The sequence below is a fragment of the Leucoraja erinacea genome, chromosome 3 (genome assembly GCF_028641065.1).
Source record: "Leucoraja erinacea ecotype New England chromosome 3, Leri_hhj_1, whole genome shotgun sequence".
Classification (NCBI taxonomy): domain Eukaryota; kingdom Metazoa; phylum Chordata; class Chondrichthyes; order Rajiformes; family Rajidae; genus Leucoraja; species Leucoraja erinaceus.
In genome coordinates this window covers 75,556,704-75,845,061 of record NC_073379.1, presented here as the reverse complement: position 1 = coordinate 75,845,061, position 288,358 = coordinate 75,556,704, and the positions used below count along the sequence as shown (strand labels likewise).

At 43.4% G+C, this 288,358-nt stretch overlaps 3 protein-coding genes across 6 annotated transcripts; all 3 read right to left on the bottom strand.

Annotated features, from left to right (window-relative positions):
- Positions 1-13,588: 13,588 nt before the first annotated feature.
- On the bottom strand, positions 13,589-16,974 carry LOC129693972 (uncharacterized). The gene is made up of 2 exons (XM_055630694.1): positions 15,512-16,974; positions 13,589-15,054 (listed from the first exon to the last, which is right to left on the bottom strand). The coding sequence occupies exons 1-2, from the start codon at positions 16,011-16,013 to the stop codon at positions 14,915-14,917; spliced, it is 642 nt and encodes a 213-aa protein (XP_055486669.1). The 5' UTR covers positions 16,014-16,974; the 3' UTR covers positions 13,589-14,914.
- Positions 16,975-70,516: 53,542 nt separating this feature from the next.
- rasef (RAS and EF-hand domain containing) lies at positions 70,517-126,153 on the bottom strand. The gene is made up of 18 exons (XM_055632990.1): positions 125,532-126,153; positions 117,082-117,228; positions 110,429-110,519; positions 103,890-103,985; positions 99,055-99,132; positions 94,706-94,821; positions 94,526-94,594; positions 93,725-93,809; positions 91,633-91,718; positions 84,606-84,837; positions 83,351-83,491; positions 82,858-82,998; positions 81,844-81,991; positions 78,605-78,686; positions 76,640-76,754; positions 74,311-74,430; positions 72,575-72,651; positions 70,517-71,157 (listed from the first exon to the last, which is right to left on the bottom strand). Exons 1-18 carry the CDS (start codon positions 125,825-125,827, stop codon positions 71,052-71,054), a joined length of 2,226 nt encoding a protein of 741 aa, XP_055488965.1. The 5' UTR covers positions 125,828-126,153; the 3' UTR covers positions 70,517-71,051.
- Positions 126,154-151,733: 25,580 nt separating this feature from the next.
- On the bottom strand, positions 151,734-287,645 carry LOC129695746 (uncharacterized). 4 transcript variants are annotated; one of them, XM_055632988.1, is made up of 19 exons: positions 286,309-287,645; positions 285,740-286,094; positions 285,380-285,460; positions 284,871-284,977; positions 281,803-284,584; positions 273,180-273,300; positions 264,690-264,775; positions 262,350-262,505; positions 251,057-251,109; positions 247,827-247,977; positions 221,774-221,943; positions 198,727-198,881; positions 194,953-195,030; positions 185,945-186,134; positions 182,443-182,570; positions 171,847-171,963; positions 161,661-161,771; positions 160,071-160,204; positions 151,734-154,578 (listed from the first exon to the last, which is right to left on the bottom strand). In XM_055632988.1, exons 4-18 carry the CDS (start codon positions 284,922-284,924, stop codon positions 160,078-160,080), a joined length of 4,479 nt encoding a protein of 1,492 aa, XP_055488963.1. In that variant the 5' UTR covers positions 284,925-284,977; positions 285,380-285,460; positions 285,740-286,094; positions 286,309-287,645; the 3' UTR covers positions 151,734-154,578; positions 160,071-160,077. The 4 variants fall into 4 exon arrangements, with proteins under 4 accessions (XP_055488963.1, XP_055488962.1, XP_055488961.1 ...); XM_055632987.1 differs by having other exon boundaries at positions 285,380-286,094; XM_055632986.1 differs by lacking the exon at positions 285,380-285,460.
- Positions 287,646-288,358: the final 713 nt, after the last annotated feature.

Below are 288,358 nucleotides of genomic sequence, written 5' to 3'. Positions count from 1 at the left end.
GTTGAATTACACCAAGATGGTCACGGTCTGTAAATTTAGTTAATGACCTGGAACTTCAAAAATAAAATGACGAGTGGTAATTATAACCACAACATTACTTGATTCCTGCAGAACCCATCTGGTTCGCTGATGCACTTCAGGGGAAGGACATCTGCCATCTATGCTTTATATGGCCTCCTGTACATGTGCCTTCAGAATGATACGTGGCCTGGTAAGCCACCCATTTAAAAGGCGATAGGAGATGGATAATAAATGCTGGATTTGCCATTTATATCCACATCCAAAAAACTTAGGAGATGAGATTCCTTCATTTTCTACATTTGGTTTGCATTATGAGTGTGAACAATGATTTGGTGACTGGGAATATTGTTTTAAACTAAAAATAACTATAATTGCTTTAAATCCTTTTTTCCCTAGACAATGTTATGGTCTTTTTTTTAAATGTTAATTTAATTTTAATTTACCCCGTAGGGTGTGTTAGAATAGAGCTGATGTGGTAGCACACAGAAGCCTTCATGGGCAAAATGTGGTACAAGGATACATTCAAGAACTTGGGCACTGGTCCAATTGGAACACAGCCAGAGTTTAAGAGGATATTGGAGCCTTGGATTTAATGGTGGGGTGAAGGAAGAGAGATACTGCTGAAAGTCTGATACCAGCCTTCGCTAATGTGCAGGTGGATGGTTGGGAATAAGCTGTACACTGTACCTCGGTACATGTGAAAATAATAAACTAAACTAAACTCAACTAAAGGAGAAAAAGGGGGTCAGATCAGTGGGCCATGCGTGGGTGTGTAGGAAGGAACTGCAGATGCTGGTTTAAACCAAAGATGGACACCATGTAACATATAACCATATAACAATTACAGCACGGAAACAGGCCATCTCGGCCCTACAAGTCCGTGCCGAACAATTATTTTCCCTTAGCCCCACCTGCCTGCACTCATACCATAACCCTCCATTCCCTTCTCATCCATATGCCTATCCAATTTATTTTTAAATGATACCAACGAACCTGCCTCCGCCACTTCCACTGGAAGCTCATTCCACACCGCTACCACTCTCTGAGTAAAGAAGTTCCCCCTCATGTTACCCCTAAACTTCTGTCCCTTCATTCTGAAGTCATGTCCTCTTGTTTGAATCTTCCCTATTCTCAAAGGGAAAAGCTTGTCCACATCAACTCTGTCTATCCCTCTCATCGTTTTAAAGACCTTTATCAAGTCCCCCCTTAACCTTCTGCGCTACAGAGAATAAAGACCTAACTTATTCAACCTTTCTCTGTAACTTAGTTGTTGAAACCCAGGCAACATTCTAGTAAATCTCCTCTGTACTCTCTCTATTTTGTTGACATCCTTCCTATAATTGGGCGACCAAAATTGTACACCATACTCCAGATTTAGTCTCACCAATGCCTTGTGCAATTTTAACATTACATCCCAGCTTCTATACTCAATGCTCTGATTCATAAAGGCTAGCATACCAAAATATTTCTTTACCACCCTGTCTATATGAGATTCCACCTTCAAGGAACTATGCACGGTTATTCCCAGATCCCTCTGTTCAACTGCATTTTTCAATTCCCTACCATTTACCATGTACGTCCTATTTTGATTTGTCCTGCCAAGGTGTAGCACCTCACATTTATCAGCATTAAACTCCATCTGCTATCTTTCAGCCCATTCTTCCAAATGGCCTAAATCACTCTGTAGACTTTGGAAATCCTCTTCATTATCCCCAACTTGGTAACATCTGCATACTTACTAATCCAATTTACCACACCTTCATCCAGATCATTGATGTACATGACAAACAACAAAGAACCCAACACAGATCCCTGAGGCACCCCACTAGTCACCTGCCTCCAACCCGACAAACAGCCATCCACCATTACCCTCTGGCGTCTCCCATTCAGCCACTGTTGAATCCATCTTGCTACTCCTGCATTTATACCCAACAGTTGAACCTTCTTAACCAACCTTCCATGAGGAACCTTGTCAAAGGCCTGACTAAAGACCATATAGACAACATCCACTGCTTTACCCTCGTCAATTTCCCTAGTAACCTCTTCAAAAAATTCAAGAAGATTAGTCAAACATGACCTTCCAGGCACAAATCCATGTTGACTGTTCCTAATCAGATCCTGTTTATCCAGATGCTTATATATATTACCTCTAAGTATCTTTTCCATTAATTTGCCCACCACTGAAGTCAAACTAACAGGTCTATAATTGCTAGGTTTACTCTTAGAACCCTTTTTAAACAATGGAACAACATGCACAGTACGCCAATCCTCGGGGACTATACCCGTTTCTAATGACATTTGAAATATTTCTGTCATAGCCCCGGCTATTGCTACACTAACTTCCCTCAATGTCCTAGGGAATATCCTGTCAGGACCTGAAGAATTATCCACTTTTATATTTTTCAAAAGTGTCAGTACTTCTTTTACTTTGAAACTCATAGTATCCATAGCTACTCTACTAGTTTCCCTTACCTCACACAATTCAATATCCTTCTCCTTGGTGAATACCGAAGAAAAGAAATTGTTCAATATCTCCTCCATCTCTTTTGGCTCTGCAGATAGCTGTCCACTCTGTCTCTCCAATGGACCAATTTTATCCCTCGTTATCCTTTTGCTATTAATATAGCTGTAGTAACCTTTTGGATTTACTTTCACTTTACTTGCCAAAGCAACCTCATATCTTCTTTTAGCTTTTCTAATTTTTTTCTTAAGATTCTTTTTACATTCCTTATACTCCTCAAGCACCTCATTTACTTCATGCTGCCTATAATTATTGTAGATCTCCTTCTTTTTCCGAACAAGATGTCGAATTTCCCTTGAAAACCAGGGCTCTTTCCAATTTTTACTGTTTCCTTTCAACCGAACAGGAACATAAAGATTCTGTACTCTTAAAATTTCCCCTTTAAATGTCCTCCATTTCTCTTCTACATCCTTCCCATAAAACAAAATGTCCCAGTTCACTCCTTTTAAATCATTTCGCATCTCATCAAAGTTAGCCTTTCTCCAATCAAAAATCTCAACCCTAGGTCCAGTTCTGACTCTCTCCATAATTATATTGAAACTAATGGTATTGTGATCATTGGACCCGAAGTGCTCCCCAACGCATACCTCCGCCACCTGTCCCGTCTCATTTCCTAACAAGAGGTCCAGCACTGCCCCTCCTCTAGTAGGTACCTCTATGTATTGCTGCAAAAAACTATCCTGCTCACATTTTACAAACTCAAACCATCCAGCCCATTTACAGAATGTGTTTCCCAGCCTATATGTAGAAAGTAGAAATCTCCCAAAATCACTACCTTGTGCTTACTACTAATATCTGCTATCTCCTTACATATTTGCTCTTCCAATTCTCGATCCCCATTTGGCGGTCTATAATACACCCCTATAAGTGTTGCTACACCTTTCCCACTTCTCAGTTCCACACAAATAGCCTCCCTAGATGAGCCCTCCAATCTATCCTGCCAAAGCACTGCTGTAATATCTTCCTTGACTAGCAATGCAACACCTCCACCTCTTGCCCCTCCAATTCTATCACACCTGAAGCAACGAAATCCTGGAATATTTAGTTTCCAATCACAGCCCTCCTGCAACCATGTTTCACTGATCGCCACAACATCATACTTCCAGGTGTCTATCCAGACTCTAAGCTCATCCACCTTTCTTACAATGCTCCTAGCATTAAAATATGCACATTTAAGAAACCCCCTGCCTCTTATACTCTGTTTATTTCCTTTTTCTTCTTTCTCCTCTTGTGTCCGAGTGCTTCCCTTTTCTGCTTCCTGCCTCCCATTCTGTCTACTAGCTTTCTCTATTTGAGTCCCTCGCCCCAACCATTCTAGTTTAAAGTCTCCCCAGTAGCCTTTGCAAATTTCCCCGCCAGACACAAAATGCTCGAGTAACTCAGCAGAATAAGCAGCATCTCTGGAGAGAAGGAAGGATACCATTCAGATTCTAATTTATTCTCATTTCAAATCTATTCTACATTGTCATTGATCTCCATCCCATTTTCCTTGGCTTCGCACCTTACACTTCCCTATCTCAATATCTCCCTCTCCCCTGACTTCAGTCTGAAGAAAGGTCTCGACCCGAAACATCACCCATTCCTTCTCTCCAGAGATGCAGTTTGGTCTGCTCAGTTACTCCAGCATCAGCTATGAATGGATGTCTGAGTTTGAATCATAAAGTCCCAGGAACTAGCTCAGTTATGGGCCTGTCCCACCTAGGCGACTTTTTAGGCAACTGCAGGAGACTCTGCAGTCGCCACATGGTTGCCACATATTCGCAGGTGGTTGCTGTGGAGTAACCTTCATGGTCGTGAGCAATTCCTGCATTCTGGGAACTAGTCGCGGCCCCATTATATTCACCATGAATTTTTGAACACATTGAAAAATTAGAGGCGACTAGAATGAAGCCGCCATGGAGAGTAGCGAGAATTCTTGAGCAGTAGGTGGGTCGTCAGGAGGTCCTAATGGGTTGCGAGGAGGTCGAAGGTTCTCAGAGGTTCTCGTAGGTTGTAGCCTGCTGACCAGTGAATTTCATTGGCTCACTGGGGGAAAAAAAGGTAAGCAGTAATTTTCAGAACCAAGGATCAAGTTCAAGTTCAAGTTCAAGTCCAAGTGAGTTTATTGTCATGTGTCCCTGATAGGACAATAACATTCTTGCTTTGCTTCACCACACAGAACATAGTAGGCATTGACTACAAAACAGATCAGTGTGTCCATATACCATAATATAAATATATACACACATGAATAAATAAACTGATAACATGCAAATAACAGATAATGGGTTATTAATAATCAGAGTTTTGTCCGAGCCAGGTTTAATAGCCTGATGGTTGTGGGGAAGTAGCTATTCCTGAACCTGGTTGTTGCAGTCTTCAGGCTCCTGTACCTTCTACCTGAAGGTAGCAGGGAGATGAGTGTGTCGCCAGGATGGTGTGGATCTTTAATGATACTGCCAGTCTTTTTGAGGCAGCGACTGCGATAAATCCCCTCGATGGAAAGAAGGTCAGAGCCGATGATGGACTGGGCAGTGTTTAATACTTTTTGTAGTCTTTTCCTCTCCAGGGCGCTCAAGTTGCCGAACCAAGCCACGATGCAATCAGTCAGCATGCTCTCTACTGTACACCTGTAGAAGTTAGAGAGAGTCCTCCTTGACAAACCGACTCTCCGTAATCTTCTCAGGAAGTAGAGGCGCTGATGAGCTTTCTTGATAATTGCATTAGTATTCTCGGACCAGGAAAGATTTTCAGAGATGTGCACGCCCAAGAATTTGAATCTTGACCCTTTCAACCATTGACCCGTTGATATAAACGGGGCTGTGGGTCCCCATCCTACTCCTTCCAAAGTCCACAATCAGTTCCTTGGTTTTGCTGGTATTGAGGGCCAGGTTATTGTGCTGGCAACTGGTAATGGTAAATATCCGCCAAGCCTCACAGCCGTGTATCTCTGTCTTCATAAAAGTTGTCTCCACTCCTTCCTCCCCCTTCTCCCCCCCCCCACCTCTTTTAAAGGACTTACCCTACACTGTGCTTTAGCCTTCTTTTTACAGCACCAACCTTCCTGTTCACCGCGGTGTGTGTCTGTTTGCCTTTGCACCGTGTATTTTTTAGACAGTTCTCCCGCCGCTTGCCCTGTCCCCCGTCTGCATAACCGGCTGGTGAAGGAAGCGATGTGTTTGTGTGTTCCACTCTGACAGTCGCCGTTCCAGTTGCCGGTTTTTCAGGCGACTGCCGGTAACTTGACAGTCGTCGACAGTCCGCTGAAAAATTGCCTAAGTGGGACAGGCCCATAAGTCAAATTGGTCAGCATGGGTGAGTTGGGCCGAAGGCCCTGTTTCCATGTTGTATAGCTCTATGACTCTCTGACTCTAAAATTGCTTTTGGACAGTTGGGGCAGCCAAATTCTCTGCACTATCTGACAGGTCAAGCCCTTTTCTAATGTCAAAGGCCTCAAACTCTTGAATGAAAGTGTCATCACTGGCTTTCCAAACATGGGAGAATTCAAACAAACATTGTTTTCCATTGAACATCACTGCACATGTACAGGTTAGCACATCAAGTGCATGAAGTGCCAGCAGCAGTTGAGGCCTGTGATCTTTGGTTTCGTCCTGATAATAACCAGGGCACTCCAAGTCTCACCTATGCTTCACTTGGAATGAACTAAAATTGAGTTGTGATCTCCTGACCAATTCACCCATGAATTGCATAAAACTACTGATGATATATATATGCCAGTGTTTCATGGAATCTGCATTTTACCTTTTGTGGGGTTGGTGCCTCGATATCATGTTTCCATAACATAAGCCTGGTGCAGTTAGATGCCTTACTGTTGGCATGAGTAACTCTGAGGATGCAGAAATTCCCCTTTGTGGTTCTGGGTGATGTCTCACAAAATCTTCCACAATGAGATAAAGCAATCTTTTTAGGATATATGGAGCAGAATCTTGTGCACAGAGGCTTAAATGGTAACTCGGCTTTAGTTAATGATCCTCAGTACAAGGCAGCAGCTTTTTAAAGAGGGTCATTGCATTCTCAGGTTGCTGCTGCTGAAAGTGATGAAGTGCTCAACAGTGCATGTGTAATCTCTTTGATACATTTGTGTACTCCCAACGAGCTGACACAGAAGATGTCTATGGCTAGTCTAGAGGGAACTGATGCACGATAATTGATGTATGGTAATTGTGGGCTTCACTGACCCTGAAGGTATTGACAAAACCATATAACTGTTTCATGTTTTGCAGCATTCCTTCTAAATAATGTTCTCTATAAACTTTAGCATCCTTAGAAATATTTCTACAGCCATTACTATTTAGGTATGCCTAATATAGGAAATTTGTCACGTAACAGGAACTGGACAGGACGCCATTTTGGCATTCAGAATCAAACATCCCTCTCCCACACATGTTGTTCTCCCTGTGCTGATGTCAGTTCTACAATAAAGTTCTATTCGTCGACAAATATTCGAGGTAACTCAGGTATCCAGTGGTTGTTAACCTCTCGTCCCTTCAACATCACCTACAATCCTGTTGGATACCATTGAAAATTAAATGAAGCTTCAGTTCAAACCTCAAATACTTTATCTCATTGGTGAATTACTGCACATATTAACAGAGGATGCAGCGTTCTTGGCACAGTTTGAAATAAAAAATCTGGTTGCTAAACAAATAATTATTAAAATGAAGTGTTGACTAGATTCAGATTTCAATGTTGCCAGTCAATACCCTCCACCTTTGCTGCCTGATCTGCTGTGTTCCTCCAGCATTTTGTGTTTTAGACTTCAGGTTACTATAGATTTATTTAAATGATCAAAAGCCTGAAACCCTAGCAAAACTCTAGCAAAAATAAATGAATCCCTAAATAATAAAATAAAGGGAATTAACCAATAATTCATTTACACATCAGAAAGGAGATCAAAACCTAGAGTCTGACAGTTCTGCATAAATGCTGGAAAGCTTTGAGACAGTGATGCCAATGCTGAAGACTCAATTTACCTACTGAGCACCATTGCTATAGCCAGGACAGATTGATACTCACCGACATTGCAGAAGGTGATTTAATTCTTGGATTTATAAACCAAGGAAAGTATACTTCACTTCACTTTAATTATTTGTGTTTTTTCCAGAGAGCTGACATGGGGTCTAATTGGTTGAATGGCTTCTTTTTGCATTGTTCTAACTGTTTTTTACATACATTGTTTAAAGTAAACAACTAATGTTAAATCATATCATGCCCTTTCGTCATTTGAGGCTCATTGAATGGTTCCGCATTTGACAATGGTGCCATGTGGGCCAGGAACATCTATGACCAGGATTCAGATAAGATAAGTTCAGGAAAATGGGCGATTAAGGAGGCGTGCATATTGACACCATTGCATTTGTATATGGATATTGTAACACATTGATGGTTGGTTCCAAATGGCAAGTTTTTTTTATTGTTCAGCTGACTGGAGGTGAAACATAACAAGAGTGGTTTTCCAGTCTTAGTTTTGGAATAGACCATAACCTCTATGGCCTACTCCTGCAACTATTTTTATATGTTTCTATGTTTCTATATGTAATTCAGACACTGTTACCACCACTCCACTCTTAAAATATCTTTCAGTGTAACAATTCCTTCCTTTCCTGGTAGTTACTTGTTAAATTTACCGTGAAACAGTAACAGATGTTTTATTCTTTTGACATGCCTCACTGGTAGCTAAGATTGCCAAAGCTAAGTTCATGTAGTAGCTTTTAGGGGCCAATAAGGAAAATACTTGAACCCAACCTACAAGTGAACTGAGAGATCTCTATATTGTTGTTCCCTGTTCTACTCCGGTACAATTGAATTTCAGATCTTACAAATCATACAAGACAAATAGACTACCCCCCCACACCAAAGCAACTCAATAGCTGTAACCTGATTCTTGATTACAAAAAAGGCAATCTAGAAGTTTATTTAAAGTCAGCATTTTACTTAAACATTTGCTAAAGAGAGCTAAAAATAACAGTAGGCTTTCTTCCCATTTGCAACAGTTTGACTGAACACACCCTGAATATCACGGTAAATTCATTTCATAGCAGGAAACATGCAGTTTGTCTTGGAGACTCTACTAGATCTTATTGTCCAAAGTGGACAAATGTAAAATATGAAGCCCACCCAAAGCAACTCATTTAATACTCCTCAAATTGTAACTAGTTATTCTGGTGTACTTTAGCTATATAAGTGACAGAGGTGCCTCAAATATTGTTCAGCCACATCAGTCACACTTTTATCACATTGTTTAAGAAGTACTTCAGTGGTGAATGTCATACATTTTCTTATCAATAATTAAAGTTGTACCAAACAGCCATTTCTCCGAACATCGAGATATTTTGACTAAATAAATGTTAAAATATCAGTACATTACAGGTAAGCAAGTAAAATCATTGCAGCCCATGTAGGGAAGCCTCTGCCACAGAAATGAGAGGTCTGAAATTTGCACCGAGCTATTATGAAGAAATTATGATTTATGATTCACCGAGATAGTGAATAGCTGGAAGGGGAACAAGGCCAAGAGAGTTCTCATAAATCACTTGCTCTTGTCTTTTTAGGAAGTGAAGATTGTGGGTTTGATTTTATTGATTCAACTTTCTCTGCTTCCAATTGCTTATTGTTATTTGTTTTAACCACCTTGTTAAAGATAGATTCCCCATCTGCTTGTTCATTAGTGGATTTATATTGGTTCAATAATGATTCATTCAACCACCTTTATTCAGTTGATGATATTTTCTTTGTTTCTTTTTAATCCAAAAAAATGTGTTGAGAAAATAAAATATAATATAAAAAAACATCAACGTTCATGCTTACCAAAGACAGAATCCAGACTCATTCTTGGGTGGTTGGACTTGATCTGAGTAGAGATTGGGTCAGACAGATTTGTGTTCGCTTGAGTTTTCAAGGATGAGAGGGGATTTGATTAAAGCTTACAAAATTCAGACAGGACTAGACAGATTGAACGCTTGGGCTCTCTAAATGAGGGATCACACTCTCAGGTGAAAATGCAAGGGATTTAGTACTAAAATGAGGAGAAATATCATCACACAGAGGCTAGTGAACCTGTGAAATTAATTACCACAAAGAGTATAATTAAGAAGGAGATAGATTAACTTCTAGATACAAAAGCTATCACGTTAAGGGGAGCACTGGAATATTGTTTTGAAATTGACGATCAACTATGAATTTACTGAATGGTAGTGTTGTTTGATGGGCCAAAATGCCCACTTTTGCATTTATTTTCTTCTGTGTCTGTGTAACTATTGACATCGTTTAGGATACAATGATTGAATGACTTCATTACTTTGTTACGTAACTTGTATTATTGTTTGCAAAATTATTGTGCATTATAGGAATTATTAATGGTTACTAAAGTTGACCAAGTCACAACATATTCATATATCGCTTTACTGTGGCCTAGAAAACTACTCCAGCTTTATTACTTTGTATTAGTCTGACAGGCCAAGAGTTAAAAAAAAATTCAAGTCAAACATGATTTACTGCACACATTACGAGAAAGTTGCTGGTTGGCTTATTTTAGTCATGCCCGCCCCCTCAATAATTGCTTTAATTAGTGTTTTAGTCATTGTGCATTAGTCCACTAAAGCAGTGTTTAATTCAGTGTAGCAAATGGGAAATGACTGTAATTATACTTCAAGCAGTGTCTTCTACAAAATGGCCATACCTCTGTAGGTAATATTTATGGCACATTACCACATGAAGGCCATTTCAAGCCATTTATATTTACTGAAAGCATTCATGCCACATCTTTCTAGTCAGCTGAATAATTTCTAATATCTACTTCTAATCAATCTGCTACATATATATAGAAACATAGAAACATAGAAAATAGGTGCAGGAGGAGGTCATTCGGTCCTTTGAGCAAGCACCGCCATTAATTGTGACCATGGCTGATCGTCCCCAATCAATAACCCGTATTGACAGGTTATAAAATATTTGGGATATCTTTAACATAATCAAATATTCAATTTATTTACTACAAAATTGTATAACAGAACATACCATTCGGCCCCAAAAGTAAAAATGACGTAAACGAAAATGATTGATAAAGATGCTTTCACTATATAATGGCTACAATTACATTATACTACAAGAATTTGTACACCACAAAAGCACTTAATTTTAAGGTTGCTCTCCAGCCTCCTACAATGTAGTATTTTGGGTTCAACAATTACATAAAAGACTAATTAAGTGTGACCAGTAGTTTCACATCAGTTAACACCACGTTAACAAGATTTTACTTCTATTTGGATTCTTGAAGTGACCGATTATAGTTTAATAATTAATTTACATAACCTTTATAATTTTACTAGATAGTTAAATGGCTCTAGACATGATTGGTGTAGAAACAACATCACATTTTATTCAAATGGGTTAAAACTGTACAAAATAGTTTGCTATTCAAACAGTTGCTAAGATTCACACAATAGATTTTTAGATTGAAGCTTTGTTCCCCTTTTGTTTTCGTAGAAACACAAGAAGATGCCATAAGTTGGCACACCTTCCCTGCACCACTGAATATGATTGATTTTTCTTAAAGAGACACTCATATAAAATAAAACCAACAGCGTGATTTCTCAACTGTGTCTGTACCCATTGAAGCATGTGGCTTGGATCATCATTTCAAACAGGAGGTCACAGCATTCTAGGGATAAATGCTTTCCAGTCACTGGAGCATAGCGTAAACAATCCGTAGAACATGATTGTCTGAATCGCCCAACCGTAGCCAATGAAAATAAAATCTAACAATGACTTTAACTGTTCACTAAGCAAGTCAGAGAACTAGCAGACACTCAATACACTCCACATTGTGCTGGCTTGTAATTGTCACAATAGGGTGAAAACAAAGCTGATTATTTGTTTATTGAAGCTTATTGCTGAAGGCCAAATAAGGTGAATGCAATCTCTTTGAATTAGTTACTTTTGATTTCAATTTGGGAGAAGTATAAATTGTACTGTTAGACATTTGGATTTTTGAAATGATTATAGCCTAATAATTAGTTTGTATTATCAGTACCATTTTACTAAATATATGTTAAATAGATCTTAAAAGGTGCATGGCACAAACATCATATTTTATTCAAACGGATTAAGTCAGAAAATGTATGAAGAATTAATATTTATTGTTTTGAACTTTCTTTGACTGCCTAGATCTTGTACCTCTGGTTAAATGCAGAATGGATGCTTAGGTTAGATGCATATCATTGATTCAATTTCTCATTGTGTAATTGGATACAAATCTCAAATAAAATATTTAACTTAACATTTGCTATGTGCACAAAACATTGGCAGAAATTATGTTAAAAGGCAAAATAATGGCTCCCAAGCAGTCAGTAAATGTGATGAATGTTAGAAAAGAAATGCGAACACTGGAACTTTCTAAATCAGGAAAAATCTATTCTAAATTACAGCTCTCGAGGCAGGAAAGATGGCCTTCCACTTGTTTTAAATCATCATTTTGAAAACAATAAAGGCACATTATTACAAATACTGACAATAGTAACCCAGAATATAATGATGTAAACATGTTACACATTCAGACACTGGGAATGAATTTAAAACAAAAATGGAATAGAAAATGTAAAATAAGTAAATGCAAGTGTAATTAAGAAATTTTAATTGTACCAGTTTGGTGTCCAATTGCTGGTGATGCTAGTGGACCAATGACATGGATCTAAAAAAAGAATGGTTTAGATTCTCTCTTATTGAATCTGGATATTGTCTGGCAATTGGATGGTGTATTTCTTGGTTTTCATTTAACTGTTCCAAACCTGAACAATGTTCAGCAATCAATGACAAGTTGTTTCAACCTCTGAGGGACTTGGAGTGGAACTGAGAACTAGTCAATCATCAGAAAAATGTACCAGCTACTGACTTAACAAATAGAGGAAAGGTCACTTACAAAACAGAAGAAGGTTGTTTTAGTTTCAGTGTTGGAGATACAGAATGGAAACAGACACTTCGGCGCACCAAGTCCACGCTAAACAGTGATTACCTGTTCACACTAGTTCTACGTCCTACACACCTGGGGCAATTTACAGAACCCAATTAACCTACAAACCCGCATGTCTTTGGGATGTGGGAGGAAACCGGAACACCCAGAGGAAACCATGGGGTCACAGGGAGAATGTGCAGGCTCCACACGTGGTCAGGTTTGAACCCGGGTCTCTAGTGCTGTAAGGCAGCAGCTCTACCGCTGCTCCACGATGCACAGGACGTTTGGCTTGAGCTTCTCCTGAAACATTGAGAGAGATGTTTAACCGCCAATAACCACAATTATTTTCCTGTGTTGTGATGTCTCCGGCCAGCAGAGAGGATAGAGAGTTTCTCCTTGATTCTCCCTGAATTCAGTTTTACCAAGTTCCCCTCAAACCATACTTGGTAAAACGCTGCTTTGAATGTTAAGGGCAGGCATTCTCATCTCATCTCTGGAATTTCGACTTCTTTGGCCCTATTTGAACCAGATCTTTAATGTGATTTGAAGCCGTGTATCCTGGAGAAAACCAAAGAGAGCATCAGTGTGTACATTATAAATGAGTGGTGTGCCACTTGATAATGCATTCAGTAACACCTCATATCACTTTGCTGATGACTGTCAGTAGACTGACACAATCATAAATAGCTGGATTAGATTTGTATAGCTTTTTTTGCACAGTGCATGATTGGGAAATTTTCCATGGTACAAGATATTTGCCAATGTTATAGTTGTACTGAACAACTGGGCCAATGGAACACTGGTTCTGGAATGTAGGTTTTCCACACCACAGACAGAAAACTGTCTAATCCCATAGTCTTTGCTCTATTCTGTTTGCAACTGTTCCCTGTTACCACATGGGGTGAACTGAACCTGTCAGTAGGAACCCAAGATGAATCATCCCCTCTGCACTTCTGTCTGAAGTGATAACAAATGATAACAATGATAACTGAGTTGGATGATCAGCCATGATCATATTAAATGGCGGTGCAGGCTCGAAGGGCCAAATGGCCTACTCCTGCACCTAATTTCTATGTTTCTATGTTTCTAAATGTTTTAGCGTGGGCAGGACCAGCACAGTAAACTGTAGGGTTCTGGTGGAGCACAGAAGTATTTAGGAGTAAGGGAACACAGTACGGGACCACCCAGAGAGTTGTGAATTTGTGGTATTCCCTGCCACAGAGGGCGGTGGAGGCCAAACCACTGGATGGATTTAAAAGAGAGAGTTAGATAGAGCTCTCGGGGCTAGTGAAATCAAGGGATATGGGGAGAAGGCAGGCACGGGTTATTGATTGGAGACAATCAGCCATGATCACAATGAATGGCGGTGGTGGCTCGAACCAATTTTCTATCCATGTCAACACCTTACCACCAATACCATGTGCTCTAATTTTAGTCACCAGTCTCCTGTGCGGGACCTTTCTGAAAGTCTAGATACACTACATCCACTGGCTCCCCTTCATCCATTTTACTTGTCACATCCTCAAAAAAATCCAGACGATTAGTCAAGCATAATTTCCCTTTCATAAATCCATGTTGACTTGGTCTAATCCTTTTACTGCTATCCAAATGCCCCATTATTACCTCTTTAATAATTGACTCCAGCATCTTTCCCACCACCGAAGTCAGACTATCTGGTCTGTAATTCTCAATTTTCTCTCTCGCTCCTTTCTTGAGAAGTGGGATAACAGTTGCTATCCTCCAATCCATAGGAACTGATCCTGAATCTACTGCACATTGTAAAATGATCACCAATGCATCCACTATTTCTAGAGCCACCTCCCTGAGGACCCTGGGATGCAGACCATCAGGCCCCAGGGATTTATCATCCTTCAGTCCCATTAGCCTGTAGTGGCAGATTTTCATATCTTTCAGGTAATTAGCACCCTAGCCGCTATTTGGTTGAGAATGGTTGAAGCGGGTGTCTTCTAAACGCATGCGAGCTCACTCACAGAGACCTTCAGAGCTTCTTCTCAGATATGGCTTCAAAATACAGTCTTTTGATGAATAAATGCTTTATTGTTGATAGAAAACAGTAAGATACATCCAAGTTTCTTCTGACTCGTTACTACAATCTTCTTCGAACTCCAGCTTATTACTTTAGACATTAGTAAACTCCTCGTGTCTCCGTAACACTGGCAAGATCCGCATGATCCCGCATGGTAGACGGGTTAACTTTCCCCATCGTCTCTCCAAACTAAACTAAAAACTAAACTTCTGCACAAGCATCTAAGCTCCAAACACCCAAAAACACATCATGAATCCCACCCACAATATAACGGGCAGTCTAAAATTTAAAAGCATATGCCATCCTCAATGATATGCAAAACAGGCCAAATGGCCACTACAAGCCTACCCAATACTATTTCTCACCTAATGAAAATTTATTTCAGTTCCTCCACCCCCTTAGATCCTCTGTCCTCCATTACATCTGGGAGATTGTTTGTGTCTTCCTTAGTGAAGACAGATCCGAAGTACCTGTTCAACTCTTCTGCCATTTCCTTGTTCCCCATAATAATTTCACCTGGTCCGCAATAACCAAGCTGACCTCCCGGTGGCTCAGCACTTCAACTCCCCCTCCCACTCCGCCTCCGACCTCTCTGTCCTGGGTCTCCTCCATGGCCACAGCGAGCAGCACCGGAAATTGGAGGAACAGCACCTCATATTCTGTTTGGGGAGTCTGCACCCCGGGGGCATGAACATCGAATTCTCCCAATTTTGTTAGTCCTTGCTGTCTCCTCCCCTTCCTCAGCCCCCCTGCTGTCTCCTCCCATCCCCCAGCCTTCTGGCTACTCCTCCTTTTCCCTTTCTTGTCCCCACCCACCCCCGCCCCCGATCAGTCTGAAGAAGGGTTTCGGCCCGAAACGTTGCCTATTTCCTTCGCTCCATAGATGCTGCTGCACCCGCTGAGTTTCTCCAGCTTTTTTTGTGTAACCTTCGATTCTCCAGCATCTGCAGTTCCCTCTGAAACATAATTTCACCTGTGTCTGCCTTCAAGGGACCCACATTTGACTTTGCTATTCTTTTTCCCTTAACATGTCTAAAGAAGCCTTTACTGTCCTTCTTTACATTCCTGGCCAGTTTCCCCTCGTGCTTCATCTTTTCAGCCTGTATTGCCCATTTTGTTTCTTTCTGTTGACCTATGAAAGTTTCCGAATCCTCTGGCTTCCGGCTACTCTTTGCTGTGTTATACATCTTTTCTTTTAGTTTTATTCTATCCCTAACTTCTCTTGAGGGCCACGGTTGCCTCCTACTCCCCTTAGAATCTTTCTTTCTTTTTGGAATTAAATGATCCTGCGTCTTCCGGTTTATGCCCAGAAACTCCTGCCATTGCTGTTCCACCATCATTCCTGCTAGGATCCCTTTCCAGTCTATCTTGGCCAGCTCCTCTCTCATGCCTTCATAGTCCCCTTTGTTCAACTTCATCACTGCCACTTCCGATTTAACCTTCTCCTTCTCAAATTGCAGATTAAAACTAATCATATTATGATCACTACAAGCAGTTCCTTTACCTCGTGTTCTCTTATCAAATCTGGTTCATTAGACAACACTAAATACAGAATTGCCTTTTCTCTGGTCTGCTCTAAGAATCCACCTCGGAGGCACTGTACAAACTCTCTTTCTTGGAGTCCTGAACCACCCTGATTTTCCTAGTCTACCTGCATATTGAAATCCCCCATCACCACAGTGGCATTACCTTTGTTACATGCCAGTTTTAACACCTGCTGCAACTTACACCCTACATCCGGGCTACTATTTGGGGGTCTGTAGATAACACCAATTAGTGTCTTCTTGCCTTTACGGGGGACAGGTTTATTCCACAGAGGATGGTGGGTGCTTGTGTTGATGATGGAGGCAGACTCAATCATGGCATTGAAGAGGCTTTTAGATAGGCACATGAATATGCAGGAAATGGAGAGAGTTGGGGAGATGTGCAGGCAGATGAGATCATTTACCATGGCATCATGTGCAGCACAGATGTTGTGGGCCAAATGGCCTATTCCTGTGCTGCACTTTTTTATGTTCTTTGTTCAATGATCAATGTGGTCAGGAGGTGGTTAAATGTAGCGATGGAATGGTTCTTGATACAGCTATTGTACGTCCTTCAGTAATCCTTTAAGGATTGATGGTTAAGCTTGAACCTATCAGGTCTTGCACCAAAGAGGTTTCAGATGGTACCTGAGCTTCCTCTCCCAGTTGTAAAGAGCTATCCACCTGCCTCAAGATTCCCCATTTAGGTTGCATTTGCATTAACTTGTTTACTTTAAAGTACAGATAAAGTTCAGTCACCTTTGGTCAGGATAGAATGTTATATTTTTCCCATCAGATAATTTTGGACAAACAATCACCAGATATCAGTGAATAGTTCAGCATTCTACACCTGAATCTCAATTAATTCAAAATGCATGTTTTGGGGAACTTACAATTATATTGGTGCACTTCTCCATACAGATTGCAGCAACTGTACAACATAGCAAACATTAATAAAAGGGTTTGCAGATTAAATCTATGTGGCTAAATTTGTAATGTTATGTAGATCAGGTCTAGTGAATGAAATATAAGATACCTGCCTTTAAATTATGAAATTGTCAAAAAAAAACACCAGATATTGATAACAGAGAATCCCAGGGTGAAAAAAAAAGGTTTTCAATTAAATTAAGGCATATGTGGTGTTTTCTATTTTAATTTCAGATTTTCAGTATTTTATATTTTTTCTTGTTGGTTTACAATTAGTAGAGTAAAAAATCTAGATTAGAACAGGATGCCTCTTATATTCATCTTGTTCAAAAATAACAGTTAAATCAGAACCTGCCGCAATGGTGTTAACAATAGATGCACTGGAATTGCCAAGGGAACGCAGGACAATGTAACATCATCTCACCTGGCAGAGAAGCAGTGACATTGTGACTGCTTCCATTTAACTGTGCTAAACATAGTCTGGTGATGATCAGAAAGGCAGGTGGCAAGTTCACTTGCTCTTTAATAGCTCACAAATTGCTTTGAAAACTGCATACGTTCATGCGGTGCAGAATATTGTTAACATTTTTAATACATTATCAGAGAAAGGTTAGTGATCCACATCAGCCATTATGCCGCTGTAAATGAAGGATTAGGTCAGACAGTCTCCTTGTCTTCAGCACTTCAAGGTTAAGGAAATTGTAATCTTTGGATCTTCCTTCGCTCTCACTTCATTGTTGTCTAGATTTCCAAGTGACTCCCAGGAAAGACAAATAATCAATGCAGCTGCATTACTTCTTTATAGAGTAATAGTCAGACGCGCTTATAAAGAAATACTGTTGCTGGATAGTAACATGTTCTTTTTGTTTTATTTGGCATTGGGCTTGGAATATTAGGGTGCCTGACTTGTCATGATGCTCAGCTCACATTATTAATGAGGCAACATATCAAAAGTTTAGCAGTGCGATGGAAAAACTCCAGAAAACTAAAATCACACATTAGAATGTAAAATAATTTGAAGATAGGAAGGAAAATGATGGCCTTCTCTGCATCCAAATGATCTTGTTCTCTTCCAAATCCTTAAAGTGCCTCAGTATAACCCCTCCACAATTCATTATACATAAGCAATCTTCTGCGGAACAGAAGCTTAATCAGCCTTTTTCTGGGATACCATGAGTCTTCCAATAATGTGATGTTGGTTGCTCGATGTCCCCAGAAAAAAATTGAGCCCAATACATTAATACAGGCTTTATAACATTCCCATAAACAAGAGAAACATATACTCATCTCCTTCCATGCTCAGACGGCTTCTTGTATTAGGATGTGATTCTCATCACAGGATTTGCCCCTGATCTTACTCTCATCCAGTGCCCTCCAGCATTTGCTGACAAATGGAGATAGTACAGTGCCACGGGCACATTTCTTGTTCATTTGGCAGCTCGCAAAAGGAAACAATCTCTTCTGTCGGCTACAGATAGAGTGGGCACAGCTCTGGTTGAGTGGAGTCTTTCTAATGAAATTCCAAACTAATTTTTTTGCTTCTTTTTCTGGGGCTGTCAGGAACATGTAATTGAACTTTAGAGGTACAGGACGGAAACAGGCCCTTCAGCCCACCCAGTCTGCACCAAACAGCAATCACCCCATACAATAACACTATCCTACATGCAAGGGACAATTTACAATTTTACCGGACCAAATCAACCTACAAACCTGTACGTTTTTGGAGTGTGGGAGGAAACCGCAGCACTCGGATGAAACCCACGTGATCACAGGTAGAACGTACAAATTCCATACAGACAGCAGACATAGACAGGATCAAATCCATGTCTGTGGCGTTGTAAGGCAGCAACTTAACCACTGCATCACTGTGCCATCTCAACAAAAGCTTTGCATCCTGATTGAGTCAGTAAAGTGGATACTTCTGTAAAAGGGAGTCCATTCTCCTAACCTGATTTAGTGTTGGCCCCAACAGCATCTCTCGTTAGTAGGATGCACTTGTCGGTGTCTGTTAACATCCCGTTAAAGTGATGGGCAAAATTACTGGCAGCCCTCAGAAATTCAGGTAATTTTACTTAATGTAGAATTCTATGATCACAATACTATTAGAAAACTATTTTATTTGTAGAAAAAATAGTTAACTTGTGCAGGTTGTGACATTTTTAGAATCATGTTCATATATTGCAAACACCGTATGAAAAACCAATGAAGCTCAAGTTAGGCACTACTGCCCCCTAATGGGAAATTGCAAGACTAACTTTTGACTTTTAAAACCGTAAACACATAAAGCATGGAAAGTACATGGCACAGAAGGAGGCCATTCAATCTCCGTGGCCAACGCAGTCGATGCCCAGCCCGACTTTCTGGCTCCTGTTCCATGGCCCTGTCCATTCACAGCTTTTAGTTTAGTCAAACAGCGTCTAAACAGGCACCTCAACCTACTGGGTCCACGCGAACCATACACTAGTTCTACCCTACACACTAGATGCAATTTACAGAAGCCAATTAACCTACAAACCTTCACATATATTTGGAATGTGGGAGGAAACCGGAACACCTGGAGGAAGCCCATTTGGTCACGTACAAACTCCGTACAGACAGCAACCGCAGTCAGGATCAAATCCAAATCTCTCGCACAGTAAGGCAGCAACTCTACCGCTGCACCACCATACCACCCCTTCGCCATCATGCCGCCCCTGCACCGCTCCTTCTTTCCAACTCCAGGCATTTTTAAAATCTGAACCCTTTCAAATGGTGAATCCCAGACCCCTGTCACATTCTCGGTGCTAAAACCTCTCTGCATTTTTCCACCAAATTCTTTTAATGTGTGCTCCCACATTTTAACCAGTCAACCAAGGAAAATCGATCTTTCCTAAGCCCCTCATCATATTGATGGTGGGAGATTGCAACATTCACATGGTCTGCCCTGTTTCAACTAATGCAATCAACCTGGCGTGCACAATCAAATAAGATCAACTGAACAAGTTGTCCTTCAACTTTAGGCTGTGCATTCCATACACAAGAAGAAGAGGATATTGAACAGCTCAATTAAGTTTTCTTTCAACATGGGCTCCAAGGTTGCTCTGTTCCTCAACTCCTTTCCCTTTCCTTTCCATTTATATTCCACTATATTGGAGTTTAAAATGTGCATATAAAGTCAGTCAATATCATCAAATCTCTATCAACTTGAAACCAAAATACTGTATGCAAAATCAACAGCTACCATAGAAACATAGAAACATAGATACATAGAAAATAGGTGCAAGAGTAGGGCATTTGGCCCTTCGAGCCAGCACTGCCATTCAATATAATCATGGCTGATCATCCAAAATCAGTACCCCGCTCCTGCTTTCTCCCCTATCCCTTGATTCCGTTAGCCCTAAGAGCTAAATCTAATGGGCATGTCCCACTTAGGCTATTTTTCAGCGGACGGCCGGAGACTGTCAAGTTGCCAGCAGTCGCCCGAAAAACCGGAAACTGGAATGGCGACTGTCAGAGTGGAACACACAAACACATCGCTTCTTTCACCAGCCCGTTATACAGGTGGGGACAGAGCAAGCGGGTGAGCGCTGTCTAAAAAATTCACACGGTGCAAAGCCAGGGTGAAACAGAGGCACAACGCGATGAACAGGAAGGTTGGCACTGTATAAAGACGGCTAAAGCACAGTATACGGTAAGTCCTTTAAAAGAGAGGGGGATAAGAGGGGGGGAAGGGGGGAGAAGGAGTGGAGACAACTATTAAGAAGCCAGAGATACACGGCTGTGAAGCTCGGCGGACATTTAACATTACCGGTCGGTTATCCTTGGTTCTGAAAACTATTGCTTACTTTTTTTTTCCCAATGAGCCAATGAAATTCACTGGTCAGCACCGGCTACAACCTACGAGAACGTCCGAGAACCTTCGACCTCCTGGCATCCCATTAGGACCTCTTGGCGACCCACCTACGGCTCGAGAATTCTCACTACTCTCCATGGCGGCTTCATTCCAGTCGCCGCTAATTTTTCAAAGTTGAAAAATTCATGGCGACCATAATGAGGCCTCGACTAGTTCCCAGAATGCGGGAACTCCTCACGACCATGAAGGCAACTCCCCGGCAACCACCCACGAACATGTGGCAACTGCATAGTCTCCTGCAGTCGCCTAAAAAGTCACGAAATGGGACAGGTCCATAACTCTCTCTTGAAAACATCCAGTGAATTGGCCTCCACTGCCTTCTGTGGCACAGAATTCTCTGGGTGAAAACGTTTTTTCCTCATCTCAGTCCCAAGTGGCCTACTCCTTATTCTTAAACTGGTCCCCAACATCGGGGACATTTTTCCTGCATCTACCCTGTCCAAGAATTTTATATGTTTCTATAAGATCCCCTCTCAGCATTCTAAATTCCAGCGAATACAAGCCCAGTCGACCCATTCTTTCATCATATGTCAGTCCCACCATTCCGAGAATTAACCTGGTGAATCTACGCTGCACTCCCTCAATAGCAATAATGTATTTCCTCAAATTAAGAGACCAATACTCCAGGCGCGGTCGCAACATGCCATTAGTTTTCTTCACTGCCTGCTGTACCTGCATGCTGACTTTCAGTGACTGATGTACAAGCACACTCAGGTCTCTTTGCACCTCCCCTTCTCCTAATCTGACACCGTTCAGATAATGTGTAAGCAGGACTGCAGATGCTGGTTTACACTGAAGATAGGCACGAAAAGTTGGAGTAACTCAACTGGACAGGCAGCATCTCTGGACAGAAGGAATGGGTGACGTTTCGGGTCGAGCCCTTCTTCAGACTGTTTAGGGATAAAGGAAGCAAGAGATATAGACAGTTATGTGGAGAGATAAGTAACAATGAATGACAAATATGCTCCAGAAGAAGGTAAAAGAGCCAGAGAGATATCTCCAGACTTAGAAACAGCCTCTTTCCATCATTCATCAGGTTCTCAAACCACCCTGCACAACACAACCACAACCACAACCCTATCTCAGCACTGAACCACTACAGACGTTTGCACTACTATGGTTGGTCTACACACTTTTGTTTTTGCGCTATCCCAGTCTGGACTGGTTTACTTTAAATAATTGATAATAATATATGATATCTTTATTGTTGTTGTTGCATCTAATGTGCCTGCAAAGCTGCAGCAAGTGAGAATTTCAATGTTCTGGTTCATGTATGCGGTGCATGTGACAAACACTAGAGATGAACACAAACCATCCAGTGCAACCAGACTTCACCTGACAATGTAAGGTTCATGCTATCAAAGCAAACTGTTTCAGAGATAATAAATCTGCCAAATGAAAGACATATCACGCATCCCACAAGCCCTACAACAGTTTAGCAGCTCACCCAGATAGTATTTTTAAAGAAGCAGTTTATTCTTGGCATACTTATACATACCTTGCCTCCTTGGTTTGGGAAGGGAACTTGCTAGCAAATGTATTTAAACAAGATTGATTCATGATAGCTCTTGGGAACAGAAAGGAATGAATCCTTCAATAAAAGAGTACAATGAATGCACTGGGGTGCAATTATGAAACAAAAGTAAACATTTTCCAGTTATGTCAAGTTCAAAAATCTAACATTCATTAGAGACCAATTAAGCAACAAACTACTAATTGCACATGCCTAATTATTTACGTGCATAAATGTTTTCTTCATTGTTAGGCACCTGAAAACTGATAACATTCCCAAGTGAAAAATGTGGGGAATGTAATGAGCATTTCTTGGCCATTACACCTCATCCACAAAATTCAATCAACATTTCCTGCATCAGTCACTTTTGAGACGCAAACATAATTTCCTTATCAGGGGCGTACGGGTGATGTCATTCCAAACTATCCTTTTAGGGCATTTTCGAAGAATTTAGAGCACATTGTGCCAGGAATGCTAAACATTGGGGACATCCAGGACAACAAGATCTCTGAGAAGAGGCAGAGAGGCAAGGTAAATAATTACCAAGAAATACCTGACTATCTGAAGAAGGGTTCCAAACTGAAACATCACCTACCCATTGGCTCCAGAGATGCTGCCTGACCTGCTGAGTTACTACAGCAATTTAGTTTTGTTTAATTTAGTTTAGTTTAGTTTAGAAACAGTGTGGAAACAGTTCCTTCAGCCCACAGAGTCCACGCTGACCAGCAATCCCCACACAATAACACTATCCTACACACACAAGGAACAATTTACAATTTTTGACCAAAGCCAATCTGTTCATCTTTGGAGTGTGGGAAGAAACCAGAGCACCTGTAGAAAACCCACGCAGATCACGATGTGTACGTACTAAATCTGTACAAACAGATTTGGTCAGGATAGCACCTGGGTCTCTGGCGTTGTAAGGAAGCAACTCTACCACTGCACCATTATGCTGCATTTTGCGTCCATCTTTGGTATAAACAATAGACAATTGACAATAGGTGCAGGAGTAGGCCATTCGGCCCTTCGAACCAGCACCGCCATTCAATGTGATCATGGCTGATCATCCCCAATCAGTACCCCGTTCCTGCCTTCTCCCCCTATCCCCTGACTCTGCTATCTTTAAGAGCCCGATCTAGCTCTCTCTTGAAAGTATCCAGAGAACCGGCCTCCAACACACTCCGAGGCAGAGAATTCCACACTCACATATCTCTGTGTGAAAAAGTGTGAAAAAGTGTTTCCTCATCACTGTTCTAAATGGCTTTCACATTATTCTGAAACTGTGGCCCCTGGTTCTGGACTCCCCCAACATCGGGAACATGTTTCCTCTAGCGTGTCCAAACCCTTTATAATCTTATCGAGATATCCTCTCATCCTAAATTCCAGAGTATACAAGCCCAGCTGCTCCAGTCTCTTAGCATATGACAGTCCAGCCATCCCGGGAATTAACCTAGTAGAGGTCAAAAATCATGGGTCATAACCTCAAAGGAAAGCCTCAGCTCCAGGACTGAGATGTGAGGTATTACTTCACAGTGTTTGTGATTCTTTGTCAACCGTGAGCACCTGTGGAGGTTCAGGCTCTGAGTATATTAAAAGCAAGGATGGATAGGATTTTTGATATTAGTGGAATTGAGGGCTATGGGGTTAATGTAGGGAATAGTGCAAGATAAATGAACAGCCATGACCTTTCTGAAAAGATATTTCATTTAAAAATTCAATTTGAAATATTTTATGGTTACTTTTATTATTGCATTACCACCAAGCGCAATCTTTGAATATCTGTGTTAGATGAAGGTGAGATTTGTGAAAGAGGAATTGAAATGCAGTTGCTATTGTTGCATTCTGAAGACGTATTCATGCTGGCTGGGTACAAAGGATCTGTCTCTGTTCCCCTCTCCCTCTTGCTCACTTTTCTATGCAACTGCTTTTCAAATGGCTGGTGTTGAGTCCTGTCCCTGTAAGGGTGTACAACATGGAATAGACTATTTCAAATCTTAACACCTATTTTGTCAAGCCAACTCAGGCTCTTCCTGTACAGGCAGACAGGAAGAATGAGGTATCAGCATGCCTGAGCTATCAACTTTCAAGGTTTATTTAAACATTAAATGATAACCCAACATCTAAGACAATGCCATCCTGGGTTTGCCTCTTTTTCAGGACAATAGACAATAGACAATAGACAATAGGTGCAGGAGGAGGCCATTCACCCCTTCGAGCCAGCACCGCCATTCAATGTGATCATGGCTGATCATCCCCAATCAGTACCCCATTCTTGCTCCGCCCCATCCCCGAGGTTGGTGGAGCTTAAATTAAAAGTTCAATGAGCATTTCAACTTTCAACAGGAACCTATCTCATCTGAAAGGTTGTAATTGATTGATTGACTGAAAGATACAGCATGGAAACAAGGACTGCGGTCCACCGAGTTCACGCTGATCATCAATCACTCTATGTGTAGGAAAGAACTGCAGATACTGGTTTAAATCGAAGGTAGACACAAATTGCTAGACTAACTCAGCGGGACAGGCAACATCTCTAGAGATCTCTCCGGCATTTGGTGTCCCATTCACACTAGTTCTATGTTATCTCACTTTTGCATCTACTCCCTACACACTAGAGACAATATATAGCGGCCAATTAACCTTCACATTTGCACGTTTTGGGGATGTGGGAGGAAACTATTGGACTGCAATCAATGGATTGATTGTAATCATGTACGATCTTTCTGCTGACTCGTTAGCACCCAACAAAACGCTTTTCAGTGCACCTCGGTACACGTGACAATAAACTAAACTGAACTGAACTGAACAGAGAGCACGAGTTGACTCTTTCAATCAAGTAGCGTCTGATCTGACTGGTGACTCAGCACCCAATTCCTGCTCGATCCAATCTGCTGTCAGTGCTACTATGCACCTCTTGGTGACCGTCGGAATATCCTTGATCGGACTTGATCGGACTTTGCTGGCTTTACCTTGCTCTAAACGTTATTCCCTTATCATGTATCTATACACTGTAATGGCACAATTGTAATAATGTATTGTCTTTCTGCTGACTGGATAGCACTCAACAAAAGCTTTTCACTGGACCTCAGTACATGTGACTATAAACTAAACTGAACTGAAACCGGAGCACTCGGAGGAAACCCACGCGGTCAAAAAGAGAATGTGCAAACTCCACACAGACAGGACCCAATGTTAGGATTGAACCCGGATCTCTGGCAGTCTGATGCTGCAATTTAATCTGTTGTGCCACTGTGCCGCCAATACCGGTGTTGATCAACCTTTACCAATCTGCAGTGCACACATGGATCATGATTGAAGCCATAACACAAACAGCACCTTTCAGGGGAGCATCTGCTTTGGCATCAATTCATTCTCCATATGTTCAGTAATGCTTTCTTCAAAGCAGCAATTAAAGAGGGAACTATCTCCCTCACCATGTGTTGGTCGAGCATTGGAAGTGACGAGGCAAAGCTGTGTGTATTATCCCTATATTTACAGGAGATAAAACAGAATGAAAGAAAGCTTTGAGACAACTGAAATGATGGAGCATTCAGAGCCAGGATATTTAAAGACTGAGTGTTGCCAGGTGATTTCTTTGTCCTTTCATCACATCAAAATGATCTTCAGTCATCCAGTGCCTCTGAAGAAAATTAGACTTGCTGGCCCATCTGTTTCACTCTGATGTAGCCCTAATGAGGCATGGCAACAAATTCATCATATATCGTGAATCACGTTCTCAGATGTTTTAATCAAGTGCGAAGGTTGTTTTGAACAGGGTTAATGCTTTTAACAGATTGAACTGTACAGAAGGCGAAATTAAATCAACAGTGCATCAATCTAATAATGTTCGGTGTATTGTTCATTAATGGCACACAGAACATGCTGAGATGCCCATGTGGTGAGGGTACAGCGACTGATGTACTGTGACTGGCATGGCAGTGCAAAGCTACAGTGATGGAATGATGGTCAGGTCCAAGAGCAGGCAGCGATGAATCATTCAACAATATATTCTTGCTCACTGAGCGTGCAATACGCAATCACTTACAATCATTTGAATGTCACTTGGCAGATTCAGAAACATTTGCATTTTAAGCTTCTCTGCTGCCTTCCATGTGTAGAAGTGTAAATATGAATATTTCTATGAGGTTAATTTGTTTCTTCTTGTTTTAGGTTGTACAGGGTCATACTTTTTCAGGGGAAAATGTTTCAGTTCATTAAAAGTTCATGATTAGATTTTTTTTTAAATCTTCAATCATTAGCATAACAAGAAAATATGTGCCCCCAATACATCTTTATGCTAACAAATGATACTAGACTTTGTGAACAGGAACAGAGAATTGTAATTGGGTAAAATATTTTGTTCCATTATATCTCTGTTTTTTTCAGGGCAGCAGGGAAAGAAACTTGACTTCTCAACATAGTAACCTTTATTTAGTTCTATTGAGACCGTTCGGTATCATAATGTCATAGATTATTTTCTTTCACCACCAACAACTAAACATTTAAACAATTTAAGTTCACACAGCATCAACATATTTTTGTGGAGAGATTGTTCCTTATTTTCATTGCCTCTCCCTCAATGTCAGCAAGCCAAACAAGCTAGTTATAGACTTCAGGAAGCATGGTGGAGTATATGCCTCAGACAGCATAAATGGTGCCGGTGGAAATGGTTGAGAGCTTTAAGTTCCTTAGCATTAATATTACCAATGAACTGTCATGAACCAACCACATTGAATAAACAGCCAAGAAGGCATACCAATGCCTCTACTTCTTGAAGAGACTGAGGAACTTTGCCATGTCTCCAATGGCTCTTACAAACGTCCATAGATGCACCATCAAAAGGATATGGTCGAGTTGTATCACAACTTGCTTTGGGAACAGTTCTTCCAAGAAATTGTAGAGAATTGTAAATACAGCCCAGTCCAGAACACACTTTTCACCATTGACTCCATCTGCATTTCACCTCGGAAAAACACCCAAAACAACCAAAGACCTGTCTCAACCAGGTCTTTCATTCTTCACCCTACTCCTATTGGCGGACAGTACAGAAGCTTGAAAGCCTACACCACCAGGCGCAGGAACAGCTTCTTCCCTTCTGTTATCACGCTTTTTAATGGTCCTGTCCGAGTACTGTCCGAATGAAACTGAGAATTATACGTGCCATTCTGTATCTTCACCTTTGCTCCATCTACTGAGTTTGACTTGATTGTATTTATGTACACTTTATCTGATCTGTTTGGATAGCTTGCAAACAAAGCTTTTTACTGTACTGAGCCGAACGAGCCGAAACCTAAAGATAAAGGATGATAAGCTGGAAGAGAGGAAGAAAGAGTCTTATCAGGAGATCATATCCTCATGCCATGATTAGGTCACATTAAACCTACCATAACCTTAGACGGGACCAACGTGTAAGATGTGTGCCCTTTGATTGTAAAGATAGACACAAAATGCTGGATTAATTCTGGATCTCTGGAGAAATAGGATGGGTGATGTTTCAAGACCCTTCTTCAAGTTTTTTTTTTCTCCAGAGATGCTGTTACTCCAGCGGTTTGTGCCTATTTTTGGTAGGAGCCAGTATCTGCAGTTTGTTGTTTCTGCCTTTTGATATTGTTGCTTCAACTGAAATCTGCCAGATTCTACAAATACTCCTGCAATCTTGGAGCAGAATAAGAATTACATTACCAATGGGTGTTATGTAGAACAAGAAATATTTTTAATGCAGCTGTTCTTTTCAGGTCTGTAGCTGCAGATATTTGCAACATCTTATTGTTTGCCATCCTGTGTTCCATGAGGGGTCATTGAACAAGTTAGGGCCTTTATTCTTTGGAGCGCAGAAGGTTAAGGGGGGACTTGATAGAGGTTTTTAAAATGATGAGAGGGATAGACAGAGTTGACGTGGAAAAGCTTTTCCCACTGAGAGTAGGGAAGATTCAAACAAGGGGACATGACATGAGAATTAAGGGACTGAAGTTTAGGGGTAACATGAGGGGGAACTTCTTTACTCAGAGAGTGGTAGCTGTGTGGAATGAGCTTCCAGTGAAGGTGGTGGAGGCAGGTTCAGTTTTATCATTTAAAAATAAATTGGATAGTTATATGGATGGGAAGGGAATGGAGGGTTATGGTCTGAGCGCAGGTATATGGGACTAGGGGAGATTATGTGTTCAGCACGGACTAGAAGGGTCGAGATGGCCTGTTTCCGTGCTGTAATTGTTATATGTTATATGGTTATATGGTTATTGAGTCTTTCTTATCAAGGAGAGCTGACTATATTTAATTATCTCTCGTCAGACACAATGCTTCAATGGTACTTCATTGTCAAGTGTACCTAACTACAGTGAAAATCCCCCCCCCCCCCCCCCCCCCCCTCCTTCCCTACTGGAGACCGGCCAGAGCTTCAGCAGCGGCGCAGCACCAAATTCCATCGCAGAGCGGGTGATGCCTTACCGGGGATCGCCGTGTGGAGCTCCGGAATGTTGGGCCAGCTGACGTGGAGCTATGGTCTGTGGAGCTTCCAGCCGCTGGAGGTGCTGACTTTACCATCGCGGAGTCCTGGGATCCTTTGCCGGGGTCACCAGTATTGGAGCTCCGTCCAGCTCGGCCTGTGGACTTCGGGAGCTGCGGTCTGCGGTAGGAACCAGCCGATTCAGAAACTCCAAGCCGCTGAGAGGGCTCTTCCAATCAATTAATCAATCAATCAACCTTTATTGTCATCTTGCAAAGCAACAGTTGTACAGTGCAAAATGAGAAGACGTTTCCCAGGGAATACCGGAGCATCGCACATGAAACTTAAAACATTTCACACATAATAACAGCAAAAACAATCCAGTCCCTGATGAAACAGTATAAATAGTTAAAAGCAGGTAAAACAGCAACATTAAAATACAGTAAAACCAACCATTAAAATGTCCAGGGCAGCTGATTTGAGTGGCCAGTGCCAGAGTTATTAAAATGTCAGTGCAAAGCCGCAGAATCAGGTGACTGTGAGTACAGAGTGACTGTTTAGCAGCCTCACAGCCTGTGGCAGGAAGCTGTTTAGCAGTCTAGTAGTCTGGGCTTTGATGCTACGGTATCTCTTGCCTGAAGGCAGGCGATCCAGGTGTGTGTGGAGGGGGTGCAGTTTGTCCTTAGCTATTCTCAGACGTTGGAGTTCCATCATCCCTGCGAGAGGGCCTGAACAGGCGACTACGGAGGGCTCAAAGGCCCTGACCACGGGTGAACAAAGAGGAAGATTACTAAATTTTATTGCCTTCCCTCACAGTGGGAAACGTTGATTCCACTGTGTGGGGATGTTTATATTAAACTCTATCGTGTATTGTGTTATTTTTATTGTATGGCTGTATGGGTAACTCAAATCTCACTGTACCAATTGGAGCATGTGACATTAAATGGAACTTGATCTTGAACTTGAGAGTCGCCACATTTTACGCACAATCTTAAACTCTTCAAGGTCGAATTTTTTTTAAATGTTATCATCTTAACTTGGCCATAAAGGCCCATTGTTCTAGTAGCAGTACTGGGTTGAAGTTTTAGCGGTCGTCCTGCTATTTTGAGAAAAGGGGTCTAAACTACAAAGGATATAAAAGTTTTCACACCATTTCTGAAAACCTTGGATATATTTCTTGGCGATGTTCCAAACAGGGAAATAGTTTCCATTTATCCTCTCCCCCAATATTCTAAGACTTAGACCAAATCAGACCGAAAATTTCTAAATTATACGGAGTGTTGTTGTAGTTAATATAATCACACTTAGGTTCAGGTATCATTCTAGTCTATCAATGCTGTTCTCCCACGTAAGCCAGTTTCTCTTTCCTCAGATGTGGTGCCCACATCTCCCTACTTCCCACCACCCCACAATCAAAGGAATCTGCAGGAGACACTACCTCAAAAAGGCAGCCAGTTAGCTCTTAGGGCTAAGGGAATCAAATTTGGGGAAAAAGCCGGAATGTGGTACTGATTTTGGATGATCAGCCATGATCAAATTGAATAGCAGTGCTGGCGCGAAGGGCCGAATGGCCTACTACTGCACCTATTTTCTTTGTTTCTATCTTTCTACGTTTCTTTGTTTCTATCAAGGACCCACACCTCCCTAGCCACACTCTAAATTCACTCCTGCCATCAGGAAGCAGGTATAGGAGCCTGAAAACTCTAACATCCAGCTGCAGGGGTGATTGAAGAACATTTCTGCACTTTGTTTCATTCTTGTTGTACTCGTGTATTCTAAATATAAAGTCGTTATTTCCTCATCTGATTGTTCTTTCACAGCATGTGGCATTTTAATGTTCTATAAAAAAGCATACCTCTGCTTTAGATAATCCTTTGCATTTCTTTCTTCTATCTGACTGTTTTAATAGGGGGTATTCTTGTTCCTTAGGGGTATAAACTGGTTAAGCTTCATATTAAAATTATCTTTGAATACCTCCCTTGATTTTCAGTCACTTTACCCATTAATAGGTTTACCTAGTTTACCGTGAACCATCTCTGCTTCATCCCATTAAAGTCAGCCTTGCCTAAAACAAGAATCTTTGTAGCTGTTTCACATTTCTCCCTTCAAATCATTGCAATAAAATAGATCAGATTATGACTGCTATTAGATAATGTATCATGGTCAGGCACCATTAGGCTGTTAACTAAAACAGGCTCATTACTTTTTACTAATTTATTGTGACCCGCTCCCTTGTTGATTCTGGGATATAATGCTGCACACAATTATCATGAATATATTCCAGTAATTCACTGCCTTAAAACCTGCCTGTCGATATCACAAGCTTGTACATGCACTGCATTTATATATTCTACAACACCACATCTACATTTGATACCCATACACAGCAATGGTACAGTTTTAAATACTTTCCCATTTCTTAATTCTATCACTGAGCTCTCCAATGCCAACTTTCCTCCTGTTAAATCTGCTCTCCTGCTGAAGTGATTTCATACTAAATCCTCGTGATCAAATCACTTTTATCCTCACGCCCCAAACTTCCGATATTGGTGGAGGAGGGGGCTTCACACGCAAAGATCCAGCAAGAGATGTATCAGTTGGGGAATGTCTTCCTTTAATGCAGCAATAAGCAAAGGCACAGAATGGTGGTGGTTTTAGAGGATAAAAGTCGGATAACACGATTTCAACCCAACATTTAGGTACTGGCCTATGAAATTGTCTTGACGTTCAAGTAGGGGCAGGCTTACAGGGATGCCTTCGCTATTAGTAATTTAAGGGTGAAAGGAATTAAGGACCTGATGGAGATTTATTGCCTTTCTCTATAACCTGATCTTGATCTTAATGCAATAGCACCGCAGGTAGAGCTGCTGCCTCACACGGTGGACCTAACATAGAAACATAGAAAATAGGTGCAGGAGTAGGCCATTCGGCCCTTCGAGCCTGCACCGCCATTCAATATGATCATGGCTGATCATCCAACTCAGTATCCTGTACCTGCCTTCTCTCCATACCCCCTGATCCCTTTAGCCACAAGGGCCACATCTAACTCCCTCGTAAATATAGCCAATGAACTGGCCTCAACTACCTTATGTGGCAGAGAATTCTAGAGATTCACCACTCTCTGTGTGCAAAATGTTTTTCTCATCTCGGTCCTAAAAGATTTCCCCCTTATCCTTAAACTGTGACCCCTTGTTCTGGACTTCCCCAACATCGGAAACAATCTTCCTGCATCTAGCCTGTCCAACCCCTTAAGAATTTTGTAAGTAATAATAATAATAATAATAATACATTTTATTTGTATAGCGCTTTTTAAGGACTCAAAGTCGCTTTACATGGTGGGTCAAGAACAAAACAAAATAGGGCAGTAAGACAGAGATGCAAAGGGGAGGGGGACATGGGACTAAGGGTATGCAGAGGTGAAGAGATGGGTCTTGAGGCGGGACTGGAAGATGGTGAGGGACTCAGAAGTTCGGATCAATTGTGGGAGGGAGTTCCAGAGCCTGGGAGCTGCCCTGGAGAAGGCTCTGTCTCCAAAACTGCAGAGGTTGGATTTCAGAATGGAGAGGAGACCGGCTGAAATGGATCTGAGGGACTGTGAGGGTTGGTAGGGGGAGAGGAGGTCAGTGAGATAAGGGGGGGGCAAGTGGTTGAGGGCTTTGTAGGTGAGGACCAGGATTTTGTAGATGATCCGGTGGGAAATGGGAAGCCAGTGAAGTGAAGTAAAGGCCTGTTTCCATCCTGTATCGCTGAACTAAACTGAACTAAACTCCCTGAAAGTGGCAACATGAGCAGATAGAGTGGAAAAAGCATATGGAATGCTTGCCTTCATTGTTTTGGGCATTGAATATACAAATCAGGAAGTTATGATGCAGCTGATGAGGCTTCATTTGGAGTATTGCCTGCAGTTCAGGTTGCCCCATTACAGGAAGGATGAGATTTTGGGAAAGGTGCAGAGGATGTTTACCATAATGATGCCTGGTTCAGGGGGTGTTAGGTACAAGGAGAGGTCGGAGAGACTTGGATTATTTTCTCTGGAACACTAGATTTTGAGGGGCAAAGCAGATAAAAGTTTATAAAGTTATGAGAGGCATAGATAAGATGGACAGTCTGAACCTTTTTCCAAGGGTGGAAATATGAAAAACCAGAAGGCATCGCTTTAAGGTGTGAGGGGAAAAGTTTAAAGGAGATGTGCAGAGCAAGTTTTTTTACATAGGAGATGATGAGTGCCTGGAAAGAGCTTCTGGGTGGAGGCAGGTACAATAGTGGCATTTAAGAGGCTTTTAGTTGGGCACATGGATATGCAGGGAATGGATGGATAGAGATTACGTGCAGGCAGATTAGAATTGGTCTTGGAATTGGTCACAGTGGTGCAATGGTAGATTTATTGCGCTTGCAGTGCCAGAGACCCGGTTCGATCCTGACTACGGGTGCTGCCTGTATGGAGTTCGTACGTTCTCCCCATGACCGTGTGGGCTTTCTCCCAAATCTTCGGTTTCCTCCCACACTCCAAAGACGTACAGATTTGTAGGTTAATTGGCTTGATATATGTGTAAAATTGTCCCTAGTGTGTGTGCAGGATATTATTTTTGTATTAGTTTTATGGAGAGACTACTGCTTTTGAACATTGAAATTCAATTGCGGGAAAACAAATAGTTCAATGAGAGCATCAATTCTTGTCACGTTGTTCATCCCCCTCCATCTGTTCTTAGTATCATATGTGCAGCTGTACTTTCTCATCCCATTAATTGATGCCAATAACTCATTGAAATAGTAATTCATTGTGAATTCCATCATTTACCTTGCCAGTGAACGTGGAATAGCTTTGTCAGTGTTTTCAAGGATATCAACTCAAATGAGTTGTTCTTTCCAGAATATCCTTGGTTAGCGTAAATCAGAAATATTGTTTCAGAAAGTGAAAGTATTAAACCACAGGGTGTGAATTCTGTAACTGCAACTACTTGGAGTTCCACAGAATTGTCATTGTCATCGCATTTATGTGCACGGGGGTTCAAGGTGCAATAGATCGCAGAGGTCATGGATGAGGGGCTCATTGAAAAAGAGGTTAGAAAGTCTGGCTATACTTAAAGTACACACATCACTAAGAGAGGTGAGAGATAAGAGAAGAGAGGGTGAAGGTTGCCATGGGGTGTTAATGATCTTCCAATCCCTTAGCAAGTCAGGCAGCATCTCTTTCTCTCACTCTCTCTCTTTCATAGAAACATAGAATAATAGAAAATAGGTGCAGGAGTAGGCCATTCGGCCCTTCGAGCCTGCACCGCCATTCAATATGATCATGGCTGATCATCCAACTCAGTATCCTGTACCTGCTTTCCCTCTATACCCCCTGATCCCTTTAGCTACAAGGGCCACATCTAACCCCCTCTTAAAAATAGCCAATGAACTGGCCTCAACTACTTTCTGTGGCAGAGAATTCCAGAGATTCACCACTCTCTGTGTAAACAATGTTTTTCTCATCTCAGTCCTAAAAGATTTTCCCTTTATTCTTAAACTGACCCCTTGTTCTGGACTTCCCCAACATCGGGAACAATCTTCCTGCATCTAGCCTGTCCAACCCCTTAAGAATTTGTAAGTTTCTATTAGATCCCCCCTCAATCTTCTAAATTCTAGCGAGTACAAGCCAAATCTATCCAGTCTTTCTTCATATGAAAGTCCTGACATCCCAGGAATCAGTCTGGTGAACCTTCTCTGTACTCCCTCAATGGCAAGAATGTCCTTCCTCAGATTAGGAGACCAAAACTGTACGCAATACTCCAGGTGTGGTCTCACCAAGACCCTGTACAACTGCAGTAGAACCTCCTAGCTCCTATACTCAAATCCTTTCTCTCTCTCTCTCTCTCTCTCTCTCTCTCTCTCTCTCTCAGCTGGAGGGATGCAAGCAGAAGCCTCCACGTGGTGCATCCCAGGCAATGCTGACGACAGAATCTGTACCACAGTGACTGACTGAAGTAGCCAATTCTGCAACCACCGACCGTCAACCGTCACTGACCGACCGGAAAGACGGGATATAGAAGATGTCCGGACACGAGGAAGAAGAAGTCAGTAGGAAAATGGTGACTTTGTGACTCTTTTTCAAAAGCAATGTGAGAATATGCCATGCCAAACTTTCTGGTTTGATAATATTTTTATATTCACTCTGTCGGTAGCTAATAGTGAGATGGTCAATGTTTAAAGGAGATGTGGGGGGCAAGGTGTTTACACAGAGGATGATAGGTGCCTGGAATGTGTTACCAGGGGTGGCAGTGGAGGCAGATACGATAGTGGCCTTTTAGAGACTTTTTAATAAGTACATGGCTATGCAGGGAATGCAGAAATACGGATCCCGTATGGGCAGAAACGATTAATTTATCTTGGCATCATGTTTGATACAAACATTATGGAATAAAGGGCCTGTTCAATAGACAATAGACAATAGGTGCAGGAGTAGGCCATTTGGCCCTTTGAGTCAGCACCGCCATTCAATGTGATCATGGTTGATCATTCCCAATCAGTACCCCATTCCTGCCTTCTCCCTATATCCCCTGTCTCCGCTATTTTTAAGAGCCCTATCCAGCTCTCTCTTGAAAGCATCCAGAGAACCTGCCTCCACCGCCCTCTGAGGCAGAGAATTCCACAGACTCACCACTCTCTGTGAGAAAAAGTGTTTCCTCGTCTCCTTTCTAAATGGCTCACTGTTTATGTTTAAACTGTGGCCCCTGGTTCTGGACTCCCCCAACATCAGGAACATGTTTCCTGCCTCAAGTGTGTCCAAGCCCTTAAAAATCTTATATGTTTCAATGAGATACCCTCTCATCCTTCTAAACTCCAGAGTGTACAAGCCCAGCAGCTTCATTCTCTCAGCATATGACAGTCCCGCCATCCCAGGAATTAACCTTGTAAACCTACACTGCACTCCCTGAATAGCAAGAATGTCCTTCCTCAAATTATTGGACCAAATTCCTGGGCTGTACTGTTCTAAGTTCTTTGCTATGACACATTTTGCAGTTTAGTACAATGTAAACAATGGTTAGATGATAAAGCAGAATCAGGCCATTCGGCCCATCAAGTCTTCTCCACCATTCAATCATGGCTGATCTATCTCTCCCTCCTAACCCCATTCTTCTGCCTTCTCCCATAACCGCTGACACCAGTAATAATCAAGAATCTATCTGTCTCTTCCTTAAAAGTATCCATTATCTTGGCCTCCACAGCCTTCTGTGGCAAAGAATTCCACAGATTTACCACCTTCTGACCAAAGAAATTCCTCCTCATCTCCTTTTTAAAGGAATGTCCTTTAATTCTGAGGCTATAACCTCTAGTCCTAGACTCTCCCACTAGTGGAAACATCTCTCCACATCCACTTTTTGGTATATTTCGGTACGTTTCAATGAGGTACCCCCTCATTCTTATAAAAAATGTAGAGTTGAGGCCCAGTGCCGTCAAATGCTCATCATATATTAACCCACTCATTCCTGCGATCATTCTTGGAAACCTCCTCTGGACCCTCTCCAGAGCCAGCACATTCTTCCTCAGATATGGTGCCCAAAATTGATCACAATACTCGAAATGTGGTCTGACCAGTACCTTGTACAGCCTCAGCATTACATCCCTGTTTTTGTATTCTAGCTATTTATTCTGAGACACTCATTCACTGGCCCTTTGCTCGTCCTCTTGCATCACAATTGCCCCAGACTTGAAACTATGGACATTATAAAACAAATAGGATTGAAGCATAGACTCCACTTTTCCTGCCATAAAAACTTCATCAACTTTGTTCTTTTTCCATCTCCTCTCCTGTTGTCATATCCGCTTTATCACTGATTGTACAATTTTGTTCCTAAACCTTACTCTGTGCCATTCAATTTAAATAAGCTACCTCTTCACAGCCTCCATATCATCTTGCTTCTATCTCGTGCTCATTTATGGTGTGCAACAATCTTTATCTTCTATTAAGGAGCTCTTTGAACCATAAAGCTGATGCAATTTCCCGAGTCGGGAACAAAAGCAAGGTTTTTCTCACATCCTGCTTTTCACTGAATGCGTGATGAGCTAAAATAAACCTCATAATCTGTACAAATCAAAGGCCAGTCTCCATATTACCAAAAATAAAATCACAGTATCCTGTGCTGTAATCTGGTTAATTTAAATATACTTACCATGACAAAATGGGCAAAGCAATAATTTTACTTTGACTGCTCTCTGAAACATTACAAGCCTTGACTTAGCTGGATATAATGCTCCACAAATCTGATCAGATTACTGATTAGCCACAATCTCCACATGAGTGAGGTAATTTATGATATGTGGCTGAGCACATTTCATGTTAATAACACTCCAATTAGATTCTCAAATGGAAATATATTTCATTTTAATGAGCTTTTCTGTTTCTTGGGGAAATCACTTGAAGCCGTCTCTCTGACATTGTGTTATCACATCTATAAAAGTATAACTTGTTTTTGCTCATTTGCTCCCTCGCAATACATGTTTAACTTGATTCAAGTGGATTTGTTAATATTCAGTACATAAACTATATAACATAGGTAATGTAAAATGTAATGTTTTTATTCACATCAGTGTGCTTTCTAAAATCACAATATAATAAATGGAATTGTCCTTCATCTCTGGTCCTTTAAAGTCAATTACTGAAAATTATCTGTCGGAAGAAGGGCTCCGACCCGAAAGGGCCCCGACCTGTTGATTCCCTCCACAGATGCTGCCTGACCCGTGGTGTTCCTCCAGCACTTTGCGTTTTGCTCAAGATTCCAGCATCTTCTGTTCCTTGTGTCTACTATTTATAGCATCCATTTTGGGTCTGTGCCAACTAGAACTGTTTTGCTTGAAGCAATAATCCATGAATATTTCATCAAATATTAATACCAAATCTCAAACATTTCACAAATAGAACATAGAACAGTCCAGCACAAGAACAGAGCCTTCGGCCCACTATGTCTGTGCTGAATATGATACCAAGAACAGCCCTAATCTGCCTGCACATTATCCATGTCCCTCCATTCTCTGCATATCCATGTGCTTATCCTTAAATGTCACTATTGTATCTGCCTCCACCACAAACCCCACAGGGCATTCTAGGCCCCCACCACCCTCTGTGTAAATAACTTGCCCTGTGCATCTCCTTTAAACGTTGCCCCTCTCACCTTAAAGCTACACTGTCTAGTACTTGATATTTCCATCCTCGTAAATAGGTTCTGACCATCTATCCTATCAATACCTGGTATTGCTTGCCATAGTCTTTGCAAACTTTCACTGTGCTCCTTGTTGTTGGCAAGCTGTCGTGTTCAGTTACATGTGCTTTAGTATCCCATGCAGTCTTGTTTTCACTGTGAATCATGATTGCCATCTGGAGGTTTATTTTGCAAATGTACATGAAATGTTAAAAAGCATTGCAAAGCAAGTATTTTCAGACATACAGTAGTAAAATCCCTCCTGTCAATAGGGACCTAATGCAGCCAAATCTTGTGCATCATAAAGAAGTTACTTACATCATATATTTGTCATCCTTGTTGCAAAATGACTCATTACCATTGTTTGCTTTTGCAAATTCCCATTGTGACTTATCTCCCTCCCTGTAACTACATACAAACCATTTAAAAAGAAAATAATTTATAAATTTAAATAACAAGCATTATTACTATTAAATAATAAGTGATATGAGCAGAATTAGGCCATTCGATCCATCAAGTCTACTCTGCCATTCAATCATGGCTGATCAATCTCTCTCTCCTAACCTGATTTTCCTCCCATCTCCCTATAATCCCGGACACCCGAAATAATCAAGCATATATCTATCTCTACCTTAAATATATCCAATGGTGGCCTCCACAGCCTTCTGTGGCAAAGAATTCCACAGATTCACCACCCTCTGACTAAAGACATTACTCCTCATCTTCCTCAAGGAACATCCTTTACTTCTGAGGCTATGACTTCTGATAATAGACTCCCCAACTAGTGGGAACAATCCTCTCCACATCCACTATATCCAAGCCTTTCACTATTCAGTAAGTTTCAATGAGGTCCCCCTCATTCTTCTAAACTACAGCGAGTACAGGCCCAATGCCATCAAACGCTCATCATAAGTTAACCCACTAATTCCTGGGATCATTTGTGTAATCCTCCTCTAGACCCTCTCCCATGAGCCAGCACATTCTTCCTCAGATATGGTGCCCAAAATTGCTCGTAATACTCGAAATGCAGCCTGACCAGCACCTTTAACATCCCTGTTATTGTATTCTAGTCCTCTTGAAATAAATGGTAGCATAGTATTTGCATTCCTTACTACCGATTTGACTTACAGATTTACTTTTTGGGAATCCTGCAACAGCACTCCCAAGTCCATTTACACCTCCGATTTCCGGATTATCTCCCCATTTGGAACTACTACTACCAAAATGCATGCCTCCACACCTTTTTTTGTTTTTTTTTGGTTTATTTTATTAGAAGTTAATACAGTACAAAACAGTACAGTGGAACCTAATTTTAGGTGCCAACTATGTCATACCGTAATTCATTCTATGTACAACCTCCAGTTTTATGTTTTGAGAAGGAAGTAAGCAAGACAAGAAAAAGAAAACAACAGAAAGGGGAAAAAGTGGAAAAATAGATGGTAGAGAATAGAAAAACATGAAGTGTGTATATAAAAAAAAGAAAAAGCCTTAATATTCATTGCTTCTTCTAAAGGGTCTAAAAATATAGTTTGAAATCTATGTATATATTTCTTCATAAATTCACATATCTGTATATATTTAAAGCATTGATTATCCTTCAGTTTAAATTTTAATTTTAAATGTTGAAATTATAACAGTTTGCACAATTCATACATATCCCCTACTTTCCTAATCCCCAGTCTATCCCATTGTTGATATGTTTTGTCGATGAGAGATGGTTTGAATGCGGGGTTGTTCAATAGTGGGGTTAGTACTGATAGATTATTTAATTTCAAGGATACTTTTATTTGTTTCAAAATTCTTATTGTATTGTGAATAATTGGGTTCTTCTTATATATTATACTATTCAGTTTTATCGGTGAGAGCAAGATCGTTCCTATATCGTACGGACAGCACTCCTCTTTCTCTATTCTTATCCACTCCAACTGCTGAGTGGAACTGTCCAACCAGTACATTATGTTCTTAATATGCACTGTCCAGTAGTAATACATAAAGTTAGGTAATGATAAACCCCCAACTTCTTTAGGTTTACACAAATGCTTTCGTTGAATTCTGTGTGCTCTATAATCCCATATAAAATTAGCGATAGTAGAATCTAGTTTTTTGAAAAAGTATTTTGGAATATATATTGGGATCGCTTGAAACAAATATATTAATTGTGGTAAGAAAGTCATTTTTATAGCGTTAATTCTACCTATCAATGAGAGCGGGAGCGTTTTCCAAAATTTAATCATATCATTCAGTTTATTTAATAGTGGCATAAAATTGGCACTAAATAATGATTTGTGTCTTCTCGTAATTTGAATACCCAGATACTTGAATTTTTCTCTTGCAATTTTGAAGGGGAATTTTAGTAAATGTCTCGAATCCTGTGGTTTTAAAGACATAATTTCGCTTTTATTCCAATTTATTCTATATCCTGAAAAAGAGCCGATTTCCTCAATTAATGTTAATAATGTGGTATACTCGTTTGTGTATTAGTAATATATAAAAGGATATCATCAGCGTATAATGAAATTTTATTCTTTGAGTCCTTAGTGTTATATCCGTGAATATTCGGGTGATTTCTAATCCTTTCAGCCAGCGGTTCTATCATAAGGGCAAATAGCAACGGTGATAAGGCACAACCTTGCCTATCTTTACTTGATAAGTAAAATTTTGGAGATAGCATATTGTTAGTTAATATTCTTGCCGTAGGTCTATCATAAAGTAGTTTAACCCATCTAATAAAATTCTCTCCCGTATTAAATTTTTGGAGTGCCTTGTATAAATATTGCCATTCTACCTGATTGTTGACATATATGAAAAATATGCTCTCAATTGTAAAGAAGTTAATCTTAATGTTGTATTGTTACTCAGCCAATCTTGGTGCAGGTGGTGAATGACTGATAATGATAGCAGCCAATAGTAACTGACAATGATAACAGCCAAAGAGAGGTGCTGTTATTGACAGCCAATGAGAGGTACTGTAATTGATGTGTGAGCAAGTGTGTAAATAAAGTTTCTCTTCCAGTTTGAACAAGATGGATGCCCCACTGTGTTTTTTACTGCTCTGAATTATCTTTGGTCTAGCACTGGGTAGGCTGCAAGAATCGCTGCACAATGCACCTCTGCCAACAGGTTATGGGCCCAGCTTTACCCAGCTTTACCCAGCTTTACCTAGAGTTACCCAGAGACAGTTACCCAGGAATTTACCACCGAGAGAAACGTCCGGTGAGAGTTAACTTGCTAAGCTAGCACCATGAGTAGACGGAGCGCCCAGACGAGTAGCCGCTGGTCTCGGCTAGTTTTTGACGGAGATGAAAAGAACTATGAGCTGTGGGAGACAAAATTTTTGGGCCATGTTCGGTTACAAGGGCTAAAGGATACCATCTTGGAAGAGCCTACCGACAATGAAGAAGGAAACGAGGCCAAAAATGCAGAGGCATATGCTGAGCTAATCCAGTTTCTGGATGACAAGAGTTTGTCGCTGGTAATGCGAGAAGCAGCAGACGATGGGCGGAAAGCGCTAACTATTTTGAGAGATTATTATGCGGGTAAGGGAAAGCCACGTGTAATAAGTCTGTATACAGAACTGACTTCACTTCAAAAGTTGAGCAGCGAGAGTGTAACTGAATATGTTATAAGGGCAGAGACAGCCATCACAGCATTGAGAAACGCTGGTGAGGTATTGAGTGACGGACTGTTAATTGCAATGATTCTGAAGGGACTGCCTGAATCTTTCAAACCATTTGCTATCCATGTCACGCAAAGTGAGCAGGCAATGCCATTTGCCGAATTTAAAACTAAACTACGGAGCTATGAAGACACGGAAAAGATGCGTGCAGCAGCATCCGACGACAATGTCATGAAGGCATGTGTGCAACTGAGTGTGAGACCCGACACGACAAGTACAAGTGCGGAGAGAGCGGACATTGTGTGCTTCAGGTGTGGCCTAAAAGGACATAAAGCCAGAGCATGTCAACGCAAGCAGTGGTGTAGTCACTGTAAAAGCACCACACATCGGGACGCAACCTGCAGACGGAAACAGCGGCGGGACAACGCACGACAAGTTTCCGGGGAGACTAACAACAAGGAATATGCATTCCTGGTGAGTGAAAGGGACGCGAAGATCCAGTCAGAGCGTGGAGTCGAGTTGAAAGGGCTGATGGTCGATACCGGGGCAACTTTGCATATCATCACTGATATAGCAAGGTTCAAGAAGTTTGACGTTATGTTCCAGTCCGAGACACACTGCGTGGAGTTGGCTGACGGCACAAGGTGTGATGGAGTCGCGGAGCGCAGAGGAGACGCGGAGGTTTGCTTGGTCGACAGCCAAGGGCGTCGCCACAACACAACACTGAGGCAGGCATTGTACATCCCCTCATACCCGCAGGACATCTTCTCTGTAAAAGCAGCTACTTCCAGCGGAGCAACCGTAATCTTCAGGGACGGGGAAGACGTCCTACAACACAAGGACGGTACAAAATTCCACATTCATGAGTACAACAGACTGTACTACTTGCACACGGTAAACGTTGAATGTGATGACCAATGTAAGAGCAGTTATGATATGCAGACATGGCATGAGATTCTAGGGCACTGTAACTATGAAGATATTAAAAAATTACAGAATGTTGAAGGTATGGCAATTAAGGGCAAAACAGACAAACTTGCTCTACACTGTGAAGTGTGTACTCAGGGAAAGTTTATCCAAACTAGGAACAGGGACCCTGATGTAAGAGCCAAAGCAGCTTTGAAGTTGGTACACACAGATTTAGCGGGACCGATAGACCCAGAGTCCAGAGAGGGGTACAGGTTTGCGCTATCATTCACTGATGATTATTCCAGTGCAGTGTTTGTGTACTTTCTAAAGAATAAGAGTGACACAGTGCAAGCCACCGAGAGGTTTCTTGCTGACACAGCCCCATACGGGAAGATTAAATGTATGAGGTGTGACAATGGTACTGAATTCACGGGAAAGAATTACCAGGCACTACTCAGCAAAAATTGCATTAGACATGAGACCTCAGCGCCATACTCACCGCACCAGAATGGTACTGCTGAGCGAAATTGGCGCACCCTGTTTGACATTGGCCAGGTGTATGCTAATAGAGAGTGAGTTACCTAAACAGTTTTGGACCTATGCAGTGCAGACAGCAGCTGTAGTGAGGAACAGATGCTTTAACAAGCGCACAAAGCAGACACCTTACTTGATGCTGACAAGAAAATGGCCCAACCTGTCTAGGATGCAAAAGTTTGGGTCTGAGTGTTATGCCTATAAACAGGACAAGAGAAAACTGGACTCAAAGTGTGAGAAGGGAATCTTTGTCGGGTACGACAAGAATAGCCCAGCTTACATGGTTTACTATCCTGACAATGGGAAAGTAAAGAAGCACAGACTGGTGAAGCTTGTGACCAAAACAATTGTAGAGAGGCAGACACAGACTGACATGACCCCCAGTGACGATGACTTTGAGGTGCAGAATAGGGCCAGTAGGATGAGAAAAAATACTGATGAGAGTCCAGGACATACTCAGGGCCAAGATCCAGTAACTAGGCCTGAGGTGAATAGCCAAGCACAGCCAGGTGAAACCAAGCATGAGCCTGCACGTTACCCTTCTAGATTGAGGAAGAAACCAGGTTACTTAAGTGAATATGTAACTGGCAAGGCAAGTGATGATCATGTAATGATTAACATAGATTATTGCTACAGATTGATGTGTAACATCCCCCTAACATTCAGGGAAGCTGTAACCTCAACTAACTCAAAGGAATGGGTTAACGCAATGCATGAGGAAATGCAGTCGCTGAGAGAAAATGACACATTTACCCTAACCAACTTGCCTGAGGGTAAGAAAGCAGTGGGGGGTAGATGGGTATATGCAATCAAGAACAATGAGGATGGATCTGATAAATACAAGGCACGGTATGTAGCCAAAGGATACAGTCAAATATTGGGTGTAGACTATGAGGAGACATTTTCTCCTACTGCTAACCTGACCAGTATCAGAGTGATGAAGCAAAAAGCAGCACAGGAAAACCTGATTTTACATCAGATAGATGTCAAAACTGCCTACCTACATGCACCAATAGATTGCGAGATTTCATGGAAAACCAAAAAGCAGCCCACCGTTGCACTGTCAACTTGTGAGGCTGAGTATATGGCATTAGCCGCAACACTACAAGAGTGTATGCACCTAGTACAATTACTAGAAGGTATTGATGGACATCAGTACCCAACACCCAAGGTTTATGAGGATAACCAGGGTACAATTGCGTTAGCAAAGAATCCTGTAAGTAGACAGAGGTGTAAGCATGTGGACATAAAATATCACTTCGTGAGGTCCACTGTGCAAAATAAGTTTGGAGTATTGTCCAACAGACCAGATGGTAGCAGATGTGATGACAAAACCTGCAACAAAATTTAAGTTGATGGGAGTTTGCAAAGTTTATGTTTGGAGAGTAACCATGTATGTAAAAGTCTACATGATGTAAGGTAGAAAATCTTAGGATGTTTTATTTTGAGTTAAGATAACAATGCGAGAGCAAGTGGGGGTGTTGACATATATGAAAAATATGCTCTAAATTGTAAAGCAGTTTATCTTAATGTTGTATTGTTACTCAGACAATCTTGGTGCAGGTGGTGAATGACTGATAATGATAGCAGCCAATAGTAACTGACAATGATAACAGCCAAAGAGAGGTGCTGTTATTGACAGCCAATGAGAGGTACTGTAATTGATGTGTGAGCAAGTGTGTAAATAAAGTTTCTCTTCCAGTTTGAACAAGATGGATGCCCCACTGTTTTTTACTGCTCTGAATTATCTTCGGTCTAGCACTGGGTAGGCTGCAAGAATCGCTGCACAATGCACCTCTGCCAACAAATGCCTTCTCTGCATCCAGCGTAACAACTGAAATATCTTCATTGTCCTCATTGTGAGAGTGCATTATATTGAAAAGACTTCTCAAATTATTAAATGATTGTCTTTTGGGTATAAATCCCGTTTGATCCGTATTTATTAAATTGTTAATATAATTATTTAGTCTTCTAGCTAGAATCTTTGCTAAAATTTTCTGATCCGTATTTAGAAGTTAAATAGCTCTATAAGAACCCGGTTCATCTAAATCTTTATTTTTTTTTGGTATAAGTGTTATTGTTGCTTCTGCTAGGGTTTCTGGTAGTTTATTTCCGGTATAAGCCTGCATGTATAAATTGAATAATCTTGGTACAATTGACTCCTGAAATCTTTTATAAAATTAATTACTAAAACCATCTGGTCCTGGGGTCTTCCCATTTTTCATTGAGTTTATTATTTGTTTTATTTCTTCACTAGTAATCTGTGCTAATTGCTCTTGTTCGAAACTATCCAATTTTGGGAGATTGCAATTATCTAAAAAATTTGTGATTTTACTAACATCTGTATTTATTTTAGATGTATGTAAATTATGATAAAATTGGGCAAACCTCTTATTAATATCCTTTGGCAGTGTTACAAACTCACCCTTATCCGATTTAATTTTAGTGATAGTTTTTTTCCTTTTCTTGTTGCTTCAGTTGCCTCGCAAGTAATTTATGTGGCTTATCCCCAAATTCGAAGTGTGCTTGTTTTGTAATTTGGAATAATCTTATTACTCGTGCCGATAGTATTCTATTGATTTTATATTTCAATAAAGTTATCTTATTATGTTTATCTATGGTTGGGTCAGTTGCATTGTCCAGTTCTAGTAATTTTATTTCCTGTTCTATCCGCTGAAGTTCTCTTTTATTTTCCTTATTTTGAAAACTTTGGTAAGAGATTATGACGCCGCGAATATATGCCTTGAAGGTTTCCCATAATAGCGGTGCAGAAATACCCAGCTTGTCATTTATTTCGGGAAAAAAATGTGTTTGTTCTTTTATATACTCATAGCCCTGCGGGTTATTTAATATGTGTGCGTTGAATCTCCAAAAAGGTTTTATACCCGGCATTCCCTCAATTTTAAGTATAAATGTCAATGGTGAATGATCAGAAATAATACTATTATGATATGTTGGTTTATTCGTATATGGGATTAATGTTGTGTCCAATAAGAAATAGTCAATTCGTGACTAAGTTTTATGAACTGATGAGTAAAATGAATATTCCCTACCACTTGGATTTGCTATTCTCCAAACATCAGCTATGTTGTTATTTTTTATATAAGTATTTAAAAATTCACAGGTCTTAGTTTTAACAAGACGCTTCCCCACCTTTATTGATTTATCTAAGTATGGGTCTATAACACAGTTAAAATCTCTCCCCATTATTATATTTTGATAATTATGCTCTGCGATTAAATCTATTATTTTCTTTAAAAACTGTGGGTTAACAAAATTAGGCGTGTAAATATTTATCATAGTTAATGGTGTATTGTAAATTTCTCCCGTGACTATAACGTATCTTCCCTCTTTATCAGATATGGATTTCTTTAATTTAAAAGGTATACCCTTCCGAATTATAATGGCCGTGCCTCTTGCTTTAGAGGTGAATGAGGAGTAATAGGTTTGACCTATCCAGTTTGCCCTTAATCTGATCTGAGTTTGTTGTTTCAAATGTGTCTCTTGTAGGAAAGCAATATCCATATTTAATGATTTTAATTGTGCCAGAATTTTACCCCTCTTAATTGGCTCGTTCGCACCCCTGATGTTCCAACTCCAGAAAGTGAGACCTCCGATATTTGTTCGACTATTATCTTGCATTGGCTATTATTACCAGACTGTATGATTCATGTGATGCAGCCAAGTACCTCGGAATCCCAATTCCAGAGTTGCCCTTCATAATTTCTGCAGTAGTTTTACATCTCCTGACACTATTAAACATAATTAAGGGAAAGAGAAAAACATAACATAAAGTGTACATAAAAATTGTTAAGTCATACAACACATAATTGTGAATAAACAAAAAAAGTGTGTGTGAGTGTAAGTTATCAAAAAAAGCGATATCTTACAAAAAAGCCACCAATGGTAGCTAGGATTGTTTTTAAATTGACCTCCGTCGATGAGATTATGCACTGGGCCTTACCCCCCTATTAAAGTGTGACCCAATGTTAGTCGGTTCCCTCTAGTTGTAACCAAAATTATCATATCAGGTCAATTAATAGCTGAACAGTTTAAAATAGAATAAAAGAGAAGCTAGAAGATTTGGAATAAAATAAAAGTAATTATGGGTTAAATTACCTCGTCAATAATTACACTTTTCATTAACCTGTATGTTAGTTAATTCATAATTAGTATTTAAAATATATGTCTAACCACCCCCATCCTTCCTGCTAAATAGTTAGTCGTGTTAGTATAGTACATTACGCCTTTAACGTTAGTTGAGTTTATTGCGCGTAAGTAGTTAATTAGTTAGCTTGTTATATGTGTAAATAATAGGTCATATAGTGTTGGACAGATGCATCATATCATGGCCATTTCAAAAGGGGACAGTCTCATAGTTGGCAGGGCTGAAGGACTTGGCAACGAGCCTGCGACCTTGAGCTTCCATCTGTGCTTTCAGTTCAGAAATTTAATTCGTGCTGTGTTATTGAAAAACACATTCTTGCCAGATAAGCCTGTCTGGTAAGCGTCTGAACAGTTCTAGTGTCTTAATTGAAACAGAGAAAACAAGTTCCACAGATAAAATGGCTATTATTCTGTTCCTCCTTGAATTTAGTTTAAAATCTCCTGGGTATATTTGTAAGCAGAGTCCGGGTCCGTGAATGAGCATTGCTTGCCATTAAACAAAATTAGCATTTTCGCTGGATAGATCACGCCATAACGAACTTCAGAATGTCCATATGAAATACTGCTTGCCCTTTTAAACTTGCGTCTTTTTGCCAGAATTTCCCGAGGATGATCCCTGTAGAATCTTACGATATTATCAGCGAATGTAAGATTTTCTCCATAGGGTCTCTTCTTTAATAGATTTTCCAAAGTTGAAATGTCTAGGAACTTTACGATAATTTGCATTGGCGAAGCACTAACATGTTTTTGGAAGCGACCCACTCGATGTGCCACATCTATCTTTGGTTTTTCTGGCAGTTTGAAAACATCTTTAAGTAGATTAGAGATAAAATCACGCATTTGAAAGCCGTGTTCCGCACCCTCTTCAACTCCTATTATTCTCAGGTTTTGCCTTCTTGATCTGGCCTCTAAATCTTGACATTTCTCATTCAGTTTATTCGTTAGCTCCCAATTCATATCGTGTTGTTTTATCAAACCTGTTATTTCATGGCTCATCTGTTCCATTTCACCCTCCCTCTCTTCCATCAATTTTTCCGTGTCTGTTAATTGCTTCAGCAGGGAGTCATGTTTATTGTTATAATCTCTCTGCATACTTTCCAATTCCTTCACAGTCTTCGACTCCAAATATTTAAACTGCTGGTTTAGGGCTACAGAAAGCTCTTTTACTTTGCCGCAGCTATTATCAATTTTCTTAGAAAGATTGTCCTCCATAGTGGAGAAGTTATTCTGAATTGTAGAATTCATTTTGGCAAATTGCTTCTGAAGATCTTTAGTAATGTTTTTAATAATATTAGCTCTTACCGTTTCTTCCCAGCTTTTCATTTCTTTCTCCTTTGTATCACTTCTCGCAGCCATATCGCTTGTTGGTTGTTGAGGCTCCAGCTCCTCTTCCAAACTTTCAAAAGTGGGTTCAGGAATGGTTTCAAGCTCATCCAGAGCTTTTTGGAGCTGGAGACTGATTGTAGTCTTCTTGGGTCCTCTCTGACCTCTTCTCTTTTTCATCCGATTTTTATCGATAATATCGTTTTAAATCCCGAATCCACCGGCACCGTTTGATGGAATCAGTACCTTCGACGTTCAGCAATCCCGGTAAGAGTTTTTAAATCGATCCTGGCATGGGAGTCGACTTTAAACACGATTTGTCTGGAGGAGAGCTCAGTGCAGCTGCCTTCACTGCTTCATAGCAGCCACCGGAAGGATGCCTCCACACTTTGCTACACTATATTCCATCTGCCACTTCTCTGACCACTCTCCCAACCATATAACCATATAACCATATAACAATTACAGCACGGAAACAGGCCATCTCGGTCCTTCTAGTCCATGCCGAACACTTATTCTCCCCTAGTACCATCTACCTGCACTCAGACCATAACCCTCCATTCCTTTCCCGTCCATATACCTATCCTATTTATTTTTAAATGATAAAATCGAACCTGCCTCCACCACTTCCACTGGAAGCTCATTCCATACAGCTACCACTCTCTGAGTAAAGAAGTTCCAGCTCATGTTACCCCTAAACATCTGTCCCTTCATTCTCAAGTCATGTCCTCTTGTTTGAATCTTCCCTACTCTCAATGGGAAAAGCTTATCCATGTCAACTCTGTCTATCCCTCTCATCATTTTAAAGACCTATATCAAGTCCCCCCTTAACCTTCTGCGCTCCAAAGAATAAAGACCTAACTTATTCAACCTCTCTCTGTAACTTAGTTGCTGAAACCCAGGCAACATTCTAGTAAATCTCCTCTGTACCTGTCCAAATCATTCTGCAGAGTCCTTGCTTTCTCTACACTACCTACCCCATCACCTATGTTTGTATCATCTGCAAACTTGACCACACAGCCTTCAATCCCCTCATCCAAATTATTAATATACAACGTTAAGAGTAGCGGCCCCAGTACCGACCCCTGCGGAAATCCGCAAGTGTCTGGCAGCCATCCAGCCAACCTGCTACCCATGCTAGTATCTGCCCTTTGATATCATGGGCTCTCATCCTCCTTAGCAGCCTCACGTGGGGCACCTTATCAAAGGCTTTCTGAAAATCTAGGTAAACAACATCTACTGACTCACCTTTGTCTGTCCTTTGATATGATACGATACAATATGATAGAACTTTATTTACCTCAGGAGGGAACATTTATCTCTGGTCTGCCAACAGTCATAATACACAACAAGATAACTGAAACATAAAATTAAAGTGATGAGTGGAAGGTCCAGGATTGGGGATGTGCAAAGATTGGGGGGATGGGGGTGGGTCCTGCTATTTACTTCTTCAAAGAATTCCAACAGCTTCATCAGGCAAGATCTCCTCTTCACAAAGCCATGCTGACTTTGGCCTATTTAACATGAACTCCTAAATACTCCGTAACCTCATCCTTTATAATGAACTCTAAATTCTTCCCAACCACTGAAGTCGGACTTAACCAGCCTATAGTTTTCACTATTCACCCTTGTTCCCTTCTTGTACAGATGGGTAATATTGGCAATTTTCCAATCATCTGGAACCACTCCTGACTCTGTGGGCAGCGCGACTCTCGTCAGCAGCGGCCTCTGCAGTCCGTCTGTTTTTTTTATTATTTTCTGTTTCGTTTAAATGTAGTTTTTAATTATTTTTTGTCGGGGTATGTGTGTAGGGGGCGGGGGGGGGGGGGGGGGGGGGGGGGAAACTCTAAACTCTTCTGCACTGGAGACCCGACCTTTTCTATGTCGGGTCTCCGTTGTCGTTGGGGCCTAGCACCGTGGAGCGGCTTCCAACCGGAACGACCTGGGGCTCCAGTCGCGGAGCTGCGGACGACTCACCTTCACGGAGCTGGCCGAGTCCAGAGCGGGTGGAGCTGTGGTGGAGCGCTGCTGTGGCCCGACCCCCGGAGTTTTGGAAGCTCCTACCGCAAGTCTGTGGACGGGAATACCGGGAGCCCGCGGGTCCCTGGTTGGAGACCGCTTTTTGGGGCTTCCGCAACAGCGACTTCTCCCGCCCGAGTTGCGGGGTTGAAGATTACCTGGAGCGGGGCCTTACATCCCTGCCCCGCGCGGCTTGGAATTCCCGCGGGACTTTGTGAGCGCCCGCCGGGGCTCCAACACCAAGAGCCCGCCGGGGCTCCAACACCAAGAGCCGGTGCTTGGCCTTGCATCACCCGGCGTGGCTTTAATGGCTGCGGGACATTTAACATCGCCCACTGGGGGCTATGACTCTGTCTTTGACTCTGACATGGGGGGGAGAGGGGAGTGCAGAGGAGAGATATGGTTTTTTTTTGCCTTCCTTCACAGCGAGGAGAAGATGTGCTGTGAAGGATGTTTGCGTAAATTGTGTTATGTCTAGGGTCTTTTCGTTTTGTGTGTATGACTGCAGAAACAACATTTCGTTTGGACCTCAACGGGATCCAAACGACAAATAAATTGTATTGTATTGTATTGTATTTGTATTGTGTTGTATTGTGATCCTTGTAATATCACTATGCCTCCACAATCTCTAACATCACCTTTTTCAGTCCATCTGGCCCAGGTGACTTATCCACCCCTCAGCTCCTATGCTCCAAAGGAAATTGCCCAGCCTATCCAAATCTCCTTATAGCTCATGATTATAAAATCATAAGAGATAGGAGCAGAATTAGGCCATTTGGCCCATCAAGACTACTCCGCCATTCAATCATGGCTGATCTACCTGTCCATCCTAACCCCATTCTCTTGCCTTCTCCCCATAACCTCGGACACCCATACTAATCAAGAATCTATCTATCTCTGCCATGAATATATCCACTGACTTTGCCTCCACAGCCTTCTGTGGCAAAGAATTCCACAGATTCACTACACTCCAACTAAATACATTTTTCCTCATCTCCTTCCTAAAAGAACATCCTTTAATTCTGAGGCTATGGCCTCTAGTCCTAGACTCTCCCACTAGCGGAAACATCCTTTCCATATGCACTCTATCCAAGCCTTTCACTATTCTGTATGTTTCAAAGAAGTCCCTCCTCATTCTTCTAAACTACAGCAAATATAGGCCCAGTGCTGCCAAACGCTCATCACATGCTAACCTAATTACAAGATCATTCTTGAAAACCTCCTCTGGACCCTCAGCACATCCTTCCTCAGATATGGGAACTCGTGTCTACAAGCCCAGGTAACCTCCTCTTGAATCTCTTTTGCACTTTTCCCAACATAATGCCTTTGGTCAGGGCCAATTGCGAGCGATGCGAGGGGAGACGTGAATACGGAGGTCAAAGTGTTGTATATGAATGCGCAAAGTATAAGAAATAAAGTGGACGAGCTTGAGGCTCAGTTAGAAATTGGCAAGTATGATGTTGTGGGAATTACAGAGACATGGCTGCAAGAGGGCCAGGGCTGGGAACTGAATATCCAAGGGTATACCTCCTATTGAAAAGACAGACAGGTGGGCAGAGAGTTGTGAGTCTGTGGAATTCTCTGCCTCAGAGGGCGGAGGAGGCAGGTTCTCTGGATACTTTCAAGAGAGAGCTAGATAGGGCTCTTAAAAATAGCGGAGTCAGGAGATATGGGGAGAAGGCAGGAACGGGGTACTGATTGGGGATGATCAGCCATGATCACATTGAAAGGCGGTGCTGGCTCGAAGGGCCGAATGGCCTACTGCACCTATTGTCTATCTTTCCTATAGCGTGGAGATCAGAATTGCACACAATACTCCAAGAGAGGTTTCACTCACAACTTGTACAGCTGCATTTTATTGTGCCAACATTTGCACCTAGTTCTCTTCCGAAGCATTCTAAACACCTTCTTCACCACACTGTCCATCCTATTCACCACTTTCTGGGAACCATGATGTCTCTGCTATACAGTACTCTCCAGGGCTCTCCCATTTACTGTGTAAGTCCTGCCCTGATTCGACATACCAAAGAGCAATATTTTACACTTGTCAGTGTTACATTTTATTTGCCATTCCTTCGCCCACCTTCCCAACTAATCTAGATCTTGTTGCAAACTTACCTATCCTTCCTCACTGCCTACTATACCGCCAGTTTTGGTGTCATAAGGTCATAAATGAGAGGAGTAGAATTAGGCCAATCAGCCCATCAAGTCTTCTCCGCCATTCAATCATGGCTGATCTATCTCTTTCTCCTGACCCCATTCTCCTGCCTTCTCCCCTTAACCTCTGACACCTGTAATAATGTTGTCTGCAAATGTACTAACAATGTTAACTGCATTGTCATCCAAATCATTAATGTACTGTAGATACCAGTCAGCAGTGGACCCAGCACCTTGAGCCCTGCAGCATATCACTGGTCACCGGCATCCAATCAGAAAAACAACTTTCCGTAACCACGCTTTGACTCCTTCCTCCAAGCCAATTTTGAACCCAATTGGTTAGTTCACTTTGCATCCCATGCATTCTAACTGTCCATAGAAATCTACCGTGTGGGTCCTTGGAATAAGCCTTGCTAAATTACACATAGATTCCATCCACCATCCTGCCCACACCATCCTGCCCACTGGCTCACCCCAAGGCTGTGTCCTAAGCCCCCTGCTGTTTAGTCTGCTGACACACGACTGTACTACTAGACTCAACAACAACTTCATCAACAAATTCGCTGAAGACACAACAGTGGTGGGTCTCATCAGTGACAATGATGAGTCGGCGTACAGGATGGAGGTGGAGCTGCTCACAGGTTGGTGCAAATCCCACAACCTCATTCTTAACGTGGGAAAAACTAAGGAGATGGTGGTTGACTTCAGGAGGGCGGGGAAACAACACCATACACCTCTGCACATCGATGGAGCTGATGTGGAAAGGGTCAGCAGCGTGAAGTTCCTAGGACTACACCTGTCAGATGACCTGACGTCCACGGCCAACACCACAGCACTGGTCAAGAGAGCCCAGCAGCGACTACACCCTCTCCGAAGACTACGGAAAGCAGGTCTCCCCACTACACACCTACGGACTTTTTATAGGGGGACAATCGAGAGCACATTGACCTACGGCATCACTTCCTGGTTCGGGAGCTGCAAGGCGTACGAACGGCACCAACTAGACAGGATTGTGAAGACCGCCAGCAGGATTATTGGTGCTCCACTCCCTTTCCTGCTGGACATATACAGAAAGAGATGTATCAGCAGAGCCATCTCCATCATCAAAGACCCCTACCACCCATCGCATCACATATTCTCCATCCTGCCATCTGGGAAGAGGTACAGGAACATTAGTTGCAAAACCAGCAGGATGCTCCTCAGCTTCTTCCCACAGGCTATAAGACAGCTAAATGGACTTTGCCCCCTGCCAAGTATCGCGCACCAACCACCAACCTGGACACACTGCAGCAGAGCCACTGTTGTGCCGCTGCCGATCGGAAAGCCTGTTGAATGTTTAGTAGAGTGTTAAATTTGTTCATGATATATGTATTTTTATTTCTATTTATTTTTAATGCACACTGAATGGACACTGGTTGAGCAACGTTTTTTTGTTTCCTCTGGGTATGTGAATACTCAGGAAATGACAATAAAGATATACAATACAATACAATACAACACTCTTGATAACATCTTCAGAAAACTCTGTAAGAATGCCCAGGAACAAGGGAGGCTTGAGAAAGTGGTAGACCTTGCCCAGTCCATCAAGGGTATTGACCTCCCCACCATTGAAGAGATTTACTGGAAGCACAGTATTTATGGGTCATGACTCACACTATCCTAGCTATGCTCTCATATTGCTACCACCAGCAAGGCAAAAGCACAGGAGCCCAAAAGACTTTACCACAAGGTTCAAGAATAGCTTCTTCCCAGCAACCATCAATTTTCTGAACACTGCATGGCACTAATCACTACCCTACCTCAGCCATTATGATCTACTGTGGAGTTTGTTTTTGGTTGTATGTGAACTTTGGTGTTGCACTGTTATGGTCTGGTTACCTAGTATTGCTGATTATTAATTTATTGCATTATTGATTATTGTATATTAATGTGTGTGTTATTGTGTTAATGGCCTGTGAAGCTGCAGCAAGTAAGAATGTCATTATTCCATTGTCGGTACCTATGATGATTAAACATTCTTGGCTCATGATCTAATCTTCAGGCTCTCGAGTTAAATGTGATCCAATATAAAAGTAAATAAGTATAACTGAATTGGAGCAGTATTTTGCTTCATTGCTTATGAATGTCAACAATATGTTTCATTGCCTTAATCATTTGCAATAAATTTTAATTCAACTGCAAAAGGTCAGAGAAATAAAAGACAGGAATTTAGTTGACTTTAGTTGACATTCATTCAATCAAAACTGATGTTAAATTAAATTAGTTAAAAACAATGTTACTCAAGAAATGTGAATGGGGAAGGGATATCACAAAACTAGATGTCACACTCTGTCTGTATATTTCAGGAGGATTTATTACGGCATACTCCATCCACCTTAATCATGTCTGATATAATATGTCTTGTGATGAAGCTACATTTAGGTCTGACACCCAACCAGTAAATAAGCAGCCTAGGTCAAACTGGAAAGGTTCCTCAATAGGCCTGATTTTGGGTGAACTTGGGGTTGGGGACTGGACATTGTGCCTTCCCCCACAGTGGTATTCATTGTGGGGGGATGATTTTTTTGTCTGTAAGTAATCCTGTTAGTCTGTGTCCAAGATGGCTGTCGGAAGGGAGAGTGGACACTGGCGCGCTTTAGCTGCCGCTGCTCTCTTTTCGCATTGTGTTTTTGATTTTTTGTTTTTGGACTGAATTCTGTTTTTAATTTGTGTTTCTGTGATGTCTTTATTATTTATTTTATTCTGATTATATGTTTTTTATTCCTGTTAATCTCCGTCCTTGAGATTCCTGAAAGGCGCCCAAAAATAAAATTTATTATTAAAATGTATTATTACTTAATTTCAGAGAGAGTCAAGAGAGGGTCAAGAGTCAAGAGTCAATTTAATTGTCATTTGGACCCCTGGAGGTCCAAACGAAATGCCGTTTCTGCAGCCATACATTACACACAAATAGACCCCAGACACAACATAATTACATTTTACATAAACATCCATCACATAGTTGTGATGGAAGGCCAAAAAAAACTTATCTCTCCACTGCACTCTCCCCCCCCCATTCAAAGTCAAAGCCCCCGGCTGGCGATGGCGATTGTCCCGCGGCCATTGAAGCCACGCCGGGTGGTGCGAGGTCGCACACACCGGGCTTGTGAGCCCCCGGTGTTCGCAAAGTCCCCCACCATTGCAGTGATGTAGGCCCCGCTCAGGAGCTCTTCAACCCCGCAACTCGGGCGGGAGAAGTCGCCGTTGCAGGAGCCCCGAAAAGCGGTCTCCCTCCAGGGACCGCGGGCTCCCGGTGCCGCCGTCCGCAGACATTTGTCAGCAGCCTCAATCAGCAGCAGCAGCTCTGCAGCAGCAGCATTGAGCAGCGGCAGCGCTCCTCCACCGCTCCACCCGCTCTGTACTCGGCCAGCTCCGCGACGGTGAGGTGAGTCGGCACCAGAGTCCCCGGCTTCTTCCCGTTGGAGGCCGCTCCTCATTGCGGCCTCAACGACACCTGAGACCCGACGAGAAAAGGTCGGGTCTCCAGTGCAGGGATTAGTCTGAATTAGTCATTGGATTAAGGCTGTGACTTTACACCTTGCTGAGGACAATGGACCCTCTTCCTCTCTCCTGGCCACCTTCCGTGTGCTGTAGACATTTGTCAGTGTCATTCAAAGCTCTGATTGAGGCACACCACTTGCAGAGACTGATTGAGGCACACCACTTCCTGGTTTTATAGTCGCTCCCCCTCCTTCCAGCAGGGGCAGCAGAGAGAATGGGGAATGTTGTAAAAACATTAATATCTCTGTCAATTTTCATCGACGGGAGAAATCCTTGGCACACAAGTGGCGGAGGGGGGCTCTGAGCGAGGTGGCCACTCTCGGAAACCGCAGCACAGAAAGCCGAAACCGGTCAAGAACAGAGTTTTAGTAATATAGATTAAGTGAGTGCAGCAAAGGTTCACCAGCCTAATTCCTGGGTTGATAGGCTGATGGGATGAGGAGAGGCCTGTATTGGCTAGATTATTAATCTATTTCAAACCAATAAAACACAGATCAGACTTAAAATGCTGAATGCAGGCGGAATGCATCTACTCTACAGTATCTTTGTGGGGAACAGGTTGTTGAATATTTAAGAAAAATAGATTTCAAGATGCAAAAAGCATCAAAAGGCAAGGGAAGGGAGAAAATACACAGTATGGCAGTAGTTGAAAATCCATGAAAGCATTAAATTGTGGAGCAGCTGAAAGAGCCAAACAGCTAATTCATCATATTTTCAAAAAAACTGAAGGCTCAGCAATGATCCTCACCACAGCTCGCATCTTGCTGATTAGTGATAGGTCTATAAAGCTGGCCAATCTACTGTCCATACCAAATGCTATCTTTCATGCCATGTGCCTTTATTTTCTCAGTAATCTTGTAAAATGATTTCTGGAAATCCTAGTACACGAATTCCCCCTTAGCACATGACATACTGCACCTGTCATTCAGTCTGACATAAATGGAATAGATATATCAATCACATTATCACTGAAGGTTGTGGTAAATGAATGCATTAGATCACAGACTGCAAACAAGGAGGTAGGTCACAGACATAGTTACTGAACTCAGTTTAGTTTTAAAGATACAGTACGGAAACAGGCCCTTCGGCCCATTGGGTTTGTGCCGACCAGCAATCCATGCACACTAACACTATCCTACACACACTGGGATAATTTACAATTTTACCAAGCCAATTAACCTACAAACCTACACGTCTTTGGAGTGTGGGAAGAAACTGGAGCACCTGGAGAAAACTGACGCAGGTCACGGCAAGAGTGCAAAGACAGCACCCGTAGCCAGGATCGAACTTGTAAAAAGCCAAACAGCTCAGATGTATGAAGCATTCCAAGAAGTCTGAATTGTAATGCTTTCCTACCAGGGCAGGGTGTTGGTCATTAACCAATTCGTGGCCTCCATGCTCTGGTACAGATTGACCACATTGGTCCCATCAGCCACCTTTGCTGGGATCATCCAGAAGAAGTTGGTGGACTTCTCTGGGGCAACAGAAAACACATGGTCTCTGCAGTGGTCCTGAGTCTCCCGATCGAGGAGGGCAGTCAGTCGCTGGTGTGCATTCGCACCAAGTTGGCGGCTCTCCGCCTCAGGACCTTGCAGAAATACCTGTACTCAGGGCATCCTCCCAGGTGGCACGTGCTGGTGACGCACTTTTTCTTTCTCGAGACCGGGTGGCACACAACCTGAGCCGCATTTCCATGACACCCTTCATCTCCCTCCGAGACACAGAGGAGTGTGTCTTATACGGGCTCCTCCTCCACATCCTGCACTTCCTCGCCCTGGTCCTCCTTCGGACACTAAGTGACGGTCGGTGTTGCCTTCCGGTCACGAGGGGGGCCCCCCGGTGTGGGTCCCAATGCGCAGGGATTCTCCCCCTCTATATCAGGGACCTGGGGTGGGGGGTGTTGCACTGAGGAGTCCTCTGCAACCTGATTCTCTCGCTGTTCACAGATTCGCCGGACGCCTGCCATTTTTGTAGGTTGGAAGAGTCTGTGTGCCACGTGTATATGGAGTGTGTGAGGCTGCAGCCCCTGCTCCATTATCTAAAGGGGCTGCTCCTTGTCTTCTGGCTGCATTTCTCACCCACCATCCTCATCTTCGGACACCCTGTCCATAGCGGAGAGGGTAGGGCCGAAGATGGCCTGGTTGGGTTGCTCCTGAGCCTGGCCAAGCTGGCCATCCATGAGTCACAGCGCCAAGCAGAAGAGGGCTCTGCCCGAGCCAGCTGCCTGCCCCTTTTCCTGGGTTAGGTCCGTGTCTCGTGGTGTTAGAGAGGGATTATGCCCTGTCTAAGGGCACCCTGGGGGATTTCCAGCACTGCATCTTTGACAAGGATTGTAAGATAGTTGTATAGTAGTGTATTTAGTATATTTGTTTGTCGTGTATTATGGTGGTGGATTTTGTATTGTTTTATTGTAAATATTATTTTAAACAATTGAATACATTTTTTGATAACTGAATTATATGAGGTTGTTGAATGAACGCAGTCTCTAACAAGTCAGGTTCAACCTGTCCCAGTATCAGTAGTTACAACATTTTGAGATTTTAAAAATCAAGTCTGTAATTTATCCCATCAGATAAAGCATAAAACGTTTAATTTGTCACCTGATTCACTTTTATATCTTCAGTGTTAAAAAGGTTATGTCCATTTTCATACTCGGAAATTAGCATCTTGTTCTCTATTGCTTTTCCATTGACAACACAAAAGTTTGATCGCGGACAGTCAAATGGCCATAACTTTCTTAAAAATTAAGAGAACTAAAATACATTTTCAGTTATCATAGATTGAAGCATTCTGAAACAAATATGAAACAATCTTACTTAGATGACTTGAAATTAAAGCATATAATTAGTTAGTTACCTAATTGTAGCTAGTTACAAAATTAATTTACTAGATCTAAAGATCTATCAATTTCTTAAGAATAGATTAACATTTTTAAGTAGCCTCAGTGTCCAAATAAGATTCACACAAGAATTCACAATATACCATAATTTTTAAATCTCATTGTCATGGATTTATAGGCCAAATGGAAGGAATTTAATGTTAAATACCTGTAAATTAATGGCCATTTAAATCAACTTGCCTGTGGGTTTTTCTGGAACGCGACCATTTGGAACGTTGCGGTTTGCAGTGATTTAGATCTCCATATCTGCATGGAAAACACTGCCGGTTGGTATGGGGACTAAATCACCGTTTCGCAACAAAATATGAACTAAAGGTATCTTAAGGACCACTTTTATACATAAAAATAAACTGCTTTCTTTTACCTATCACTTACATGAAATCCGTCCCCGTTGTCGGCGTAGACGGCTTCAGAAGCTGATTTTAAAATCACTTAAGCGCTGAACGAGTCGGGCGATTAAAAAAATAAAATAGGCAGAACGGCCATCGGAACGATTCTTCAACAAAATCTTGTACTCCAACCAAATATAATCCAGGACAAGGTAAGAAAAAAAACGCGTTTTAACCCCCCCCTCAAACGCGCCAAAATTGCGCACACGGCCAGTGGCAGAATTGCAGCGCTGCTGAAGGTAAGTATTGTAACGTACTTAGTATCAGCACCTCAGAGAAAAAAACAACTGTTTATAATTTAGTTTTTAGGAAATTAATAGTGCACTCCAGAAAAATACTTAGAAAATACTTTAATTGCTAGGCTTAAAACGATGCATGATAATGACCGCATAACTTCATGTTTTATCAACTCCCCTCATTTTTACGTCACAGTAGTTTCAAAGTAGAATAGTAAGATTAAACGGGAACTTACCAGTTTGAAGTTTGATCTGTATTTGATGAGGAGTTACGATGAGGGATTACGTGAAGAACCCGTCCAGCACGCATGCGCGAAATACTTCAAAGCAGCGGTGTGGAATCACAGAAAACACAATAATTGAAATAAACATAGTAAAGATAAGGAGAACTAAGATACCAGATGATCTCTATAAATGAGGGTGAGAGCGGAGGGCACGTAATCCCTCATCGTAACTCCTCATAAAATTCAGATCAAACTTCAAACTGGTAAGTTCTCGTTTAATCTTACTATTTCACTTCGGAGTCACGTGAGTGACTACGTGAAGATTTTAAAGCTCTGTGATTTCAAACCGTGTAACAGTCCATACTTCACTCACTGCTGAAGTCATCCAAGGGAGGAAGTATGTTATCGTAATCAAACATTAATCTGTTTGTAAAACAACAATGGTATAATTTGAAAATAATAACAAAGAAATTAATGCTCCCCCGGGCTAAGTTATGTATTTTTGCCGCGTCTAAGATTCCCTCTGCAAGTGAAACAGGTTTTATAATGGCTTGTTGTAGAATGTTTGAAAGTTCTTCCCATGGACCACCCCGCTGTTACCAGGTTAGGTCCAGTGGCACATCCATACTGTTAGCCACCGACGTGGATGCTGCTCTGGTGGAGTGAGATGTGTAAATATCGGTATGCACTCCAGCAGCTCCCAATACCTGTTTGAGCCATCTAGAGATGGTTTGACTCGGTACCCAGACCCATTTTTGGCTCCATCCAGAATTTTAGGTTGTGTTGATGTATAGTAGAAGGCGAGTCATGACATATCATGGTCGTCAGGTGGGTACGCCCGGAATTCCATAATGAGTCCTGAAGTTCCTGGTCTACTCTGTTTTACCAGGTGTGAATATTATTTGGTCTGATGTTATGACCATATTGTCCAGTCTGAGTAGGTAAAAGGACTGGACCCTTATGCTGAGACTAAGCCATCAGCATGGCCATATACAGGGTAGCTGTTTTCAGAGTAAGGGATCTGGCTGGTGGCCATCCCTTAGGTATGTCAGGACAAGGCTGACATCCCAGATCTTGGTATATCTAGTTCTAGGGGTTTCGAATAGAAGGTACTTCTCATTAATTTGGCCACCAGTGGACGAGAACTATGGCCTGTTTTTTTTTTCACACTGAGAGTGGTGAATCACTGGAACTCTCTGCCACAGAGGGTAGTTGAGGCCAGTTCATTGGCTATATTTAAGAGGGAGTTAGATGTGGCCCTTCTGGCTAAGGGGATCAGGGGGTATGGAGAGAAGGCAGGTACGGGATACTGAGTTGGATGATCAGCCATGATCATATTGAATGGCGGTGCAGGCTCGAAGGGCCGAATGGCCTACTCCTGCATCTAATTTCTATGTTTCTATGTTTCCCTTGGTGCCTCTTAGATAGGCTGACAGTGCACTTCTAGCACATTTGATAGTGCTATAGTTCAGACCTTCATCAGATCTTCACCCCCCCCCCCCCCCCCCCCCCCCCCCCCCCCCCCCCCCCCCCCCCATCCCATCCATCACCGCTGCCTCAAGGTCTGGTTCCCAAGCAACATACATCGGTACGGGGTGATTCAGTCGGAATGCAAAGAGATTGATATCTGGTGTTCCATGTTGCTTTGCAATTTCAGCAAATATTTTGGTTTAACATGTCTGCCACAGTATTTAGCTTGCCTGGTAGATAAGTTGCTGATAGCCAAATATGTTTGACGACACAGCATTACCAGATTGTGTTGATCAAATTGTCACATGATATCGAATTTATTCCGCCCATGTGGTTTAGTATAGGTCACCACTGTGATATTGTCAAATTGTAAACGAACATGCAAAATGGTGCACTATTGAACCATATGCTTTTAACCCATAGGACGCACCCAACATTTCCAACTAGGTTTTATGTCCAGTGTCTGTAGTGGTGATGACTCGAGATTAGTCCATCTACCACCTGTTCTGGATATGGGTTATTTTGTTTAAAAGCTAGCATCTTTGCTCTAATGGAAAGGTTCAAGTTAAGCAGCTGGTAATGCTGCTAGTAATTACTCTTGTCACTTTGTCGAATGGTTGGTTGATGGTTAATCATTAATTTGTTACAGGTTTGTGCCAATTATGCTGACTTTCCTTTTGGCAATGTTATAGACATGTGGACTGAGTTAATTGAATACCAAATAGTCCATAGTTGTGTATGGTGTCAACGTAGATTTATCTGGATTGTATGACAAAGCCCAGGCTAAATACGTTTTTAGTAGCTAATGCTGCTGATTTAACTAATTCCATGGTTTTGTCAGTTGTCAAATATCACCGAGGTATGCCATGACAATATGCTTCCTTAATAGTGTCAGGGCTGGTTTGAATATCTTGGAAAACAGTTTTGGCTCATATTTAGCCCATTAGTCAATAATTTATACTGCCATAGTTACCCCATCCAGGTAAATGTTAGGTATTTCCGATGATCTTTATGAATGGGTACTGAATAGTATGCATCTTTTAAGTCGATGCCTACCATAAAGTATCCTTAGGAAATCCATTGTTTGGCAGTTACAAATGTTTTCCATTAAAGTGTGTATACCTGACGAAAGTATTCAATGTGGTTAAGTCAATGATGGTGCGACATTCACCATCTTTTTTGTTTTTTTGGTAAATTTAATACGGATTCCAAAGGTTCATATTTAGACTTCTTCATGATCCCTTTGTATGTCTTCTCCAGTTCAGCTTGTCCCTCGTGTTTTCTTTTTAGTGAGAGGGAAAAACCCCTTTGGGGTGCATGCTGAACTGGTGGCAAGTTTTTCTTAAATTCAATTTTTATCCTTGAATACATTTTGGTATACAACTACCAAGTGTGATAGTTCTTCATGCTTCCAAAACCAGGTGTAGTTCCCCCCCTCCAATTGTTAGCACAATCCCCTCACCTTTTATGTGATGGTAGGAACCATACCCACCTACCTCCACTGTTGCTTAGTGGTGTGTTCATTTCTTCGGTTTCTGGTTCCTTGTCTGTCGGAGTGGTGTTGTTGGGGGATGGTGCGTTTTCCATGGGGCCCGCTCTGGGCTCTGTACTGGAAGAAATGCGGGGATGGTATGCGGAACCCAAGCTATCACCAGTACCATGAAGTAGACGCCTACTGGTGGATGCGTAGAGGTACTGCCGTCTGGGTTTTTGAGCGGTTTGCTCATTCCAGGTCCTGCCCTCAATGCCTTGGATTCTTTGTCCAGATTTTAGGCTTGATTTGGTAATTCTTTGCCAAATAGCAGGATCTGTGGTTCTGAGGTCAGCGTTCTACACAGTCCTGCAAATTTTTGAGGTTGAGGGCAGGTCTTATTTTGAGGTTGAGGGCAGGTTGCCAATCACATACTGTGTTGCACAGTAGAGCCAAGGTGTTTTGGCATGTCAACCCTGTCCATGGAATGAGCATGTGAAGTGATAGCCGACGTCAGGGGTATCTACATTTTTTGCAATTTTAAGGTTTTTGGGTTTAAATAACCTGCTCAATGTACTCCCTGTAATGGCAGGCAGATTGAGCAAATGCAATTTTGGGGGAGGCGGGATAAAGTCTAACACCTCAATGACTACCTGTCTTGGAGAGGTTTAAGGACAGGTAGTAAGCTGGCCGCCAGTTTAGGCTCTAACAGCCGTTCCGCTCGCGGTGTTGCCACGTAGCGGTTCACCACACCCAGCAGCTCTTCCTGGTCCTGTACCTCAAGCATACTCCCGATTTTGTTCAGCCAGTGACCCCTCTTCTTGACCAGCCCAGTCCTGGTCACCAACGCTCCCCTCTGTTGAGGGAGATGCTATGGTTAGTGCACTGGAGCGGGAGTGTTTGTGCTCCCTTGGCGAGCTTGCCCCAGCTTCCGTAGCAAGTCGTGCTGGAGCTTTTGAAAAAAAAAAAAAAATGAAATGATTCAATTTATTGTCATTGTCAGTGTACAGTACAGAGACAACGAAATGCATTTTTAGCATCTCCCTTGAAAGGGAGACACAGGGCGTCGCGGTGTGCCCGCGCCTGCCGCCGTAATTACATTCCATTACAGGCAAAGGTGGGTGAAGTGTCTTGCCCAAGGACACAACGACAGTATGCACTCCAAGCGGGATTTGAACCGGCTACCTTCCGGTCGCCAGCCGAACTCTTAGCCCATTGTGCTATCTGTCGCCCTCCTGTTGCTCCATGAGCCTTTCCATAAGGCTTGAAACGGTCACCTTTAGCCGCTCTCGGGCGGGAGTCTACCGTGCCAGGCTCTTCTGAGTGAACCGACTGGTCCGACTTCCGTGTGCCTTACATCCAGCCCGCTGCGGTTGGTCGGCAATGTTCCCTTGAGCTATGCTAGCGGCGCTGGGCTTGGCTCGGAATGCTCTCGGTGACTGTGGACTGCAACGTTGTGCGGTTCAGGTGCCGCCGGTCACCTCCCACTGCTGGAACCCTCCTGGTCCATAGCAGCCCGACGGGAACGACCTTCCTTGGTGCTTTCCCTGTTCTATTCTTATTTAAAATTAAGTAGAACAGGGTTTCGAAAACACCATGTCCTCAGAGTAAGATTTGCTTACCTGAAGGTCCATTTTCAAATTGTTGCGGGAGAGCTCGTACTCCCGTCCGTCGCTGTGCACTGCGTGAGACGCTATGTTGCGCATGCGTGCTGGACGGGGTCTTCACATAGTCACTCACGTGACTCCGAAGTAAAATTAGTCATTGGGGAACCTGCATCAAACCAGATAGAAATTCCTTGGTCAGTCAATTATTGTATTTTTTCCCTTTATATGTACTTAGTTTAGTTCAGTTTAGAGATACGGCACAGAAACAGACCCTTCGTCCCACCGAGTCCGTGCCGACCAGCGATCCCTGCACATTAACACTACCCTACACATCATGAACAATTTTTACACTCACAAAGCCAAATAACCTACAAACCTGTATATGTTTGGAATGTGGGAGGAATCCAAAGATCTCGGAGAAAACCCACGCAGTCACGGGAGAATGTACAAACTCCATACAGATAGCACCCGTAGTCGGGATCGAACCCGGGTCTCAGGCGCTGCAAGCACTGTAAGGCAGCAGCTCTAAAGCTGCGCCACCATGCCGACCACTGTATTAGCAGGTGAGATGTCCTTCCACTCTTGCTGTGTGATTCACTGGGTTTAGTTGCAATCAGCAAGCAAGATTCTGGACACAAAAATCTGGAGTAACTCAGCGGGTCATCTCAGGAGAAAAGGAATCGGTATGTTTCAGGTAAAGACCATTCTTCAGAGCCGACACGTCACCTATCCCTTTTCTCCAGAGTTGCCGTCTGACCCATTGAGTTACTCCTGCTTTTTGTGAATTTGGTTTAAACCAGCATCTGCAGTTCCTCCCTACACAAGCAAGATTCTGGCACAGTTTTGGAATGCATTAATTGCTCCAAATTTTACAATGGCAGTTTTAGAAACAGAATTTGGACTCAGTAGACACAATAATCAAAACTACTACATCTACTAACAGGCTATTGTTGAGGTCATAAATCATAGTGATGAAACAATAGGCATGAAGATTAATGATCATCAAAATAGATGCAAGACTGAAAGGTATTCTCAGAGGTGATGGTGCAGGCAGATATGATAGTGGGATTTAAGATCCTTTTGGATAGGCAGATGGATATGCAGGGAGTGGAGCGATATGGTTTATGTGCATGCAGATAAGAGTTGGTCTAGGCATGATGGTCTAGAGTTGGTATAGGTGCCTATTCCTGTGCTGTACTCTTCTGTATTATCCTCTATCTATCTATCTTTCTTCTATTATAATATAAAACTGATCTTGGATGTGGATGTATTTATTTGTCTGTGAGTCACACCTCCTCGAAAACCCGACCTGCTAACGGTGACATTTTTACATATTCCAGTAGAGATTTACCTCATGATTTCGAAAATCCCCTCATCTGAAAATTTGATTAATTATTTCCCGAGTTTTTATTAAAAATGTTCACAAATCCCCTCCCCGCCCACATCCCCCCTTCCCCACACACTTCCCCCTCCCCCACACATTCCCCCTCCCCCCCCACACACACACACCCACCCTCCCCCACACACACAACGCCCTCCGCCCACCACTGCTGCCTACCCCTGTGGTAGGCCACGGCAGCAGCAGTGGCAGGGGTAGGCAGCGGCAAGGGTAGGTCATGGCAACTTTAGGCCACAGCAGCGCTCCCCACCCTACCGGCCCTGACAGGCCACGCCTGAAGCCGTCCTCCTTCGCCGGCTGCAGGACGCTCTCCCCCATCCACCGGCCCCCTCCCCGGCTGCAGGACACTCGCCTCCCCACCGGCCCCCAACTGGAGCCATCCCCCCCCCCCGCCTGCAGGATGCCCCCCACCCCCCCCCTTCTTAAGTCAGTGGGGATCGGCAGCGGGAGGCAACCGGAGCGAGAGGCAGCAGCAGGGGTAGGCAGTGGCAGCAGTAGGCCTTTGCAGCGCTCCCCCCTTCTCCCCACTGGCTCCACATGAAGTCACCCCCCTCCTCCGGGGGGGGGCGGGAGAAGAGGAGGAGGGGAAGATAAGGGGCGCCACAACGGGAACCCATCAGCCGCGCCTGCGCAGTTGGGGGCTATGGGTGAGTGGTGGAATATAACGTTGGTGGACCATGCCTCCCGTGTGAGAATGGGACGCAACGGGTCCCACTTAGTCTAATGTTTTCTATCACCAAAGGGATAGAATACAAAAGTACTGAACTGTACGGCTTTGGTAAGACAACAGTTGTATTTGTTTGGTCTCCTTATTTGAGCAAGATTCAACTGATAGAATTTTAGGATAAAGGCAAAATATATTCAATGTAGTTCATAAGTTGTTGGAGCAGAATTAGACCATTTGGCCCATTGTCTACTTTCTTCTCCCCATATCCCTTGACGGCTTTAATAATCAAGAACCTATCAATCTCCACCTTAAAACTTGTCTTGGCCTCCACAGGCTTTTGTATTCACTAGAGAACCATTTATTTTGCAAGTACAACATGAACTATTTTCATCTTGAGATTAAGCTGTTTAAGTAGGTTTAATGTCTTTGGCAATGCTACATTACTGAATAAAGACACACCACATGACTTTCATATCTGATGGGATCTCATTATGAATAGGGGCATGAATACTCAGGACAGAACATTCTGGTTTAAGGGTATGCTACACATGAAAAATTGAGCTCATTGGTCCTGTACTATATATGAAGTAAGTTTATTGGCCAAGTATTCACATACAAGGAATTTGCCTTGGTGCTCTGCCCACAAGTAACAACATGACATACAGTGACAGTTACGAATGATTCAGAAAACACTAAACATTAATAATAATAAAACATTAGTGATAAAACACCATTGATCAAGCATGTGAACCAACAAAATACCAGATCAAAGGGAGGCTTGAGATTTTTGGCTGTTGAATAGAGCAACTACTCGTGGATAAATACTGTTATTATGTGTGGCTGTGGCAGCTTTGACAGTCCGGAGTCGCCTTCCAGAGGGAAGTGATTCAAAGAGTTTGTGGCCAGGGTGAGAGGGGTTAGAGATGATCTTGCCCACTCGCTTCCTGGCCCTTGCAGTGTACAGTTCATCAATGGAGGGAAGGTTGCAACCAATAACCTTCTCTGCTGATTAGACAATTCGCTGCAGCCTCCAGGTGTCGTGCTTGGTGGCTGAGCCAAACCAGACCATGATGGAGAAGGTGAGAACAGACTCTACGATGGCCGTATGAGGTTAACTTACTAAAACATAAGATTCCAAGGGCATTTGACAGTGGAGAGGCTGTGAGAATATTATTCCTGGTGGAAAGATCTAGAACTAGAGGACAGTCTGCAAATAAAGAAAATGCCAGTTCAAGGCTGAAATGAAGAGGATATACAAGAAACTGCAGATGCTTAAATCTTGAGCCAAAAACAAAATGCTGGAGGAACTCAGCAGATCAGGCAGCATCTGTGGAGGGAATAGACAGGCAACATTTTGTGCTGGAACCTTTCTTAACACTGATGGAGGTGGTGTGAGAAAGCTGGAAAAGAGATGTGGAAATGGGGCAAAACCTGGCAATTGATAGTTGGATACAGATGGGGGAGGGCTAATTGGCAGATGGGCAGAATTAGCTAGAGGAGAACATTTATTTTGCATCACAGTCTCATAATGCAAAGGCAGTCTCATAATGCACACCCAAATGGGTTATGGTATGAGTGCAGGCAGGTGTGACTAAGGGAAAAAAGTTGTTCGGCACGGACTTGTAGGGCAGAGATGGCCTGTTTCCGTGCTGTAATTGTTATATGGTTATATGGTTAGTAGAGATAAGTGAGCTCTTTCATGTCAATGGCTATTACAAAGCGTAAATCTTCATTCATCTTTTTAACTTTATACACAAGAAACTAGGGTTACAAACAAATTGAACTTTTTGTTATATTTAAAAGACATTGTCATTAAGGATTTATTAATCAGTTTCACAGAACATGCCCATCAGCAGGTGGTGCTGTTGACATTACGATTACTTGTTAAGAAGCCGGGCATTCCTTCCGTCCTTACACAGGAAGAGAACAGTAACCACTGGCATTTACCAAGCTTCAAGGAAGCACCTTAAGTAAAAGAATTGTCAAAGTATGAGGTCTTTTGCAGATTCTTCTACAAAAAGCCGAGAATCAGCAAAATCATGAAAATAATTGTAGTGCCTCTAGCAGAAAGATGTGAATACAGTTAGTGGATGTAAATCTTAAAGTGAAATCAAGGCTAGTTTCTGAAATACTCCTTGGATGATCATCTGTCTTTTGGTTTGAAGACAGAATTGGAATAACTTCATGTTAATTGGGACAATGACAGTAGCAGAAGGCCAAATAATCTCAATTACAACAAAGTGTGCATTATCAGTATCACAACATGATTTTTAATGTCCTGGTTGACTTTTTCCAACAATGGACACCACTTCATGGAAAGAGTAGCCAAATTCAAATGGCTACATTATTGCTTGGTATGATGCTGACTTCGTCAGAGGCTGTATTGCTTCACATATTTGATTAGAATAACATTTAACTAACCAGGATATTCAGAACAACCAAGGCACAGGGTACAAAAATCATTTAAAATAATTTACAACACAAAGTGCTGAAGTATCTCAGCAGATCAGCCAACATCTCTGGAGAACATGGATAGGCGATGTAAACTTGATTCAGCTTCAAAAAGATTACCCTCAGGGTCTGTAACCAAGCTGCTAGTCACTCTTTCTGGTGTGTGTCTACGCATTCATTCTATTTTTCCATTTTGCCTCACTGAATTTTTACATTAGCACAACACATATGCATTTTCTAGGTACTGGTGGTATTTACAGATTTATTAACATCAGCCGTGTGAAAAATGTAAATATAGTTATTTAGAATATTGAGCAGTGAGAATGGACGGTGGTGAGGGATGACTGTACCTATGTAGGGAATTCAAATGAACAGTAGAAACATAGAAAATAGGTGCAGGAGTAGGCCATTCGGCCCTTCGAGCTTGCACCGCCATTCAATATGATCATGGCTGATCAACCAACTCAGCATCCTGTACCGGCCTTCTCTCCATACCTCCTGATCCCTTTAGCCACAAGGACCACATCTAACTCCCTCTTAAATATAGCCAATGAACTGGCCTCAACTACCCTCTGTGACAGAGAATTCCAGAGATTCACCACTCTCTGTGTGAAAAATGTTTTCCTCATCTCGGTCCTAAAAGATTTCCCCCCTTATCCTTAAACTGTGACCCCTTGTTCTGGACTTCCCCAACATCGGGAACAATCTTCCTGCATCTAGCCTGTCCAACCCCTTAAGAATTTTGTAAGTTTCTATAAGATCCCCCATCAATCATCTAAATTCTAGAGAGTACAAGCCGAGTCTATCCAGTCTTTCTTCATATGAAAGTCCTGACATCCCAGGAATCAGTCTGCTGAACCTTCTCTGTATTCCCTCTACGGCAAGAATGTCTTTCCTCAGATTAGACCAAAACTGTACGCAATACTCCAGGTGTGGTCTCACCAAGACCCTGTACAACTGCAGAACCTCCCTGCTCCTATACTCAAATCCTTTTGCTATGAATGCTAACATACTATTCGCTTTCTTCACTGCCTGCTGCACCTGCATGCCTACTTTCAATGACTGGTGTACCATGACACCCAGGTCTCCCCTTTTCCTAATCGGCCACCATTCAGATAGTAGGGGGGTGTGGGGGGAGCAAAAAAAGAGAGCGAGTGAAGTGATGCAGAGGAGTGGTATAAAGGAGTATTTGAGAGAGAGGATGGGACAGGAGCCACCATGTATCGTCACTGCACACTCACCATTCCAAAAGGCTGCTAGCAGCGGCCATCCCCTTATTCTTACATCATATCATCCAAGTGTAATCACCGAGAAGGTGGAAGAAAGCACACAAAAGAAACATTAAAACATCAGGAAAGGGCAAGATGTTTTTCGACTTGCTGCCTGGAACACCACTCAGTTTGTTTTTTTTAAGGATTCACAGACTACTGAAATGTAATGCATCATTTAATATACTTCAACATAACAGCTTAATATTCTCTCAAAAATAATTTTATTTACATTAAGTGTTGTAAAATGTTCTGTAAAGGTTGAGTTTACAATAGTTTTTCAACAGAATAAATAGATGGGTGGAGGTAACACGAGTCAAAATAACATTAAAAAGCAGCAAAGTTATTTTTATTCAAATTATCTCGACTTGAAATGCAAATATGACCACTATATACACATAATAATTGAGATTGTTACTTTTGAAACAACTATATAACGGGCTCACAATGACCATGGAGGCAGAATTAACTCAATGGTGCATATTAGAATAAACTAATTAAATGCATTTTATTTCTAATTCTCATTTAATCTTGCTCTTCAAACTCATCTCATTTGTTCAACTTCATATTTTTAATTCATTTTTTAACATTCATATTTCAAAATTCCTAAAAGTGCTAAATTATGTATCTGGAGTACAAAATAAACAAACATGTAGTGTTGTGCACTTCAAATCACGAGTCCTCATAGTTTTCAAGCAGTGCAGCAGTATTTCACAGGTGGCTTCTTGTTCAAATAATTGTTGGACAAATTTGTTACAGAGTCCACATCAGTTCTGTCGCCTCTTTTCCTCACTTCTCTGCAAAATGAATGAATCAAATGTGAAAATTTAGGCAGATTTAGCAACTGCAGTAAAATTCTGACACATTAATTTGGATTGCAAAATGGATGAATCCAGGTCCTTCTTGCCTGGCACCATCACCAATATCAAATCAATGTTCAGGAAATGCAAGGGATTGGGATATTATCCATTTCTTCCTTGGTTCAATCCAATCATAGCAGGAGGAAAATTATTCTATGGTTGGATTGAACCCAGGAAGATATGGATAATATCCTAATCCTTAACCTTTCCCAAACATTGATTCCTCGTGCTGCTTGTTGAAACCATAAACATTTCTGCCAACCTATGTTGGCTGGATGTTTCCTAGAATATGGAGGCTTAACTGGTAGTTTGAAAGAGTTTGGCACAATACTGCAAAACCGTAGGGCAAGATTTACTATTTATGCCACCTTGTTATATTCAGTAGTCAATACTTACTCCCTGTACCAACAGTGGAACAACATTGCTGTTCATAACATTAGAAGTGGAAATTCTGTATCAACTATGACCAGAAAAATAATCATTTATTTAATTCAGCTAACTCATCCAATCCACATCCTACTTGTTAACTTGCAACATCAGTCCTATATGTGAATATCATGCCTCTACATTTGACATCTCATGTTAAGAACAATAAAAGTGCAATATGCAATTGACTAATCAAAATTCTAACTCTTTGACCAACCCGTTTATTAAATACATCCAGGCCAATTAACTCTCCTTTCCATTCCAATACTGGCCTCTTTGTCCTTGGTCTCCATTGCTAGAATGAGGCCACATGCAAATGGAAGAACAGCAGTTCATATTCCACTTGGGTAGCCTACAACCCAGTGGTATGAACACCGAATTCTCCAATTTCAAGTAATAACACCAACCACCCTTCTCCTAGACTAAGGTACTGACAAATCTCCCACCACCCGAGCTACCCCTCCCCTTCTCTGTACACTTATCTCCCATCCCCAAGTCCCACATTTCCTTTTTATCCCCCCCCAGCTTTACATTTTATTCTTTTCTACTTTCTTTATCTGAAATCCTTTTGTCTATTTTTCACCGCCAGCCTTATCCACCTATCACTTCAATGACTTTATACTGCCCCCCCCCATCCCATGCTCCTTTTTATACCAACATTTTCCCCCTACTCCATCAGTCTGGAGAGAGGTTCAAACCTGAAACGAGGTCTGTTAATGCCCTCCACAGATATTGCCCAACCCGCTGAGTTGCTCCAGCACTTTGTATTTTTGCTCAATCAAATATCTAATCACTTTTGCAGCATTCTTTTTAACCCAATAGACATTTGATCTATCTTTTACCATTACTGGTATTGTATTTGACTGCATTTTTACATTAAGAACAACTCCATGGACTTGCCTGGATACTTAATAAAATCAATGATTACCTTGCAAGGTGAAGGACTGCTTCAATAATGCTGGATCCTTCCCTGGCACTTGTTTCACAGAAGAGCGCTTTGTAGGTCTGACAATAAAAAATTTAACAGGAATTAGGTTTAATTTGTCTCCTTAAAATGCCACAGGAAAATGTATTGATGAGTAATATGCTCCGCAACTGTACTTTGCATCAGCGTCGAAGAATACATTCACTTGTATTAAACAATGCATCCATTTCCTTATCTACCTGCAAAATTACTGGTCATGGAATCAGTGCCACAAGCCATATATAAACTCTTTGGTCCAACAGGTGCAATCCGACTACAAAGAATCCACTTAGGCTTATCCTATTTTATTTGGGCCACATTCCCATCAACTTCCCATTTCTCTATCTGAGATTCCACCACTCAAACTAGGGAAATTTACAGGGGGCAATTAAACAATGTATTTGGGAGATGATAGGACACAGTAGCACCCAAATGGAAACCACAGCAGTCACAGGGAGCAGGTGCAAACGACACATAGATAATACTGGGAGTCAGGACTGAATCTGTGATGCAACAACATCTACTAAATGTGCTGCTCCAGTTGCTTTGTGCAACTTCACACAATTGCAACCTGCCATAGTTGTTAAATTACATTTCCTGCTCATTGTCACAAGAAAACTAAAAGATATGGGGAATTTTGTAAAGGCAAATCAATTTTAATTTGAATTAAATATATTTAAGGAAATAGTCTAATCAGTACTATTCCCCCACCTCAGGATAATTCAGTGCTTCCACACTTCAAAAATGTTTTTCCTTAAATAGAAACCCAAATTTCCTGGAATTTGATGGTATTTCCTGAAATTTTCAAAAATGCTTCCTGCGTGCTATTAGTTGTTGGGTTTTTTTGCGGGCACACGTTAACAACACAAAGAAGAACAAGGCAAAACAGACCTATGCAACTACACCATATCTGCCAGCTTCTGTTAGTCACTTGTAGTGTTATGCAAGGCAGCTTTCGTTGCCTCCAACAGCTTTCATTGTCTTTGTGTTTTCATCCTGCTCTCATGTGTCTCAGTCTCTGCTCTTTATCCCTCCCACTCCCTCCCTCTCTTCGTCCCTCCCTCCCTCTCCTTCACCCTCCTCCTCCCTCCCTCTCTCTCCCTCCCTCCCCCTTCTGTTTTTCTCTCCCTCCCTCTCTTATTCCCTCCCTCTCTTGCTCCCCCCTCCCCCTTCTCTCCACTGAGAAATAGAATTCCAAAGACTCATTATTAGAGAATTTTCCCAACCAGTCTGTGTCCCATAGCGCTGTGACCATCGCGCTATATTTAAAGCCCACAGCGCTGCAGACGGTAGCGCTATATTTAGAACCCATAGCGCTGCAGCCGACAGCTCTTTGTTTAAATTCCCACACGTTAAACTGATAGCGCTCTGTTTAAACCTTTGAGCGCCAAACCGGCAGTGCTATGTGTATTACCTTTACACCCCTTCGCGAGTCGGATGCGGATATTTCCCGAAATTATTCAATTTCCCTAAAATTACCCGAAGACCACCAGAAGTTCCCGAATTTCAGGTAATTTCCTTCAAGGTGGAAACACTGGGATAATTACTAGGACAGAGCTAGAATGATGCCCAAAATTAAGTGGAACAGCATGCAATTAAAAGCAATCAAAAAACTTACCTAAACAAATACATATTTTCTGCTTTAAAAACTTGAAACTTTAAAATAATGCTTTCAATAACTCACAAAGTGTATTTCTCACCATAGCCAGCTTCTCCCCATAATTAGTGGGGATGCATTTCTGCCCCTCTAGCATTGCTCGGTCTCTCAGGTCCACCTTGTTCCCCACCAACATAATGGGTATGGTGTCGTTGGTTGAACACTGAGGAAAAATGGATAATAACCATAACTTTCTATTATTGCAGAGGTATTACCATTGCTATCTTCCTCTCAAGACTATTAATTTGGGAAGGTTTCTTGGAAAACCATTTGACAAATCAATTTTGAATTTTGGATTGAAAAAGGAACCAGAAAACTATGTAGGTATCTCATTGGACTGATATTACACTATTGAAATCATTTTTATTTATATTAATTATAACTAATTTAGAAATGCTGAAACTCCATGCCCAACTTTCTTTCCATGTCATGTGCTTTTGACCTATCTGCAGTGTTCCTCACTCACACAGGACACCACTGTTGCTGCAGCCTCAAAAGGATTCCCTGGTAGTTTACTGAACCTGCTGGTGCAAAGGATCAACATCCTGATCCAAGCATCCAGGATTTTAATACTTCTCCCAGTGTAATGTGGAGCATTCTCTTTCTCCCGCAACTCCCCCTTCAGTAGCAACCACCACACATTTCTGATATCCCCTCTCGCATTGCTCAGTTTCTCAGGTCCACCTTGTTCCTATCAACATAATAGGTATGGTGTCGTCAGTTGAACACTTTATTTGGAATATTATGCTCAATTTGGAGTGTGGTGTTTAGATTTGCCTACCATGCTGTAGAATGTCACCAATTTGGAAAGGATGCAGAGATTTATACGGATGTTGCCAAAACTCAAGGGCAGAGGTTGGGCAAGCTAGGACTTTTTCATTGGAGTACAGGAGGTCAAGGGTGATCTTATAGAAGTGTATAAAATAATGAAGGGAATAGAAAGGGTATATGCACACAGGCATTTACCCAGAGTTGGGGAATTAAGTACCAGAGGATAATGTTTTAAGGTGAGGGGCAACTGGGGTATTTTGGTCTGCATGGACCAGTTGGAAAGGGCTTATTTCCATGCTGCATGAGTCTATGACTGACCCTTGTGTCGGACTCCTATAAAACAAAATGTTTTAAGCTGAATTAAATTGGGCAAGGTCTTAAATAAAATCCCACAGGTCCCATTTCAGAGTATGATCCTTGATGCAATCCATCATGTGTTGTTTATGAAGTATTTTTAACTAATTTTGCAAATCTTTACAGAGATCATAATAATCTTAATCTTAATCATCAAAATCATACTTTATTAGCCAAGTATGTTTTGCAAATTATGAGAAATTTGATTTGCCAATAAGTCATACCAATAAAAAGCAACAGAACACACAAAATACATTTAAACATTAACATCCACCACAGTGACTCCTTCACATTCCTCACTGTGATGGAAGGCGAAAAAAAGTTCAATATCTCCTTTCTTTGGACATGAACAACAAACACGGCACATGGTCACTGCATCAAGGGTGATAATTACGTCCTTGGCTTTTAATCATTTTTTTCTCCCTTGAGCCCTTGGACTTGAAAGTGAATCTTATGATATCCTATGTTCAGAGCTTAAACTGACATATTGAGCCCAACTGAATGACTGAATGTTGTATGTTGGGTTTACATATCTTACACCACTGTACAAAGACACAAGAAGGTCAATTAAATGGGAAGCCATTCACCTCTTCATGCCAGTTCCACTCTTCAATAAGTTCAGTGTGCAGTAATTGCCATTACGGTAAGATCAACCAACCAGATAAAGGTAAAGATCAACCAACCAGAAAAGACCCCTAAACTATCAAAGAAGTGCAAGAGGAAAGAAAATAAATAAGAAATGACCCCCCCCCCTCCCCCCCCGATGCAGTTTATCGCCCCGATGCGGAGGGTCCAAATGGCATCGGCTACAGGAATCAAGATCGTCCCGTAAATGGTGTGCTCGAGGCCCCCGACCGCAGGAAAGCATAGAAGCGAAGAGATTTTAACTATTTTCGCCTTCCATCACAGTGAGGAATGTGGAGTAGTCACTGTGGTGGATCATTACGTTAAAATGTATTTTGTGTGTTCTGTTGCTTTTTATTTGTATGACTGACTTGGCAAATGAAATTCCTTGTATGTTGCAAAACATACTTGGCTAATAAAGTATTATTGTGATTGATTGTGATGTCAATATTATTCAATTACCTTCAAGATATAATTTAATTTGATATAAGGGGCCATGAACTCTCATTACTTAATCATATTGCAGAGAGAGAAAACCCAGATGTTGATCCAAGCCTGAATGTACACGATCCACGCAGTCGTTTCATGGGTCACATTATTTTGTTTGTTTTTAAAACACTTACCTCAATCGTGTCGACCCATTCACGTACATTGAGAAAACTTTTCTCACAGGTGACATCATATAGCAATAAAACACCATCCGCACGTCTGAAGTACGACTTGGCAATACTCCGAAATCTGAAGCACAGATTTTGCACTTATTTTGAGAAAACTTTATGAAATTGAACTAAAATACTGTCAATTATATTTGGTAGGAAATTAAGTTAGATTCAGGTGCTCACTGTTATCGCTTCATTTAACTTTACAAGAACCATGATAAGTTTAAAGTTAAAAATAAAGCCTTTACTGACATGCATACATAATAAACATTTCAAAAATGAGTTTGCAGTGAAAATCTAAAATAAATATTATAATAATAATAATAAATAATAATACATTTTATTTATGTGCGCCTTTCAAGAGTCTCAAGGACACCTTACAAACATTTAGCAGGTAGAGGAAAAACATGTAAGGGGAATGCAATAAATAGTAGAGACATGATTAGTACACAAAGTAAAATACAGAATTCAATACAAAACACAATATGAGGCAATTAATGCACAGATGAAAAGGGACGGCACGTGGGGCTAAGGATAGGCAGAGGTGAAGAGATGGGTCTTGAGGCGGGACTGGAAGACGGTGAGGGACACGGAATTGCGGATCAGTTGGGGGAGGGAGTTCCAGAGCCTGGGAGCTGCCCTGGAGAAGGCTCTGTCCACCAAAACAGCGGAGGTTGGACTTGCGGATGGAGAGGAGACCAGCTGATGTGGATCTGAGGGACCGTGAGGGTTGGTAGGGGGAGAGGAGGTCAGTGAGATATGGCTGGGGCCAGATGGTGGCGGGCTTTGTAGGTGAGGATCAGGATTTTGTAGGTGATCCGGTGGGAGATGGGAAGCCAGTGGAGTTGTTTGAGGACTGGAGTGATGTGATGCCAGGATTTGGTGTGGGTGATGTCGGGCGGCTGCGATCTGGACCAGTTGGAGTCGGTTGATGTAGGTGGAGCTGATGCCAAGGAGAAGTGAGTTGCAATAGTCCAGTCGGGAGGAGATGAAGGCATGGATGAGTCTTTCAGCAGCGGGCGGTGTGAGAGAGGGTCTGAGTTTGGCGATGTTGCGGAGGTGAAAGAAGGAGGTTTTAATGACATGGCGGATGTGAGGCTCAAGGGAGAGGGTGGAATCAAAGATCACGCCAAGGTTGCGGGCCTCGGGAGATGGGGAGACAGTGGTGCCGTCGATGGTGAGAGTGGGGTTATTGATTTAGCTGAGTGTGGCTTTGGAGCCTATGAGGAGGAATTCTGTCATCGCTGTTGAGTTTGAGGAAATTATGTTGCATCCAGGTTTTTATAGCTGACAAACAGGAGTTGATATGGGAGGGGGGGGGGGGTTGTGGGGGGATTTGGTGTCAAGGTAGATCTGGGTGTCATCAGCGTAACAGTGGAAGTCCAGATTGAAGTGGCGGAGTATCTGACCAAGGGGGAGGATGTAGATGATGAAGAGGAGGGGGGCCGAGCACGGAGCCTTGGGGAATGCCTTGAGTGACTGTGGCTGTAGCAGAGGTGTGGTTGTGGAGAAAGATGAAGTGGGATCTGTTGGAAAGGTAGGAACGGAGCAAGCTGAGTGCAGAGCCTTCAATGCCGAGGTCTTTGAGTCTGGTGAGCAGGATGTTATGGTTCACTGTATCGAAGGCTGCGCTCAGGTCGAGGAGGATGAGGATGTTGAGGGAACCAGTATGTCTTGAGCTTAGAAATATTGTACTACTGTCATGTCCAGCTAAGATACATAAGTTACATAGGATGAATGTTTATTTTTAGTCTTTCTATCAAAAGATAGATCATCAAGGCTACCTGCTTGAAACCGCTAAACAGTAAGGACACGTTTCTCTTAACCGTACAAAGCTCAAATGCTGGTTTGGACAAAATGAAAACTGTTCTTGTTGTATGTATATTTGGATTTATAGCAACATTTCAAACTTGCATGTTTCTGATTTACCTTTCTTGGCCTGCAGTGTCCCACAATTGCAAACTTGTTTGCTCTCCATCTACAACCAAAGTTTTCATCTGAAAGTCAACTCCTGCAAGAAAGCACATACAAATTCAGATTACGCTGCTCCTCAGTGACAATTCCCATTTCATAATTAATTGGTCACTATCAATATCCAGCTCATGCTTTACCACATGCCCTCATGCACTGTTAGACATTATTGGACCAGTCAATATCTCCAACTGATCTTAAGTCCCTATTTTTGGTCATATACTTAAGATATATTTTCTCTCCACTGTGCCCAATCTCTTCAACTACTTACTCAGGCATAATTAATCATTTCAAAATCTCTGCAGTCTGATCAAAATATTATTTTTTAGCCATGTTTGCCTATTCTTTTGAAGCCTTTTAATGTGGATGCAATATTCTTCCACTTTCCACCATCTAATGAACTCCAACACAACTATAGAGCCATTGCCCTACAGCTCTGGTGTCCTGGGTTCAATCTTGACCTCTATTACCATCTGCACACGTTTGCCACCCATTTTCTTGCATCCTCTCCCGTGCCTTCAATGTTCAAACATTTACTTACAGAACAATCATCTCTATACATTTTAAAACAGGATTTACAGTTAATACAAAGATTCCATTTTCCAATATTTAAGGAGAATGAAACATTCAGATGTGCAACATCTATTCCAACATTCAATGTTATATTCAGCTGTAAACTTAATTTACAGCTGCAGAAGATCAGCATTAATTCAGTAATTAGTCGTGCTCTCACTATTCCAAGGATTGTACTGCAGTGGAATGTGTTTGGAAGCAACGTTTTTTTAGATGCAAAATACTACATCGGTTTTGTCACACAATTAAAAAAAAAAAATTTGAAGAAGAGAAAAAACCTTTCAATTACTTTTTCTAACATTTATCCCTCAACTCCCATCTCCTGAACACTGTTTGGTCATCCATCTCATTGCTCATTTTTTCTTAGGACATAATCAAGAAAAAAAAAACAACTCCTTTACTGCCTTACAATGACTATACTTCATTATTGGAAGCAACATGTTCTCAGACCCCACAAGACATAGTTTTCTATAAATGTGTCTTTAAACAGACTGCAATAGTAATGGAGGGTCACAGAGCTATACAGCATGGCAACAGGTCCTTCATTACCATGAAGGGCCTGTCTATTCTATGTCTATGCTAACCACCTAGTCCCATTTGTCCAATAGCCCTCTAAATGTTTCCCATCTGTATATCTAAGCTTTTAAAAGTTTTAATTGTGTCTGCTTATGAAGTTTCCTTTGGCAGATCATTCCAGATACAGGCTACCCGGAGTGAACCAGTTGCTTGAGTTCCTCTTAAATCTATCCCCTCTCACCATAAGCCTATGCCCTCTAGTTTCAAAATCCTCCAACTTGGGGAAAAATGCAGCATTTACTTTGTCCATGATCTTCAATAAAGTCATCGCACCTCCTCCTATGCTTCAAAGAAAACAATCCCAGTCATCCAACCTCTCCTTGTAACTCAAGTCTGCAAGTCAAGGTAAAATCCTGATGAATCTCTTCAGTATCCTTTCCAACTGGCCATCCAGAACTACAAACAGTACTCCGTGTGATCTCATCAAAGGCTTGTACAGCAACATCATGATGTCCTAACCTTTATAGTCTTTACCCTTCCCAATGAAGCCAAGCATGTTAAATACCCTTTTCACCAAACTGTCCACCTTATGCTTTACCTTTTCAGAAACATGCACCTGTACTCCCATATCTTTGTTCTACAATACTCTTCATTTACACCACCGCCAGAACAATAATCTCTATGCATTTTAAAACAACATTTACAGTTAATACTCTGCTATTTTCTGTGTAAGCTCTGCCCAGGTTTGACATGTCAAGGTGGCATATCTTCACGTCAGAGTTAAATTCCATTTGCCATTCATTGGCCCACCTTCCCAGCTAACCTAGGTCCCATTGTAAACTTTGATATCCTTCCTCACTGCCCACTATACCACCAATTTATACCACATAATCCAATTTATAGCACCTAATCACTATACCACCTGGTCCGAGTGGTGGCACCATCGAGTGTGACTGCCTCGCCTGCAGCTGTCTGTCCTTTCATTCATTTTGTTATTTTTAGTCTAAAGTTTGTTTTTGGAGGTCTTTTAGTCTTTTTTTTTATGGGGGGGGGGGGGGGGGGGGGGGGGGGGGGGGGGGGGGGAAACTGTTTATCTTAGTCACTTCCTGGTCGAGGATGCGACTATTCTCCTACCAGCATCTTCGTCCCCCTCCTCGCGGCCTACCACCTGGATTGGCGCGGCCTTTCCTGCCGGAGACTGGCCAGAGCCTCAGCTTCAGAGCAGCACTGGATTCCATCACAGAGCGAGCGATGCCTTACCAGGGTCACCATGTTGCTGGGACTGCCGACTTTGAACACCGTGGAGCTGTGGTCTGCGGAGCATCCAGCCACTGACGGAGCTGACTTTCCAGCCACTGCCGGCACTGACTTTGACATCGCGGAGCCTGGGATGTCTCGCCGAGGTCGCCAGCGTTGTATTTCCGCCCAGCTCGGCCTGTGGACTTCGGAATTTGCAGTCTCCTGGAGGTTCCAGGCCGCTAAGAGTATTCTTCCGTTGTGTTTGAGGGCCTGAAACATCGGGTCCATGGCAGTGACTGCAGAGGCCTCAATAAGCCCTGACCACGGGTGAACAGAGGAAGAGGACTGAACTTTGGTGCCTTCCCTCACAGTGGGAAACGTTGATTCCGCTGTGGGGGGGATGTTTTTTATGCTTTATGTTAAATTCTAAAGTGCTTATCTTATTTGTGTGCTGCTTGGTAACTCAAATTTCACTGCACCAATTGGTGTATGTGACAATAAATGTCCTTTGTCCTTTGATTTTGGTGTAATTTACAAACTTACAAAGAATATTATTCGAACATTAAAATGTAACCATATAAATAAAAGAACATCCAGAAAATGCTCAGACCTCATGCCCAAAGAGTTTTGGAATGGTTTGGTATTCTCAGGGCTTTATTGAAAGTTAATAATATTTTTAAAACTGCATCTTTTGCAATCCCAATGATACACAGAAGACTTCTAACCAGTATGCCACTGCAGGGATAAACAGGTATTGCACAAGATTTGTCAATTTTAACAAGTGGATCCATTCAAGGTTCTAATGTATGTTGGGGTGAGTAGAAAACAAAGGCAAAACATTTAATTTGTAAATGAGCTGTAAAACATACCCAAGGTGGCACTGCCATTGCCACGGAACTCATTTTTGCAGAGTCGCAGAAGGAAGCTTGATTTGCCTACCGCTGCATCCCCAGCAAGTACTATCTTGAAGGTTTTGCTCGACTGGACAGGTTTGATATTTCCACTCGTATTATTAGGCTGAAGAAAGATCAAGGTTTTGTTAAATTATTATTCTGGTTACTGCAAAAGGTGTTTGGTTCTGTTCATTGCAAATATTATCTTGAAAGAATCAATCCACTACTGATTCTGATGATGCCTCATTCATTTGCACAAAAGCATAGCTGATAGCATCAGGCAGATAATTATTATGGCACATGTTTACAACTCAAGAACTTTCCTCTCCTCCCTCCCGCTCCACAGTTAGAATGTAATGAGGCACAAGAATATAGGTCAATTTATAGGCGATCAAAATGCAAAAAGGGGAAGTTTATGTTTCTGAACAACAAATTCAACTAGCCCACTTAAATGCATAGTTTTTTTTCTTTCTGAAGTCAATATTTCATACCGATGCCTGTTTCCATCTTTACCGCCCTAATTCTTCCTACAATCTCGCCACAGCATTTGCAAAAACGGGTCTTTTGCGTTTGAGCTTGGCCTGCAAGAAGCAGTACACTACTGAAGATTTTACATGTCTCCCCTTAAATTTTGGGAGGTTTACATATCTTTAACAAAACGTAGGTGCTCACGGGAAATTGTTGCAAGTTGCAGCAGTGTATTTAACTTTGCAAAGATACGGAGAGACAAGGGACATGGAAAAATAATTAACTATCATATCATATCCTATTTTTGCCTCTCCCCATGGTTATTTAGTCACTGAACATGGCTGACATTTCTCAGCCCCAAAATGTCACTGTGGTTGTTCCATTTATTCCACATCATAAATGAGCGCCAAATGAATAAACAACTGGCCATACAGCTATTAAATGCATCTACACAATTAAACAAAAGTATAAATGCAATACAAGTCAGACATGGAGCATCTTATTATGTGGAATAAACCTTACCTGTGTTGAAAAGGCAGAGATACAGCGCCGTGCAGAAGATGCTCCAGAATTGCTCCGGCTCACTGTGTGGGAAGATTCCGACTCCATATCGGTGTTTCTATCATCCTGATTGAAGTCATCATCAATCTGGATTTGAGGCACCTGTAAAACAGTTCAATTCTATTGTAACCTAGAGAAACATCACATCAAGTTGCTTTACCATTTTAAAATTTGATCAAGTAACTCCTCCAATTACTAAGTGAAAATAGTACATGCATTTTTAATGGAACCTAGAATTTCTGTTTCTCAAATCGAAAGAACATATGCCGATACCAACAATAAATATCCTGGTTTTACTAATGTACAATGCAAGAACATCACATAAGGATTCAGGAGCATTTGTTAAATTACCACCAGAAACTGACTTTCGTCGATTACTTCTGAGTAATTGATGAACCAATTAATAAACAGAAATCTGAACTACGAGCTGGAATATTGTTGTAACATGCGCTACCTGTGGAGAATCGGTAGGAGTAGAACGATGTGATGAATAGTTTCCAGAGTTGTTCCAGTTCGACGCCGGAGATGACTTCCACTCCAGAACAGTGTTTGTACTATCTTGACTGAATGCTTCTTCATCACGGATTTCAGGCACCTACAAAAAAGTTACAATTACAAATATGCAGTAGGTATCCAACATCAATCTCAAATATCACTGGCTGATCTAGGCTTTGCAGCTCTGCACGTTCCGATGGATATATTGCTTCAATTTAGTTTTGCAGGCAGCTAAATCTAAGATGTCTTTCTCTTGTGATAATAAATGATCAATGGTCAAGCAATATGACTACCATCATTTCTTCTACTCCTTTTGACCAACCATGTGGAAAGAATTGTGCTCAAAACAAAAATAAAAACACTACACCAGATGAAGTTCATTACTCTCACAGCATTCTGTATTATTTTGTCAAATGTGGCATTTAACCATAACAGGAAAGGCCTTGAAAATTGTTCCTTTGGCTTTTGGCCGAATCAAACAAACGTTTATTTGTAACGTACATCATTTAAAGTTGTTCATTCTTTATAAATCTATACAATACAAATTTATACAAAGCATGGCTTTGCACATGTCTTACTAAGTTGATAAGAGTTGGTCGATGAGGGTAGGGTGGTGGATGCTGTCTATGTGGATTTTAGGAAGGTATTTGATAAAGTATCCCATGGCAGGCCGATTCAAAAGAATTAGATGAACATGATTAATAGTGACTTGATTGTAAATTCTGAACTGGCTTACTAATAGAAAACTGAGTGTTGTGGTGGAGGGATAAAATTCAGGCTGGAGGTCTGTGACCAATGGTGTTCTGCTGGGACCTCTGTTTTTTTGAGAAAGAGTCCCGATAGAAGTAAATAAAGTTATGAGAGGTTTAGCCAGGGTAGACAAACAGAACCTATTTCCCAGGATGGAAATATCCATCAGGCGAAAGGGACAACGTTTAAAATTAGATATACAGGTCAAGTTGTTTCTAATATACAGTGGTCGGCAAGTGCCTAGAATGCATTTCTGGGAACAGTGGTGGAGGTAGACATTTAAGAAATTTATGGATAAGTACAGGGATATGACAAATGAGAGATGGGATTACTCGCGGGCAGACAAGGTTTGGCCTTGGAGTCATGCTCGGTACAGATATTGTTGGCCAAAGGACCTGTTCCTGTGTTGTTCTACGGCATTCCAAAGATTGCTCATAAACAATCAATCACATATGGGTACTTACATCTGTGTCAGAGGCATCACATTCAGAGGCATCTCGAGTACATTGTGACTTTTCAAAATGTATTTGATGCTTGGATTCAGCTTCCGAATCATAGTCATTTGAATCTCTCAATGTGGACATCCCACTATCAAAACAGCTCTCAGTTAAGCTCTCAACTTCACAGCTGATTCTGCGCATGGGGTCACATGCAGCTAGAGACTCGTAGTCTTCACCTGGGTAAGAGGATGTGGATCTATCAAAATATAACAAACAAATTTGGTAGATTGGCAGTGTCGGTGAAGTTTAAAGATGATGGAATGTGATCCTTTAAAGTCTCTTGCAGAATGAATCATAGAATGTCTCTCCTCAGCGGCTCCATTTAAAAAAAACCCACAACATAAGTCTGAGCTAAATACTTGATGGGATATCCTTCTGGAAATTTGGTCCCAAAGCGTTGAATTACTAGGAGATAAATAAATATCTACCTGAACAAAGCAAAAATATATGGTTTATTTTAATATCCAACCCTGGTAGGACTTCCTGATAAAAGATTTGACTATTCTAATTAATGTTATATAATGTTTGAGGCTGCCAGGCCATCACATTTAGAAACATTTCCATCACAAAATGACATTTCTGCAAATCTCAAAATTTGCTTGTCACAACTCCTCACACACTCAACTCTCCCAGATTATAAGTGCTAACCATTTTATAATTTTAAATTAATCTAAATAAGTACTCCACTGTCACGCAGGCATCACTGGTTCCGCGTGTCAAAGAGGTCAGTCTGAGTGTTCTTCAACTGGGTGAACTGTGAAGTACACTACTCAGTGAAATCATGGGATATTTAAGTCAGGCCAGGTTCCCTGTATGGCTGCATTCTCAGTCCCTTATTATACTTCCTATAGATTCACAACTGGGTGGCCAAATTCTGCTCCAACTCCATTTACAAGTTTGCAGATGACACCATCTGGCCTGATCTCAAAACGATGAAGGTGGAGTACAAGAAGGAGAGAGGGAGAGAGAGTTCAGTAGCATTGTACCAAGACAATCTCTCCCTCAATGTCAGTACAGTGAAAGAGCTGGTCATGAACTTCAGGAAACGGGGTGGAGCACAAGCCGCAGTCTTTATCGGCCTTTAATCCATTCAATTTACCTAACACCACTTCCCGACTAACCTGTATTTCACTCAGTTCCTCCATCTCCTTTGACCCGTGGTCCCCTGCTATTTCCGGCAGATTATTTATGTCTTCCTTAGTGAAGACGGAACAAAAGTAGTTATTCAATTGGTCCGCCATATCCTTGTTCCCCATGATCAGTTCACCTGTTTCTGACTGCAAGAGACCTATATTTGTTTTAACTTATCTCTTTCTCTTCACATATCTATAAAAACTTTTGCAGTCAGTTTTTATGTTTCCTGCCAGTTTTCTTTCATAATCTATTTTCCCTTTCCTAATTAAGCCCTTTGTGCTCCTCTGTTGGTCTCTGAATTTCTCCCAGTCCCTTGGTAGGCTGCTTTTTCTGGTTAATTTGTACGCTTCACCTTTTGCTTTGATACTATCCCTGATTTCCCTTATTATCCACGGATGCACTACCTTCCCTGATTTATTCTTTTGCCAAAATGGGATGAACAAATTTTGTATTTCATCCATGCAGTCTTTAAATGCCTTCAATTGCATATCCACCATCAACCCTTTAAGAATTAATTGCCAGTCAATCTTGGCCAATTCACGTCTCATACCCTCAAAGTTACCTTTCTTTAAGTTCAGAACCATTGTTTCTGAATTAACAATGTCACTCTCCATCCTAATGAAGAACTCAACCATATTATGGTCACACTTGCCCAAGGGGGCACGCACAACAAGACTGCTAACTAACCCTTCCTCATTACTCAATACCCAGTCTAGAATAGCCTGCTCTCTCGTTGGTTCCTCTACATGTTGGTTTAGAAAACTATTCCGCATACATTCCAAGGAATCCTCTTCCTCAGCACCCCTGCCAATTTGATTCACCCTATCTATATGTAGATTGAAGTCACCCATTATAACTGTTTTACCTTTGTTGCACGCATTGCTAATTTCATGTTTGATGCCATCCCCAATTTCACTACTACTGTTAGGTGGCCTGTACACAATACCCACTAGCGTTTTCTGTCCCTTAGTGTTTCGCAGCTCTACCCATATCGATTCCACATCCTCCAAGCTAATGTCCTTCCTTTCCATTGTGTTAATCTCCTCTCTAACCAGCAACGCTACCCCACCTCCTTTTCCTTTCTGTCTATCCCTCCTGAATATTGAATATCCCTGGATGTTCAACTCCCAGCCTTGGTCACCCTGGAGCCATGTCTCTGTGATCCCAACTATATCATAATCATTAATAGCTATCTGCACATTCAACTCATCCACCTTATTATGAATGCTCCTTACATTGAGACACAAAGTCTTCAGGCTTGTTTTTACAACGCTCTTACCCCTTATACAATTATGTTGAAAAGTAGCCCTTTTTGAGTTTGCCCTGGATTTGTCTGCCTGCCACTTTTACTTTTCACCTTGCTACCTATTGCTTCTACCCCCATTTTACACCCCTCTGTCTCTCTGCTCACACATTTAAGAACCCCAGCACCTCTTATTCTCTGTTTATTATTGTTTTCTTCTTTCCCCCCTACATGTTGGGTCTGAGTACTTTCCTTCTCTGCCTCCTGCCTCACACAAAGTCTACTAGCTTCCTCTATTTGAGTCCCACCCCCCAATCCTTCTAGTTTAAAGTCTCCCCAGTAGTCTTTGCAAATCTCCCCGCCAGGATATTGGTCCCCCTCGGGTTCAAGTGCAACCCATCCTTTTTGTGCAGGTCGCCCCTTCCACAAAAGAGGTCCCAATGATCCAGAAACTTGAATCCCAGCCCTCTGCACCAGTCCTTCAGCCACACATTTATCCTCCACCTCGCTCCATTCCTACTCTCACTGTCGCGTGGCACAGGCAGTAATCCCAAGATTGTTACCTTTGCGGTCCTTCTCTTTAACTCTCCTCCTAACTCCCTAAATTCTCCTTTCAGGACCTCTTCTCTTTTTCTACCTATGTCATTGGTGCCTATATGTACCACGACCTTGGGCTCCTCTCCCTCCCATTTCAGGATATCTTGGATATCATGTAGAAATTACAGCAGTGTTTATACATAGTCCCTCCATTTCAGGGCACTATAATGTTTGGGACACAGCAATGTAATGGAAATGAAAGTAGTCAAGTTTAGAATTTTGTTGCAGATCCTTTGCATGATATGACTGCTTGAAGTCTGCGATTCATGGACATCACCAGTTGCTGGGTGTGTTCTCTGGTGATGCTCTGCCAGGCCTTTGCAGCCATCTTTAGCTTATGCTTGTTTTGGAGGCTAGTCCCCTTCAGTTTTCTCTTCAGCATATGAAAGGCATGCTCAATTGGGTTCAGATCGGGTGATTGACTTGGCCACTCAAGAATTTACCATATTTTAACTTTGAAAAACTCCTTTGTTGCTTTAGTAGAATGTTTGGGATCATTTTCTTGCTCTGGAATGAACAGCCAGCCAATGAGTTTTGAGGCATTTGTTTGAACTGGAGCAAATAGAATGTGATATACACTTCAGAATTCATTATGCTACTACCATCAGCAGTTGTATCATCAATGAAGATAAGTGCGTCAGTACCTTCAGCAGCCATAGATGCCCAGGCCATAACACCCCCACCATCGTGTTTCACAGATGAGGTGGTATGCTTTGGATCTTGGGCAGTTCCTTCTCTACACCATACTTTGCTCTTGCCATCACTCTGATATAATTTAATATTCATCTCATCTGTCCACAAGACCTTTTTGCAGGACTGTGGTTGCTCTTTTAAGTATTTCTTGGCCAATTGTAACCTGGCCATCCTATTTATGTGGCTAAAGGGCCTGTCCCACTTAGAAGACCTCCACCGCGACTTCTGGCGACCTTAAATTTTTTTTTTAAATCCAGGTCGTGGACCTACGACCCCCTATGACCCTCCTCAACTATGTGTACAACCTCCCACGACCTTCCATGACTATGTTGAAGACCTCCTATGACTATGTTGAAGACCTCCCTCGACTATGAAGAAGATCTCCTTCGACTATGTTGAAATTTGGCTTTGTTGGTCTCTGGCAAATCATTGTGAACAATGCAAGCAAGGAAGGAACTAGTTAGGAGGATGTTAGTAAAAAATACTACTGCTGTTTGCAGTAGCCCTTTTGCTTCAGCAGCCTTTTAAGAAAGGCAGAAGGGAAAGAGCAAGGGAGAAGAGGAAGCACAACAAGAGTCTCAATGGGTGAATGGAGATGCTGTGGTGGACTGTCCCAGTACAGCAGATGACTGGCAGAGAGTGGCGCTGGGCTTTGACAAAAGATGGAACTATAAGCACACATGAGGGGCAGTGGATGGCTAGCATGCCATTCTTGTCCCTGTGCCCCTCATTTTCCTTTTCGTACAGGATGGCATTCTGCTGGAACCATTCCTCAAGGTCCCCCTCCTGCTGCCTGGTGAAGGTGTAGGACATAACCTTCCTCCAGCCCTCCCTCACCACCAATGGGGCATCTGCCTCTGATGCTGTGTCAAACACAGGAGAAAGGGCTGCTTTGCTGCCTTCAAATGAGGCAGTGAAGGATGGGGAGGTGGTGGTGGAGACATATACTACCACCCTGGTCCCCTCCTCCAGGGGTCTCTCATGCAGGGCTACCTCCTCCTGCATGATCACCTCCTGTGGCATCACCTTCTGTGGCATCACCTCCTGCCACTCCTCCTCCTGGGTGGGCAACACCTGCATGGCAGGTATTTTTGAGGGAGCCCTCCCCCTGCGCAGCTGCCTTTTTCGTGCCTCTCCAAAAAACTCTCCAGCTATGAATGAACATGCCCTGGAGTGACAGAGATGACGTTCTGCTGTTTAAATTACCTTTTTTTTCCACTGACCTTTTTTTCACCCCGGAGCTATTACCTTCAACCACCTACGACTCGCATCATGACATACTACGATCTACCTAAGAGTAAAAAGTATCGATTTTTTTCCATGGCGACCTTTTTTGACTTGTGGGCATTTTTTATTAGGCTGGAAATTAAACACCGCAACCTACTTGAGGCCACAAGTATGCGGCAACCACTCGCGAGCATGAAGAAGAGTTACGAAGAACTCCTACGACCTCGCGGTGACCATGCTGCGAGTATGAGTCAAGGGCAAACTTGGCAGAGGTCACCAATTAGGTCTTGAAAATGGGACAGGGGCTTAACCAGTGGTTTACATCTTGCAGTGTAGCCTCTGTATTCCTGTTCATGAAGTCTTCTGTGGACAGTGGTCGTTGATAAATCCACACCCGACTCCTGACGAGTGTTTCTGATCTGTCAGACAGGTTTGAGGATTTTTCTTTATAATAAATTCTTCTGTCATCAGCTGTGGAGGTCTTCCTTGGCCTGCCAGTCCCTTTGCGATTAGTCGGCTCACCAGTGCTATCTTTCATCTTAATAGACTATAGGTGCACGAGTAGGCCATTCGGCCCTTCGAGCCAGCACCGCCATTCAATGTGATCATGGCTGTTCATCCCCAATCAGTACCTCGTTCCTGCCTTCTCCCCATATCTCCTGACTTCGCTTTCTTTAAGAGCCCTATCTAACTCTCTCTTGAAAGTATCCGGAGAACCGGCCTCCACCGACCTCTGAGGCAGAGAATTCCACACTCATAACTCTGTGTGAAAAAGATGTTCCAAACAGTTGGTAAGCCTAAGGTTTGAAGTCTCTCAGTTTTTTCTTGTTTCTCAGTCTCATAATGGCTCCTTTGACTTTCATCAACACAACTTTGATCCTCATGTTGATAAACAGCAATAAAAGTTTCCAAAGTCGATGGAAAGACTGAAGGAAAGACTAGGTGCTGAGCGCGCTCTTATACCTGCATTAAGGAGACAATTAACACACCTGAGCAATTACAAACACCTGAAGCCATGTGTCCCAAACATTATGGTGCCCTGAAATGATTAGGATTTCCTTACTATGAGTTTGTGTGTTATCGTTATTTTACTGTAGCAACACTTCCCCATTTTTCCTTATAAACCTGCAATTTTTCACCATGTACATTGTTTTGTGTATTCATTGTTTTATATGTTCTTTGAATTGTTTCCAACACCTTCTATCCTTTCCAAAATGGAGAATAATATTGTATACAGTATTGCAGATGCAGTGTTATTAATGTCCTTATACATTAAATACTTCGCTTTGAACTCAGCTCCTTCAGTTCCCAGTGCAATAGTTGACAATATCATGATTTTTTTCCAATTTTCCAACTGTCCACATACCAGCCTTTTGTGAATCATACACTAGAATACACAGATGAGATAAGCTTATTTTTAAATAGATGGTGACAAGTGCCTGGAAAAAGCGCTGTCATGTGAGATGATGGAGGCAGATACAATAGTGGCATTTAAGAGACTTTTAGATAGGCACATGGTTATACAGGGAATGGAGGAATATGCACTATATGCAGGTAGATAAGGACTGGTCTTAACATAAATGTTCAGAAGAGTCATTGTGGGCCAAAGAGCCTGTTCTTGTGCTATACTATTCCATGCTCTATTTATGTTACATGCTTCATGTCAGTTTTCTTGTCAAAATGGAGAGATCACATTTTCCTCCACAGTATATTGCCAGATGCTTGCTTACCTACCTAACCTATCCAAGTTCCACACAGGCCTCTTTCTCTCCATTTGCTTTCTTACCTATCTTTGTGTCATCAGCAAATTTAGTAATCATAGCTTTTGACCTGAGATTCAAGTCTTTTGTACAAATTGTAAAAAATGGCATCCCAGCATTGAACCCTGTGGCTCTCATGGCCACTTGCCAACGAGAAGCCCAACCACTTATGCCTAACACCATTTTCTGCTCGCCATCCAATCTTCCATCCATTTCAGTATGTTACTTTCTAAACTGTAGTCTTCTATTTTCCACAATAACCTTGATGTATACCTTTCATCCATCTTTTGAAAACCACTAGGTCTTAAAGAAAAGTGTGACATTCAAAGATGCTCACCCGTCATATAACATCTGAGGAGAATGACAACTGCAGTGTTTTGGACTACTTCTGAATACAGGTCCTGGCGAGGAATTTGAAGCTCGCTGCAATACAAAAAAACATCATTATTTGTACATAATTGTGTTTGCATAGGAAACTACTCGGGTTACCTCCGAAAGCATCCAACTCTCAGAAAACAGTTACAAGTAGAATTGAACTAGCATTGCCTTGTTACAGCATTCCTTCACTACAGTATTTAGTTCAACTATTTCCTCCCTGACAGCTGAAATTGTCCCAAGTGCATCTTTGTCACTTCAAGTGCATTTGCAATCCAAGTTCATAGCACTTTAGGAACTAAACTGATGGTTTAATCAAAAGCTGCACGAGTTGGCTAGAATACAAAGTAGAAAATTACATGCAAGGGACAAGGTGCATTTCAAACTGAAGGTAGAAATAACCGTAAATCTGCTTTTCTGTAGAATTTTCTCAGAACACTCCAAAGTGCCTCAGAATTAATGGATAAAAATATGCAGACAATTTGGCTGCAGTAAACCAGCAGTTAACTAGTTTTGGTGGTCTTGGTCTAGTGAAATTGGGTTGGACAACAAGAAACTTCCATTAGAAACCTTATCCCTCGAGCTGTTAGGCGAGTGCAAGATATACCGCACAAAAACAGGCCCTTTAGTCTGCGCCAACCATGAAACACCACTTTGCACTTATCCTACCCTGACACATTTTATTCTCCCCACATTCCCACAACTACACCAGAATTTTCCCACTCACCTATGTGCTTGGGACAATTTACAGAAGACCTATTAGCATACCAACTCTTACAATCTTGAGATGTGGGACCCCCCCCCACAGCAAACAGCCCATATCCCTCCAAACCTTTCCAATCCATGCACCTGTCCAAATATCTCCTAAATATTATTGTACCTGCATCAACTATTTCCTTTGGCAATGTTCCACATATAATGTGAAAATAATGTCCTTTCCTTTCCCCGTTCACCATAATTAAACCTATGCATTCCAGTTCTTGATATTCCTATCCTTAGAAAAAACTCTGTACATTCACCTTATCTATTCCCCTCCCGATTTTATATACCTCAACAAAATCACCCCTCAGCCTCCTGCACTCCGTCCTAGATTACTCGGCCTCTCCTTATAGTTCAGGTCCTCGAGTCCTGGCAACATCCTCGTAAATCTTCTCTGCCTAATGGCATCTTTCATATTGAAGGGTGACCACAACTGAACACAGTACTCCGTGCAGCCTCACCAACATCTTGCTCAACTGTAATATAACCTCCCAACTTCTATATTCAATTCCCTGACTGATGAAGGACAAAAACATTCTTCATCACCCTCGTTACCTGTGATGCCACTTTCAGGAACTGTGTATTTGTACTCCTAAATCCATCTGCTCACAACACTCCCAGGACCCTAGTATTCGTTATGAAGATAACCTACCCTAATTTGCAAGAATTTTAGACATCAGTCATGCTGTGGGGAAGGAATGACATTTAAATGTTTGATTATTAACCATGGCCACAAGTAGATGAACCAGTGATACTGCAAAGATCCTTTTAGGCCTTCTGCAAATGGATGACCTCATCCATCAAGGTCTGCAATGTTGAATTGAAAGCAGGAAGCTTGCTTTCCCATGAAATCCAATGAATCTTGAGGCACATTGCAATTACTGCTAGAGTTACACATGTGACATTGTACACCGTATCCAGCCCTCTTAAACGGTATGAAAGACTGTCTTAAATTGCTGCCATGAAGGAAATTGGCCTCTTGCTAATGCGACAAGGTTAATCAAGCATCGTGATGCCTACAACCATTTCCTGGCATAGCCCAATTTAGCCCCAACATCTCCAAAATCAGCAGAGTACTCAGATCTTCACTGCAGTGTCAGTTGTGATTCTGTGAATTTATGGAGTCTGGCATGCAGATGAACATCTAAGCAGGCTGCTTGCACATCTCTTTAAACAACATGTCAATGCTTGGAAGTATAAATCTTTGACGTAAATAACGACAGCCTGTTCAGTTGACAAGAATGCGCTTTGTATCCAGGTAACAAGCCAATAATACACATTAAATGGTCACTCACCAAAGATCTATTATACTTGCTTAAACTGCTTTCAAGAGTGGATCGTAGGCCATCATTGCTGTCGTGAAGTTTTTGATTAGCTGATCTGATTTTTTACAAGCAAAATGAAAGCATTTTGAAAAGGACCAAACATTACAACCAAAAATAACGATAACTTATGAAATATTAAAACATCTCACATTATACACGAAAGCAGATAGAGCAAAAAATACGATTAAAATACACGACAATGGCATTTGATTTCAAATAAAATGCTTGTAGTTTACAGCCACATACAAAATTGCACTTTAATAGTCATGGGGGAAAATATTTAAATCCGCAATAGTAAAATTGTAGATTGTCTAGACTTGACTCCACGAGTGGCTTTTTTGAATATTATAATCCATAGCGTCATTTTTACATGTATAATTCTTATCTGTTAGAGGGGTGATTGTATATAATAAAGCTCAATGACAATTAAAGGATGACAGCTTGAAACAAACAGTGGCAACAGAAAAACTGAAGGAGCTCCCAGGATTGCCCAACTCAAGCAATAAAAAGCAGACAAAGCATTGGTGATAATTTCATCTTGCTCATTGCTGTAGAGTGACATTTAGAATTGAATTATTGAACTTTAAATATGAAAGGTTGTGACGACAAGGAGATTAAAAAGATTGTGCTGAATGAAGAAGAGTTCTGAGAAGAACAATTTGATAAAGATAATAACCCCAACACAAAATGGTATCATATTAGTGACTTTAGAGGTGCGAAGTAGTCAACCATGTCAGTAAAGTACTATTTAGCAAATAAAAACATAATTACTGGAGCATTTCAATTTGTCGAGTTAGGCTGTCTCTATCCTCTACGTACTCTCGAACCACATCTTGATCCCTGCAATAAAAGTAAAAGGAAACAGAAGATTAGATTAAAATTAAAGCATTTTTGCACAAAATTGCACAGCAGATAAATATCAGTACAGCAGATATTTATAGTTCTTTTTACCTTTCTAAATTCAAACTCTGATTCATATAATCACTTTTCAGGGTATCTACTTCGCTCTGCAGCAACATTATGTCTGTTTGTGCCTCAAGTAAGTCTTTCCTCAATTTATCGTTGTCCTAAAAAAAAAAAAGCAGCATTAATATTCTGTTTTCCAGATTTTACTTCGTTACAACTGTGATATCTGAAGATAGTAGCACATCTAGAGCATTCTCCTAGAGGTAGGGAATTAGGAGATGCTAAACAGGTCATGCAGCACAGGACCATTACAAGAATATTGAAAAGAGGTGGAGTAGAGACTTGGGACTGAGCTATAACAATCAGCTCTTGCCCGCTTATTGGTTTATCATCATGTGTATCAAGGTATGCTGAACGCAGGAGTGCTACGAGGCACTGCAGATGATGGTTTACAAAAAAGTGCTTGGGTAACTCAAATGGTCAGCCAGCATCTCTGGAGGACATGGATAGGTGCCTTTTTGTGTTGTGTTGTGTTCTTCAGACTGGGAAGGGGGGCGTGAGTTGGAAGAGAGGTGGGAGCAAGACAAAATATGGCCAGGTGTTAGGTGGGTACAGGCGTTTTGATTGGGGTATGGTTGGACAAAAGCCCAAGATGAAAAGACAAAAAGTGCGAGTTAAGGAGATAAGGATAGAAGAGACCCAAATTGTGAAGCCAGAGGATGGAATATAGGTGAAAGGGAATGGGGGAAGGGGAGAAGTGGGTATGAATCCAAATAAGGCACAAGGAAGAGAGGAAGAGGGGTTAGATATATAAAATTGGAGAATTCAAATGTTCATACATGTCAGGTAATCGACAGCGGCACTGTTAAATTGAAAGCTCAAGAAGTGGGTGAATACCATGTGCTCCAGACAAACATAAAATAAAACCTTCAGCGCAGAGTTCTGAAGACCTCCCACCTGAGTTACTCTGATGAGAAAACTTTAATAGCTAATCTCCTAGGAGTGCAACATTCTGGGGGAAATTCCTTGCAACATACTGAGTGCTGCAAGGTTGGCAGTGCTGGTTTAACAGCTGCGGCCCACCTACAGTCCGTCTGTTTTTTTTCTTTCTTTTGTTCCTTTGTCATGTTTTAGTTAATTTTGTTTTATTAAGATGTGTATGTGTGTGGGTGGGGTGGGAGAAATATGTTTTGGTCTCTTCCTTCGGGGGGGATGCGACTTTTTTTCTGTCGTATTCCCCGTTCCCGTCTGCGCCGAGGCCTAATGGCAGAGTTCTGGCGGCGGCAGTGGAGACTTGACTCGGCCCCGGCCCCGGAGCTGTGGTGGTGGCAGAAGCGGCAGTGGAGACCCGACTCTGTCTCGGAGCTGTGGTGGCGGCGGAGACCCGACTCGGCCCCGGAGCTGTGGTAGAGGCAGCGGCTGCGGAGACCTGACTCGGCCTCAGAGCTGTGGCAGCGGCGGCAGCAGCAACGGAGACCCGACTCGGCCCTGGAACCGTGGCGGTGGCAGCGGAGACCCGACGGCCTCAGAGCTCTGGCGGCGGCAGCGACCACCCGCGGAGTTTGAACCGGCCCGTTCGCGGAGCACGGTTGAGCAGTGGGATTTACCATCACCCGGTGAGGTCACAATATCTGGAGCCTGGATCGCCACGGCGCAGAGGGAGAACAATAGAGGGAAGAGACAGAGACTTTAAGATTTTGCCTTCCACCACAGTGAGGAGGTGTTTGGTGAACTCACTGTGGTGGATGATAAATTTGTGTTGATTGTGTGTTTTTGTCATTTTTTATTATATGTATGACTGCAGGGAAACGAAATTTCATTCAGACCGAAAGTACTGAATGACAATAAACAAATCTAATCTAATCTAATCTAAAAGGTTGCTAAAAGAGACAGAATGAAGGGATGTGCTTGAGTTGGGGGGGGGGGGGGGGGGGGGGAGGAGGGGGAGAAGAGAACAGTTGAGAATGGGACACGACTAAGTGGGACAGCCTCATCTATTCAGGGCTTTTAAGGAAACAATCAGCAATTTGCCTTCGACTTCAGGGTGAAACAGATTTTGCGACAGTGAAGACTTCAAGAAGTGCTTCAGCCATACATCAAAGCTGCATTACATTTTTTATTCAGGAAAGACCATGAATAATTATGACTAAAGCCACCTTCACACTATAACTGGAGATATCGGTAACATCTTCAATTTGAGGAAAAAGGTGGGAAATCCAAAAAGAGGATTAGAGCTGAATGCATAACATTCTCTCAGAGAACACAAATGTAGACTGCCACTTAATGTATGCACATTTCCAGGGCCAGATTTAGATGAAGAGAGGCCCTAAGCTGTTCCACTTGTGAGGGCCCCCCCAATTCCCCACCTGCACGACTAGAGGAAGATGGTCCACCAGATTGACACCGATTAGCAGCCGAGCGTGGCCAATGAGATCAAGTCAAGTCAAGTCAAGTCAAGTCAAGTTTATTTGTCACATACACATACGAGATGTGCAGTGAAATGAAAGTGGCAATGCTCGCGGAACAACAAAACAACCAAACAAATTATAAACACAATCATAACACACATATTATTCTACATAATAAATAATAGAAGGAAAAACGTTCTGTACAGTTAGTCCCTGGTGAGAAAGGCGTTTACAGTCCGAATTGCCTCTGGGAAGAAACTCCTTCTCAACCTCTCCGTTCTCACTGCATGGCAACGGAGGCGTCTGCCTGACCGTAGCGGCTGGAACAGTCTGTTGCAGGGGTGGAAGGCTGGAAAGGTGTGCTTTATTTATTTATTTATTTATCTATTTATTCATTTATTTGTTTGTTTATTTATTTATTTATTTATTGCCAGTGCTGGTATCTGGTGTCGAGTTATTGGCATAAAACACTCTTATTCTGAAATGGAGGCCAAGGAAAATTACTGAAGGGTTGTTTAGAGACTACAATGCGTTGTGACAGCATATGTAAGAAAGGCCTATGACAGTGTCAAATATATTATACACCTTGCAGGGCTCTCACTGAATTTCTCTCCTCTGTTGTCAGCCAGGCAACCTTGGCAGCTTTTTAGGTTGCCAAATGACAGTTTAGGTGGTCATTTAAGACGGCTTGCATGACGCGTGCGATAATGTGCTTGGACGAAGTGCGTAGTTACCAGTCGGAATTATGCTCAATGAAGCACTAACATATTATTTCTGCTTCAAATAAAGCCACAAACTAAACATATTCACCAATCAAGACATGATATATACCACAATGACATGCAGCAAAATTATAATACAGTATCTCAACTCTTTTTACACGTTGCAATGAATGCAATTTCTATTATTTCTTTCCACTTCCAAACAAAAATGTGGTTGGATTATTCAGCGTATGATCAACCTCGGTGAGACCAAGCGCAGGCTTGGCGATCGCTTCGCACAACACCTCCACTCAGTTCGCAATAACCAACCTGATCTCCCGGTGGCTCAACACTTCAACTCCCCTTCCCATTCCGAATCTGACCTTTCTGTCCTGGGCCTCCTCCATGGCCAGAGTGATGCCCACCGCATATTGGAGGAGCAGCACCTCATATTTGCTTGGGTAGTTTACACCCCAGCGGTATGAACATTGGCTTCTCTAATTTCAGGTAGTCCTTGCTTTCTCCTTCCTTCCCCTCCCATTCCCAGCTCTCCCACAGCCTACTGTCTCCGCCTCTTCCTTTCTTTTTCATGTCACATGGCGGCCAAATCTCCCACAATTCAAAGCGAGATAGAAAGTGCCCAGCGCCGACCAGTTGCCGTGGCAGTGCGCATGCGCAGGGCGGTCGATAATGTGCGGGCCGTGGTTGTGCGCATGTGTAGGGGGAGGACGTGCTGGCTGTAGCAATGCGCATGTGCAAGGCGGCCTGCCGTGCCGGCGAATGAGGAGCGAGCGGAGAGCGGAGCCTGGCGGCCCGGATACGGTTTGTGGGCAGAGACGGAGAGAGAGAGATAGAGAGAGGGGCCCGCCCAGAGTTGAACGGCAGGTGTCCTGCCTTGGATGGAGGCCCCCTAGATTTCGAGGCCCTAGGCTTCAGCCTATGAAGCTTAGTGATCAATCCGGCTCTACGAGGCCCCCCTAGATCTCGAGGCCCTAAGCTTAAGCTTGTCCAGCTTATACGTAAATCCGGCCCTGCACATTTCCTGCAACTAAGTCAGCTGCAGAATGAGGCGCAATCAGAAGTGATCCCAATTCATCAATTGACCAAAAGCCTTTGTAATCCACTGCCCCAGGCACCAACCCACAACCCAACTCCTGATCATGAGACTTAGGAAAAATACAATGTATGCACTGAGCTTATATTCAAAAAAACTGCATTCAAATTGATTTCCTTGTGGTTGAGCACGGTATTGTTAGAACAAATCTAAAGAAATAACTTAACTTACTAGTGTGAGATCATTGAATTTTCTTTTTAGTGCAATGTTCTTATCCTTTGGACTAACAGATCTGTATTGTTCTTCTAACTGTAAGAGAAAAAAAATCTCAGATTTTCTCATTACATAAAAAATCGAAAACAGTAAAGGTGATTTTCTAATAGCTGATTCTCACGTTGCGAGTTGACATAAGAGGTAACCCGAGTTAAAACACGTGGTAATAACCTACGATTTACGTACGGAACTCGTGGACGAAACTTAGAGATTCGTGGCGCTAATGGCAGGTACTCGTGTAATTTGTCGACTCTTGCAAAAAAGAATTGAAACATTTTAACTTGTTGTAATAACGTAGTGGCCCGTGCGTTTACCTTAGTGTATCGTGAGTCTACCGTGGGACCTCTTTAACTCAATGGGCAGGCAGCAGCAGATTGTGGATCCCTTCAGTTTCCCAGCGACAATCACCTGCCATAACGCGAGAGAAATCGTGCACTGTTGTAGGTCTCCTTTGCACGTCGGTGTTTCTGTTTTTCTCCACTCACTGTTGGCCCTTTCTGTCACCACCCCCACCTACATCCCTCTGCTTCCCGGCCATGTGTGTGACCCCTTCCCTCCCCTCTCCAGCTCCCCGCCCATTGCACCGGCGCGGGGGCTTTGCACTGTCTTCACGTCGGCGATGCCGACAGGTCGATGCCAGTCTCCCCGGGGAAGTCTCTCCCTTCAGTTTCTCATGGGGTCGAGACGGGGCTGGAGTTGGGAGGGAAAGGTGGTGGTGGTGGGTTAGGTGAGCAGGAGAGTGGGGTTGTTTGCAGTTGCAGAGGGAGGGGGCAAGGGCAGTACAGTTCCCAGTCTCAGCTCCTGTCCAGGGGGGTGGCTGGAGACGTGAGGACCAACGGGACACTGACCCCCAGGCCCACCAGGCCCACTGCAAGCACGGAGATCCCAGAGACCCACAGCCAGCAGCAACTCCAGCCCAGCCCCGCTCCAACTCCAGAGGAACACGCTCCCCATAGGGGCAGAAGCTGATGGTGTGCAAGGTACGTCTTGTTCTTGGGGTGGCGGATGAGGGGGTGCAGCTCGGGCTATAGGCGAACTGCCACTTGTCGCCGTAGCGGCCCGTCGGGGAGCGGATTCCTCTGGAGTTGGTGCCGGGCTGGGCTGGAGTTGCTGTGGCTGTTGGCCTCTGGGTTCTCCGTGCTTGCAGTGGGCCTGGTGGGCCTGGGGGTCGGTGTCCCGTTGGTCCTGATGTCTCCCCTGTACAGGAGCTGAGACTGGGAACTGTACCGCCCTTGCCCCCTCCCTCTGCTACTGCAAACAACCCTACTCTTCTGCTCACCTAACCCACCCATCCCCCCCCCCACCTTTCCCTCCCAACTCCAGTCCCGTCCCGACCCCCTGGGAAACTGAAGGGAGCGACTGCCCCGGTGCGACTGGCACTGACCTGCTGGCATCGTCGACGTGAAGACAGTGCAAAGCCCCCGCGCCGGTGCAATGGGCGGGGAGCTGGAGAGGGGAGGAAAGGGGTCACACACATGGCCGAGAAGCAGAGGGGTGTAGGTGGGGGTGGTGACAGATAGGGCCAACAATGAGTGGAGAAAGACAGAAACACCGACGTGCAAAGGAGACCTACAACAGTGCATGATCTCTCTCGCGTTATGGCAGGTGATTGTCGCCTGCCCGCTGTTCCTGACGCTAAAGCCTTGGGATCGTTGCCCTTCGTGTTGGCGTGGAGGGGGAGGGGGGTATTGTGCTGTTTGATCGCCCCCTGCTATCCCAGGGACAGGGAGACACAGCGGCTTTTGAGACTGGTGGGCAATCACTTCCAAGGTTCTGCCCACACAGTCAGTACACCTATCCTACACTTGTCTCCCGCACTAAGATCACCCCACAGAGAATAATCCCAGCCTAACCTAAGAGCCATGTCACCCCAGACAGATTAATGACGCCCCCCCCAACCTCTCTCCATCTCAACTCACGCCTGGGCACCGAAGCAACTTAGGAGTCGAACCCTGAGCTCCGTCTCACAACAATCTGATGTGCACATCCGTCCACATTCAAAGATTTAATCTCCCATCTCTCCGCAGCGTGTAGACATGGCAGTAAATTCAATTAAAACATATCAAACCTGTGTGTTTCAAACAAATCATAAGTATAACTGCTCTGGCACTGGATGGTATGCATTTTCCCTTTGTTGGTCACATCAATAGATGTGGCCGCTCTGAATTATATCTTTAAAACAAAGCCACAGGATGGAGAGGTCTTCTTTAACACTGTTGCTTATTAAAACAAACCTTCAATCAGGATTGGCTCAAGAGTAACTCAGGAGACGAACTTGGAACATCGCAGAAATGACAAATAAACTGCAAACTTTTATTACCCGTGGGAACTCGATTAAACTCTTGATCATGCACTTGCAATCTCGTACACAACCACGAGTCTTTCACTCGGAGCACCTCTTGTCTCAACTCGCAACGTGAGAATCAGCCTTTACAATAATTCACTAATAGGGTAGACTTTATACATCCACCAAGTCAATACGATTTAGCATAAAGAACGTCTATGGGCACTTTTTGGCTGTGGCCAGGACCAGAACTTTAATCATGTCCAAGGCAATCAGAGTGAAGAATCTGCACCACAGCTGCCTGGATTTAGGGATTGCCTCATCAGCATGGCTCCACAGCATGGCTCCACACATCTCACCAGTAGGTGTGGCTTCCAGGTACAGAGTCTTTGCTTAAAACTTGCCACTGGGAGGTACAATTCTGCTGTGAATGGTTGTCAGTTATTCAAACTAAACATCAAATAAAAATCAAATGCTGCACATGCAGGCACTCCACAATGCTGGGGTGCCCCAGGGTAATACAACGGCAACATGTCTGCATCCTTCTGCACCCAAGGACTATTCAGAAATAGAAATATAGACAGATCAGAACATCATAATGCTCTTTGATGTTTATTTGAGTGCCTGCATGAGTGCTGCCACCAGGGAATAATCCAGGACGTGAGTCTCTACCCTCATCCTTTAGATCAGGTATTGAACTCTCAAAGTTATCCAACAGATTAGGGGATTAGACATTCAAAATCAGGTGTTTGTTCCACCCAACCCACACCAATCATTGATTATGGTTCATGCTAGCTCTACATTATGTTTGTGTTGGGTGCCAATGCCCCACCCACAACATCACCATCCCCATCCCTTCTGGGCCAGGAAGAGACTCTGTATGGAACCTGCAATGAGTGACCCATCTAAATAGAAAACAAGCATGACTTTTGATCAGGGAAGTTGTAAGAGCTACAAGACTTATACGGGAAAGTTGAAGAGAAAACCCAAACGTACAGGATACCTGTATGTTATTCTGCAAGTGGAGTTACACAAGGGTCGGTGCTGGGGCCGTGTCTCTTCACGTTGTATATTACTGATTTGGATAAGGTGATTGAAGGTTTTGTGACAAAGTTTGCAGATGATGCTAAGATAGGTGGAGGGACAGGCAGTGTAGAGGAAGCAAGGACTCTGCAGAAGGACAGGTTAGGAGAGTTGGCAGAGAAGTGGCACATGAAATTCAGTATAGTAAAGTGCAGAATCATGCGTTGTAGAAACAGGAATAAAGGTATAGATTATTTTCTAAATTGAGAGATAATCCAGAAATCAGAGGTGCAAGGGGACTTGGGAGTGCTGGTGCAGGAACCTCCAAAAGGTTAATTTGCAAGTCGAATTGGTAGTATGGAAGGCAAATTAATTGCTAGCATTTATATCAAGAGGACTGGAATACAAAAACAGAGATGTAATGCTGAGACTCTATAAGGCAGTGGTCAGGCCACATTTGGAATACTGTGAGCAAATCTGGGCCCCATATCTGAGGAAGGATGTGCTGGCTCTGGAAAGGGTCCAGAGGAGGTTCACAAGAATGATTCCAGGAATGAGTGGGTTAGCATATGATGAGCGTTTGACTGCACTGTGCCTATACTCGCAGGAGTTTAGAAGGTTGAGGGGATACCTCATTTTTTAATAGGTGGTGAGGAGAAACTTCTTTAGTCAGAGGGTAGTTAATCTGTGGAACACATTGCCACAGAGGGCATGGAGGGCAAGTCAGTGGATATTTTAAAGGCAGAGATAGATAACTTCTTGATTAGAACAGATGTCAAGGGTTTTGGGGAGAAGGCAGGAAAATGGGATTAGGTGGCAGAGGTCAGCCATGAATGAATGGTGAAGTAGATTTGATGGGCCAAATAGTCTAATTCTACTCCTATAACTTGTGAACTTATTATTCTGTAACCACTCTCATTGTATATCCCCAGACCATAATTTATTTACATGCAACTTCCTTGCTCGACCCTTAAGAAACAGGGTATATCTGAAGAAGGGTCTCGACCTGAAAGGTTACTCATTCCTTCTCTCCAGGGATGCTGCCTGTCCCGCTGAGTTACTCCAGCTTTTTTGTGCCTATCTAGAGTAATATAACATTTCTAGCCACTTGCAGTAAGAGTCAGTGGTGCTTACCCATTTCTTTTCCAGTTCCTTATCCCAGATTATCAGGTTTACTCGCTCAGCTTCAATTGGGAAAATTTAGGACAGAGGGCATTTCAGGGATCTTTTTGATATCTTAACCCATAAATATACCTCAATTTCTTGTACCATGAAACCAAATTATGTACGATGTCTTTTGCAACAGATTTCTTTAAATTTTTGCCAACTTCATGGAAAAAAAAACCCTGAAGTAGGGTCCCAACCCAAAACATCACCTATGATTTCCTGAGATGCTGTCTGGCTGCTCAGTTACTCTAGCATTGTGTGTTTACTTTTGACGGTTTGCAGTTACTATTTCAATATCATTTTTGGAAATTATTCTTACCTTTTTCAGTTTTGTAATTGTTTGCTGAAGTTCATTTATATTGGCATCATATTGATTTTGTAGCTCAATGAGAGTCAATTCTGCTTTTCTTTGTTCCTGTAATCAACATCAGGTAGTTCAAGCTTTCTTCAAAAATATATATGTAACACACTGCCCATTCAAACTATAAAACTCACATATAAACCTGTTGGTAATCCTTCCATTTTTACTACATTAGAAGCAAATCACACCTTTAGTTCCTACGAAGAACGTGTTTTTTAAAGAATGGAACAAATAATTATTAACTAGATGCATGACATGGCACAACAACAAATTCCCCCCTACCCCAATTCTCAAAAACTATAATAAAAGAGTTACAATATCCCTCATGGGACTTGAACCATTTGGAGCAGTGAAAGATATTACATCCTCTCCAAGCCATTCTCTATTCTGTACATTTCAATGAGGTCCACCCTCATTCTTCTAAACTCCAGCAAGTACAGGCCCAGTGCTGTGAAACGCTCACTGGTTAACTTACTCCACTTGCAACCAGAATGCTGACCTTTGATCCAGAAACACAAGTTTGAATCATACCATGAGAGATGGGAATTTTAAACTTTTGTAATTAAATCAATCTGAAATTTAGGAAAAACAAGCTAGTTTCAATAATAGTAACTACAAAACTGTTAGATCATTGTAAGTCATAGGTTCACTAACTAAGGCAAAGAAATCTGAGGCAAAGAAATCTGACATCTTAACCCATTTGGCCTATTTGTGGCATCCAAATTCACCAGTAAACTTTCAACTATCTTCCTAAAGGCAATTAATTTAAGCTTGGCACGCCTCATAAACATGTGCACCATACTGGTGCAGTGGTAGACTTGCTGCCTCAAAGCAGCAGAGACCTGGGATCAATTCTGACTACGGGTGCTGTCTGTGCAGTTTGTATGATCTGACTGCGCCAGAGACTGTTTTCTCTGGTTTCCTACCACATTCCAAAGACATGCAGGCTTGTATGTTAATTTGGCTTCTGTAAGTTGCCCATAGTGTGCAAGATGCAAAAGCAAGGTCACATAGAACTGGTGTACAGATGATCGATGGTTGGCATGGACTCAGTGGGCCGAAGAGCCTGCTTCCATCCTGTCACTCCATACTAAATAAAAATAGTGTAAAGTGCAAAATGCAGGTCTACTTGTGGTTATGTTGAAATTCACATGTGTAGTGTTATTGGGTTAAAAATGTTATGTTCATTTTGTATATTATTATGATCTAATATGCTAGGGTTGCTGCAAGACTGGTACTTATTGCCCATCCCCAAATGAAATAAATAGAATGTCTCATTTTAGTGGGCTATTAAGAATCAACATTACTGCAGATCTTGTCACATACAAACAAGATAACAATCATATCATTATTTAATGTTGGAACTCTCAATAATCCTGCAGTTTCATAATTACCACTGTAATAATAATTACTTTTTATTTCAGATTCACTGTTTAATGTATTGATTGAACTTACTAAACTACCATGACAAAATGCAAATTAATTGCCAGATCACATCTACATACACAGTAGTTTAATAACAGTCATTACGCTACAATGTCTCTCTGCAGAAGGCCCAGCAACATTTTTCCTGAAAACGTAAAAGGCTGCAAGGATAAACCCAGCAACTATAGGCTGGATAGTATAACCACAAATAGGGAAAATCCCAGAAACAATAATCAGAGACATTCATTTGGACAATGAAGAATGAGTATGGGAAGGCAACATAAAAATGTGTAAAAGGCAAATACTGTCGAACCTGATAAGAGTTTATCTGGATGAATCGACTGAAGGGTCAATTAAGGAAATGTAGTTGATGCAATAGGCATGGACTTCTCAAAGGCATATTATGTCATAGAATTGTCAACGAGATTGAAGTCCATTAAAAAAAGGGAGGTTATAGCAAATTAACAGTTGCAGAGAATTCATTAAAGTTTTATTTTTCAAATGGAAAGCTACACAAAGTAACCCATCTAGGGATTAATAATAAAACCACCGCTTTTATTAATATCAGTTAATTATTTGAATTTGATTTTCAAGGCATATTTTCCAAATTTAGAGATGGCACAAGATTTGGATGTTTACACTAAGGAAAGCAGACCTTCATTGGCTAATAGGTGGCTATTGAAATGTAATGCTGAGAAATGTGATGTGTTACGTTTCAGTAAGAAGAGTGAGTGTGTCAATGTAAAGCAAATGGTCCAATGATAAAATTAGTAGAAGAACAGATACAGCTGGGGATGAGGGAATGAGTCTATTGAAAATGGCAGGTCAATTTGATAAAGTGGCCATAAAAGTCATGAAGTCCCGAGCTTCATGAATAGACTCAGTGAGTGCATGTGCACTGAGCTTTTACAAACCATTTCTTCACACATTCCAGTGTTGGCCCTAGTTTTGACCGCAACATTTTGCAGAAGATGTGAAGGCTCTAACAAATCCACTGACAAAGAGGAGTCCAGAAATGTGGCACTTCAGTTATGTGTGTACTGACTGGAGAATCAGCAGTTGTTCTCCTTGGAGCAGAGGTGGTCACAAAAGGGATCTAATAGCAGCATTTAAACTCATGAAGGATGTAGGCAGTACAAGTTGGGAAAACTGGTGATTAGCAAATTGGAGACAAGAGGCTGCAGGTGCTGAAAACTGGAACAAAAATATCTGCCGCAGGAACTCTGCAGTTTGAGCAGTATCTTGGCATGAAATATATTGTCGATGCTTTAAGTTGAACCCTTCAATGTCTTAAGTTAGCAAAAGAATTGAAAGTGACTTTTATTACTGTCAGACATAAATTGTGAATTATTAAAATCTGGAATCCAGTGCAGGGGTAACAGTGACAACATTTAAAACATTGAATAGGTGTCTGAAAGAAAATAATTTGCGGGACTATGAGAAAGGGCAGGAGAGTGAAACTGGAGTGCTCTTGCATAGAATCAGACTGATTCGATGGGCTGAGCTGCCAATTCTATTCTGTAACCCTCTTGTAATCCAAATAAACATATATGATATACTTATCATAAAAGTTTCCAATGTGAACTATTGTGTAAAGGTACATTAAGCCTTAAAAAAAAAAGTTACCAGATATTGCTGTTCTTCAGATTGTGCGTTTATATTACAGTGGAATACTACCCAAGTGGGTAAGACACAAAAAGTGATTTACATGTATACTGGCTTTGGTAACATTACAGAAGACATCAGGACACAGTTGCATATTTGAAGTAACAAATTAAGATGAAGGGTATAAAAATAAGTAGACATCTAACAAGCACAATGCACTTAATGTTTTAGTTTTACTACTACTACTGCCTTGTGCTTACTGTTGGAAATAACAAAGATTGTAAACTTTAGGCATGAAATAATTAAAGTTTATTTTTCAGATTTGCTGTGGAAAATCAATATCTGAAGCAATGCAAACTGCAGCAAGTAGAATGTCATTTTTGAAGACAGATGCTATAAATGTACTTTAAGATTAAGCAGAAGGATTTTGGCACCGATGAATGGAATATTTTTCCATTTCAGCCATTCAGTGTCAACATCAATCAATTCTAAAAGAGGCATACTATTCAAATGCAGAGCAAGGACTTTCTATTCTGAAATTCCACCAATTTTTCTTGATAGATTTAGGAAGGTAGCAACAAATGTATTTTAAGTATTAAAGAATGATTCCCATCTCAGGCCTGTGGTACTGAAGAGCGATATGTTAAAATTTCATAGGCAATGATTTCCATTTTTCAGACTCGGGAACTCATTTACAAAGTGCAATAGCATTTCGAACTACATTATATGTAGAGCAATCCAAGTAGAGTCAACTGATTGCAACACAATGAAATTCAGATTGGTTCCACGATAAGCAGACAATCCATACAGCGGGGAAACATGCCCTTCGGCTCAACTTCCCCATGCTGCCCAACATAATCCATCCACACTAGTCCCACTTGCCGGCACTTAGCCCATATCCCCCTAAACCCATCCTATTGATGTACTTTCCAAATGACTCTTAAACATTATGATAATATTTGCCTCAACTACCTCCTCCGACAGCCTGTTCCATATCCTCACCACCCTTTGTGTAAAAAAGTTACTGCTCAGGATCCTATTAAATATACCCCCCCCCCCCCCCCCCCTTAAACCTATGTCCTCTGGTTCTCGATTCCTCTATGGGCTAGAGTCTCTGTGCATTCACCTGTTTTATTCCCCTCATGATCGTATACACCTCTAAGATCACCCCTCAATCTCCTGAATGCTCCAAGAGATAAAGTCCTAGCCTGCTCAACCTTTCCCTGTAGTTAAGGCCTTCGATCCCTGGTAATATCCTCGTAAATCTTTTCTGCACTCGTTCCCACTTGACAACATCCTTCCTACAACATGGTGATCAAAAACTGAACACAATACTCTAAATGTGGCCTCATCAATGTCTAATGCAACACGACCTTCCAACATTTACACTGTGATGTCACTTTCAAGGAACTAAATTAGAAAATTATTTTTCCAAAGATTCTATTTTAGAAAATTATTTATTTCAAGCGATAAAATTAAGACCCCAGAAAATGAACATATTATATACTAGACCAAGAGAGCCTTTTTACTTCAACCCAGACAACCATTTGCAGGCAGTGCTTTTTTACTTCAAGCTAACCATATATTCATTTTCAAACCACATTAAGGGTACTCACAGTGATGTAGACATTTGTTCAGTGTCATTCAGAGCTCAGAGTGACAGAGACTAATTGACAGAGCTCCATCTTGCAGAGAGTAATTGACGCACATCACTTCCTGGTTTTATAGTCTTCCCCCCCCACCCCCCCACCCCTCCCTCCAGCAGGGGCAGCAGAGAGAATGGTGAATTTTGTAAAAACATTAATAGCTCTGTCATTTTTCATCGAGGTGGCCGAAATTGATGGCCGTAGGTGGCGGCGTTCTCTCGGAAATCACAGCACAGACGGCCAAAAGCGGTCAAGAACAGAGATTTAGTAATATACTAGACCAAATGCAGACCAGTTGGGTCTGTTCCCCCAACGTGCGGTTGTGTGGGGGGGGGGGGGGGGGGGGGGAGGCGGCATGCAGCGTCACACACTAACTACCCCCCCCCCCGCCCCGTACTCACACTAATGGAGGGGAGAGAGAGAGAGGGGGGGGAGGGGGATGATGAGAGAGGGGGAGGAGAGAGGGGGTGAGATGAGGGGCGGGGAGAGGTGGGGAGCAGGGAAGGCGAGGGAGGGTGGAGGGAAGGGGATAGGGGTGTGTGGGGGAGGGAATTTAGGGGAGGGACGGTGGGGGAGGGGATGGAGGGGAGGGGGGAGAGGGGAGGGGGGGAGGGGGGGGGGGGGGGGAGGGGGGGGGGGGAGGGGGGGGGGGGGGGGGGGAGGGGGGGGGGGAGGGGGAGGGGGGGGGAGGGAGAGGGCGAGGGAGGGAGGGAGAGGGAGAGAGGGGAGGAGTGGGGAGGGGGGGAGAGAGAGAGGGGGGGGGGGAGAGGAGGGGAGGGGGGGGGAGGGAGGGGGAGAGGACGGGGGGGGAGAGGAGAGGGGGGGGAGGAGAGGGGGGGGGAGAGGAGAGGGGGGAGAGGAGAGGGGGGAGAGGAGAGGGGAGAGGAGAGGAGGGGGGGAGAGGAGAGGGGGGAGAGGAGAGGGGGGGAGAGGAGAGGAGGGGGGAGAGGAGAGGGGGGGAGAGGAGAGGGGGGGGGAGAGGAGAGGGGGGGGAGAGGAGAGGGGGGGAGAGGAGAGGGGGGGAGAGGAGAGGGGGAGAGGAGAGGAGGGGGAGAGGAGAGGGGGGGGAGAGGAGAGGGGGGAGAGGAGAGGGGGGGAGAGGAGAGGGGGAGAGGAGGAGGGGGGAGAGGAGAGGGGGGGAGAGGAGAGGGGGGGAGAGGAGAGGGGGGGGGAGAGGAGAGGGGGGGAGAGGAGAGGGGGGGGAGAGGAGAGGGGGGGGAGAGGAGAGAGGGGGGGGGAGAGGAGAGGGGGGAGGGAGAGAGGGGGAGAGGAGAGGGGGGGAGACAGAGAGAAAGAGAGAGGGATGGGGTGAGAGAGAGGTGGGGAGAGGAGGGAGAGAGAGTGCCTTTTTACTTCAACTCAAACCCAAACAACCATTTGCAGGCAGTGCTTTTTTACCTCTAACCATATTTTCATTTTCAAACCAAATTAAGGGTACTCACAGTGCTGTAGACATTTGTCAGTGTCATTCAGAGCTCTGATTGAGGCACACCACTTGCAGAGACTGATTGAGGCACACCACTTGCAGAGACTGATTGAGGCACACCACTTCCTGGTTTTATAGTCCCTCCCCCTCCCTCCAGCAGGGGCAGCAGAGAGAATGGGGAATTTTGTAAAAACATTAATATCTCTGTCAATTTTCATCTACGGCAAAAATCCTCGGCACACATGTGGCGGAGGGGGGCTCCGAGCGTGGTGGCCAAAAATGACGGCCGTAGGTGGCGGCGTACTCTCGGAAATCGCAGCACAGAAAGCCAAAACCGGTCAAGAACAGACATTTAGTAATATAGATAGATTATATATATATATTTTAAATCATACCTCTTTTTGGCACTCCTCAACTGCAGTCTTTATTTGCTGATCAATATCCTCTTCGAGCTCACTCACCTGCTGTGCAGCCTCGTCCTGTGTCCTGAAAAAAAAGGACCAATGCAACAGAGAATAATGCTCAAGTCCATTGCACTTCACTTCTTATTATGCACAGGTTACTGTATATCTATCTGCTATTTAGATTCTGAGCCCCAGATAGAATAAGCGATAAGCTTAATGTTCCAGGATTTCGATGTTTCAGACATGATCAGGAGAGAGGCAAAAGAGGTGGTGGAGACGCGCTATCGGTTAGGAAAACTGCCGCAGAGAGGACAAGCGGCTGTCCAGAAGCCTCTTAAAGGCCACTGTTGTATCTGCTTCCACCACCACTACTGGCAGCACAATCCATGCACCCACAATCCTGTCTAGAAACAACTTTTCCCACACCATCTCTTTAAATACAGACCCTCTGACCTTAAAGCTATGCCTTTTACACTTTGACGTTTCCACTCTGTTTTTTCGTCTTTTTTTTGATATATTGAGTGTGTTTTTAAAGTTTGTGTAAATGTTCTCTGGTTTGTTTTAAGTGGGGGGCAAGGGAGGGGTCGGGGGAAATTTTATTTCAATCTCTTACCTTGGCAAAGATATGATTGTTTTCCGGATTGTATCTCCGGTCTCTGTGCAGCCGAACATCGATGGAGCTGGAGGCCTGTTCGGACTGACTTTGAGCCCCACAGTGAGTGTGGACTTACATCAGAGCCGATCCCTTGCCTAGGATCGTTCCAACCCCTGCGGATTTTACATTGAGAGCTCACAATCTCAGGTATAGACCTCAGATGTCGGAAGCTCCAACGACGCAGAAGGTTTTGACCAGCCCCGACCGTGATCCAATCTCCGGCGCAGGGGAGCTAAGATTCCTCCCCCCCCCCCCCAAATGCAGGAGCTGACCACCCCGACAACAAGGGCCAAAACGCCGCTGGCTACGGAAGTCAAGATCGCCCCGTCAACGGAAGGCTAGAGGTCCCTGACCGTGGGAGAACAAAGAAAGGAAGAGATTAAATTTTTCTTTCCTTCCATCACAGTGAGCAATGTGGAGGAGTCACTGTGGTGGATGTTTATGTAAAATGTATGTTAGGTGTTCACTTGCTTTTTATTTACACGACTGACTTGGAAAATTAAATTCCTCGTATGTTGCAAAACATACTTGGCTAATAATGTATTATTGTATTGTAATGCATGCAGAATTCTGGTAAACCTCTCTAAAGTGAACAATGAAATCAAGGGCAAGTGTGTGGACCACATGACGAGCGCCAAAGACTATAACTTTGTTTTCCCAATGCTCAATAAGAAATAATTGCACACTGACAGAGCAGTTGGTAGAAGCAAAAATGTGCTGCTGTTATATTCATGTGGTCCCTTGCACCTTACCAAAGGATGCCATTGTCATGGGCCAATACAAAAAGAAAAATGCACTGGATTGTGTACTTCAGGAGATATTATTGAGGGGCTGGAAGTTGTTAGGGTTTTAAGTCAAGTTGCAATGTCACCCAGTGCTTTATAAAATTAGCAGAACCTGCTTCAGTAACCAAATCAGCATGAATTAAATTGCATGCCACAGAATAATCATCGTCGAACTGTACTGTGCAAGTCATAATGTTAAAATAGTAATTGATGAATTATCTATGGATGGTGAGTGATTAATCGTCACCAGAGAAATGTGTGAGTTAATATGGCCTGGTCTCCAGCATTTTCACCACCATCTTTATTACCTTGTCAGGGGGCGCTGTCGAGTATGGCTGCCCTGCCAGCAGCGTTTAGTCCTTTCACACTTTTTTTTAGTGAATTAAAAGTGTTTGTTTTGGAGGTCTTCGGAAGGACCTCTTTGCTCCTATACTCGACTCCTCTTGTTATAATGGCCAACATGCCATTCTCTTTCCTCACTGCCTGCTGAGATGTGTAAAAGTATTATTAGTTTACTTTAAATGGTGAGAAATGTTTAAAAGTCCCGATAGTCTTAAAAAACAATTTAAAATTTGTTTAAAAATGTAATTGTTTATTGGAACTCAATAAATGCCTGAACAATCAAAAGGCTATCAGGGAGTCCTCAGGATAAACCGTTGCGGAAGGAACTGCAGATGCTAATTTCAAACGAAGATAGACACTAAAAGCTGGAGTAACTCAGCAGGTCAGAAAGCATTTACTATATACTACCAATTCCCAGTCACTGCTCATGAATTGCATAACTTCATTCTGAGATCAGTGTTGGATCAGGTTTAGATCAGGCTGTAGAATGCAAGCACATCAGCAGTGAGTTGGTACATCATGCCTTATGTCATTGCCCTCAAAATCAACAGTTATTGACAATGTGGTGCTAAATTGTTAACAGGAAAAATACTGGAATTTGCATACAAATCTTCAAAACAAGCTCATGAACAACTTGTGTAGATTTGTTAACAAACAAGAATGCTTGCGGGCGGGCGGGGGAGTGTTCGCGGGGGCAGGAGGGGGCTGTGTCCACGGGCGCGGGCGGGGGCTGTGTTCGCGGGGGCTGTGTTCACGGGCGGGGGCTGTGTTCGTGGGCGGGAGGGGGCTGTGTTCGTGGGCGGGAGGGGGCTGTGTTCGTGGGCGGGAGGGGGCTGTGTTGGGAAGGGGCGGGGGCTGTGGAGGGGGCTGTGTTCACGGGCGGGGGCTGTGTTCGTGGGCGGGAGGGGGCTGTGTTCGTGGGCGGGCGGGGAGAGTGTTCGTGAGCGGGCGGGGGCTGTGTTCCAGGGGGGGCGGCGCCGGTGGGACCACCACGACAGGCCGGGAGCCGCTGATTGCAAAACCGGGGACGGGAGCCGGTGAGTGCGGCAGGAGCCAGGGACGGGAGCCACTGAATGAGTCCAGAGCCAGGTCCTGGCACTGGTAAGTGCAGTCGGAGCCAGCTCTGCCCACCATACACACCCCACTGCCACCACACATCCATCCACCCCCCCCCCCTACACTCCCTCCCCCTCCCTCACCCCTCCCACATACACCCCCTCCCCAACACACAAACCCCACTCCCCCCCTCACATGCCTCCCACTCACAACCATCTCTTTCCCCTCCCCATCCACACCGTCCCCACACACCCCTCCCCCACACACAAACCCCTCCTCCCCCACACAACCCGTTACGTCCTCCCCACACAACCCCGTCCTCCCCCACACAACCCCCCCTCCCCACCACACCCCACGCCCCCACATCCCCCCTGCCCCTACACACCCCCCCCCCCTACACAACCCTCCTACCCCGCCACACAGCAGTAGGCAATGGCAGCGGTAGGTCATGCCAGTGGCAACAGTAGACCACGCAGGGAGCATGATGGGTTAGGCAGCAGCAGGGGTAGCAGCGGCATGGGTAGGCCATATTTTAAGTGATATTCATATTTTAAGCTTTAATAAATACCTTTTCCACTTGTCGTGCCCGTCAGTAATACCTGCATGTTCTACATCACAATGGGAACCCAATGGGCGGGAATGGCTGCGTCGTCAGAGAGCCGCTAAAAAGTGGATGGAGGGGGTTGAGGGGTAGATGTGGGGGGGGCATGGGGGGGGTGGGGAGTGCATGGAGGGGGGGGGGGGCGGAGCGCAAGGGGGGCGGTGAGGTTAGGAGGAGGATCAGGGGCGTCACAATGGGAACCCGTCAGCCACGACTGCGCAGTTGGGGGCTATGCGTGAGTGGTGGAATATTGCGTTGGGGGACTAGACCTCCCGTGTGAGAATGGGACCCAATGGGTTATGTTTAGTTATGTACTAAATATTGGAAGATCCAGAACAGACAGCTAATTGTATTTTTAAAAAGTGTCTCTGATATCCTTGACAGAAAATGGTGTCCAGAACATTTAAATCAGTCTGTTTACACATCCAGGCTTTATTCAACAGACAAAAATAGTGAACACATTTCTGTGGATAATGGGATTGCGTAAAACGTACATTCAGTTTCAGCTGAAGACCATGTGATTAACAACTGCATCATTATGTGTCTCTCACAGTGGAAATGTGATGCAAATTGGTAAGCATTTGCAAAGTTGCCACAAGGTTATTCAAAGATATAAAATTAAATTTCAATAAAGCTATTGTATGCGAGTTTGTGGAAATATTACCCAGGGGTAACGAGACTTACTTTGTTTTTTAACGCTTGGACACTGTGGTGCAACCCAACTATTTTAAAGAATGAATGGTTCTCCCTCAAAAGTTGGATAAATAAAGACGGTCTAAGGGAACTTTGAGATATTTTTTTTAAGTTGCAGATAACAACAGACAGCTATTCTTCAAAAGATCAGATGAAGAATCAATCACACAATTACTCATTTTCAGCACTGTTTGCCTGTAGGGGGAAGGGAGGGGGGAGGGGGGCAGTTTAATTTTCACCCAGTTAGAAAACGGTGAGTCCATGATGCCATGTCATCATGCTTTTGAAAGCATGATGACATGGCATTTATAAAGAATAAACAGAGGTAGGGGAGCATGGAGAAAATTCCTGTGCAAGACAAACTAGATGGTTTTACAGAAAGGTGGAGAATGAGAAAAGTGGGAGTTGACTGCAGATAATATAAATTCTGCACAGAGATGGGGGTAATAGTGATGGGTTTATAGTCATTGTAAAGGGATGCGGGGAAAGAAGAGTGATTCCTTCAGCTCTAGGTAATTTCCATCCAAGGCACTGACTGCTGACTGGGATGGAACCAATTCCAAACAAGCAGAGACTGAATCAGTCCAAGATCGTAGTTTTGATCTTCTAATGAGTATTTTCATAAAAATTTGGCCCAATCAAGACATATCTAACAATACATCATGGGCACATTTAGAGGAGAGGTTGAGAGAATAACAGGAGTAATAGAGCTGCTGTCATCAACACAGGTTCCTGACCAACCCAATATCTAATGCTGTGAATGAGATGGGTGCCATAGATGGTGTGTTTAGGTGCCTAGAGTTTGTGGTACATTCACTAAGAGGTAACTAATTACCCCTTCAGGAATAAATCAAGACAGATTTTCACTTAGATGGCCAGACATGCATAAAAATTCTCCTTGATTTCGTACTATATTTAACAGCTATAGCTATATCTATATTACTAAATCTCTGTTCTTGACCGCTTTTGGCTGTCTGTGCTGCGATTTCCGAGAGAACGCCGCCACCTACGGCCATCGTTTTTGGCCACCTCGATCAGAGCCCACGTCTGCCTTCCTGGACCATAGTATTTTTCCCATCGATGAAAAATCAGAGAAAAATTAATGTTTCTAAAAAATTCACCATTCTCTCTGCTGCCCCTGCTGGATGGAGGGGGAGAGACTATAAAACCAGGAAGTGGTGTGCCTCAATCAGTCTCTGCAAGCTGGAGGGCACTCTGAGCTCTGAATGACACTGAACAAATGTCCACACAACTGTGAGTAAGTACCCTAAAAGTCGTTTGAAAATGAAAATATGGTTAGTTTGAGTAAAAAAGCACTGCCTGCAATTGGTTGTTTGGGGGGTTTGGGTTGAAGTAAAAAGGCACTCTCTCTCTCTATCTCTCTCTCTCTCCCCCCTCTTCTCTCTCACCACAACTCTCTCTCTCCTCTCTCTCCCCCCCCCTCCCTCTCTCTCTCTCTCCTCTCTCTCTCCCTCTCTCTCTCCCCCTCTCTCTCCCCCTCCCCCCCCTCTCCCCCCTCCCTCCTCCCCTCCCCCCCCCCTCTCTCTTTCCTCCCTCTTTTTCTCCCCCTACTCCCCTCCCCCACCGTCCCTCCACTAAACCCCCATCCCGTCCATACACCCCTACCCCCCCTTCCCTCCACCTTCCCTTCCCCTCCCTGCTCCCCAGCTCTCCCCCCCCTCCCCTCACCTCACCCCCCCCCCTCAGCACACCCCCTCCCTCCAACCTCTCTCCCCTCACTCCCCTCTCTCTCCCTCCCACTCTCACCCTCTCTCTCCTCCCCTCCCCCCCCACCTCACCCATCCCCCCTCTTCTCTCCTCTCCATCCCCGTCCCTCTTGCCCCTCGCTCTGTGTCTCTGTCTCTCTCTCCGTCTGCCCCATCTCTCTCTGTCCTCACTCTGTACCCCCCCCCCCCCCCCCCTCTCTAGATGTGACTGCAAGTTGGGGGCTATGCGTCAGTAGATAGGGTGGTATGGGGGTAAAAGGAGCAAATTAATAATATTAATATAATATCAAGGGGGGTAATTAGCGTGAGAGCGGGGGGGAGATAGTTGGTGTGTGTGACGTGCGCTCCCCCCCCCCCCCCCCCCCCCCCCCCTCCACAACTGCACGTTGTGGGAACAGACCCAACGGGACTGCACTTGGTCTAGTAATAGCTATATTTAAGAGGGTTAGATGTGGCCCTTGTGGCTAAAGGGATCAGGGGGTATGGAGAGAAGGCAGGTACAGGATACCGAGTTGGATGATCAGCCATGATCATATTGAATGGCGGTGAAGGCTCGAAGGGCCGAATGGCCTACTCCTGCAACTATTTTCTATGTTTCTATGTTTCTACAAAGATACCGAAAGTGAAAAATCAAGCACGCTCCTTCAGGACAATGAAATATTTAATGTCCGACTTGTTTCTCTAAACTCCACCAGGGTAATTAGTTATACCCATTATCCAAAACATCATGACATCAGTTATCAGTATCCTTCATAAAAAAACTTCATAACTTCAAAACTATTTACCTTTTCATAGTACATGCTAGTTTATCCAGTTCTGTGTTCTGCAACATGATATCTCGAACAAAGTTCTTGATCACACATTCATATTGCCGAATCAGCCTGGACTCTGCTGATTTTAGGTTCTGGTAAAGGGCAGCAACTTGCTGGGGTCTGCAAAGAAAAAAATAGAAGAAAATGATAAAGCATCAATACTAATTAATCTAGTCTTTCCCTGTAAGCTATGCGTCTTATCTATACTTTGCCCAACACTGTAGTTACCATTAAGGGGCCCATGAATTATTTTCATCAGTATTTCCAATGCATTGTTTCATAGTTTCACTCCATTAGACCACAAAGGCATAGCTGCAGAATTAGGCCATTCTGCCCATAAAGTCTACTTCACCACTCAATCATGGCTGATCTATTTTTTCCTCTCAATCCCATTGTCCGACCTGCTCCCTGTAACCCATTAGACCACAAGACATAGGGGCAGAATTATTCCTTAGTAATTCTCTAATTAAAGCATACAAGCTGATTCTGCATCTCGTTAATATCCTGAGTTAATATCCAATTTCCACCCTTTCCTATACCATCAGGGCCACTTAACTCTATTGTCATTTTTCCTAATTCTCCTACAGCTAGTGTCCTAGGATAGGCGTTTCCCAACCTTGATAATCTGCAATTGTGCAGCTATAAATCAAATGCCTTTAGTCAAACAGTATGGAAACAGGCCCTGCGGCCCAATTCGTCCACGTCGACCAACATGCCCAATCTACACCGGTCCCACAATTATTTGTTGCATTTGTCAGAAATCCAGGAACAATGCAGCAACAAATCAGCTACCAATTCCTTCACAATATCAGTAAACCATCTTATTTAGAACTTATTTAGATATCATTAAGGGAAGTAACAGATTATTTTAGAAAATGTCTGTAAAACTTATATGAACCTTCCTGATAGAAAACTAGCATTTTCAAGGAAATGGATTCATAATGCTTGGGGCAACAACAGATTGCTTTAATTGCAATTTTTAAACAGTTAAACCCCTGTCCCACGATGCGAGTCTACCAACGAGTTATCCCAAGCTAAAAACAAATCAAACTCGTGGTAATCACGTAGAATGAACATAGCAGGAACGTCGGAGCTCATGGACGTAACTTAGCGACACGTAACGCTAATGGCAGATACTCGGGAAACGTATTAACTCGTGAAAATTTTTCAACATGTTTAAAGATTTCCACGAAACAAATATACTCTTGAAGGAAAATGTTGATACTTTTAAACTCGTTGTAATACCGTAGTAGCCCGTGAGTTTACCTTAGTGCCTCGTGAGTTTACCGTATTAACTCGTGGGTACTCTTAATTCGGCAGCTGGACAGGGAAAAAAAGGTAAGCAAAAAAAGGTTTGCCAAGTCTGCCTGTCAGGAATGATCCTCTGATGCTGGAGACACCTGTGGAAATCTCACCTTGGCCTTTCGAATAGAGCGAACAACAACCAATATTTCCAGATTTCCAAGGGCAGGTCACTTGCCTTCTTTATGTGCCTTTTATAATACTGCTTCAGAGGTTTGATGCGTTATGTGGGGGTGGGAGGGGGAGGGGGGGGGGGGGGGGATGGGGGTAGGAACCATCCTATCAACAACTAGAGAGCGGTCCTAACCTACCATCTACCTCATTGGGTACCTTCAGACTATTCTGATCGGACATTACCTTCCACTAAACATTATTCCCATTATCCTGTATCTGTAACATAGAAAATAGGTGCAGGAGTAGGCCATTCGGCCCTTCGAGCCTGCACCGCCATTCAATATGATCATGGCTGATCATCCAACTCGGTATCCTGTACCTGCCTTCTCTCCATACCCCCTGATCACTTTAGCCACAAGGGCCACATCTAACTCCCTCTTAAATATAGCCAATGAACTGGCCTCAACTACCTTCTGTGGCAGAGAATTCCAGAGATTCACCACTCTCCGTGTGAAAAATGTTCTCCTCATCTTGGTCCTAAAAGATTTCCCCCTTATCCTTAAACTGTGACCCCTTGTTCTGGACTTCCCCAACATCGGGAACAATCTTCCTGCATCTAGCCTGTCCAACCCCTTAAGAATTTTGTAAGTTTCAATAAGATCCCCCCTCAATCTTCTAAATTCTAGCGAGTACAAGCCGAGTCTATCCATTCTTTCTTCATATGACAGTCCTGACATCCCAGGAATCAGTCTGGTGAACCTTCTCTGTACTCCCTCTATGGCAAGAATGTCTTTCCTCAGATTAGGAGACCAAAACTGTACGCAATGAATGCTAACATACCATTCGCTTTCTTCACTGCCTGCTGCACCTGCATGCCTACTTTTAATGACTGGTGTACCATAACACCCAGGTCTCGTTGCATCTCCACTTTTCCTAATCTGCCACCATTCAGATAATAGTCTACTTTCCTGTTTTTGCCACCAAAGTGGATAACCTCACATTTATCCACATAATACTGCATCTGCCATGCATTTGCCCACTCACCCAGCCTATCCAAGTCACCTTGCAGCCTCCGAGCATCCTCCTCACAACTAACACTGCCCCCCCATCTTTGTGTCATCCGCAAACTTGGAAATGTTGCATTCAATTCCCTCGTCCAAATCAATGCACTGAGCCTTGCGGTACCCCACTAGTCACTGCCTGCCATTGTGAAAAGGACCCATTTATTCCTACTCTTCGCTTCCTGTCTGCCAGCCAGTTCTCTATCCACATCAATACTGAACCCCCAATACCGTGTGCTTTAAGTTCGTATACTAATCTCTTATGTGGGACCTTGTCGAAAGCCTTCTGAAAGTCCAGATAACACATCCACTGGTTCTTCCTTATCCACTCTACTAGTTACATCCTCGAAAAATTCTATAAGATTCGTCAGACATGATTTACCTTTCATAAATCCATGCTGACTTTGTCCAATGATTTCACCACTTTCCAAATGTGCTGCTATCCCATCTTTAATAACTGATTCTAGCAGTTTCCCCACTACCGATGTTAGACTAACTGGTCTGTAGTTCCCCGTTTTCTCTCCCCCCCCCTCACCTTTTTAAAAAGTGGGGTTACATTAGCTACCCTCCAATCCTCAGGAACTACTCCAGAATCTAAAGAGTTTTGAAATATTATCACTAATGCATCCACTATTTCTGTGCCAACTTCCTTAAGTACTCTGGGATGCAGCCTATCTGGCCCTGGGGATTTATCGGCCTTTAATCCATTCAATTTACCCAACACCACTTCCCGGCTAACCTGGATTTCACTCAGTTCCTCCTTGAGAAGGTAGTCAAGGACCTGGACCCACTACATTTGACCCCCGATCCCCTGCTATTTCCGGCAGATTATTTATGTCTTCCTTAGTGAAGACAGAACCAAAGTAGTTATTCAATTGGTCCGCCATGTCCTTGTTCTCCCTGTACACAGTGGATGATTTGACTGTAATCATGTATAGACTTTTCACTGACTAGATTACACATAACAAATAGCTCTTCACTGAACCTTAGTACACATGACAATAATAATAAACAAAAAAATAATTGCCTTCTTAATTGCTTGCTTCACCTACAAGTTGACATTCAGTGACTGGTATCCATGGACATATAAGTAACTTTGTGACATGTGGATGTTGAATCTCTCACCATTAAAATAAAAACATTGCTTTTCTGTGTTTTATACACCACATTTTATTCATTGGGCGTTGTTCTTGCCCAATCATTCAGCTTTCCTAAATCTACTTTACACCGTCTTCCTTTTGCATTGTCTTCATCCGAGTTTGTATAATTGGCAAACTTCTTGAGGGTGAATCCTCGTAAAGCATCTGGATCCAATGGTGTTCCTGGGCATATTCTTATCACCTGCACAGACCAACTGGCTGGTGTTTATTGTGGAGATCATCAAGATACAAGATACAAGATACATTTAATTGTCATTTGGACCCCTTGAGGTCCAAACGAAATGCCGTTTCTGCAGCCATACATTACAAACACATAGACCCAAGACACAACATAATTTACATAAACATCCATCACATCGCTGTGATGGAAGGCCAAATAAACTTATCTCTCCACTGCACTCTCTCCCCCCCCCCCCCCCCCCCCATGTCAGAGTCAAAGTCAAAGCCCCCGGCTGGCGATGGCGATTGTCCCGCAGCCATTAAAGCCACGCCGGGTGATGCAAGGTCGCACACCGGGTCTTGGTGTTAGAGCCCCCGGCGTGCGCTCGCAGAGTCCCGCGGCCATTCCAAGCCGCGCGGGGCAGTGATGTAGGCCCCGCTCCAGGAGCTCTTCAACCCCGCAACTCGGGCGGGGGAAGTCGCCGTTGCGAGAGCCCTGAAAAGCGGTCTCCCTCCAGGGACCCGCGGGCTCCCGGTGCCGCCGTCCACAGACCTGCCGTTGGAGCCTCCGACTCTCTGGTCGGGCCGCAGCAGCAGCAGCAGCAGCGCTCCTCCACCGCTCCACCCGCTCTGGACTCGGCCAGCCCCGCGACGGTGACGGTGAGTCGTAGCACCAGAGTCCCCGGTCTCTTCCTGTTGGAGGCCGCTCCTGGATGCGGCCCCAACGACAACGGAAACCCGACGAGAAAAGGTCGGGTCTCCCGTGCAGGGAGAGATTTAAAAAAGTTTCCCCCCCCGTCCCCCCACACACACACCCCAACAAAAAATAAGAAAAACTACATAAAAACACAGACAGAAAATAATAAAACGCGGACAGACTGCAGAGGCCGCTGCTGACCAGAGTCGCGCCGCCCACCGGATATTGAATCAACCCATCATTACTAAGGTGAGAGGTTTACACCTGCTTTAAAAGGACACCAATAATATTGGTTCCCAACAAGAGCAAGATGACATGACTCAATTACTACCGACCGGTAGCACTAACAATCATGGTGATGACTTCAGCAGTGTGAAGAAGGGTCCCAACCTGAAATGTCACCCATCCATGTTCTCCAGAGATGTTGCCTGCCCCGCTGAGTTAATCCAACATTGTCTTTCCACGGTGATGGTGCTTTGAGAAGGTAGTCAAGGACCTGAACCCACTACAATTAATTTACCACCACAACAACCACCAGGGATGTGATCTCACTGACTCTCCATTGGACCATTTGCTGGTCATTTATTACAGCTTGGCATTCAACATTATTATCCTCTCCCAACTTGTCAATCTCAGAGAACTGGACCCCTGTCATCTCTATGAAATTGGCTCCTCTAGCTCCTCATTGGCAGACCACCCAATCAGTAAGGATTGGCAACAACACTTCATTCTCAATAACCATTAGCATTGGAGCTATACTCATGACGGTGCAGCCAGACACAGCGCCAACACCATCTTTGTCGATGATACCATTGTTGTTGAATGAATAATGGGTGATGATGAGTCAGAGTATTGGAGTGTGATTGATAATATGATTGAATAATGCCAGAACAACAATCTAGTTCTTAATGTTTGCAAGAATAAAGAGTTAATTGTGGACTTCAGGAAGAGAAAGCTGGGAATTCACAGATGCCTTCATCAATGGGTCAAAGATCTGTTCTGGGTCCAGCACATTAATACAATGACAAAGAGTCATAGAGTGATGCAGTGTAGAAACAGGTCCTTTGTCCCAACTTCTGCACACCAGCCAACATGTCCAAGCTACACTAGTCCCACCTGCCTGCGTTGGGTCCATATCCCTTATGTCCTCGATTCCCCTACTCTGGGCAAGAGATTCTGTGCATCTACCTGATCTATTCTTCATGATTTTATACACCTCTATAACATCACCCTCATCCTCCTGCACTCCAAGGAATAGCGACCCAGCTTACTCAACCTCTCCCTATAGTTCAGACCCTCTAGTCTTGGCAACATCCCCGTAAATCTTCTCTGAACCCTTTCAAGCTTGACAATATCTTTCCTATAACAAATTTAAGAGTGTGTAATATTGCACGTGCAATTGAAGCTTGCTCAATGCAGGCAGCAGCTGTGGGGGTTTGAGGAGTCTGGTGTAAGCTTTGGTCCTGCCCTGCCCTAACAAATTTTCTCCTCTACTTCAGGAAAAAAATTGAGGAGATTTTGTACATTGACAAATAGGTTATCAAACTTCTACAGGTGAACGGTAGAAAGCAAACTGGTTGGTTGCATCATGGCCTGTTTTGGCAACCTGAATGCTCAACAGGTGCCTACAGATAGGGGTAGACATTGCCTGGTACTGACCTCCCCACCATTGAAGGGATCTATAGGACGTGCTGCCTCAAAAGGGCAGCGTATATCTAAGACCCACATCATCCTGGCCATGCTATCATTTTGCTATTTCCATTGGGAAGGTGGTACAGGAGCCTGAAAACATGTTCAAAGAGCTGCTTCTTCCCAACATCTATATTCTTGAACACATTAATCTCTCAACAACTACAACTACAACTATGGTCAGTCTTTTGTTGTACTATGGACTTCAATTTTTGCACGATTTTGGTGACCTAGTATTTATGTTATTAATTTATTGTATTATTATATGTACCGGTGACTTGTCGCATTATCGGGCCTGTTTAGCTGCAGCGAGCAATAATACTTTGTGGTCCCATTGCAATTAACAATCAATGGAAAATCGGTTGGCAGACAAGAAACAAAGAGTAGGGATTAACGGATCTCTTTAATGGCAGGCAGTGACGAGTGGTGTACCCCAAGGCTCGGTGCTGGGACCGCAGCTATTTACAATATGCATTAATCATCTAGATGAAGGGATTAAAAGTAACATTAGCAAATTTGCAGGTGACACAAAGCTGGGTGGCAGTGTGAACTGTGAGGAGGATGCTATGAGAATGCAGGGTGACTTGGACAGGTTGGGTGAGTGGGCAGGTGCATGGCAGATGCAGTTTAATGTGGATAAATGTTAAGTTATCCACTTCGGTTGCAAACACAGGAAAGATTATTATCTAAATGGTGTCAAGTTGGGGAAAGGGGAAGTACAACGGGATCTGGGGGTCCTTGTTCATCAGTCATTGAAAGTAAGCATGCAGGTACAGAAGGCAGTGAAGAAAGCGTATGGCATGTTGGCCTTCATAACAAGAGGAGTTGAGTATGGGAGCAAAGAGGTCCCTCTGCAGTTGTACAGGGCCCTAGTAAGACCACACCTGGAGTATTGTGTGCAGTTTTGGTCTCCAAATTTGAGGAAGGACATTCTTGCATTTGAGGGAGTGCAGCGTAGGTTCACCAGGTTAATTCCTGGGATGGCACAACAGTCATCTGTTGATAGAATGGTGCGGCTGGGCTTGTATACTCTGGAATTTAGAAGGATGAGGGGGATCTTATTGAAACATATAAGATTGTTAAGGGTTTGGACATGTTCCCGATGTTGGAGGAATCCAGAACCAGGGGGCACAGTTTAAAAAGTAAGCCATTTAGAACCGAGATGAGGAAATAGTTTTTCACACAGAGTTGTGAGCCTGTGGAATTCTCTGCCTCAGAAGGCAGTGGAGGCCGGTTCGCTGTATGCTGACCTGTAAATTTCATTGGCTCATTGGGAAAAACATGGTAAGCAGTAGTTTTCATAATCGACCGATAACGTTAAATGTCCGCCGAGCTTCACAGCCGTGTATCTCTGGCTATTTAAAAGTTGGATTCACTCCTCCTCCCTCCTCCCTCCTCTCCCCCACCCTCTCTCTTTTAAAGGACTTACCGTACATTGTGCTTTACCCATCGTTTTACAGCGCCAATCTTCCTGTTCATCGCGGTGTGTGTCTGTATCAACTTGGCTTTGCACCGTGTGAATCTTTTAGACAGGGCAAGCGGGAGGAGCGCTGTCTAAACAATTCACACGGGCTAGTGAAGGAAGCGATGTGTTTGTGTGCGTGTTCCATTCTGACAGTCGCCGCTCCAGTTCCCGGTTTTTCAGGCGATTGCCGGCAACTTGAGTCGCCGGTAGTCCGCTGAAAAATCGTCTTTTTTTACCCTCCGAATACGCCGAGCATCTCATCGGTCGCGTGTCCCAATTTATAAAACTAGATGAAGTAATGTTAATCAAAGCACGATAAGGTGCACTGCATCATCTCAGGTTCTCAAACCGACTGGCATTTGAAAGTCGATTTTATTTTTTTTAATCCAATTTTACAACACGAACTAAACCACTTTTCCGGGCGCAGACCTGTTATTTAAAGGTAGGATGGCGTTCACCTGTAACCCAGCAGCAATCCGCAGTGGTGGCGGGGCTGCCCGGGTTTGTCCGACTCCGACCCACGCGTTTCGTGTCTCCTAGCGGTTCCCGGGCGCTGCCGGCTCGGGTCGCGAACCGGCGCCTGGCCCATGTACTCGGCCAGAAGCAGGAGACAGGGCAGGACCAACACCTACTCCAGACTCCTCCACCCCCACACCTGCTGCCCGCGTAGAGCAAGCTAGCCGCTCCAACTGCATGTAAGATACAATACTCTCTTAAAATACCCCAATGTAGAACAACTTGTCTGTCACACAAGTAAATATGTAGCAGGGTTTCACCTTGGGATAAACCTGGCTTCTTCGCCCAGTCTCTGCTGGAATTCGTCCCAGTCGGGCTCGACGCTCAAAGCCTCCAAGTTTATCATCTCGGAAACTTCGTGAAAGCCTTCGGCGAACTCGCGGAAGTTGATGCAGCCGTCTCCGTTGGAGTCGAGCTTGTCGAAGATAGCGTCGATCTCGGACTCTCCTACTTGTAGCTCCAAACAGACCGTGAAAAATTCCTCATACTCGATACGCCCGGAATTATTCACGTCGCAGGCGTGGAAGAGGGCGCGCAGCCTCGGCTCCTCTTCCATCCGGAAATGGAGACTCGAAAGTACACAAACTAAACATGCAAAACACACAATATCCAACCAGGCGAGCTCGGGTTAAGCTTCCTCCCTCAACGACCGAGAAACGGTGACTGCTGCCCACACGGCTTCTCTCGTTCATGCACCCCTTTCTGTGTCCAGAGTGCGTTATCGCGACCAGCTGTCCGAGGTGAGGTGACCGGTGGTTCCGAGTCCGACCCCGACCCGCAATCGCCTCAGGACTCGTTCATCCCGCCAGGTAATGCAGAAGGAACGCCTCCCGGCGACAGCGACAGCCACAGCCACAGCTTTCCCCCCCACCCATCCCACGCACGCAGCGGCGTTGTTCAAAGTTTCTCTTTAAAGAACTTGAAGTACTTTTTTCCACCTGGTCACGTCACGCCAGCTTCGCTTCCACCCGCCCTCCTCTCTGTGTCGCCGCCCCGCTCGGACCACGTTGGCCTGGGCTCGCTCACCTGCTGCCCAGGGTTGGGGGTAAACTCCGTTCAGAAACCGATAGGGTTGAAGAGAACCGTGATGGCAAAAAGTCCACAGGTGTCGCGAGTCGCAACACAAACGTGTGAACTAATAGAATTCCTTTTTTTTTTGATTTGCGCTCTGAGACGTATGCTCTTATCAACGTTTCAAAAGGAAGGCTGAAATTCTTTCCCAACTACATCTTGCCACGCCATGACTGGATATGTTGGATACCGCCGTCCACTCGTCAACCGGCCACGCTATATGAAGCTCGCTTTGGCATATTAATTAACCCAGCTTTCAGAGCACTCGTAATCTTTGATTTTTCTTCTGTGTTCCTCACGACTCAATATTTTCTCGTCTGCTCCTCCACGGTTCTCCCTCGCAGGCTTTTCGTTTTCCCTTTCTCCTACAGATCTTATTTGAAGATGCATTAGAATTATATTCGTCTCATTTTTGATTCTACCTAGAAACATAGAAAAAAGGTACAGGGATTGGCCATTCGGCCCTTCGAGCCTGCACCGCCATTCAATATGATCATGGCTGATTATCCAACTCAGTACCTGTTCCTGCCTTCTCTCCATACCCCCCTGATCCCTTTAGCCACAAGGGCCACATCTAACTCCCTCTTAAATACAGCCAATGAACTGGCCTCAACTACCTTATGCGGCAGAGAATTCCAGAGATTCACCACTCTCTGTGTGAAAAATGTTTTCCTCATCTCGGTCCTAAAAGATTTCCCCCTTATCCTTAAACTGTGACCCCTTGTTCTGGACTTCCCCAACATCGGGAACAATCTTCCTGCATCTAGCCTGTCCAACCCCTTAAGAATTTTGTAAGTTTCTATAAGATCCCCCCTCAATCTTCTAAATTCTAGCGAGTACAAGCTGAGTCTATCCAGTATTTCTTCATATGAAAGTTCTGACATCACAGGAATCAGTCTGGTGAACCTACCTACACATATTCCAGCACATTAGTGCATCCGTAATATTCTGCTGTTAAATAAAATCCAGACCAACTCATGTAAGCATCCATTTCTTATTCAGTTTATTTGAAAACGGTCCGGTCATGCTCAAAATTTCTTTCAGTTGTTAAATTTGAAAATGTAAACATAGGCTCAGGTCTGTCAAATTCCCTTGACATCATTCAGTTTAGTTTATTGTCACAGGTACAGTGAAAAGCTTTTGTTGCGTGCTATTCAGTCAGCAGAAAGACAATACATGTCTACAATCGAGCCATTTACAGTGTATAGATACACGATAAGGGAATAACATTTAGTGCAAGATAAAGCCAGAAAAGGTAGATCAAGGATAGTCCGAGGGTCACCAAAGAGTAGTTCAGTACAGCTCTCTGGTTGTGGCAGGAGGATTCATTTGCCTGATAACAGCTGGGAAGAAACTGTCCCTGAATCTGGAGGTGTGTGTTTTCACACTTTTATGCCTTTTGCCTGATGGGAGAGGGGAGAAGAGGGAGTGGCCAGGGTGCGACTCATCCTTGATTTTGCTGCTGGCCTTGCCGAGGCAGCATGAGGTATGAATTAAGTCAATAGAGGGGAGGTTGGTTTGTGTGATGATCTGGGCTGCGTCCACAATTCGCTGCAATTTCTTGTGGTCTTGGATGGAGTTGTTTCCAAACCACGCTGTGATACATGCTGATAAAATGGTTTCTATGGTATATCTGTAGACGTTAGTGAGAGTTGTAGGGGATATGCCGAACATCCTAAGCCTTCTAAGAAAGTAGAGGTCGGAAGTGGTGCTTTCTGTGAGATAATAATAAGAGCATGTGGGATTATAATTAATTTCCAATAGTGCTAAATAGATAGTAAATGGATGGAAGATAAGATTGTGCAGAATAAAAAGCTAACTTATGCCCCATTTTGCACCAATATTAATTTCACTTTTGTCAGCTATAGATTTTGAAAGTGTGTCCTGCGTATCCAAGTTCAAACCTTTAATGAATAGTTTAGCAAAAAAATGAACCTACATTGTCGCTTCAATTTTGCTGTTCATTTTTCTCCACGATCTTCAATTTTGTTGATGTCGTACATTCAATAGTTTACCAAATTCTTTTTATTTTAAATATTTTTTCCCTAATAAATTTTATTGAGCCATCAAAAAATGGGCACAGATTATGTTGCCATAACCAAGCTCATTTTTTCCAAAAATGTTTTTTAAGAATCCATATGTAAAACATCACGTTGTCCTCATTGGCATTCAGTGTTGCCTCATTAAAAAAACTCATGTCAGTTAGAAGTTGGGTTTAGTTCGTACTTGCTAGTTTCCGTCTGAAAACTATGATCTACATCTTCCCATTTAACCCCTCATTTCCTTCAGTAATCTTGGATGTATCTCCTCCAGACCTTAAAATGTCTATGTTTTCAATTTCTAGCCTGTTCACCATCTTCTTTAAGGGCTTGTCCAACTTTCACGACCTAATTCACAAACCTTTTTACTCGTGGACATTTTTCATCATGTTGAAACAACGCCCCGACCCACTTGATGCCAGGAGTATCTACGACTAGCATCACGACTGGCTACGACCTACCTACGACCTAACTACGATCTCCTACGGCCTCATGACGACCATGCTGCAAGTATGAGTCTAGGGCAAACTCAGCAGAGGTCGTGAAAGTGGGACAGACCCTTTACATTCTCACTTTGTGTGCAGTTACATTGTGTGCAGTTTTGGTCCCCTAATTTGAGGAAGGACATTCTTGCTATTGAGGGAGTGCAGCATAGGTTTACAAGGTTAATTCCCGGGATGGCGGGACTGTCGTGGGGGGGCGCCGTCCTGCACGGGTAGGCTGCCCAGCCTGCAGCTGTCTGTTTTTTCATCTCTTTTTTTTACTTTTAGTTTGTTGAGTTTTTGTTTTCGGAGTTCTAACCTTTCTATGTGGGGGGAGGGGGAGGGAAGGGGGGAAACTGCTTTTCAGGGTCCCTATCTGGTCGGAGAGGCAGCTTTTCTCCGGGCTGCACCTTTAACCTGTCCTCGCGGCCTCCCAGCGGGCCTGGAGCGGCGTTTCCCGAGGGGACCGCCCAGAACCTCGGCTTCAGCGGCGGCACAGCGCTGGAGCGCTATCACGGAGCGGAGCGGGTGATGCCTTGCCCGGGTCGCCGCGCTGGAACTCTGGTGCGCTGAAGACCGCCAATGACACATCGCGGAGCTGCGGGTCTGTTGAGTGGCTAGCTGCGGGCGGCGGCGCTGAACTTTAACATCAGGAGCCTGGGATCTCTCGCCGAGATCACCAGTGGTCGAGCTCCATCCTGCGCAGCCTGTTGGCTTCAGTCTCCGGTAAGGAAGCCGCCGTTCAAGGCACACCAAGCCGGTGAGCGGGTTCTCCCGACACCGGAGCACCATCACCCGGCGAAGAAGGGCCTGGAACACCGGCCCCCGTAGCGGTGACTGCGGAGGCTTCAATAGGCCCGACTATGGGTGGACATGGGGATGGGGACTGGACTTTGTGCCTTCCCTCACAGTGGGAACCATTGTGAGGGGATATTTTTATGTTTATTGTTAAATTCTTTAATGTTGTGTCTTATCTTTATCTGTGTGCTGCACGGCAAGTCAAATTTCACTACACCAATTGGTGTATGTGATAAAAAAATGTCCTTTGTATCCTTTTGTCATATACTGAGAGAATGGAGCAGCTGGGCTTGTACACTCTGGAGTTTAGATGGATGAGAGGATATCTCATTGAAACATATAAGATTAATAAGGGCTTGGACACGCTAGAGGCAGGAAATATGTTCCCGATGTTGGGGGAATCCAGAACCAGGGGCCACAGTTTAAGAATAAGGAGTAAGCCATTTAGAACGGAGACGAGGAAACACTTTTTCTCACAGAGAGTGGTGAGTGTGGAATTCTCTGCCTCAGAGGGCGGTGGAGGCGGATTCTCTGGATGCTTTCAAGAGAGAGCTAGATAGGGCTCTTAAAAATAGCGGAGTCAGGGGATATGGGGAGAAGGCAGGAACGGGGTACTGATTGGAGATGATCAGCTATGATCACATTGAATGGTGGTGCTGGCTCGAAGAGCCGAATGCCCTACTCCTGCACCTATTGTCTATTGTCACTAAGTCTGACTGCATCTCCTGAGCTGTCAAGGCAGTTGCAAATTATTCACCAGTCATGGATGTCTTCATGAATAGATCTCTTTTATGTCTTATGTTTTGTCCTGATTTCTAGTTTAACTGCCTATTTAAATACTTCCAGAAGGCATTCCAGCTCCTTTGATGTTAGCTGTCAATGTACTTTCATGTTATGTCTTAGCCCTTATTCCTTTTCACTACCCTTCTGAAGTGTCTACATTCACAAGTAACTCCTGCCTGTATTGGTAATCTAACATTTGTCATATATCTTTTTCTGCTTCACATTACACATTTCCTTTAAAATGCAGTGGATTCTGACTTAGATTACATTTTCTTTCTGCTCACGTGAATATTACTAAACTGCACCTGACCTAATTCTACTTTAAAGTTTGCCCATTCTTTGCTAATATTTTTCTCTGTCAATCTTTGCTTCTAGTTGTAAATCAGTCTAATCTATTTAAAACCCACCAAAACTGGCTTTCCTTCAATTACGTATATATTTTGCTCATGGTCCTTTTCCATTACTAATCTTACCACTGTTTTGCAAATGTTCTCCAGTTGAAATTTGCTCCATTTATCCTGCCAGATTCCTCAGATCTGATCCAGCAATGCTTTCTTATTTGATTAGAAACATACAGGTCTTTGGGGGAGAAACACCTTCCTTTGCATGTAATACCATTCTAATTTCAGTCTACATTAAACTAGCTGATCCCCACTATAACTATTCCATACTTTTATTATCTGCAATTTCCTTGTAAAATTTGCTCCTCTATCCTTTCTACGTGTTAAGTGTCTTTAGATAAATGGCACATCTTGTTTGCTTTGATTGTAACTATAGAAATCCTGTTCTTAGAATAGAATAGTTTCTTTATTGTCATTGTAACATGAACCATGTACAACGAAATTTAAAAATGTCAGCCAGTCAGTGCACCATTCAAACATTTCTAAAAGCTAACGATACATACAAGGTAAAATATTAAAAGATAAACAACTAAATAAATATCACGAAAATAGCACGCATAAACACCCAACCCTCCATCCTTCTGTCGATTTCACAGTGTACCACAGTCCCTTAGTATGTCTCGCCCCTGCGTTCCTTGGCGGCTACATTTAGTGCTTTTATAGCAGTGGGGTAAAAACTGTTTTTTAGTCTGTTCGTCCTTGTCCTTGTAGATCTGTACCGTCTGCCTGACGGCAACAGTTCAAACAGGGAGTGTCCGGGGTGGGAAATGTCCTTTATGATACTCTGGGATTTTTTGGTGCAGCGGGAACTGTGTAAGTCCTCCAAGGTAAGGAGAGGGCAGCCGACAATCCTCTGGGCATTGTCAATGGCCCTCTGGAGCGCTTTCCTCTGAGCCGCTGTGCAGCTGGTGTACCACACGCATACACAGTATGTTAGTATGCTCTCAATGGAGCACCGATAAAAGGACAGCAGCAGTCTCTGAGTGATGTTGTTCTTCCTGAGCACCCTCAGGAAGTGCAGTCTCTGCTGGACCTTTTTCAGCAGCACAGTGGTGTTCACGCTCCACGTCAGGTCCTCCTCAATATGGATTCCCAGGAAGCGGAAATCCACCACCCTCTCACTTAACTCATGTACATCCTCATTTCCCAACACTGGTTGCATGACCTTGTTTTTTATATTGCCCATATTCTCAGTGCCAAAATGGACTATAAATCTACTTGTTCACACTCTTATACAAGAATATTCTGAACAGATTCAGTGATATCCTTGATACCATCACTAGGAAGGAATCATACCTTCATGGAATCATATCTGCAGCCATAGATCCTCCTGACTATATAACCATATAACAATTACAGCACGGAAACAGGCCATCTCGACCCTTCTAGTCCGTGCCGAACACGTATTCTCCCCTAGTCCCATACACCTGCATTCAGACCATAACCCTCCATATTTTTCTCGTCCATATAACTATCCAATTTATTTTTAAATGATAAAAACGAACCTAGCCTCTTCATGTGTCAAATTCTCTATTATATCTGGATATTTTTTCCTTCCACCAAGATCCTGTCCTGAAAACTCTGCATTCATCAAATGTAGCTTTTATTCAGATATGTATTCCATCTTTTACTCCTCATTAAGCCAGGTTACTGATTGGTATGGATAGTCATAGACTTACAGAATGATGCCACACAAAAACAGAGCCTATGGTCTATTGCAACCATGCTGGCCACCAAGTATCTAACAACACCATTGTAATTTATCAGCACTTGATCCGTAGCGTGTTATGGCTCAGTGATTCAAATGCTTAGTCTGAAATGCTGACATCAGAAAAGCTTTAAGATGCAGTGCTATCTAAAATAATTTATACCTATATAGTATTTTTTAGAACTCCAATATGTCCCAAAGCAATTTACAACCAATGAAGCATTTCAGGCATACAAACACAGTTATAGTAGAAAATAGAGTGACAAATCTATGTCACATGTAATGTACTTTTTGAAATTTCCTCTATTACTAGGAAAGGTAACAACATTTTTTCATTGTTTCTGACATCTGTGTCAATGGCACACACAAGCTGTCGCAGTTGTGTAGCATGTTGGTTTATTAACATAACATTATTGTTTGCAGACATAGTGATTTCCTGCAGTACAGAGAACTGGAGTACAGAGAAGGTTCACCAGACTGATTCCTGGGATGTCAGGACTTTCATATGAAAAAAGACTAGATAGACTTGGCTTGTACTCGCTAGAATTTAGAAGATTGAGAGAGGATCTTATAGATACTTACAAAATTCTTAAGGCGTTGGACAGGCTAGATGCAGGAAGATTGTTCCCGATGTTGGGGAAGTCCAGAACAAGGGGTCACAGTTTAAGGATAATGGGGGAAATATTTTAGGACCGAGAGGAGAAAGTCATTTTTCACACAGAGAGTGGTGAATCTGTGGAATTCTCTGCCACAGAAGGTAGTTGAAGCCAGTTCATTGGCTATATTTAAGAGAGAGTTAGATGTGGCCCTTGTGGCTAAAGGGGTCAGGGGGTATGGAGAGAAGGCAGGTACAGGATACTGAGTTGGATGATCAGCCATGATCATATTGAATGGCGGTGCAGGCTCGAAGGGCCAAATGGCCTACTCCTGTACCTATTTTCTATGTTTCTATGATTTGAAACATGTTAAGGCTCCCTTTTATTTTTAGGTTGTAGTTAACATATTATAATTTCAATCTTACAGCATTGTGCGGCTCTATAATCTGTTGCTTCCTCCATATCTATGTGCTGATATATCAATAATCCACTTGTAATCATTTCATGCCTTAAAACGTCTCAGAATTGTGTTTAAATGGATTATGCATTTAGATTGAATCTACCTCACTTCCCTCAATCTTTTAAATCTTTCCATTAAACGTTCAACTAAATGAAACTCTACACATAAAACTGGAGACAACTGAAGACATAACTGGAGACACAAGAGATTGCAGATGCTGGAAACTTGAACAAGGAACAACATGTTGGAGGAGCAGCATCTTTAGAGTTAAATGGATGGAAATGTTTTGGATTGGAAGTGGTCTGACCCAAAACATCTCTATCCATTTCCCTACACAGATGTTGCCTGGTCTGCTGAGTTCCTCCAGCATTTACTTTTTTTACTTTAGACATGTAATGGCAGCATTCCAATATAAGTACTCTCCAAATGCATTTGCCAGTAGCTGCGAAGTGTGGGATTGGGAGAACTATAATATTGCTTTAAAATGTTACGAACATCAGCATTTAACAACGAGTTAAAATGTCTTAATGAGTTATGCTCTATGTGTTGATTTATGCTCTATTTTGTTTCTGGATTTTTATGTTATGTACATGTCACAATAAAATCAAAATGCTTTACTAAAATGCAAGGTTTTGAGCATGTCAGTGTCTGATTTTTTTTTTTTGAATGACCGCTAAAAGTGAAAGTGTAAATATGAAGGCCGAAGTATGAAAAATGTCTGTAGTTTTTGGTCTTTAGTTTTAGTTTTATAGATGCAGCATGGCAACAGACCCTACTGAGTCCACGCCAACCACTGATCACCCATTCACATTGTTCTAGAGTAACTCAGTGAATCAGGCAGCATCTCTGGAGAACATGGCTGGGTGACATTTTGGGTTCTATATTAGTTATCTATATTAGATCATATTAGTTATATTATCCCACTTTCTAATTGTCATTACACAAAAAGGGGAATTTTTACAAAAGCCAATTAACCTACAAATCAGCACATCTTTGGCATGTGGGAAGAAATCTGAGCAATCAGAGTACGTGCAAACTCCGCACAGACAACACCCATGATCGAAATTGGGTCTCAGTCACTGTGAGGCAGCATCGTTACCAGCTGCACCACTGTGCTGCCTAAATTTCCTTGCAGTGCAGTGTGATTGTTAATGCTGATGTAATACATTTATGTTTATGAATTAGTATTCTATAATAATAATAATAATAATAATAATAATAATAATTATTGATCTCCTCAGGGAAATTCAGATGTCCAGAAGTCCCCAACCAACAAACCCACACATTCAAAACGAACGCAGACAGAAAATACATAAAATACAATGAGAGCAATAAATACTTAAAACGACCAATAATTAACAATTTAAAAAAAAAAAAAAAAATGCATCCCCCTACAGCCTAGCAGTCCGTATTATAAAATCTAATGGCTGCAGGGGTGAAGGATCTCCTGAACCGCTCCGTTCTACAGCGCAGGGAGAGGAGCCGGTTGTTGTTCCGAGTGCTCTTTTGTCTCACCAGAATTACATGGAGGGGATGCCCGGGGTTTTCCAGGATGACCTGCACCTTGCGCCTCATACGCCTCTCAAGCACATCCATCCCAGAGTCCACTCTCCCCTCCAGCACTGAGCTAGCCCGTTTTACCAGTTTGTCCAGCTTCTTGTTGTTTTTCGCACTGATGCTGTTGCCCCAGCAGACAACAGCGTAAAAAATGACACTTGCAACTACAGTTTTGTAAAACATGTACAGCATATCATTACGCACATTGAAGGATTTGAGCCTTCTGAGGAAAAAGAGTCTGCTCTGGCCTTTTTTGTAGATGGTGTCAGAGTTGACAGACCAGTCCAGTTTGTTATCAAGGTGCACTCCAAGGTATTTATATGTCTGCACCACCTCAATGTCAGCCGGCTGAAGGGGGAGCTTGGACCTGCCAAAGTTAACCACCATCTCTTTAGTCTTGGTTGTATTCAGGATGAGACAATTCTCTTTACTCCAGGCACAGAAGACACTGGTCAAGTCCCTGTATTCCTCCTCATGCCCGTTCCTTACACATGCCACAATCGCTGTGTCATCTGAATATTTCTGTACGTGGCAGACTTATAATTGAAGTCTGCAGTATACAGGGTGAAGAGGAACACGGGAAAATATAGAAAGAGGGAAAATACTTTTGCAGAATTTGATCTTGGGTAACTAAGGATTTAACTTTATTTACAGTTTTGACTTCAGCTTCCAGCTTCCCCATTGAGGAAAGCATAACATTTGGGAACTCATTTTCATAAACAGCTACAGAGTACAAACAGACAAGTAGAAAGGTTGTGATGAACCTTCAGAAAACACTGGTTAGGTTAAAGCATTATATCCAATAGTGGTTGACACACATTAGGTTGGATGTGACTGTGCTTGAGAGAGCGGAGAAAGAATATACTAGCATGGTTCCAGCCATGAGGTATTTAAAAATTGATGGTAGAAACTAGACATTCTACTTTAACCTAAGGAGGAGAGGAGATTTGATAGACCACTGCTCCATCCCATGCTCTCACTTTGGGAAATCCGACGCATGGCTAGGCTCCTTCTGCCTGCATACAGGAAGTGACTGAAGAACCCCCCCCCAGCGGTGAGGACTGCACAGAGCTGGTCAGGGGAGGCAGAGGAATAACTCTGGGACTGATAGGAGTCGGTAGACTGGGTCATTTTCAAGGACACGGCAATAGACCTGAATGTTACCGACTTCATATGAAAATGTATGGAGGAATGAGTTCCGAAAAAAACCATCCCAGTGTTTCTCCATCCAGAAGCCTTGGATGAACCAGGAGGTCTGCATTTGTCTGAGGACCAGATCTCAGGCATTCAAATCTGGGGATGCAGCGTTATACACAAAGTCGACATATGCCCTTGATAAGGTATCAAAAAGCCTATCAGGGACTTTTGCTCCAAACTGGAGGATGAGGTGGATGTTTGGTATCTGTGAAAGGGCTTGCACACCATAATTTCCTTTCAGGTGAAATCAAGGGAAGGCTTAACCAATAACAAAGCATCACTCCCAGAAGAGCTCAATGTGCTATACACATGCATTGATGGTAAAACATTGATGTGCCTTCCCGGGCCCCATTGCCCCCCCGATGGGGAACACTCGGAAAGCGTCTGGACCTGTTTGTATTCTTAAAACCTGTGTAGCCCAACTTAGTTTAGTTTAGAGACACAGCGCAAAGACAGGCCCTTCGGCCCACCGAATCCTGGCCGACCAACAATCCCTGCACGTTAACACTATCCTACACACACCAGGGATAATTTACACTTATATCAAGCCAATTAACCTATAAATCTGTACGGCTATGGAGTGTGGGAGGAAACCGAAGATCTCGGATAAACCCACGCGGTCACGGGGAGAACATACAGACTCCATAAAGACAGCACCTGTAGTCAAGTTCGAACCCTGATCTCTGACGCTGTAAGGCAGCAATTCTATTGCTGTGCCACCTGAAAACTGGCTAGAATATTTGCAGACATCTTCAATCTCTCATTACTGAGGTCTGAGGTTCCCGCCTGATTTTAAAGGACATCCCAAGATGAGTAAGGTGTTGTGCCTCAATGACTACCGACCGGTGGCACTAATCTTCATGGTGATGAAGTGCTTTGAGAGGCTGGTTATGGCATCCTACCTCAACAAGAACCTGGGCCCGCTACAATTTGTCAACCACCACAACAGATGCAATCTCACTGGCTCTCCATTCTGCACTGGACCACTTGGATAATAAAAACATATATGTCAGGCTGTTGGTCATAGATTACAGCTCGACGTTTAACACCATCATCTCCTCCTAGTTAGTTACCAAACTCATGTTAGTGGGTCTCTGCACACACCTCTGTAACTGGTGGACTTCCTCAACAACCGACCACAGTCTGTACAGATTGGCAGCAATACTTTCTCCTCAATAACCATCAGAACAGGAGCACCTCAAGGTTCCAATTCCTGGGAGCGCATATCTCTGAAAGTCTGTCCTGGACCCAGCACATTGATGCAATCGTAAAGAAATCCCATCAATGCTTCTACTTCCTTAGAGTATTATTGTGGAGACTTGGTATGTCAACTGGTTGCATCATGGTCTGGTTCAGCAACTCGAACACTAAGATGGCAAAATGTGGTGAACGCTGCCTGATCCATCACAAATACTGACATCCTCATCATGGAAGAAATCTACAATAGTCAATGTCTCAAAAAGGCAGCCAGCATCATCAGAGACCCACAACATCCTTTCAGTAGGTATAGGAGCCTGAAAAATGTCCTGTCCTGATTCAGGAGCAGCTTCTTCCCTAGAATACTCAGGCTATTAAACACCACAACCACTGAAGCAGCTCGGGGCGGCCCAGCCCGAGGGAGGAGCGGCGCCCATGTCGGGGCGGCCCAGCCCGAGGGAGGAGCGGCGCCCATGTCGGGGCGGCCCAGCCCGAGGGAGGAGCGGCGCCCATGTCGGGGCGGCCTGGCGCGAGGCTGAGACGGTTACTTACGTGAGGGCGATCCGGCTCGGGGCTGGAACGGTGGTCCGGTGGCTGGGACGGCGTTCTGGCGGTGGTGACCTGAGTCCGGGGTTCGGCCGCGAGCCAGCGGCTGCGTCAGCAGGACTGGTGGACGGCAGCTTCGACCACCCCGGGCCGCGGTGATTGAGTCGCGGGACTGTTTTAACATCGCCCGGTGGGGTATCGCCTCAGCACCGAGGGAGAAGAGGAGGGAAGAGACTGCAGACCTAAGACTTTTGCCTCCATCACAGTGAGGAGGTGCTAGGTGGTGGATGTTAATATGTGTTTATTGTTGGGGTTTTTTATTGTATTGGATGTATGTATGACTGCAGGCACGAAATTTTGTTCAGACTTCGGTCTGAATGACAATAAAGGAAACCTGTAAACCTGAATAGGCTCTGAACTATAGGGAAGCATTGTTTCACTTGACACTGTTATAGTTTGTTTATTTGTCTGTTTTTTTCAAATATATATACTGACTTTTATGCTGTTAATTATGATACTTACAGAGTAATATGTTTACTCTGTAAAATCCTCAGCACCCGATGAGCAAGGCATTCTCAAACCAACTTTTCAATTAGTCAAGGCAACTTTTGCATTCTCAAACCAAGTTTTCAATTAGGGAAGGCAGCTTTAGCATTCTCAAACCAACTTTTCAATTAGGCAAGGCAACTTTAGCATTCTCAAACCAACTTTCCAATTAGGCAAGGCATACTCAAACCAACTTTTCAATTAGGCAAGGCATTCTCAAACCAACTTTTCAATTAGGCAAGGCATTCTCAAACCAACTTTTCAATTAGTCAAGGCAACTTTAGCATTCTCAAACCAACTTTTCAATTAGGCAAGGCAACTTTAGCATTCTCAAACCAACTTTCCAATTAGGCAAGGCATTCTCAAACCAACTTTTCAATTAGGCAAGGCATTCTCAAATCAACTTTTCAATAAGGCAAGAGAACTTTAGCATTCTCAAACCAACTTTCCAATTAGGCAAGGCAACTTTAGCATTCTCAAACCAACTTTTCAATTAGGCAAGGCAACTTTTGCATTCTCAAACCAAAAAACGATTTTGCATTTTCAAACCAAAAAACACCTTTGCATTTTTAAACTACATTTTCAAACCACATTAAGGGCACTGACAGGTCAGTAAAACCACTCACAGTTTAGTAGAAATGTGTTCAGTGTTATTCACAGCTCAGACTGAGAATTGCAACCACTCACTCCCCCATCTTGCAGAGAACTGAGGCACCTCCACACTTCCGGGTTTTATAGTCCCTCCTTGGGCCTTCAGGAGAGAGAATCTCAACATTTTTAAAACATTAATAAGTCTTTTATATTTAATCGATGGGAAAATTCCTCTTGTCCTGACCAGCGGAGGGGGACTCTGAGTAAGATGGCCAAAAATCACAGCCGTAAGTGGCAGGGTTTTTTCAAAAATCAATATACAGAACAACAGGAAGTGGTCAAGATCAGACATTTAGTAATATAGATTAATGATCTAGGTGAAGGAATTAAAAGTAACATTAGCAAATTTGCAGATGACACAAAGCTGGATGGTAGTGTGAACTGTGAAGAGGATGCAGGGTGACTTGGACAGGTTGGGTGAGTGGGCAAATGCAGTATAATGTGGAGAATTGTGAGGTTATTCACTTTGGCGGCAAGAACAAGAAGGCAGATTATTATCTGAAAGGTATCAGATTAGGAAAAGGGGAAGTGCAACAAGACCTAGGTGTCCTTGTACATCAGTCACTGAAAGTAAGCATGCAGGTACAGCAGGCAGTGAAGAAAGCTAATGGCACGTTGGCCTTCATAATGAGAGGATTTGAGTATAGTAGCAAACTCAAACCAACTTTTCAATTAGGCAAGGCAACTTTAGCCTTCTCAAACCAACTTCTGCAGTTGTACAGGGCCCTGGTGAGACCACACCTGGAGTAGTGTGCGCAGTTTTTGACTCCTAATTTGAGGAAGGACATTCTTGCTATGAAGGGAGTGCAATGTAGGTTCACGAGGTTAATTCCCAGGATGGCGGGACTGTCATATGATGAAAGAATGGAACGACTGGGATTGTATTCACTGGCATTTAGAAGGATGAGTGGGGATCTTATACAAACATAAAATTATCAAGGGATTGGACAAGCTAGATGCAGGAAACATGTTCCTGATTTTGGGGGAGTCCAGAACTAGGGGCCACAGTTTAAGAATAAGGGGTAGCCCATTTAAATCTGAGATGTCATTAGATCTGAAACTTTTTCACCCAGAGAGTTGTGAATTGTGAAGGCAGTGGAGGCCGATTCACTGGATGCATACAAAAGAAAGTTAGATAGAGGTCTTAGGGCTAGCGGAATCAATGGGATATGGGGAGAAGGCAGGAACGGGGTACTGATTGTGGATGATCAGCCATGATCATATTGAATGGTGGTGCTGGCTCGAAGGGCCGAATGATCTACTCTTGCATCTATTTTCTATGTTTCTATGCTTGTATCAAATGTCTTCCACAGCAGATTTAAAGTGCAACTTACTCTCTGGATACTTGGATCTACATTTCTCCCTATCCTGAACCTTTCCTGCCTCTAGCATCCAGTGTCTGACTATAAGCAGACGTTTTCTCTGTTAATTTCTACTGTGGACAGCACAGCGAGCATCAGAGAGAATAATTGGCCTTTTACTCCTGACCTAGTCTGAACAGATTACTAAAACTTCTAAACTTAATTTCATTGTTAGTTCAAGTTGCAAAACATCTCACCTTTAAGTAACAAAACAATTGGCTTCAATTGATGCCAGGTAACTTGAACTACTGGTAGTCGATCACAAAGTGATGCCCCGCAGCAAACTGTGTGTTTTTCACTCCCTGCCACATAATATGCGCGATAAAAGGCAGAAAGCTCAAATTTGTGTATAGCCCACACCATTTTAAATATAAGTAGGTTATTTACATATCACAATCTCTGTGCCTCTTGTATACTTCAATATAACCTCTATTGTTTTCGTTTTAAAAAAAAAAATCACCTGACTTGTTATGCAAACTGTTAACTGTAATATTTTTCCTGCCACCGCCAGATTAGGAATGTGCCCATGGGCGTCTCAGTTTAGTCAGACTCAGAGCCACGTCAGCAACAGCTCCGCAGAATGAGGACAGATCACATAACTCTTGATTCGTGATGCCATTCTCTGGTTTTGTACTTTCACAAAATGGTCTTGTGACATTCTAATGTGAATGGTCAAACCTTAACTTGACCATGAGAAATAAGTGTTATGGCTGATTGTTCTTAGACGTTTTACAGCTAAAGCCATTCTTTGGAAATAAGTGACTTATGATGTTAAAATCAGCTTCAGGAAAGATATGGCAAAATGCCACAAACATTAAGTAAACAAAACGCATCACTAGATGACTTGTGGAAAAACATTATTATATAGCAGGCACAGTAACTGAGCCAAGTTTGTAATACAGTGAAATTTGTAAAAAAGTTCAGTAAACCATGACTTTTCTTATGTCTTGGGACTCATAATTAAAATAACTGGGGCTAACATATTTCTTCTAACATCTAATTCCATAAAAGTACTTAAATCATGAAGACTACCTCTTCTCGCCTTTGTCAGTAGGGTTGCCTAATGGGCCTGTCCCACTGTACGAGCTAATTTAAGAGTTCTCCCAAGTTTTCCCTGATTTGAACTTGGAAAATTACAGTAATAACCGCTCGTAGGTACGGGCTCTCGTGGACATTTTTCAACATGTTGAAAAATCTTCACGAGTCTTCACAAGTTACCTCGTTTCCCGAGTACCTGCTGTTAGCATTATGAGCCGCTAAGAGACATCCCGAGCTCCGACGTACCCGCGACCTACATTCTACGTACTTACCACAAATTTGATTTTTTTTAAACTCGGGAGAGCTCTTGTATTAGTTCGTACAGTGGGACAAGCCCTTTACTCTGTGTGACTCTCTTCTTATTCCCACTGTTGCCCTGAAAATCTATGGAACAATCACCAGAGCAATCAAGTCTGGGGACAGCAATGCTTTTTTAGAGGATAGCCCTTAATCACATAATCAGCTCCTTCTGAAAAAACACTGCAAATCACCACAACTGCTACATGATCTGCAGAAAGACTAACATACTGTGATAGCACTCTGGAAATCAACACTAACAAATCTATAAGTAATTGATAGTCCTTTAAATAGTTTAGAAAAAGCAAGAGTCCTCCCCACTGCTAAATACAGACCTTCTTTCTGATATATTAATTAACAAAAGTTCCATCTTTTACTGATGTTCCCAGTTCCTCTTCTTTCTTCGAAGTTTGAAGAGATTTGACATGCCTCCAAATACACAAACAAACCTCCACAGAGGCCCTGCATCATGGCCTGGTTCAGCAATTCCAGTGTACAGGATGCTGCAAAGAGTGGTTGACTCGGCCCGTTTCATCATACTGAAGTTCCACACTACCAGGTTTAGGAATTCCCACTTTTCTATAACTATCATTTTCTCAAACTGACCTACAGCAATGGAACACTAGGGACAACTTCTTGCACTACTATGGACTTGTTTTCTAATTGCGTCTTACATTAGTGTCTCTTTTTGCACAGTCCTTTACACTGCCTTGTATAATTTATGTTTTCATGTGTTGCTTGTGACCCTACAAGCAAGATTTTCACTGTATCTGTATGTCACTATACGTGCTTGTGACAATATACTTGACTTGTACTTGCACAATGATTTTCATTGAAAGACAGACATACAATCCAGTATTGAGGCAGTAAATCAAACTACAGAGTTTCAAAAGTATTGGGAAATTGGGTTTCCAGTGATAAGTCACTGTCATCTTCCACTATAATCGCCAACTGTTATGGAAGTCTAAGAATTTTATTCACCACCAAGAAATGCACTGAGAAGCAATTTGAATTTGAAAAGCGATTTGAAATATTTGTGTTATGTTTTTAATTGTAATTTCCAGTGATAATTGGTCATCTTATATATTTTGACTGTTATGAAGTATATCCACCAAGAAATGACTGAGAAGCAATTTGGATTTATTGACAATATAAATATGATTCGTTCAGGAGTGCTGTATAATTGTGCTGAGCAAAGGAATAAAGAAAGTGATTTTCTGCGCTTTTTCTCCAGGTAAACCACATGATGTAGGCAGGGTTACATTCTTCCCTTTTGTTTTAAAACTTGTCTGTCATACAGTTCAGGTGCACAATTGTGATTACGATCTGTAGCAGGATTATAGGCTAGTTGTACACTGCTATTAGAAATGTTTTGTTCATACTGTTCATTCAGTTGGGTACAAACAAGTCAGTATATTAATGTATCTGTCACGTAATATATCTGGGAAGATTGTCTTAAAACTTTTCAAAATGTTCTCTCTGTACAGGTGTGTGTTAGTACTTTCATAACTGAATGAATATTGAAAAGGGTGCAATCCATTATGATAATTAGTCTATGACTCAATAAAAACTAAATATATGAACTAACCCTTGTAAAAATATAGTCTAAGTAATTTATTCTATGATTGGTGGCATTGCCTCAGTAAAATAAATGACGACATTAATACAATATACAAGTGATTTCACCACATCAATGCAGCATTGGAACACCTAGAAATTCAATAGCATAGTGTTTTTTTTATGGACTATACAAATTGTATTACAATGTAAGATCAATTGTTAAATATAACCACTGCCTTATAGTAAGTAGCGCATAATGCAGTTTGTGATCCTACACATGATATTTATATGCACAAAACATTCAGAGCATATATGGTGTTGTCAATCTACATGCAATGATATTTCCCCATTCAAGTAATTGCTGGACTTGGAACAGAGCTTGTTGAAGCACAAGAAACATTTAAACAGAGAAATTAGGTGCAGGAGTAGGCCATTCGGCCCTTCGAGCCTGCACCGCCATTCAATATGATCATGGCTGATCATCCAATTCAGTATCCTGTACCTGCCTTCTCTCCATACCCCCTGATCCACAAGGGCCACATCTAACTCCCTCTTAAATATAGCCAATGAACTGGCCTCAACTACCTTCTGTGGCAGAGAATTCCAGAGATTCACCACTCACTGTGTGAAAAATGTTTTCCTCATCTCGGTCCTAAAATATATCCCCTTTATCCTTAAACTGTGACCCCTTGTTCTGGAATTATATTACACTAACCAACCTAACTAGACCGTTGCGTCCCAGTCACATGGGAGGCCTGGTCTCCCAATGCAACCCATTCCTCAACGCAATATTCCACCCCTCACCCGTTCCCCCAACACAACCTGTTCCCCCAAGCACAATATACCACCACTTACCCATAGCCCCTAACTGTGCAGGGACAGCTCATTTCCCCTCATTCCCGAGCACCCCCTTCCCCTCCTCTTCATCTGTGGGAGGGGAGGAGGGGTGTGTATGGAACGGGGAGGTTTAGGAGGGGGAGATGGTGGTGTGGGAAGAGGGTGGTTTTGGGGGAGGGGAGGTGTGGGAGAGGGGGGAGTGTGGCGGGGGGTGTGCAGGAGGGGGTGTTTGTGTATGTGGGTGGGAGGGGTGTGGGAGAGGGAGGAGGTGGGATGTGGGGGGGGGTGTGTGGGCGGGGGGGGGTGTGTGTGGGGGGGGGTGGGTGGGCGGGTTTGTGTGTGTGGGCAGGGTGTGTGGTGCAGGGTGTGTGTGGGGGGGGATCTGGGTTGGATCTCTGATGCTGGTCTGCTGCTTGGGGCGGGGGCTGCTGCTTGGGGCGGGGCTGCTGCTTGGGGCGGGGCTGCAGCTTGGGGCGGGGCTGCTGCTTGGGGGCGGGGCTGCAGCTTGGGGCGGGGCTGCAGCTTGGGGCGGGGCTGCAGCTTGGCACGGGGCTGCTGCTTGGGGCGGGGGCTGCTGCTTGGGGGGGGCGGGGCTGCTGCTTGGGGCGGGGCTGCTGCTTGGGGCGGGGCTGCTGCTGGGGGCGGGGCTGCAGCTTGGGGCGGGGCTGCAGCTTGGGGCGGGGCTGCAGCTTGGGGCGGGGCTGCTGCTTGGGCGGGGGCTGCTGCTTGTGGCGGGGCTGCTGCTTGGGGCGGGGCTGCTGCTTGGCTTGGGCTGCTGCTTTGGGCTGCTGCTTGGGGGGGGCGGGGCTGGGCTGTTTCGGGTCCCTCCGAAAGTCCAGTTGGAAACCTCTGCCAGCCATACTCAGCTCCAGTAAAGACGCGATGGCGCAGGAATGGGCAGACCATCCTGAGGAGTGACAGGGGAAGAGCCTAACCCGCGCGGCGCCGATTGGCAGGAGAAGAGATCGATCTGCACACGCACAGTATTTATTCTGTTTTTATTAACCGCACTGATGGGAACTGATTGAGAAACAATTTTTTTATTTCATCTGTGTATGTAAGTACTCAGTTAAAATGACATTAAAGTAAATACTGAATACTGAATACAGTTTTTACGATTTTTAAACCTCGCTAACTTTTACGACATTCAACCGATCGGAACGAAACTTGGCGCACTCGCAGCACAGGAGAACGGTGAGTGAACTGGCAAAAAATCGTAGCACTATCGTGAACCACTTTTGCTCAAATAGAAAGACAGCCAAACTGGAAGATAACAAGATCAGAGTTTTAGTTATGTATAGATGTTATATATTTGCAAATAATCATCGTTATATTCAATCAATTGTAATTTCGATCATACATAGTCTTCTTGTCCTCTGATATATTTTCAACTGCAAAGGTGCATTTGTCATCTTTCAAATATCTAGTCCAGGTTCTGACCAAGTATAATTTACTCGGTCTCCTGTGCCTTAGTTTCCATGACATGTAAAGACAGCACCCTCTCCACCAAAACTACTGTGGACAGGGCAGCCTCTCCCACAAATCTACTGCTGGCCTTGTCCTGTAAACAATGGAGTGTCCACGCGGGATATATCTAACAGGATTAAATGGCTGCAAATGCATGTGAAGCTTGATGAAGCACAGATCAGATACATTGTGCAGCACTGGTCATATTTCTCTGCTGTCCACCTCTTTCACCAGGGACTCAAGGTTAATGATAATGAAGCAGTGTTCACTCCCTGCCTGGGAGTCATTGTTGTTCAACTCTACAATCTGCACATTGACCTCCAGCAATGAGTAGATTTACCCGTCACATTACTTTTAAGTAGTCCAAACATTACATCAATTAGTGCTGCAAAATCTCATACTCCTGGGATTATCCAACGTTATAATGGTAACGATGGTTTGCTTTGACACCTCCTCTGCACTCCAAGGCGTTCAGGGGGAAATTATACCTAAACATGAATGGGACAAATTCCATTTAATGTCAATAATCTTAATTCCTTTGTTAGTATTCTCGGCCAACCATGTAAACATATGTTTTCCTGAGCTAAATGTTCCACCAGGTCATTATCAGCTGATATGTCCATAAAGTTTATTATCTACCAGACGTGGGTCCCGTCCCGCAACACGGGGGTGCGGCATCACACGGGAGGGCTGGTCCCTGAACACAATATTCCACCACTCACCCATAGCTCCCAAATGTGCAGGCGCGGTTGACGGGTTGCCGTTGTGACATAGAACATGGAGGCATGACTCTGCAGGCTAAGTCCAAACCCTCTCCCAATGTAAGATTCCATCACTCACCCATTTCCCCAACGCAAACTGTTCCCCCAACGCAATATTGCACCACTCACGCATAGCCCCCAACTGCACAGGCGAGGCTCATTTATCCTCATCCCCAGCACTCCCTCCCTCCTCTTCACCCTCCCTCTTCAATCCCTAGAGAGGGTGGGATGGTAGAGAGCAGGCACGTGCCGTGAGTAATTACTCAAGGTAGGCTGTCAGTCGGCTTTTGTTAAACCGCGCATGCGCAGATTGTTCTCTCCGTAAAAATAAAAAATGAAAATAAAAACAGTAACAATTCAATTTGCCCAAGGCTTCCTAGTCTCCTTTATTCTGAATTACTGAATGGGTGGGGGTGAAGGGTGATGGCAGGTGGAGAGATGGTGGGAAAAACGGGAGTACAGGGAAAAGGTGAATCAGTTGTCATCTAATTGAATGACAACACTTGTTCAATGGACCAATTGGGGGGGAGAGTTCCTTTCACAGCGTGTGGAGAGTCTGTGCCAGGGGTAAAGTTGCAGGGAGTGCAGGAGTGTTGAGAAGGAGGGGGTCGGGGATAATGCCAGTAACTCACTCACTCACCGCTGCTGCGATGCTCTGGACACGGAAACACAGCATTGTAGCCAAGGATAGAAGCAGCTCGGGTGGTTGCGAGCGGGAGACGGCGGGGGAGGGAGGGGGAGGGGGGGGTAGAGAGGGAGGGGGTAGAGAGGGAGGGGGCAGGGGGGGGGGAGGGTAGAGATGGAGAGGTCGAGGGAGGGGGTAGAGAGGGTGAGAGTGAGGTTAGATTGGGAGGGGGCATCTTCCTCCTCCACCCCCCACATCTCCCCATCCCCCCCCCCCCCCCCCCCCCATATCTCCCTCTACCACCCCACTCCCCACCACATCTCCCTCTTAATTTCCCTCATCCTCCTCCCGTCACTCCCATTCCCTGCACCAGGACCTACCCAGGTCATAGAGCAGTGCCAGGGCCTGGAATTCAGCACGGTTCTCGTACTCGGCCCGGCCCTGAGTTGGTTCCAGCGGCGGCTGTTTTTTTCGACCCCGGGCTCGGCTCACTCCAGCTCGAGCACCAGGCTCAGCTCCAGCCAGGGCCCACGGCACTACCCTCGCCACCAGGTGTCGGGTGCCAGCAGCGGCTGCCATGCGAGTGCGCTGGTGTGCCCCTCCCTCCCGGAGTGTCATGTCCTGCCTTGCGAGTCCATTGTGATGTTATTCGGGTTTATTTTTAAACTTTAAACGATTAAAAAATGCACAAATATAGATGGGAATCTGAAGGGAAGATGTTTATCGACTTGACCTAAAAAATGTGAGTGGAATGTGTGAAAATGGGAAGGCTATGGCCTAGCACTTGGAAGGAAATAGGGAAATAGAAATTGGCACACACACACAGACAGCCACAAACAAGACGAAGAGTTTTAGTAATAGCAGACAGACAGACAGACAGACAGACAGACAGACAGACAGACAGACAGACAGACAGACAGACAGAGGTCAGGACCGCTTTCTAGTTGGTGATAGGATAGTTCAGTTGCCTGATAACAGCTGCGAAGGAACTGTCCCTGAATATGGAGGTATGCATTTTCAAACATCTGTATCTCTTGCTTGATGGGAAAGGGGAGGTGGAAGTGACCGGGATAACACTCATCCTTGTTTATGCAGGTGGCCTTCCTGAGGCAGCGTGAAGTGTAGACAGAATCCATGGTTTTAACTAATTCCCTGTAGTAGCAGTGAGTGGAGAGCATAGCCATGTTTTCCTTTGATGATATCAACTGTCATTCTGAGACAGCGCTTCCTGTAGATCTCTTCAATAGTGGGGAAGGCAATACCCATGATGCACCAGGCAATGTCCAGCAGTGTACAGTTTTGCATTAGTGCTCCTGTCACCAAATTCCGATCAAATCAATAGACCAATGCGAGTGTAATGCAGCTTTAGTGTACGCTCAGACAAGTCCAACAGTGAATACCAGTTACATCAAATAGCCTCTCCAACACTATTATACCCGGTCATATTATACAGTTTCTTCATCTTCATGGAGTCAGTATTTTTACCTTTCCAGTATGAAATCAAAATGAAGGAATATATATCTTAGTTACAAAATGCTGGGGTAAATCAGCGGACAGGCAGCATCTCTGGAGAGAAGGAATAATAATAATAATAATAATAATAACTTTATTTGTTAAGCACCTTAAAAACAACCAAAGCTGACCAAAGTGCTGTACAGAAAAAAGAAAACAAGCAAGACATCATAAAACAGGCAGAACAACAGAACATACAACTAACACGAGGCGCATAAATTACATACAAAAATCCAAACAATAAATTAAAAAAACATAAAACACAAGTACAAACAACGCAGCAAAACCAAGCAATGTAATAAACAATTCGACACCAGTGTACAGGTCTGCACTAGTGCTCCTGGAGAATAGATATTCAGGATGATTTTAAAAAACAGCTATAGAAGGGGCCTGTTTAACGTGCAGAGGCAATTCATTCCACAATCTCGGAGCCGACACAGCAAAGGCACGGTCCCCTCTGAGCTTCAGCTTAGTCTTTGGCTCAATCAGGAGCAGCTGATCATCTGACTGAGAGAGCGGGAGGGCGAATAAGGGTGAAGAAGCTCAGATAGGTAGGACGGGGCAAGACCACTTAGGGATTTAAAAGTAAATAAAATAATTTTAAAACGAATCCTATACTGAATAGGCAGCCAGTGGAGAGAGGCCAAAAGGTGAGAAACATGAATAGGTGATGTTTCGAGTCGAAACTCTTCTGCAGACTAGTCTGAAGAAGGGTCTCGACCAGAAATGTCACTCATTCCTTCTCTCCAGAAATGCAGCCAGTCCCGCTGAGTTACTCTAGCATTTTGTGTCTTACTTCAGTTTTAACCAGCATCTGCAGTTCCTTCCTACACATAAATACAGCGACTAGTGGGGTACTGCAAGGCTCGGTGCTGGGACCGCAGCTATTTACAATATACATTAATGATTTAGATGAAGGGATTAAAAGTAACATTAGCAAATTTGCAGATGACACAAAGCTGGGTGGCAGTGTGAACTGTGAAGAGGATGCTATGAGGATGCAAGGTGACTTGGACAGGTTGGGCGAGTGGGCAGATGCATGGCAGATGCAGTTTAATGTAAATAAATGTGAGGTTACCCACCTTGAAGGCAAAAACAGGAAGGCAGTTTATTATCTAAATGGAGTCCAGTTGGGGAAAGGGGAAGTACAACAGGATCTGGGGGTCCTTGTTCATCAGTCAATAAAAGTAAGCATGCAGGTACAGCAGGCAGTGAAGAAAGCAAATGGCATGTTGGCCTTCATAACAAGGGGAGTTGAGTATAGGAGCAAAGAGGTCCTTCTCCAGTTGTACAGGGCCCTAGTGAGACCACACCTGGAGTATTGTGCACAGTTTTGGTCTCCAACTTTGAGGATAACTTGCTATTGAGGTAGTGCAGCGTAGGTTTACCAGGTTAATTCCTGGGATGGCGGGACTGTCATATGTTGATAGAATGGAGCGGCTGTGAATGTATACTCTGGAATTTAGAAGGATGAGAGGGATTCTCATCGAAACATATAAGATTATTAAGGGTTTGGACACGCTAGAGGCAGGAAACATGTTCCCGATGTTGGGGGAATCCAGAACCAGGGGCCACAGTTTAAGAATTAGGGGTAAGCCATTTAGAATGGAGATGAGGAAAACCTTTTTCACACAGAGAGTTGTGAGTCTGTGGAATTCTCAGCCTTAGAGGATGGTGGAGGCTGGATCTCTGGATGCTTTCAAGAGGAGGCTAGACAGAGCTCTTAAAGATAGCGGAGTCAAGGGATGTGGGGAGAAGGCAGGAACAGGATACTGAGTTGGATATGATCAGCCATGATCACATTGAATAGCGGTGCTGGCTCGAAGGGCCGAATAGCCTACTCCTGCACCTATTGCCTATTGTCTATTGTCTAAACCATAGTTATATATTAATCTAGAACAAGTACTATATGCATGACTATATGGCAGGCTACTTTAATCCTTCAATCAGCCTCTTCTTTTGCTCAATGCCTTCCGAACATAAATGCACTATTAAATCTTCTTCAATTAATTTCAACAATAAATAACATATGGTATTCCAACATTTCTCTGCATACATAAATTACAGGTCACTTTTCCCTTTTAACTTGTTAGTAAAGTTTTACAGTAAATGTATGCCTTCTCCCAACCAAAGCCATCTTTTTCTATTTTCACCAAGGATTGTTTTTTTCATAGTCTTACAGTGTGGAAACAGGCCCTTCGGCCCAAATTGCCCACACCGACTGAAATGTCCCATCTACACTAGTCCCACTATACCCATCAGCTATATGCTTCTCTTTATTTTGCAGGACCAAATCAAACAAAATAATACATTTGAGGGACAATTGATCTGTATGAAAAAGAAATAAAGTAAAAGATAACTAAAATATTCTAAAATTATTTATTGGGATTTTAATTTTTCTGAATTTTTGTGCATTAACCACAATCCAATGCAAATTCTATCTGGTGAAAATTGCATATAAATTACATTTTACAGCATGCGGGGTTTGTTACTTTTCCAAGATGCAATATTTTAATATGTAAGCACACATTCCAGGATAGCCCAGGTAATAGAGGAATTTTGTTGCCAATGTAAACATGCCAATACTGAGCGACAAACGTACAGCAATATTTATCTTTGGCCCTGAATCAATTTAGTTAATACAGTAAATAAATGTCCTAAAGAAGAAAGCACAATTTCACTGAAAAGCTGTAGTTTGGATACAACATGGTAGGAATATCAACTTCCAATGTAGTGCCAATTTAAGTAGAAACCAGTCACATTAAAAAAAAAACATATTTCCACAATATGAAAAGATATTAGCAAATATATGAATAACCTATATGCATTTTGGAGAATCATTTGAACAGAATTATACTTTTTTTAATCTGGTGTTTAATCTGGTCTGTTTTTTTTCTTTTTGTTGTTGTTCTTTTGTCCTGTTTTAGTTAATTTTTGGTTTATTAGGTTGTGTATGTGTGTGGGGGGGGGGGGGAGAAACATGTTTTTGGTCTCTTCGTTCGGGGGGATGCGACTTCTCTTGTCGTATCCCCCATCTCCGTCTAGGCCTAATAGCGGAGCTGGCGACATCGGAGCTGGGGCAGCGTTCCAGCGGCAGCAGTCCGACTCCGGAGCTGTGGTGTTCCGGCGGCAGCGGCGACCCGACCACGGAGCTGGTGCAGTGGCTGCGGCAGCAGCAGCGGCTGCGGTGACCCGACCTCTGAGCTGGGGCAGCGGCTGCGGCGACCCGACCTCGGAGGATCGGTCGCGAGCCCGGTGGACTCGGCCACGGGCCCAGTGGACGACATCGACGGAAGCTTGCAGGTCCCAGGTTGGTGACCTGTTCTCCGGAGCTCCCGCAACAACAGCTGCGTCCACTGGACTGGAGGGTGGCAGCTTCGACCACCCCGGGCCGCGGAGTTGAACCGGCCCATTCGCGGAGCTCGGATTCAGCCGCGGGACCGACATTACTTACCATCACCCGGCAGGGTCACAACGTCCGAAGCCTGGATCGCCTCGGCGCAGACGGAGAATAAGGATGGAAGAGACAAAGACTTAAGACTTTTGCCTTCCATCACAGTGAGGAGGTGCCTAGTGAACTCACTGTGGTGGATGTTAATTTGTGTTTATTGGGTGTTTTTGTCATTTTTACTATATGTAGGACTGCAAGGTAACTGAATTTCGTTCAGACCACAAGGTCTGAATGACTATAAAGGCTACTTTACTTTACTTTACAAAGGTATAAAGCTGTGATTTAACCATATTTAAATCCTTACTTGAATGAGGCACATGTTTCACCATGAGCCAGCCTGCATGATACTTTAGTACAAGGAAGTTAATTTTGTTATAACTCCAGGCTGCTCAGTGGTGTGGCAATTCGATCCTGATTTTGAGTTCTTTCCATGTGCAGTCTGCATATTCTCCCCTTGATGAAGTGGATTTTCTCCCATGTAGCCTATTTCCTTAAATGTGTTAAAAGTTCACTCAACGGTTAATTGGCTACAATGTTACCTCTGTGTAATTTGGTCCGTCTGAGTCTCGGGAGTTCCAAGAACTGGCATAGAATTAATGGGCCAAATGGCCTCTTTCTATTTCATTAGAAGGTATGACGTGCGAGAAATGAGACTTCCAAGGTATTTGGAACTTTATTAAAAGTCGTTTGGCAAACTTTATATTCTCTGTTTACTGTAGCACAACATACTGTCAAAACTCCATTAGATTGCATAATGTCATTTGGGTCTGATTTATCAAAGCTAGTTCTGCTTAGTTTTCCTGAATAACAAAATAATTATTTGAAATACCTCCTTAGCTTACTTTTTAAGAAACATTCTACATTTTCTAAGCGATCAATTCAAAACGTTGTTTTAAGTGAAGGCACTTTGTTAATTTTGTGCCAACACTTTAAAGACCTGGAATGTTTTGAATCTGTTTTAAGGCGTGACAATGTACAGGACATACTCTTCTCTGTCTCAGAACTCCAGGATGTGGCCTTTGCTTACTGTTTCTATGGTTTCACAAGCTTGTTTTACAGCCATTGCCATGGTACTAATATCTCAGTGGCTTGCTTAAGCTAATTAAATTTCCTGCAATGAGAATTTGTTAAAAACTACCACATAGTTTATAAAGTATCTGTTGAAGAGGAATATTTAATTTAGTTTAGCTTAGTTTCAATTAGAGATACAGTGTGGAAACAGGCCCTTCAGCCCTCCAAGTCCACACTAACCATTGGTCACCTATTCACACTGATTCTATGTTATCCCACTTTTACATCCACTCCATACAAACCAGAGGCTATTTACAGAGGCCAATTAACATATAACCCACAATTCTTTGGGATGTGTGAGGAAACCAGGGCATCTGAAGGAATCCCACCCAGTTACAGGACCCACACGGACAGTATCAGAAATCAGGATCGAACACGGATCTCTGACGCGATGAGGCAACTGGGTCACTGTGCTGCCCATTAACAATACATCAATTGGATTCCACTTCCCATTTACATTTACACCTCATTTACACCATTCACACCTTGGTCAGCATGATTGAGTTGGACTGAAGGGCTTTTTCCCCTGCTGCATGACTAAAAGAATGGGATTGCTTTAAGAGTAACCAACTATGCCATGAGGAATATGAGAAATATTCCTAGAAATAAGGAAGCAAGAAGTAGATATCCAAGTCCAAATCAGTCTGAAGAAGGGTATTGACCCAAAACATCACCTTTTCCTTCTCTCCAGAGATGCTGCCTCACCCGCTCAGTTACTCCAGCATTTTGTGTCTACCTTCCAAGTCTAATTCTCTCTGACATGATGAATAAAATATGGTAAAATATACACTGTACATTGATTATGTTTTCATGATATAATTTCATGCAATGCAACCAACTGAACATGGTTGGTGGCATCGCACCATCTGGGCAATTCATCAGAAATTGTTGTCATCCCTGCATGCTCTATGTGATCCAAGCATAGGAGTGCCATGTGGATGTAAGAAAATAATCAAAGATTCCACTGAGCAAAATATGCATGTCTGTCTGTGTTCATTGTAAGCAAATGAATGTATAATGAATAATGCGCATTGTGGTTAAAAGCAAATATTGCAGAATAAATTCCTCGTCAAAATAGTTTGCTCCAATTAAATTTATTTATATTTAATCGATGACATAAAAAAGACTTCCCGCATCCCCATCTAAACATTAAATGGAGTTAAAATGGACAACAGAGAGGTATACAGCACAGTTCCTTTCAACCACAGTAAGAATCTCTTCACAGTTGGCATGGTGATGCATTGTGTGGGAGCACCTATGCCAAAATATGGCATTACATCAGTGATCTTTACATGCTGGAAAGAAAGGAGAAAATACCTAGTAAGATATTTTCATTTTCCAAATATAGTACAATCTCTTCAGATTACATCTAGATTACTCCCTTCAGAACGCAAAAGATCCATGCAAGGTAAAAAAATATATAAATATCAGCTGAATTGATTTTGAACAGCTCAACATGCTAACAAGGCTAATACTTTGGTCATACCTATGTACATTTGCCAGGAATATCTCTTACTGATTATTGTGATATTAAAACATAATTATTTTAGTATAAGCAACCAACAATAAAACTATATGAGATCATTGAAATAAATCAGAATGAAGCATTTCTGTATGGAAAGATATAGAATAGTGCCTCGATTAGTGGCACTAATATGTTCCGAGAACTAGATATGTTCCTAGAAAATGGAGTGCGAAATTAAATTGTGCTCCACGGGGTTATTATAAACAGCATAAATGGAGATGCAATCCTGATAAATTAATTTAAACTCACTTATTGCTAGCTCTTGCTAACTAATCTGTAAATCTGTACGCTTTTCCACAATGTTTACTCCGGATGCTTACCCATTTATTTCACTTCCATTCGCAGCTCCAGTACTTCTGTACTTCAGTACTTTGAGTTTTGATTCACCAACAGGAGCTTTGATTTCCCCATGCAGAGTTATTGTGTGACTCTTGCATGTTTTGAATCGCAAATTACTTTATGCTGTTTATTTATTTATAAAATGGTCTCTTTATTATATTTGTTGGAAAAAAGTCAGTCTCCAAAGTGAAAGAGCACTATGCAGGGTAGTACTAAGTAAGATATACCTGCATTTGAAGAGTATGTACACAGTTGCACACTCTGGATTTTCAATGTGTCTTCACATCCAGTTCAATGACTGGATTTTCATAGGCATCTGAACACTACTGGGAATCACTATGGGACACATCATGCTATCAAGACCAGAGGACAGAGTTGTTAACCAGAGGTTGAGCCCTCCTTCAATGTTATTCAATCCCACATGTCACTGTCAGTAAATTCTAGATTTTGTTCTTCCTCCAGATATGTCGCTTCTGTTTCTTTTCATTGTTAGTAATTATTCCACCCCTCACCCAATTCCCTGTTAATGACTGCGTGCTTCCCCATCACTCCCTCCCAACCCCCCCCCCCCCCCCCCCCCCCACACATGATCTTCTCTCCAACCATCCCATTATTCCCCCTAATCGCAGTTACCAGTGCAACTTCAACTACCATCGTGGTCTGTATTATAGATTCTCCTCTCATCTTTCCTGAACATCCTTACTAATCTACAAATTCCTCTCACTGCCCCGTCACCCCTAATCCATGGCCCAACATTTTCTCTGCAACCTTGTCTCTCTGCTGACAAGGAGGATTATATCCCTTGAGCTTGTTGATCATGTAAAGCCTTTTCTACAGTGGGCAATGCTTGCGGGTAAAATTATGGCACGGACCTTCCATGTACTTACGTTTTAACTTGTCGATAAGAGAATAATTTCTTAGCCACAACTGCCCCAATTCATCAGTTCTTCATGCCTAGTTCCCAGTTTAATACAATTTTTTCATCAAACATTTAATAAGTTTCCAACCTTCCCAGTCCAAGCTCTGAGCTGGGTTATTTTCCATTTATCGCTGATGTTTTATTGCTCACCTCCCTCCCCCACCATCCCCCTATCCGTCTACCCCACACACCCCCACCCACAACTATTTGTGTTTGCATGTTCTTTTTATCAATCAATCAGCACACTCTTTCTGCCTCACGACCATCTTGTCCAGCACAGACATTGTAGGCTGAAGGGCCTGTTCCTGCATCGTGCTTTTCTATGTTCTACGTAAGTTCCTTGTCATTGGTTCCTTTTTAAACTGTTCAGTTATTTCTGCATCTGCCTCTCTTCATTAATGCTAATGCACCCCTCTCCCTCCCACAATCCCATCCCCATTCCAGCCCCCTACTTTCTTGCGAAGTTGCTTCCTGCCATTTCCATCCTGGGTTCGCGGTTCCGATTCCTGCAGCCATAAGCTATTCTTATCAATGCACATTGGATGAAAATTCCCGATATTGGAAGAAATACTACCCACAGTCTGTAGTGTGATTGAAAACTCACAATAGGCTAGAGTCAAGAGATCATATCTGCTTTGGTTATACAGAAAATATCTCCAAAATGGAGAACCAGGTCAAATGTTACCAATAAAGAAAATAAATCTCAATTGATCCCCAACCTATTTTTCCCCCAAAAAGGGGGAGTCAATGGGGGGGGCTTTCTGGTTTCTAACCACCATAATTAGGAACCAACATGCGGCCATGGAGAAGAAAGAGCAGAGAATAATTGAATTAGAGCAACATTTAGAGCAATTGAATCAACATTGCTGAACCATGACCGAATCTGTTCGCTGGGCACAAACTCAAGCCCAGGAAATGAAAGACAAAAACGTTGATATGGCATGTAAATTAATAAATGTGAAACAAGAAGACGCAAGTGGGTCCCATTGGATTCCCAACCCAGTCAATGTAAAAAGGGTAGAGGACCGGGACATGTGGGAGGGGGACATATGGTATGATGAGGATGACCAACAGGAATTGTTGGTCAAAGGTCCTGTAATTCCCACGCCCACATATGTACTACTTGTCCCATTGGCCCCCTATTCAGATAAAGGAGGGGAAGTGAAGTAGGCCCGGCCAACCCGCATGACGACCCTGGTCGAGAACATGATTTCCCACATAAAGCCCTAGTGGAATTGGGGTTCCGGTTCCACCAAAGGGTAGGCAAACCTTTAGTGGTCTGGCTATTAAGGATGTGAGATACAGGGGAGAAGGAATGCTGTTATCGGATGTGGAACTGTCAGTATTAGGGGGCTTCTCAAGCAACTATGGGGTAAATAATATGACGCGGTCGGATAGAGGAGCAGAGCATAGTCTATGCCAGCGCACCACTGCATCGATCGCGAGAAAGTTCCCTCTTTGCTGGTTTGGGACCTGAAGTCTATAGATGAGTGGTCCACGGTGGAGGAGGGGAGCAGTCTTCTCAGACATTGGGCCTTCAACAGTGGCATTTATAATGGCCAGCTGGGATTCCCTGAGGAGCGAGCACTAATCTCCACCATGGTAAGATTCCTGGTGAAAACAGTGGCTTCCCACTTGAAGGAATATACTTCTGCCTCTTTTGGGACCGTCTGTAGTGAAATCTGTGGGGGAGGCCCTGGTTCTGCAGGAGTGGGTCCTCACAGTAGCCGGGTGTGTAAGATAGAACATGGTAGAAGTGGGGACCAGGGAACAATCTGTCTCAGCCTCAAGGAAATGTTTATGGCTTTGTTGAGGCTCGGGGTCCCTAAGGAGCGGGTGGATGGGATACTTACTCACGCCATCTATGCTTTGTGAAAAGATCACTGTCAGGGGAGGACGAGCGAGTCTGGAGAGAAAGGAACCAACATTACCTGGAAAGAGGGATGGAGGTCTTCTCTCGACCCTCCCCCTGACCCCCTACAGACAGTCAGTTGCTATACCCGTGGGGTCACATCTACAGGGGGAGGAGACCCCCTGTCCCGCTCCAGTAGGGGTGTGGCCTGGTCCCCCAGTAAAAATATTCGGCAGCTCTTCCTTGGCCGGGAGACCTGAGGCCATACGCACCCGTTGCAGTACATTGGGGGGGAATGTACAGCGCTGGGTGGCCCTAGTGGACACTGGGGCAGAACACACCATAGTTCCTGGGGATCCTGGGAAGATACATGGCCCGAGGGTGCTGGTAGAGGGGCTAGGGGGCACCCTCAACCCCGCCCAACAAACCACCCTTCCCGTGTCCATTGGAAACGGGCCCCCTGTGAGTACTTCACTCCTCATTGCCCCCTTCCCCGAATGCATATTGGGAATGAACGTGTTGCGAAGCCGGTCCTTACAAACCAGCAGGGGGGTGTTCACCTTTGGCATTGCCCGAGCCACTGTGTTAGTGGGACAGGCCAAGTGGCACCCATTGGTCATCCCACCTACCACGAGTGATTCACACCAAGCGGTATCGCATACCTGGCAGCACCAAGGAGATTAGTGATACCGTCGAGGCCTTGGATGAATTGATGATACGGCTCAAGGAGCGCGGGTGGTACATTAACCCTGATAAGGTCCAGGGACCTAGCCAGAATGTTGTTTTCTTGGGCATACAGTAGCATTTGGGCCACCACGGAAGTCCAGAAAAGGCCAGGAAAAAGATCCTGAATGCCTCGGTGCCCACCTCCAAGGTGGAGACAGAGATTTGTGGGTAGGAAATGGTTGTCAGGAAGGACGAGGGTGAATTATTAAGTTGGTATACCGTTGCTTCCCTGCGTGCAGTGTTCGGAAGGAATGTGGATACCTCGGCCTACATTAATGTATCTCCTGTTCGAAACTAGTTTCTCACCCTAAGCTATAAATTTGCCCAACGGCTAAATGTCTCGGCATGCTGGGTGTGTACACACATCCAGTACCACAGTGGGGGCATCGGCAGTCCCCTTAAATCATAGCGAACAATCGTCCGTGTGGTCTTTTTGTAACAAGACCAGGAATAGTGCGGCTAAGAACTGCCACCCAACCACCGTTGATTGCCAGTGTCACTGTTTTGACAGGTGGTACATTCCACCATTCAACTACACCCGGGTGGGAAGGAAGCCCCACTTCCGCCTAACTGGGACCGACAAGTCCAGTAAAAGTACCTGTCATTGTAACGATGAGGGGACGGGCCCTTCCCTGGGTAATAGTACCTGTACCACATGACAGCGCTCTGTTTAAAACTTTGCGCAGCATGTCTGTAGCGCTATATGTATTGCTTTACGCGCCCAGTCTGTTTTACCTTGCACGCCAGGTCTGTGGCTGATAACATTTGTTTCCAAGGGGGGGGGGGGGGGGGGGGGGGGGGGGGGGGGCTTGCTTGGATGCAGTCCCCTGCCATTGGGTGCGGTTTGAATTTGGGAGCAGCGCTATTGGCCCGGACTTACCGGCGATCATTTCAATTACTGATTTCTGCCTGTATAAAGGCAAGCGGTGGTAAGCCATAAGGTAGTTCTTGATGAGAGGGGTTCACCAACGGGCTGGGTCACGACCAGAGCCATGGATGGAGGCAGAGAGAGAAGGAGGTGTGCTGCTGTAAAATGGGCCCCCGTGCATACCGAGATATGTATTGTTTGTGTTCTCTCTCATGACAATAAAGCTGATTTGTAACTTAACAGACGAGGGTGCATTTTTTCTGTTCTACGAGTCAGATCCTTGAACCTGTTCCCTTGTAACAAGTACAAGTGAACTGAATGCAAAATCTCAGAGCAAAATGCCACGTGGCATCTTTGAAATATCATCCGGGACATTGGTACATTTTCAAAATTAGATGATAATATGTCACATTATTGTAAACTAAAAGTACTTTTTATAAAATTTGTTAGTTTTCTCTCCTACAACATGAAGAAAAGAATAAACATTTCTCCTATGTTTATAAGGTGAATATGCACAAACATCAGTAAGTTCATCACTACAACCTAATAAAGAATCACCATGTTTTTAACATTCTTGATCTTTGGCACTGCAGGGTGGAAGATCATGGTGCAACTTCACTTGCTTGTTCACGGCCTGAATTGCCTTCAGATTATGGACAGATTGGCATCCATAGAGATGAACCAACTTTAGTCTAAAAACAAAAAGCAAGTGTACACTGATATATTAAATACAAATGTATGGGTTAAGGTTTACAGAAATTAAACACAGATTGGTAGAGCTGGAGTTATAGATACTACTTTTTGTTTTAAGCATCTTAAGTAGAATTGATTTGTTCAGTGCCTCTTCAGTTTATTTACGTACAATTAATTTATTGACTGCACATTCGATCATTCAAGGAAATAGATAGAAACTTTCAATATTGTCGTACATCAACTGTATTACAAAACTTTGGAGCAATGTGTTTTCTAATCTGGAAAGTGGGATTGAAGTAATGAGCAAATTGGAGAGTTGAAAATAAGAGCTATTTCTAGCATTTTAAATGTTCAGGTATTGATGCAGAAATGTAACACTAATTGCTCATGCCACATATACCAAAAAGCATTGTACTTTAATATAATATATTTTAATAATTTCCACTGATCTTTAGCACTCCAGATAACACTGTCCATCCAAATGTTTGGTTGGTGAACTAATTAGTTGAACAAAAAAGGCATTACAGAATCTCTACATGTTGTTGTGAAGAATTTAGGCCTTTCCTCATTATTCCCTCCAAAAAGTGCAGAACATTGAACATAGAACAGCAAAAGGCCTACACCTGGCCATTCAGCCTACAGTGTATGTGCAGAACACAAAACCAAGACCATCTCTTATTTACCTATACATAATTCATATCTTTCCATTCCCTGCATATCCATATGCTTATCCAAAAAATTCTTAAATGCCACTATCGTATCTTCCTCACCCACAACCTCCAGCATCGCATTCAAGGCACTCACCACCCTCTGTATCAAAACGTTTTCCCGCACAACTCCTTTATGCTTTGCCCCTCTCAGTTTAAAGCTATGCCCTCTAGTATTTGATTTTACTATCCTGGGAAATAAGTTATGTTTACCTAACCTATCTATGCCTCTCATAACTTTATATACTTCCATTAAGTCTCCTCGCAAAACCCCCAGTGTCATGTAGCTAATACCCTCTGATATAAGCATCATTCTGGTAAACCTGCTCCATATCGTTTCAAAAGCCTGCTCATTTTTCCTGCAGTGGAGCGATCAGAACTACATGCAATACTCCAAAATAAAGCCCTATAAAGCTGCAGCATGACTTCCTCACTCTATGTTCAATGCCCTGAACTTGAAAGCAAGCATTCCATATGCCTTCTTTACCACTCAATCTACTTGTGTTGTTACTTTCAGGGATTATGGATTAGGACCCCACGATCCCTCTGTACACCAATGCTGAGAAGGGTCATCAAGAAGATATCGCACACTTACCACAAAGATCATGATACAAACCTGGATTCAACCCCCCCTGCAATATCATGATTTGGAAAACATATTTATGCTTGGAATATATAAACACTAACATTCATCAACAACCAACCTCAATTTCAAACTAATTCACATCAGTAAAATGATAAAACTTACTGTTTGCAGTTTCTACACAATTTTTTTAAGGCATCTTCAGTTATTTCTTTGCAGAAGCTGAGTTTCACGCATTCCAAGTTCTGATTGCAATAAGATGCAAGTAAACAAATTCTATTTTTAGGGTAAAAAGAATGAATTATATAATTGTGATTTTTTTCAGAGATCTTGCATTTACTTTAGGACATTACTTTAGGACACTCAGAGGGTGGTGGGTATATGGAACAAGCTGCCAGAGGAGGTGGCAGAGACACATACAATTACAACATTCAAAAGACATTTGAACAGGTACATGGATACGATATGGACCCAACACAGGTGAATGGACTAGTTCACATAGGCACTATACTCGGCAGACTGTAGGGCCTGTTTCTATGCCGTATACCTTTATGGCTCTATGTCTGTGCATTTCAAGTAAGGGGGGAGCGGGGAATCTGACCAGAAACAGACCTGAATATTCTAAAATGATGATCCATTCCAATAAAGGTCAAACAATACCATAACACGCTGAACTAAATACTGTTTATCAATGAATGTGCAGTATAACCAGCTGCTGTTACAGTTGCTCAGATATGTCCAGATGAGCTAATGGATTTGAAACAGATGGATAGAAAAATGATGGATTCACTGGCTGTCATCAGCTAAATATCGCAGATTAGAGCAAAGTTTCCACTGAGCAGAATGTTCTTAAACCTTTATTTAAGGAGAGAAAACAAGGAATTACAGAATAGTTAACGTCATCAGTGGTAGGGAAAGTCTAGAATCAATTAGAAAAGTACAGGAAATAAGGCCCTTAGAAAATAATAACAAAAAGAAATACCACATGGTTTCCTCCCATATCCAGAACATGATAGTTTGTTGGTTAATTGGCCTCTGTGAAATTACCTTTAGTATGTTGGGAATTGATGAGAAAGTGGGACAACATAGAACTACAATAAACCCTTTGTTTTAATGGCCCCCTTTATAATGAGTTTTGGTTATCGTGGACGGACTTGCCATTGCCACCTAGGTTAACACGGCCTCCCCGGCCACTTACAGTCCCACCTTCCGACGCCACCCCCTGCTCGTAAGGTGCAGCGACCCCTTCACCCACTGCACGGTCCAGTTGATGAGGCTGCTGTTGCAGCTCACGTTGCAGCCCCTGGAGACAGCACCTTTTTCAGGCCACTGCCACTGGCAGGATGCACATGGTCACCATGGGCTCCCCCCCTTCTCACCAGCTGCCACTTCTTCTTTCTGTCATCACTTTGTTTGCTCCCCCTCCCCCTCCGCATCCTCCTCGTTCCCCCACTGCTCTGTCCAGTCGATCTCTCCCCCTTCCACTGCCACCTCCTTCTCTCCTGGAGTCACTGACATACACCTCTTTGGAAGTTGTCAGCGACCACGGGGTAGAAGATGGAGGAGGTGACGGTGGAGCGGGGAGTGGACAAAGCGGTGGCCGACAGCAAGATGCGGCAGCTGGCGAGGGCGAGGGTGAGGCATCCTGTCAGTAGCGGCAGCCTGAAGAAGGTGCTGCCAGGGGCTCACAACATCAAATGTGTAACCGGACCATGCAGTGACGAAGGCGCCTAGTTTTAAGGTGAAATAACAAAGTGCTGCAGTAACTCAGTAGACTGCATCAGCCTGAAGAAGTGATCGTGACATCACCTATCCATGTTCTATAGAGATGCTGCTTGACTTGCTGAGTTACTCCAGCACTCTGTGTCCCTTTGTGTATTAATCATTATCTGCACTTCTTTGTTTCAACTATATACAATGATAATATCTTACTTTATCATAGCGGACAATCGGCAATAACAGACACCATTCCGTTGTTCATTATAACAAAGGTTCATTCTAATGAGGATTTACTATAGTGTGAATGGGTGATCGAGGGTCAGTGTGGACTTGATGGGTTGAAGGGCCTGTTTCTATGCAGCATCAATTTAGAGTAATTACAAATTTAACAATAAGGCTATTCAGGAGCAACTAAACTAAAGATTTGCACAGAGATATACTGAAATTGCAATGTAGTAATTGACCAAATGAATGACCTTGCTGTAGGACTGCGTTAACTATAACATCTGAGATGAGACCAATAAATAAGTACATAATTCATCAGAAGTGTTGTAGTTCTTTGCAAAATTAAACATCAAGGCAAATATTGCTGAGAAATACTAATCAGGTGCTTCTTCTGTGGAGGACAAAGGGGAAGCCGTTGTCATGACATTGAAAATGCAAGTTCACATTTTAATTCACCGCAATTGAGAAATGGAAAATGAAAATGGGCAGTTCTCTCAGCTCTCTTTGCTATTTTAATCTATAATGAGTAAGTAGTCCAATTGTTGAGCAAGGAGTAAATAGTTGCAATGGTGGTAAATAACTTCTTCCTTCTAACAACTAATAGTCATGCTTGAATGTAACTAAGAGTGATCAAACATGAATCTATTTTTATTTGAAAGCTTTCTTGTTTCTTGAATACAAAGCATGCAGTGTCGGGAGAAGCCGTCGGAAAGCTCCACAGATGCAGAAGATTTCGACCAGCCCCGACCCGGGGTCCAATCTCTGGTGCTGGGGAGCTGAGATCCCCCCCCCCCCCGATGCAGGAGCTGGTTGCCCCAATGCAGAGGGCCCAAGCGCTGCCGGCTACGGGAGTAAGACTGTCCCGTCAACGGAAGGCTCGAGACCCCTGAGAAGAAAGAAGGAAACTTTGAGGGTATGAGACGTGAATTGGCCAAGATAGACTGGCAATTGATTCTTTAAGGGTTGACGGTGGATATGCAATGGAAGGCATTTAAAGACTGCATGGATGAACTACAACAATTGTTCATCCCAGTTTAGCAAAAGAATAAATCAGGGAAGGTAGTGCATCCGTGGATAACAAGGGAAAGCAGGGATTGTATCAAAACAAAAGATGAAGCATACAAATTAGCCAGAAAAAGCAGCCTACCAGAGGACTGGGAGAACTTCAGAGTCCAGCAGAGGGGGGCAAAGGGCTTAATTAGGAAAGGGAAAATAGATTATGAACATAAAAACTGACTGCAAATGTTTTTATAATATGTGAAGAGAAAAAGATTAGTTAAAACAAATGTAGGTCCATTGCAGTCAGAAACAGGTGAATTGATCATGGGGAACAAAGACATGGCAGACCAATTGAATAACTACTTTGGTTCTGTCTTCACTAAGGAAGACATAAATAATCTGCCGGAAATAGCAGGGGACCTGGGGTCAAATGAGATGGAGGAACTGAATGAAATCCAGGTTAGCCGGGAAGTGGTGTTAGGTAAATTGAATGGATTAAAGGCCGATAAACCCCAGGGCCAGATAGGCTGCATCCCAGAGTACTTAAGGAAGGAGCCCCAGAAATAGTGGATGCATTATTGATAATTTTTCAAAATTCTTAAGATTCTGGAGTAGTTCCTGAGGATTGGAGGGTAGCTAATGTAACCCCACTTTTTAAAAGGGAGGAAAAGAGAAAACGGGGAATTACAGACCAGTTAGTCTAACATCGGTAGTGGGGAAACTGCTAGAGTCAGTTATTAAAGATGGGATAGCAGCACATTTGGAAAGTGGTAAAATCATTGGACAAAGTCAGCATGGATTTATGAAAGGTAAATCATGTCTGACGAATCTTATAGAATTTTTCAAGGATGTAACTAGTAGAGTGGATAAGGGAGAACCAATGGATGTGTTATATCTGGACTTTCAGAAGGCTTTCGACAAGGTCCCACATAAGAGATTAGTATACAAACTTAAAGCACACGGTATTGGGGGTTCAGTATTGATGTGGATAGAAAACTGGCTGGCAGACAGGAAGCAAAGAGCAGGAGTAAACGGGTCCTTTTCACAATGGCAGGCAGTAACTAGTGGGGTACCGCAAGGCTCAGTGCTGGGACCCCAGCTAGTTACAATATATATTAATGATTTGGATGAGGGAATTGAATGCAACATCTCCAAGTTTGTGGATAACACGAAGCTGGGGGGCAGTGTTAGCTGTGAGGAGGATGCTAGGAGGCTGCAAGGTGACTTGGATAGGCTGGGTGAGTGGGTAAATGCATGGCAGATGCAGTATAATGTGGATAAATGTGAGGTTATCCACTTCGGTGGCAAAAACAGGAAGTAGATTATTATCTGAATGGTGGCCGATCAGGAAAAGGGGAGATGCAACGAGACTTAGGTGTCATGGTACACCAGTCATTGAAAGTAGGCATGCAGGTGCAGCAGGCCGTGAAGAAAGCGAATGGTATGTGTATGGCAGCCTGCCCACGGTCCGTCTCTTCACCTTTTTTTTTATTTTTAAGTCCTGTCAAAAAATGTTAGTTAGAGGTCTTTTGTGTGGTGGTTGGGGATGGGGAAGGGGGAAACTTTATTTCTTAGTCCCCTACCAGGTCGGAGAGGCAGCGTCCCTCCAAGCTGCTTCTTCGCCCCATCCTCGCGGCCTACCAACGAGAATGGAGCGGCGTTTCCTGTCGGGACCAACTGGGACTACAGCTTCGGCGGTGGCGCAGCGCTGGAACACCATCATGGAGCGGGTGATGCCTTACCGGGTCGCCATGCGGTAAGCTCCGGAGTGCTGTGGCCGCCGACTCCCAACATCACGGAGCTGTGGCTGCGGGTGTCCGGCCACGGGCGGCGCTGGATTTGGAGCGCCGCGGAGCCTGGGATCGAGTTCGCCAGGGTCGGAGCTCCAACCGGCATGGCCTGAGGACTACGAGTGCCCTGGTCTCCGGGGAGGAGGCAGCCGCTCCAGACTTTCCAAGCCGCTGAGGAATGTTTCACCCGACGCTGGAGTTCCATCTTCACGGCAAGAGGGCCCTGAAAATTATCAGACAGGCTGCAAGGCCACAAATGGGCCCCGACCTCGGGTGTTTCACAGAGGAAGAGGACTTAACTTTCTGGTGCCTTTCCCCACAGTGGAAATTTTTGATTCTGCTGTGGGGGGACGTTTGTGTTGAACTCTATAATGTATTGTGTCCATTTTATTTATTTATTTTAATCTTTTTCTATGGTTTGTTTGGAAACTTATTATTTATTTTATGTAAAGCACTTTGGTGTCAATGCGAGTTAACTTAAAACCTGCTATATAAATAAAACTTACTTACTTACTACTTACTCTGTATGCCTCTTCATAGCATGCTAGCTATGATCTTAACTAACAGGTCCAAAACTAATCCAATCTCTGTGAAAATGCTGCCAAATAGGATTGCATCTTTACCCTAGCTTTCCTCTGAATGCTGTCTTGCCATAATTATGCACCGAGCCTCCAACAAGCTTCTCGCTGAAATGGAGCAAATCTACAGAACAAACAAGAAACTATTCAACCTATATGGCCTTCAACTTCAGTCATCATGCAGGAGGCCAGGGTGTACAATGGAAGGAGTGTACGTTCTAACAGCCACTTCCCCTGCTAAATACCTCTGTTCAATCTGTGGCAGTATCTATATGTCCCACATTGGCCTCATCAGCCACCTCAAAGCTGGAATGAAGACCAGTCATCCTTGATCCCAAGTAACTGCCTTAAAAGCAGCAGAATGTAATCATCACTTTCACCATTCTGCTTTCACCCTGGTGTGACAGGCGTGTCACCATCTGAGCTCTCAACAGTTAACTTTGAACAGTCTAATGATGCTAGTGTGTTTTATAAACATAAAATACATCTACAATACATCAGTTATGCTGAAGAATTCTAGTCTGCCATATCTGTGATTTACCACAGGGCCCACTCCTAATTTCCACAAATAAATGGGCTGATAAGACACTATAAACTATATTCTGGCACCAACAATTGTGGATTGTGGTACTGTGTGTACTAATTGTGGATGATCAGCCATGATCACATTGAATGGCGGTGCTGACTTGAAGGACCGAATGGCCTACTCCTGCACCTATTGTCTGTTGTCTTGCTGCTTTACAAGGATGCCCCAGTGAATACGTTGGATTATCATCACTGTGTCACCAATGCCACAATTAACATTGCTTCTCCAGAGACCTTACTAATCTACCATGGAAATAAAGGAAACCGATTGTATCAACTCCTACATAAACCAAGGGTATTAATACTGTCACTGTGATAGAAATTTCCCCAGAATAATGTATATTCAAAGAAATAGATAGGTTCAATTTGGGAGCCATCTTTTGAGGAAAGCATACATTTATGAGGAGTGCAAATCGAGAAAGGATGATGGACAAAGCACCTTTAAAATTCAACTAATGCCATGCAAAATGCTAATTGAGTACCATATAGTTCTGATCCAATCAATATGTTTGAGAAAAGCATTTAATCTATTAATTAATGACAAGGAAAATTTTGCTTTATTGAAGCATTCCTTTTAATTACTAGCAGTCCTTGGCAACACAAATTGTAAGTCTTCAATAACCCTTGATACCACTCATGACCAAAGTGCAAATAAAAGTCCACTTAATTAATCTAAACAATAAGCAGTTCTCAAGCTAAAGTGTTTTCGTACTCCTTTTTCTGTTCCTGACACCAGAAAATCTAAGATCTCTATTTTATGGTCAAAACTCATTGGCACCACTCACAATCCCAGTTGAAAGGCGAATTCCTATCTATCAGTGGAAAATCAATTTTTTCAACCTCCTGTTGTATAATGAGTCTTTCTCACAGTACAGATCAGTATGAAGAAGAGCTTTAATTTCACACATTAAGTCTTAAGGGGTTGGACAGGCTAGATGCAGGAAGATTGTTTCTGATATTGGGGAAGTCCAGGACAAGGGGTCACAGCTTAAGGATAAGGGGGAAATCCTTTAAAACCGAGATGAGAAAAACTTTTTTCACACAGAGAGTGGTGAATCTCTGGAACTCTCTGCCAGGGTAATTGAGGCCAGTTCATTGGCTATATTTAAGAGGGAGTTAGATGTGGCCCTTGTGGCTAAGGAGATCAGGGGGTATGGAGAGAAGACAGGTACGGGATACTGAGTTGGATGATCAGCCATGATCATATTGAATGGCGGTGCAAGCTCGAAGGGCCGAATGGCCTACTCCTGCACCTAATTTTTATGTTTCTATGTTTCTATGACCAGACCAGTAGTATTTAGTGCTAATTGTACATGTTAAAAACTGTTGATAAACTAAGTAGAATGTATAATAACATTATTCCAAACCGATTACAAAAATTGTCTTAAACCCCTTTTTCACGGGGCGACTTGACGCAAGAGGTAACCAGAGTTTAACATCGTGGGAACCTCGTGCGATAACAGTCCGGCATTCGTGGACCACCGTGGCACTAACGGCAGGTAATCGTGTAACTTGGGTACTCGGGAGAAAATTCAAGCAAGCTTGAATTTCTCCAAGAGTGACTTGTACACTTGTGGTTGAGCATTGCAACATTTTATGAACGTAGTGGCCAGTGCGATATCCGTAGTAACTATTGCGGTTACCGTGGGAACTCCTGCGAACGGTGAACCCGGAAGCTGGACAAAGGGGACAGAAGGTGAGTAAAAAAGGTGTTCTCAATGTCGCCAATGGAACATGTGTCCATCGAGGACGTCCCACCTCATTGTCATTGTTGGAGAATCTATTTAACAGGAACACGCAGAGATGGCTCCCAGAAAAGCTCAAAGAAAGGGGGTAAAGCGTGTCAGAAAGGCTTTTGCCATGCAGGAGAATGAGGAGGAGACGCAGCAAGAGAGACAGGTGGAGAGGCAACAGGAGATGCCAGAGATAACACTGCCTGTGGGCTCCTTGGAGCAGGGAGAGGGTGAGCAAGGTGGATTTCAGATTACCTCCCCAGTAGCCATTGTAGGAATAGCCTCTACAGACGCTTATGTACAGGGAAGATGGCAGAAGGTAAGGCCATATAACTTCTCCAGGGAACAAGAGGGGGAACTTGTAGAATGGTACCAATTTAACGAGATTCTCTATGATAAATCCAGAGAGGATTATAGAAACAGTGAGAGAAAACGGAACCTGATGGAGACGAAGGCTGCGGAGTACCCCGGGTGCTCATGTGAGTATATATAACGATATATCAGTTCATCACCGGGAGAACCATTTAATGTTATCCAAGATTTAAAAACATACAATGCTATAGATGTAAAAGTGCTGTTTTTGCAGTTAACTTAAACTTCTCTTATAAGTCTGTCTGTGCCCTGCAGCTGCAAAGTAAAAAAGTCGCAGACAGCTTTTACACCCTCTGTGTTTGAGGTTGGAATCATGTCTCTAAGAGCCATAAAATAAATTATGACATCATTTGTGCCACGTGATGATTTAATTACACTTGACAGTTTACAATGCTCATTCAAGATTTAACGGGAAAGCTCGGGAGACGGACAAGTCACTCGCACAAATAACAGAAATGCCGAGTACCGTGGGAACTCTTTGTCTACCCCCCCCCCCCCCCCCCCCCCCCCCCCCCCCCCCCGTTATATCGTATGATATCGTGCTAGACCACGACCACTTCACTCTGGTCACATCTTGCGTCAAGTCGCCCCGTGAAAAAGCCCCATTACTCTCTTTCACGTTATACCACACCCAACTACAGTAACTAGCTCCACAAAAGTGGAGTGAGAAGAGTAAAGCACTCTGCATGTCTGAACCATGTTTTGCACACACACAAAGCATAGTTAGCTGTAAAAATGTAATCACAGCTCTACTCTTTGCTTGACGCAACTCAGAAATCAGAAACAAAGCCTCTTCATTCATTCTCAATTCTCGGAGCATTTCTTTTTGATCTGGATATCCTGCCAATGCATTTTTATTTGGGTCTTTCCTTCTGTTATTATGAATCATTCTCAAACTGTTTCCGCAAGTAAAAGAATTATTGCCAGCAAGACTTTGTGAAAGTTGTGAAAATAAAGTGGGTTACGTTGAAATAACCTTATTGAGATCACCAAAGATCAGTGTTTCCCCAAACATTCTGTGCTTTAAATAAGGTCCACCTCAAGGCAACTTGGGTCACCTAGAGCCCAGCTTAAAGTGTTGTAATTTAGGAGGTGAGCAACTTTAAGAATGGGCATAAACCTACTAACCTGAACTACCCCAGGTTTACAAAACATTTGAGGAAGTTTAATTGGCAGTACTGACTGAACAAAAATGGCAGTCATGAAAAAATATAATGGAAACTGACAGCTGGCTCGATTCTTTTGTCTGTCTGAAGTGTGAAATGTCACTTCAAAATATTTTGATGTTGTGGTTTACAGTTATAATAGAGTAGTGAGATGAACACTCTCCCTCTAAAATCTCATGAACGTTGAATAGCTATTTTGAAACTGAACAGAACTGATGTCGAAGTCCAAGACAGATGAAGGAGGAGCCCAGAATAGTCACAATATACAGTGAAAAACAGGGTCCAGAGTGCAGAGTGATGATATTGACACACACCTCCATGAGATGGGCCATTATAGTGGGATGAATATACAGGTATGCATAGATCTATTATGTGGCTGATGATATTCACACGAGTTGGTGATTGCTACTTTTGTTGTCTTGAATGTTTGATGGTATGAAGTAAGACCCCTTATGTGCTTCACTTCAATGGAGAAGTATGGAACGACCTGCCCTACTGAACTGTTTGCAGACATGACTATTTGTTGATACTAATTATTAATTCTCAATGTGTAAAATTGTAATGTCCCACCCAGTTGACAAACGCAGCTTTGATAAGCCAGGTAGGACAAAGGTTTAGTACTCCAGCAGCTGGTATAATCAGATTATAAAACATGCTGGCATTAGAATGTTCTGAATGGCAAAGTGGCAAGAAGAAGAGTAATGAATCACCGAATGGAACGTGTGATACTGCATTATATAAGTGAAACCTAATGCCCAATTATATTCTGAATACAAAGGGTAAATCTCCTTTACACCTTCTTACCATTCTCCTCTGAGTGCCATTATAAGAACATTTTGTCCCGGTCCGCGTATGGTAATTCTGAACTATAAATATTACACATTCACTATAATTATGAATAAGGCTATCCTCATTGCTTATATTACTCTCCATGCTCTCACAAGCCTGGGAATTGTGCTGTTCATTGTAATTTACATACCAAATGTCTTCATTCTGAATGTCCTTGTTTCCTATTTTGATGTAAGAATTAAACTATTTAAAATGAACGTCAACATTTTCATTGAAATGTCATAAATCAACATTTCATACGGAAATATCTCACGTTAATTTCCAGGCTACTGCACTTAAACAAAGGAGAAGAAAAAGAGGGAAAGAAATCTGATCATAGCCTGACCAGCACTCACCCATATTTGCCAGTTCCCGTGGAACTAAGGTCCAGATATTGCAACTTGCGGCAGCTCAAAGCTATAGCCTGAACTCCTGTATCTGTAACCTTCTTACAGCCACTGACATCAAGGTACCTGGATAGAGGTAATAAAAGAACAGCTCAGGGAGAAGAAGCTGAACATATAAAGTGCAATAATACAATTCACAACCTAAGGTCGGTCATCTCATTGAAACATATTGGTAACTGCCTTATTACTGTAGAAGTATATTATTTTGTGGTCAGGAAACATTTCACAGCACACAATGCAAATCCCTCTTTCACCTTCAACAGCATTAAAGTGCGATATCAATTATTTCTAATATTTATTACCTTACATTATTATTGCTACATTTTATTGCTCAGGTTTGCGGGGATATTGCCAAGACTCGAGGAACTGAGCTATAGGGAGAGGTTGAGCAGGCTAGGGCGGAGCTAGGAAGGCTCCAGGACAGTGTGATGTTCCGGGTCCAGCGTTTCAGCCATTCAGGGATGGCTCAGTTAAGTCCAAACGGCTTCCGCAACCATTCAAACTGGCCAAAAGGGGCAATGATAGCGGTCCTAGGCACATCATCGGGGTGGACGGGGATCTGTTAATACCTGCATACCAGATCGACTTTAGAATTTTTTTTAGCCCCGTCCAAGTGGGCCTTGAAATCCTAAATGTGCAGGATGTGGTGAACGACACCGTGTTTAGGGGTGGCTGATTTAAACTGGGGGTTCAGGATCTCAGGGAACTCGGCCAGAATTTGGGCATATGCATCGTCCGTGTCAGACACTGAACCGAGGTGTGGGCAGGAGGGGGCCGCGGGCCTCGGTGATGCGTGCTGGAGCATCTCGGGATGAACGGGGTGCTGGCCCTTGACATCGACCAATAGGGAGTAGGCCCATAGGAAATCGGCGCCTAACAATGGTTGGGAGACATCGATGATGGTAAACGGCCACGTGAAATGGCAGGAGCCGAAAACAAGGGAAACAGTACGAATCCCATAATGCCGTTGATGGTGGTCAGGGTGGGGCCTCGCTTACCAGAATGGGTGTTGACCTCGGACAGGGGCTGTATCGGCCCCCGTGTCCACGAGGAATCTGAGCCCGGAATGGCAGTCCGAGACGTAGAGGCGATGTTTCTGGCCGAACTGCGATAGCCTCTACTGGCTATCGGCCAAAGCATTTCCCGGATGCGAGCAGGGAGAACGCCATCGGTGGGCCTCCGCACCCCAGCATTGGTGGTAGTAACACCACAGGGATTCGGTAGAAACAGGTAGTAATGTACTGCGATCCACAGCGGTCGGTTGCGACGTGGCATTGTCGGTAGAGGGTGGAATGGACCGTCGAGGCCGTCTCAGTGGTGTAGACACCCGGCCAATGGAAGCACCGACCTGCTGCTTGGTGAGCCGCAGCTTGTCCGCCCGCTAGGCGAGTTGTAGAGGGTCGGTGAAGCCGATACCGGTGAGGAGCAGGTGGATGCTGTCAGGCATCTGCTCGAGGTAAGCCTGCTCGAAGAGGAGACAAGGCTGGTGACCGTCCATCAGCTAAACCATTTCACTCACCAGCATCGATGACTTGTGGTCACCGAGGCCGTCCATGTGCATGATCCTGGCGGTGCAATCGCGGTGGCTGAGCCCAAAGATACGCAGCAGCAGCTTCTTGAGGCCCTCGTACTTGTGGTCGGCAGGTATATTTTGGAGGTAAGGAAGCAATCGGGTGGTGGTTTCTTGGTTGAGCGTGCCGGCCACGTTAAAGTATTTAGTGGAATGCGCAACAATTTGCCGGATTTCAAACTGGGCCTCAATGTGTTGGAACCAAACATAGAAACATAGAAAATAGGTGCAGGAGTAGGCCATTCGGCCCTTCGAGCCTGCATCGCCATTCAATATGATCATGGCTGATCATCCAACTCGGTATCCCCCGTACCTGCCTTCTCTCCATACCCCCTGATCCCCTTAGCCACAAGGGCTACATCTAACTCCCTCTTAAATATAGCCAATGAACTGGCCTCAACTACCCTCTGTGGCAGAGAGTTCCAGAGACTCACCACTCTCTGTGTGAAAAAAATTCTTCTCATCTCGGTTTTAAAGGATTTCCCCCTTATCCTTAAGCTGTGACCCCTTGTCCTGGACTTCCCCAACATCGGGAACAATCTTCCTGCATCTAGCCTGTCCAACCCCTTAAGAATTTTGTAAGTTTCTATAAGATCCCCTCTCAATCTCCTAAATTCTAGAGAGTATAAACCAAGTCTATCCAGTCTTTCTACATAAGACAGTCCTGACATCCCAGGAATCAGTTTGGTGAACCTTCTCTGCACCCCCTCTATGGCAATAATGGTCATATGGAATAGGAGTATAATTAGGCCATTCGTCCCATCAAGTCTACTCCGCCATTCAATCATGGCTGATCTATTTCTCCCTACTAATCCCATTCTCCTGCCTTCTCCCCATAACCCGACACCTGTACTAGTCAAGAATTTCTGTAATCAATGTCATGTCATAAGTCAGACAACATATAGTTTGGAACCTCTAACATAACATAATTGTGCTATAAAGCTACTAAATAGCAGAACATAGTATGTGAACAGCACACCTCGGAAAGACTACAAATCGTTGGATCTTGACAAAAAAAGCATGCAGAATCTATATTAACTACATAATTACCTAAATACCTAATGCCCACCAAAACCCAAACTCACAATTTTATTTGGCATTCAAATTATAATGATATAGAGTATTCTGCAGCTACACAAAGGCAGCTGCATGCAAAATGGCATCACAGGGAAGCAGGAGTCGGATGGAAGCACCTTGTTTTGAGCATATTGCTAAGATGCAGTGTTGAAGTTGTTTTAATTCAACCTACAACTACAAATATTTAACTGTCATGATTCTATAAAGGCATGGTCGGGCATTGCTACAACAGTGAAATAAAATGGGACGGGAAAGTCGGTGATAAATATTTGAACATCTGTTAAGAACTTAAATAGTTAAACTACAAAAAAAAATTGCGTTCAAATTTTAATTAACCTCTAGGAAACCACTGGTAAAATACCAATACAATTCAGGTCAGCCAATCTTATCTGAAACCCTGTGTTTTTCCTCTTGGTAGGCATATTGCTTTGCAGCTAGTGCTGACAGCAGCAACATAGTGCTATAGCTTTATAAACCAAACTAAAATATAAATATGTATATATACACTATACGAAATACCCTCAAAGCTTATCCAACATCGTTGGTCAGCCCAGAGAAGTTTATTTTAAAACATTTGATACACAAAGATACAGGCCAAATGATTTTACAGCAGGAAATTCTGCTGTCAGCAACAAGAGCAAATGACAAACGTCTTGCAGTTTCCAGACAGACAGATCCCATCCCTCCTGAATGTCCTTCCGCAGATTTGGAGACAAAAAACTGTACGCAATACTCCAGGTGTGGTCTCACCAAGACCCTGTACATCTGCAGTAGAACCTCCCTGCTCCTATACTCAATTCCTTTTGCAATGAAAGCTAACATACCATTCGCTTTCTTTACTGCCTGCTGCACCTGCATGCCTACCTTCAATGACTGGTGTACCATGACATCCAGGTCTCGCTGCATCTCCCCCTTTCCCAATCGGCCACCATTTAGATAATAGTCTGCTTCCCGTTTTTGCCACCAAAATGGATAACCTCACATTTATCCACATTATACTGCATCTGCCAAACATTTGCCCACTCACCCAGCCTATCCTAGTCACCTTGCAGTCTCCTAGAATCCTCCTCACAGCTAACACTGCCCCCCAGCTTAGTGTCATCCGCAAACTTGGAGATATTGCATTCAATTCCCTCATCCAGATCATTAATATATATTGTAAATAGCTGGGGTCCCAGCACTGAGCCTTGCGGTACCCCACTAGTCACTGCCTGCCATTGTGAAAAGGACCCGTTTACTCCTACTCTTTGCTTCCTGTTTGCCAGCCAGTTCTCTATCCACATCAATACTGAACCCCCAATGCCGTGTGCTTTAAGTTTGTATACTAATCTCTTATGTGGGACCTTGTCAAAAGCCTTCTGGAAGTCCAGATACACCACATCCACTGGTTCTCCCCTATCCATGCTACTAGTTACATCCTCGAAAAATTCTATAAGATTCGTCAGACATGATTTACCTTTCGTAAATCCATGCTGACTTTGTCCAATGATTTCACCACTTTCCAAATGTGCTGCTATCCCATCTTTAATAACTGACTCTAGCAGTTTCCCCACTACCGATGTTAGACTAACTGGGCTGTAATTCCCCGTTTTCTCTCTCCCTCCCTTCTTAAAAAGTGGGGTTATGTTTGCTACCCGCCAATCCTCAGGAACTACTCCAGAATCTAAAGAGTTTTGAAAGATTATTACTAATGCATCCACTATTTCGGCAGCTACTTCCTTAAGTACTCTGAGATGCAGCCTATCTGGCCCTGGGGATTTATCGGCCTTTAATCCATTCAATTTACCCAACACCACTTCCCGGCTAACCTGGATTTCACTCAATTCCTCCAACTCCTTTGACCCGCGGTCCCCTGCTATTTCCGGCAAATTATTTATGTCTTCCTTAGTGAAGACGGAACCAAAGTAGTTATTCAATTGGTCCGCCATATCCTTGTTCCCCATGATCAACTCACCTGTTTCTGACTGCAAGGGACCTACATTTGTTTTAATTAATCTTTTTCTTTTCACATATCTATAAAAACTTTTGCAGTCAGTTTTTATGTTCCCTGCCAGTTTTCTTTCATAATCTATTTTTCCTTTCCTAATTAAGCCCTTTGTCCTCCTCTGCTGGTCTCTGAATTTCTCCCAGTCCTCTCCCAGTACTCCCAGTACTAGTTCTCCCAGTACTATCCCTGATTTCCCTCGTTATCCACGGATGTACTACCTTCCCTGATTTATTCTTTTGCCAAACTGGGATGAACAATTTTTGTAGTTTATCCATGCAGTCTTTAAATGTATTGTTTTGTAAATGTATTGTAAATGTATCATTGCATATCCACCATCAACCCTTTTAGAATTAATTGCCAGTCAATCTTGGCCAATTCACGTCTCATACCCTCAAAGTTACCTTTCTTTAAGTTCAGAACCATTGTTTCTGAATTAACAATGTCACTCTCCATCCTAATGAAGAACTCAATCATATTATGGTCACTCTTGCCCAAGGGGGCACGTACAACAAGATTGCTAAATAGCCCTTCCTCATTACTCAATACCCAGTCTAAATAGCCTGCTCTCTCATTGGTTCCTCTACATGTTGATTTAGATAACTATCCTGCATACATTCCAAGAAATCCTCTTCCTCAGCACCCCTGCCAATTTGATTCACCCAATCTATATGTAGATTGAAGTCACCCCCTGTTTTGCCTTTGTCGCACGCATTTCTAATTTCCTGTTTGATACCATCTCCAGCTTCACTACTACTGTTAGGTGGCCTGTACACAACACCCACCAGCGTTTTCTGCCCCTTAGTGTTTCGCAGCTCTACCCATACCGATTCCACATCCTCCAAACTAATGTCCTTCCTTTCCATTGCATTAATCTCCTCTCTAATCAGTAACGCTACCCCACCTCCTTTTCCTTTCTCTCTATCCCTCCTGAATATTGAATATCCCTGGATGTTCAGCTCCCAGCCTCGGTCACCCTGGAGCCATGTCTCCGTGATCCCAACTATATCATAGTCATTAATAGCTATCTGCACATTCAACTCATCCACCTTATTACGAATGCTCCTTGCATTGAGACACAAAGCCTTCAGGCTTGTTTTTACAACACTCTTACCCCATACAATTATGTTGAAAAGTGGCCCTTTTTGATTTTTGCCCGGGTTTTGTCTGCCTGCCACTTTTACTTTTCACCTTGCTACCTATTGCTTCTACCCTCATTTTACACCCCTCGGTCTCTACGCTCACACATTTAAGAAACCCTTTCCCTTTAACTCCATCCTCCACTATCCCATTCAACACCCCACCCCCCTATTCAGTTCAAAGCCACCCGTGTAGCAGTGGCAAACCTGCCTGCCAGAATGCTATTCCCACACCTGTTAAGATGCAATCCGTCCCTTTTGTACAGTTCGCCCTTACCCCAAAACAGATCCCAGTGATCTAAGAATCTAAATCCCTGCCCCGTGCACCAGTTCCCCAGCCACACGTTCAGGTCCCGTATCTCCCTGTTCCTGCTCTCGCCAGCACGAGGAACTGGAAGCAAACCGGAGATAACAACGCTGGAGGTCCTGCTTTTCAACATTTTTCCGAGCTCTCTAAAGTCACGCTGCAGAATATTCATCCCCTTCTTTCCAACATCGTTTGTGCCGACATGCACTACCACTTCCGGATGTTCACCTTCGCCCTTGAGGATTTTCTGCACTCTGTCCGTGACATCCTGGATCCTGGCACCGGGAAGGCAGCACACCATCCTCGCATCCCATCTGTTGCCGCAGAAACCCCTGTCCGTACCTCTCACAATGGATTCTCCCACTACAATGGCCTTGCCTGCCTTAGGCCTTTTTGGTTTTGGCTCAACAGCCCTATTCGCATCGCAAGCCAGTCCGCCGCTCACGTCTTCTGTCCCAACAGATTCTAAGCGGATGAACCTGTTTACAAGAGGTACACCACCCGGGGACGTCGGCATTCCATGCTTCCCTCCCTTTCTCACTGTCTCCCACCTTCTCTCTTCCAGTACCTTAGGTGTAACAATCGTACTGTAGGACTTGTCGAGGAACGACTCCATTTCTCTTACGAACCGGAAGTCGTCCACTTGCTTCTCCAGTTCCCCAACACGGCCCTTCAGGAGCTCCACCTGGATGCATTTTTCGCATTTGTAGCAGCCAGAGGCACCAGCGGTGTCCTTGAACTCCCACATACTGCAAGCATTGCACTGAATCAGCTTGCCTGACATCTCCTTCTTTTGTCTCTACCTCTCAAGCGTATTGCCTGGTCTCCTCTCCTCGGCCTCCTCGCCAAAGACTCTCGAGCCAAAGACTCACACTTTTCTCACAGGGCACTTCACTCACTGCCGCTCGCTAACAGCCGTCTTGCTTAAATTGACTGATAAATTGCCTGATTTACCAATTTACAAAGCAAATTCCTCAGTTTTCAACTGTTTTCCCACACTGACTCACTTCTCTCCTCCCACTTGGTCTAGAGCCAATCAGTCGTATCTCTTGCTAATCTGCTGCTGCTGCTGTTCCTCCCAAATCTACAGCAGTTCTGAACAAAGACTTGCCTGGCCTTGGCCTTTACTTCAACTGTTTTCACCCCTCTCCTCCCACTTGGGCTAGAGCCAATCAGTCGTATCTCTTGCTAATCTGCTGCTGCTGTTCCTCCCAAATCTACTGCAGTTCTGAACAAAAAGATCAATAAGATCATGGCTGATTATCCAACTCAGTAGCCATCTCTCCATACCCTCTGATCCCTTTTGCCACAAGGGCCACATGTAACTCCCATTAAATATAGCCAATGAACTGGCCTCAACTACCTTCTGTGGCAGAGAGTTCCAGAGATTCACCACTCTCTGCGTGAAAAATGTTTTTATCATCTCGGTCCTAAAGGATTTCCCCTTTATCCTTAAACTGTGACCCCTTGTCCTGGACTTCCCCAACATCGGGAACAATTTTCCTGCATCTAGCCTGTCCAACCCCCTAAGAATTTTGTAAGTTTCTATAAGATCCCCCCTCAATCTTCTAAATTCTAGCGAGTACAAGCCGAGTCTATCCAGTCTTTCTTCATATCAAAGTCCTGACATCCCAGGAATCAGTCTGGAGGTTGGACTGCCCGGAAAACGGGCAGTTTAAGCGAAACCGCGTTCTGCTGGAGTCGAGGTTCTTGGCGGCATTCATGATCTGACCCAAAAAACGTTTGGATCGATGGGGTCACCAATTTAGTGAGACCAGGCAGGTTGAGCTAAATATTCTTTATTAACGATAACAAATGCTCGAACTACCGTGTACCTAGTCAAGAGTTAACGATTAAAGCTCCTGTCGATGCGAGGACCACTAACTACTGATTACTCTCAAAAGCCCGCGAAAGAACCGCCGGTCATGTGACAGTTCGACCAATGACGAGGGTTCTGAATGCCCAGCTTCACAACTAGGTGCCGCTACAGGAACCCCTGCAAGAGAATATTCGCCTGTACATACAACAATTGAGTCCAAAGATTGTGAAAGAGTTACAGTGAGAATAAATGGACATCCTGTCATCAACTCACGCCTTTGAAAATCTAATCTAATGTCCTTGAACGACATGATATCTGGAAATCAATGATCATTATAATTACCATGGCAGCCTTCAGGCGTTAGAAAATATTTCTTTATGGGCATCTGGACAGCAATTCTCATTATCAACAAAAATCTAAAGCCTGGAAGATATTTTTAACTTTAAATACCTTGTTTTTCTGTTTACTGTAGAGCCTACATTAATCAATTTGTTTGGATGATTCCTGCAGGGTGTAGATCAATTTCGGCATTGTCGAGGAATTATACTGTCATTCTGTGAGTTAACCAGTTTTCAATTTATTTGAATTTATAATTCTAATATTGTGATAGATGTTTCTAAGTTAAAATGCTGAGAAATTGCAAGAATTTGATTTATTTTTATACAGAATCATCTATTTACGTCAGTGTGTTTATGTCTGGTAGGTACAATTATCCAGATCTTTACTTAATTGTTTGGCATTGATTAAAAAGAACAAACACAGATAAAAAAATAGAAAAATCACGTTCCTCTTTTATAAGTATAGAAGATATGTTGTAGTAAGACCAGGCAGGTTGAGCGAAATATTCTTTATTAACGATAACAAATGCTCAAACTACCGCATACCTAGTCAAGAGTTAACGATTAAAGATCCTGTCGATGCGAGGACCACTAACTACTGATTACTCTCAAAAGCTCACGAATGAACACCCGGTCACGTGACAGTCCCGATCAATGTCGAGGGTTCTGAATGCCCAGCTTCACCACTATGATGCTTGTATTTGACATTCTCTTCTATAGTTTATAAAACACTTAGTCCATTCTAAGAGCAACTTGTTTACTCTGAATACATTTAAAGCATGGATAAAGGAAGTTCATACTTTAAATGTGACTTTAATTATAGAAATAAGGAACAGCAGATGCTGGTTCACAAAAGTAACTTAGCGGGTCACGCAGATCCCTGGAGAACATGGATAAATGACGTTTCGGGATGGGACCCTTTAATTGTGACTTCAATTGTTCCTAAACTGTTGAAGGAAAATCTTTGATTATCACAAATTGGTGTTATGAAGAAAGAAAATGTATAGGCCACATATATTTTCTCTCCCTTGAAATAGGTGCCTGTTTATTAAAGTACTATCGAGGCTTGATGCATTGGTTCACTGATTACTTAATATTCAGTACTAATATGGAGCACCACTATTGGCAAGAGTTGTAAAGCATCCAGCAGTAAATTACATTAAGAATTCATGACTGAAAGAGGACCATCACTGCTGATGTCCTAAGATTCCACTGCAGGAAGCTAGCAGGGGATCTACTTTTAACCAGGCGCAGGAACCCAGAAACTCCATGGGCAAACTTGACAGAGGTGAAGTGTTGCAAGGACACCTCCTGGTCCAATTAAAGTACCAAAGAAAAGAGGTGGCAAACAAGATCATCATTTGTAGGCAACTGCAGGAGACTATGCAGTCGCCACATGGTCGCCACATGTTCGCGGGTGGTTGCCGGGGAGTCGCCTTCATGGTCGTGAGGAGTTCCCGCATCTGGGAACTAGTCGCGGCCTCATTATGGTCGCCGCAAATATTTCAACATGAAATCCGGTAAATTTAATTGGATCATTGGGAAAAAAAATGTACGCAGTAATTTTCAGAACCAAGGATAACCGACTGATAATGTAAAATGTCCGGCAACCCTCACAGCCGTGTATCTCTGTCTTCTTAATAGTTGGCTGGCTTTTTAAAAGTTGTCTCCACTCTTTCTCCCTCCTTCTTCCCCCCCACAGCAATTGACATTCCTCCCCACAGGTTCAAATCACAGCATTTCATGGAGACAATATTTTGGGGGTTTAAATTTCATATGATACAATAAGGTACGATACGATACGATAGAACTTTATTTATCCCAGGAAGGAAATTGATCTGCCAACAGTCATAAAAAACACAAAATACATGAAACATGAAATTAAAGTGATGAGTGGAAAGGCTTGGGGCATGTGCAAAGATTGAGGAGGTGGGGTCTACCACACAACAAAAGGGGGAGGAGTTGTAACGTTTGATAGCCCCAAGGAAGAAGGATCTCTTGGGGCATTCTGTCCTGCGTCTTGGTGGAACATGTGCTGAGATACTTAGCCCTCATGAATTTTGGCTAAACCACAAAGTTGGGGTAACCCATGTTCCAGCTACAGCTAATCAATCAATCAATCAATACCCAAAGGGTATGTTGGTATATCACTTCTGAAGAGGTGAGCAAATGTTGATATTTTGGTGACTGGCATGATATTCATTGGAAATTCCTAAATGCAGAGCTCGTTCTAGTCCAACAACAATGTGTGCACCAGACTTCCAGGAAATTGTACCGAGTGATTATTAAAAGCTTTTCTTTGATTTCTTACCTTATGGTAGACAAATAGGTTCCTATTTCAAAAAGACTGATGTCTGTCAGCTGAGGGCAGGAGCTGAGAATGAGGCGGTCCATTTTTGGGCATTGTCTGGCAGTGTGATGCACAACCGAATCACAAACCTACAAAAAATTATAAAATTCCAGCTCATTCACAACCTTATCTCCATTCATTTTGTTTGTAGGTACAAGAAGTACCAAACCATGTGAATTCAAACAACTTCAGACTATTACTTATGCGCATTCCAGGCATTGGTGAGCTAATCGTATTTTGAGGAGAGAAACAGAATTAATTGGATAGAATCCTAGTGTGCATCATTTTAACTCAAAACTCTCTGCAAAATGAATATTTTTTTAGTTACCAAATAGACGATTTTTGTCATGGGCATATAATGGAAAGTGAAATGCAGTGCAAAAACAGGCATGCTCTATTTTGCATACACTTAAACATCAATAACTCCTGTCAATTGGGATGACATTTAACTTGCAGAATGTAGCAGATTCTGCCCGCATTCTCCATCAGTGTTGTAGAGCTGAGGGGTGCAGGAATACAGTTACATAGTTCCCTAAAAGTGGCATCGTAGGTAGATAGGATGGTAAAAAAGGTTCTTGGTACATTGGCCTTCATCAGTCAGGGCATTGAGTAAAGAAGTTGGGACATTATGTACAATTGTACAAGTCATCAGTGAGGTCACACGTGAAATACTGTGTGCAGTTTTGGTCATTCTGCTGTAGGAAGAATTACGAGGATGCTGCTGAGACTCAAGGACCTGAGCTGTAGGGCAAGGTTGGGCAGGTTTGGACTTTATTCCTTGGAGTGTAGCATGATGAGGGGTGACGTTACAGAGGTGTAAATGAAGATTAAGGGAATACATAGGGTGAATGCAGAGTCTTTTACCCAAGGTAAGGGAATCAAGAACCAGAGGATCGAGGTTTAAGGTGAAGGTGGCAAGAGGTACTAGGAACCTGAAAGGCATTTTCTTCACTCACTGGAGAATAGTGGGTGTATAAAATGAGCTGCTAGAGGGGTAGTTGAGGCACTATAACAGCATTTAAAAGACATTTGAACAGATACATAGATGGATATGGGCCAAACTCAGGCAAATGGGACTAGCTTAGATGGAGTATTTTGGTCGGCATGGACAAGTTGGGCTGAAGGGCCTGTTTCCATGTTGTGTGACTATGACTCCATTTGATGGTGGAGCAGGGTTGATTGATTGAATTGATGGAAATATACAGCAGGAAAGCTGGTCCTTTGGTCCACCAAGTCCACGCCAACCATCGAATACCCATGCACACTAATTCTTTATATCCCACTTTCACAACCACTCCCTTCACCCTAGAGTCAATTTACAGAGGCCAATTAATCTACAAACCTACATGTCTTTGGGATGGGGGAGAAAACCAGAGTCTCTGGAGGCAACCAATGTGGTAACAGGAAGAACGTGCAAACTCCACACATACAGCATCCAAGGTCAGGATCAAACCAAGGACTCTGGCGCTGTGAGGAAGCAGATTTACCAGCTGTACCACTCTGTTGCCCATTGGTATTAATACGATGATAGATTTTTGACCTATCATCTACTCTAATCATCTAAAGCAGTTTAGGAGAAAGTGATGCTTTTCTGATCTAGAATGCAATGTTGTCCGAATTTCACAGAAATAAAGTAAGATCTGACATGGACAATGCACACTGCCGCACTGGTGAGAAAGGCAAGGCAGCGCCTTTACCACCTTAGGCAGCTGAGGAAATTCAGTCTCTCCGAGGATCCTTTAATCCTTCTACTCTGGTGCTGTAGAAAATATCCTGAGTGGAAACATCTCTATCTGGTTTGACAACAGCTCTGCCCAGGACAGGAGGCTCTGCAGAGAGTAGTGCATTCTGCCGAACGAGCCACGGGAACTACACTCCCCACCCTGCAGGACCTATACACCAAGAGGTGCAGATCCAGAGCCTGCAAGATCATGACCTGCCACACCAGCAACGGACTGTTCCAGCTGTGACGGTCAGGCAAGCGCCTCTGATGTCACGCACCAAAAACAGAGAGGATGAGACAGAGTTTCTTCCCTCAGGCCATCAGGACTGTAAACTCTGATCTCACCAGGGTCTAAATACTGTTGTGTCTTTAATGTAAATACTGGTTCTGTTCTGTTCCGTTGTTTTGCACAATCCCGCAAGCATAGCTAATTTAATTTCACTGTACATCTTGTATGTGTATGTGACAAATAGAAACAGCATTTACTTTAAGCTTGGTCTGCTGGTCAATGCCAGCCTTATCCTAAAGGCACACAAAACGAGTGTGAAAAAAGAACCAGCAAAGCTTTTTTTATATAAAAAGCTTATATAACAAGCCTTAGGAAATCAGAATCATCCGAGGCAAAATGTGTGCAACCTCTTTGGAGTATGGTGTACAATTTTGGTCGCCTAATTATAGGAAAGATGTCAACAAAATAGAGAGAGTACAGAGGAGATTTACTAGAATGTTGCCTGGGTTTCAACAACTACGTTACAGAGAAAGGTTGAATAAGTTAGGTCTTTATTCTTTGGAGCGCAGAAGGTCAAGGGGGGGACTTGATAGAGGTCTTTAAAATGATGAGAGGGATAGACAGAGTTGACATGGATAAGCTTTTCCCATTGAGAGTAGGGAAGATTCAAATAAGAGGACGTGACTTGAGAATTAAGGGACAGACGTTTAGGGGTAACATGAGGGGGAACTTCTTTACTCAGAGAGTGGTAGCTGTGTGGAATGAGCTTCCAGTCGAAGTGGTGGAGGCAGGTTCGATTTTATCATTTAAAAATAAATTGGATAGGTATATGGATGGGAAAAGAATGGAGGGTTATGGTCTGAGTGCAGGTAGATGGGACTAGGGGAGAATAAGTGTTCGGCACGGACTAGAAGTGCCGAGTTGGCCTGTTTCCGTGCTGTAATTGTTAAATGGTTATATGGTTATATGATATATACTGATTGTCAATAGAAAAAAAAAATCACATTTTTTTGTTTTACATCGGCTCAATGGATTCCTTAAATTTATCAATGAAATTTAGTGAAGTACACAGCATCATAGAAAGGGACCTTAATCATCTATGGAAACGTGTCAATAAATTCTCAGTAGCTGCTTTCTTACTGGTTAAAAGAAAGAAAAGCAGAAAACATTGGTTTTGGAGAAGCAGCTTTTCATTCTGGTCAGAATATTTAAACACATAACCCTATCGCCTTACATCTACCAGGTAGTTGCTTAAAGCATAAACTCATCATGCAGTGATGCCTTCTGCCAGACACCAGGCTTTTTACTTGCATAAGCAAAGACCCAACTCCTATGTCAAGTCTCGCGATGCATGGCCAAGCTTTGGCATATCCCAAGGTGGTAAACAACATACAGTTCATTAAGAACCTATATATCAGATGTAGAAAGCCATTTACTGCTTACAAAATGAGTGCTGAAGATACCAATTTCTCCAGCATGATATCTAAATGTTCAATTTTTTGTAGTCTTACCGCATTCAAACCAGATAAATACAGAGCTCTTAGATTTTTCAAACTGGTCACTATCTGTATCAAACAAGGCATTGTAAGCTTCGGGATTCGACCGATGTTCAGAATCTGCAGGTTTAAGCATTCCTGAGCCATGTGGGTCAAGCAGTGTGTATTTAGTTCATGACATCCAAACAGTTCCAGCTCTTTTAGACTGTGTACAAAAATAAAGATAACAATTAGATCCAATAGTGACATAGGCTTTTAATAAATCATGCATGTTTGACCTTTCCTACTCTTCAATAACTGTGTATAGGGCCCAAGTTGAGTTAATTAGAGTCATAGTCACAAAGAACTGCACACAGAAAAAGGCAGATGACCTTTATGCCATACATCATGCCGAATTAAACTAATCCCATCTGCTTGCATATGATCTGGATATCCCCCATTCCGTCCATTTAAATGCACCTATCTAAACGCCTCTTAAATGATGGATCATCTTTGCTTCCTCCACCACCTCCGCTAAATGCATGTTCCAGGCATTTAACAAAATATTTGCCCCCCACATCTCCTTTAAACTTTGAACATCTCAACTTAAAGTTATGTCCTCTAGTATTTGATATTTCCGCCCTCAGCAGACTTGAATCTATTCGCTGTGATTCACTCTTCCAAATTGTTAATAAAGATTCTGAGCAGTTGCAGCCAATCCCTAGGGCATTGCAATTGTGACAGTCTCCCAACTGAAAATCTGTTTATTCCTCATCTATTTTCTGTCAGATAATCAGTCCTTAGTCTTGCCAGTACAATAGCCCTGGTAGAGTGCACCCTAGTTTATTGAATAATTTTGCATAATATTTTATGAAAGTCCCAATACACTACATCAATCATTCCCCATGCCCCCCCCCCCCCCCCCCCCCCCCCCCAGAAACACATCCATTCCGCTTATTATAAAAACATTTAAAGTTGAGTATTGGAAAGCAAACTCCCTTTCAATATCCATGTTAATTCTCCACAACCCAAAAATTATTTCCTCTGAGCCGATTTGCTAATGGATTTGGGCACTTTCCCTACTCTTACTATCAGGCTAACTCTTCTGAAGCTATCTAAAAACCTCTTTCTCTCTCCTCTTTCTTAAATTGGGGAGCTATATTTGCTATAGTTTAATTAGTGGAAACAATATAATTTTAGAAGATGACTATCACTGCAGGTATTATCTGCAAAGTTGTACCCTTCCAAAATCTTGGGATGCAGATGATAAGTCATGAACAGAATTAGGCCATTCAGAATAGCGAGTCTGCTCCTGTCTAATATTCAACAGTCAGTCCAGAAACAGGCCTTTTAACCTCATTCATCCATGTTAGCCAAGATGCCTACCAGAGCTACTCTTTTGCTGTGTTTGGCCCATATCACCCTAAACATGCCCTATGCACGTACTTGCCTAAATGCCTGTATCACTTTCTCTGCAGCTCGTTCCTCAAATCCACCATCCTCTGTGAAAAAGTTGTCCCTCAGGTACCTTTAAATCTTCCCCTTCTTGCCTTAAATAAATACCCTCCAGTTTTAGACTTCCCTACACTGGGAAAATGACTGGAACCTTACCAATATCCTTCATGAACTTATATTCTTTTGTAAGGTCACACCCTCCGTCTCCTGTGTTCCAGCCTATCGCGTCATCCACATTAGGCAGGAAATTATGTTGGGTAAACTGATGCGATTGAAGGCTGATAAATCCCCAGGGCCTGATGGTCTGCATCCCAGGGTACTTAAGAAAGTGGCTCTAGAAATCGTGGATGCATTGGTGATAATTTTCCAATGTTCTATAGACTCAGGATCAGTTCCTGTGGATTGGAGGGTAGCTAATGTTATCCCACTTTTTAAGAAAGGCGGGAGAGAAAAAACAGGGAATTATAGACAAGTTAGCCTGACATCGGTGGTGGGGAAGGTGCTGGAGTCAATTATAAAAGATGAGATAGCCAAACATTTGGATAGCAATAACAGGATCGGTCCGAGTCAGCATGGCTGTACGAAGGGGAAATCATGCTTGACTAATCTTCTGGAATTTTTTGAAGATGTAACTAGGAAAATGGACAAAGGAGAGCCAGTTGATGTAGTGTACCTGGACGTTCAGAAAGCAATTGATAAGGTCCCACATAGCAGACTAGTGGGCAAAATTAGGGCACATGGTATTGGGGGTAGAGTGGTGACATGGATAGAGTAGTGGTTGGCAGTGTGAACTGTCAAAGAGTAGGGGTTAACGGGTCCCTTTCGGAATGGCAGGCAGTGACTAGTGGGGTACCGCAAGGCTTGGTGCTGGGACCGCAGCTATTTACGATATAGATCAATGATTTGGATGAAGGGATTCAAAGTACCATTAGCAAATTTGCAGATGACACAAAGCTGGGTGGCAGTGTGAACTGTGAGGAGGATACTCTGAGAATGTAGGGTGAATTGGACAGTTTGTGGGAGTGGGCAGAAGTTTAATGTGGATAAATGTGAGGTTATCCACTTTGGTTGCAAAAACAGGAAGGCAGATTACTATCTAAATGGCGTCAAGTTGGGAAAAGGGGAAGTACAACGGGATCTGGGGCTCCTTGTCCATCAGTCTATGAAAGTAAGCATGCAGGTACAGCAGGCCTTTATAATAAGAGGAATCAAATATAGGAGCAAAGAGCTCTTTCTGCAGTTGTACAGAGCCCTAGTGAGGCCACACCTGGAGTATTGTGTGCAGTTTTGGTCCCCTAATTTGAGAAAGGACATTCTTGCTATTGAGGGAGTGCAGCGTAGGTTTACAAGGTTAATTCCCGGGATGGCAGGATTGTCATATGCCGAGAGAATGGAGCGGCTGGGCTTATACACTCTGGAGTTTAGAAGGATGAGAGGGAATCTCATGGAAACATATATGATTGTTAAGGGTTTGGACACGTTAGATGCAGGAAACATGTTCCCGATGTTGGGGGAATCCAGAACCAGGAGCCACAGTTTAAGAATAAGGGGTAAGCCATTTAGGACTGAGATGAGGAAATCAGTATGCCTCCAAGTACACTCGTGCCATGGCTCCCGCTGCTGGACTCCAACCCGCCTGCCTGCCCGCACACTCCAACCACCCAATCCGCCCCCTCCCCCCCCCCACCTCACCTCTCTCCCCCATCCTCTCCTTCCTTTCCCCCTCCACTCCCACTTCACCCCCCCCTCCCCGTACTCGGGGTCTGAAGCGCCGAGGATGCGAGGCCATGGAGCTGAGGCTCACTCAGAGGCCGGCGGCTGCTGGGCGGCCCTACCCCTCTCCTCCCTCCCTTCTTCCACTCTCACCCCCCCCCCTTCTTCCCACCTCCCCCCCCCCCCCACCCCCTTCTCTCGATCGGCCAGCCCTCTGCTGCTTTTGACCGTCCGCCCGCTCGCAGCAGCAGCAGCAGGCGGGCCCTGTTCTCTCTCTCCCTTTCTCTCTCTCTCCCCGGAGCAGTGAGTAAAGTCTTCCCGTTGCGGAAGCCACGATCGGCCGGCCCTCTGCTGCTTTTGATCGTTCGCCTGCTCGCAGCAGCAGGGTCGCCCGCTCAAAACACGCCGCAAATCGGAAACCCCAGCTCCAAAAGGCAGCAGATACCTGGAATCCCCAGCTCCAAAAGGCAGGAAACTCCCCTGCCTCTGTCCCTTTCTGTGTGGCCCTCTCTGTGTGTCTCTCTCTGTGTGCCTCCGTGTCCCTCTCTGTGCCTCCGTGTCCCTCTGTGACTCCGTGTCTCTCTCTGCGCCTCTGTGTCCCTCTCTGCGCCTCTGTGTCCCTCTCTGTGCCTCTGTGTCCCTCTCTGTGCCTCCGTCTCCCCCTCCGTGCCTGCAAATTGGGGGCTATGTGTGAGTGGATAGGGCAGGGCATGGGGTAAAAGGAGGGAATTAATAATATTTAGATAATATTAATGGGGTGGTTAGTGTGTGTGTGAGGGGTGGTTAGTGTGTGTGTGTGTGACGCCTCAGGCCGCCCCATCCCCTCACAACCGCGCGTTGAGGGAACGGACCCAACGGGTCTGCACTTGGTCTAGTATATATATATATGTGTGTGTGTGTGTGTGTGTGTGTGTGTGTGTGTGTGTGTGTGTGTGTGTGTGTGTGTGTGTGTGTGTGTGTGTGTGTGTGTGTGTGTGTGTGTGTGTGTGTGTGTGTGTGTGTGTGTGTATATATATTCACACTGAACTTTTTTTTCTCTCTCGTTTAATATATTGTTTACAGTGTACTGTTTACATATTCTGTTGTGCGACAGCAAGTAAGAATTTTATTGTTCTATCTGGGACATATGACAATAAAACACTCTTGACTCTCTCTTGTCATGGACAATAAATATTATGGAAAACCGTATGGACAAACTATTCAGATGCCATTTGACTCAACGTTGCTGAACTGGAAATTAGCTTATTTCAGGATTATCAGGGAATTTAGTCCCCTTCTGTGGCCCTCCACTTCGTTCTTAGATTTTTTTGTTGCAGTCTGTTGTAGTAGCAACAATTTGTAAGATTATCTATATTTGCACAATGAAGAGAAGATTCTTACAAGATCTGTTGACCCCCTGACCACAATTATGGCACGCACACCCTTGTTCTGACTTGTGGACTGCTTTGTCAAATCCACCCATGGTAGACTGTACAGTGATTATGCCATTATAGTATATATAACCAATTTTACTTCATGAAGAGTGTAGCTTTGAACTGACTGGCTTTACAAAACGTACCGTACAAGCAGTACAGCTACAAAAGCACATGCTCTATTGTTTATGCTCATTCATTGCGACGGCTGATTTGCATGTTCCAAGTCCCCAGTTTGCAAAAGAGAAAACATTACTTTGACATTACTTATTTTATCTGATTCATCATAGGTGAAGAACGGGAATAGCCAAGATGCTGACATTCACTTGGAAACAGATGATAAAATAATACTATAATAAAATTTGCGCTAGTTTGTTCCTGTGCCATTTGAAAATCTTTTGGTAACGCACATTGTGCAAGGAATTAAGCAATGTTAGTCACAATCTTTTGAATGCTTGCGTGTATTGACTGTGCATTGACTGCGCGTGACGTTGAGAATCACATGCAAACCAAAAATAAATCTTACTACCACAATTGGTATAAGGGCGGGGACATAGGATGGTATCGGGTGAACTGGTATAAAGGATGCCAAGATAAATACTGAAGCGTGCATCCCACTTCTCAAACAATCATTTGATGGCAAATGTGGATGCAAAAAAAGAGAACTAGCATTCAAGTTCAAGTTCAAGTAAGTTTATTGTCATGTGTCCCTGTATAGGACAATGAAATTCTTGCTTTGCTTAAGCACACAGAACACAGAACCTGGGTAAAAAGGGAAAGCCTTCTATGAATATTGATCAGTAGTTTGTCCAGTTTTGCAACAGAGGTGATCCTATCAATGCCATATGGAATGGACTCCCACACAAGGATTCAAGTAAGGTCATAGTGAGCTGGTTTAAGCCCATTCTCTTATACTTGGACTACTTTGGTTCTATAAAGCATAATCACAGTTTGACATCAAACATCCACTGCATTATGACTGAATAGAAGTTCAGGATTTTGGAATAGAAATACAAGGAAGCTTATATAGTTATCATTTTCATCAGTAACAGAAGTTAATTCTTCTGAATTTAATTGATTTTCTTCGCTTTTTCTGTGGTTCCGAATCACACTTACATTAATGTTTTATGTAATTTTTATATCTGATCTGTTCGACGGCATGCAAAACAAAGCTTTTCACTGTATCTCGGTACACGGGACAATAATAAACCTAAACATAAATCTAATTCCATATCACTCAGTTTAGATCATTCAAGAACATGTCCATGCTTCTAAATTGTTGTTACTGTTCCTATCATCATCACCAACCTTGTAGTTTATTCCAGGCATCAATTACTCTTTGCATTAAAAAACTACCCTTCAGATCCCCCTTAAACTTCCTCCTTCACATGTTAAACCTCTAGTTTCTGGACAGACACCCCTATCATGGGAGACAGACACTGGCTACTTACCCAATTTGTGTCACCCATGATTTTATATACCCTTATCATGTCACTTCCTGAGGGAAAGCATACCCGATCCAATCTCTTCAGATAAGTCCTCCATCCTAGCAACACCCTTATGAATCTTTTCTGCACCCTTTAATTTGATCATGTGCATGCTACAGTGCAGTGACCGAACTCCATTACATCCCAACTCTTATATTCAGCACCTCGGGTGATGAGGACACATGTGCCATGTGCATTTCATACACCTTATACACCAAGGTCTCTTCAACAACACATCCCTGAACCCTGCCATTCTCTAGGTATGTCACTTTGCACATGTCGGAGTTAAATTCCATCTACCATTCGTTTGCCCAATTTAGCAATAAATAAATAGCCACGGAACTTTAGACAACTTACTTCACTGTCCACTATACCTCGATTTTAGTGTTATCTGCAAACTTACTAATCATGTCACTTATATTTGTGTCCAAGTCATTCACATATATCACAAATAACAAAGGGTTGAGCGCCAATCCCTGCAATACATCATTGGTCACAAGATTCCAATCTGACAAATGACCATCCTCCACCACCCTCTGATTGTTACCATCATGTTAATTTTATAGAATACAAAATAGAACAGCACAGCACAGGAACGGGCTCTACAGCCCACGATGTTTGTGCCGAACATAATGTACAGCTGAACTGATCTCATCTGCCTGCACATGATCCATATCCCTCTATTCCCTGCACTTTCATGTGCCCATCTACAAGCATCTTAAATGCCAGGCTCCCACCACCCTCCATGTAAACAACCTGCCCCACACCTCGCTGGTTTCCCATCATTTTCCTTCTGAACAATGCCTCATTAACCATTCTAGTCCTAGGAAAGGCATTGCATCATACGTATGTTTCCTGATACCGAAACAACTCCATTGGCTTAAAACATATTGGGTTGGATTTACCAGGAAAATGGCAGTAATTCTGCATGAAACTTCTGTATTTTCTCATGTAAACATCAGAACGTGTTTGATTTTGAGAATGCACGAACAGAAAAATCCAAAAATTGCTGAGAGCTGCTTGATGTTGTTTCTTCAAGAACACTGTTGCTCCTCAGTGCCACTTACTGTTTGATCTGGAACAAAGACTTAATTCTCCATTAATCTCAACGGGGTTTGTGGTCATAAGGTCATAAATGATAGGAGTAGCACTAGACCATTCGGCCCATCAAGTCTACTCCACCATTCAATCATGGCTGATCTATCTCTCCCTCCTAATCCCTTTCTCCTGTCTTCCCCCCATAACCTCTGACACCTGTACTAGTCAAGAATCTATCTTTCTCTGCCTTAAATATAGCCACTGATTTGGCCTCCTCTGTGGCAAAGAATTCCACAGATTCACTGTCCTCTGACTAAAGAAACGTTTCCTTATCTCCTTCTTAAAAGAACGTCCTTTAATTCTGAGGCTGTGACCTCTATTCCTAAACTCTCCCACTAGTGGAAACATCCTCTCCACATCCATGTGAAGTGTTAAGAAACAATGGAAAAGTGCATTAGAACACCCAGCGAATAGCTGTCAATCAGGAAGACCCGTCTTGTTCTGTCTAATTGAGAGTAGTGTTCTGAGATGCATGGTTGTAATTACAATGAAAGATTTACCCTTGTATTGAGGAAATCCTCATATATTCTGCAATCTCCTGAAAGATTATTGGCCTGTGTTTTTCTGTAATTGTAACACTATATCCTGCACTCTACTTCATCTGATGTACTTGTGTGTGGCATGATTTGCCTGGATAACATGCAAAACAAAGTTTTCACAGGTTCTCAGTAAACATGACAATAGTAATAAACCAATGCAAAAGCAATTTGGATAGAACACGATATTTGTATAACAAGGGATGAACTAGTTATAATGCAATTTCAGTCATGAATCAGAAAATCCTTGAAAAAATACTTTTAGAAATTGGCAAGCAGAAAAAAATCTGCTTTGGAAAAAAATCCACGTAATCTCACTGCAATCATCAGATAGGGTACACAAAATTGCTGGAGAAACTCAGCGGGTGCAGCAGCATCTATGGGGCGAAGGAAATAGGCGACGTTTCGGGCCGAAACCCTTCTTCAGACTGATGGGGGGTGGGGGGGTAAAGAAGGAAGGAAAAGGGGGGGACTACAGTCATATCACCCATGACCTTCTTGGATGTTGAAACGGGTTCAAACAGCTGAGTGGCTCACTCTTAAGGGCCTGTCCCACCAGCATGCGATTGCATGCGTCTAGCGCGACCAAATGTGGTTGCTTGAGGCGTACGGCCTCGCGGGGCCGGTCCCACTTCCAACCGCGGAGCTGTCTGGAGTTGTGCGGGGCCGATCCTGACATCATACTCACCAATCAGCTGGGCAGGAGGCGGGCCGACTGAATTTGGACGTCGCACGGCGTCGGGCGGTTACGCCATCACGCAATGGCACGGCGGGCGGTGACATCATCGCGCAATGCCACGCGCTAGGCGTACGCCGTCAAGACAATGCGTACGGCATCGAGACGCTGCGTACGCCCGTCGAGGCGCTGGGTTACACCACAATGCGGCTGCGGGCCGACAGGCCGTTGCCGCGCGGAATTTTTGGACAGTGTCAGTTTTTCGGAGCCCCGCGCGATGTTGGGACCAGCCCCGCACAACTCCATACGGCTCCGGCGATCGAAGTGGGATCGACCCGTGAGGCCGTACGGCTCAAGCGACCATGTTAGGTCGCGCTCGCCACATGTAGTCGCATGCTCGTGGGACAGGCCCTTTATTCCTAATTTATATGCTTGCATGAAAGCATTCTCCTTAAGAAATTAATGTGTTTTGTTATATTTCTACAATTATTCCTTCTTGAACTTTCAAACTGTGCTGAGCCCAGGTGGTCCAATATGCCCAATTGCAAAACAAAGTATAATCTGATAATCTCTGCACATTCACTTATGTTTTTACACAGGGAAAAAACCCAGAAAAACTTGTACTGCTTCTATTTCTGCACTGAAATCAATGAAGGAAAGGCATTACCTTTTTCCATGCTTTTTAATCAAAATATTGATACTTTCATCTGTGAGATGGCATCCATTGACGAGGAGTCTGTAAAGACTACAATAAATGATATTTTGGGGTGAGATATAAACACAACACACTCGCACACATTATTTGTACAATTATTATGTTGTTTTTGATTTCTTTGTGGGTCAGTTATATTTACTTTAGATTTTAATTAAAATAACAAAAATCTGGAAATAAATTTAACTTTGAAGTGCAATCTGAACTATTGAAATTATAAGTTTAAACACTATGTAATTATTTGAATGTATTACCTCTCCACAATGACAGAAAGCACAGATTTTAATAATTTGCAGAAATGCGGAGTTTCTCTGAGCTTTTCTACAGATCTTTCATTAACAAATTCCCACCATATTTTAAAGCCAACATTAAATATCTCCAGCAATAAATTGACATCAGAATCCTTTCCAAGAAGCAAGGTCAGCTAACTGATATTGTAACCATTGTCTTTCTGTCATTTCAAATGCTAAAAGACAAACGTAAAACTAACGTAAATATCCAACCTTTGAAAAGCGACCCACTTAAGGCAAGAAAATTGTAGCCACAGAATCAAACAGAATAGAAACTAGCCCATCAGCCCACCGTCTCTATGTTGACCATTACTTACCATCTATGTTAATCCCATGTATCAGCACATGGTCAGTAGCCTTGTATGTCTTAGCAATTCAATTGGTTGCCTAAATATCTTCTGTAATAGTATAAGAGTGTCTTTCTCCACCACTCACTCAGAAAAAACATTCCAGATTCTAAAATATCCTCAGGTCCCCTCTAAACCTCTTCTCCTTTACCCTAGGTGTTTTTGACACCTCTATTCTCAAGAACATTTCCCTACTGTGTAACTTCACTATACGTATCTACTTTTATAAAGCTCAAACATGATCACTTCAGCCACCTCTAGTCCAAGGAAAACAAGCTCTGCCTATCCAACTGCACCTCATAATTAAAACGCCCCATCACTGGCAAATTAATATAGCTTTACAGCACCCACAGATGCTATTCAATCCTAAACAAACCAGCTGCCAAAGCCCATTCCAGCAGTCGTGTAGGAATGGCCCTCACAGCTATTAGCCATTGGAGTTCTTCAAAATGTGCCTCCTATTCTATCCAATTATAACATAGCCTTGATGTGACAGCTGCTGTATTACATTTGGCAGGAACTAACAGAAGGATATAGATTTTATTAACATGATATCGCTTAAGTGATTTCACAAACCTAACTAATGCAGATCTTTTACTATAAAGACAGCATTAGGAAAGTGCTCAGCGGAGTCCCTCTATACGCCAGATCACTTTGCCGTGCACTAGTTATAGCTGAGGATTTCCCCCTGTTGAAAACCTTCAAATCTCCCAATAAATCCTCAATACCCTGGTGAATCTCCTCTGAACCCTCTCCAGTGCAATCATATCCTTCTTGTCGGTAGACAAAAGTGCTGGAGAAACTCAGCGGGTGCAGCAGCATCTATGAAGCGAAGGAAAAAGGCAACGTTTTAGCATGAAATATTGCCGATTTCCTTCACTCCATAGATGCTGTTGCACCCGCTGAGTTTCTCCAGCACTTTTGTCTACCTTCGATATTCCAGCATCTACAGTTCCTTCTTAAACACTATATCCTTCTTGTTGTGTAGTGACTACAAACACATGCAGTATTCCAGCTGTGGGTCTAACCAATATTTTAGAAATCTCCCTGAGCTTAAATTCTATACCCTTGCAAATGAAGGTTAATATCCATATACCTTTTTCCACACCTTATTGACCTGTGCTGCCACCTTCACTTCAGGGATTCATGGATATATACACCATCTGTTTGTCAATACCCTCGAGAGACCATCTTTATTATTTCTCCCAAAGTGTATCGTCTCACATTTGTTGGGATTACATTTCATCTGCATATTCTTCCACCCATATTGTACACTGATTAATCTCTTCCTGTAACTAAGACTATCTTCCTTTCTATTACCAACATCGCCATTTTTTGTGTCTTCTGCAAACGTACTAATTATATATCCTTAATTCACGTCCAAATTGTTAATGTTGAAACAAGGAACTGCTGATGCGGGTTTACAATAAGAGAGACAACGTGCTGGAGTAACTCAGTGGATCAGGCAGTACTTTTGGAGATCATGGATAGCTGACATTTTGAGTCAGGACATTTTTTCAGGTCCAGAGTCTGAAGAAGGGTCTCGATCCAAAACATCACCTCACCATGTTCTCCAGAAATGCTGCCTGACCTGCTGAGTTACTCCAGCACTTTATGTCTCTTTTTCCAAATTGTTAATGTTTATGACTAACAGTAAGGGTCTCATCGCCAATCCCTGAGGTACAGGGCATGGGGGGGGATTGAAGTTGAGGAAACTGAGGAAGAACCATTGCCAGGGTGGGCATTTAACTTAAAGGATATAACTGCAGCAGATTACCATAAATGATCTGCTCACATGGTCTGGCATGTCCAATCCCTTAATAATGTTACATGTTTCTATAATAGACAATAGACAATAGGTGCAGGAGTAGGCCATTCAGCCCTTCGAGCCAGCACCGCCATTCAATGTGATCATGGCTGATCATCCCCAATCAGTACCCCATTCCTGCCTTCTCCCCAGATCCCCTGACTCCACTAATTTTAAGAGCCCTATCTAGCTCTCTCTTGAAAGCATCCAGAGAACCTGCTTCCACCGCCCTCTGAGGCACAGACACCACTCTCTGCGAGAAAAAGTGTTTTCTCGTCTCTGTTCTAAATGGCTTACTCCTTATTCTTAAACTGTGGCCCCTGGTTCTGGACTCCCCCAACATCGGGAACATGTTTCCTGCCTCTAGCGTGTCCAAGCACTTAACAATCTTATATGTTTCAATGAGATCCCCTCTCATCCTTCTAAACTCCAGAGTGTACAAGCCCAGCTTCACCATTCTCTCAACATATGACAGTCCCGTCATCCCGGGAATTAACCTTGTAAACCTACGCTGCACTCCCTCAATATGCAAGAATGTCCATCCTCAAATTAGGGGACCAAAACTGCACACAATACTCCAGGTGTGGTCTCACTAGGGCTCTGTACAACTGCAGAAGGACCTCTTTGCTCCTGTATTTGATTCCACTTATTATAAAGGCCAACATGCCATTCGCTTTTTCACTGCCTGCTGTACCTGCATGTTTACTTTCATAGACTGATGTCCAAGGACCCCCAGATCCCGATGTACTTCCCCTTTTCCCAACTTGACTCCAGTTAGATAGTAATCTGATATAAGGTACCCTCTCATCCTTCTAAATTCCAATGAATACAAGCCCAGTCGCTTCATTCGTTCATCATATGACAGTCCCACCATCCCAGGAACTAATCTTGTGAACCTACGCTGCACTCCCTCAATAGCAAGAATGTCCTTTCTCAAATTACTTTCATTTGTGGATGAAAATCACCATGATGTCCAGACAAAAATTACATGCTGTTGAATCTGATGGTACATGTCCCTGCATCAATATAGCAGGCCCACAGCAAACACAGTAGAAATTTATGGGCACCATAATTCACATATTAACTATTCTGAATTTATGCAAAACTATACAAAATGCATACAGAACTATACCAAAAAACATTTTCATTCACATAATTTTTGTTATGTACTGCATATAAACAACGTTATTTTATTGAACAATGAAGAATTTCAGTAATAACTGCTATTTCCATCTATTACAAGCAGAGTTCATAATACAACTGTAACAAAGTACATGGGACATACCATGAAGACGAATGAGCAAGTGCTATAATTCCAGCATCTGTAGCTGCTGTCCAACTGACATCCACAGAAGTTAGCTTGTGACAAACTGCACTTGCATGGAGTAGAATTGAGTCCCCTGTCAGCTTAGGTCCACTGCAGCATGTAACGTAGAGTTCCTGTTTATTGGGAAATGTTACTTTTAAAATAGGAACAGAATCAACATGGTATTCAAAGTTTTCATGTTGAAAAAGTATTTTTGTATAGATTTGCTCATATTGGACATATATATGTTTTATAGGTTCCATGCCAGATGAGGCCCTCACTAGGGTCTCCATATCCTGCAGCTCCGCTCTTGCTCCCCCTCCCCCAGTCATAACAGGGACAGAGTTCCCCTAGTCCTCACCTTCCACCCCATCAGCCGTCGCATACAGCACATAATCCACCAATATATTCGCCGCCTCCAACAAGATCCCACCATTAGCCACATCTTCCCATCTCCACCCCTTTCCACTTTCTGCAGAGACTGTTCCCTCCGCAAATCCTGGTAAACCCATCCCTTCCCACCTAAACCAGTCCCTACCCAGGTTTTATCCCCTGCAACCGCAGGAGATGCAACATCTGTTCCTATACATTCCCCCTCGACTCCGTCGAAGGACCCCGGCAGTCTTTTCAGGTGAGGCAGAGGTTCACTTGCACCTCCTCCAACCTCATCTACCGTATTCGCTGTTCCAGGTGTGGACTCCTATATATCGGCGAGACCAAGCGCAAGCTCAGTAATCGTTGCGCTGAACACCTCCTCTCAGCCTGCCTAAACCTACCTGATCTCCCGCTTGCTAAACACTTTAACTTGCCCTCCCATTCCCACACTGACCTTTCTGTCCTGGGCCTCCTCCATTGTCAGAGTGAGGCCCAGCGCAAATTGGAGGAACAGCACCTCATATTTCGCTTGGGCAATTTACACCCCAGCAGTATGAACATTGACGTCTTTAACTTCAAGTAACCCTTGCTTTCCCTCTCTCTGCATCTCTCCCCCTTCCCAGTTCTCCGACAAGGCTTACGGTGTCCAACTACATTTTATCTCTGTTTGCTTTGTTGTTACTTTCTCCCAGCTAACAATGATCTATTCTACATTTTATCTATGTATCTCCTTCTCCCCTGACATCAGTCTGAAGAAGGGTCTCGACCCAAAACATCACCCATTCTTTCTCTCCAGAGATGCTGCCTGTCCCGCTGAGTTACTCCAGCATTTTGTGTCTATCTTTGGTTTAAACCAACATCTGCATTTCCTTCCTACACAGTGTTTCACTTACCTGCCTCAAGTTAATTGCAATGAATGGACGTATTCTGGAAAGCACATTCTGAGAACGAGGAAATTGTGTTTCTCTGGATGTTGAGGTTTCATATGATATATTTGTTATCTATCTATACATAATACATAATTAAAACTCTGATCTTGTGCTCTTCCAGTTTGCGTGGTTTATATCTATTTGCACAAAAATGGTACACGATAATGCTACAATTTTTCACCACCTTACTCACCATTCTCCTGTGCTTGAGTGCAACAAGTATTGTTCTGATCGATGGTATATTTAAAAAGTTATTACGGTTTAAAATTCTTAAAAACCACACAGGCGCAGATTGGTCTCCTCTCCTGTCAGTCAGCGCCATGCAGATTGGTCTCCTCTCCTGTCAGTCAGCGCCATGCAGATTGGTCTCCTCTCCTTACAACCAATTCCACAACCGGTCTCAGGACCGACCAAAAACATCGTCTTGTTGGAACTGACAATGCCGTGGGAGGACCGTCTGCAGGAGGCCCAGGAAGATGGCCAAGTATGAAGAGCTGGTCATAGACTGCCGTAAGCAGGGCTGGAAGGCAAGGTGTATGCCCATCGAGGTTGGCTGCAGAGGTTTTACAGGGCAATCGCTCTACAAAGCCTTGAGTGCACTGGGCATCTACGGAGTGGCAAGGCGAAGGGCCATCAAGAACACCACAGAGGCAGCGGAGAAGGCATCAAGATGGCTCTGGATCAGGAGAGGAGGTCCATGGGGAGGAGCGAATGCCACCTGAACACAAGTCGTGGTCTGATCAACCACGGCTGGGTCGCCTGGGTGAGGGCGTCTGATGTTGAAAGACCCGAAACACCCAATGACCCCAGGTTACATCACTGATGATGTGTTCAGGAGCATCTATCGATGTATTTGTATCAAATTAAGGCTGGGACAAAGTGGCCACAGTGAACTGAACCGAATTAGTCCCAAATAAGCTGCAGACCGTGAATGGGAATATCCAATTGAGTATTGCAACAAAACCTGTAGGAAAATAATGCTCCACTTGTGCAATTTGGCATTGTATGCATGCTTTAGCTCACCTCCAACCCTTATTCTATGAGCAAAAGTCTCAGCTGTGCCCACATCCAGCTATACCAGATTGCTCCATCAATTTATCATGTGCAATCATCTGGTCCCCATCTAATCAAGGGTTTCTCAAAGGTCACGAATGATATCAGTAAGTGAATGGCCAGATTGCAGACATGTAGGGGACATCATGACATAAGACTTCAAATCACACTAATAAGTTAGTGAGCAGGGAAAGGCGCAAAGGTGTGTAATTTTTACCGAGAATTTATAATAAATAACAGGTCTGGCAGCTGCTCACCTTGACGTGCTTCATTTATGAAGGATTCCTCCAGAGTATTGCCAAGGGTATCATTGAATGGGTAGGTCAACAATTACATGTTGGAAGCACTCCCTGACAGATTAGGCTTACACTATGAACTCTAGGTAAGATTTCTGAGCAATCTTAAGTGAGTTCGGAAGCTACTTCGTCAAGTCTCACACTGTAAGCAAAGCAACTCTGTAAAATACTCATAAAATGTATGAAGGTACCACTATCTTCCCCTATCTATACTGTGACTTTTCAATTAAGGTTGCAGGTTTCATTCGAAAGCTGAAATTTATACTGGTAAGCGATAAGTACTGTATGCCTTGTAATGTAATTGGTTGCATTTGTGATACTGCAAAAGATAAGGTAATCAATAAGGTCAATTGTGCATGGAAATACCCAGGCCATTTTCTGAATGGGAGTGATTTCACCCTGAAATTATTTATACCAGGAACTAACCCGGACTAAATACATGATTTGCACATAAAATAGGCACAAATTGATCTGGTTCCCAACAATAATATTGAGTGTCTTGATGCCCATTTAAAAGCCACCTATCACTTTAAGCTCTCAAGGAAATGCAATTGAACATTAAAAATTGTAAATCCTACTTAGCATAGGCTTGTTGCATAGGTAAGACAATATGTTGTCCCATAAAGCCAACAGTTATTATTTCCCTGCATATATTGCACACTGCCTGGCTGTTAATATAAGTCAAGGCTTCCTGCTGCAGTACTTTGACTGAAAAGGCTTCCCCTCATGCTGATATTGCAACTAATTAATTGCACAGCAGATAGAATAACTCTGCCACAGTTTTCTCCGGGAGATCAGGGCAAGAAGGGGAATAAAAGTGAATCCACCAAAATTAGCTAATGCAGCAAATGGGATATGAATTTATTATTTTTCTTTTGTAAAACATGCTTCTGCAGCCTAGCAAACAATGCGTCTGTTTGCATATGCTTGTTGGCTAATCTCCAAGCCATTTCTAAAGCTTTTCCTGAAGCAAATGTTGGGCTGTACACTCAACATCCACAAGACAAAGACCCTCAACTTCCCCTGCAGCGCCACATTACTTTAGGACAATCATAGTTCAATGCGAGCCCTTGGACAAAATGGACCATTTCCATATTGTGGTAACCACCAGTGAACAAGGCAGACAACAATGATGAAATTCACCATCATCTTCAATGCACCAGCACAGCCTTTCCTTATTGAAGAGAAGGATCAAAACCAACATTTTGCTCAAAACTCATGGATATCGCTGTAGCAGTGGTCCCTGACCTTATTTATGCTTCTGAGGCCTGGACTACCTACAACAAGCATCTCAAGATGCTAGTAAAGTGCCACCAACATTGTCTCCATAAATTCTTCCAAATTTCCTGGAAGAACAAGTAAACCAATGTGCTCTTCCAATTTTGACCACCTAGTTATACTCAGTAACCAATGTTGGACATGTCACATGTATAACACCAAGTTCTAGATAAAAACCCACTATTCCAAGCTGTGTCATGAGAGGAAATTACTAGGTGGACTGAGGAGAAGATCCAGGGTCTCCATGAAGATATTATACATCCTCACCAACTCTTGGACATTTCTGGTTTATAACTACTCAAAGTAGCATTCCTACTGAACCCATTCAAGAGAAGCATAAAGAATTCCTTAATCAGCAGTATAAGGAATGGAGCAGCTTACAAACTAACTCCCGATTCATCCTATCTGTAGAAGTGTCTGCCGTTCCCAGAGTAGCCCCATTAGCCACACCAGAAGCCACAAAACCAGCAGAGAACATAGAACAGTATAGCACAGGAACAGGCCCTTCAGCCCATAATTTCCCTGCTGAACATAATGCCGATAAACTAACCACCTCTGCCTGTATATGTTCCATGTCTCTCCATTCCTTGCATATCCATATGCCTATCTGAAAGCCAATTAAATGCCAATGGGAGCAAGTTATCTTCGAGTCCAAGGGACAAGTTTTTAAGAAGCACCCATAATTGTTACTGCAAATGCCCTTTGCAAGTTAAGATAATACTTTGAAAATGACTTACTAGTATTGGAACCACAATTAGGACCCGAACAATATCAAATGAAATTGTTTGCATAATCTAACAAGCCATTTCCAAACCTACCCATTAACGAAGCAATAAGGGCTGGTACAAAATAAAGAAAGCAACCCTAAATAAAGTTTAGCGCCTATTACTTGGGACAATCATACATTCAAAACCATGTGACAAATTAAACAATTTTTATTGGGTAAACCATTTATTAAGCTTTAATTTACACTGCAGTCTGAAAATCACCATGTATCTTCCATAAACTGCAACACCATTGAAGAAGGGAAAAAAAATCTACAAAATTGATGAAAGCGCTGTATTACTTATTTATGGCTGAGGCCTGGACTACCTTCCAAGCATCTAAGATTCTAGTAAAGTGCCAACAACGATTCTGTCAAAATTTCCTGGAACGAACCCAACAATGTATCTGTTTTTGGATTAAAATGGAACAGATCATTGCGGGGACATATAACCCCAAGCAGATAAAAGGATAATTCCAAGGACATGGGGAGATCAGTAGGGGAGGGCAATCCAGGAGATAGGATTGAAGATGTGGCTAGCAAGCAATCTTGGACATTTCTGGTTTATAGCTACTCAAAGAGCATTACAATGCCATGCAAGAGAAGGATTCTTGAATCCGAGTAATTTGGGGAGCTTACAAATAGTGGGATTCAATGAATCTGAAGAAGGGTCTGCCGTTAAAGTAGCCCCATTAGCCAAACCATTAACTACAAAACCAGCAGAGAAAATTTGTAAGCCACAGGAACAGGCCCTTCAGCCCATATTTCCCTGTCTGAACATAATGCCTCTAACGACCACTCTGCCTGTTATATGTTCCAGGTCCTCTGATTCCTTGCATAGCCATATGGCCTTAAAAGCAATTCAAAAGCAAATTTGGCCAAGTTATTTTGTCAAGGGATAGTTTTTTTGGCAATGTTCTGCAAATGCCTTTGGCAGTTAAGATATACTTTGTGCATATATTGGAAACAACAACTTAGGACCCGAACAAAAAATGCAACTTTTTAAATGTCCAAATTTAAACTGGTATCATGAAAGTTACAGCAGAAGTGAAATTCATTACTCAAGGTTGCATTCAGATTTTGGAGAAAAGTCCAACATATATTGAATGCACCAGATATATTTAAAGAAGCTTACTATAAAAGTTTATCCTCGGTGTTACAGGTGAAAATGAAAATTTAACTGAATTTAATACAGGACACGATCCATACTGAAACCAACTCACTTCGACTGTTGCGATTACAGTCTTCCCATTAAAATTCTATACAACATGATCAAGATTCCACCCAGCTATCTGTAGGACAGATCATTGTGGGGGAGGGGGTGGGGGGGGGGGGGACTTATCCTGCAGGGTACCCCACAGCTCAGTCCAGGGAGGGCAACCAGATTCGGATGAAAGTATGGCTTTTGGGGACACCGGAATTCCAGAGTGATTTGGGGATGGATAGTCCAACTGAAGAAAACTACTTGGAAACAACTTTAATCCCTTGGAGATCCCTTGTTTTCATCTTACTCAGAAGCAAGCCTTGGCTGTGTTTTTGGCAGCATCCTAAAATATTCAAAAGCAAGAAGACGTTCCTTTTTGCATTCTGGAAATGACTTTGTCAGGGCTCATTTTTGAGTACACTGTATCAATTGCATTCAGATTTTTTGTCCAACTCTGCATAGACAACTTGATCTATCCTCCCACATTCCTGGATACAGCACACGAGGTTTCCACCTTCGTGCCAATTCCATGCCTGATCAATCCAGCTGTCTCTTCCTCGCCCCACATTACAAATTCCATCATTTATCAACTCCTTGCAAGGCCTATCTGGCTGTGTTTTGTCAGATCCATCAAAGACTTTGGGCTCTTTTGACAAACCCTTCAACGTCCCTCTACAACTTGCAGTCATTCACATGGGAAACAGTTCCTAAAGTTGCCTTCATAAACTCAGATCGCCTGTTTTTGCAACCTGGAAAAGTATTTACTGTCTTACTGGAAAACCTACCATCAGAACTCGCACCAATGCTTTTATACCCGTATGATATATGGTGCCTAGGGCATAGCCACTGATACTATATTCTAGTTGGGGCTGAACGGGTGTTTTGTAAAAGTTCATTTTATATGCCTAGGTCTATTATGCTTGCTAATTTATTATAATCACTCCCAGATCTCGAATGATAATCGCTATTTTGTAAGAGGCACATCCTCATAAGTGCATTTTGCACCTATTACATCTTCCAATAGAGGGGCAATCGCGTATGCTACAGGATTGCCCCCATGTATCTTCCTCTGTCCTTAGATCTCTATTTTAAAGAATTATGGCCAATCTACTTTTTTATTTCTCTCTTTACTGGTATTCTTGTCCCACCAAAAATATAATCTCATGCCTCATTTCTTTCTCAGCATTAATATTTCATTCTTGCCAATTATCTGTTGCTCATAAATAGTGCCATTCGCACCCCTTCTATCCAGGCTGACTGTTGGCTGCATCACATTATTGGACAGTCGGTTGCAATGCTGCAATTAAGCGGCTGACATGGGCTATTCATGGGCTAATGTCGCTACTCATAATATCCACCCTAGTAAATGTCACATCCATCCGGCAGTCCTTTTCAATTATTTACGGCATTTCTCCAATGTCTTTGAGCTTAGGCCTTCTACTTTGCACGACAGTAAACCATATCCACAGTCATGATCACCATACACTTTTTTAACAACAGCAGGACTATAGCTATCATGGGAGGTGTGGCTTTAGTTAGCAATACTGAGAATTTTGAAATAACACCCCCTCGCTTTAATTGTAGCAAGAAACCAACGCTTTTGATCTGTGCTCAGGATGGCTGTTTTAATTAAATATTGCTCTTCAACCAATGAGAAGCCATATAAGCATGCGGGCAATGTGAATAGGCACAGCACATGTTTCTCTTTCTTGTAGTTAGTTGCCGGGTCATGGTTTTCCTGAATACACTTCGGTCATCTCTATAATCTTTAAACCCTTCTGAGAGATTCGGCATCTCCACATTGGGAACCGAGTGGAAATCAGCTCATAGCTAATCTATCGCAGATTCTACAACAGATTATAAAAACAATTACAAATTCTAGACATGGTAAGGTAAGCGGCTGCACGTATCCATCGCAATCAGACAGATCCAGGGCCATCAGCATTCCCTACACAATTGCATCCAACAAACAACTTTTTTTCCCTCCTCACTCGAACTTTGCAATCATTCGCGCAACTTAGCGTTTTTAAAACCGTGTAGCTGGCTATAATTAAAAAGGCGACAAATGATCCGGGAAAAACCATGAAGCTTGTCAAATGGCCATAAGCCACCTTTTCCATCTTCCCTTCAATCAAGAGTCAATATTTTCAATGATGACTTTTATTGTCAATGTATCTCTCTTGATCCGGACCAATGAAATTCTTTTGCTTGTGCATCAGCAGCAACAGAACCTAGTAGCAGCTACATACTAGGACTTCTCTATAGGCAACGACTACAGAACAAATAACAAAATAAAAACAGTTTCCAGTAATAACAATAGTATAAATAAGCACGATCCCATTGAATAAATAATCAGTGGTAAAGTGCTAATATATTCTAGAAAATAGATGGCTATTTATTGTTCATCGAACATTTCCGTCGCTGCGTCGTCATCCCAGTTTAATAAAAGTTTAATCAACCTGATAGACTGAGGGGGAAGTAAGCTATATTAGCCTGAAACGCTGTTTGTTGCATGTCGTTCAGGGCTCGCTGTACCTTCTAACTGAAGGTTAGTCTTGGTGATGAGACATGTGTGGGCCCAGTGAATGTATGTGGTTCGCTTAAATGTATCTGCTTGCCAGCCTTTTTTTGAGGGCAGGCGACTTGCGATAAGATGCTCAGGCCCTCAAAATGGATAGGGGAATATGAAGAACCTGCTAATGTAGCTCGGGAACTGGGTTCAGGTGTTTACCTACTGTTTTCCAATCAGTATCACATGCAAATCATACCTTTTATGTCATCCCGTTGCAAATTCAACCGAGTTGTTTAGCATGTGTGTCAAATGAATAGGACGTTTTTCCCAGTGAATAGCGGAGGCATCGTCACAGATCGAATCTTTTAAACACTTCACAATACGATAATAACATCTGAAGAAAGACAGCTCCAAGTTCGCCCCAAAAAAATGCTGAGACAGTATAACAAAGTTTCTAAAGCAGCGTAAATAAAACATCAATTGTTTAAAATACAATAGTAGACCAAATCATATAAAAATGTCGCGGGCTTGGGGGCTAGCCTGATTGAGTTGCCATTGGCCCTTAATTCAAGTGCGCCGTCGGCGGCCATGTCCAGCAGAGGTCAAGTCAAGTGCGCTTGTGGGTGGCATAGTGACTGTTTTAGCGAGTCCCTACCTCCACCTGTAGGTAGAAGGCTGCTTTAGCAGCCCCCTCGTAGTGCCGGGCGCCTTTGATTGTAGTCCAGCTTTGTAGATCTGTTTTCAGCTCCTCCAGGGAGGGCGCAGCAAGGTGTTCAAAAACCAAGGCACAATGCTATATCGCAACCGGGTCAGCTGATGCTCGCTCTATGAATACTGTACAACCTTTAGGTATGTAGGACGAGTCCCAATCACTTCTCTTGACCAACACTGACTCTATTGTAATTCTTAATCTTTCTCAGGAAGAATGAGTGCATGGCTGATGTGCTTTCCGTATAATTAGCATTCAGTTCTATGCTTTCCTCGGACCAGGGAAATTAGTATTTCGGAGTAGAGTGGGTTCAGTGTACTGGGCGGGGGGCACCGGGTGCAGTGAATTTGAGCTGCAGTGATTCGCTTTCCCACCATCCAGCGCCCGTTAATATAAACTGAGCTGTGGGATGGTCGCACGCCTCGCCCAGGGGTCAATCTATCGGGCTTCGGCCGAAGCGTCGCATTACCAAATCGTTTCCTTGGTTTTGCTGGTGGTTTTGAGGGCCTAGGTTATTGTGGGCTGGCACCATATAGACGTTCGCTTGTGCGATCTCTCCTCTCTATATCTGACCCTGTTCATGCCTCGCTAAATATACCCATCTGGCAGTATCAGTGATAGTCCCAGTTCAACTTGGGTGTGCCATCAGGGTAACTTGATGAGATTGCGGGCACTCGTGAACCTTAAGGGGGGGGGGGGGGGGGGGGGGGCGGGCGTACTGCAGGTCATGAGGTTATAATGAGTGCGTACTCAGCAATGGGGCTGAGGCACATGGCAGTCTTCGAGGTCTGCATCAGTCCCGTGCTGATTGTTTATCGAGGGCTGGACAACATTTTCCACCAATACTACGATCAGAAACGGTGGGCTGTGAATGAGGAAGGTCGATGATCCTAATGTTGCAGTAGGGATGCGCAGAGACCCCCAGGCTCTTTCTGCGAGTTGTGGTAATGCGGGCATGCTGTGGAGGGGATGATGTGTTCAAATGCGGGGACTGTGTAATCAATGAATAACAGCGCTTCGTTATCATGATGAGTTTCTGTTTGTCCAAAACTTGTGGTCGGCTCGAGTGGAGTGGAGAGGTGGCCCGCCGAGAGCATGCATCCGGGCTCGTTGTATCCTCTGTTGTGGCGGTAAAGCAGGGCAGAAACAGGCTTAGAACTAGGCTTAGTAAGTACAGGGCTAGACAGGATGCGCAGGTCAGAAGGCAGGCATAAGACAGCAGCAGACAGGCAGTTTTAGCCAGGCAGGGGGCAGGACCAGGTGCTAGACAAGTAGGCTAGCAGCAGGCAGACAAGAAAGATCAGAGCTATATTAGCAGGCACGATTCAGGTGCAGACTGACAGGCTAGACGGCAAGACAGGGCAGTGCCAGTGTCTGGTACAGCGCAGACATGCAGACATGCAGACAGGCAGGCCGGATATGCAATTTCCTTATTTGTCATATCAGAGACCTTTTCGTCTGAACGAAATTATGTGTGCTCCAGCTAGTCATACACCGAGTAATCCAGGTAATTAATAATCAAAATCATTAGAATTAAACCACGAATTACAACAGTCCCAGATCACAGTTGAGTTGCACCAAGGTGCACATCCCTCACATGTGATTGGAGTCAAAGTCTTTAGATCTCTCTGTCTCTTCCCTCGGAGGCTGTATGTTCCCGAAAACTCGTCCTCTGCTGTGTGAGGGTCTATATGGGCGATCCAGGCCGGAACACTGCTATTCTCGCACTCCGAGTCCAGCGTACCTCCTGTGGTGATGTCGCTCAACTCGTGGTCGAAAACTTCGAACATGTAAACCCGTCTGGCCGCTGCCCAAGATTGCGGGCCGTACGTGCCACAGGCACATCAGGGGTGAAAAGAGCATCGGGCTGGGCTCTACCGTGCCGCTGCCGGCCCCGCTCGCGTGTGCCCCTCAGTCCTCTCAACTCCGAGTCTGCCCGTCATGCTATGTCAGGGCTACGCCAGGTCCGCGCCTTGTGCTATGCCGTAAAGGCGTGCAGTGAATGCAGGTCAGCACCTAGCAAGTCGGGCCAAAACAGAACAAAACCGCTGGCCTTAGGCCCCAAAGTACAGGCTCACTGGCATTCAATCTCTCAACCTCCGTTGGTGATTTTCTCTGGCTTGTCCTCTGCCTTCCGGATGCCTGGTCAGGGTTCCAGTCCACAGGTTGGAGGCTGGCGAGCGCTAGCTCGTTCCATCCACTTAGGGATAGTCTGCTCGCGGTCCTGGCAATGCGCAGATGGATGTGTCAGAGAAATGTGGGTATTAGCGGAATTGAAATAAAAACTACAACGAAAAAAAAAACAAAGTCCGTATTCCCCCCCCAAAGGATGTAATCCCAGAGAACATGCTTTCACAGATCAACCCCCTCTAAACCCACAACCCAATCAAACTAAAACCTAACGCGAATTAACTAAGTACCTAAAAAAAAAACTAACAGAAAAAAGTAAATTGACATTTACGGAGCTGCAGGGTGGGGGGGGGGGGGCAGGCGAGCCCGCAAGCACTGTTATACCAGCGCCGCCATACAGGGTCTCATCTTTTTTGGGTGTCGAGGGTAGAGAGTTTGATTTGCTCACATGATCAAGCCCTGCCACGTTGCTTACCTTAATCATGCGATCAATCCATCGCATTAGTGGCTCGTCTGGTCTATAGTCCATTGAGGGGCACGCCACCACCATTTACTCCTTCCCTTGGCAATGTATAATTTGATGCGCGATCTTTTAAAAGCAGGATGGATTCATCCCAAGCCCTCAGGTAAGTGATGAGTTTGAAAATGTCCGTTCTATAAAATAGCTCCAGCCAGTGTATGGTCTCCGCACAGACTCTTTTTAGACACACGGCTTCCTTACTAGGCCGGTGTTATTACACTAACATCTACGGTCCATGCAGCGCTTTTTCTCAAAGGGTTGCACCCCCTCGCGAAAGGATCTTCTCCTGCTCTCGGTCCTCGTGCATGATCTGAGACTTCCAATAGCATCACAGTGAATGGGGTCTGCGGGAAAAGGCACATCTAATTCTCCCCTAATCAAAGCGTGCGTAAACTCGGTGTTGAAGGCCGTCAAGTATAATTCAGATGGGGTGTCAAAACTTTTAGGACCTTGTTGCCTTTTTCTTTTCAATGATTAATGCGCTTAAAAATTTTTTCAAACACATCTTTTTCTTTTGTGTTTTTTTTCCTTTTTGATGCATCAGAGGCTAACGGTAGAAGTTCCACTTTAGTCCATATCCAGTTTTGTTCAATCTTGTTGAACCTGTAATTACCTGACTCGCACAGAGGTAAAGGTGTACGAATCTTTAATAACATTCCAGTGTCAGATCTGCTTACATTGTATGTTTCATTCTGTGGCGGCATCTACTCAAATATAATAACTGATTCTTAAAACACTATGACGCATGCAATAGTGGGGGTTAACACGACTACGAATTCGTTTTTAATTATTTTTTTTTATTTTTAATCAGTAAGCAAGAATCGTGAAGGTGCAGGAAAGTGTTGGGAGAAGAGAACCCCTTAGGGAAGGAATTAGAGAAGGAAGCAAAGAAAAGAAATAAGACCCTAGAAAGAAAAGAAAAAAAAGAAGAAAGGAAAATCAATCGCTCTATTGTAACACAAAACTCCGCATAAAAGGATATACCAACCGTGTTTTTATTAAAAATTTATTTTATACCCCCCATTACCAGGTCCTGGTAGCCTTTATGTTTTAACTTATTATTGCACCTTATGCTTGTAATAGTTCCATAACATTCCAGTGTCAGATCTGCAGTACATTGTATGTTCAGTCTGCGGCATCTACTAAATATAATAAATGAGTTCTTAACACTATGACGCATGCAATAGGTGGGGTTATCACTACTAAGAATTCTGATAATCTAACATGCAATAGCCAATCTACATCTCTTCTCATAGAAATGAAAAGCAACTATGAAATTTAAACAATATGCTGAGGGAATATAGTGAGATTAAACAAAATCGCTATATCTATTGGGTGGTCTGCTAACCTGCCCGGCCCAGGTGCGGTAGGGAGCCATCTCCTCCCCCTATCCTTCCAAAAAGATGGGGACTGGGGTTGGTGATATCGCTGGTGACCCGATGGGCTTATAGGGAGAGGTCGCCACAGGGAGGAACCGGGGGTAGATCGACACGGGGAGACCGGGTCACCGGTTACAATGGGAGATGCAGGGGCAGACCGACGCGAGGAGTGTGTTGTCTTAAGGGCCTGTCCCACTTACGTGTCCTTGGCACGCAAATTACACGACCTCGCAGTCGCGTTGAGGCGCACGGGCATCGTGTGGCTGCGCGGGGCCGGTCCCACTGAGAAGCGCGGAGGTGTACTTAGTTGTACACAACATCGCGAGGGGCTCCGAAATTTTTGTAGTGAACAAAATCTTCGCGCGCCACCGGCCTGTCGCGTAACTGACAGCCAAAGTGGGACAGGCCCAAGACCCTGGCGTGACGCAACGTCTCGCCTCCAACAGGAGCAGAAGCAGGCAAACGATCGCCGAACTCGGCCTGGGGCTCACGGAGGACGTTGCCGTCCGGATCCGCCCCCATTTCTACTCCCAGAGCAGGGCCAAGAAAATTGAAGATAGACACAAAATGCTGGAGTAACTCAGCGGGACCGGCAGCATCTTTGGTGAGAAGCAATGGGTGATGTTTCGGGTCAAGACCCTTCTTTTCAGACTGAAGAAGAGTCTCGACACGAAACATCACCCATTGCTTCTCTCCAGGGATGCTACCAGTCCCTCTGAGTTACTCCTGCATTTTGTGTCTATCTTCATATGACGTCACGTGCTCCAGACGGCTGTGCGGGCAAATGAAGTCGCGCGGGACCATCGGTCCTCAACGCGACTACGAGGTTGCGGAATTTGCGGCCAAGGACACGTAAGTGGGACAGGGGCTTTAGTTGCAACAGGTGATGGGACGGCTGCAACAGGCGAGGGTGGAAACACGAGCGGTGGGGCATCAGGACCCGCGGGCACCAGACGTGGTTCCTTCACTGGAAGGAGATGTTGACAGTTGCATCTGTAGAGGACACCATCTACTTCGACCAGGTAGGAGCGTGGTTCTTTTGAGGAGCCATGAATGTGCCCTAGTCTGGTATGTCCTTTGTCAGTTTGTAGGCGTACCACTTGTCCTTGTACTAGTGGTTTAAGCTGCTAGCTTTTCTTGTTGTAAAACCTCTTTTGCGTGTCGCGTTTAAATTGCACTTGCTTTTGTATTGCGGCAGGAGAGCAGACGTGCAGCTGCAGCTGTTGCTGGGAGACAGGCCGTGGTGGACGCATCTGGCGAGACATTAGCCACTGGGCGGGGAGCTGAGAACGCTGTCCCTTGAAATGTTCCGTAGGTTGAGTAGGTCCAGGTAAACGTCGGATTTTGCTATGTTGGAGAGCTCCATGAGTTGGTTGGCGCTCCAAACGGCACACTCGGCAAGTCCGTTGGACTGCGGGTATTCTGGGCTGCCGGTAACATGTTGAAAGTTCCATTGTTTGGCAACGTTAAATGCCTGACTGGTGAATTGCCTTCCATTGTCAGATTGAAGGCGGACAGGTGATCATGCACGGACAGGTGGATTGATAGTTTCTGGTTCACTGTAAACTGTCTCGGAAGTGATCGTTGGGAATAGGTCAATTTCAAACCAGCTCGAGTCAGAGACCACCAAGACAAGGTAGTGCTTCCCGTGCTATTGAAAGATGTCGGTGGCCAGTGAAAACCACGGAAGGGAGGGAGCCGGCTGAGGCAGGAGGGGCTGCTTCTGCTGGTGTGGTGTCAGGCAGTTGCAGACAGCGCACGATTCGGTCTTTTCACGTATGAACTTTGTCATCGCAGGCCAGTAGATCATGTTTTGGGCCCATTTTAGAGTGGCTTCCATGCCGTGGTGGCCTCTGCGGATATCGTCATAGTACTCATCCCGTAGAGTGGGAGGGATAACTGCCTCCAATTGGAGGCGTGGGTTCGAATCCCACTTCTGACACCATGTAATTACCTGACTTGCACACAGGTAAAGGTGTAAGCATCTTTAATAAACATTCCAGTGTCAGATCTGCAGTACATTGTACGTTCAGTCTGCTGCATCCACTACATATAATAAATGAGTTCTTAACACTATAAAGCATGCAATAGGCAGGGTCATTACTACTAAGCATTCTGATTGGCTAACATGCAATAGCCAATCTACAGAACCTATCTCTAGATCTAGAAGCAAAATGTTTTTAATGGCATGTGTATGTTGCATTCATCTGTCAGCACAAGAACTTTGCAGGGCATTGGATTAACCCCAATTAACAGGCCTTGTTTTTTAATCATGGCACGTGCCTGATCACCATCCCTTGTGACCCTCAGCCCCACAAAATGCTATTCCTCCTCCTCATCCTCCTTCATGATGGGGTTCAGGAAAAACATTGAACTCTATGCTGGAGCAGTAGATGAAGTCAAATGAAATCCTGCCTGGTGCGCAGTGGGGGCCAGATCGTGAGTGGTTCAAAAACCAAGATATTGCTTTGGCCACTCGGATGGCATTATCCTATCAACTCCCAGCTGTTGTGGGACTCTCACTGTAGCAGCACACAGCTGCATTCCCGGATCCTGAATAAAACTCAGAAACTAGATGCTGGTCCCTATTTTTCTTTGGTCCAACCCTAGTGTTGATATGGTGACATAGTATGGGTAGGCATCATAGTTTGTTCAAGAATAAGAGAGATAGAAACATAGAAACATAGAAAATAGGTGCAGGAGTAGGCCATTTGGCCCTTCGAGCCTGCACAGCCATTCAATATGATCATGGCTGATCATCCAACTCAGTATCCTGTACCTGCCTTCTCTCCATACCCCCTGATCCCTTTAGCCACAAGGGCCACATCTAACTCCCTCTTAAATATAGCCAATGAACTGGCCTCAACTACCTTCTGTGGCAGAGATGTGCAAGTTCCCAGACAAACAAGTTTGTCTTCTGGCTAACTGCAATTCATACTTTGGTGAGAGGTAAGCCTGCGACTCATAAATTACTCCAAACAATGATATATCGTTATTCATGTTATTTATACTTCACTTCTTTTCATTTAATCAGCTCTGTAAACATGGATGTAGAGAAACAGGAACAGAGAACCCACGTGAGCAGATCTTTCAAAGTGGCAAAGCAAATCATTATGCTTACAAACCTTTCATTATGCCTGTAAGGTTCTGGATTTACAAATAGGGACTAAAAGTAAAAAATAAGTAAACTTTACTAAACCTTTATAAACCAATCTGCCATTTGAAAAAATGAAAGGTACAGTTTAGGGCCTTAATTTGTAGCAGCACACAGTGGCGCGGCAGTAGAGTTGCTGCCTTATAGATCCAGAGACCGCGTTCGATCCTGACTGCAGGTTGTGTCTGTACGGAGTTTGTACGTTCTCCCCATGACATACAGGTTTGTAAGGTAATTGGCTTGGTATAAATGTAAATTATCCCGAGTATGTTGGATAGAGTTAGCCCAGTCCGGGATGGTTGGTCGGCATGGACTAGATGGGCCGATAGGCCTGTTTCCGCACTGCTAATCAAAACTAAACTAAATATATAATTCTTGTTAGACTCTACCCATGGTCAAATTAATTATCTATGAATTACATAGAACATATAACAGTGCAGCGCAACACAAGAACAGGCCCTTGCAACGAACATGATGTCAAACTAACCTAATTTAATTTCAGCTGCCTGCACATGATCCATATCCCTCCATTCCTTGCATACCCACGTGAACTCCCTGCATCTCCCTGCAGACCACATGATTTCCTGCAGAAGAATACGATTCCCTGCATCTCCATGTGCTTTCCTGCATATTATTGGTCATGTGTACAGACACAAGAGACTGCAGATGCCGTAATCATGGGGCAAAAAAACAACTGGTGGAGGAATTCAGCAGGACAGAGGGTATCTGTGGAAGTAGAGAGATGGTTGATGTTTTGCGTTCGATGTTGAGATCCAGCATCAGTGAGTTTCTGGCCAGGAAGTTGAGCAGAGCAGCAGCCGGAGGATTTAAACAAGCGCTGTTTGATTGATTAATTGAGAGATTCAATAAGAGGAAATAAAGGTATAACAGAAAGGTCTACTGGAACCTGTGTTTGAAGTGAGGTATTGTGATTGAGGGCAAGTGTTGTGGCTTTGACTGAAGAGGTTGCAGTGAGGAGATGAGGCAGAGGGTGACAGCATAATAAGACAACATTTTTTTTGCATCTTTATTCTTTGATCTAAGTGCAGCTGGGATGGCAGTTAGAGCATAGGTATGTTCTGCCTGTAGGATGTCGACCGCAGAACCAGGGCGGCACAGTGGTGCAGCAGTAGAGTTGTTGCCTTACGGTGCTTGAGACCCGGGTTTAAACCTGACTACCAGTGCTGTCTGTACAGTTTGTACGTTCTCCCCGTGACCGCGTGGATTTTCCCCGGGCGATCCATTTACTTCCCGCACTCCAAAGACATACACGTATGTAGATTAATTTGGTTTTGGTAATAATTGTAAATTATCTCTAGCGTGTAGGATAGTGCTAGTGTATGGGGATCGCTGGTTGGCGCGGACTCGGTGGGCCAAAGGTATGGGTAATCGGAGTAAACAGAGAGTCCAGGAATCCCCTGGCCATGCAAGGAAAAGCAGCAACAGAATTCTGCGGCACCAGGCCTAGCTCTGAGGCAAGTGGGGAATGGTGGTCAGACAGAGCTACAGTGATAGGAGACTCATAAGTTAGGGGAACAGTCAGGACATTCTGTGGCCACAAATGGGAGTCCTGGATGGTGAGTTGGCTCCTTGATGCCAGGGTTCAGGATGTCTCAGAGCAGCAGCAGATCATTCTCAATAGGGAGGGGGTCCTTGTGTACATCGGTACCAACAGTGTGGATGGGGAAGGTGTTGCAGTCCTCTAGAGGAAATATATGGAGTTAGGAAATAAGTTAAAAAGCAGGTCCACAAGGGTGGTATTCACTAGATTACTCCCAGTGCTTGTGAGGTCAGGTGTAGAAAGAAAGGCCAGATGAATGCTTGGCTGAGTGGCCAGTACAGGGGACAGGGATTCAATTTTTTTTAATCATTGGACTCTCTTCTGGTGCAGTGGTAGCCTGTACAGGAAGGATGGGGTTGCACCTGAACTAGAAATAAACTAAGATTGTGGGAGGGAGAATTGTTAGTGTTACTTGGGATGGTTTAAACTAAATTGGCAGGAAGGGTGGTCCCAGTGCAGAAAGAAAGCAGATGAGAAGTTGGGGGCAAATACTATGATCAAAGAGGGCAAGATTAGCAGACAAGAGAGACGTGAGCCAGGCAATGAGAGGAAAGACTGGAGGTTTAAAACTATTTACTTGAAAGCTAGAAGCTTAACAGGATAATCTCAGGTCATGGATTACATTTCAGGAACTGAGATATTATAACCATAACAAAAACATGGCTGAGAGAAGGGCAGGACTGGCAGCTTAGTGTTCCTAGTTATGGATTCTACAGTCGTGACGGAAATGCAGGTGAGAGAGAAGGGAGGAGTTGCCTTTTTGACCAGGGAATGCATAGCCACAGTGCTCAGAGAGGATATTCATGAGGGATCTTTCAGTGATGTTAAATGGGTAGAACTGAGAACCAGGGAAAGGAATGATCACATTGATGGGACTGTTTTATAAGACTTTCAACAAGCTGCAAGAATTAGAGGAGCAGATGTGAAGGGAGACTACACATTAAAGCAGCGCGTATCAGCTCTGTGAAAATCTATTTCGACATGTGTAGTTATCAGATTCCTCCATGCATTAGCACGTCAGACTTGATGATGGATAGAAGTTCCCCATTTTCCACACTGTTTCACTTTCATTGAACTTGATTCATGTAGCTTAGAAAACAAAGTTTCATGTGATCCTGTTTCTCGGCCTTTTGTTTTAAAAAATAACTAGTGGACTATTTGCAATTTTACACTTTAAAAAGGAAAGGAAGCAAGTAAGTACGTTTATTGGCCAAGTATTCACATACAAGGAATTTGCCTTGGTGCACCGCCCACAAGTAATAACATGACAAGGCCTTGGAAAGGGTGCAGTAGATTGATATCAGGAACAAGGGACTTTGAAACTCCTATTTTTATTTTATTTTTTATGTTCTCATAACTTCTTATTATGTAGGATATTCACCACTTCAAGTTTATGCACGGTCGCCAAACATTCCCATCAGTCCTAGACACAAAATGCTGGAGTAACTCAGCGGGACAGGTAGCATCTCTGGACAGGAAGGTGATGTTTTTGGTCGAGACATTTCTTCAGTGTGTGTCTCCCTCTCCCCCTGACTCTCAGTCTGAAGAAGGGTCTCGACCCAAAACGTCACCCATTCCTTCTATCCAGAGGTGCTGCCTGTCCCGCTGAGTTACTCCAGCATTTTGTGTCTATCTTCGGTGTCTATCTTCCAGCATCTGCAGTTCCAACCGCTACATTCCCATCAGTCCTGTTCCCCACTTTCACCTCAACAGCCTATTCTCCCTTACATTGCCCCAATCAACTCTCCAATTCTCCTGCCAACTACCTACAACTTGAGTAACTTACTGTACTCTGTCAACCTACCACCACATTTGTGGGATGTTGAGTGAAACCAGACCACTTGGAGAAAACCATGGGGTCACAGGGAGGGCCTGCTAACTCCAGAAACATAGCCCCCAAGGTGAGGATCAAACACAGGTAACTGGATTTGTGAGGTGGCAGCATCACCTGCTGAGCCACTATAGAAACATAGAAACATAGAAAATAGGTGCAGGAGTAGGCCATTTGGCCCTTTGAGCCTGCACCGCCATTCAATATGATCATGGCTGATCATCCAACTCAGTATTCTGTACCTGCCTTCTCTCCATACCCCCTGATCCCTTTAGCCACAAGGGTCACATCTAACTCCCTCTTAAATATAGCCAATGAACTGGCCTCAACTACCTTCTGTGGCAGAGAGTTCCAGAGATTCACCACTCTCTGTATGAAAAATGTTTTTCTCATCTCGGTCCTAAAAGACTTTCCCCTTATCCTTAAACTGTGACCCCTTGTTCTGGACTTCCCCAACATCGGGAACAATCTTCCTGCATCCAGCCCATCCAACCCCTTAAAAATGTTGTAAGTTTCAATCAGATCCCCCCTCAATCTTCTAAATTCTAGCGAGTACAAACCGAGTCTATCCAGTCTTTCTTCATATGAAAGTCCTGCCATCCCAGGAATCAGTCTGGTGAACTGTACTCCCTCTATGGCAAGAATGTCTTTTCTCAGATTAGGAGACCAGAACTGTTCACAATACTCCAGGTGTGATCTCACCAAGGCCCTGTACAACTGCAGTGGAACCTCCCTGCTCCTATACTCAAATCCTTTTGCTATGAATGCTAACATACCATTCGCTTTCTTCACTGCCTGCTGCACCTGCATGCCTACTTTCAATGACTGGTGTACCATGACTTCCAGGTCTCATTGCATCTCCCCATTTCCTAATCGGCCACCATTCAGATAATAGTCTACTTTCCTGTTCTTGCCACCAAAGTGGATAACCTCACATTTATCCACATTATACTGCATCTGCCATGCATTTGCCCACTAACCCAACCTATCCACCTTGCAGCCTCCTAGCATCCTCCTCACAGCTAACACTGCCCCCCCCCCAGCTTCGTGTCATCCGCAAACTTGGAGATGTTGCATTCAATTCCCTCGTCCAAATCATTACTATATATTGTAAATAGCTGGGGTCCCAGCACTGAGCCTTGCGGTACCCCACTAGTCACTGACTTCCATTCTGAAAATGACCCATTTACTCCTACTCTTTGCTTCCCGTCTGCCAGCCAGTTCTCTATCCACAGTTCTTATGTGGGACCTTGTTGAAAGCCTTCTGAAAGTCCAGATATAACACATCCACTGGTTCTCCCTTATCCACTCTACTAGTTACATCCTCGAAAAATCCTATAAGATTCGTCAGACATGATTTACCTTTCGTAAATCCATGCTGACTTTGTCCAATGATTTCACACTATGTTGCCTCTACCTACGGGAAATACATAGAGCAGAAAAAGTTGAAATGAGATGTGATAGAAATGTTTAACATTTTCAACGGTTCAGACAGATTAAGAAAGGAAGAAACTTTTGACTGATGTGAAGGTCGGTAACTATAGGATAGATTTACAATGACTCAAAGAAGAACCGTGGGAAATGAAAAATTATTTTTATTTGCCATGTATATGGAATGCAATGCTTGAAAGGATAATGGAAGCAGATTCAACTAATATTTTTTAAAGAATCAGATGCATAATTTAAATAATGACCATAGTGGGGCAATAGTAGGATAGTGCGACTAAGGCTTAGCTCATTCAAAGAGATAGTATAGTCAAGATGCGTTGTATGTTCCACTAAAGTACCAAATTGCTCAACACATTTTTGGAGTAAACTAGACCAAGTGGGACCCGTTTGGTCCAGTTCCTCCAACACAATATTCCAGCACACACCCATAGCCCCCAACTGCGCAGGCACGGCTGAGGGGTTCCCTGTTGTGACATGAGTCACGGGAAACCTCCCCCAACTGCGCCTTGCCATCCCTCTTCCTACCCCTATCCTTCTCCATTCCCCCTCAGCCCTCTGCACTCCTTCCCCTCCCCTTCACCCTCCCTCTTCTTTCCCCTGTCCTCCTACCCTGCCCCACTCCCTCCCTTCTTCTTTTTCCCCTACCCTCAGTCCCTCCATCCCACCATAACCCCTCTCCTCTCCCTACCACCCTCCTCTCCCTCTATCCCCTCTCCTCCCTCACTCTCCCTCCTCACCTCCCCCACTTTCCCCTCCCTCACCCTCCCTACCCCCCCTCTCTCTCAATCCCCCCCAGTCTCCCTCTGTAAACCACTGCTAGCCCCCGTTTTTTCCAGCAGTGCGGCGATGAGTTTGTAGTTGAGGCAGGGGGGGCTAGTGTCAGGGGGGGGGGCGGGTGCCCTGGAGGTGGGGAGGGGGAGGGCTTGAGGCTTGAGGCGGAGGTTGTCAGGTGGGTGGCAAGCATTCTGGAGCAGAGGGAGGGGGAGGGCTTGAGGCCTGAGCTGTCGTGGGTGGAAGGCAGCATCCCGGAGCCAGGGGAGGGGAGAATGTGAGGCAGGGGCTGTCGGGCAGGTAGGGGGAGGGGGGGGGTCAAGCGACCTGGAGGTGGGGAGGGCTTGAGGCAGGGGCTGTCGTGGGGGGGGAGCACCGTCCTGGAGCCGGGGGAGGGGGAGGGTTTGAGAGCGGGGGCTGTCGGGGGGGGGGGGGAAGCATTCTGGAGCCGCAAGAGGGGGAGGGCTTGAGGTGGGGGCTGTCGGGGGGGGCAGGTGGGGGAGTCAAGCGTCCTGGAGGGCTTGAGGGGCGGGGCAGAGCTTGAGCGTGGAGCCAGGGGCGGGGCGCTTGAGGGGGGCTATCGGGGGGGGGGGGGGGGGGGGGCAAGCGTCCTGGACCCAGGGGAGGGGGGGAGGAAGAGCCCAAGGGTACCCGGCACGGCCTCTCCCTGCCCCCGGTCCCCGCACTGGCTCCAACCCCTGCCCAGGCTAAGGGGGGAAGAAATTAAATAGGAAACTTACTCATGGAGCCGCCGTTGTGACAGGAAAAAAGGATGGCGGTCTGAAATTGTGTAAAGGCCTGTGGGGTGTCCTTTATGACGCCTGTGATGTAAAGACGGCAAGTGGCGGCGGTGTTTTTTTTTTTTTTTAGTTTTAAACGTCAATAACTTGTGAAATATACCATCAATCTATACGAAACTTGTTTAATTTACATCACAGGACAATGGTGAGTATGGTGGGCCAAAACATTGTAGCGCTATCGTGTACAGTTTTTGCGCAAATACAAACCGGGCTAACAAAAGGACAAACAAACAAGATGAGAGTTTTAGTAATATAGAGATATTCATCTCTAATGCCAATTTCAAAAGAGAAGACCAAAAAATCTGTTTGTACCTTAAGTGAATCCTTCGAACGCCTGAACAGCTCCCTTAATCCTGAGTCAGTGATGGATTTTGTCCTGTCGTTGCATCGACAGAGGCTGAGACTTTGTGGTTGGTGATGCCCAATGTTCTTAAGCCATTCATCATTCAAACAGTTACTATTTTCAACTTTAATATTCTTCCCTGAAGGAGAAAAAATATGTCAAAGTTTTGTCTGTCTGTCTGTCTGTCTGTCTGCCTGTCTGTCTGTTCATCTGTCCGCCTATCTATCAACAAGCCATAATTTCGCTCCATAAGTTTATTCTCCCTTATTCCATATTTTGATTTCTTGTTAAGAATGTGTTATTGCTCACCAAAATTTGGACAAGAACCCTTATTCTTGATTTCAGTAAAAGTAATTTTAAATTGAGGTCCAGGACGTGCAGAAAAGCATTCACATAATTGCTCCCACCTTCCACCAGAAGCATACAATACCATTACTGTGATGAGCCTTAAATGCAAATACACGCTTTTGCAAAGCAGACGTTGTATGATACCAAGCCAGTATCTCAGGATGAAAAACACCTAACCGTTTTTTTTAATCCACAAGGTTTATCTACACAGATAAACAAATGTTTCTGGGAATTGATAATGATTTATATTATAGGTAGTCTGCCTTTTAAAATTATTTTTTGCACAAGGAAATTGGGTGTAAAAATAGATGAGGTTGAGAAGATGCCATATTACTTAAATGAGGAGCTCCTCTTGGGTCCACATGTTCTCCTGATATTTGTTTTGCTCCTCATGATTATGTGCTCAATCTCCTGCCCTGCTCTCTATACCACGGATGTGATATGTGATATATGAGAAAATAACTCACCTAGGCTACAATAACAGCACCACCCTAAATGTGTGATTTGGGAATATGTTTCCCTCCAAACTGCACAACAACCCGACTACTCTGATCCTTTATCATCATTGAGTCTAAATTCTGAACAATCCACCAGCAGTGTGGATGCAACTTCTTCGGAAGGACTATGGATGATCATGGCTCATCACCTCCTTCTGAAGCACTATTATAATTAAAATAAATTGGATAGGCATATGGATGAGAAGGGAATGGAGGGTTATGGTATGAGTGCAGGCAGGTGGGACTAAGGGAAAAAAAGTTATGTCGGCACGGCACGGACTTGTAGGGCCGAGATGTCCTGTTTCCGTGCTGTAAATTGTTATATGGTTATATGGTTATTATGGAGGGACAATAAACGTTGGCCATGCCAGACTCATATAAAGAATGATAAAGATATGACACAGCAGGCTGCATGATGCATACACTGTTCTATAAGGAATAATGGATTTGGCACTCGAGGCACAGTGAGAAAATGATCAGCTGCAACACAATGGATCAAGGAAGAGCAAGTGAAGCTATGGGAAAATTGAGGGTTGTCACGATAATTACATTTCTCAAGGAAAGAGACAACATCCTCTTCTAAAAACACTCTAATAAAAAGACAATCCAAATACAGTACAAAGTAAAATTCAGTTTTATAAATATATGCATTCTGAAACTAAGTATTAGAATCCATCACCTTGGTGTCTATATTCCATTCATTTTTAACTTTCCTTTGAGATACGTCATAACGTTGGAAAGCTGATGATTTTTCATTGAAGTCCGGAGGACCACAAGGGGGAGACTTCCAGAGCTTTGACTTTGAGCCCCCCCTGCTTGAAATTGCAGCATCTTGGAGCATATAACAAATATTTGAGTTACAAGCACGTGTAGCCACTCAGCGCCTTTCTCCTTGCTCTGCCTTCTAATAAAATCTTAGCTAACTGGTCCGCTCGGAGTAATCGTTCACGCCTGTGCTGATCAGATACCTGTCGACAATGCCATACACGTTTCCCATTCTCACCTCCACAGCCCTCCGAGGAAAAGATTCATGGCCAAACACTCATGGCCTTCCGAATGAAAAGGTTTGATTCATCTCTGTCTTAAATAAGCAACCCCTTCATTCTCAACAGTGAAAACATCCTCTCCACATTCACCCTGTCAACCATATAACATATAACCATATAACAATTACAGCACGGAAACAGGCCATCTCGGCCCTACAAGTCCGTGCCGAACAACTTTTTTTTCCCTTAGTCCCACCTGCCTGCACTCATACTATAACCCTCCATTTCCTTCTCATCCATATGCCTATCCAATTTATTTTTAAATTATACCAACGAACCTGCCTCCACCACTTCCACTCGAAGCTCATTCCACACCGCTACCACTCTCTGAGTAAAGAAGTTCCCCCTCACGTTACCCCTAAACTTCTGTCCCTTAATTCTGAAGTTATGTCCTCTTGTTTGAATCTTCCCTATTCTCAAAGGGAAAAGCCTGTCCACATCAACTCTGTCTACCCCTCTCATCATTTTAAAGACCTCTATCAAGTCCCCCCTTTACCTTCTGCGCTCCAGAGAATAAAGACCTAACTTATTCAACCTATCTCTGTAACTTAGTTGTTGAAACCCAGGCAACATTCTAGTAAATCTCCTCTGTACTCTCTCTATTTTGTTGACATCCTTCCTATAATTTGTTCAGTCCCAACCTCCACCTCCTTTTCCTTTCTGTCTATCACTCCTGAATATTAAATATCCCTGGATGTTCAGCTCCCAGCCTTGGTCACCTTGGAGCCATGTCTCCGTGATCCCAACTATATCATAGTCATTAATAGCTATCTGCACATTCAACTCATCCACCTTATTACGAATGCTCCTTGCATTGAGACACAAAGCCTTCAGGCTTGTTTTTACAACACTCTTACCCCTTATATACAATTATGTTAAAAAGTGGCCCTTTCCCTTTAACTTCATCCTCCACTATCCCATTCAACACCCCACCCCCCTTATTCAGTTTAAAGCCACCCGTGTAGCAGTGGCAAACCTGCCTGCCAGAATGCTGGTCCCACACCTGTTAAGATGCAATCCATCCCTTTTGTACAGTTCCCCCTTACCCCAAAACAGATCCCAGTGATCTAAGAATCTAAATCCCTGCCCCATGCACCAGTTCCTCAGCCACAAGTTCAGGTCCCATATCTCCCTGTTCCTGCTCTCGCTAGAACGGGGAACTGGAAGCAAACCGGAGATAACAACCCGGGAGGTCCTGCTTTTCAACATTTTTCCGAGCTCTCTAAAGTCACGCTGCAGAATATTCATCCCCTTTTTTCCGACATCGTTTGTGCCGACATGCACTACCACTTCCGGATGTTCACCTTTGCCCTTGAGGATTTTCTGCACTCTGTCCGTGACATCCTGGATCCTGGCACCGGGAAGGCAGCACACCATCCTCGCATCCCGTCTGTTGCCGCAGAAACCCCTGTCCGTACCTCTCACAATGGAGTCTCCCACTACAATGGCCTTGCCTGCCTTAGGCCTTTTTGGTTTTGGCTCAACAGCCCTATTCGCATCGCAAGCCAGTCCGCTGCTCACGTCTTCTGTCCCAACAGCTTCTAAGCGGATGAACCTGTTTACAAGAGGTACACCACCCGGGGACGTTGGCATTCCATGCTTCCCTCCCTTTCTCACTGTCTCCCACCTTCTCTCTTCCAGTACCTTAGGTGTAACAATCGTACTGTAGGACTTGTCGAGGAACGACTCCGTTTCTCGTACGAACCGGAGGTCATCCACCTGCTTCTCCAGTTCCCCAATACGGCCCTTCAGGAGCTCCATCTGGATACACTTTTAGCATTTGTAGCAGCCAGAGGCACCAGCGGTGTCCTTGACCTCCCACATACTGCAAGCATCGCACTGAATCAGCTTGCCTGACATCTCCTTCTTTCGTCTCTACCTCTCAAGCGTATTGCGTGGTCTCCTCTCCTCAGCCTCCTCGCCAAAGACTCTCGAGCCAAAGACTCACACTTTACTCACAGGGCACTCGAGCCAAAGACTCACACTTTACTCACAGGGCACATCCCTCACTAGGCCGCTCACTCACTGCCGCTCGCTAAGAGCTGTCCTGCTTAAATTGACTGATAAATTGCCTGATTTACCAATTTACAAAGCAAATTCCTCAGTTTTCAACTGTTTTCACCCCTCTGACTCACTTCTCTCCTCCCACTTGGGCTAGAGCCAATCAGTCGTATCTCTTGCTAATCTGCTGCTGCTGTTGTTCCTCCCAAATCTACAGCAGTTCTGAACAAAGACTGTGCGTCCTTGGCCTTTAACTGTTTTCACCCCCCTCTCCTCCCACTTGGGCTAGAGCCAATCAGTCGTATCTCTTGCTAATCTGCTGCTGCTGTTGTTCCTCCCAAATCTACAGCAGTTCTGAACAAAGACTGTGCGTCCTTGGCCTTTAACTGTTTTCACCCCTCTCCTCCCACTTGGGCTAGAGCCAATCAGTCGTATCTCTTGCTAATCTGCTGCTGCTGTTGTTCCTCCCAAATCTACAGCAGTTCTCAGTTATAAGAACGTTTGTAATCTCTTTATGTGCTCTTCACAACTTACTTTCCTATTTAGGCTGATAAATCCCCTGGGCCTGATGGTCTGCATCCCAGGGTACATAAGGAAGTGGCTCTAGAAATCATGGATGCATTGGTGATAATTTTCCAATGTTCTATAGACTCAGGATCAGTTCCTGTGGATTGGAGGGTAGCTAATGTTATCCCACTTTTTAAGAAAGGCGGGAGAGAAAAAACAGGGAATTATAGACCAGTTAGCCTGACATCGGTGGTGGGGAAGATGCTGGAGTCAATTATAAAAGATGAGATAGTCGAACATTTGGATAGCAATAACAGGATCGGTCCGAGTCAGCATGAATTTATGAAGGGGAAATGCTTGACTAATCTTCTGGAATTTTTTGAAGATGTAACTAGGAAAATGGACAAGGGAGAGCCAGTGGATGTCGTGTACCTGAACTTTCAAATAGCATTTGATAAGGTCCAACAGAGGAGATTAGCGAGCAAAATTAGGGCACATGGTATTGGGGTAGAGTGCTGACGGATAGAGAAGTGGTTGGCAGACAGGAAACAGAGTAGGGATTAACAGGTTCCTTTCAGAATGGCAGGCAGTGACTAGTGGGGTACCGCAAGGTTTGGTGCTGGGACCGTAGCTATTTACAATATACATCAATGATTTGCATAAAGGGATTCAAAATAACATTAGCAAATGTGCAGATGACACAAAGCTGGGTGGCAGTGTGAACTGTGAGGATGAAGCTATGAGAATGCAGGGTGACGTGGACAGGTTGGGGGAGTGGGCAGATGCATGGCAGATGAAGTTTAACTCGGATAAATGTTATCCACTTTGGTAGCAAAAACAGGAAGCCAGATTATTCTCTAAATGGCGTCATGTTGGGAAAAGGGGAAGTACAACGGGATCTGAGGGTCCTTGTACATCAGTCTATGAAAGTATGCATGCAGGTACAGCAGGCAGTGAAGAAAGCAAATGGCATGTTGGCCTTTATAACAAGAGGAATGGAATATAGGAGCAAAGAGGTCCTTCTGCAGTTGTATAGAGCCCTAGTGAGACCACACCTGGAGTATTGTGTGCAGATTTGGTCCCCTAATTTGAGGAAGGACATTCTTGCTATTGAGGGAGTGCAGCGTAGGTTTACAAGGTTAATTCCCGGAATGGCGGGACTGTCATATGCTGAGAGAATGGAGCAGTTGGGCTTGTACACTCTGGAGTTTAGAAGGATGAGAGGGCATCTCATTGAAACATATAAGATTGTTAAGGGCTTGGACACGCTAGAGGCAGGAAACATGTCCCCGATGTTGGGGGAGTCCAAAACCAGGGGCTACAGTTTAAGAATAAGGAGTATGCCATTTAGAACGGAGACGAGGAAACACTTTTTCACACAGAGAGTTGTGAGTGTGGAATTCTCTGCCTCAGAGGGCAGTGGGGGCAGGTTTTCTGGATGCTTTCAAGAGAGATCTAGATAGGGCTCTTAAAAATAGCGGAGTCAGAGGATATGGGGAGAAGGCAGGAACGGGGTACGGATTATGGATGATCAGCCATGATCACATTGAATGACGGTGCTAGTTTGAAGGGCTGAATGGGCTACTCCTGCACCTATTGTCCACTGTCTATTGAATCAGCTCTGCATGTTACGATGTGCCATTTGGTGTGGTGACCAGAACTGCATACAATTTTCCAAATGTACTCCTGCCTCTGATGGGAAGCAAGCTTAACACTTTTTTCATTATTCCATCCACCTGTGTCATCATTTTGAGAGTGCAATGCACATGCAGCCCAAGATCTCTCTGGGGTAAATCCGATAGGCCGGTATTAGACAACTCAAAATGAATTATCACCCTTTTGCATTAAATTCCATATGTCAGCGCTCCACCCAATTTCTCAGCTGATCTATGTTCCTACGTATGCTTTGGCAACCATCCTCACTGACTACAACTCCATCAATCTTCGTTTTCAGGTAATCCCAATGCTTCTTACAGCCTTAATGTTATTTCTATTTAAGAGGTGACAGCTTTGTTTAAGCCACTTGCAGTGCTGGGCCAGTTACAGATGCACATGGCCATTGAAAAGCACATGTTTTAAGGAAAGTACGGAGCTAGTAATTTTTTTTTTACCAAAAGCTACGGAAGTCCTTAGATGCTTAGCCACATTAGGGTGGCTATCACTAACTGCACTAATCGTAGTGGTAGTTTTTTTTCTTTTTCAACCCTTTACACGTTACTAATACAATTTTTTTTAACCTTTTATATCTTATATTATATTATATTTTGTATCTGGAATGGAATTATATATTTTATTTAGGGAGATACGTTCGGATGGAAAACAGACGAGACTTAAAATTCATCTACCTGATGTTCGAGTATAAGGTAGGGTTGAGTGTGCTGAGCCATCTGCTCTAACATAGACCACTCTAATCACAAGATGCAAGACATGAATAGGAAAATTGGGAATTAAATTCTGTAGCTGGAATGTTAAGGGAATTAATGAACCTATCAAGAGAGGCAAAGTGTTAGCTCATTTAAAATCATTGAAAACAGATATAATATTTCTCCAGGAAACACATCTTAAAAAGGAAGCACAACATAGATTGAAAGCAAAATGGATTGCTAAAGCGTACCACTCCTCATTCTCACATAAATCTAGAAGGGTTGCAATATTAATTCGTAAAGGTATACCCTTTAAACATATATCAACGATAGAAGATATTGAAGGCAGATATATTGTAATAATAGGGGAGTTATACTCAAAAAAGGTGACTCTCCTTAATGTGTATGGACCAAATTCTGATAGCCCCCTGTTTTTTAAAAGAACACTTAACAATATCCCGGAATGTACACAACAAAACTTAATAATCGGTGGAGACTTAAATTGCACACTGGATGCTTATTTGGATAGATCATCAACTCAAAGAAAACTAAAATCTCAATCAAGTGAATTTCTAAACTCATATATTAATACTATCAACATTAAGGATGTTTGGAGAATTGAAAAACCAAAATTAAACATTTCTGGACTGATATTTTTGAAATAATTTCAAAGTTATTAATACTAAACTGGATCCAGACTCAAAATTAATAATACTTGGAATATCAGAACAAGGTTTAACACTCACAACAAGCCAAAGAAATTTCCTCGACTACAGTATAATAACCGGGAAAAGATTTATATTAAAATTTTGGAAAGGCCCTATAACCCCCACAATTAAAATGTGGATTGTGGAAATGTCGGAGACCCTATATCTAGAAAGAATTAGACTTGTCTTAATGGACAAACAAGAACTTTTTGTGAAAATATGGGCTCCATTCATTAATTATCTGAAGGGATAGACTGGCCCAGCACGAAAACCCAACTGAAACTTGAACTCAGGAGTAGATGAAAAGTTATACTTTATAATCTACGAACCCATCTCCAATGACGTATTATAACTAATCCATTCCACCTTTTCTGTTTTTTTGATATTTGTAACTCTTTTTTCTCTCTTTCTCTTTGTTTCTATCTATATTAAAAAAAACACTGGAAGCAGAAGTAATCGACAATTAAAAATGTTAATAATGTATGACTGATGTATATGAAAAGTTTTTTTTACTATACTATGTAACTATACTTTATAATATGTCTACTTCTAATAAAAATATTATTTAAAAAAAAAGAAAAGCACATGTAGTTTTGGCAGTGTGCTGGAAGAATCAAAATCATTAATTAGTTACAATTTAACATGCTAACTGCAACACAGTGAAAGGTACACCATTTCCTTGATAATATTTTTTTATCACAAAGTTCCCGCCTGTTCAAACAGAATTTTGCAATTATGCTAAATACTCCAAAGTCCAACTAAATAGTCCATCTAAAATTAATGTTAATGTGATTAGTCACATTAAGGCACAGCCCAGCAAGTTAAAGGAACGGACATCAAAACAAAGTTAAAGAGTCATACCTTTGCAAGGAAAAACATCTATTGGAAACAGTGCGTGACTGCCAGTGAAATCAATAAGATTAAAATATTGAATAGGTGACCTCTACATAACTTTGTTTAAATTCTAACTGAAATGCAGCAAGGCACTGACACTGGGTCATGTTTTGTTTTCAGGTGGAGTATACAGTATGAGCTTTGGCACCCGCATAATTACGCCTCAAAAAAAAGGATGCATTAATTTTGCTATTGTAAAGGATATCGTGACCATTGGTCCAAGCACCCGCTTGTATTCATAACCTTTAAAGCCACCAGACTGAGAAGAGAACATCGGAAATTCAAATATGATTTGTTAAAACGTTTCATGTGTAATGTTCCATACATTTGCTGAGTACATCTGGATGACTCAAAGACAAACTTCAGTAACCAAAACAACTTCTATAAATTGTGTTCTCATTTGCTTACAATGAATTGACTGATAATAGTCAAATAATAGAGAAAAAAGATTGCATGACACCAATCAGCTTATAATGCCAATAAACCCAAAGCTCAGAACACTAGCATATACATTCTCTTCATTGTGCTTAGCTGAGCATATTTTATCTATCTATCTATCTATCTATATATAAAACTGTGTGTGTGTCTGGCTGTGTGGCTGCGTGTGTTTCTGACTTGTGGCTGCCAGCCTTTGATTCATTGCCACGACAACACCCGACCCACAAACGCCCTGATTTTTTCCATTTCGGTACAGATTTCACTTTTCATTCCAAGTATCCACTCCTCATTAAATTGCATCGTGTTTATGTACACATTTTTAATAAAATCCTTCTCCTCCCCCCCCACTCACTCATTTTGTCGCCTCCTGCTGGCCAGCGACCATAACGGCTGCTGGCGCCCGCATCTCGCCTCAAAGACGCCATTTAAAAACAGCCAAACTGCTGATTCTTGAGCCGCTTGAGTTGGAGGACCACGTCTCCCGTGGGGGCTATGGGTAGGGAATGGCTGCATTGGGGGAGCAGACCCAACGGGTCTGCACTTAGTCTAGTATACTTTTAAAGCTGTGTGTGCGTGCGTGATTTTGCCTTTGAAACGTATCTCCTCGAAAACCAGATGTGTAAACGCGGATATTCTTTTACATATTTCGGTAGGGAATTAACATGATTTCAGAAAACCGCTCCTCTCTAAATTTGCTCAATTATTTCCCGAGATATTTGCTAACAATTATCACCAAACTGACATTTAAAAAAATACTAGACTAAGTGGGACCCGTTGGGTCCCATGTTCACACGGGAGGGCTGGTCCACTGACTTAATATTCCACCTCTCCACCAATTCCAATATTGGTGGCCAGTGGGGGGGGGGCTTTCTGGAGTGCTGGTATGGGTTCTTGGGGTGGCAGCTCAGTCCCTCAAGCCTGATCTGCTGGCAGCTCACTCACGGCTGGTGGGCTGGCAGTTGACTCATGACTATTCCTTGAAATTCCATTTCAAGCACGGTGCAAGGCCACCAAATTCAAATCCATGTTCCTACCATTTCAAGCAGGGTGCAAGGCCAAGGCCACAAAATTCAAGTGCAGTTTCTTACCACTTTGAGCAGGGTGCAAGGCCACCAAATTCAAGTGCAGTTTCCTACCACTTCAAGCAGAGTGCAAGGCCACCAAATTCAAGTGCAGTTTCCTACCACTTCAAGCAGGGTGCAAGGCCACCGAATTCAAGTGCCGTTTCCAACCACTTCAAGCAGGGTGCAAGGCCACCGAATTCAAGTGCCGTTTCCAACCACTTCAAGCAGGGTGCAGGGCCACCAAATTCAAGTGCAGTTTCATACCACTTCAAGCAGGATGCAAGGCCGCCAAATTCAAGTGCAATTTCATTCCATTTCAAGCAGGGTGCAAGGCCACCAAATTCAAATGCAGCTTCATACCATTTCATGCAGGGTGAACCATAAAACCACACAAAACACCAAACTCACAGTTCAGTAGACAATCAGTGTGTTCAGTTGATGCATAGCTCAGACAGTCGTGACCTCTCCTTCCCCCATCATGCAGAGACTGAGCCACACCCACACTTCTGGGTTTTATAACCCCTTCCCCTCTCACCGGAAAAGGTGTGGCTTTCATGGCGTGATTGACAGGAGAGAGATTCTCAACATATTTCGGTTTAAAACACTAATAAACTTTTATTTTTCATCGATGATATTTGGAACAATATTCAAACTGCACCTGCTCAGCAGACTAAGTGGGGGGGGGGGGGGGGGGGGGGGGGGGGGGGGGGACTGAGTAAGATGGCCAAAAATCACAGCCATAAGTGGTAGCGTTTTATCTAAAATTAATATACAGTGTAAACAGGAAGTAAGTGCATTTGCAGTAGTGCATTTCATCTTCAAGCCAAAGCACCCAAGCCACCATTTGCAGTAAGTAGTGCCTTTCAACTACAAGCCAAAGCATCCAAGCCACTATTTGCAGAAAATAGTGCCTTTCAACTTCAAGCCAAAGCACCCACTACCATTTACCGTAAGTAGTGCCTTTCAACTTCAGGCCAAAGCACCCAAGCCACCATTTGCAGTAAGTAGTGCCTTTCAACAAAGCACCCAAGCCAACACACGCAGGAATGTAGTGGCGTTTCAACTACAAGCCAAAGCCCCCAAGCCACCATTTACAGTAAGTAGTGCCTTTCAACTAAAAGCCAAACCACCCAAGCCATCATTTACAGTAAGTAGTGCCTTTCAACTTCAAGCCAAAGCACCCACGCCACCATTTACAGTAAGTAGCGCCTTTCAACTTAAAGCCAAAGCACCCAAGCCACCATTTGCAGTAAGTAGTGCCTTTCAACTTCAAGCCAAAGCACCCAAGCCACCATTTGCAGTAAGTAGTGCTTTTCAACTTCAAGTCAAAGCACCCAAGCCACCATTTGCAGTAAGTAGTGCCTTTCAACTTCAAGCCAAAGCACCCAAGCCACCATTTGCAGTAAGTAGTGCCTTTCAACTTCAAGCCAAAGCACCTGCCACCATTTGCAGTGTAGTGCCTTTCAACTTAAAGCCAAAGCACCCAAGCCACCATTTGCAGTAAGTAGTGCCTTTCAACTTCAAGCCAAAGCACCCAAGCCACCATTTGCAGTAAGTAGTGCCTTTCAACTTCAAGCCAAAGCACCCAAGCCACCATTTGAGTAAGTAGTGCTTTTCAACTTCAAGTCAATGCACCCAACCAACCATTTGCAGGCAGTGCCTTTTTACTTCAAAGAAACCATATTTTCATTTTCAAACCACATTAAGGGGATTCACAGTTGTGTAGACATTTGTTCAGCGTTATTCAGAGCTCAGAGAGACGTGACCCTTGGCTTCATCCATCTTGCAGAGACTGGGTGAGGCACACCACTTCCTGGTTTTATAGACCCTCTCCCTCCCTCCAGCAGGGGCAGCATAGAGAATGGTGAACTTAAAAAAAAAATCTCTCTGATTTGTAATCGATGGGAAAAATCCTCTGCACCCGGAAGGCGGAGGGGGGCTCTGAGCAAGGTGGCCAAACATGACTGTCGTAGGTGGCGGCGTTCTTTCGGAAATCGCAGCACAGTGAGCCGCTCTGAATTAATGCAGCTGCTGTCAACACGCATGCGCAGTTTTCCACGAGGTGCGTTAGCCCCCCCCCCCCCCCCCCCCCCCCCCCCCGTACTTCAAAAGGCACAGAATGATCGGGACAGTTCTGCAGAGCAAAGATTCTACAGCTCAGCTCTGCTACAGGATCATTGTTCTGCGGATCTCAAACTAAGAGGCAACTTACGCAATGAAGCGTCTGGCCCTCATCCCCTGCCCACTCATTCCAGCTGTGAGTTTCCAGAGAGTCAGAAGCCGCTTCTGTCTCTCTCTCCACATTTCACAGCCCACTCACTCACCAGCTCCCCCCACTCCCCCCCCCCCCCCCCCCCCCCCCCTCCCCCTCTCTCACCTCCCCCCCCCTCCTCTCCCCTCGCCTCTCTACCCATCACAGGGGACGACCTCCTCTCCAGGGGGGCCCAATCATCTGTGTCCCCACCCCCGGCCCGGCTCTGTCACGCTTGTGGGTGCGCTTCCCTTTGCGGAAGCCACGATCAGCTGGTCCACCCGCTGCTTTTCACCGTCCTCAGATTAGGCCCCCGTGAGCTGCCACCCCGCCTAATGCTTCCAAAATCAGCTTTGCCTTATTTTATGGCCACTCCTATATCCATCCATCCATCCATCTATCTATCTATATATCCATCCATTTATTCATCCATATATCCATCCATCCATCCATATTTCTATGTCCATCCATCCATCTATTCATCTATCTATCTATCTATCTATCTATCTATCTATCTATCTTTTAATTTATCTATCTATACTTAACTAAAACTCTCATCTTGTCCTCTTCCGGTTTGCGTTGTTTTTATATTTGCGCAAATGTGGTATGTGATAGTGCTACGATTTTTTGCCACCTTACTCGGCATTCTCCAGTGCTGCAGTTGCACCAAGTTTACTTCCGATCGGTGGAATATTTCAACAGTTATGAAGGTTTAAATATCATAAAAATCGCACCTTCCAATGCCCGCTGTCAATCATCGGTGGCGTTAAGTTGGAAAAGGGGAAGTATAACGGGATCTGGGGGTCCTTGTACATCGTCTATGAAAGTAAGCATGCAGGTACAGCAGGCAGTGAAGAAAGCGAATGGCTTGTTGGCCTTTATAACAAGAGGAACAAATATAGGAGCAAAGAGGTCTTTCTGCAGTTGTACAGAGCCCTAGTGAGACCACGCCTGGAGTATTGTGTGCAGTTTTGGACCCCTAATTTGAGGAAGGCCATTCTTGCTATTGAGGGAGTGCAGCATAGGTTTACAAGGTTAATTCCTGGGATGGCGGGGCTGTCATATGCTGAGAGAATGGAGCAGCTGGGCTTGTACATTGGAGTTTAGAAGGATGATGATTGTTAAGTGCTTGGACACGCTAGAGGCAGGAAGCATGTTCCCGATATTGGGGGAGTCCAGAACCAGGGGCCACAGTTTAAGAATAAGGATAAGCCATTTAGAACGGAGACGAGGAAACAGAGAGTGGTGAGTCTGTTGAATTTTATGCCACAGATGGAGGCAGGTTCTCTGGATGCTTTCAAGAGAGAGCTAGATAGGGCTCTTAAAAATAGTCAGGTGATATGGGGAGAAGGCAGAAATGGGGTACTGATTGGGGATTTTCAGCCATGAACACATTGAATGGCGGTGCTGGCTCGAAGGGCCGAATGGCCTACTCCTGCACCTATTGTCTATTGCCAATTGAGAATAAAGCTGAAGGAGTTGGGGGTCTTGTGTCGGCCATGACTACGAGCCGGTGTGTGAGTATGGCCGGGAGCAGATCGAAGCAGCTCAGTGTTGGAGACCCAGCCCAGCCCAGCTCCGCCCAACCCAGCCCAGCCCAGCCCAGCCCAACCCAACCCAGACCAGTCCAGCCCAGCCCCGCCCAGCCCAACCCAGCCCCGCCCCGCCCAGCCCAACCCAGCCCCGCCCCACCCAGCCCAACCCAGCCCGGCCCCCCCCAGCCCCGCCCAGCCCCGCCCCGCCCAGCCCAGCCCAGCCCCACCCAGCCCGCCCCGCCCCCCCAACCCTGCCCCGAGCCCGCCCCGCCCCGCCCAGCCCCGCCCCGCCCAGCCCCGTCCCACCCAGCCCCGTCCACCCAGCCCAACCCAGCCCCGTCCAGCCCAGCCCCCCCGCCCAGCCCCCGCCCAGCCCCGCCCCACCCAGCCCACCCAGCCCCGCCCAGCCCCGTCCAGCCCAGCCCAACCCAGCCCCGTCCAGCCCAGCCCAACCCCCCCCGCCCAACCCAGCCCCGCCCAGCCCATCCGAGCCCAGCCGAACCCCGCCCAGCCCCGCCCCACCCAGCCCCGCCCAGCCTCGCCCAGCCCAGCCCCGCCCCGCCCCACCCAGCCCCGCCCAGCCTCGCCCAGCCCAACCCAGCCCCGCCCCGCCCCACCCAGCCCAGCCCCCCCGCCTAGCCCAACCCAGCCCCGCCCCGCCCAACCCACCCCAGCCCAGCCCCTCGCCTCGCCCAACCCACCCCAGCCCAGCTCCGCCCAGCCCGCCCAGCTTCCCAGCTTCCCTAACCCGGCCCGGACTCGGAAATGTCGCCTATGTCACCAAACGGAAAGCGGAGGCACTGATCCCGGCAGAGGAGAACGACTAGCACCCGCTGCGAGTCCCCATCCAAATGTCAGCTGCAGCCCCTTCTCCTCTGGTCCCCCTCGCTGTCTCCTGCCCCCCTCCCCCGTGATACTACCCTCTCCCCCACAACCCCCGTCTTTTCCCCGAGCTCTCTCACTCCCTCCACAACCCCCCCACCCCCACCCACACATCCCCCCTGCCCACACCCCGCCCACCCATCCCCCTCCCCCCACCCCACATTCCCCTCCCCCCACACCCTCACTCCTCCCCCACACACCCACCCCTCTTGGACACATTTCTTGACATCCCCATCGCACGTCAGCTCCAGCCCCTGCCCCCTGGTCCCCCTCGCTGGCTCCTCTCCCCCCTCCCCATGATACCACCCTCTACCCCACAACTCCGTCTTTTCTCCAAGCTTTCTCCCCCCACACAACCACGCAACTAGAACTGCAGGAAATCTTCCAAATGCAGGTTAACCAAATCCTATTAAACTGCATCATGACTTCCGGACTCTTATGCTTATTGCCCCAAACCGATGGAAACATGCCTACCATGCCATTAACTGTATATTTTGCCCTTACATTTAACCTCCCAAGTGCAACACGTCACACTTGCTCGGATTAAACTCCTTCTGCCATTTCTTCACCCATTTCTGTGGCTGATTCATATCCCACTGTATTGTTTGACAGCCTTCCTTACAGTCTGCGACCCCAGCTACCTTGTGTCATCTGCAAACTTACAAACCAACCCATTTATGTCCAAGTAATTTATATAAGGCACAAACAATAGAGGTCCCAGCATAGATCCCTGCAAAACTCCATGGTCATAGATCTCCTGCCTAAATATTGTCTGACCACTACAACCCTCAGTAAGCCAGTTCTGAATCTATACAGCCAATTCACTGTTAATCTTGTACATCCAAATCTCTGGATCTGCCTACCATGAGGGACTTTATCAAATACCTAACAAAAATCCATATAGACAAAATTCCAACACCCTATCCACATCGATCACCTTCGTCACCTCCTCAAAAAAGTAAATGAAGTTAGTAAGACACAACCTGCCATGTACAAAGCCATGCTCTTGATAATGGTAATGCAACCCCCCTCCCCTCTATTACCTGCATCTCTATCATGTCTGTGGCATTGAGTCAACAGTCCTGCCCTTCTCGCAACCATGTTTCTATTATAGCTGAAATATCCCAGTTCCCAAGCCAATCCATGCCTTACCTGTTAAGCCTCTTGCATTGAAATAAATGCAGTTTAAACCATTGGACTTTGCTCACTTTTTGCCTTTCTCCTGCCTGCCGTCTACAATTTTTGCTTTTTATCTATAGTATTTACCTCCAACTTCTCACCTGCCTCCTTTCTGTTCTGGGACCCTGACGTAAAATCTCCTGCAGTATTTTTCACAATTGCCACATCAGCTGCAGCAAAAGATCTGTCAACAGTACTCCACTCTCAACTTGTTTGACCTTTAAAAACTGCAGGCTAATTTTCACAACACACAACAATTATTATGTTAAGCTTTACCAGAAGCTTCTGGGTAATGAACAATGTGGTTAATCCTGACTGGAGGCTGTTACTGTTATAAGTCATAGACACCTCAACGTTAGAATGTTGCTTGCATTCCTTTGTATTGTGTGTTGTGGTCTTGCATCTATTTTTTATGGCTTTCAAATTTAGTATTTCAGGTTGTACTGCAAATAATATTTGAAATATAATCCAGATAATGGTTCTATTACGTCATAAATAAAATTCAGATTATATTTGCAGAATGACATTGCAATCTACAAAAGGGAAAGGCAATAGATTTAGGTCATTAATGTTCACTTTGGTACAAGTTAATTTATGTGCATTTGAAATTACAGGATTACAAGTGTTCAGACTAAGAATTTCAAATGACTTTTTAAATTGCAATAATGGTGCTTAAGCCATTTAGTAGGTATGTTACAAAACCTACCTGAATCGTCATTGGGAATCTGCCCAAAGCCATGTCCGCGATTTTGGCGCTGTTTGGAGGGGGCGGGTTTAAAACGCGATTTTTACTAGGCTGTTCTAATCGCAGATGTTCAGCCTAGTAAATCATTAACGAAAAATCGCTGCAAGACCCGGTCGCAAAAGGTATTATTAGTTTTATAGGCCTCGATAATATAGTTATAATAGTTTTAAAATCACTCTCTCGTTCCGCAACCTCTCGCAGCCCCAGGGTTTTATAAAGCAAACAATTAAAGGTATGTACCTTATTTTTACATTAAATGGGGCATGTATATAACCCTGTATATCACGTTATCTATAGCGAGTAGTTCATTTTGGGCTTTTTATATCCCGCAGTATTTTTCTCGGCATTTGAGGGCACTAATCCAGCGCGATGTGAACGTTCTAAACCAGCGCGTTCACATGAACCCACTAGAAAGCCGATTTAAATGGGCATTTATTTACAGCAATTGAACACTAAATTCCTTCCATTTGGCCTATAAATTAATGTAAATTAGATATAAAAATCATGTTATATTGTGAATTATTTGTGAATAATCTTTGGACACTTAGGCTATTTAAAAATGTTAATCTTTCCTTAAGAAATGGGCTTTTGACTATCCAAGATCACAGCTTTTTTGTAATGTCCATTGAAAATCAATAGGGAACAAGATGCTAATTTCCGAGTATGAAAATGGCCATAACTTTTTTAATACTTGAGATATGAAAGTGAATTTGGTGTCAAATTAAACTTATTGTTATGCTTTATCTGATGGGATAAATTGCAGACTTGATTTTTTAAATCTCAAAATTTTGTAACATTGCTACATTTAGGCCATTGAGGAATTCAAATTACATAATTCTGCAAAAGAATATGCTTGATTTGCATACAGAATGAATATTACTTTTTTTTCCATTCTGTTGGTACAGGTTGAACACTGATTTTCTGGCACCCTCGGTTCCAGAGCCCGTCTGAATTATTCGTTTATCTGGGCCTACAGAAGTCGCGTGATAATGAAAGGACAATGCACCCCTGGCCTGCTAATGACACCCCTCCCGTGTCTCTAAAGCACCATGGAGTGCCAGAATTTTTTTTTAATATATATAATGTGACCTTAATGTGAATGGCTTTATCTGCACCCCATTTTGACACCGCCATCTGCTTTGTCACTTTGTCTAGTCAGCATCTTCCCACCCCTTTTTTCTCCTCCTCCTTGTCCCTCCACCATCACCTCTGTCGCTGCCCAGGAGTCGCTGACATACTCCATCTTGTAAGCGACAACAGGTGAGAGGGGAGGGAGCCCCATGGTAACTGCGCCTAGTTTTAAAGTGAAACAACACAAAGTGCTGGAGTAACAGAGAGTGGTGAATCTCTGGAACTCTTTGCCACAGAGGGTAGTTGAGGCCAGTTCATTGGCTATATTTAAGAGGGAGTTAGATGTGGCTCTTGTGGCTAAGGGGATCAGGGGGTATGGAGAGAAGGCAGGTACGGGATACTGAGTTGGATGATCAGCCATGATCATATTGAATGGAGGTGCAGGCTCGAATGGCCGAATGGCCTACTCCTGCACCTAATTTCTATGTTTCTATGTTTCTATGTAACTCATCCGACAATCAGTTTGGAGAAGGGTCCTGATGTAACTCCATGTTCTCCAGAGATCCTGACCACTGAATTACTCCATCACTTTGTGTCCTTTTGCCTATTAACCACCTTCCGCACTAATCAGCAATAATGGACACCATTCCCTCCGCAATGATGTTTGTAATAAATCCCTCGTTAACGGAGGGAATGGGGGGGGAAAGAGGCCGACTAGACAGAGCGACGAAAGAAACAGGCATCATGGGTCAAATGGGAAGCGAATAAAGCCACCGCCAACAGCATGAAATACCAGCAGGTGAGAGTGACTCGCTGGTGCTCCTTGCAAGTTGGTAGTGGAATCGGAAGACGGGGCTCTAAACGGCCGGGGAGCCGGTGGGAGCCGGGGATGGTCGGCTGGTCATTACATTCACATTCAGTTAACAATGCCATCTGTGACCACTTAATGATTTTCAATTGAGCTCTGGTAATTTTGTCCAGAATATAGGGGGAATTGCTGGAATCGATGTTCAACCTGTAGTAGAGTTAATCCATCCTTAAAAAACTAAATTAATCACATAAAATTGTAACTAGGTAAACATGCTAATATTACTTTAAAACTGTGATCAATCACTATATAATCATTTTATTTATCTCATGAGATAACATGTGATTTTTTTTAAAATAACAGCATATAATAGCACGCAAAGCAAAGCTTTCCATGGAACCTCGGTGCACATGACAACCTAAACCTAAATACTCTCAGATTTTTATTTAAACAATTTTAATGTTAACTGACACTAATTTTAAATTCATTTAACCAATGAAGTAAAATACATATTTTTGACATTCTATTCCTCTATAGAAATATTGAAGAGCTTTCAACTGATTAAGTAATCTGATTATTTCTTCATTTTCTAATAGACGTTAAACAATTTAAAACTTATATCTGTTACTCTGAATTAGATTAATCAAATTAAACATTTTCATGATATGAATTTAAAGATAAAGTGGAAGGCCCAAAGCAAATGAATTACACAAATGATCATATTGTTCCTGATGTTAAAACAAGATGTGTTTTACAATAGTGCATTGAATCCTGCGATATAATGTTTATTGAAGTAGCAAGGGAACCTAAATGTCGGGTTTGCAAACAGCATAGGAAAACATTAAAAAAAAAATAGAGTTTATATTAATGGGACAGATTGCGCAAACATGGGTTTCCTTTAAAAAATCACAAATATGATTTACCCTGAGAATATACAAGATTTTCTGTTCTACTGGAGAAATCTTTCAGTCCATACTTTCAGATAAATAGATGAGAAATCCTACTCCAGTTGCTATCACTACTCAGTGATGGTATCTTCAAATCTGCGATTATTATCCATTTTCAAAAAATCTAACCAATGTCATTCACCATCATTGCATACAGCCACCACATTTCCAATCACCCACTCCAAAATTCTTGCTGCAATTTCCCAAATCTGTAAACACCTTTCCAAGCATCAAGAGTGTTTAATTATCATGTTTAATTATCAAATATACTGGCAATAAAATAATGAAATTATTTCATGCTGCAGTTTAACAGGCTCATAAATGCAATAGCACAGAGATAAATATATAGTAATCAATAATACATTAAATTCATAATTGTAATACTAGGTGACCCTGATACCGCAAAACCAAATTCTGCGGTGCAACCAAAGACATTGTTCAGTGAAGATCATAGTTTGCTGAGGTTAATGTTATGTACTGTTCAAGACCCTGATAGCTGCTGGGAAGAAGCTTTGGGAGCCTGGTCGTCAAGATTTTCAGGCTCCTGTGCCTTCTTCCTAATGGCAGAAGCAAAATGAGAGTGTGGACAGGATAGCGTGGGTCTTTGATGATATTAGCTGCCTTTTCCAAAATTAATTTTTTCAATCCTCAATGAGGTTTGTGATTACCATAATATTAGAACTGGATTTACCGCAGTCACCATTCTACAATTTTGAATCTTGGTTTCAAATCATCTAATAACTTCACTGTCTCTACCTCAGTAATTCAATCCAATCTCATAATCCTCTGAGATATCCATGCTTCTCCAAATTGCTTCATCCGTGGCAGCTGGTTGAATCAACAACAACAACAATGAGACAGACAGGACAACAACCTACTCCTTAATGTCAGTAAGGCAAATGAGTCGATTGTTGGCACATACAAGTGAGGGTTTGAACACCACCCTGGCCCCACCTCTCCACCAATTCCAATACTGGTGGCCAGTGGGGGGGGGGGGGGGGGTCTCTGGAGCACTAGTATGGGTATTGTGGGCTCAAGGGACTGGTTTCCAGAGGGCTCGTGTTGACATCGTGGGCCCCATGGATTATTGGGGTGACAGCTCAGTCACTCAAGCCTGATGTGCTGGCAGCTCACTCACGGCTGGTGGGTGAGCAGTTGATTCATGGCTATTCTTTGAAATTCCATTTCAAGCAGGGTGCAAGGCCACCAAATTCAAATGCAGTTTCCTACCATTTCAAGCAGGGTGCAAGGCCACCAAATTCAAGTGCAGTTTCTTACCACTTCAAGCCGGGTGCAAGACCACCGAATTCAAGTGCGGTTTCCTACCACTTCAAGCAGGGTGTAAGGCCACCAAGTTCATGTGCTGTTTCCTACCACTTCAAGCAGGGTGCAAGACCACCGGATTCAAGTGCAGTTTCATACCACTTCAAGCAGTGTGCCAGGCCACCAAATTCAGGTGCAGTGTCATACCATTTCATGCAGGGTGCAAGGCCACAAAATTCAAATGCAGTTTCATACCATTTCATGCAGGGTGCAAGGCCACCACATTCAAATGCAGTTTTATACCATTTCAAGCAGGGTGAAACCACCATAAAACCAGACAAAACACCACACTCACAGTTCAGTAGACATTCAGTGTGTTCAATTGATTCACAGCTCAGACAGAGTCGTGACCTCTCCCTCCCCCATCTTGCAGAGACTGAGCCACACCCACACTTCCGGGTTTTATAATCCCTCCCCTCTCCCACCAGAAGGGGCATGGCCTTCATGGCGTGATTGACAGGAGAGAGATTATCAATATTTTTTTAAACACTAATAACACTTTCATTTTTCATTGATGGGAAGAATCCTCTGCACCTGATGAGCAGAGGGGGACTGCGTAAGATGGCCAAAAATCACAGCCGTAAATGGTAGCATTTTATCTAAAATCATTATACATTGCAAACAGGAAGTTGTCAAGTTACCACCACCAACAACCATTTGCCGTGCAGCATTTCAAAGCTGTTACCACCACCAACAACCATTTGCAGTGCAGCATTTCAAAACAGTTATGAATGAATGAATGAATGTATGAATGAATGAATGAATGCATTAATTGAATGAATAATCAATAGATTAATTAATTTAATACGTTTATTGTAATTGCACAATACTGTGCAACGAAATTCCATTGCATCTCCTCCGGTTAAAAAATACAAACACGACAACCATTGACACATATGTACACTTATTAGTAAAAATAATAAATAAGTATTTAAAAAGAATTTTAAAAGAATGTTGCATTTCTTGGAATTACATTTTGCTTCCCCAGTGTTCTCTGTTGGAATTAAGCTCTTTTATCGCACATGGGTAGAAACTATTTTTTAGTCTACCGGTGGTGCGAGCCTTCAGAGTTCTGAATCGCCTCCCAGAGGGTAGCGGAGTGAAAAGGTGGTTGGCAGGGTGGGATGTGTCCTGCTTGATGTTTGTGGCCCGGCGCAAGCTTCGGGCCCTATATATGTCATCCAAGGAGGGCAGTTGGGCGTTTGTAATGCTCTGTGCAGTTTTTATAACTCTCTGCAGCGCCCTCCTCTCAGCCAGAGTGCAGTTAGCAAACAACACCAGGATGTCATAGGAGAGGATACTTTCCACGACGCATCGGTAGAAGGACAGCAGCAGCGGCTGTGAGACGTTTGCTCTCCGCAGAGACCTCAGGAAATACAGCCGCTGCTGTGACTTCTTCACGAGAGTGACGGTGTTCATTTGCCATTTGAGGTCCTGGGAGATGTTTATTCCCAGGAACTTAAAGCCAGTGACTCCCTCCACCATGTCTCCTTTGATGTATAAAGGAGCAGGTTCCTCTCTCCTCTTCCTCCTGAAGTCAAAAACCAGTTCTTTTGTCTTTGATGGGTTGAGTACCAAGTTGTTTTTGGTACACCACACAGTCAGTTTTTGGACTTCATCTCTGTAGGCAGACTCGTCGTTGTTGTTTATCAGTCCCACCACAGTCATGTCGTCCGCAAACTTGATGATCCTGTTTGTACTGTGTGTTGGTGTACAGTCATAAGTGTATATTGTATACAAGATGGGGCTCAGCACACAACCTTGTGGCGCTCCTGTGCTGAGCGTCAGGACTGGGGAGTAATTGGACCCCATCCTGACAGTCTGTGGGCGGTCTGTTAAAAAGTCCTTAATCCATCCGCATGTGTTTGCATTAACACCCAGATCAGACAGTTTGTCCACCATTCTGCTGGGGATGATGGTATTAAATGCAGAACTAAAATCTACAAATAACATCCTCACATATGAGCCAGGGCGCTCCAGATGTGTCAGTGCAGAATGTAGAGCTATGTTGATGGCATCCTCCGTTGACCTATTAGCTCTATATGCAAACTGATGCTGATCCAGGATGGATGGGAGTGAGGACTTAATGTGGGCCAGGACCAGCCGTTCAAAACACTTCATCACCGTTGAAGTGAGAGCAACAGGTCTATAGTCATTCAAGCTGGTAATAGATGTTTTTTTGGGTACAGGCACGATGGTAGCAGTCTTGAAGCATTTAGGGACAGTGCACGTTGACAGAGAGAGGTTAAAGATGTTGCAAAAAACCTCCGCTAACTGGTCTGCACTGTCCCGCATTACTCTCCCTGGGATGCCATCTGGGCCAGCAGCCTTCCTGGGGTTGACCCTGCGGAGTGCTCTTCTGACGTCCTCCGTACTCACAGTGAGTGCCAGGTCGTCAGTTCTGGGTGCGGCTGCAGGTGCAGGCTCCGCCTCATTCAGCTCCTGAGCTCCTGAGGTTGAGCTCCTCAGCTAGAGAGTTGTTACTGCTGCTGATGGTCGGCCCCCCCTTTCCCTTGTAGTTGGTAAGTTACTGAATGCCCTGCCAGACACGCCGAGGGTCCCTCTCGTTAAAATACCCCACCAACAACCATTCGCAGTGCAGCATTTCAGAGCAGTTACCACCACCAATAACCAAATAACCATATATTGTATTGTATTGCATTAAAATACAATTCTATACAATACAATATCCATATAACAATTGCAGCACGGAAACAGGCCATCTCGGCCCTACAAGTCCGTGCCGAACAATTATTTTCCCTTAGTCCTACCTGCCCGCACTCATACCATAACCCTCCAGTCCCTTCTCATCCATATGCCTATCCAATTTATTTTTAAATGATACCAACGAACCTGCCTCCACCACTTCCACTGGAAGCTCATTCCACACCGCTACCACTCTCTGAGTAAAGAAGTTCCCCCTCATGTTACCCCTAAACTTCTGTCCCTTAATTCTGAAGTCCTGTTGAAGTCATTCTGAAGTCATAACCATTTGTAGTGCAGCATTTCAAAGCAGTTACCACCACCAACAACCATATGCAGTGCAGCATTTCAAACCACATTAAGGGCACTCACAGCTGAGTAGACATGTGTTCAGTGTTATTCACAGCTCAGAGATATGTGACCCTCTCGCTTCCACCATCTTGCAGAGACTAAGTGAGGCACAACACTTCTGGGTTTTATAGTCCCTCCCCCTCCCACCAGCAGGGGCAGCAGAGTGAATATCAACATTTTATAAACATTAATAACTCTTTTATTTTTCATAGATAGGAAATATCCTCTTGTCCTGTGCAGCGGAGAGGAACTCTGAGTAAGATGGTCAAAAATCACAGCCATAAGTGGCAGCATTTTTCAAAAATCATGAAACAGAAAAACAGGAAGTGGTCAAGATCTTACTTTTCGTAATATAGATACATGCTGTGCCCATCAGTCACCCTATTATGTAGGAAGAAACTGCAGATACTGGTTTAAACCGAAGATAGACACAGAAAACTGGAGTAACAGGCACATCTCGGGAGTGAAGGAGTGGGTGATGTTTCAGGTCATGACCCTTCTTCAGACTCAAGTCTATTGTAAAGGGACACAATTTTGCCAGAGGTAGATTTGATAGACAACCTTCAGAACTGCCTCAAACGTCTGCTCCTTCTAGCAACAGTGAAGCAGCATCGGTGCTGTACTTGCAAAGATATTGTTTCATCTACTTTAGCTTTAACCATTAAGCATCCTTAGGTTCCTATTTTCCATCCAAACATTTTCTTCAAAAGGAACATTTTGCACCCACTTAGTTTTCAGATGATTTGCGGATCATAAGCATATCTAGGAAGCACAAGACTTCATCCTTGGGGAGCCCACACTTTCAGGAACATTCAATGGCCAGAGGGATGGCTCTTGCAAAACATACAGGTATTTCTTTGCGAGAACTGCCAGTGTTGATGTCCAGCATACCACATGACATACAAAATACCTTAGAACAGATTTAAAGCTGTTTTAGAAGGAACTGCAGATGCTGGAAAATCGAAGGTACACAAAAAAACTGGAGAAACTCAGCGGGTGCAGCAGCATCTATGGAGCGAAGGAAATAGGCAACGTTTCGGGCCGAAACCCTTCTTCAGATTTAAAGCTGTATTTGCCTGGGGATTAATTTACCCAACATAAAATATATATAATCTCAAATAGTGAATAAATAAATATTCTAAATGAATTAATTCTAATTATTTTGTGAAAATCAGATTGTACTTATTTTGTCTATCAAATCTTGACTAAATTGCTATTTAACACTTAATTTTCTATTTCCAGCATTTATGATTTCTTAAGGGCCTGTCCCACGAGCATGCGACTGCATGCGACAAACGCAACCAAACCGGAAGCGGGGGCCGCGCGGAGGCCGCACGGAGGTCGAGTGATCCCGTACGAGTTGGCGTGAAGTTCGAGCGAAGTCCACGGGAAGTTCGCACTAGACGCTGCGTACGGTGTCTAGACACTGCATACGGCATTGAGGCACTGCTCACGCCCATCGAGGCGGTGCGTACGGCCTCAATGTGGCTGCAGGCCGGCAGGCCGTTGCCGCGCGGAATTTTTGGATAGTGTCAGCTTTTCGGAGCCCCGCACAATGTCGGGACCAGCTCCGCACAACTCCATACGGCTCCGGCGATCGAAGTGGGACCGGTCCTGCAAGGCCGTACGGCTCAAGCGACCACGTTAGGTCGCGCTTGCTGCATGCAGTCGCATGCTCGTCGGACAGGCCATTTAAAAACCTTTCATCCAACCTTTCAACCTACAGCCGATTGAATTTCTAGAGGGAAAATAAAGTGTAACACAATAAATTGAGAAATAAGAGCAGGAGGAAGCAATTTAACTCCTCAAGCCAACTTCACTCTTGAGTAATCTTCAATCTCAACACAATTTTCTTCTCCTATCCCCATATCCATTGATTCCTCCAATATCCAAATTTCTATTGATCTCAGAGCTGATCAAAATAAATGACTGAAACCCTAATGTCTTCTGGGGAAGTGTATTCTAAAAAATCACCACACTTTCAGAGATGGTCGTTCGTATCATTCGTCCAAAATGCCCAACTTCTTATTTTCACACTGAGCTCCTGGGACCAAGGGAGGCTCCCCATAGCTTTTCAGTCAAGATCATTGTAAGAATTATATCAATTTCAATCAGGTCGCCTCTCATTCTTCTGTACTCTAGAGAGGCCCGGCATACTCAACCTTTCCTCAGGAGATAGACCTGCCATCCCAGGGAAAGTCTGATGAATATTTGCTGCACTCCCTCCACCTTAACTACATCATTTTTCATATAAGATAACAAAACTGTACACACGTCAAAGGTGTATTCACATAAAATATGATATTACACAAAACTATTCACATTAATAGTTTTTCATTTCTCTCATTAAATAAAAACGTACACAGGGTTTCATCGTTTGCCAGGCGGTGGAAGCAGTAGCAGACTTGGGCAACTTGACAGAGGTCCCGGTGTGGTAACAGGGTAAAAACTCTAATCCACATCTCATCAGGCAGGTAAAGCCATGGTGAATGGTTATCATCTCCTCGAGAATTCTCAAAACAACACATGGAAGAAGAAGCTCCATGTTTTACTCGTGTACATATGCAATGAAAATGTTGCAAATAGAAATGTATTTGTTCAACACTATATTTCAGTACTACATGGGCTATTCTGCAATGAATCAGGCTCTGGAAATTTCCATTCATTGAACCAAGCCATAGATCATATATATGTGACCCAAATGAGAAATATGTGAAGGCGAGTGAGTAAGGGCCATTCAACAACACTCACACCTTGCTCTTTTGCATTAGGCACTGATGAACTTGCCATGGCTGGCCCACAACTGAAACAGTGATTGGCTTGCTGGTAACAGCCGTTTAATAGAACCTCTCCAGCACCTGTAGATTTCTGCATGAGGGTACCATCTAGATGCAGATGTTTTCTCTGATAGTAATGTGCCAGTTTGGACACTTTGACCTAGTTTTTCAACAAAATTAAATTTTCACACAAGAGCTCAAATTTCAATGAATGAATGAACATAAAAGCAATATCTCATGGGATATTATACTAAAAGGGCTCTTTTAATTTGCAGTTGACGCATTTACACACTGGCACCATTGAACACAGCAGAATATAGATTCTAATTTTTAGGCTGCCTTTTATGTGGAAGATGAGCCACATCAAACATCCTTCTAGAATATATTCTCTCTTCTCCCACTTATTACGTACTAGCTAAACACAGAATAACAAACAGGCAAACTGCTGATGATTTCTCACAAATGTTACTCTGAAAGCAACCTTTAAGAAATGTGAGAGGTGACCCAAAGGGGAGTCTCATTCCTTCTCCCTCATCTTATCCTTGGTGCACTCTGTAGCAATGGATCTGAGACTAGAAATTTATCAGTGTGAAAAATATACAGTCGTTTTTCAGCAAAAATAGACCTCTGTACCACACATACAGCTGGAACAGAGACTGCACTAGCAATGCACATAGTTGATAGTATAACAGGAATTTATCTTCACAAATTTCCTCCCACAAATACAAAAAAGTAAATCTTTCTGCAGGTAAAATATTAGGACATTGTTGGACATTAGGACATGAGATTCCCTAAGGAATCAAAGTGGTCAATTCTGAGTGGAGCCATAGGAGATAGGTAAGGTCCTCAATGAGTATTTCTCCTCTGTGTTTACCGAGGAGAAAGGCAGGAGGACGGAGGAACTTTGGGCAGTCATTGGAATTGTCTTGAGAGATCAATGTTACGGTCGAAGAGGTGCTGAAGGTACTATCGTGTATGAAAGTAGACAAATCTCCAGGGTCCGATCACATTGTGGGAAACCAGAGAGGAAATTGCGGGAGCGCTAGTTGAAATTCAACAGCCGTCATTAAATACAGGAGAGGTGCCGGAAGACTGGAGGATGGCAAATGTCTTTTGAAGACGTGACCAAAAAGGTCGATGAGACCAGAGCTGTAGAAGTTGTATACATGGATTTCAGTAAGACATTTGATATGGTAGGCTGCTCTGGAAGGGTTAGATCGCATGAGATCAAAGGAGAGATAACTGAATAGATAGAAAATTGGCTTTATGGAAGGATGTAAAGGGTGATGGCGGAGGCATGTGACTAGTGGTGTGTCTCAGGATTCGGTGCTGGTCCTGTTACTGTTTGTCATCTATATCAATGATTTGGATGAGAGCATATATGGCAAGATAGAAACATAGAAACATATAGAAATTAGGTGCAGGAGTAGGCCATTCGGCCCTTCGAGCCTGCACCGCCATTCAATATGATCATGGCTGATCATCCAACTCAGTATCCTGTACCTACCTTCTCTCCATACCCCCTGATCCCTTTAGCCACAAGGGCCACATCTAACTCCCTCTTAAATATAGCCAATGAACTGGCCTCAACTACCTTCTGTGGCAGAGAATTCCAGAGATTCACTACTCTGTGTGAAAAATGTTTTCCTGCATCTAGCCTGTCCAACCCTTTAAGAATTTTGTAAGTTTCTATAAGATCCCCCCACAATCTTCTAAATTCTAGCGAGTACAAGCCGAGTCTATCCCGTCTTTCTTCATATGAAAGTCCTGACATCCCAGGAAGTAGTCTGGTGAACCTTCTCTGTACTCCCTCTATGGCAAAAATGTCTTTCCTCAGATTAGGAGACCAAAACTGTATACAATACTCCAGGTGTGGTCTCACCAAGACCCTGTACAACAACTGCAGTAGAACCTCCCTGCAAGATAAGCAAGTTTGTTGATGATACAAAAGTGGGTACTTTTGCAGATAGTGAAGATGGTTGTAAAAATTGCAGCGGGATCGTGATCGATTGGCCAGGTGGGCTGAGGAATGGGTGATGGAATTTAATACAGATAGGTGTGCAGTGCTGTATTTTGGACAGGAATACAGCACCTCACAGTCGAACACAATGAATGGCAGGGCTCTGGGGAGTGTTGTAGTGCAGTGGGATCTAGGAGTGCAAGGTTTAGTCGCAGGTAGAAAGGGTGGTCATAAAGGCATTTGGATCATTGGCCTTCATCAGTATTCATTGAGTATAGAAGTTGGGAGGACATGTTCAGTTGCCTAAGACATTGGTGAGGCCACATTTAGAGTATTGTGTTCAGTTCGAGGCACCATGTTATAGGAAAGATGTTGTCAGCCTGGACAGGGTACAGAGAATATTTACGAGGATGTTGTCAGGACAAGAGGGTCTGAGCAATAGGGGGAGGTTGAGTAGGCTGGGTCTATTCCTTGGAGCACAGGAGGATGAAGGACAGATAGGTTCCCAGTTTAACTCCTCAGTAAAGAAATACAACAGCTTTTAGTACAATATTAAATGTTATACTCTGGGCACTGGGGTGGAAGTTAAAGTCAATACTTCCCTACTCAAAGGTATTGTGCTGCAACTGAGACAGAAATAATACCTATTCAATAAATTCCTGTGTATAATTTGGTCTGAGGCTGATTGATGTCCATGCTTTATATTCTCCCCCATTAAAGAATCCCTGAAGTTAACTTTGACCACTAACCAGATGATATCAGCTTGCTCCTCATCTGTTTGATAACATTGGTCTTGCATTTAATCAATTAATTTCTACGTTTCTTGTGTGATATATACAAAGGTAAAATACTTACCAGCTTGTCACAGGATTGTGAAGCATTGTTCCTGAAAGAAGTAGAGATTTCACCTATAAACAAATATACATTTCACGTCATTTTGTAATCCGTAACATGCAATGTTGCAAGAAAATAAATACAGAGAATATAAACTGCATAGATTATAGTACAGCAGAAAGAGACAGATAAGTTAATATCAAATACATTGAGTTACAATGGAAACTTAATGAAATAAATGTAATAGAATACACTATGTAAACAAGAATAAGAAAATACAATGTATATGAATGAATTAATGAATGAATAATGTGTGCAGTATTGTGCGCAATTTTGGTCTCCAAATTTAAGGAAGGACATTCTTGCTATTGAGGGAGTGTAGCGTGGGTTCACAAGGTTAATTCCCGGGATGGCTGGACTGTCATATGCTGAGAGAATGGTGCGGCTGGGCTTGTATACTCCGGAATTTAGAAGGATGAGAGAGGATCTTATTGAAACATATAAGATTATTAAGGGTTTGGACATGCTAGAGGCAAGAAACATGTTCCCGATGTTGGGGGAGTCCAGAACCAGGGGCCACAGTTTAAGAATAAGGGGTAAGAACGGAGATCAGTGTAAATACCTTAGTCTCACACAGGTTGAAGCACAAGCATCTTTATTGTCTAGTTCATCATTACATATGCAGTACATCACATGTTCAGTCTACTGCAGCTACTGCCAGGCAGCAGGCAAGTTCTTACACTATAAATCATATAATTAGGCGGAGTTATAAGTACTAAGCATTCTGATTGGCGAACATGCAATAGCCAATCTACAATCAGGAAACACTTTTTCACACAGAGAGTTGTGAGTGTGGAATTCTCTGCCTCAAAGGGCAGTGGAGGCAGGTTCTCTGGATGCTTTCAAGAGAGAGCTCAAAGATAGTGGAGTCAGGGGATATGAGAAAGCAGGAACGGGGTACTGATTGTGGATGATCAGCCATGATCACATTGAATAGCGGTGTTGGCTCAAAGGGCCAAATGGCCTACTTCTGCACCTATAATAAGTTTATTGGCCAAGTATGTACACATACAAGGAATTTGCCTTCATGCTCTGTTCACAAGTAACAACACACCACACAGTAAACCATTAAGAATAAAACATAAAAACTTTAAGAATAAAGCATTATAGTTTAATAATGTGAATGAAATAAAATTCCAGAGCAAATATATTAAATAGAGTGATGTTAGAAATACAGAAATACGTCAACTTAGATTGTAGTGTAAATCAGCTTGGTTATAAAAATGGCAAATGGAATCCCTTTGGTTTTACATCCAAAGACACATAAGGAAGCATTCAGTTCATGGGTATTTTGTACAAATTCTGAGCATGTGGTTTGTAATGTTGTCCAGCCCAGGGCAAAATATAAAATCAATGGGATGCACCATTACTTCATCACAACATCATAAATATGAGAAACTACAGTCATTAAAAAAGTTAGGACAAGAGGGGTGATAGTTTAATGCAGATAATGATATATATTACTTTAATTAGTTTGTTTGCTAAAAAAAGTTAGAATTCAACGGTCGTCAGAAATAATTAAAGATGAATTTAGAAAAGCATGTCATACAGTAAACATGAAAGGTGACAAGTACATGGAAAGTAAGTGAGGTTAGACTATATGGCTAATACAGAGAAAAAATAAAGGGAGATTTTAAAGGTAAATATCATTTTGTAAAATTCATTAATACTGTGATACCAAATGTAGTAAATGAATCTCAGCAATGGAACACGATGAACTACCTCTTGCACTAAAATCGTAGGGGGGGAGGGAGGGGGTCCCCCTCCCAGTGGTACGGAATGTTTGCATTTTTCAGCTTGAAATTGTGCAATATGGTGCATACTGTAGCGAGTCTTTTAACTTACACTTGAATGCAATATATATGCTTTAAATTGGATTGGAACATTTTTGAAAGGGGGGAGGCTGAGCGATCACTGATCACTGGCCTTGGGGGTACCCGGTGAGGGAGTGGAGCAACCGAGTGGGAAGAGGGTGTGGAGGAAGGGTGTCCCCCCTCCCAGGGTAGGAACATTTTGAAATTTGATGTATTAAAATCATGTTTTAGTGCACTGTAGAAGTATGATTTTAATGTTTTTTATATGAAGTATTTTTAATAGGTAATTTTTTAAGGGGTAACTTTATCCACACAAAGGGTGATGGGTGTATGGAACAAGTTGCCAGAGGAGGTAGTTGAGGCAGGGACCATCCCAACATTTAAAAAAAAAAGTTAGACTGATACATGGATAGGACAGGTTTGGAGGTATGGACCAAAATCAGGTAGCATAGCTGGGACATGTTGGCGGGTGTTGGCAAGTTGCACCGAAGGGCCTGTTTTCACACTGTATCACTATGACTACATCGTACCTCCACCATGCATGAATGTTTCAAAATCAAGTGATCGAGTTTTATTGCCATATAATCAAGCATAGAAACATAGAAAATAGGTGCAGGAATAGCCACTGGTTGTCTTCCAGGATGCACCGAGCCGCAGCCTGATCCATGCCGGTCACCTGGGCGAATTCGGCACAGACTCTCTCTCTCTCTCTCTCTCCTCCCTCTCTTCCGCTCTCTCTCCTCTCAACACCCTCTGTCTTTCCCCCTCCTCTCCTCTCTCCTCTCTCCCTCTCTGTCTCTGTCTGTCTCTCCTCTCTCTCCCGTCCCCTCTCTCTCTCTCCCTCTCTTCCCCTCTCTCCCCTCTCTCTCTCTCCCCTCCACCCTCTCTCTTCCCCTCTCTCTCCCTCCCACCTCTCTCTCCCCCCTCTCTCTCCCTCTCTCCCTCTCTCTCTCTCTCTTTCCCCTAACTCTCTCTCCCCTCTCTTTCCCCTAACTCTCTCTCTCCTCTCTCTTTCTCTCTCTCTCCCCTTCTCTCTCTCCTCTCTCTCTCTCTCTCTCTCCCCTCTCTCTCCCCCTCGCTTCCCCCTCTCTCTCTCTTTCTCCATCCCTCTCTATCTCGCCCTCTCCACACAATCTCCCCTCTCTCTCTCCTCTCTCCCCCCCTCTCTCTCTCTCTCCCCTCTCTCTCTCCTCTCCCTCTCTCTCTCTGCCCCATTTCTCCCTCTCACCCTCACTCTCCCCCTGGCTCTCTCTCCCCTCTCTCTTTCTCCTCTGTCTCTATCTCCTCTTTCTCTTTGCCCCCCCCCTTCTCTCTCTTTCCCCCGTTTTCTCTTTCCCCTCTCTCCCTCTTCCCCTCTCTTCTTTTACCGCCTCTCTCTCTCCCCCTCTCCTACCTCTCCTCCCTCTCCCCCCCTCTCTCTCTTCCCTCTTTCTTCCCTCTCACCCCTCTCTCTTCCCCCCTCTCCCAACTCACTCTCCTCCCTCTCTCTCCCCTCTCCTTCTTCTCTCTCTCCATTCATCCCCCTCTGTCTCTCCCCTCTCTCTCCTCTCACCCCCCTCTCTCTCTCCCTACTGTCTCCCTGTCTCCTCCTTCCCCTCTCTCTCTCTCTCCACTGAAGGAGGGTTCTGCTCCCATCCCTCCTTCAGCCCCGGCTCTCCAACACCCGCGGACCATGCAGTTTATCCGAGTTTCAAAATTTTCATTGATCACGGAATTTCTCACCACAGAGCGTGAGAAATTTCTGATCAGCGTGAGGGCGAGAGAGTTTGCTTGAGGGCGTAATTCTCATGCTCAAAGCGTGAGAGTTGGCAGCCCTAATACCATCAGGTCCAGGCGCTTTCCGAGGGTTCACCCCCCTGAAGGATCTTCTGACGTCAGCCTCTGTGACTGTGACTGTAATAACATCAGGGCGATTGGGGGCTCGGGAAAGCACATCAGTATTCTCCCTATCAAAGCATGTGTAAAATGCATTGAGCTCGTCAGGGAGTGATGCTTCGCTGTCGTTTGAGCTGCCTCCTGATTTTTCGCCTTGTTGGAGGTGATGGCATTAGCAAAGTTTGAGCTTTGTGATATGGAGTTCAACCCAGGGATTGGTGACAAAAGCTGATTGATCTTTTTGTCAGGTAATCAACAGGAATTGGTGCAGAGAAAACTCAACATTCAATAGCTGGTCCATGTAGATCATACTTTAGAACTTTTTTAGACATTCGCTCCCATTTACAGGCCTTTTACAAGCTTTGATATCAGATGTGTCTGTATTGCAGCTTAGCAAAAGGGACTACAAAAGCATGAGGGAGGAGCTGGCCAAAGTTGACTGGAAAGGAACCCTAGCAGGGGTGATGGTGGAACACCAATGTCAGAAATTACTGGGAATAATCGGTAAGATGCAGGATCTTTTCATTCAGGGGGTGATCAATGAATGGCGGTGCTGGCTCGAAAGGCCGAATGGCCTCCTCCTGCACCTATTTTCTATGTTTCTATGTTTCTAAAAGAGGAAGAAAGATTCCAGGGAGAGAAAGAGGTGACCGTGGCTAACAAGGGAAGTCAAGGACAGTATAAAACTAAAAGAGAAGGCATATAACATAGAAAAGATTAGTGGGAAGCAAGAGTATTGGAAAAAGAACAATAGAAGGTAACTAAAAAGCCAATATGGGTAGAAAAGATGAAATACAAAGATAAGCTAGCCAATAATATAAAGAGGATAGCAAGAGTTTCTTCAGTTATATAAAGAGTAAGTAAGAGGCAAGAGTGGATGTTAGACCGCTGGGGAGGTTATAATGGGGAATGGAAAAATGACAGATGTGTTGAATAACTTCTTTGCGTCAGTCTTCATAGTGGAAGACACCAGCAACGTGCCTGAAATTCATGAGAGAGTCGGGGTGGAAGTTAGTGGAGTGGCTAATACTAGGGAGAAGGTGCTTGGGAAGCTGAAAGGGCTGAAGGTGGATAGGTCACCTGGACCGCATCCTAGGGTTCTGAAAGAGGTGGCTTTAGAAATTGTGGAGGCATTGATAGTGATATTTCAAGAATCACTAGAGACAGGAGTGGTCTCAGATGATTGGAATATTGCCAATATTACCCCGCTGCACAAGAAGGGAGCAAAGCAGAATAGTAGGAACTATAAGCCGGTTAGTCTGACTTCGGTGGTTGGTAAGACTTTAGAGTCCATTATAAAGGATGAGGTTATGGAGTTCATGATAAAATAGGCCGAAGTATAGCTTTGTGAAGGGGAGGTCTTGCTTCACAAATTTGCTGGAATTCTTTGAAGAAGTAAATGGCAGGACAGACAAAGGAGAGTCAGTAGATTTTGTTTATTTAGATTTTCATAAAGCCTTTGATAAGGTGCCACATGTGAGGCTGCTAAGGAAGATGAGAACCCATGGTATCAAAGGGAAGATACTAGCATGGATAGAAGGTTGGCGTATGTCAGAAGACAGAGTGGCAATAAAGGGGGGCTTTTTCTGGTTGGCTGCTAGTGACTAGCGGCGTTCCGAAGGGGTCGGTGCTGGGGCCGCTACTCTTCACGTTATATCAATGATTTGGGCGAGAGGATTGAAGGCTTTGTGGCCATGTTTGCGGATGATACAAAAATAGGTGGAAGGGCAGGTAATGTAGAGAAAGCAGGGACTCTGCAGATGGAAGGACAGGTTTGGAGAATGGGCAGAGAAAATGGCAGATGGAATATAGTGTAGCAAAGTGTGGAGTCATGCATTTACGTACAGGTGCACAACCTTTTATCCGAAGTTCCAAATAACGAAAACCTCCGAATAGCGACATTTTTTCAGTCCTTGAAGAAAGGTCCTTGAAAACGTTCACCGAGTACGGCCCGCAGAGGTGACAGCGGAACCTCCGGTCGGTCCTCGAAGAAAGGGGAACTAAATCCCCATTCATAAAAGAGAAGGTGAGGGTATATTGCGCGGGAGGGTTAATAATTGACAATCTGCTGCTGCCTGCCCGCTGAGTTAAAAAGTTCCCACGGTAGACTCACGATACACTGTGTATCGTGAGTCTTGCATGAGAACTTTTTAACTCAGCGGGCAGGCAGCAGCAAATTGTCGCTCCCTTAAGTTTCACCCCACCTACACCCCTCTGCTTCCAGGCCATGTGTGTGACCCCTTCCCTCCCCTCTCCAGCTCCCCGCCCATTGCACCGGCGCGGGGGCTTTGCACTGTCTTCACGTCGGAGCTAGTGCCAATCACCGGAGACGTCAGAACCAACGGGACAGCGGCCCCCAGGCCCACTGCAAGCACGGAGATCCCAGAGACCCACAGCCAGCAGCAGCCCAGCCCCGTTCCAATTCCAGAGGAACACGCTCCCCGTAGGGACCGAAGCTGATGGTGTGCAAGGTGCGTCTTGGTCTTGAGGTTGCGGATGAGGGGGCGCAGCTCGGGCTGTGACGTCTCCGGCCACCCCCCTGTACAGGAGCTGAGACTGGGAACTGTGGAGTTGTTTGCCGTTGCAGAGGGAGGGGGCAAGGGCGGTACAGTTCCCAGTCTCAGCTCCAGTCCAGGGGGGTGACCGGAGACGTCAGGACCAACGGGACACCGACTGCAAGCACGGAGATCCCAGAGACTCACAGCCAGCAGCAACTCTAGCCCAGCCCCGCTCCAACTCCAGAGGAACCCGGGTTGCGGATGAGGGGGCGCAGCTCGAGTTGTGGGTGAACTGCCACTTGTCGCTGTAGCGGCGCATCGGGGAGCGGGTTCCTGTTGGTCCTGACGTCTCCGGCCATCCCCCTGGACAGGAGCTGAGAGACGTCAGGACCACCAGAAGCCGCTCCCCGATGCGCCGCTACAGCGACAAGTGGCAGTTCGCCCACAGCCCGAGCTGCGCCCCCTCATCGGGACACCGACCCCCAGGCCCACTGCAAGCACGGAGATCCCAGAGACTCACAGCCAGCAACAACTCTAGCCCAGCCCCGCTGCAACTCCAGAGGAACCCGGGTTGCGGATGAGGGGGCGCAGCTCGGGCTGTGGGCGAACTGCCACTTGTCGCCGTAGCGGCCCATCGGGCAGCGGATTCCTCTGGAGTTGGAGGGACAGGGAGACACAGCGGCTTTTGAGAATGGTGGGCAATCACTTCCAAAGTTCTGCCCACACAGTCAGTACACCTCTCCTACACTTGTCTCCCGCACTAAGATTATCTCGCAGAGAATGATCCCAGCCTAACCCTCCCTATTCTCTCCTATTCTGCAAGAAAAAACTACATTGAAAGCTGAAACTCGCGATCTAGTAACTGCCGGGATCGAGGCGCAAATTCGCGACTTTGCGGATATGAGCCGAGCACTCTACCACTGAGCCAGTCGTTAAAATCTACGCTAAAAATCTTCCATTCCGAAAGCCGAAAAATTCTGAATTACGAAAAGTGTCTGGTCCCAAGGCTTTCGGATAAAAGGTTGTGCACCTGTAGTAGGAATAAAGGCGTAGACTATTTTCTAAAAGGGGAGAGAATCGGAGGTGTAAAGGGACTTGGGTGTGCTGGTGCAGGATTCCCTAAAAGTTAATCTGCAAATCAATAGACAATAGACAATAGGTGTATTTGGCCCTTCGAGCCAGCACCGCCATTCACTGTGATCATGGCTGATCATCCACATTCAATACCTCGTTCCGACCTTCTCACCATATCCCCTGACTCCGCTATCTTTAAGAGCTTTCAAACTCTCTCTTGAAAGCATCCAGAGAATTGGCCTCCACTGCCTTCTGAGGCAGAGAATTCCACATTCACAACTCTCTGGCTGAAAATGTTTTTCCTCATATTTATTTTTATTTTTAAACTGTGGTCCTGGTTCTGGACTCCCCCAACATGTTTCCTGCCTCTAGCATGTCCAATCCCTTCATAATCTTATATGTTTCAATAAGATCCCCGCTCAGCCTTCTAAATTCCAGAGTATACAAGCCCAGCCGCTCCATTCTATCAACATATGGCAGTCTGCCATACTCGGATTAACCTCGTGAATCTATGCTGCACTCCCGTAATAGCAAGAATGTCCTTCCTCAAATTTGGAGACCAAAACTGCACACAATATTCCAGGTGTGGTCTCACTATGGCCCTGTACAACTACAGAAGGACCTCTTTGTTCCTATACTCAACTCCTCTTGTTATGAAGGCCAACATGTCATTAACTCTCTCCACGGCCTGCTGTACCTGCATGCTCACTTTCAGTGACTGATGAACAAGGACCCCCAAATCTCTTTGTACTTCCCCTATTCCCAACTTAACACCATTCAGATAGTTATCTGCCTTCCTGTTTTTGCCACCAAAGTGGATAACCTCACAATTATCCACATTAAACTGCATCTGCCATGCATCTGCCCACCCACCCAACCTGTCCAAGTTACCCTGCATTCTCATAGCACCCTCCTCACAGTTCTCACTGCCACCCAGCTTTGTGTCATCTGCAAATTTGCTAATGATACTTTGAATCCCTTCATCGAATCGGTAGTAAAGAAAGCAAACTCAGTGCTTGCATTTATTTCAAGAGGGATTGTGTACAAAAACAGGGATGTAATGTTGAGGCTCTATAAGGCGCTGGTAAGGCCGCATTTGTAATACTGTGAGCTATTTAGGGCATCATATATGAGGAAGGATGTGCTGGTTTCAGAGGACGTTTACAAGAATGATCCCAGGAATGAGCAGTTAACCTACGATGAGCGTTTGTCGGCACTGGGCCTGTACTCACTGGAATTTAGAAGAATGAGGGGGAACCTCATTGGAACATAAAGAACAGTGAAAGGCTTGGATAGAGTGGAAGTGGAGAGGATGTTTCCACTAGTGGTAGAGTCTAGAACTAGATGTCACAGCCTCAGAATTAAAGGACATTCTTTCAGGAAGGAGATGAGGAAAAATGTCTTTAATCGGAGGATGGTGAATCTGTGGAATTCTTTCACACTGAAGGCTGTGGAGGCCAAGTCAGTGCATATTTTTAAGGCAGAGATAGGTATTGATTGTACAGGTGTCAGAGGTTATGGGGAGGAGGTAGGAGTATGGGGTTAGGAGGGAGATAGATAAGCCGTGATTGAATGGTGGGGTAGACTTGATGGGCCGAATGGCCTAATTCTACTCCTATCACTTATGGCCTTTCCAGTTACCACTCACAGTAACTTTAAAATGAGAAGATAGAGACAAAAAGCTGGAGTAACTTAGCGGGTCAGGCAGCATCTCTGGAGAAAAGGAATGTGACATTTCGGGTCGAGGCCCTTCTTCAGACTGAGCGTTAGGGGAAAGGGAAACAAGAGAAATAGATGGTACACAGAACATATGCAAAGATATGCAAAAAGCAACGATGATCAAGGAAAGGTGGAGCCCACAATGGTTCATTGTTGGCAGTGGGATATGTGAATACAAGTTATACAGTCAGTAAAACTCAACAGTTAAAATTAGAACACAGTTTGATTTTGTGTTTAGGATCACAATGAAGAGATTGGATATTAAATTGGAGAAGAACATTATTCTTGCACTTCTGTTACAGAGCTTTGGATGCAGAATATCAGTAAGGCTTCCTTACTCCCCTATGCCAAGCGGCTGTTCCAGTGGTAACAAATAGATAAAATACATGAAATCCATACTGTGCCTTTTCGCTCTATTCATGCGTTCTGAGATCAGAACACTGACTCAATGTAAAACTTGAACAGCTGGTTTACATGCAAAGCAAGTATGACGCATTTTCTATGAAAATATTGAAATTAGATACTCCAGTCAGCATAAATCCAGAACACTTTAAAATTCCAATACGTATTAGAATGCAAATTTTCTTTCTCCTGATGTCAGCTGCTGCCAGTGCATTCATCAGAAATCTGTGTATCTAGCAAGAGTAACATCAGCAGGTGGGCTGAAAACCCGACCAAACAGAAGGCATTTTCAGGATGGCACAATGGCGCAGCAGTAGAGTTGCGGCTTTATAGCGCCAGAGACCTGTGTTCGATCCTGACTACGGGTTTTCTCTGAATGGAGTTTGTAGTTCTTCCTGTGACTACATGGGTTTTCTCCGAGTGCTCTGGTTTCCTATCACATCCCAAAGACGTGCGGGTTTGTAGATTAAAAATGGCTTCTGTAAATTATCACTAGTGTGTAGGATAGATCTGGTGCACAAGTGATTGTTGGTCAGTGCGGACAAGGTAGGCCGAAGGGCCTGTTTCCATGCTGTATCTCTACACTAAACTACACTAAATGTACAGAAAGTCAAAAAGTAAAATATTTGTTTTCACTTCAGCTTATTACAGAAAGTGAAATGAAGGCTCGGACACATATATAAACAGACTGGAAAAAAATTGATTATTTTTAAATGCATAGAAATTTTAAATACCAACCAGAGAGCAGTCCTGACCTATCATCTACCTCATTGGAGACCCTCGGACTATCTTTACCCGGACGTTATTGGACTTTGTCTTGCATGAAACATTATTCCCTTTATCCTGTATCTGTACACCGTAGATAGCTTGATTGTAATCATGTATAGTCTTTCGGCTGACTGTTTAGCACGCAATGAAAAAGCTTTTCACTGCACCTCATTACACGTGACAATAAACTGAACTGAACATTTTGTTAAAAATAGTATCCACACATATAATGTTAGATTTTCACAACCATGTTCAGTTTTAATTATTACTTAAAATGTCATTAATATTTAGTTACACGTTGAACATCTTCAGTGGTTTTTAGTAAAAGGATATATATTTTTAATGATATTCAAGACACTGTGTTGATTCAGGATTGTGCAATGCCCAAACCAGCTGAGAATTTCACACAGTAATAATAGTGAAAGCTAATATTTTTACATTATAATCACAAATTCCCAGCCATGTGTTTCAGTAGCAACAAAATATAACACATAATCTTGGAACTAGTACAATGAGAGGACTCCCCCGACGCCGGAACAACATCACCCGGCAAGAGCGGCCTGGAACATCGGGCCTCCGTAGAGGCAACTGTGGAGGCCTCAATTGGCCTGACTATGGGGGAACTGGGGTCGGGGACTGGACTTTGTGCCTTCCCTCATAATGGGAACCATTGTGGGGGGATGTTTTCATGTTAAAGTTCTTTAGTATTGTCATGTTTGTATTCTTTTTTTTATGTGCTGCATTGGCATAACAAATTCCACCAGCCTGGCTGTGTGGTCATTAAAAAAAAAATAATAATCAATCAATCAATCAATTAATTATGTTTATACACATTGTGAAATCTGACTTCATCTGATATAAATACATTATTGAAATCAGTAAAATCAATATAAAAGGATAGATAAAGTGAATAGGAAAATAGCAAAGACATGATTAAAAATCATTCATTATACTAGGTCATGGCCAATACAAAAATGACTCACATTGATTTTGATTTATACTCAATTAGATATAATATAAGATTTTAAATATTATCTGAAATTTCACAGCATACACTGGAGAACAAAAGGCATTTGAAATGGAAGTTTTATTGTTTAAACTTACGAGGTTTTGTCGTTGGCCTTCCAGCCACTGTTGCATTTTGAAAGAATATTTTAGATTTGCGTGCTCCTTGTGGTGCTTGTTTATTGTCCAGAATATTAGCACTTAAGGGCCTTTTGATGTGTTGCTTTCCCGGCCCCTTACTGTTCATCATTTTCACTAACAAGAAAACACTCAATTTAGATTTTATTTTAAAAAGTCATTAATTTCCAAAGAAATGAACCCACACACAATTGGCGTTATTACTGATATTTTAAATGGAATTAATGGTCTGTATATAATTAAGTTGATCAATCGGAAATGTTTGCCATGAGCGAAATGCTTAGAATAAATTTGATTATCAAATGTAGATTCATAACAATGGTTCAATGATCTTTTCTTGAAATGAAATGCAGTTTGGAGATCATCACAGTTCTGCTTTGCATGCAATAAAGGTTCATTATTTTTCGACAAGATTATTCTGCCTCTGCCTACTACTCATCTTTCACATATCTGTATAAAGCCAACTTAACATCTGTACTAAAAAAACCCAGCTTCTGTCTTGTTATAATTAACATGTGCTTAATACCTCAACCCAAAAGATAATTGACCTGGTGTTAACACTGTTTCTCTCTTCATAGATACTGCCTAATCTGTTCAATATGTCCATCATTTTCTGTTTTTATTCCATCTTTGTTCCCACACCAGTTAAAGCAAAGAATCTCTCAACATCCACCATAGTAAGACCCTCTAAAACCTAATACAGTTACACAATATACAACATTTTATTTTGTGTGGAAACAGAAACTCCCCCACAGTAGCGGAGTGCCTGCATCAGGGATGTTACCTTGCACTACTGCAGAGAATCAGGACTGGTTGGAATTGTTGGTAACATATTAGAAATTGGGGAAGAAAGAGATGGGGGAATGAAGTCAGAAGGGATGAGGATGGGGAGACTGGGGAACAGGATAAGACGATCAGATTTAAGAGTGAGAAATATGTCTAGGCGTGGAGGCTAAGCATTTTGTGCAGATTCACAAATAAGGGCAACATGATCAACAGAGGAGTCCTGAGAGGAGCATCCGGCAAAGAGGTGAGTGAACTCAGGGGACATTATTGTGGGTAAATATTGAAATACTATTTCCACTGAAATATAAAAAGAGCAGAAGGTTCAAGTAATCGTATTTGGAGACAAAAGGAGAAAGGGAAGGCTCATTAAATGGGTATTTGTTCTAGAATTATCACCTGACATAATTCCATAACAGTTTTCAACCCATCCCTAATCTACCCCAATGATGCATCGAATCTGGTAATGAAATCAACATGAAACTTGGATGTTTTAAACAGATTGAATGTGAGCAGAAGAGTTGTCAGTATTGGAAGTCCCCTCAGCGGTTAGTACAAATAATTAATTAGCGAGAGAACATAATTCAGCCTCTTCCTTTACCTGCAGACCTTATAATGTCTGATTGTTTTTGTAAATGCTCTCTGCCTGAAGCTGCTGCTAATTTCTGTAGCTGAGAAACATGCATTAGGTGGAAAAAAACAATTAATAACATTGCATTCCTACAGTGAAGTTTCAAAATTGTTCATCTTATAGCTGCAGGTTGCTTTGCTTGAGATATTCATTCAGAAGCACCACCATTGCAGTCATATACCTGGAATAAACAGGAGTAGGGCACCTGCTCAACTATGCTTCAACTGCCTTTACCAAAGAATGCCTGGATTAAGTGCACATGTAATGTAATGTAATGCCATTTTATTGTCACTATACACATGTACAATGAGATTAAAAGCAGCTCCTACTCAGTGCAGACATGTAATTAATCAAAAACAAAGACAAAAACAAAAGGGGGGGGGGGGGGAATAAGGTACACAGTTCTGCGGCGCTACATGGACATTAATGTCGAGCAGACGCCTTGCTGGCTGAGTTTTACCACCAGTGAGGCTGTATTTCACGAATTAGGAGGAAGAAAGGCCCAGCTGTAGGACAAAGACAGGCATTTTGGACTGGCTGGTGGTTTCTAAGCCTTCTGACAGTGGCATGGTATCTGTTAGGAGGCCTACAAGTCAGAGTTCTGCAAGAAAAACATGGCTACACACTTTCCCTTCTTCATTGTACTGACTAATTCTGTTTACAGACTCTTCAATCTCAGTTGATTACTAGGTTCCTCTCCAGTGCATTAGGCCACTGCTGGAAATTGATATGTTTTTGGTGCAACCACAGTAAATATAAATTGACTTTGGAAATGACCCCAATTACATGTTGCAGAAATTACACCTGCCTCTTAAGTGAAGTTCTGGAAAATAATTGAGCTACAAACACAGCTAGAGATGTATTTCCCCACAGTTGTAAGATCATACCAGCTGAAGGACCATCATGTGGCAGTGGTTTTCCTTTCTTTCCCTGACAGTCTGCAATTGGTCCTGAGTGATTTATTTGTATTGACCTACAGAAGATAAAACAATGATAACATTCTAAGTACTATTCAGATAAAGCTTACATCATCGAGGTAACTGGAGCTCTCTTAAAAATTCATCATTGCTTTTGGGGCAGAGTTCCAGCACTATGCATACACACAGTTTAGTCAAGTTAAGTTTAGAGATACAGTGCGGAAACAGGCCCTTCGGCACACGGAGCCGCATCAACCAGTGAACCCCGCATATTAACACTCTCCTACATGCACCAGGGGCAAATAACCTACAAACCTGTAAGTCTTCGGAGTGTGAGAGGAAACCGAAGATTTCGGAGAAATCCCACATAGTCACAGGGAGAACGTACAAACTCCGTACAGACAACGCCCGTAGATGGGATCAAACCCGTGTCTCTGGCACTGCAAGCGCTATAAGGTTGCTACTTCTGCTGCGCCACCGTAACACCTGGTCTAGAAACTGGCAGATCAGACGTTCGATGGCTCTGAATAAATTGTCATTTACAAGGTTTTGTATCAGAATACTTGCATGCAGGTGAGAAACCACCACCAAAATACAAAATTGATAGCATTTAAAATGAATACTTGAATCACCTGTGTCTAGAAGGCTAAGGACCAAATGCTGGAAAATTGTATTAATCCAGATGAATGCCCCATATATGTGATGGGTCGCATGGGCTGTTTCTGTATTGCACAAGTCCATGACTCTACAAACTTGCTGAGGAGACATTATTGTCTTGTGGGCAGACTTTTACCTCTTGACATTTACTGTTCTCAATGCCCAAATTCATAGTCATGACACTGTCAGCGGCAATCCACACAAATCCTAAAAAGTGCTAGAATATTCAGGGCCACCATTGGAAAATCTCCCAAATCCTATCTAATTTCCCCTGATATACAATGGGCCATCCAAACTTCACAGTGCAAAAATGGTGAGCTGTCTCTGGACTCCCACAGGCAGGCAGCAGGCCAGCCAGATTAATGAGTCCGAGCACAACAATGGGTCCTGCTGCCCACCGCCGTTGGATTTCAACCTTGGAATTAAAACTCCCCTTCAAATTTATTCCACATCATTTCTCAATATATGCTATCACCATGAGTAATGCAAAAGCTATTTTTTGATAACTGGGTCTGATTCATGGTCTTTTCATATTGTTCAAGATAGAATTAGAGATCAATATATTTCAGGTTTCCTAGTTAAGCACGAAAGGTTTTGAATGTACTGTGGGTCCGCCATTGTTAACAGATTCTTGTGACTCATGTTAGATTGTAATTCTAAGTATTCAACATGAAAATACTGCCATGGTTTCATATTTGTGCCATATTTATTTGGCACTGCTCCATCTCAATCCCTTTATACTAAAATGCAGGGTTGTTATGCAAACTGTTAATCAACATAAAATAACTTGCAGAACAATTTCATATTCAAGCACTTTTTTTTTTAAAGCTAAGGATTTGGGAATTGCTAATCCTACAGTATTTTAGATAAGCTTTTATTTATTTTCACTGTTGATATATTTTTGTAAACGAGAAGTTAGCAATATTTTAGCTATCAAATATAATTTTAAAATCTGTTATTTATAAAGCAAGAGCAAAAATATAATTCAACTTTATTTTTAATTAACTGCATTTCATCATACTGCATGGCCCAATTTCGACACACTATTGCTTCCTATCGCACTCACTCATCATACCTTAGTCTGTCTGCCTCTCCCAACACCTATTGTACTTCTCCCCATTCCATTTCACATCCACATTTCCCATCTTCCCCCCAAACCTTCCATTCTTCCATCTGCCCACTCTCTTAGTTCCTCTCTCTGCCATTCCTTAGATTTGCATTACTAAACTCTACAAAAATGGAGCCACGTCTTTGAATCATAGAATTACATTGCATCGAAATAGATCCTTTGGCCCAACTCATCCATGATGACCAAGTTGCCTAGCTGAGCATCTCATTTGTGTCTGTTTGGCCTACATCCCTTTTAACCTTCCCTATCCATGTACCAACCAAATGTCTTTTAAATGTTGTAATTGTCCCCCTCTCTACCACTGTTAGATTGTTCCACAAATCCTCTACTCTCTGTGCGAAAAAAGTCTATTCTAAATCACTCACTGTAAATCGCTGCCCTCTAGTTATTGTGATTTTATATACCTCTATAAAGTCACCCTAAGGACAAAAGTCCCAGCCTACCCAGTCTCATCTTTTAACTGTCCCAGTATCATTGTTGTTAATCTTCTCTGCATCCTGTCCAACTTAATGCCATCCTTCCTATAGATAGCTAACCACCAATGCACATAATACCGCATGTGTGGTCTCACCAACATCACATACAGTTGTGACTTGAACTCATTGCCCCAGCTAATGAAGGCAAACATGCTAAATGCCTCTACACCATGCTGTGCATCTATGTTATGTGAAGATATGTGAAAAGAAAGAGATTAGTTAAAACAAATGTAGGTCCCTTGCAGTCAGAAACAGGTGCGTTGATCATGGGGAACAAGGATATGGCGGACCAATTGAATAACTACTTTGGTTCCGTCTTCACTAAGGAAGACATAAATAATTTGCTGGAAATAGCAGGGGACCGCGGATCAAAGGAGTTGGAGGAATTGAGTGAAATCCAGGTTAGCCGAGAAGTGGCGTTGCGTAAATTGAATGGATTAAAGGCCGATAAATCCCCAGGGCCAGATAGGCTGCATCCCAGAGTACTTAAGGAAGTAGCTCCAGAAATAGTGGATGCATTAGTAATAATCTTTCAAAACTCTTTAGATTCTGGAGTAGTTCCTGAAGATTGGCGGGTAGCAAACGTAACCCCACTTTTTAAGAAGGGAGGGAGAGAGAAAATGGGGAATTACAGACCAGTTAGTCTAACATCGGTAGTGGGGAAACTGCTAGAGTCAGTTATTAAAGATGGGATAGCAGCACATTTGGAAAGTGGTGAAATCATTGGACAAAGTCAGCATGGATTTACGAAAGGTAAATCATGTCTGACGAATCTTATAGAATTTTTCGAGGATGTAACTAGTAGCGTGGATAGGGGAGAACCAGTGGATGTGGTGTATCTGGACTTCCAGAAGGCTTTCGACAAGGTCTCACATAAGAGATTAGTATACAAACTTAAAGCACAAGGCATTGGGGGTTCAGTATTGATGTGGATAGAGAACTGGCTGGCAAACAGGAAGCAAAGAGTAGGAGTAAACGGGTCCTTTTCACAATGGCAGGCAGTGACTAGTGGGGTACCGCAAGGCTCAGTGCTGGGACCCCAGCTATTTACAATATATATTAATGATCTGGATGAGGGAATTGAAGGCAATATCCCCAAGTTTGCGGATGACACTAAGCTGGGGGGCAGTGTTAGCTGTGAGGAGGATGCTAGGAGACTACAAGGTGACTTGGATAGGCTGGGTGAGTGGGCAAATGTTTGGCAGATGCAGTATAATGTGGATAAATGTGAGGTTATCCATTTTGGTGGCAAAAACGGGAAAGCAGACTATTATCTAAATGGTGGCCGATTGGGAAAGGGGGAGATGCAGCGAGACCTGGGTATCATGGTACACCAGTCATTGAAGGTAGGCATGCAGGTGCAGCAGGCAGTAAAGAAAGCGAATGGTATGTTCGCTTTCATTGCAAAAGGATTTGAGTATAGGAGCAGGGAGGTTCTACTGCAGTTGTACAGGGTCTTGGTGAGACCACACCTGGAGCATTGCGTACAGTTTTGGTCTCCAAATCTGAGGAAGGACATTATTGCCATAGAGGGAGTGCAGAGACGGTTCACCAGACTGATTCCTGGGATGTCAGGACTGTCTTATGAAGAAAGACTGGATAGACTTGGTTTATACTCTCTAGAATTTAGGAGATTGAGAGGGAATCTTATAGAAACTTACAAAATTCTTAAGGGGTTGGACAGGCTAGATGCAGGAAGATTGTTCCCGATGTTAGGGAAGTCCAGGACAAGGGGTCACAGCTTAAGGATAAGGGGGAAATCCTTTAAAATCGAGATGAGAAGAACTTTTTTCACACAGTGAGTGGTGAATCGCTGGAACTCTCTGCCGCAGAGGGTAGTCGAGGCCAGTTCATTGGCTATATTTAAGAGGGAGTTAGATGTGGCCCTTGTGGCTAAGGGGATCAGAGGGTATGGAGAGAAGGCAGGTACGGGATACTGAGTTGGATGATCAGCCATGATCATATTGAATGGCGGTGCAGGCTCGAAGGGCCGAATGGCCTACTCCTGCACCTAATTTCTATGTTTCTATGTTACTACTTTCAATAAATCATATACTTGTATATCCCCCTTCTCAATCTATTTCCTGCTCTCTCATTCAACCACACATCCCTGTGCCTCCAACCCATTTCCATCATATCCATGGCATCCTATGGCTAACATGGAGACAGCTTTAACATTTCCCATGATGAGGGCATGCCTGCCATTCCTGCCGACTAACAAGCAGTAGTCCATGTAAAACATACCGATCCTGTTTTAACACCTCTTAAAGCATGCACATCACGGCACTTGTTTACTTAAAGCAAGGGCACTTCAATTTAGAATTTATTGTAGTAATATCAGACACGGCATGCTTGCTAACTTTAGCACATATTTACTGCACCAAAATATGTGCAATCCTGTTTTGAGATATACTGCTCACAATCTATTGTAAACGATGGCTTGGAAATTCAACATGCTCAAGGAGTGGATGACTTGTTATATAATAACCTACCCCCTTCTGCATTATTTATCTGAACTGGCTACTCCATGCATTGGTCCTGAAAGAATGACAGAGACTGCCAAGCAAATACAATGACACCAAACACCAAGCCACATTCGTTTTAACAGCAATTTCACTTACAAAGCTTGTGTACTCAAGGCCTGTGAAGCACACCGCCATTCACACTGAAGCTGGCCTTACACAGCGAGCTGAGGCCTGCTTCAGTGTAAGTTATGGTAGGGTTATGAATTAGAAGAATAGGCCTATCAGCCCCTCTAACTGCTATGTTATTTCACAAAGTCATGACTGGCCTGATTGCGACTTCAACTCTGCATTTCCTCCTTCCCATGGCAACCTTTCATTTCTTGATGTAAAATAATCTATCTTTCTCTACCTTAAGAAAATACATAGACTCTGTTTCTACCTTTCATTAAGTAAAAGAGTTCCAAATACTGATGCCTGCATGGAGTAAAAGTTTCACTTCAACTCTGTCTTAAATGGGTGACACATTAATTTTGATTTGACATTAAATAATCCACTACTGTGGAGTCCAAGCATCATTGACAGCTGGATCCGCCAAAAGGGAAACCCTTTATTTAAGTAAACGTTTGGCAATCAATAGATGGGAGTGGTTTGCTGGACATGCAGGTGAAGGTTATTAATATAGGGGTAGTGAGGAGTGAGGCTGATGTGAATGAATGCAAAGGAGGATTGATGTGCAATCACCTTAGTTTCAACCATAATGGAATGATTAAGGTCAGAGCCCCATTAACTAGTGTTATTTTTCATCTCAGCACCATGAAGCACAGATTGCCAGGCTTTGCCGTCCAGTTCTGTACTGCCAGGGACTCTTCTCATTCAAAGCGTGCAAGGCCAGCTTTACCGCTCACAATACCTTTGCCCTATAAATAAGAATATATACACTTCGGTAATCCCACCAGTACCTTGTTTCTAAGGGACATGTGTGACACTAGAGCAATAATATAATATTTTCATTTGTTCAGGTTTGAATTCTTAGTTATTGGTTAGTTATGTTATCTAATATGTAAATGTCTATAATTTCCTCGGTGGCTTTAACAGTATATTATGCATTTACATTACAGCACAACCATGATTTTGGTTGTGAACCTGCCACGTATAAGTTAGCAGTGCCCAAATCCACCAGCCTGCTCGGGACAAAGAACATCAACTTAACACAAGGCCAGGTCAGAGGGCAGGGTGATGGAGATGAGAAGCACATGGTGGTGGAAGGGTTGTGCATGCTAACGAAAGGTCAGGGTGAGGTTCAGACATTAGTGACTAAGGGGATGGGGGTGGAGTTGAAGTGGGAGGGCCTGTGATCACCAATCAAGGGTTGGTGTGTGTTCGTAAGTCTGGGGCTTGTGATCAAGAATGATGCAAGGTGTTGTCAGGTGAATGTTTCCTGGGAGGGTCTGCTCAAGAGCTAGGTATTTGATCTCTGGAGACAGTGAGATTGGGAGCAGGGAGTATTTGGGTGATCCATTGTGGGATTAGGTAATCAATGGTTAGTTGGGTTAGACCTTCAGTTGAGGGGCACGACTTGTCAGAACAACTGCGAGGGAGGGGAGTGTTGTGCCAATAACCTAAAAAGGACATACCTGAGTCACGTTCCCAGTACAGCCTGAGGAATTATTTATTTCACTCTTTGAAATTTACTCAAAATAATATAAATTGTTTCAATTCGATATTCATTCCACATAGACCTCAAAATAGCGATCCTCTACTATAATTCCAACACATAAAGTTACCAGAAAGCACATTAGATAAAATTAGTTGAATTTGGTTCAATGTTGCCTCCTGCTCAATGTGTTGATAAGTAACTTAAATTGCTTGATGAAGAATCAAAGTGCAGTAGAGTTTTCTTGATTCATGTTATTTCCTTCACTGTCCAGAAGATGGTGCTCATTGATAGGGTCTGAAGCACAGGAATAGGGCAAGCTGGTTTACAAACCAAATCGCTCCTTAGAATCACTCAAGCGAATCAGGTTTGAAGGCTATGGTGGATAAGTAGTGGCATTTTTCATCACATTTATGAAGGAGGAAACACTAGAGTTTATAACAGGCAAAGTACTGTTCAATCTGCTACAAAGCAGAAAAAAACCAATAAAGAAGACACAAAGACAATAGACAATAGGTGCAGGAGTAGGCCATTCGGCCCTTCGAGCCAGCACCACCATTTAATGTGATCATGGCTGATCATCCCCAATCAGTACCCCGTTCCTGCCTTCTCCCCATATCCCCTGACTCCGCTATTTTTAAGAGCCCTATCTAGCTAGCTCTCTCTTGAAAGCATCCAGAGAACCTGCCTCCACTGCCCTCTGAGGCAAAGAATTCCACAGACTGCAGATCTTGAGCAAAACACAAAGTGCTGGCAGAACATGGCAGGTCAGGCAGCATCGCTGCAGAATATGGATAGGTGATGTTTCAGGTACATAGGTTTTACATGAGTAGGCAGTTAAAAAAAGAGATAAAACTCATCAACATTACTTGGTCCTAAATGGACATGCAGAACAAGGCAATCAAGGCACCAGGTTAATTTGCTGATCAATGCTAATTAGATAATCTCAGCCAACTGGTTGTACATTTGCCTCACTGTTCCAAAGCCAAGAACGAAGGTACAGTTGCCAGGGTTCAACTCCTGGCTGAAATTTAGGAACCCCTACTGGAAAGCTGCTGTTTCATCGGATTAGGTGAAAAAAGGGCAGAACTGGTTTTGGTTTGATTTTGCACATGATTAATTAACGATGTGTAACGGGATCCCACCACTAGCCACATCTTCCCATCTCCACCCCTTACTGCAGAGATTGTCCCCTCCGTAACTCCCTGATTAACTTGTCCCTTCCCACCTAAATCTCCCTCCCCAGGTACCTTCCCCTGCAACCGCAGAAGATCCAAAACCTGTCCATTGACTTCATCCAAGGACCCCTACAGACCTTTCAAGTGAGGCAGATGTACACGTTAACCTCCTCCAACCTCATCTACTGTATCTGTTGTTCCAGATGTGGACTCCTATATCAAGCGCGGGCTTGGCGATCGTTTCACTGAACACTACCGCTTAATCCGCCAAGGCCTACGCGATCTCCTAGTTGCAGAACACTTTGACTCCCCCTCCCATTCTCATAATGACCTTTCTGTCTTAGGCCTCCTCTACTGTCAGAATGAGGCCCAACACAAATTGGAGGAACAGCTCCTCATATTTCGCTTGGGCAGCTTACAACCCAGCGGTATAAGCATTGTTTTTTTTTCTGAATCTGCATCCCATTTCTCTGACTAGTTCTTGTCCTCTTGATTAAATATCTGATTTTATACCAAGTTGTCATCTTCCCCAGCTAACAATCAACCATTCTACATTTCCTTATCAATAACTGCTTTGATCGGTTATCTTCACACCTGACCCTTCCATATCTCTAGATTCTCACTCCTACGAATTTCAGTCTGAAGAAGGGTCTTGACCCAAAACATCACCCATTCCTTCTCTCCAGAGATGCTGCTTGTCTGAGTTACTCCAGCATTTTGTGTCTATCAATTAACTTGATATTCTATCCCAACTAACATCTGTACTTGAAGAATGGGAAAGGTGGCCAAGAGTTACACATGTCTGAGGATGTGTGAACCCAAGAATGCCTGAGCAACAGAAGAAAAGGATAATATCAAACTTCTGAAAGTTAGTGCAAGTAATTATAGAAGAACTCTATACCTGGTCTTTGTACCTCCATGGGTATAGGATGACCATGCGATACTAGACTTCTCCCAACATCTTTGATATCGATTAATGCTTGCCTGGATGTTTTTTCTCCTCTTGGGCCTTTTCTCTGCATCTTAAAAATAAAAGATTGTTTTATGATCCCAACAATTTTGCACAGCTTACTAACTATTCATTACTATGCCTCAATAATATATTTTCACCCAGCATGTTGAAAAAGCACAAGGTCGTTTTAAAAAAGAAAAATTATTTGGCTTCCCAAGTTCACTTTGATAAAATCTGATAATATTTACAGTATTTTTTACAGCCCCTCAAGTCCCTTATTCTCCATGCACATGGTTAAGTGATACAACATAATTTTTGTTTACAATTATAAGTTTATATTCAAGTCTACCTTCCATCTAAGGTACTTCCAATTCCAGCAGCGCAAGCTCTATTAAATATTTGTTTACTTTAGATGTACAGATATACCTCTCATCTGCAAACATTTATGAAATTTCCATTTCCACACTTTAATGAGATACTTCAAAAGTCAAAAGTGTTTAATTCTACTTGTAGCAGCATAATACGTCTGTAGACACATTACTCAACAGATGACATACTAAAACAAATGATATGATATGATATGATATGATAAAATTTTATTCATCCCCGGAAAGAAATTGGTCTGCCAATTGGTCTGCCAACAAAAATCCCAATATTAGTGCAAAACAAAAGCCCCAGAAATCCCAAGTGCAATAAGATAGTTCGTAGTTTAGCTGGTGTTTGTATTGTTTAATAGCCTGATTGCTGCGAGGACGAAGCTGTCCCTAAACCTGGAGGTCATGGTTTTCAGACTTTCTTCCCAATGGCAGGAGTGAGAAGTAGAGGCATTGATGGGCTCTCTGTCTGATTGCAACAATGTGCTGGGTCCAGGACAGATCTTCAGAGATATGCATGACCAAGAATTTGCATTTGTTGACTCTCTCCACCACTGACCCGTCAATGAAGACAGAATCGTGGATCCTTGGACTTCCTCTTCTAAAGTCAACAATCAGTGCCTTTGTCTTATTGGTTTTTATTCTTGCACCATTCAATCAGTCGATCGATCTCCCTCCTATACTGTATCTCATTATTACCCATAATTTGTCCCACAATGATGGTGTCATCAACAAATTTATAGATGGAGTTGGAACTAGGTCCAGCTACACAGTCATTGGTATAGAGTGAATAGAGCAGGGGAGTGAGCGCACTGGCTTGAGATGCCCCTGCGCTGATGGCTATTGAGGAGGGAGTGTTGGAAATTCATACCAATTGTGATCGGTTGATGAGAAAGTTGAGGATCCAGTTGTGAAGGGATGCACGGAGACCCAGTATCTCACCTTCCTCTTTTGTATTATTGATCCCCATTTCAATCAGGTGAGAATCTCAGACCTCAATAGTGAGAGGTTGAAGATGTCCGCAGAAAGTCCAGCCAGTTAGGCTGCACCAGTTCTGTGCAGCGACCAGGTATGCCATCAGATCCAGAGAATTTCCAAGGGTTGATAACGCACTTCAGATTATTATGTACCTTGGCACCAGATTGATTATTAACTAAATTGTGACCACCAAAACAATACAAATCAAAGGAGTAAAAAACGAGGTCTGGAGGAACTCAACAGGTCGGGCAACATCAGGCAAGAATTTCATTGTCCTATCTGGGACACATGACAATAAACTCTCTTGACTCTTGACATCAGTGGCAGGAAATGGACAGGCAATGTTTCAGACATCCACAGATGCTGCCTGATCCGTCTAGTTCCTCCAGCACTTTGATTTTTACTTAAGATTTCAGCATCTGCAGTCTCTTGTGCCTCTATTAATCAAATAAGCAATTACAATTTAAATTATTTTATATTTGTTCTGACTGTAGACCTCTGAGTGGGAGGACTCCTTATTCTTTGTTTCAACCTCAAGCGAGCTACATATTTTTAAGGTACAGATTTCCTTCAAGAAATTCCCCTTCTTTATTTGAGTCCCTTTCCAAAGATTTGAGTTCTTTAGCACAGAAGTGGGGATCAAGGAAAGAGCGTTCACGTCGCGGCCCTGTTTCAACCAATCTTTCCACCACCACCACGCACAAGACGCACAAGAAGCGCAAGACAGACACCATTGTGCAGATGCCGAGAAGTGTGTTCAGCTCTGGCTGAACAACTTCTAATCTTGTGTGTGGACTCGATAAGAAGAAGCACAGAAGTATGCTGCATAAACTTATGTGTATCCCTCATAGGTACATTTATATTCAAAGTGTGGCTGAGTTCTCCTTGTAGCCTGGCCAATATTTATATTCTATTCAGCTTAAATAAAAATATCAACCAAAATAAATCTTCTTGGAGCTGTTGGTTTAAAATTGAGCAGAAGCTCGAGTCATGTGTGTAGTAAGCCAAAGTTTCATCTTATGCTCCAGTCTCTGGACACCTACATTGTTAGTGAATATCTTGATTTCCTCAAATTTCCCCAATCTTGGTTAGTAAAACATCCTGTGTGGCTTGCAGCAAACTGGCTCAAGTTGAACAATTCCAATGAAAACAATAAGAAATGGGTGTCCATTGGATTGCAAGTAGTCCATTTTATTTGACATGATTTGTTTTAGGTGTACATAGTTCTTTTTAAAGGGTGGCTGTTGTGAATGCTTTAATTATTGTAATAAAACAGTATAAATGATCCGGCCAATGTTCCAGCTGCTAACCTCAGACTCTACTATTAGGAATCTTCCTGTGAATACAACGGGCTGATACATATCCCTACATTACAATGCTAACCCCACTTCAAAAATAATAAAATGGTTGAAAAGTGAGATTTTCAGAGAAGAGTGGATCATAAATGGAAGCTGTCCTGAGAAATACTATAGTCCACAAACCTATGTAAATAATAATGTGTATTTACATAATAACATCTTGCATTTAATTTATTTTCATAGTCATAGAATCATAGTCGTACAACACAAAAACAGGCCCTTTGACCCAACTCATTCATGCCAAGGGGTCCCATTTAAGCTTGTACCATTTATCCACATTTAACCTATATTCCTCTAAACCTTTCCATGTCCAAATGTCCTTTAAAAGTTGTTATTATACCTGCATCAACTGCTTCCTCTGGCAGCTCATTCCATATACCCACCACCCTCTGCGGGAAAAGGTTGTTCTTCAGGTTTTGGAGATCTGCTCTACCTATATGTTCACCAATACTAACACACATATGGTACAAACCACTCGGAATTATAATCCAGTCTGGGTTTTACCGTATAGTCACCATTTAATACTAATGTTTCCAGCCACCAGTGGTCAGTCGAGATGAAGTTAGTGATGTCAACATGCTGTGCAACTTTATTATATGCTAATAAACTTCTTGGATCTTTACTTGGAGTATGTGTTAGTAGCTCCTCATGGTATCAGAGTTTTTGGACCCATTCTGCTCCTAGTTTATCGGGTTTCCTTTCTTTTAATTCCACAATATTTTCTTCTCCTTCTTATGGCTCAATCGTTTAAGAATCCTGACCCCCTGGTTTTCGATACCGACCTTAGTGAATGTTGGAAGGAATTTCAATGTCTACATTCGGGCTGCCCATCGCGGAGCGCCTCCCGAGCAGATAGCTGCTGTACTTCTCAACATCGCGGGCTCAGAAGCTATTCAACGAGCTGAGCTGAGCGGTTCCACTATGCCCCGGCTGTGTTGGGTGACAACGATGAGGAGATCATCCCTCAAGAGCCTACGGACGACCCAGTCTGTTTAATGAACAAGTTCAGACACCCGTGTGAACTTCAGACCAACATGGTTATGGAATGCAACAAATTATATCAGAGAAACCAGCTCCGTGGCAAGCCTGTCGAGGCTTAGATAAGTACCATAAACTGGGTTTATCGGAGGGGGGGAGAGGTTCACCCAGTTAGTAGCGTTGGCCTGCAGTACCACCTCGCGACTACTGTGCACAAGCTGAACTTTTTCATTGTCCCAGGAAAAGTAACAACTTTACTCGGTATTGATGCCTGTCAGGATCTGGGATTGGTAAGCTTTGGAGAAGAGGTGCACCAAATTTCCCCTGCCCAAGATACTACCGAACAAATTCTCTCTCAGTACAAGGAACTCTTTGATAACAAATTTTGCAAACCACCCCTCAAGTATTCTACTGTAATTGACCCTGACATAATGCCCGTTGTTCAAGCCCCTCATATAATTCTGCATGCCATGCATGACCACGTACAGAACAAACTTCAAAGAATGGAATCCCTAGGCGTCATCATTGCAGTTAACGACCCGTTGGACTGGGTCTCAACCATGGTAGTGGCTACCAAGAAAAACAAAGATGAAATATGAATCTGCATCATCGCCAGAGATCTGAATACTGCGTTCAAGCACCCGCATTATCCAATGCGCACAGTGGAAGAGATAGCAGCACAATTGGGCAAAGCAAATGTGTTCTCTGTTTTAGATGCCAGAAGGTTATTCTGGCAAATCCAGTTAGACCACAAATCGTCTGAACTAACCACTTTTGGAACACCTTTTGGCCGCTACAAGTTTCTGCAAATGCCCTTTGGCATCAACTCCGCCAGTGAAGTTTTCCAGCGCACGATGGAAAAGCTGTTCACAGGACACCCTTGTGCCATTATTGTACATGACATCATCTTTGCTGGCCGTGACATTTCAGAACACAATGCTATTTTAAAGAAAGTACTGGATTGTGCCAAGGACATTAATCTCAATCTCAACCCCCTAAAATGCAGATTTCATGTCAGGGAAGTGAAGTATGTGGGACACGTTTTTACTAGTGATGGACTCAAACCAGATCCTTCCAAGACCATTGCCATCAACGAACTGCTGGTTCCCACAGATGTAACCAGTTTACAAAGATTTCTGGGCATGGCAAATTACCTGGGTAAGTTCATTCCGAACTTCAGCGAACTGTCAGCACCACTGCGGCAGCTAACACACAAGGACGCAACCTGGTCCTGGTACACACAACACCGGAGAGCATTCGATACCCTAAAACAGCAGTTGTCCTGTGCCCCGACTCTGGTTTACTTTGATGTGAAACTGCCGGAAATGCTAACCCGTGATGCCTCGCAGTACAGATTGGGTGCTGCCTGTCTTCAGAGCACCAGTGGAGGTGACAACAGACCCGTGGCATATGCTGGCAGTGGTTTTTGCCTGTGTGAACTTCGTAGACTTCATTTTTGGAAAGGCTGACTGTTGAAACTGACCACCAGCGCCTGATCAGCATTTTGAACAAGCCAATCCATGCTGCTCCTGCCCGACTGCAGCGGATGATGATGCAGCTTCAAAGGTACGAAATCAAACTTGTTAACAAACCAGGCAAAGACATGCACCTAGCCGATACTCTATCCAGAGTCCCACGCAGGACCTGCGAGACACAACCAACAGATGAGAGCTTGTGCTGTACGTGTGTGGGTCGCATTTGCAAACCTACCCTTAAATACGGGGACTATGCGTAACCTGCTGCAGTGCTGAAGCGACTGCCCTATTATTATAGACGCCGGTTAAACTTGATTAGTTGTACTCACATATATATTCCTAGTTACGTTATTTTCTTAAGAGGAAAGATGTAGATCTGCTCTACCTATATGTTCACCAATACTAACACACACATGTTATACACCGCTCGGATCTATAATCCAGTCTGGGTTTTACCATATAGTCACCATTTAATACTAACATTTCCAGACACCCAGTGGAGATGAAGTTACAGTGATGTCAACATGCAGTGTAACTTTATTATATGCCAATAACCTTGTTGGATCTTTACTTGGAGTATGTGTTAGTAGCTCCACAGGTTTCTCTTAAATCTTTCCCCTCTCACCTTAAACCCTATACCTTCTAGTTCTTCTTTCTCTTTTTTTGGGACTAGGCCACTAATGGCGGCAACAATTAAAAGCAGACAACTGGGAGAGGGGGAGAGGGGGAGAGAGGGTATTTAAAACGAGAATTTTAAAATTAAGCTGTTCCTGTCTGGTTGCCCATGACAGTGAGCACAGGGATGAAATATGAACCAGATGATGCACGTTAGGAAACATGTATAAGAGTTTTGGATGGCCCTAGATTCATGTGGAATGGAGTTTGTGAGACTAGAAGGACTGTAATGAAATTGTCAAGTCCAGAGCTCATCAAATGCAATGATGGATTTTCACCAGCAAATTATCTCATGTGGGAGCAGAGTTGTGTCATGTTACAGTATCGGCCTTGATGAATTAGCTTGTCAGTGTCCATATCCTCCAAAAGTGGATGATTACAAAATATATTACAAGACCAGACATTGTGTGTAAAGATTTTATTTCATTCCATAATTTTTTTTTACAACATATAAATATTTTAATGATCTATGAAAAGGATTCTCACCCACCAAACTAAGGATCTAAATGATATATTACATATGATGATATGAAAATCCTCTTTAGTTGGATAGGGTGAGGAAACTATTTGCAATTTATGTGCTCAAGAACAAATAATCTGCCATATAATTGTGATACCAGAATATTAGGTGTTTTCACAAAATTAGGTAAAATGAATGGTTCAAACATGTTATTTCCATGTATGAACATGTTTATACAACTGAAGTACACACTCATACATGTTATCCTTGTTAACATGTTTATTCAATTGAAGAATTTTCCATACCACACATGTTACATTCTATTTATATCAGTTGTAATACCCATGTGGGTATTGCCATTGTGGGAGTGGCGGCGCCTAACGGCAGCAGCTCGACTACAGTCGTCTGTCTTTTTTTATTTTTGTCTTGTTAAATGTATGTCTTGAGTTAGTTTTTATAATATTTTTTAGCTGTGCATATGTGGGGGTTGGTGGGGGGGGCTGTGGGGAAACCGTTTAAATCTCTTCCCTGTGCGGGGACCCGACTATTCCCTGTCGGGTCTCGGATGCCGTTGGGCCTAACATCGTGGAGCCGGCGGCGACCTCCGGCCGGGACTAACCCGAGGGCTCCAGTTGCAGAGCCTGCGGAACTGACATCGCAGAGCTGGCCAACTTCGGAGCGGGAAGAGCTGTGGTGGCGTGCGGCTGCGACCCGACTTTGGAGTTCGGAGGCACCGGCCGCAGACCCGGTGGACGGGAACATCGGGAGCTCCAAGTCCCTGGTGGGAGACCGCTTTTCCGAGCTCCGCAACTGCGACTTCTCCCGCTGGAATTGCGGGTTTAAGGACATGGAGCCGGGGCCTAACATCGCCCGGCGTGGCTTAAACGGCCTCAGGACTTACCATCGCCCACCGGGGGCTTGAACATCGGAGCCCCAGTTTGCCTCGACACTGCAGTTGGACTGCTGGACCACGGGAGAGGGAACAAAGGGAAGAGATAAAGACTTTGCCTTCCATCACCGTGAGGAAATGTTGGAGACTCACTGTGATGGATGTTTATGTAAACTGTGTTAAGTGTGGGTCTTGGATTGTTTTGTAATGTAAAGAACTGTGGAAATGATATTTCGTTCAAACCTAGGTTTGAATGACAATAAATCTATTCTACGAGTAGAAAATAAACATTCCTTAATGACAAAAAGACCCAACACTGCAATAACTCAGTGGGTCAAGCAGCATTTCTGGAGGACATGAATCGCCGACAGTCAGATGTGTCCAACCAGCATCTACAGTCCCTCATGTCAAACCAGCATCTGCAGTCCCTTGCATCAACTCAAAACGTCGCCTTTTCATGTCCTCCAGAGATGTTGCCTGACCTGGTGAGTTACTCCAGCACTTTGTGTCTTTTTGGAAAAACAGCATCTGCAGTCTCCTGTGGCTACATTACTTCATGATATCTATCTTAACCCAGGGAAACTAATTGACGATTTTGTGATGCCATATTGGTAATAATTGGTAATCACTTCAACTCCTACTTCTTCAAACAGTTCACGGCATTTAGAGCAAAATAGAAACATTGCATCCTATGTACACTAAATACCCTAGCGTGGGTTCTAATAAAGACTTAAAACAGTTTTGTAAACCAACACCATTGGTAATTTGATCATTCATGAACTTACTGTTGATCTCAACTTACTGCGTGTATATATGATCCTCATGATTTCCTACCTAGCAACAGTAAGTATGCTGCATGGGCATTTAGTCGGCAAAGTGCCTTTGAGCATTCACAGGACACGGGAAGACAAAAAGTGTATACCTGATTTTGTAACCTAGGAACAAAGATGTGTTAACATGTGTACATACCTATGCTGGGAGAAAAATGTTTCTCATTATGTTTTTCACCTGTTTCCATCAGAACAAGATGCCACAATTAATTTACCATAAATTGGGTGTTGACCGTTATGTATTTATTAGCATTGCATATATATACTTCTCATTCTCTATAATTATCTACAATACAGTCCGACATTATTCTACCCTGCAGGTTAACAATGTTTCAATGGCAAGGTTTGCCAGCATCGTATTTATTGAATATTGTCTTTTGATAAAATTCTCTTGTAAAGCTACAAACTCTGATGTAGTTTTACAGATATAACTACTCTATAGCAGACTATTTGTATCAGAACAATACAAAATAATTACATAATACAACATACATACAAAATGTGATGCAGAGATGATGAAAGGTCATTGTGAACCTTCAACTATTTAATAATTACCTTTGAAAGTTTCTTTATTGTTCTCATATTCCAAAGAAGTTAAATCCTGATTTCCACGATTTTGCTTCAAAACAACTCCGTGTGAAATGTTCTTCGATGTTTCATCATTGTTCTTTTGTTGCAAGTATTTTTTCTCCTGAAAACCACAATGCAGTACTGGAAATCCTGGTACATTTTCTCCCGAAGATATCGTTCCTATGGCTAACGCGGGAATTGAGTTGTCTTCAGAATCTTGCTCATAAACAGCATATTTCCTATAGGTTTGATCGGGGAAATCTGTCGACACCCTGAATGAGGTGGTAATACTATTTTCAAGTTCATGCTTTCCATAGGAGCTGTTGTCTTCATCAATTGTTTCTGTCTGCTTTGTGTTTCCCTTTATTGGAAGGATATCTGTCTGCTGCTGTTGGTTTGTTTGATGTGGGCCTCGTAGTTTTTCCAAGTTTTCCATGTATAAAAGATATCTCTCATATACACTAAGCTGAGGTTCACACAGCTCTGAAGAGAAACATGTGCTATCTTCTGAATCTTTAAAATCATAAATCTCAGGCTCAACAATTCCAGTGCTTTCTTTTAATCTTTCTGTTGCCAATGCTACCAACATGTCGATTTCCTCTTTATTAGGAGTATCCCTGGGATTCGTGAATGCTCTTCCATCAACATTGCTGGCAAACAGTGGTGGAATCCCAATCAGAACACATCCACATTCTGTGCACCAGTTAACAGTTGAACTATTACCACTTTTGCACTCAGGGCAAATTTTGACCAGATTATTTGCAGTGAGGAAGGAGCCACAACTTTCTTCTGTGATTTGTCCTCTCTCACTTTCTGTAGGCTCCTCTTTTTCTAAATACAGGCTGGGCTTTATTGAATCGTTGAATTCATACAATGATGGCAAAAGCACTGAAGATAATTTAAAACTACTTTGTGCCCTAGTCTCAGCTATTTGGTGTCTCAATTTGTTTTCTTCATTATTACAATTTGTTTCTTTCTTTGATAGATAACTTTCCAAAGTTGGCAAATTTTCACTCCCTCTTTTGTCCAATATTATATCACCACAATAATTTTGAGATATTGATGAATATGCAAGTGAAGTTTCATCTGAATTGATAATGCACAAGTTCCTACATTTTTCAGGTAACTGGCCACTATTTGAATTTTCTTGGGAAGCTCTGACTAGCTTAGTCCCATTCTCTTTGGCATTTATTGTTGTTGCTATATTTGAACTTTCAGTCATTCCTTTACAAGGGGTTGGAATAGTCGTTAAAGTAATTGATGATTTTAAATTAAAACCAGCATCTGCCAGGTTTAGTGAATCTCCAGGTATGTCAGCAATATTTGAATCTTCCAGTGAAAGCTTCTGGTAACCTCCCGAGTATTGTTCTACTCTTTCGGCCTCCCACGCATAATTATGTCTTTCTTTATCATAAACAATTAATTTGGAATGTTGTGCAGCATTATGCAGATTAACTGGATTTGCCAATATATCTGCTGAACTGTAACAATGTGTTACAGGAGCTTTTCTAAGTATAACCGTTCTGGCTGATAAAGTTGGCTCCCAATTATTATTATTGTTACCATTCTTACTACTGATGTAGTGTGGTGCACAGTCATGCTGATTATCAGGGCTTGCCAAAACTTCTGAACTGTAATATGTTATTGGAGATTTTCTATGTATAATTGTTCGGGTTGATGAGATTGATTCGCTATTATTTTGATGGTAATGATTGTAACTATTGCACAACAGTGGATCATTATTGCTTTTTACAAAATGTTCCACAGATACTTTCTTTGGTCTGTTTTCAGTGACATATTTATCATCCGACTTTTCCTCCAGGGGAATCCAAAAATAATTATCGCTTTTAAGTCCACTCACATCACTAGTCACAGAATGGCAATTTTCATTTGTAATATCATATGCGTTTACTTGCTCACTATATTTTCTATCCAAAATATTATTAGAATCAAAATAATGATTGCTTGAATAGCCAGTATTTGTCGATGTGCATTGTTCCTGCACATCAGTCAGGGTGGTAGTGAAGGAAGATGTCTGATCCACGCTACTACTTGGCCTTAAGAAATCAAGGTAACTGCAGCTATCGGCAGCAATTTCTGACGAGTAATTGGTATTATCAAATCTGCTGCTTGCAGCACCACTGTGGATACTTCTCTTGGTACTTGAAGACCAATTAAAAGTAGTTGGTTGTGATATGTCAGGATTCAAGTGGCTCTCAGCCAATTCTGTCTCATTTATTGTCAGAGTATTTTGATATACTTGGGTATTTGAAACTTCCTTACCCTTTTTCAGGATTTTCTGGGCCCAGCATAGAATATGCCTTAGCTTCTGAATCTCTGATACAGTGGGATTCTCCAGAAAATGATAATCTGGTTTTGGCATGGAAGTAGCTTTGTCATCACTCTTCGAAATTCTCAGTGGTGGTTTTAAATTTGTATCATGGAACTTCTGTGCATCCTGAATTTTTGTACGTTGAACTAGCTCATTGATATCAAGCTCTTTTTCTGGCAAATAAATATTTTGCTCAGCTTTAAGTACATTTTCACTCTGTTGGCCACTATTTGTGTGATCAATGGTGACTTGTTGGTCATCAAATCCCAAATTGGCATCGGCTGTAGATGAATTTGTGCAGTTATGTTTACGGTTTACAAAGTAAGCCAGACGCTTTGCTCGAAGAGACTTCAAATTACAGGTGCGAGGAGAGTCTGTTTTTAAGATGGTCTCAGAATTTAAAAGCGTTGATTTTCCCGCCCTTGCATTCTTGTTCTGTAAGATAATTAGAAATTATCTTATTATTTTCTGTGAATAACAGGAACACATTTGGGAAGGAGAGCACGATAATTTAGGTACTTTTCATGATATGTTTCTTTAGTTAGAGGTTTCACAGTACAATAGTGCTCATCTGTAAATCTACTTCACTGCTTCTGGAATACAAATTAAATTCAACATGCAAAGAGCAAGTACTCTATAATTACACAAGTGATTGTTATACATATACTGGTGTACAATTTTTCTCAAACGCAACAAAATGATAGACTCAAACATGACTCACCACATCTTTAGAATTTAATGGTCGAGAGCCCTCGGACGACTTTAAATGGATCATAATCTTTCTCTTGGTTTTTCCTTTTTTTGTTGATAACTTCACAAATTCAGCGCCTGATTATGAAATGGACAAATATATATAGTATTGATCAATCAGAATGTACTTTTTAAACAATAGATTAAAGGTACATTACACAAAGCACTAACATACAGAACCAGATTTAACAGGCATTATTACATACATATGTCTGGCAAGTTGAGTTCTCATAAAAATCTGAGAGCGTCTAAAATAATCACACTGTCTCACATACGTTCATTTAATCGTCTTACTCCAAGTTATAAAAGAGGGGAAATATAAACATAGAGCTATCGAGAGGAAAGAAACTCATATTTAAAGTGTCATAGCGCGTAATAAACAATGACACACGAGACTGGAGATGTTGGATTCTGAAACAAAACAAACAAAGTGCTGGATGAACGCAGCAGGTGGAACAGCATCTGAAGTTAGTTCAATACCTGAAACGTCGGTTGTCCCTCTGCCTCCGTAACGCTGCTTTCAGATGAAATTATTTATAACCCGCTCAGTTCCTCCGGCAGCTTATGTTTTTCACAATGAGACACAAAGTGAATAAAAATAAAACTCAGTATAGTACTACAATTTGGTAGCTCTCCCACCCCCACCCGTGCAAGTGAATGAGTGAAACTGGAAGCTCTCTACCCTTCTCCAAGCAACAGTCCCTTTTGTTGACACGAAACATGATACTCTAAGTAGACTTTAAATAGTTTATGGGACCGGGTTGCTGAAATATAAACTGAAACGTTCTGGGGATAAACATTAATAAAACACCCAAATCAGAAATTAATGATACAGTTTACCCATGTTGCCATTGTCCTCGACCGTATCGCTCAGTCCATTCGTTTAATTGGCGAGATAGATCCCGGGTAAGTCCGAAGGTCTGTGTCCACACGGAAGTTCACTCCGACCAGGCATAGCGAGACAGCGCAAGTCTCCTGGGCAACCAAAAACACCACCCACCCGACCTTTTCCATACACTGCCTTGTGAATGGAGCAGAAACAGACTGCTGGGGCAACTCAGTGGGCAGTGGGCGTTTCAGGTAGTGAGCCTGCATCTGATGTTGTTCCACCCGCCGAGTTACTCGTGCTGAGTTTCTATTTGCTCCAGATTCCTGCATCTCCAGTCTCTCGCGTCTGCATTCAGAATGGCCCGGCCTGTGGAGAAGAAATAGACACAAAATGCTGGAATAACTCAGTGGGATAGGCAGCATATCTGGAGCGAAGGAATGGGTGACGTTTCGGGTGGAGACCCTTTTTCAGATGCTGCCTGTCCCACTGAATTACTCCAGCATTTTGTGTCTATCTATCTTCGGTGTAAACCAGCGTCTGCAGTTCCATCCCACACATACTGTGGAAAAGAGAAACTTACAACGAAACTCTCCCCTACTTTTGCGTATGTTCGTAGTACTCGGTCAGTCACACGCTCGAGCAAGCGGCGCTGTACGCCGACGAAGAAGTGAGACGGAGCAGGCCCGATGCAAACGTACATCGGCCGGGCCGGGACCCGGCGCTGCAGCGGTCGCCACTCTGCCCCGCTTTGTATCCACCCGTCTCCATGGACACAGCGGCTCGACCCAGCCGCGCGACCGCCCAGGCAGCGGGAACCGGCGATGCCTTGTAGAGCATGCAAGGGACAGAAGACACATGTGCTCAATAGCCGGCGGTTGGTGCTTCTTTGTTTGAAGGAGTTGGTAGAAACCTGATTTAGTTTACCGTTCATATCCTAACTAGGAAAGTTGGGACTTTGCAGAAAGTTATGAGGATGAGTTAAATAGGAGATTAAGTAAAACTGTAACGTAAAGACTAATGTCACAGTCTGCCCTCTCCTCATTCTCATCCACTTCACCTCCCAGTATTTTTCCACCAGTCCCTCCTTCTCCTCGCCTGCCTGCCACTCCCCTCTCATCAGCCCAACTCTCCTCACCTGTTGCACTCAGTTGCCTCTGATCACCAATTAACCCGGTATATAGACTCTCCTCACCGTTCTCACAATGCCAGATTGTTCTCAGCATTCATGCAAGACTCTCCAGCGATTTCCCGACTGACTACACGGATTTGAACCTGCCTGCCCCTGACCATTCCGTCCTGTCGTCTTCCCGGATATCACCTCAGCCTTCTGTCCCCGACCACGGCCTTCGTCCCGTACCTCCTGGTTTCTGTCTGCCTCTCTCCTGGGCCGTTTGGTGTATCCCTGCTACGGCTCCTCGACTTCCTGCCTGGCTTCGACTCTCCTTTCGTCTGTCCCTCGCTGGTTTGTTTGCATCGTGTGTTGGATCTCCTGGTCACCGGTCCTTCCGCTACCCCGATTATGTCTCCTGCCTGCCCCTCTTCGGAACCCTCGCTCAATCCTGAGCCTCTGTGTGAGTACGGTGTACCCATTCCTGTGTTACTACTCTATGTTACAGTATCGTAATAAATTTCATGACCAATTATACCTGCCTGATTCTGTGCTGCTATTGGGTCCAAGCTATACCCGTTACAACTAATTGATTACATTAACTGTTCAACCCTCCAAAGCAGCACTGAGACATATTCAAATGATATGGGTTGGAGACCGTGAAGATAGTTGGATTAATTGGGAAGGATGTAACAGAACACATTTCAAAGCAGGTTCTCTTATTATTTTTATAAATGGTTCATGTTCATTGTGAAACACGTTGTCAAGATCTATATGGAGATACAAACGTTAATCTATTCTAGAAAGATAGATGGATATTGATAATACAGACACACGTGAGGGGGTTAAGTTATCTGGGAAAAAAGGGTGAAGGAAAAAAAAATCGATAGCAAAAGTCAGAAATAGACCACAAAATCGTGGGTGCAAATTAGTATATGATTTGAGAGTTGTAATTAATGGGGTGAAATTGTGGTCGAGATGCCATTTGATGGGTGGGATTGTGGGGCTGAAAAATAAACAAGTAACCCTGGAGCTACGTCGCGATGCCCCAGGAATTGGATGCTAATAGAAAACTTTTATAAAACAAAGATGGCAGGCATATCATTAAAACTAATTCATGGGTGGCTAAAGAGAAACTAATTAGAAGCATGTTGGATATTGTAATCGAGAGTCCAAAAACAGAAGAAATTTAAAAGTAAACTAGTTCTGGGTAGCTGGCCTGCGTGGGCATATCTTCATGGACCATTCGGGATAACACAGAGGCTACTAGTGCACAAATAAATCAAAGGGTACAATCTTCCACCAAACGTTAGTGTTTTGCTGTAGCATACTGTTGTCTCAGTGCCAGCAGCCTGGTGCTCCCAAGCTCACCAGCTGTCAAGCTGCCACTATTATTGAACATTTGTGAATGTATTTGACATTCACTAAGATTCAATAACACTTGGGGTCAGTTTAAAAACATTGTTTAAAAATACCCTAAAAAGTGCACTGATCACAGTTGCAAGTGTCGAAACAAGGAAGT

Excerpts from the sequence above, each read along its gene's own strand:
- LOC129693972 (XM_055630694.1), bottom strand. The coding sequence starts at position 16,013 with ATGATTAGTTTTAATCTGCAATTTGAGAAGGAGAAGGTTAAATCGGAA. Across the intron at positions 15,055-15,511 it reads TCCCTTGAAGGCAGACACAG|GTGAAATTATTATGGGGAAC; the intron begins GTGAAATTATGT and ends ATTGCGGACCAG.
- rasef (XM_055632990.1), bottom strand. The coding sequence starts at position 125,827 with ATGGAAGAGGAGCCGAGGCTGCGCGCCCTCTTCCACGCCTGCGACGTG. Across the intron at positions 94,822-99,054 it reads AATTCAATGATCTCACACTA|GACAACGATAAATTGAGGAA; the intron begins GTAAGTTAAGTT and ends TTTTTTTTTTAG. Across the intron at positions 84,838-91,632 it reads CCTCAGATGTTATATGACGG|ATCCACATCCTCTTACCCAG; the intron begins GTGAGCATCTTT and ends ATATTTTGATAG.
- LOC129695746 (XM_055632986.1), bottom strand. Across the intron at positions 273,301-281,802 it reads CAATAAAGAAACTTTCAAAG|ATGCAGAGAAAAGGCCCAAG; the intron begins GTAATTATTAAA and ends TTTATTTTTAAG. Across the intron at positions 186,135-194,952 it reads ATTAAAAAGCATGGAAAAAG|TCTAAAAGAGCTGGAACTGT; the intron begins GTAATGCCTTTC and ends TTTTGTACACAG.